Source organism: Hakea prostrata, chromosome 4, assembly GCF_041222555.1.
Source record: "Hakea prostrata isolate BN-2017 chromosome 4, UWA_Hpros_2, whole genome shotgun sequence".
Taxonomy (NCBI): domain Eukaryota; kingdom Viridiplantae; phylum Streptophyta; class Magnoliopsida; order Proteales; family Proteaceae; genus Hakea; species Hakea prostrata.
This window is the reverse complement of record NC_142603.1, coordinates 12,287,243-12,565,128: the sequence shown is the minus strand read 5'-3', so window position 1 is coordinate 12,565,128 and position 277,886 is coordinate 12,287,243. Positions and strand designations below refer to the sequence as shown.

Genomic DNA, 277,886 nt, shown 5'->3' with positions numbered 1-277,886 from the left:
AAAGACTTTGACTTCAAATGTGACGCGTTTTACTTTGGTCCGCCAACAAAACAGATGGAAGCAATCCTCAAAAGAATTTTGGCATGCTGGCTTATCCCTTGATAAATGCAAATCATTAAATGTATAGATTGCGCATTAAACGTTGAATTTAATGTCTTAGCATGTGTACAGCTATACCAAGATAACTTCTTATCTGAATACAATATTGCCGACGAGTAATGGCTGAGAGATGTGTCTGAAAAATATTTGCTATTAAGTGGCTAAGCCGGTAACACTTTTTCAAGGAGTGTCGAGAGATTAGTCTAGAGCCAAGAGGCTAATCCGAAATCTAGATTCTAGGAAGACCTAAGAGGCTAACCCGAAGATTGAATTCTGAGGAGAGCCGAATCAGGTTGACCCTAGTTCATACAGTTCGTACTGGTTCTTTCAGTTTATGTATTCCCTGACCGAAATGTTAGAGAGCTTGCCCGGGCAAAACCTCAATTCCTAAAAAAAAAAATATTAGAGATACATTAGCGGTGGTAATTGAAACACATTGTATAGTTTCATGATTGTTACTTAACTCTAGAATGACTTCATAATGCGTTTTAAAGCTGAGATATTATTGCTTGGGCAGGTGATGGATAACATTTCTTTAGAAGACATATGTTCATACATAAGAACATTGCCTATTGCTCTTCTTGATAACTCCATAAGAACGAATTTGTGAAGCTATATTCGTTTTCTATACACGAAAAATATTAGTAGTTGAGAATCTTGAGATTGAGGACATTCATCACCAAATTAATTATTTTGCAAAAGTCTAGGTGGTTTGTCTATAATTTTTCTTAATTAATTAAATTTATTTTTATTTTAAAAATCAAATTTGTTGAAAAATAAACTACAGATAAACAAATAACAATGAACAGCATCTAAATCTCAACCTAATAGCGACGATCTTATTAGGGGGGACCTGGCGGCGACACCTCTCTGCATTTTTTTTTTTTTTTATTTATAATTTTTTCCTTCTAGCAGCAAGTTATTCTATTATGATCAAAACCAATGACTGAGAGATTGATTTTGTTTGGGTGCTGTGCAATTAATATGCAGTTTACAGTCGAGATTAAAAGCCCTTTTTCAAAAATATGAATTTTCAAAACGAGGAACAATATCAAAACCTCGATCTCTGCATGATGCTGCATATTAATTACACAACACCCAGTATGTCCCTAAAAGCCAATAGTGGATTAGTAGAGTGGTTAAAAGCCCAACCTCCTACGGGGAGGTCCTGGGTTTGCACCTATCCTGCGGCACCTATATTAGGATTCAATAAAAGTATGCCCCTAAAAGATGGTCACACAGTCAAAGACGTCACTCTTGTGGTTTTACTACAAATAAACAAATAACAATGAACATTAGTGGTGGGACCTGGTGCTTTGTTTTCTTCTTCTTTTTTTAAAGCGAGTCATTCTATTGTGATTGAAACCAAGGACGAGAAGGTTGGTTTTGTTTGGGTGCTATGCAATTAATGCTCTGCATACGGTCAGATCAAAATTTCGATCCAGGTTTCGACTTTGATAGCCCATTTTCGAAAAGATACATGAATTTTCAAAACGAACAGTCAAGATCAAAATTTCAATCACTGCATATTTTGCGTATTAATGAGGCAACACCTAAGCATGTCCCTGAATGGTGGTCGCACAGTCAAAGACGCCACCTCTTATAATTTGATTACTATGTTATGCATAGAGAGTAGATTTTTTCTTGATGGTGTCATTTTCATTATCCTTTTTTTTTTGGGGGGGGGGGGGGGGGTTATGTCTTCTTTTCACGTGACTTTGAAAATGTATCATTCATTGTGATTAGTCTTCATATGTCACTATTAGGAAAAATACGTCACCAATCACCGAGTTCTTGGAGGATGTTTTTTAATGCATGTTGTTAATCCACGTTTAATAATTCTATTTTTTTATATATTACAAGAGATATCAACAATGTAGCTGATTTTCTGGTCACAATGGCTTTATGGATTCTACTGGATAGAGTCTACCCATCTACCTAGGTCTTTGGATCGACAACACGTGATTTGTATCAAGTAATTACGTGTCATCTATTTAAAGGATTGGGTGGTGAGGATCTAGATTCGATCATTATCCGATCCCTAGTTCTGAGGTTTTAACTAGGTCCTTTGGGGATGGATGGAAGGGAGTGCGGAGGGAACAGATGATCGAACCACATATCTCCTAAGACTTTGACCACTAATAAGCGGTTGCCTCTTGTTGTTGCAGAATTCGGTCCCTCTTGGTCGAACGCTTGAACCTGCAAATACGTGCCCGACCGGTGTGATCGAGTTTGGTCTCCGACGAACAAGTTAATTCAGACGAACAAATGAAGCAAGCTCAATCTCTCAATGTATTCAATAACTTCAGATTGCATACCTGATGATGATGAATATGTGGGTATTTATAGATCTTAGGAAATGTTACCTTAACCGTGCAGTGGAGTTCGAATAGAACTCTGTATTTGTTGCTAGCTTACTGGGAGAGGAATCTTATCCGCCAAGACCATATTATTTGGATTGTAGTTGTGGAGTCCAATCTGGATTCTAAGAGTGACCCGACTTGATCGGAATCCTTATCCCTATCATTAAGGAGGTTGGATTGATTCAAATTGTATACCTTGCTTAGTACCTTCATTTTATTCGTGGTCCGGCCAAGGTTTGATCGGTCTGGTTCTTCTTTGGTCGACTCAGACAAGTCTACTATAAAATATCCATAACACATCCCAATGCGCTGAAACACACCCACCATTAGAATTATGAACACTTCAAACTTGTGGACCTGATGTTTGAACTAATTAAGAGTTCCGTATGAAAGGTGGTCCTATTGGGTCTTGATAATAGACTCCTTTTTATTTTATTAAGACAATCACAATCCCTTTGAATATAATGGTTAGATTTAAATTGATGAAGTTACGTAAATTATGGTAATTGGATGTCAGATCAAAAGGAATGAAGAAAAAAAAAAAAGGCCGAATGCATAATTTCAAAGACTGATTAAAGAGTGTAGAGCTCTAGGTATGACTGAATTTATAAAGATTTAAGAATGAATGGATGGATACCAATGAGAACAAATCAATAATAATAGAGTAGCATTATTGCCATATACATCACAGGTCCTGGTGGTTCTTTTTTAGATTTGCTAGTATGGGTTGAACACAAATTTGGTGGTTGTCCCATTCTAAAATCCGTGTGAACATCAAACAATAATACAAGACAAGGAACCAAACTTAGATGAGATGATGATGGACTAACAGACCATATTGCTGTTTAGTGCCAATCCTACTGGCGAATGTCTCCATGATTCATTGATTATGCTTGTCGTGTACATCTTATCATGTAATTTTTCTTTTTAATCATTCTGGTTGTATCTCTTCAGTAAAAGAGCAATCCATCTTGAGCTCAAAATCAATATTGACTATAGATCATAGAAGTGTTATATTTCCTAAGTAAAAGTACAAAGGCAATACCAAATCGAAGATGTAGAGGATGTGATCCATTAATTATTCATTCACGAGCTTAATCATTTATACTAAGCTATAGTGTTGTCATATCACAGTTTACCCCACTACATTTACATATCAAAATGGCCCAGGAAAATTCCCAGAATCTCTAATAGTTTAAGCAGAAGCTAGAATGAACACTTTCATAGGTATAAATACGTGTGGTTTTTTCTTATCAAGGTCAATAAATCTTCACATATCCACCTCTCTGATGGATTCCATTTGAATGTCTTAATTATCTACGTTCATGTATGTTCATATATGTGAGAATTCCCTACACCAAGACAATGAATCATCATATCACGACCTATTATCTTGGGCTCTACCACTGATGGCTACCCCTAGCCACCTAAGGAAGCTGATGTCCTCAGCTCTTTTAAAATTGTTTGATTGATCTTTGAACTTTCAACTGAAATCTAGAAGTTTAAATTAGAAAAACAAATAAAAAAAAATAAATCTTGAGCAATTGCAAGGATTGGGTTGATTGCTATTATTGATTCGTATAGTAATTGATATGCAGATGCAATTATATTCATTAAATGGAATCTTTCAATCTGGGAATAGATCTTGTTTCAGATGATTTCCAGTAGTCATCAATCATCAGAAAGAGAAGGCATTTCAATTTGATCATCATCATCATGTACTCCAAAAACCCCTTACCTTCTGTGCGATCCATGGGGCAGATAGAAAGCTCATCTCCTTCCTTTGGAACTTGAAAGGGTGTTGTAAGCCATCACTCTCATGAGCAGACAGGTTGAAGGTAAATAGACATGATGTTGTCGGAAGAGGTTATAGTGGATGACTACACCAGCTTTTCAAAGATGCTTTAAGCCTTAACCCGACCATCAGATCTTTCACAACTTTTAGTTTTATCATGATGTTTGAGTTGGTAAAGTTGCTCGTAAGTCAAAATAAAAAAATATTACATGTAAAGAAGAAGCATCACTATAAGGTTATCCAAGATCCACTGGGGGTGAAAAAAAGTAGTATAGAGGATATATTCTATCCTGATCAGTTGTTGTGATACATTTAGGGTGGATCGTCTCTTGAATGTGTAGAAAGAGACTTCGATTCTCACTGACACTGCACTTTAATGTGAATCTATCCCTTAAAAACAACCAAACTAATACAAAATGACTGACAATGTACAACTTCCCTATTCTCTCAACACTTCACATGACTGGTGATGGTTATGAACTAGCACGCTGTAGGGGATATAAAGAAATATTAAGGATTCGATGCTCTCTATAAAGTCCCAAATATGTAGATTCCTCAATTTTTCATAATGTATGAGTGAGAAATGTGTGTGTTAGCTTGAAGGGAGAAACATTAAGGATTTGATGTTCTCTTTGAGGTCCCAAATATGTAGATTCCTCAATTCTTAATAATGTATGAGTGAAAAATATTAAGGATTCGATGGTCTCTGTGAGGTTCCAAATATGTAGATTTATCAATTCTTAATAATATACGAGTGAAATATAAAGGATTCGATGTTCTCTATGAGGTCCCAAATATGTAGATTTATCAAGTCTTAATAATGTATGAGTGAGAAATGTGTGTGTTAGCTTCAAGGGAGAAATATAGGTCGATTCCGAGGACCAAATAGAGATTCCAAGTTTAATAATGTATGAGTGAGAAATGTGTGTGTTAGCTTCGGGGGATAAATATTAAGGATTCGATGTTCTCTATGAGGTGTCAAATATGTAGATTCCTCAATTCTTAATAATGTATGAGTGACAAATGTGTGTGTTAGCTTCAAGGGATAAATATTAAGGATTCCATGGTCTGTGTGAGGTCCCAAATATGTAGATTCCTCAATTCTTAATAATGTAAGAGTGAGAAATTTGTGTTTTAGCTTCGAGGGAGAAATATTACAAATTCGATGGTCTGTGTGAGGTCCCAAATATGTAGATTCCTCAATTCTTAATAACGTACGAGTGAGAAATGTGTGTGTTAGCTTGAAGCCTTGTCCCATGACCTTCAAGTTCTACCTAATGAAACAAATAAAGGCAATTTATGAACCAGTGGGTAGTATTGTTAACATACAAGCAATTGGGTATATAAATGCTTGTAAATTTATCCAGTCTATTTCCTTATCAAAAATGAACTATCTATTATCTTTTAGTTAAATGTGTGACATGTTTCCTAACATCACATCAAATAGTTGAAATCCATTTATAGATCATATAAAAAAGTTGTGATAAATTAAAAATAAAAAAAAAAATTTGATGTGACTTATAAATAGACCTCAACCTTTTGATGTGATGTTGGATCCATAGATCATTGGGTCCTCCATAGTTCTCTACTAGTTGTCCGATTCTTGTGGATTAATTGTGCAACACTGAGCTGAGCTACGACTGGTGAAGATCAAAACTTGTGGTCGAGTTTCAATCTCGATCACTTTTTCATTTTGCCTTTTTTTTTTTTTTTTTTTGAACTACACCGACCAACCAAAAAAATACAAAAAAGGCAGTTGAGATCGAATCTCAGACCACAATTTTAAATTCCAACCATAGGCAAAACAAGCGATCGAGAAGCAAGGAAGAAGAAGAAGCAGGGATGGTCTTGCTTATTAATATATACAATACATGCTCCCATTATTTTCATCTTCTGGTTGAGATTTGAAAGAATAGTTTGGATTATACAAAAAAGTCGTGCATGGCAGTGTCATTTTGGATCTACCTCACATGCATGCTATATATTCATCTTAGAATATATATATATATATCAATCAATCAACCAGTACTTATCGATAATCACTGGGCTGGCTGTATGAGAGTGGGTCTCTTTTAGAGATATCGACACTGTCATCAACTAAGATCCAAAAGAGTGGCAGCAACAAAGACAGACTAACTCCAACCCAGCTAGCTAGCTCATGGAAAATTGTGATAGGACCACCAAAAAATATATATATAACTTGGAAGCATTTTCACGGTTTTAGAATGGTTATGAAAGATATAGATAAAAACCCAAGTATACATCTGAAGTAGTTTTGGTTTGGTTTTCTCACTAGTTGTAGTTTTTTTTTTTTTTTTTTTTTGGTCGAAGATTGATATAGGCAGCCAACAGCAAGGTAAATTGTATCATATGTCAGTAGGTTTGCTTGATCAGAGAACTACTGGCTTGCTTGATCTACTTCTGTACGAAGTCTTACTATTACTGCATGAAATCTCTACGAAATCTTCATTCTCTAAATTTCATGTACTGAGTACTGATATATATACTCTGGAATTTGAATTTCTTTTCGAAACTTCTTGTTGGGTCCGCCTTTGTCTTGCTTCATAAATGTTTCAACTTCTTCTGATTCAATGTTTGGGTGGATCTTCATTCAAAGTTTGTTGTCTTGTCATCTCTAATAATTTGTAAGGGCATTTGAGTCATTTCTGGGCTTTATGTATATTAGTATATTGCTTGTTTTACCCATGGGTTTTATTACAATTCTCATTTTGTCTTCCTGGGTTTCTTGGGTTTACGGTTGCTCTCTAGAGTTAAGTTGGTTTTAGGATTTCTTTTTTTTTTTTTGGCCAAACACAAAAAAAGAAATTCATTCACAGAAACAAGTCTGGAGAAATCCTCCCAGTAGGAACAGAGTACAAAGGATCAAGACATCGTGGTGGCTGCATCCACCAAACTTTAGACATACCCAAATGACGAGCACCTCTAGCTAACATATCGGCAGAAACATTGTCTGCTCGCGAAATATGTAATACTACACAAGTGTCAAATCCCAACAAAAAGTTCTTAATGAGTTGAACTAAGTTTGAACAATTCCAATCCAAAGTACTAGAAGCACCATGTAAACTGGAAACCACATCTTGACAATCAGAAAATAACTTGATATTCTTGATCCCTATATTAGAAGTAATTTGAAGGATGTCATACATTGCTTCCAGCTCCGTTTGCGGTGCAGATAAAGCCCAACTTGCTTTCATACGAGCAGCGATAAATGATCCAGAGGATGTCTTGATAATCCCTCCACGACCACTACGAGAAGTTGTGGAGTCCCATGAACCATTTGAGAATACATGAAAAAAATTGATACCATCAACATTTGTCGTTTGTGGATACACATCATTAAATAATACACCTGATGAAACAATCAACATAGGACGATAGGAGGATCCAACACTTCAGTTGTGGCCGATGTAGAAACATCCTCAATAAAGTGACCGCTAATATCCTGCAACAAACCATTTAGATACCAAAGAAAAGTATTAATGCTGGGTTCACGCCCTTCAAATAGATAAACATTCCTGGCCTTCCAAATTAACCAAGCTACTACACTCCATATAGTATGTACCCAATCTAAATTATCAGAATGTTGAAAGAGTGATTCAATAAAGTTCCACCAGTCCACAATGTCATGGCCATGGAAAAGATCTGTATCCAACCGAAGGGGAGAGACCTTCCAACACAGTTTTGCAAAAGGACAATGAAATAAAATATGAACAATTGATTCAGGGGCACATTTGCAATAAAGACACAAAGGAGTATAGCAACCACCTCTTTGGAACAAAAGAAAATTTGTAGGTAAAGCATTATGACCTACTTTCCAGAGAAACTGATCTAATCTTAAGAAGCGTATGAATTTTCCAAAGTGTAGACCAAAAAGATAGAGAGACAGAAGTGGTGCCTCTAGCAGATAAGCCCAAAGAGGCATTTAACTCCATAAAATAAGCAGATCTAACAGTGAAAGTACCTGTGCGAGTATGCTTCCACATCCATCTATCCTGCACAATCTCAGATAAAATAGGAATCCTAAGAATTGCACTAATCTCAGGCACCGAAAACCAAAGCCGCAATTTAAAGGTATCCCAAGATCTTGAGGGCCAATGTATTAATTCACCAACCCATACAGGACTGCCAGAGGGTGGAACTCTCCAAATACGGTTCAAAGGTAACTCAGGAATCCAAGGGTCAGAAAATACCTTTGTTTGGTAACCATTACCAATACTTCGAATCAAACCTTTTTTAAGAACTTCTTTCCCAACATGTAAACTCCGCCAACCCCAAGAGCAGCCCTTCGCACACCTAGCATCAAGAAAATCATCATTAGGAAAATATTTAGATTTAATAACCTTGGCCCACAATGAACTAGGATTCTGAAGTAATCTCCAGGCTTGTTTGGCTAATAAAGCTCTATTGAAAAAATAGAGATCACGAAACCCTAAACCACCATGCTTTTTTGAGTTACAGAGCTTCTCCCATGATACCCAAGAAATACCCTTTTGAGAGCCCTTGCCCCACCAAAAAAGTCTAATTTGTTGTGATAACTCATCTGTTACCTGTTTTGGGAATAAAAAATTAGACATTGCATAAGTTGGAAGAGCTTGAGCAACTGCTTTAATTAGAATTTCCTTACCAGCACTTGATAATAGCTTACCTTTCCAACATGCCAACTTTTTAGCCATTCTTTCCCGAAAAGAAGCAAACACTTGAGTTTTAGATTTACCAAAAGTAGATGGTAAACCTAGATATGTACCATGGGAACTCACCTCAGCAATTTGAAGAATAGAAGTGACAGCTCTCCGAACATTCAAAATTGTACCTTTACTAAACACCACAGAAGATTTCATTGAATTAATATGCTGTCTAGAAACATGCATGTATTCCTGAAGAATAAAATTTATATGATGAGCATTGTATTCACTTGCAGGACAAAAAAATCATACAATCATCAGCGAAAAAAAGATGGTTAATAACAGGACTATGTCGAGATATTCGCAATCCTGGCAACCTAGGGATACCAATATTTGCATTTAATCTCCTAGACAAAGCCTCATGACAGAGAATGAAAATATAGGGACTGAGAGGGCAGCCCTGTCGAATGCCCCGAGTTGGAACCACTGGCTCCGATAATTGACCGTTAACTTTAATTTGAAAAGTAACGGTTGTGATGCATTGCATTATCCACCTCACCCACTGTGCCTGAAACCCCAAAAAGTTCAAACATTCCTCAATAAAACCCCATTCTAACTTGTCATATGCTTTACACAGGTCGAGTTTCAAAGCAAAATAACCACGCTTTGAGGTAGAGGTCTTCATGAAGTGAAGACATTCATGTGCCAAGTACACATTGTGAGAAATGGATTGACCAGCAACAAAGGCACTCTGGGTTTCACTAATAATGTTGGGCAAAATAACTTTCAAACGGTTAGCTAAACATTTAGCAATAACTCGATAAGGGACAGTACAAAGACTAATTGGCCTTAGATGGCCAACCTCTTGAGGGTGTTTCCTCTTGGGAATAAGAGAAATGATGGTGTTGTTCAAACTTTTTAATAAAAAGCCCCTATCAAAAAAATGTTGAATGCCCTTAACGAAGTCCTCCCCTATAAATATCCCAGTTTTTCTGATAGAATCGAGCTGGAAAACCATCCATTCCTGGAGACTTTTTCCCTTTCATTTGAAACAAAGCATATTTAATCTGTTCCCTAGAAAAGTCTCTACATAATCTAACATTATCATCATGGGACACACAATGTGTAAAGCTTGATAAAAAATATAAAGGGGATTGGGGATGAGAAGTGGTGAAGAGATTACTAAAATAAGTCCGAATCTTTGACATTATCTCGGACTCTGCCGATGACCAATGCCCCGTACTCGATTTCAGCTTTGAAATATGATTTCGTTGTCGTCTTTGCGAGGATTTCAACACTTGGTTTCTCTCTTGTTCGATGGTGGATTTGCCCTTGGTTTAACATGGATGGAGCATGGATTTGCTGTTGTTCATTGTGCTAGGTGAGATTTTCATTAGGGCATTCAGATGTGTAATGCTCTAGGGTTTTGGTGGTCTTTATTTGAGTGTTTGGGTTTGCGAGAGTGAGAGTGCGAAGACTCTACTCTTGTAACCCCTTGATATTAATTTGGTTAGTGCAAGGTGCCTTGAGTCCTTAGAATTCATCCTTAGACGTAGATCATTTGATTGAACCAAATAAATCTCTTGTCTCTCTTGTGTGCTTCTTTCTATATCCACTTCGTAGTCAGGTATAATCCTAATAGTTGTGTATCTAAATGAAAATTTTTTTTTAATAATTACTAATTTTACGTGAATTTATAGGACAATTAAAATCTCACAATTAGTAATTTTCAGGTAGTTATTGGATTGACATTTCTTGTTATATGTGATATTCAGGGAGGTTTGGAGTGAAATTCATGTTGTTTTTTTTTCTTTGTTTGGGTAATAAATTCATGTTGTTTTCATATGATCAATAAAAATCGACTTGCTCGAGAGTGATTTTAATAAATTGGTTCAACTCCCTCAGACATTTATTGTCATATATGATCCTCAGCTATTTGCTTTTAATAAATTGGTTCAACTCCCTTATGACATTTATTGTCATATATGATCGATCGATCCTCAGCTAAGTCTAGAGCGAGATTCCAAAAGAAATTGGCTTTCATGGGGGTGGAGGTGGTTGCTCTAATAAGTTGGTTCTAAGACCTTTTTCTTTATAATTAGTTCCTACTATACATTCCATTAAGAGTTCAGATTGATCATTATTGATACCAATCTGAACCTAATTAAGAATCCAGACAATGGGGATTTATGGGCCCTCTGTAAGTCTTGCAGGTCGTCCGTCCTTAACCAAATATCTAATTTTGCTGATATGTTCTTGAGCTTAATCAGGGTCGGGTTTTATTTTATTTTTTTAATTAAGGTATACATGCATTCGAAGTAATTTTTGGTTTTCTTACTAATTCTGTTTCATTTGTAGAAGATTGATATGATATGATGGGTCCTCTTTCTTCTTGCTACCTACACAAATGCTTGTACTAGGTTACCAACAGAAAATAAATGCAATTACAATGTTGTTACTGGAATTTAATTTTCTTATGGTTCGATGCTTGTTGTTGAGTCTCTTTTATTTTGTTTCATAAATGCTCCAACTTTCTTATTATTAGAATTTAGTCTTCTTCTCTTTAATGCTTGTTGCTCGTTGTTCCGATGGTGTTATGTATCTAGACATAAAAGTAAAATAATAATAATAATAATGAATCTAGCTCTGTGCTCTCCGACGGTTTTTCCACCACAAAAATGGTGGGCCCCACACTGGAAGGAAAAGAAAAGAAAACACTCCCATCACCACCCCTGGCCCCCGCTGTTTTTTGTGGTGGTAAGCTGTCGACGGGGTCGCTGATCCGGATTCAATAATAATAAGGCATAAATATGGCTGAACGGTTGTGTAAATAAATCCTACCATTAAATGTATTGAATTAAATTAAATGATTCAGATTTAATCCCGCCAAATTTAATGGTATGATTTTCTAGAACCTTTCAATAACCACTTTCCTTAATAATAATTTACACATGAATTTTTAGGAGAATTTAAATTTCAAAATAAGTAATGGTCTTGTCAACTTTTTGAACACCTTCATTACATGATGTTTAGTAATGGTGTAAATAGATAGGAGCGAATAGATAAAAGAAGATAAAAATTTAATGGCACTTCATATAATCAAAAGATTTGCATGCATATCCGAATGGATTAGACGATTTCATTGATTCTCCGGATCAAATGATTTACTCAAAGAGCATACCTGGAGATTGCCTAAAAAAATGATTCTGATTCTTTTGTAGAAGATTAATATAGAGGCCTTTAAGTTGATGGGTTTCTTTTGTCTCACTACATAAATGCTTGTACTAGATTACCTAAAAAAAATAAAAATTAAATGCTTGTTCTATGTTATTACTGGAATTTGATTTTCTTCTGCTTCGATATGTGTTGTTGTGCCCTCTTTTATCTTGTTTCATAAATATTCCAAACATTTTTGCTACTAGAATTTGATCTTCTTCTTTTTGAATGCTTGTTGCTCATTGTTCAGATGGTGTTATGTATTTAAAGGAAAGAAAAAAAAAAAAAAAAGATGAATAGTTAATAATTTACACACTAATTTTTAGGACAATTCAAATATGAAAATAAGTAATTGGCAAGTTGTCAATTTTTTGAACACATTCATTCTATATGATGTTTAGCTAGGTCGGGAGTGATATTTACGTTATTTTCATGCCAATAGAAATTGACTCACTCAGAAGTGATTGCTCTAATAAATTGATTCAGCCCCCTTATGACATTTCTTGTCATGTATAACGTTTAGGAATGTTTGCAATGATATTCACGTTGTCTAATAAATTAGGGGCGGTTGCTCTAATAAATCAATTTGTTCCTTTTTCTCTCTTGTCATTGTCTAATTATTGTTTTGTATATCGAAAAAATAATAAAGGACAAAAAAATAAATAGACATTTTAGAACATTTTAAATTTGATCCTTCTAAAACTTACCTAAACTTCCTGAGATCTCTTTTTTCTTGGATGAAATAACAGAACTTCAGTAGAACTTCACTTCAAAGTGTTTAAGTTATCCATTTTATTTTGACAGTTATAGTTTTCTTGTTATAAAATCATCTTGTGACTACTGAGGGTTTTAAATCAGTGAAAATAGATTTGTCTAGAGACCCCTTTAGGGATCATGTAGTACAACATGGACTGTTGGAAATTGAGATAATATTACATTCCAAAAATCTTGATTTCATTCATTCACCCTAAGGGTACTTATAAATTTTTTTTTTTTGGTAGAGGGTACTTATAGATTTACAATTCATAGTTTAGAACTAATTAGAGATTGAAATACGAATACAAAATAGTCTAAAAAATAAAGAAAAAAAATTAAAGGAGGGAGAAGTCCTAATTGGATTTGGAGATCATCAGCCACAAATAAGAATCTCTGAAACAAAGCTATTATAAGAATCTCTAATCTTCCCATTCACATAGCTTTACAAACACCCCTAGTAGTAAGAACTGGAGAGGCTAAACCTGCAGTGAACAAATAAATCATGAATGGCATTCATAGAACACTAGCAACCACAGAAGAAACAGTGGGTGAATGAAAATATCCTTGAGAAAAATCCAAACTATGTCTGCAGCAAACTGCACTAATTGATACATGTATATGCAATCATACAAATTTTTTTTTTTTGAGGTTCGAAACAGAAAAACTTCATTGCTTAGCTCATGGCAAGAAGAGTGCATAACTCCAGCAACAAAGGAGTGAAAATAGGCCAAACAGCCAACTAACCGAATGAGCCTTCTGGGCTAGAGACAAAATAGAAATATTACTAGCTAGATAACACTGAGTTAAAATGAGAGGACAAAGCTGAGTGTCCTCCACTACTATAGGTCGCAAGAACAAAAGGGGTAGGCCAGGCACCCACAGAACAGAAACGATCGAAGTACATTCGCATTTGCATTATCAGATGCAGTCATGCAACAATACAATTGTCACAACAGACAAGAGCAGACCCCAGTTGTTTGCAGGTCCATAAGCTAAATACAAAAATGGCCCAGTTTAGATTACTAGCCAATGCTCTTTAGGCAGCCCATCACAAAAAGGAATTAAAGCTCATCCATACAAATACCTTTCAGTTCTCAAGTTGATCATCAAGTTGAAAACTTACAGAAAAAAATGCAATTGATGTAACAATTCACAAATCCATACGTATACTTTTTTTTTTTGTATAGATCAAATCCATACGTACACGTCACTGCAAAATGCTTATAAAAAGGCTGCAACCAGCAACCATGAGTTGAAAAGATACTCCTCTTTGGTATCATTACTAGTTCAAAAGTGAGCTAGCTAAAGGCACCTAATCAAAAGGAGGAGTGATCAATGGCGGCTACACTGTCTAAGCAGCAGCAGAAACAAGCACTACTCAGAACTGAAGAAGAAGAAGAAGAAGAAATCATCCAAAGATTTCCACCACTTAGCCCACTTTCTCAATACATCAATAGCTCAGCTCTTTCAATTCCCATAATAGGGGTGTACGAGCTTGAAATACCCATTTCCAGATCTCAAACCTTTGATTTTCTTAGAGATGTTTTCATTCCCATCCACTCACGCTTCTCCTCCATTGTTGTGACCGACAAGAAAGGTGTCCAAAGGTGGAAGAGGGTCGATGTTGTGATTGATGATCACATCTTTGTGCCCACCTTCTCCACTGGATTATCATCACAAGACTATGATGATATCTTGGAAGAGTACCTATCCAAGATAATCTTAGAACCACAACCAAGCACTAGGCCTCTATGGGAAGTTCATATCTTCATGTACCCAACAACCAACGCTGCAGGAACCCTAATCTTTAAGGTCAACCATGCCATTGGAGATGGTTACTCACTCATGGCTGCTCTCTTTTCCATCCATAAGAGAGCTGATAACCCTGATCTTCCTCTTACTTTCCCTGATGTTGCCCCTAGAATACCCAAAGGTGTGAGCAAGTGGAAGAAAATAAAAGGCCTTGTTTCTATGTGTATCAATACTTTCACCGATTCAGCTTGGAGCGTGTTGCAGGGAACAATCATGGAAGACGGCAAAACCGCAATTCGATCGGCCAATCCCGGAGTTGAGTTTGAACCCATTTCAGTTCAAAGTGTTGTCTACTCTCTCGACGAACTTAAACGTATCCAGTCCAAAGTTGGAGGAGTAAGTACTTCTTCAATCATTGATCCATATCTCTTGAATTCATGTGTGTTTGAATTCAAATTCTTTGTTTCTACTTAGACGTTTATGCTTTGAAATTGAGTTAAGTAATTTGAACTTGATCAACAGACAGTGAATGAAGTGGTGACAGGGGTGATATCATACGCGATCCAACTGTACATGAACAAGATAGGAAATGTTAGCGATGGCGAGCGTATGACTGCAATAGTTGTGATGAACGCGAGGATGTTGAAGGGGTTTAACACAGTGGGAGAAATGTTGAAAGCTAACATATGGGGAAACCATTTTAGCTTCTTGCATGTAATGCTTCCTTCCAAGTGCAAGGATCTCAAGAACATGGATCCCATGGACTTCGTGATCCAAGCTAAGGAAGAGATGAGAAGGAGAAGGAATTCCATGGCTCTTTATCTCACCAAAAGAATATTGGGAATTTTCAGGAAAATAAGAGGACCTGAGGTCAGTCTTCTTTCATTATGACAATCTTTCTCATAACTTATTCTAAAAATCAAATCTTAGAAGACAAAATTTTGATATATCTCTTCTGTAGGCGGCTGCAAGGCATGTCTACTCAATCTGGAATAACACAAGCGTTACCATGTCAAGCTTGGTTGGGCCAACCCAGAAAATGATCATAGCAGATCATCCCATTAACAGTTTCTATTTCACCTTGGCCGGTGTTCCTCAGGTATTATATATCCATCTTAATTTTTACTTTCTTCCTCTGATTAATCAAAGGGATGGGTAGAGGGGGAAGGTGCTGTTCTTGAGGCTAAAACTCAAGATCTCTCAGTGAGAGTGGTTTGCTGTAAAATGAAATTTACGTCTCATTTGACACATATATGGGTGGTCAAAAGAATTGAAGTATCTAATATTGGTTTGTGGTTTGGGTTGCAGAGCTTGGTATTCACTATTGTGAGTTATATGGGAAAGCTAAGGGTGGTGGTGAGGACAGAGAAGGCTTTCCTCAACTGCCGGCTGTTCGTTTCATGTATGCATGAAGCCTATGAAAACATCAGTGAAGCAGCTTTTGGAATTGATACCCAGAAAAAATCAAACTAAGATCATTCGTAGTTCTCTCAATTAAATAAAAGCAACCATAGTGTCAAAATTGGAATGGGAATGTCTTTTTTTATGTAAACCACATAATTATTAATTTGGATGCGAAGTGTTTTAGTGATTACTAGATCTTTTCTCAGTGATCTGAGTTTCATTCTGTTGTATTTTTCCTGTGTTAAAAGTGATTCGAATATCGAAAGATGCTTCAATAAAGGGATAAACAGCTTTTTTTAACTTTTTGAAATCGTCTCTACCTAAGAGACAAATTATATTATCGATAGTGTAGCAATAATGGAGTTTCAGAAACTGGTGGCCCGAAAAACTGTGGAATATAAGGAAATGGTGTCGGAAAATAATTGTAATTTCCATGTTCCACCCTTATTTATTGGCCACGAAAATGATACCATGTTAGATTCTTCTTCTTTTAGGGTTGAATCCACGACCATTCCACTAAGTAATTCATTCAATATTTTTTTGACTGACAATAAGAAACTGGACTCAAACATTTAAGTCTCGACTTTTTCCCTGAAAAGTGAGGTTATCAACCATTCCACTAAGTACGTAATTCATTCAATGTTTTTTTTACCGATAATAAGAAACTGGACTCAAGCATTAACTCTGTAACTTCGGATACAGCCAACCATCACCAACCTTAAGAGAGGAGAGGAAATGAATTCTGCAACTCAATGTTTGTAGATTTTGCTTGCCAAACAAAAGCTATTTTAAGAAAATTCGTCACATCCTCCAAGTTTCCTTGTGCATTCATTTGTTCAATCATTGGATGAATGAAATCTCGATCAATGTACAAAGAGTTGGACCATTAGATATTTTAAAGCATATTATAAATTTGACGGTCCAGCTCTTTGTGGGTCTAAATGCTATTCATTTAACCGTTGGATAAACTGAACATTTGATCCAAAAACTAAAACAAATTTTTGTGTGCACTTGAAGGAGAGCATTTTCTTTTCCTACTATATATATATATAGGTCATTCGCATCTTATCCAAAAATTAAAACAAATTTTTTTTTTTTGCTCACAATGATGTTAGCCCATTAATAAGTATTTAGTTGGTAAATTTTTAATTAAGGATGTTAGTTTTAAACTCTGTAGATCCTCAATAAACACCCTTAGGATCAGTGAGCGTTTAAAAACGTCATAAAAATTAAAATAAAAAACCGTAAACGATTTGTGCTTTGTGGAAATGTTATGAGATAAACCTATATTTATACTGGGCCTGGGCCTGGGCCCCCCCATATCAGTCCTAAGGTCCAAGCCCAAGCAAATACTTTTCATAATTTCTTTGTTTGGTGAAACTTCTCATACTTTTTTTTTTTGGTAGAAAAACTTCTCATACTTTTTATAAGAGAGAAACTTCATACTTTATAACTTTTGAATTTGAACACAAAATCAACAAACCACATCAAGGTAAAGAAAAATACCTGAAGGATTTTGCCAAATAAAATTTATTGTCTCACTGAAAAAGATATGTTTTTTATTTTTTTATTTTTATAGAAGAGGTAGCTATGGACCTGTCACTACCACTGTTCAATGTTGATACAAGTAAGTTGACACCTTTCTGGTATTGGCTATCTCATGTATAAAGTATCAATCAAAAAATAACAGAAAGAGCAAAAATAATACCAATAATTTTAATTTGCACCTCTTGAGGTTTGATCCAAGTCATTGTTAGTTCAAATAAAATGACATTTTCTGTTTGATTTCCAATGGCATAAAAAATGAAAAATCAATCAAAGACACACCATCATTTTATTATCAAAATGCCCTTTCATCTTTCAATTTCTTTTCTTTAACTTACCTTCAAACCGTATTAAAAAAATAATAATAACGGTGTTTCCATTTTTATTGATCTTGGATATGAAAGAGTATTAAATAGGTTTTTATTTTCAGCACAGTAAAAAAGCGGACTTTTTTTTTTTTTTGTACTAGTGCTTTTTTTAATACTATAAATGAAATGTCAAGACCTCCCCATGGGAATCTGGGCTTTTAACCGCTCTACTAACCCACCGTTTACAAAAAAAAAAAAAAAAAAAAAAGGAAAGAAAAGAAAAGCGGTAGGATGTCGGATAGAGAGGATGCAGAAGGCAGAACAAGTGGTTCCCTCCCTTGTACGAGTCGAGATTTGGAAACTTCATTAAAATAAAAAAGCGGACCTTGCTTCAGTTGAGCTACACGGACGGAATGAGATTTCAATCAACTGACCGAAATTTTAGATCCGACGACTTGACTATCATGATGACAGTGCTTATGAGCTAAGACAATGAGTTTGTAATTTGTTGCTGCCTTAGAGGGTGTGTCATGCATCTTTATGGAGAGAACTACTGGGAGCATTGTGCTTCAGTGCTGCGCATTAATTACACAACGGAGCTGCCAATAGTTTGGATCACTTTTGGTGGTCGAGATTCCCGTGTTTTGATTTTTTTTATTATTAATTTTTTTTATATACTTTTTGAACTTCACCACGAAAATCAAAAAAAACCAAAACCACCACCAAAAGTTGATCCAAACCGTTGGCAGCTCAAAATTGTACATTAATTACGCAACACTGAAGCTAAACGCCTACTGGGATGCCTCTGTATACTACAGAGAAAGTGGAGAGTGATACATAGGTACTAGCTAGCCTTGGAGAGCATCATCAGGGTTCTTGTTTCTGTAATCTAGCTTTTAATGAGTGAGTTTAACTCTTTCAACTTTCATTTTTAAGGTACACACCAAATTCACAGTAACTCACCCAACAGAGAACCCAGAACCCCACATCTTCAATTGATTGCTTCAGAACTTGAAACCAGACTCATTTTGAAGCTTCAAATCTTCTCATCTCCCTAATTTAGGACTGACCAAACTTTTTCCCTTTCCATGCCTAATCATCCCTACAGAAATGACAGAGAAGACTGAACGAAGAAAATTGTTGTGCTGCGGCTGCAGGTACCCAACCAATGACTCGCGAAGGAGACAGTTTCCTGTTTGATGTAGCTTCAGATTTTAGACTCTACATTACGTCTTTCCTCTACACTATTCGAGTTCATGACGTTTATCGATTGGAACTCATTAGTAACAATTTTCTTTTCGTTTGCAAGACCACTCTTCAGTAAAAGTATGCTAGTTCCAGTGCAATCTCTTGAGTTGAACGATTAAATTTTAATCAGTTGTGACTGTAGCCCATACAAGTTTTGGAAATTGGATGCACAAACTACAAAGATGAACACTAGTAAAACATACTGATATCCATAGAACAAAATTCCATCGAAAATTCCACCAAAATTCCCTTGGAAAAGCAAACGAAACAGAGGACCAAAACCCCCAAACCAACAACACCCCAACACCCCCCCCCCACCCAGCTGGTCAGAGAAAAGAACCCAAACGGGGAAATCGGGAAACTTGGGAAAACTCGGAAATCGAAACTTGGGAAATCACGGGAATTTGGGAACTGGGACTCCGAAATGTAGCCCCAAATCAAGTTTATTTCATGCCCCCAAAACCCCCCACGGGACCTCATCAAAGGCGATCCCAGGGTATCTACCTAAGCATATTGATGACCGCAAAAGATAGTTGTCGATTAACCGACAACCAGGCAAAAAGCAGGGATGTCATGTCGTGGTTGGAGGAGAGGATGTTACAAGCATGAGTCCCAGCCAAGGATGAATCCACCGGCACCCCTAACACAAGTTGTACCATTGTCAACATTTTGAAGTTAGAAATATATATTGAATGTTAGTGCTAATAGTAAGAAAGACGGACAACCACATGATGTTATGTACATGAATGACAACACATGATTTTTCAAATACAACAAAGCATCTTATACCAATGCTAAACATATCCCACCCCAAAAACCTAAACCGCGAACTTGATGTTGAACTTGTATGGAAAAGTCCCGGTTCTCGAAATTTTCAAGTTCCACCTAAGTTTCCCATTTTCACCGGGTCGAAACTTGAGTTTCCCTCGAATTTTTTACCATGCTGATATCAATAAGGAATTTATCGTGCTTTTGGCAAAATTATTTACATCCACACAAGAGAAAGAAAGATTCCAGAGCTAGTCAAGATCATGTGCTCCCCTAATAACGCTTATCTACCATATAAATGGGTGAGTCCCATTTTTAATCCATTTTCTCAGTATTCAAAATTAGTCACATTGTTATTATATGGTTGAGAAGCATCAGGTGAGACTTGGAGGTGATCTAGACTCCCATTTGGCAGCAGAGTGCTGCAAGTTAATCATGCAACGACTTTCATCCATTGGTCGGTCTCGACTGTTGGCAACACAGTGTTGTATGTTCAACAAGGTTCGATATGCATATCGAGCGATATATCGCCCTGTCGCTGGGGGGCGACACGACTCCCCCCAGCGACACGACATTTACCATATGTCGGCGATATATCGCCGAAAAATCATGATATATCGCTACATCTTGAATATATAACAGCCTTTCGTTTGTTTTTCGCCGATTTTTTGTTCACTTTTTGCCAAAGGGACATAGGGACCCCGTGTCCGTCGGCAACAATATGTGAAGCATGAACCATACTCAACATAATTGTATAATGAATTGTAAACTTTAGTACATTTCTTTACTAATTGTGTTAGTGTATTTGTGTTCTCTTTGCATATTTACATTAGTTTATATGAAATTTCCAAACTTCCAGTTTTGCCCGCATATAGCCGGACATGTGCCAATTATAAACTTTAGGTTAGGTGATGTTTTAGGTCAAAATAACACTCCCAATGTGTTTATTGGCCTCAAATTAGGTTACACGTCAAATTTCAGGTCAAAATGACCTGAAATACCCTTCGAAACAGGGGTTCGATTTTTCATCGAACCCCTACCAAAAGTCGGTCGACTTTCGGCGATATGTCGCCCATGTCTCCGTAGCTGGGGGGACATGGCGACATGGGTCGACATTTCGAACATTGATGTTCAATAACTTTCATCTGTAACCATGCCTTCTTTTCACACGTCAAAACTTGGAAATTCTGATACAACTGACGACAGCAAAAGCAAGGAAAACTTGAAGTAGGTCACCAAAAAGCATCTTCACACTGTTGATCATTCGGTGCCTAAGCACGTTGCTTTCCTCTGTCATTTATAACAACTCTTCAAGATCAATCTATCTCTGCATTTTCGCACCACTCCTACAAGAGAACAAGTGCTAACAGAAAGAAAGAAAGAAAGAGAAAAATTACAACCCTTCATGGACGCAGAAAGATTCCCTCCTCTTAGTCCTCTTTCACAATATATCAACAGTTCAACTCTCTCGATTCCCATAATAATGGTGATTGAGTTGGAGACACCTGCTGAAAAATCTAAGATAGTTGAGTTTCTCTGCGAAGTTTTCATACCCATCAACGATCGGTTCTCCTCCATCATCGTCACTGACGAAAAGGGTGTGCAGAGGTGGAAGAAGGTTGAGATTTCAATTGAAGACCATATATTCTTTCCAACGTTCCCAACCTTTGGCCAATCCTTGGAAGACTATGACTCTCTTCTTGATGCTTATGTATCAGAGATAGTCATGAAGCCAATCTCAGAAGGTCTTCGACCTCCATGGGAAGTCCATACCTTCATGTACCCAACAAGCACTGCAAAGGCAACAGTTGTGTTTAAGCTTAGCCATGCCATTGGAGATGGATATTCTCTCATGAGTGCTCTGTTTTCCATTTATAAGAGAGCAGATGATCCATCACTTCCGGTGACTCTGCCTGAACTTACACCTAGACCCATCGGAGGAGGGTTATCAAGGTGGTCAAGAATGAGGAGCTTTGTTTCTTTGTGCATTAATACCATTACAGATTCTGGTTTGAGCTTGTTGCAGGCTACCTTGTTGGAGGATGACAAGACTGTGATCCGGTCGGGGAAGGTTGATGTGGAGTTTGAGCCCATTTCCATCTCGTCCATTACCTTCTCTCTTGACCAAATACGCCAAGTTCAGGACAAGGTTGGACGAGTAAGTCGCAAATTTACACTTACACCATTCAAGTTACATTATTTTAATGTTTCTTACTTCGAGAAAAAAAATTTGGTAGTAAATTTGTTTAATTAGACTGTTTTGTTGCAGGTGATTTTTGAATGGTAAATTAAAATTGATGAAATTTTCTGTTTTAATAAACAGTTCTTGATGCAACCTGATGTATTTGTTTGTCGAAGCAAAAGTTAGGTACAAGTTAAATTGAAGTGAAAAGAGTTTAGAGAGGGGTATTCAGGGAATTTGATATTTTAAATACAAGAAATCTGCTAAAACTCTCCAACAATATATTATTTCAGAAGCAAGTTTTATGCCTAAAAATATGTTTCTACTTCCAGAAACAATCAGAATATTCTAATGTTTTTCAAAGCAAAAAACATATGGTGGTTTATCAAAATGGATCCTTCATTTCTGCTTCACCTTGAAGCTTGAGGCATTTGGTAAGCTATTTCATTTTTTATTTTACTTTGTCAAGATTGATACATGCAAGTGTTTGTAAACTTGAACAGACGACTGTGACTGAAGTGATGACTGGTGTGATATCATATGCAATCCATCTGTACATGCAACAAACTGGGAAGGACTCTAATGGTGCTGCACGCATGACTGCATTGGTGGTTGTGAATGCGAGAATGTTAAGCGGGTTTAAGACCATTGCAGAGATGCTAAAAGCTCAAATATGGGGGAACCATTTCAGTTTATTGCAAGTAGCACTTCCCTCCACATCTTGTGAGAACCTCAACAATGTAGATCCCTTGGAATTCATACTCAAAGCTAAGGATGAAATAAGGCGAAAGAGAAACTCATTGTCTCTCTACTTCACTAGCAGGATATGCAACATCATTAGCTGCATTAAAGGCCCAGAGGTTTGGATCTCTTTTCAACTTTTGTCTCTTATTCTGAAAGTTCAATTTTCGAAGAAGAAGAAGGATTAAGGATTTTAATGGTGAGTACCTGCAATAAGGCTGCTGCAGGATATCTTCATGCCATCTTCAAGAACACAAGCATCTCAATATCTAGTCTGATCGGTCCTTCACAGAAAATGGTGATAGCTGATCACCCTATCAGCAGCTTTTACTACACTGTGGCAGGTGTTCCTCAGGTGAATTTCTGTAGATGTTTTCTACTATTTGTCCTTCCATTCATGATATATTTTCAGAATGATTAGATTACTTAATTAAATCTACCTTTGATTTTTCAGAGTCTGATATTCACTATTGTGAGTTATATGGGAAAGCTGAAGGTGGTGGTGAGAACAGAGAGGGAGTTTATCAATTCCCAAATATTTGTTTCATGCATGAAAGATGCCTTCCAGAAGATATCTCAAGCGGCTGATCTTGGAAATGGTGGAACCAAATGAATAGCAGTGACCTATCTCTAACTCCCACATCAACTGGTTCAGCTTATATATATTATTGGGAACTGCAGTCTCTTTATTTGTAATCCTTGCATGCCTGGAGCTTGTTAATTATTATATTCTCTACTAAAAGTTTAGTACTAAAACAAGGTTGGGCTGGGCTGGGCTGCTTAGGGTTCAGCTGGCCTAGCTTAGCCTAATCCAGATTTATATGCAAAGCTAAAGCCTGATTTGAATGCAAGTACATGTCATTGCAGATATAGATAAAATGCTTCATCAGTTTTGATGGTCTATTCTTTCTTCTTTTCTTTTTTTTAATTTATTATTATTATTCTTTTTTTCTTTTTTTTTGATGGTGTCTTTTGAAATGTTATATATATATTTTTTGACTGAACCAAACTGCGTATTCTGCTTAACAACAAACGAGACTAATTGGACGGGTATGGACGGGTATGGCCGGGCTGCCGTGCTCCTGCTTTGGCCGGTCGTGATCCAGCCCGTTAGTGGCCCATCAGACCCTTTTTTTTTTTTTTTTTTTACGGTCTAAATCAAATCAAACCAAATCGAGACTTATTGGACTGGAATAATAGAATCCAAAGAAGGCTTTAAAGTGTTGATAAACATGAGGGGGCCAAATGGTTTTGGGCTGAAAAGGCTTTCAAGTGTATCTAGCCCATTAGTGGCCCATTAGACCACATTGTTATAACTAGCTAACTTGGCTTATTAATTGCATCAAAATAAAAGTTTTTTATGTTTCTACATTGCACTACCAAGAAAAAAGTTTCACATTGGTATCTCATGTGTTCTTTTTAATAAGATCCTGAGTTGTTGTTGTTCTTTTTTTTTTTTTAGGCTGGGGGATGTGGGGGTGGTGTCCTAAGTTAATTTTACACTTTAAAAGTTAAATAAGTTACAGGTAGGGGTGTCAATTTGTAGTCCAAATCGCACTGGCATGCCGCATGTTATTGCTCGAACTAAACCTTAATGGACTGTGTTTGGGTTGAGGGTGGTGGAGTCCTCAACAGCCCGAAACAGAACCGCAACCCATTTTGTAGTTTTACGTTAAATAGTATTTGAATCATCATATTACCACCAGGTAGTTGGTATAAACAATTAAACAAAATTAAGTATGAAATCAAAGAACAAATAGTCATTCTACTACTTTTAAGGGGCAATCAGAAAACTTAAGTATAAATGTCCAACTGAATTTATTAAGTTTGTTTAATTTGACTAAATACTTATCCAATCTAAATTTATTTATTTTGCATATCAAACTAAATATCAACCCAAAAACAAAATGGATTTCATAGAAGGGGAAAAATCTACATTCTCACAAAACGAGAGCCTAATTTCAAGACAATCAATCATAGCACGGAATTTAAAAGGATTTTTGGTTTGAGGATTTGTTTATGGAGGACCATTCAGTGGAGTCTGAGGAATAAGCTTGTAGTCTCTATGTTACTACTTACTATGATACTATCTAGGTTCTTGATTTCTATAGGTGGTGGATTTTCTACGACATGGAATGACTTTTTATTTTTTGATGAAAATTCATTGATAGTAATTTTGTTTTTAGTATTGAATTTTGGCTTTTACTGAAGGACGCTCAATTGTTTCTTCTTATTATTTTTCTTTCAAACCATAAACCGTTAGTCAACCCGAGTCTAAACCGTTAATTAGCCCGAACCCAAGTCACACCAAACCGAAACCAGCCTGAAACTGTTATTTTTCTAATGGATAGTATTCAGGCTAGGTATTTTTCAGCCCGAAACCGCCCAAAACTTTATTGTTGACACCTCTAGTTAAAGGTATTGGTTTATTGGGATCTTAAGCCCAAAAGGCAAGATCCCAAAACCCATATAATTTTTAATTTTAAATGGACAATATCAGTTTGAAGGTAATAATCTCAAAACTGATCCAACCCAAATCACATTGAACCAAAACCGTCATTTTGCAAATGGTCCGTTTATGAGCTTGGTGTTTTTAACCCAAAACCATTAAGCCCAAACTGAACCATTGACACCTCTAGCCATATGTGTCTCTTCATGTGAGAGATCAGAAACCTGGGCCAGCCTGCCAGAGTAGCCCAGATCCAGTTCCAGGGATCTTTGTAGAAAGTGCAGTTCAGGTTGATTGGATCACATTTTTGAAAACCCAGGCCCAACGTTATGTTCTTAATCTTTGGTCAAGGATTGAGCTGAGAAATTTAAATTCCCAACCGAATAAGACCAAAAAAATTCATGGGCGATCATCCACATACAACACAATGTCAGTGGCACTATACCAGCAAGATGTGCATATAAGATGTCATCTTCTTGATAGTTAAAAGATTGATTGCTGGCTATACAAGAAATTCCCACAAATGGGATCTTTCTTGATGTGGAGTTTGGTAGCAGGTTTCATATGAGTGAGTGAGGTTGGTTCTTCATCAAAGTAGAAGCATATCTGGCCCTCATCAGCATGGACCACAAGCACAAGGACTCTTTGATTTGTGGTTATACATAGCACTGTTGTTCCTATCATGGGTGCTCTCTAGCTAGCTGTGTTGTTCCCATCATGCATGGGTGCTCTCTAGCTAGCTGAGATTAACCATTTTATTGAATGGATTATGTCAACATGAGGATTCATTTGGCTGCAAGTGAAGGAACTACAAGGGAAAAAGAAGGAAAATTTGGAATCATGACTCCATAATCTTCAAATTCAATGTAGATAGACCTAACACAGTCAAACATGACAGAACTTACGTGACCCATGAACAGGTAAGCTCTATTGTAAGCTCATTAATTATATGACTCGAGGTCCTTATCACTGATTCCAGCCATAGAAAAGATAAGGAACAGTCAACGATGAGACATCACTCACAAAGGAAAGATCTTTATCAGTTTTGTTGTTTAGAGATGAGATGAAACCTCACCAACTTCAATTCCCAAGACAAAGAGGTCCATAGTCAGCACTGAATACAATTAATTGGTCTTTTACCCTTTTGCTTGTGTCTGCTTTAATTTTGCACCTTCTCCACTTCCAATTCTAAGGTCTCACGCCCACACCAAAAGTAAACCCAGAGGCCCAGGTCCACATTCTGCAAATAAAAGAAATGTTGCAGGCTTGCAGCTTTGGACCCTTGCCTCTGTTTGATCATTATCATTGCTTTTAAGGAGTTTGATTCAGGAATCTATAGCTAGTTAACAAGTTATATAGAACCCATTTAGTGTTTAATTATACAGATTGACTTGTAAAGTAGTGCCTTATTATTTCAATTGATGGAACCCTCAAATGGAACAAGAGAAGTGAAAAGGATTCCTGAAAGATGAAGGTGGTACAATAATTTCTTCTTTTCCCTTTTATCATTTAAGAGAAAAGAGTTGAGAGAGGTACAATCATTTTGGTGCCGTGACACATGACTTGTTTTGGTAATCTGATGCTTGGATGAGCACCCAGACCCAGAATCTATCTCTGCTTAAGCTTTTTACCCGACATGAGATTCTAGAATTGATATCCAGGCATGTTCTAGAGAAAATGAGCGTGAGGGAGAGAAAAGAACCATTCTTCTTTTTCTGAAAAAAGGCACGGTTTTCTCAGTTCTGTTGTGCATGTGTGAATACAGAACGAGACATGGCATGAAAGACCCTGAAGTAATGTTTTTCTTTTGCTGATCATGATTCTACAGATGGACTGTGCATTGGGAATGGGTTTCTAAAGCCATTTAATACAAAATACTGAAACTGATCGATTGGGTGGAGTTCTGATATATATAAGCACGAGCACTCTGCGAGAACAATAGCCTTGTGGGATCGAGTGAATTGCTCCTGGTGGTCCAACTTCCAACGCATTAGTCTTAAACATATCACTATGTTCTATATGCAGATGTGCATTGTTCAGTGTTCTGCGTTTCCTTAATTTCTCAATGGCTTCTTGAGTAGTTTTGCAACCTGTGGTCCTGTAGTGTATACGAATGAGAGAACCAAAACTAATCAGATTCTCAACTGGGGTAGGTAAATGTTAACTCGCTCCCTTTAATTCTTCCCATTCTCCAGCTACCTTAATAGCTAGCTGTTAGAGCAACAACCAAAGAGAACATGAGTTGAAATGAAAACGAAAATGACTTTTCTTAGTAGATTTAATGTGGTTTGCACATCCTCAAACGAAGCTAAAACTGTTCTCATTCTGGAAAGGGGAAAGTTACTTGACACACCCAATTTAGCACTGTTACTGTACTCACAATCCTGCATCAAATAAACCATAAATGCCAATTATGCTTTACAAGAGTACTAGAGTAAAGGGTGTATTCTAAATAATCAGTATGTCTCAGCTCATAATGTATTACCTCCCCGGTCCCCCACGACTTGGGATCCTCGCGGTTGACTAATTGTGTTAGTCTGGTTGGGACCCACATGTAATATATTACACTAAAGGGACCCAACATTAATTTTTGGTCCACTAAGTGGAGACCCACACGTAAAAAACTCTAATAATAATTATTATAAAGTTAGATATGGAAACACCAATGGGTCACGAGGAGTACATATTTATTCCCTCGACTGGGAGGTGATTTGATTTTGTATTTAGTAGGGTACACGTATATCCACCTCTGGTCCACCTTGCCAATAGTGAGAGGTTGGCATCTCTCCTAAATGTGTGGTGAATGGGTATACCCCTAGTAGAGGATTGTGTCCTTCATACTCGTCAGTTGTCAACCATATATTTAAAGGAGACCCACCTTTTTTTTGTTTCTTTTTTTTTTTTGGTTGCTCAACCCCAGTTTCCAAGGCTTTGCCTTGACTGGGTCGCACACCTGGTTGTGGTGGGTGAATCTCTCAGCGGGGATTATTTGCATCCACAAGGTTTCGATACCGAAACCTTCGAAACCTTGCTTAAGCGGACCAAGCTACTTACCACTTGGACCAACCCCCGTTTGTTGAATAAAGGGACCCACCTTTATTCATAGCTTAGTTAGATATGAACACTAAGGGCACAAATTGTTCGTTTAATCCTCATCACTAATTAAGGCTGGCTTACTATATTATTAAGCTTACTGATTAGGCTAATTAAATTTAAATGCAATGGGCTTAGGATTCCCTATTATGAATTTATGATGGCCTTTGCTAACCAATGGGCTTTAGCCATTGCATCCAATTAAATCACAGCACCAGAGACTTTGAGCACATTGGATCAAGAGAAGATCATACGAGCAGCCCAGATGGATTATTAAAAACCTAATCGAGATTTATAGAGAATCCCTGTTCTTCTACTTGCATAGTTCATCTCCTCACTCTCTTACATCACCTGAATAATGAAAGAGAGACAGGGACCTGTTTGGCCGTCTCCACCAGATCTATTGTCTCTACGGTGTCAAAGGCTTTAATCCCTTTATAGTTTGTCTAAACAAATATAGACAATGTCACCTCTTCACTCACTTTCCAGAAGAAGTGAAAAATTCGGTCCAAATAATGAGTATTTTTTTCATTTTAGGAAAAATGAAAGAGAATGTTAACCAATCGTATGTAGAAATTCATAAATGCAACCAATGGAGCCACGGAGGTTGGTCCAAGTGATAAGCAGCTTGGTCCGCTTAACCAAGATTTCAATACCGGATATGACACTAATGAAATCATTCTTTTTTTTCTTTTTTTTCAACCCAAGCTTAACCATAATGAAAGCAATTAGATAAACAAATGTTCCTTCCAATTTGGATTAATTAAGTCAGCTTAAAAAACAATTAGTGGCAAGTTAATACTGAAAGCGATGGTAGTATATGGAGATAAATATCACATGTCATACATTCATGTCCTCTCATCATCGTCATCAAACATGATAGCTCCCTTTCATATACTTGTTCCCCCCTCCATCCCTCCTATTGTTTGTCCCATTTTCATCCTTTTTTGTTCTTTTTCCCTAGAAATTGTGAGAAAAATATTATGATTCATCAATATTAATTATTAATCTTAAAAAATATTTTTATTATAATATAAATAATTTAATTTGTTTTAACTAGTTGTAAATATCACCTTACATCAAAAAACAAATCAAAAAACATAGTCAATTAATAGGATTCTGCTTCTGAGCAATGCTGCTCTAGTAGCGCATGATCCAGATGCATTTTGGGGTACAGAGCAAATCTAGACCGTTAAATGCACACTTCACTCAATGGTTTAGATTTGCTCTGGACTTCAAAATGCATTTGGGTCTTTGATTGCTGAATGCACAACGTTGTTTCCAAGCAAAATCACAATTAACAACCTGTTTCATGATTGACCGGTTGAGATTCCGAATCACGGATGATTCCCATCTAATGGTGCCAATTTTGTTTGAATTGGTCAAAGATAGTAGACACGCGAAGTGATTCTCTTCCTCCTCTCAAACATATGATAAGAGACAGATATAATTACCAGAAAAAGAAAAAAAAACACTTATATAATGGCTCATGAGTCATGACTAGGCTTCTCCACGTGCAACGCACGTGGTTAACTTTGATTTACATAATATTCTGTACAATTCATGCATTAAAACCCATGTGTGAATAAAAAATTAAATTTCTACCCAAAAAAATTATGTTCTCATTTATTTATTTCCTAAAAAAAATACCATTATACCCTTCCTAAATAAGAGATTTACTTGGCTGTTTCTTATTTTTCATTCTTAAATTCAAGTCAAGGATTCATAGATCTTGAAGTCAATATATAACAACAGATTTTTCTCTAATTTATGATTTTCCGAGAATTTTAGTTATTCAAACTATTAAGAAAGAAAAAATTATTTTTTTAATTATTTTTAAAATTTTCAAGGTCTGAATTTTATGTATCATCATGTATGATGTAGATTCAATCATATTCTTAACTTTGTGATTTATTATTTCTAATTTCCATCTAACGGTTAAGATATCTTTTTTAAGTTACATTCCAAATATGAACGAAGGGTTTCTTGGTTACGTAACCCGAAAAGGAAGAGACGCGCATGTAGCATGATTTTTTTTTATTCATGATGTAGAGGCATAGACCGTCAGAGCGCCGGTGGTGGTCACACATGATGCTAAAATGCGCTTGACGCGCATCTGTCTCTCTATATCTTGCAAAGCTTAACGTATTACGTGACACCATTGACAGTGTCTGTCACCGTGTCACAACCTTGCCTCCCCCATCTCATTCTTCCTCAAACCGCTTAATTCACAAGAAGAAAGATAACTTGAAAGACGAGGAAACATGGGTCAGAAAGATAACTTCAAGTCTCAACTTCTATGAGTGTCTGATTCTCTCTCTCTCTCTCGTTTTCTCTGGTTTATTGCTCGTTTCTCTAAATGGGTCTGCGAATAATCTCGAGTTCTTATGAGCTTCCTCTGCTTCAATCGCAGAAGTTGCCTCTCTGTTTCACTTTCTTCGATGAAGTCTTGCTCTAAGTCACGTTGTCTTCTTCTGTGGGATTAATTGTTTTATTTCACAACTACCGAGGAATGCAGGGATTAAAGTTTTCGAGTTTTATTCAAGTTTCCCGCTCTGTACAAGAATGAAAAGTTATCTCAAGGTCTCAATCTTCTTCCGTTGATACCAGGCAATTTCTCATGGGAATCCATTTTCATTGCTTTAATTCCTTTCTTCGTCTTTCAGGAAGTAAATATGAATACAAGGGTCCGAACGAGGTTGCAGACTATGAAAGCTCCAATGAAGAATGAAAAAGTGGGTACCTTTGAGGAATACCTGAACTGGGTCCTTTTTTATTCATTTAGTTTCTATCCAAAACATGGTTCCTTCTCTTCTCTTACCAGCTTTATAATGCAATTCCTGTAAAATTCGATGTGTTTTCTTCAGTTTAGATTCAAAATATGGTTAATGTAGAGGATTCAGAAGGTTGGCTGTTTCCAGAATACTTGATAAGCATTGCAACCATATTCGGGATTTACTCTTAGCATTTGCGTGATTGGATGGCTTCTTTATTGGGTTTTCTGTTTATTCTTTTAGTAATATTGTTCTAGAGGATTCTGAAACTACCTCCCAAGCCGCAACCCAAATTTGGGATCTCAATTTAGAATATTTCTTCTCTCCCTGTATTCTATTTATCACTTTTCTGTTCTAGAGAGACTGATGAACTAATTGAATTTTCTGTCCAATTAAGAAGGATAAGATGGAGCCGCAGGGGAGCAAATTGGTGTATTCCGAAAAACCAAGTGCAAATCGAAGTCAATCGAGCAAAAACAGGAAAATGGTCTTACTTCAAGATGTAAATATTTTCAATCTGGTCATTTGGGATGGATTGAGTTCTATCATTTCATCCTCTTACCAATTGTTTTGCCCCTTACTTATTTATCTATTTTTTTGTTGATCAATATGTTCTTGATTTGAATTTTACAGGTTGATAAACTAAAAAAGAAGCTTAGACATGAAGAAAATGTGCACAGAGCTTTGGAGAGGGCTTTCACAAGACCTTTGGGAGCTCTGCCTCGTCTTCCTCCTTATCTCCCTCCACACGTTAGTATACTTTAACTTTTCAAAAAAAAATTCTGTTCTGTCTTGTGTTGAATGAAGCTAGGTTTAATTATATGACTATAGTCACAACTACACATGATCATAATTGGTGGAGGAGAAACTCTGGTGGGTGTCATTAAACACCAGATGGGGATGAATGCTGGGTGCATCAAATACTTCAGAACCTATATTTATTTATTTTTTGGTGCAAAAGGAAACTACTTCAGAACCCATATGCCTGAATTGAAATCAAATCTACCAAAATTTTCTTTTCTGTAATGGATAGTATCTGTATGAAAAATTGCCTTCTCATTGCAGACACTGGAGCTTCTTGCAGAAGTTGCTGTTTTGGAAGAGGAAGTAGTTCGTCTTGAAGAACAGGTTGTCAATTTTAGACATGGACTTTATCAGGAAGCTGTCTACATCTCATCTTCCAAAAAGAGCATGGAGTGTATGACTGAATTGTATGAACAGCGTCAATGTAGTCATGCCAAACAGGAACAACCCAAATCTTCATCTCAAATTGAAGGCAATTCGACAATGTCCATAGCCAGGGTTCCACCTTCTCCGCCTGGCCATTCTTCAAGTTTGCCACATTTGGTTTCTGAGACTGTTTCTGATCAAAATGGGCATTGTTTCAATCATCCCAAAAATGTGAAACAGCCAGCAAAGAAACCACATTGTTCATTGGTTTCTCCAGAAGACAAACAGGGCAAGGAAAATCAGTCACTTCCAAATTTGACTAAGAATAATAAACAACTCCAAAAGCAGAAATCCCCAAAAATCAGACCACCAGTGAAGCGAGCTCCCAGTGGACCTAGATCAGAAGAAACGAACTTGGAACGTTTGAAGTTACAGGTATGCAACACCTTCTGTCAATAAATAAATAAGAACTGATGGTGACATTTCAAAGGTTTCAACTGTAAGGTAAACTTAAAACAGATTTTCCAATTTCCAGCTAGAGAGCAGTTCTGGAGACCAAAGAAGGGAAGAGGAGAGCACTCTCACTATTCCTGAAGAAAGGTTATCTACTGAGAGTAGTGGGCCAAATAAAATTTCTGAGGATATTCTTAACTGCCTGTTGAGCATTTACTCCAGGATGTGCACAACAAGAATAAGGTCATTGAAATCAGAGAAGTTGCCACTGTTACTGGTTCAAACATGTCATGAAAGTTGTGAATTAACAGAGACCAGCGACCCATATGGTGTCTGTTTAGAATTCGGAAAGAGAGACATTGGTCCATATAAGCATCTTTCTGTTATCGAGGCAAACTCAATTGATCTGAACCGAAAACCGAACTCTTTTTTCCTGATACACAGATTGAAGTAAGTTCTAAATTTAACGTTAGACTTGTAACTTATGCTTGACATTGTCAGCATCTAAACTTATGTCATTTTCTTATCTTTCAGGCTTCTCATTGGGAAGCTTGCTTCAGTTGACTTGCAGGGTCTTAATCATCAGCAAAAGCTTGCATTCTGGATCAACATCTATAATTCCTGCATGATGAATGTGAGTGAAATTCCCTGTTTCCATTAGCAATTAAAACTTGATGTGGAAGATTGCATCTTCATATCTTCCAATGTTTTATTTTTGGAAGTAACATCTCACTTAGCTTAAGTTAAGCCGAACCATGTTCTTTACATGTTTTCTGTCTAATCACTTGATTGTGCTATAAGTTGCCTAAAGCAACCATTATAATTTTTCTGTACTGTATCAGGCATTCCTAGAGAATGGGATACCCGAGAGCCCCCAGATGGTCATTGCAATGATGCAGAAGGTAATCTCTGTCAAGCATAATCTGTAGTTGCAGTTGTTTATATTTTCGCTATTCATGTTCTCTTCTGTAACTTAATTTTGTAATTTGGTGGCCTAAAATTTAGTTTTGCTCCCTAAGAGATTCATTTTTTTTAATATGTTGGTGATAGTAATAAATTCTCTGCCAACATCTTCTGTAAATTTTGCTCTGTTAAATTTTTTTAAGGAATGGGATTACAAGTAGAATGTTTTTAACCTTTTGGCCCACATGAATGGGAGCAACTATCATTGGTTTTCTTGACATTTCAAATTGAAAATTCAACCTGTTGGTAGGATCAGAGATTTGGAAAAACCATGGTGATGTGGATTATTGATCTTTTCCTCAACCCAACAAGATGCGAACACGCCTGGTATTGAATATCAAGTAGACAGGCTTCTAGGTTATGGCTTGACCAGTAATGTGGGGTGGGTTCATGTTTATAAATTCTGATTTTAGGTTTCTTCTATCAGGTGTTTGGAAAATATTTCCTTTTAGATTCTTGTAGAAGCAATCAACAACTAATCAAATTGTGATCATCGCTCAGGTAAAGATAAATGTTGGTGGGCACTTGCTGAATGCGATGACAATTGAGCATTTCATCTTGAGATTGCCTAATCACTCAAAATATGTGAGTTTGTTCAACTGCAATTATGCTGAATTTTCTTGATTTGCTGTCATTCATATACAAATAGACAGGCCATCTTTTCCTTTCTGTTACATGGAACTTTGAAGTGGTAACTGTGGTATTTTTGTGTGAATTCTCATCAGTCCCACTTCAAAGGTTCAAAAAGTGATGAGATGGCAGCAAGGAGCATCTTTGGACCAGAATGGTCTGAACCTTTGGTTACATTTGCCCTCTCGTGTGGTAGCTGGTCCTCCCCTGCTGTAAGTTTGTTTTATAAGTAGATCAACTTATTCAAGCTAACAATTCCATCTTTTTCTATATTGCTTCATTACCAAGCTGGTTGACCACCAACTGAAGCATTACTATGATTAAACTATGTCTCTGCCACAACTGACAAGTACTTGTTTCAAATGAAGGTAAGAGTGTACTCTGCATCTCAAGTTGAAAAAGAGCTAGAAGAAGCAAAAAGGGACTACCTACGAGCAGCAATTGGTATTTCAACAGAAAACAAATTGGTAATCCCCAAGTTGTTGGACTGGTATCTACTAGACTTTGCAAAAGACATGGACTCTTTTCTGGATTGGATCTGCCTCCAGCTACCTGATGAACTCAGGAAGGAAGCAGTTAAATGCATTGAAAGAGGGAAGGTAGAACCTCTTTCACAGTTGGTTCAAGTAAAACCTTATGACTTCAATTTCAGGTACCTTATAAAGTGATAGAAAAGCTGTCTTTAGGTTTGATCTGCACATGAGGCTATGGGATGAAGGGAATGTACAGAGGCAATAACCACACACAAAAAAAGTATATATAATTTATCAATTTGTATGTAATCTAGTGAGGAATGTTTTCTTCATTCATAAAAGTGGGTTTTGGTTGCCATTCATTGGAGAGCTTTGCATTGTGATGCCCAGAATTCTTCATATAATAAAGAATTTTTTTTGGGTCTGGGTCCCTGAATATGAACCAGAGGAATAATTCATTTCCCTCTTATTCCTGACCCAGTGTTAAGGTTTTAACTGATTAGCTTATCTTATTGTTTTCAGGGGATTATTTTGATTCCATTAGGCAGGTGGTCCTAATAGTGGGTGAGTGGTGTTCTTGGGTTTTAGCAAGAACATAGTGTCTGCCAGAATACAGGATATCACTTAATTATGAAATTACCCTGTTCAGATTAGAAGATACTGATTTGATTGGCACTGATTTCTTGGCTTGGCATTGACTAGATGCATAATGGAAGACAAGCAAGCAGTGGTGTTTTACCAAGTTGCAGTCCAACTAATGGATGAACATTAAGTATTTAATATTTAAATCTTCAATCTGAAGGCAAGACAAACTAGCTTTCTGATGTGAATGACTTACAAATCTTTGGTCATTAAATTATGTATATAGGCAATCTTCTTGGTGTGAGGGGCACACCAAAGCTGAAGCATTTTTGTAAGTTTTATTGTTGTATCAACAATGTGTGTGGCTTTCGTCACCTAATTTGTTGGGTTTCCCCAGTTAAGAGAAGATTACAAAGTGGGTGGATATCCACAAAATCCCACAATATCTTTGGATCAAAAGAAACCGATGATCACAATGTTATCTATATGACGTAGCAGCCAAATGTTATAGCTCAATTATATTGTTTTGGATCTTAACCCAAAAAAAAAAAAAAATCGAATGGGAATCTGGTATGAGTGGAATTAAAAAGAAGAAAGAGAGATTTCAAAGATCTTTGGTGGAGTTAAAGAAAAAAAAGAAATTCTACTTGTTCGATCCATGTCTAAAGAAAGGTTGGAGGCAAAAGAAAAATTATATTTGCAGCATGAGGAATTTTACAAAGAAATGTAAGTATCTGAGATGTGACAAAGTCACAAACAACTGGTGTGTATTGAAAGCGAGACAGTTTTGCAAAAGTGACGAACAGCTTACACGTTTAAGTAACCAGAGCTTGATCTTTGGTATCAAACTTTGTCTCTTCTTCAAGGAAAATACATGACAAGGGTTGTGTGGTCCACCCTCCTACTGAGTCATGAAGCAAGGAACAATAAAAGTGAACAGTCATGAAACCCAGGAGATCACAAGCTTAGGTGGGTTGTTCTTGGCTGGGTTGATATAGAACTCAATCACAATGAAGAATCCAACCCTGTTAGGTTTTGCAGGTCACTCGCCTTCCTGAATGTAAAACCTGCCGAGCTAGGTTAGACTGAATCCACAATGCTGAGTGTGGCAGCACACAACTGGGAAGGATCTTCTGATGGATTCCCAACAAGTGCAAACCAAATGAAGACAGCACAGGCTAGCCATCTCATATGGCTCCCCAGACCTTCTGAAGCTGGCCAATTTTCCTGGTGATGAACCCAAATGGCTGGTTTTCTAAGAATAATCACTGAATAGTATACCATATAATTACAATTCTTATCATGCACAAGTAATTGACCCATAATCCATTCCAAATTACAGATATAGTCGAACTCTAATTATATAGACTTACATAATACAAGATATACCCAAACGGAACAGGAGAAACTAACTTTTTGAAGGTTCTCTTTAAGCCTAAACCAAAAAGGTTGAAACATTGAAAGCTGACACAAAAGTTGTTGGAAATTGCTTGGGTGTTGTGCAATTAATGCACGACACTTGCAGCGAACAATCTTGACCAAGATTTCGATCTCAACCTTTCATTTTTGGAAAGTGTGATTTCACACTTTTGAGAAATCGATGGTCAATATCAAAATCTCGGTTGCAGTACAGTGTTGCGCATTAATTGCACAGCACTGAAGTCGAACTCAAATTTCCTAAGGACTCTTTGGAAACACCCTTTACTATAACATTTATACTGATGTTGGGCATATAGAGAACATGACACCACCAAATTAATTCTCCAGGGAGAAAGAACCACTTATCAAAGAAAAAGAAAAAGGAGAAAGAACCAAATCTCGCAGGCTTCATTCCTTATGTTAGTGACATGCTAGAATTTTATTATGGACTGGATTATAGGCCCAGGCCCTGTCAGTCCCTGGCCATGGCTATGGCCGAGCCCAAGTCTATGATTCAGAAAATACCATAGGTTACTGGGCTTGAATCATGGCATCTAAGCCTAATTGGTGACCCAGGAAATAAGAACAAATGGTTTTGAATTTTTTTTTTTGGGGTCGAAAGAAGTCTCTTTGATTCAATTAGAATTTGAAATTTATCATATAGTATTTAATTCGTTACCAATTTTCTAACAATTGGAATAATGTAACATGATCTTTCCTATTGAAAGGATAAGTTTCTTGTTTAATATGCAAAAAATTCTTACTGGTCATATCTCAACAAAGTCAGCTACATGTATTTTTTTTTTTATGATAAAGATAGCTACATGTATGCTAAAAGAGACAACATGGCAATGAGAAAGAAAAAAAAGAGATTGAAAGGAGTTAAAACAACTGATACAAGTTAAATGAATGAATGTCCAAGGTACAAATAAAGAAATGAACACAAAACTATTGGATGAGAACGAGTTAAACATTTTATTTTGATTTGAAAATGATCTTCATAAAGAAACCATTTTCATAATAGGTAAGATATTTCAAGAATTAGTCTTTGAGATGGAAGCAAACAAATTTGATGACAACATTGCATACGAAAAGATAAATAAATAGTGATGTAAGGATAGCTTGCCATGGAAACCAGGCACCGCCGAGTTTCCATGAGAAAGACATGGACAAAGGAAACCTTATCGGAAGGATTTCTTAAATGGCAGCTACTAGATGATATATACTGATTGATAAAAGAAGAAGAAAATTCTTGAGTAGATGAACAAAGATTACATTTATCTTAAAAATTATATTTGGAAATAATTTAACGTCAGTAATGAGATCCTTAACCTCTATTTTCTTCTCTTCTGATCAGTAACACTTGTTCTATTTTTATTTCATCTGGTTAACCTAATGGAGCAACAAGACTAGATTAGTATAATAACGAGATTGCAACTTGCAAACTTGCAATGGCGATTCGACAAGGGGACCCCCTCTTACCCTACCTTTTCATTCTTTGCGTAGAACTATTAACCTCACACCTTGAATTGGCCGTCACGAATCATAAACTTAAAGGCATTCAGTTATCTCAGGGGGGGTGAAAGGTTATCACACTTAACTTTTGCGGACAACCTCATTTTATTTGGTCAAGCCTCTATGTCGGAAGCTCGTACATTTAGCCGGATCCTTCAAGAATATTGCTCTTATTCCGGTCAAGAATTAAATCTCCACAAGACCCATGCTCACTACTGCCCTAGCACTCCTTATATGAAACGGGCTTTATCAGATCACTTTCAGATCTCGCCTTCTTCTGTAGTGGACTTTTATGTGGGCATTCCTCTTTTTTTTGGAAGAATGAAGCGGAAACATTGTGATACACTCCTTGCTCAAGTAACATCCCGTCTTCAGGGATGGAAGGCAAAACTTCTATCTTATCCGGCAAAACAGGTACTCATCAACTCAACCATGGCTGCAATGCCGAATTATGCTATGTCTTGTTTTAAATTGCCGACTTCTATATCACTGGATCTTGAAAAACTTATGCGATCCTTTTTCTAGTCTAATGGAGAAAAGCAATATGTGCATACGATCGATTGGTCATCTCTCTGCAAGCCAAAAGCTAAAGGTGGTCTAACCTTTAGAAATCTTCAAGCCTTTAACTTTGCTCTTCTGTCTCGAAAGGCTTGGGAACTACTCTAATAATGTTAAACAAATATTGTAAAAATCACAGTTTTTTGGAGGTCCAACCGAAACAGACGGATTCTTGGGGTTGGCGGTCTATTCTGATGGGTCGAGATTTCATATTGCGAGGAATTCTCTTTCAAGTTGGTGATGGATCCCATATCAATCCTTGGACCTACCCTTGGATCTCTAATTCTGATTTGGATAGAGGTTGTTATCCTTTTGCAAGTACAGGGCCACCTTCGGTGGCGCACCTCATTAATCAGACCACTCGTACTTGGGATTGGCATTTACTTTCTATATGGTGGCCAAGACAAACGGTACAACAAATTTTAGCCATTCCTATTCCTACTATTCCCATCCAGGATGGTATTATTTGGCAGGGAACATCCTCAGGTGCTCATTCTATTAAATTTGCTTATCGATTGGCCACTTCACACAATGACTCATCGGAGGGGCCATTTTTACAGTCACATATCTGGCGACAACTGTGGACTTGTCCTCTTCCTCCAAGAACCTTGCACTTTCTTTGGAAGCTTCTACATTAGAAACTGCCTACAACACCTCTTTTGGCTGCTAGAGGATGTGCTTGTCTAACTTCCTGCCGTTTATGTGGATGTAATGATGCCTCCCTTGACCACTTACTCTTATTTTGTCCGGACACAAGATCAGTATGGTTTGAGCTACACCACTCTGAGATGACGCTGGGAACTACTGTTAAGGATCTCGTTTTACAGCTTCTCTCGACGTGGTCGTCTCAGGACATGCAACATCAGGTTTTGGACCGTCTTCTGATTCTTTGGCTTCTCTGGACTTCTTATCATGCTCAGCTTGATGACTCTTCCCCTAGGCCCCTGCCGTCTCGTAGCTTTCAAATATGGAAAGGTCTCCAGTTCTACTCCGCTTATGATCACAACAAGAAGAACAAGTCGATTTGCCCTTTTCATATCATGTGGGTCCCACCTTTCCCTCCTGCTATTAAAATAAATGTGAATTGCTCATTTTTCAAAGACAAAAACTTAGGGGGATTTGGTGGCTTAGCTCGCGACCCCTCAGGAAAGATGCTGTTTGGCTTTGGGAGTGGCTCGCAATGCCACGATATTCTAACCTTGGAAGCCATGGCAATGCGTCAAGCTTTAATCTAGGCGAAGGATTTTTCTTTAACAACTCTCGAAGTTGAAAGTGACAACCAAAGAGCTGATTGCGATCTTAAAAAAACCGCTCACTGAAGCACCCTGGAAAATTTATCCTATCATTTCACACATCCTTGGGCTGATCCAGTCTTTTGCCTTTATATCACTAGCACATGTCCCCCGTGAAGCAAATATGCCGGCTGCTTCCTTGGCAAAGGAAGGTGCTTTAACACAAGATACTTTCCTTTACAGTCAGATCCCTCCCCTGTTTCTTAGTTGGTTTTTGTTGTTTGATGTATTGCAGTTTGGGTGTATGCATGGTTTTTCGTTCTAATAAAATTTCTCCTATAACCAAAAAAAAAAAAAAAAGAAAGTGATGACAACACGGCAAGCTAAGGCTGAGTGGGTCAAACATAAACATGTAGGCAGGACTGATTCAATCCATGCAACTGCTCCCTTCTACTTACTTGAGCTTTAAATATATTCTTCCACAGATCATATCTTTGAAAATTCTGCAACTGGGTTGGTCACATCGATCACTAGCTACCTCTTTTGAATATAATAATATACATTCCTGCAGTGTTAAGAAAAATATCAAAAGGCATTCATTCGCCTTTGTAACCTACCTTAGAAACCAACCCTACAAGCAATCACCATTGACGTACTACGTCTCCTCTCTCTCTCTCTCTCCCCCAGGTTCTTAGTTTTGAAAATTATATTAGAAAGTAGATAGTTAATTGAAACACGTGAACATACTTTTGAACCCACATGTAATAATAGTTACTTAAAATAATAATGAAACTTGGAGATAACTATTTAAGCATATGAGTGAGATGGAGAGAAATAAAGAATGTTCAACTCTCATGGGTGTGGTTGGATGTCCAAAAGTAAATACACCGACAGCACCAACTATCAACGACTAGCTGCTAACAAATAATTGAACAGCTAGAGATTGGAAATTATGGAGGTACACAGTAATTGGAGGTGGGGAAGTAAGTCAAGGGTACAACTCCTATGAAACATACATGGTGGTTTTTAACCCTAGTTTAAGGGTGAACAAAAACAACACTACCCGATCCGACCCGCAAAGGAGCAGGAACCAAACTCCACATGGTATTCACTCCCAAACCCCACCCTGACCAAGGATATATTCAAATAGATAGCTGAGATAGGACCTCGTGGCCACACACATTCGGCCCCCTCCTGCCGGCGCCGGGGTGTTTGGCGGGCCCGGAGGGCAAAAACACCCAAGCAAATCCATGATCTGGCCCATACATCATCGGGACAGGCATTGTTAGAACAAACACCAAGAAATAGCGAATTGAAAAAAGAATCAAAAACGAAAACACAAAGAGATTTACCATGGTTCACATATACCAATGTGGTATACTAGGTCTACAGGAAAAGAATGAGAGATTTCTCACTTTGTAGAAGAAGAACAGAAGGAGATCTCACAATCAATTGCCAAGAACGCCTGTTATAAGAACTCTCACCCAAAACTCCAATCGAAAATCTCAATCTCTCAATTATGTGGTAGGCGAACATAAGATAAATGTATATACAATCAGGTAATCGGCCTAGGCCCTCCGCTTCCGCCACATATCTCTGCAAACAGGTCATTTGAGTCGCCCATCAAAATATGTCAGTACGGGTCTATCTTCCAAATCGGTTACAAGAATTCGAGTCAAAACATAACAGACATCAACCAAGAAGCTCAACCATCCCAGCCCAGCATGAATATTGTGCAGCTTGACTGATATGTGATTACCAAACTTTTTGTGTCCTCGTCGAGATCCGTCTGAAGAATAGCATCCACCCCCTTGAAGAAGAAGTCCAACTGTTTGCCTTAGGAAACTCACCCACTGATACCTCTAGGTCTTATCTTCTCAAGAGATTGTACGCATGAAGGGGCAGATTTAGGAGAAACATAATCTAAGATGGGTGGAGAGAAAGCCAGACATGTTTGAATAGTTATTGTCTATAGGGGAAGATAACTACAATGAAGATTGTTCGAATGCAATGAACATGTTAAAGTGGTATCAAGTTTTCAAAGGTTCATTGGCACTAACAGTAATTCTACAACCTAGTTTGAAGTTCTTATTGTTGATTTGAAGATTGCTAGAGGAATGCACCTTCAAAAAATTTGGGTGGAAATGTTATTCTTGTGTTTATATTGCAGCAACGGTAGGATTTACAAGACTTCGTGCATCAAATAGAATGGAAGATAACACATTGCTATCATAAAACTAACTTAGATAAACTAACTACCTTACCTCCTAAACCTCAAAGGGAAAAACTCTTCATGCATGAAACATGAACAAAAATAACACAAAAGAAGATGGAGATGGATGGCGTGAGTTACCCAAGATATAAATTTGTGTAATTACTAATCTATAGTTTATACATGTTAACCATGCATAATGTTATCTATTACCAAAAAACAACCATAACGTTATGTATATACTCTCCTTGTTTTCCCATGTAGACTTAAAACTCACGTATTATTTTTTTCCTTCTTGAAATAACGTAAGAAAAAAAGTGATAAAATTAAAGGAAAAATAATAGACAGAATTGATTTATAAGCGAACTATGACTTTTCCTATTTTGCTTATCCAACAAAACAATACAAGCAAAGTAATCTTACTTATCCAAGTTGTATTTGTCACTGGTTGAGATCGTATGTCATGGTAAAGCCCTTCACTATCCTGATAGATCTTACAATTTTTTTTCTTCTTCATATTAACATAAAATTTATCAAAGCAAGTTAAATATGAAACGGAAAACCGAACAAGACACATATGACGTATCATACTTGCTAACTATAGATAATTACATCACAATCTTCGATCAATCATCCCCATATGATCTTACTTTGAAAAGAATAGCAAGAGATAGCACGAAACGGAACACTAATCAAGGCACGTATGATGTGTCACACTTACTAACTACAGATAATCACATCATGATAAATACTAAATAACCTCCAATCAATCATCTCCATATGTTCTTGGTTTGAAAGGAAGAGTAACAAACAACACATGAAATGTTCATTCTGATTCACTACATTCCAAGATTAAGGAGAGGATGCATATTAATTATTCTTAATAATATATTTAAAATATATAAAAAAAATTATTATAAGAATGTATTCAAAGTACACGTAAATTAGCTTAGATAAACCTCAAATTAAAAAAAAAATTCATGCTGAAGAAGAAGATTTTGAAATTTGGATTATCTCTTGATCGAAGAAGTTATGCTTTTACACCACACAGTGTGGGCCCATATAAAACTCAAAATTTCACCCGATAGGGCCGATATCAACTCATTTTGTATGGAAAAAAATTACCTAATAGAATATTTTTAAAAGTATTTTATTCAAATGAATTTATTTTTGGAATTTTCACTGGCACGTCTCTTGAGTCTTGCATGGCTTGGCAATTGGCATAAATAAGAATAATATGGCTAGTTATGTCAATTCATATTAATGTGAGAGTCATTAAATTCTCTGATATATTTTCAATCTACCAAAATCCAATTAGCCTGCTTTCATGTCGCCATCACATCTGTTTTAAATTTCAAACCTGTACAAAGAGATTTTTCAAAACTAATAACTACAAAAAAAGAGAGAGAGAGAAGAACAGAGGAAGGAGAAGATGACGGCAGCATCAGTGTTGACTACTTATTAAAAGGCGGCCCTTTGTTTTATAACTGCATCACACATTCACACCATTAATGAGCCCTTGAAGGGCTTTCTTCCTTCCTCCCTTCTATCCTTCTCTGCAAGTTCTTGAAAGCTAGCCTTAGCGACTCTGGTCAGTCAGTCAATCTTCTCTGCTATTATTTTCGCTTGTGCGGCTCTGCTCCTTCTTCCCTGTTTCCTATTTTCTCTGTTAAAAGAACTCCACGACAACAAAAAAGGAAACAGTCTATTACGGAAACGAGAAACCAACCAAGATCGTAGCTCATGGAAGTGGTAATACCACCCTCGCCAGCCATGGATTTCAATTTCGAGAGTGGTTGTTCCACGCCTTACATTAGTGCTCCTTCCAGTCCTAAAAGTTTTGGGAATTTCTACTTCAGCGCTCCCACCAGCCCTGCTCGTGCTTCTGCTATGTACCGTGATTTCAATGATTTCTCTTCCTCTGCAATCCCATTTGACTGGGAAGAGAAGCCAGGTACGCCCAAATCCAAACCCACCAGCAAAAATAACAACAACGAAGAAGACGAAGACGATGACTTCGCCTTCAATTTCGGTGGGCAGCAGGAAAGACCCTCTCTTTCTGCTGAGGATCTTTTCGACGGTGGCGTCATCAAACCTCTGAAGCCCCCTCCTCGTCTCCAGCTCGGTGATGATTACCAGAGCAATCTTTCGTCTCCGAGGTCACCCAGATCACCAATCGCTCAGGGGAAGAAGATGATCCGCGAAGCCTTCTCGCCACGACAGAAGAAGAAGAAGGAAATCGACCCATTTGCGGCTGCAATCGAAGAAGCACGTAAAGGGTTAGATCGAAACCGAGGAAGAGAACGAGTGCCCATTTCATCATCTTACTCAGCTCGCAGAGGGGCTAGATCTGTCTCTCCCTTGAGGGTCTCAGAATTCGCATGGGAAGAACAACAGCTGCAGCTGCAGCAGCAGCAGCAGCAGCAGCAACAACAACAACAGCAAGAGAACACGAAATCGACTGCTCCTACTCCATCGATTTCGAAACAGTCTTCTTCTTCTTCCACTTCATCTCTGAAAGGGTCTAGGAAATGGAGACTAAAGGATTTGCTATTGTTCCGAAGCGCATCAGAAGGTCGAGCATCTGAGAAGGATCCGTTGAGGAAATACACAGCTTTACCAAAACAGAGGCAGCAGTCGCTGCAAGAAGACGTGAAGAACTCCAGTTTCCGTTCAACCGATAGTTCCGGTTCAGTGTCTGGTTCGACCTCGAGGAGGAGAGGACCGGATTCGGCTCACGGTTTGCATTACAAGGCGAACCGGGCGGTTGCCGAGGAAATGAAGAGGAAAACCTTCTTGCCCTACAAACAAGGGCTATTGGGTTGTTTAGGGTTCAACCCAACCTTTCATGATTTGACCAACAGGACCTTTGGGTAACAGAGATGTCTTGGGTGATTGCAAAGTTCTTGATTTTTTTTATTTTTCTGTAATTTTAACGTTTCTGATCTTTTGATCAAAGAATGTAACTTCTAAGTATGTATATGAAAACATGAAAACCGGTTTTCTTACCTTTTTTTTTTTTTTTTTTCTTTAACATAGCTGAAATTATATTAAGCACTCAACTTGAAGATTTGAGACAAGCAAAGATGAGTTTACAATGCAAGCTAATGGGGATAAGTTCCGTCTTCAGGCTATAAGACCTATTAAGGTGAAAGACCCTGGAGCCATTGGTTGATCTGCTAATAAAGCTGAATCTAATAAAGGAAAAAGCAGTTGAGAGCTTTAAAATATTTTGGATAACGTCGTTACTTAACCAATCCAACCATTGCACTTGGCCATTTAAGGCCTTAACGGCATGTAAACGATCAGAATATATAACCACCGGGGTGTTCCTAAGTAGATCTAAAATACGAAAAATAGAGACTGCTAATCGCCTCAAGATCTATGATGAGAGATGTAAACCCATAAAGTTTTGCAGCTATGAATTTGCCCGACTCTACAAAATGCAACTTTTCTCAGCATGAGGGGATTAGAATCATTCTATATTCTATTGAAGGTACTTTAAGTTTAGAGCCATTCTATATTAGGGCATGCTTCCATGGGGTATTAATGTATGTAGATTGGCCAATGAGAATCTGTATATTGGCATCATGGAATTAAAAGCTTTGTGTATGTGGATTAGTTTAAAGCATAGAGAGAGAGAAGAGAAAAGAAAAGGTAATTGAGAGAGGTGCAGCTCCAAATGATGATGATACACAGGAGAGTCACATGAGAAAGCCATAATCATCGTGTTAGTGTTAGATTGGTAGGGAAATGTTGGGAATTTGCAATGATGAACAAGGGATTTTAATCATTATGATTCTCTTTTCTTTAAACAAAGATTTTCTACTCTTCACAGCACAGCACAGCACAGCACAGCAGCGTGTATTACTTTCTTCTTCTTCTTCAACCGCTCTTTTTATTTCCTGGTGGAAGAATATTAGAACCGGTTCGAATTGGTTCAAATTCATTTGAAGAATGACCTCCATCCGTTTCTCTGAACCGGTCAAAATCAGAGCAGTCGATTTCGATTCCATGCTGAAAGTCAAAGTCTCATCTCTGAGTTAGGGTTTTGGCGGTTTGCATTTTTTTTCTTCCAAAACTAACCCTAGCTAGTGTTTAATTTTCCCAATCATCCATAATCACACTAATGTCCAAAAATGTAGGCACTACTTTTGAGTAATCATACGTGTTTTAGTTGTTAATTGCATGATAAGGTGGTAGTTCCTACTTGTCTTATCCCATGGGATGAATACTCAACTACCAACTACTTAGTCTTAATAGCACGTGGTGATTAACCATTCAAGGGAAAATGGCAAAAATAAAAACAAAATTGATTATTTTAACACGTGTTTATTAAATTGTAAGATACATGAACTAAGAACTTAAGTTTCTAAGTTATAACGAACAACGCCCGAACTAGATCATCCATCTGCATAGCAATTTTTTTTTTTAGTAAACTAACTTTCATTCTAAAGACAAAGAGACGAGATAATTTGAATTACACATCTTGACAAGCCAAGCAGTGCATACTAAGTAGTTTTTCTTACTTAGTAAAGAGACTGCCTTACTGGCTAGGGCGTCAATAACATTGTTAGTCTCCCTAAAAAGGCATAGAAACTTACGTTTTAACAATCCATAATAGCATCAACTCCTTAATTTCAATCCCTCTTCCATTGGTTTATTCAAAGTTGGCTTCTCCACCTGATTTGAAAAACATTTTATTTTTTCTTGAAAATACTCCATGTTAGCAACTCTATCTTGTTAAGAATTTTCAATCACCCTGCTTTTAGGGTTCCTACTATATTACTCTCCAATCAAGGTTTTAATAAAATAAAAAACTAATCTCAAAGGCAAATCTATCCTTGCCAGTGGCTTATTAGTCAATAAGACCAAGAATACTAAAATCAACTATTGCTTTCAAAGAAGAATTCTTTTTTGATTCCAACTACTCACCAACCCACTATTTGTCAGCATTCCCTAAAATATTCACACCAGATATTGGGTGATGAGAGACGAAAAAAGAAGTAAGGTGGTCTAAGCCTTTGAGTGGGGTTGTTAAACTGAATTCAGATGCAGCTAAGGTAGGATCAAAAGGAGGACTGGGGTTTATTATCCGAGATTGTAGAGGGTTGCCGCTGGTGGCGGTGTCTATTTCAGCGAACTTCACCAAGGTGCTTCAAGGAGAAGCTCTAGCGCTAAGAGAAGGATTACTTCAATGTTTGGCTGAGGGGTTCGAGATGATTGAAGCTGAGATCGATTGTTTGCAACTTTACAATGCTCTTGAAGAAAAGATTCAAACCCCTATTTGTGTGGACAATTTGAAATGGGATATTAAGTACTTAGCTAGAAAATTTGTAGATTGCAAATTTCTTTTCTCTCCAAGGGAGACTAACAGTCGTAGCTGACTCTCTGGCACGGAAGGCTGTCTCCTCACCGGAGAGGTTTGACTGGCCTATTTCCACTACTTGGATTTCCAGGCTTTGTAGCTCGGATTTATCTCCTTTTGTTTCAGTTGAATGAAATGTGGTTTACCAAAAAAAAAAAAAAAAAAGGTTGAAAGCTCTCTCTTTTTCTCTTTTTATTTTTTAATTTCTTTTATATTTAATTCTTAAAAAAAGAAGAAGTAGGAAAATGAGATTCAAACTTTTCTAGTTAATTGATTTATTTTGCCTTATTATATGATTCTTCTTTCATGCATGCTTATTTTACTAATTGAACTACATCTTCATGTAGACATAGATTTGTTTTTGATAATTAATTTTGTAGAAGTAGTTGTTACATTTATCATGGTTTCACTTGATGGTATTAAAATGAGTATCTTCAATATAGAAAATTGATATCAATGAGTTGTTGTCATCTACCTTTTCCCCTCAACTATAAATGAATTTTTCAAGCTCATTTCTATGTGGTTTGGTAGTCTTTATGTCCTAGGTTCAAATCACTTCTGCTCATCTGTTTCTCGTATTGAATAGTTGTGTGCTATTTGACCTAAACACGAGATCTCTACCAACTTCTGTGGACTATAGTAGGCCTCTGGTGGAGCTATGTTAACGGGACCAATGCTTGCATTAATAGTTAACAGGACTAATGCTTACACAAGTCGAACTTGAAAGTCCAAACATTGTGTAGCAGGGGACGCAAAGTCACTGCTACTACATCCCTCTTTCTTTTCACAAGAATTCAAAATTTTTTTTGTGTGTGAATTAGCTACTTTCTTTTCTTTGGTCAAGATTAAATATTCATGCATGCATAATCTTTATGTTGTTAGTTTTTTAATTAATTGATTTACTTTCTCTTTCATAATTCATTATTCTCATGCATGCATTTTGTTTTCTTCTAATTTCATGCATAACATTTGACTGATAAGGATCCTTGTTTTCCAAGTTTCCGACCATTAAACCCACAAGGAAAATACCAATTACGTTTTGTTCACCATGAGTGTTAGAACATTCAATTTTGTTACTAATGTTTTGTCTCCTCATTCTAAAAAGAAAGAAATCAACCAATTTCTTTTCTACATAGATTCCTTTGTATTGGGTTTCCATGGTACCTGCAGGCAAAAGAAGAACATGAGTGGCATTAAATAAAAGATCCTCATTCTCACATGGATGTTTTCCAAAAGTAACTACACCGACAACACCAACTATCAACGACTGGCTAACAAATAATTGAACAGAGATTGGAAAGGAGGTATACAGTAATTGGAGGTGGGGAAGTAAGTCAAGGGTACAACTCCTAAGAAACATACATGGTGGTTTATCAAGGATCGATTGTGATGCGTCACAGTTATGATCCTGGTTCCGACTAAGCTTCTTTTCGCTTTCAAGATGATGAGTCTTGCAAGAAAGGTTAGATGCGGGCAGGCTTGTATGTCGGGCAGCCGCCTCCGATGGCTAAGTCAGACAGTGAATAGATTAAGATCCCGTGCAGGAGTTACACAGGGTTATATTCAAAATGTATTGGATGCTTACCAGAAGGGTGAGTCCTTGCTTTTATAATGTATGTATTAGCTTTTCTGTGCTGGGCGGGTCTCTCGTCTAGAGCTACTATCTCTCCTTGGATTACACTTTCTTGTCGTCTGTCCTGCTCAATCATCCTTGTAGTTGACCTTCTATCTAGAGCGTTCTTGCCATGTAAGTCCAGCGTAAGTGACGCTCTACTTTAGTTAGTCTGTAATTGTCCCGACCGAGTGTTTGGTTAAGCCCCCACCCGGGTCTAAAGCTGGTCGAGTAGAAAACCACCCGTATCAGATTGTTTATTGAACTAGGCCATGGCAAAGGACTCTTGTTATACCAATCTTGGTCTCAAGAAACTCACCCACTGATACCTTTAGGTCGTATCTTCTCAAGAGATTGTATGACAAGCAATTTCTACATTGTGCCAGAGATACGTTCACCTTCTGAGACATCCTCATTGGGCAATGCTCCCACCGAGTTGCTAGTGGTGTAGAACCAAGTCTACCATGTCATGTTCGAATCTTCTATCTTAACAAGTAAATGTTTATAATCTTCCTCTTAACATGTGGTTGAGAGATATGAAGAGAACATAAATCTTTATATGTCGAACTTTGCTTCAGGAGCGTTAAGCGAAACACTTCGGTTCATCATATCGAAATCTTGCTTGATTGTAATGCACATTAAATGCTCATGACTGAAGCAATTTTGTCACTACATCAGGATAAAAGATTCTGATTTTCCTTTCCCAATCCATCCTTCCATGTGTTGGCAATTTTTTTGACTGAATAGAAAAGTTGACTAAGTCAAGATTCGCGAGTCAGATGGAGACACAAGAATTACAGGCTAAAGTCTACAAAAGGAGGAAGAGAAAGACGTGTTGGGGACCATCAGGTATCAGAAGACTGGAGAAGATATGAGCAAAACGTAAAGGAATCAACCACTAAGGATTTCTCTTTTCAAACACATTAGATTCTCATACGACTTAATGGAATGGGAGTAGTTCATCACTCAAGGCCCACTGATGACTGAATCAAACAAATAATATCTTTATTCACTCTGTCTTATCCCAAATTCTTGAAATATGACTTCAGGAGAGACTATTATGAAGATCTGAAAACTTCTAAGCACCAGTGTTGAGGAAAAGCAGAAAATTTTGTTCTCAGTAACGATGCAGGAGTCATTCTGCACCTAGAGGAGACAAGTTTAGTGAAAGGATTGCCAATTGATGTCACCTTGTGTTGTTTGTATTTATCCATCAACTTTCTCTAATTACCTCAAAACAAAAGCAGAATTTTCAGTCATGTTTCTGATATCCAGCCAAGGAGATCCAAGAAATCAATTAAATGGAGTTTACTCTTTTAAGAAAGAAATCTCCTTCACTGTGGAACAATGATCTTCTTTAAAAAGGAAACATGAGACTGTAATTGGTTATCTGAGTCTTAATATCACTAGCTTAAAAATGCTTTTGATTTGCATGGCATGCCAGGATTTTTCATGAACACTCCAAAATTGTCTCACTCATGGCTTTATCCTTTTTGACTGACTGTCTCGCTTATAAGAGTACAACAAAGGGTCATTAGCCATGGCCCATCATGAGTCATGAAGCAAAACCTCATCCATTTTCACTTGCTTTTGCTGACTTGAAATACCATACGAATTCACAAGTCACAACCACTACAGATTCAAAGTGAAGTCTCTATCGAAAGGATGGATGTGGAATCTAAAAGCAAATGGTTCACCTGGCTCTCCTTTTGTGCTCACTATCATAACCAATAGCAGCTAAGGAGTCCTGTTAAGGGTGTGTGTGTGCACGCTTTTCATTTTCTATATATATTTTTTATGGGGTTGGGGGGAAGAAAAGACTGTTCATCAGAAAGTCCATCTGTTACAAACAGATCAGAAGATGGTCATTCTATTCTACACACAACAAACCAACCCTTCTTGGTAGAGAATCTGCTGTAACATTAGCATTTCTAACAAAATGACTAAAACAGCAAGAAAAATTGATGGGATAGGCAGAGGATGTCCTGCAAGTTTTTTAGTTAAGTTAAATGTATCCATCAACAAACAAAAAAGACAAAAATGTTTAGTGTAATCTAAAACATGCAATACTCAAACCATTACCAGTAGACAAACTATACTGTTTCAGCAATGTATGTAGTAATTGTTACACTTCCTCTACACACCAATATGCCGATTGGATTAGTAATATGTTAAATTTCAAAGCCAATCTCTAATCAGACATTCATCTTTGCCATTCATCAATCTTGTGTGTTGTTTGTGCTCAATACCCTTCCAAGGTAGTAGAAATCTGATCCTTGACCATTTCTCGGAGATGCACAGGAGATGACACTAACAATCTTGGAATATTACATGGAAATTGAAAATGAGCTATTCTGTGCCTCAAAACACTCCGAACACAATGATCATTCCAGCAACACTCAAAACTGACACTAATCATTTTTACTGAAGCCAGGGTTGAAGAGCAAGAATGATGAAAAGAGACCCAAGAACCTTCTTAGGGGATGTCTACAGTGAGATTCAATTCCTGATGGTCAATACGATTTGTAGAGGCCGAGCAGGGGTTTCTCCCTTTCCTCCATTCTCTTTTTTGCAGCCTCCCTTGCTTTAAGGGCAGCTTCCTCCTCTTTAGAGACGACCTTTGGCTTCTCATCTTGCCTTTTTCTCTTCACTGCCATTGATGATGGAGCACCCTTAACAGATCTCATTGGATTTGGAGATGCTGCTGCAACCCTCCCTGGTGGAGGCCCACTTTGATGCTTACTAGCACCTTTATCATCGGCAACGGGTGCATCCACTGAAGATGTTGATGGTTTCAATGAAATGGGTTCTTTCTCTTTGGATTCCGAGGGAACTTCAGATGTGCTAAACGCCTCCTCCTGCGTAATCCACTTGCCTGTTCCCAAAAACAAGTAAAAGAAATACCCAAAAGCTGATGAAATCAACATTATAACAATCAGGACATTTCAGGAACCAAAATGAAGGAAAAGTTCCTTACCTAAAACACTGGAATAGAACAAGCCTGAATTTGGATCATAGTGATAACCGCTGACTTTATCATAGTAATAACCTGAGGCACTATCATAATCCCACTCTGCCACCACACAATGATACAGTTTCAGCTCAACAGAAAAAAAGAAAACCATCAAATAGAGGGAACAAGTACAACAAACAAACATGAGGGGAGTAAAAATTATAAATCATCCCTTGAAAATCATTCTTGTTTAGCTGATTTTACATTGTATAAGTCAGACAGGCAACGACCAGTGAGGCTGCTGCTACTTGGTTTGACAATTCCCCTCAAGGCTCCAGAAGAGCTGTTTACATAAGCCCAGGCAGCCTTTTAGGTTATTAAATTTATTAAACACGGGGAGAAGTGACTGGGGAACCAATTTTTTAAAATGTTCCACAAAGAATATTTGCATGCCTCTCTAACACATTTAGCTTGAAAACAGGATCAAGCATGGCATGTAATGCATTCCACGAAGTATGGGCCAGAATAGTCAGATGTTCATCTGCTTTTGTTGATTTTTTGGGAACCTCAATTGAGTTTTCTTGAACTCGATCATGCATAGCAACCCATAGGATGGCATGAAACAACAATAGCCTGCTAAGAGATACACTAGACCAGTAATCAACATATAGGATACTAATTTCAAAGGTCCAAGAAAAACTACAAGGCCTATCCACTCCATAGTTCACATGATTTCATCACCTCTTGCGGCTTGCCACAGATTTATTAACTAGGACCAAGAACTACTTCATTCTCTCTATACCCATACTTTTATAGTTTTTTGATTGGTTTTGATGACTGAACCCATATTTTCAAATTTCCTTGCCTTACCATTATTAGCATCACTGGAAACACGAGCATTTGATTCCTCTGCTTCCTGAAAAGTCTTCAAGTCCTTCTGATAGCTACGCTGTGCTTTCTGACAACAGACAACAGGCACGAATCACAAAAAGCACATATTATTAATTAACTAGTTCAAATCAGTTATCCAGCTCCAAGGGGGAAAGGGATGGTGAGGGTGGATTCACTGATTATCAGCATTCAATTAATAGATCGCAAGGGTAAATTGTAGTCATGGTGGTTAAACAAAATGTAAATAACTGCAATAATGCTCAACCAGAATCAATACAGATGCTTCAACCAAATTGAGCATGGTATTTCACTCTTAGAAAAGGTCATTCCTCATAGTGCACATATGTTCATTAGTCTGCATGTGTGTGCCTCTGCTCAGGGTTTTGTGTTTTTTGTTTCTTTTAAACTGGGCTTTTTTTTTTAAAGGTGAGTGGGGACATAGATTCAATTAGGACAAGACACACTAAATAACAAGTAATACTCCCACCCACAAGTAGGACTGCTCATTAGGTGTTACAGCAAGGATTGGCTTTCAAATCAGGTCATCCATATCTAATAGTAACAATACAATGCCCATGTAAGGAGGTAATCCAATGGATAATTCAATAGTTCCACCAGGTTAAAATAAGTTAGCAACTGAGTAATTCAAAAACTCCAACTTTGAATATTACACAAATTATAGGGCTTGGATACCCTTAAAGTTGGACCTGAGTAGGCCTTACGCCTAATAGATAAGCCACCCCACCCCCACCCCCCAACCTTTACTCTTCCAACCAACAATTGAAACAGAAGTTACAACCAGTTCATAAAATAAACAGTTACTAAGGATAAAACAACTGTCAAACTGATAGGACCACTGGAAGAAGCCTCAACTTAGGATGAAGGGAGGACTTCAGACATAGTCATGTACTCCAGAAGACCTCAATGATCTGAGGACAGAAAGTCAAGCCGCTGCTGCATCACTGTCATATGATCATTCAACTGTATTAACAGCTCAACAAATTGAATACCAGAGGCTCACTTTGCAGTTCTGGAGTTCCCTTATTCCATGGCCCTGATACCAAAAAGAATAAGGCTAAACTCATTAAACGTTAATGTCACACCCATCCCACTGCTAGGACTTTCAATCAAGTGTAATCGATAAGCAAAGGACCAGGGCTAGGATGAAGCATGGAATCAAGCAAATAGTCGGAGATAAAATTTCAAAACTGCAAATATATGAATCTCCATAAATGATTTTTTTCCCAAGCTAAATATTTAGGCATTGTTGTAATTCTAACACACAATAAATTGGGCCAAGAAAAGAATGGTAGCAAGGGAGAATAAACATTCTAGAACGTGCTTTCTCACTTAAGGATTTTGTTCGTTTTTCTCCTTCTGAAATCAAAATTAAAAATAAAAAATGAATATTTTCTAGTACAAAGAATCTGTAACAGCTTTTCATACCAAAACTTCTATGAACCAACCCTAGTCTTATTCTAAGGAAAGTAAGCCTAATTTACTGAGACAAAGGCCTCAAGCCAGAACTAAAGAGGTTGATCCGTCAGGTAGATTGCATCTATCTTGAAAATCCACAGCTAAACCTTTCATCACAAATCCAGAATAGTTGACTTCAAACAGGGATCTTTTAGTCAGTCTCACTTGTGGGAACATGGTTTAGTTAGTAGAGCCTATAGAGGTAAGTTGCATAAGAGAAGTGGGAAGTCTTCTTAGGTCAAAACTCAACAGAGGAATGTCCAAAGTAGATCCCTACAGCATCTCAAGGAATAAAAACTTAATATGATTTCATTTTTAACAGTCTAGAAGACTGATCATTAAATACATACCAGCCAACAGTAAAACAGATTGACAAGCTTCAATTTCTGTCAAGGCAAGCTTGTACAACAGGAAGTACAAAAAAAAAAGAAAAAGAAAAAGAAATAAAAAAAAAATGACTGAAATATTATTAGAAGAGATAATAGAGGAACGGTGATCTTTAGCTCCCACTAACCTTCAATATATCAATCAAAGATTAAAAAGAGAGAAATGAAGACATACATCGACTTTGGGATATACAAAAATAGAATCAAATTTTTATAAAAATACAAAAAGTAGAAACTAGATTTAGGCAACATCTTGGTCAAACTAAAAGATCCCCCTTACTACCAACTCCAATTATAAGGTTTCCAATTGTGTGAGGGAGTGTCTGCATGTTTAGAGGTAGGCATAGTTTATTTAAGGAAGTATTGCACCAATTCACTAAATGAGCAGAAATATCAGAGTACTTTTCGACCTCAGATTAGCACTTGAAAATACTTACCGCCTCAATTTGTTCAAGGGCACGGGCTGCTTCTTTTAGTTCCTTCTCCTTGGCAGCATTGTCCTTTCTTATAGAAGCAAGCCTCTTGGTAACATTTTCTTTATGACGCAGACCAAGCTCATGGGTTCTAATGCTTAATGGATTGTTGGCTATGTAGATTTTGCAAATATCACACCATTTATTGCCTTGACTAACCCAATACTGCAAAACATATAGAGATATTAATAGGTTAACAATACTTAAAAAGAGTAACAACTAATCATCTGCACTAATAGGGATTCTACTACCAATCTCAAAATGCTTTGTTTCATAATCATAAATACTTATGATGAGAATAGAAAAAGAACAAGCACAATGTTCCTGCATATATTATCAAGCAGCAGTTAATATCCATACGGAATTAGATATTTCAATTTCAAATCCCCACAAAGAGTTAGGGCTCAAGATAGAGGAAACTGTACATCCATGGAGTTACTACCAAATAGATGGGACTGGAATTGACAAACTATGAAATTACGTATACAATAGGTTTTCTACACCAAATTCTTTTCTATACATAAACACAAAAAGGGGCAGGACGTAATACCTCAGTCATGATTGCAGCTCGAAGCTTCGGGAGATTTCAGAGATATAAAAACCCTAAAAGCAGTAGAGAGTAGGAAGAGGGTCCTCTGCAAATTCAAAATTACCGGAGACGAACCGATCTCCGATTTGAATTCCAATGTTCAAACATCAAACGCAAGGCCAAGGAGAGGGATTTTCGGAATTTCTATCCGGCGAGTTTGGCAGTTCGGACGCAACTCGGAAGAGACGAAGTGAAACTGCTATTGCGCCGTCGGATGTAAGGGGGTCATTTTGTAATTTTGTTTAATTCCATGGTATCAAGACAAGATATGGAATGACCTCTTAGGCTCTCTCGAATCGGACTATTAGCCATTGCTGGATCAAGAAGTCTCGGCCGATTCGATCTAATTTCTCACTGCTCGTGCACTTATTGCAAGCATGAAACCAAACATGTTTCACTTTTTTTCTTTTTTAGCCCAAGCCACCTTACACGTTGACTACTTCCAAGGGTGTATCCATTACAGCTACAAATGGTTGCCATCGGAGGTGGAGGTCTAGTGATTTCAAGGTCTCAGTCCCAAGTGTTTTGATAGTTCTTACGTCCAGGTTCAAATCTTCTCTGCTCCTTTATTTTTCACATTGGGTGATTGTGTGCTCTTCAGTCGGGGTATGGAGTCCCTACCGGGCTTCTTAGATTATACTAGAATCCGGATCTTCTCCTTGTCCGGGACTCCCATGGCCTGCTCAACCGGGGCCCCATGGTGAATTTTATCCAAGATCAATGGGCCCCACTAATGTTCGCGTAGTAGGTCAGAGGGCCAAAGTCCCCATCAAGGCGGATCGGACCATTATACAGGCTCCAGTGGGGCTACTTTGACAGGCAGTGCTTGCTCTCTAGTAGCTCATAGAACTACTCATTGCATAGGTGGAATCCAAAAGTTCTGAAGCTATTATTGCATTCCCCTTTTTAGGTTACTCAAAAAAAAAAAAAAAACTGCAAATAATTCAAACATAAGGCACAGATTTTGCCCCTATCTTCGAGGGGATTCAAACCCTAACCTCATTCCTTTGCTAGTTGGACAACCCCTCTAGTTAAAGATTTCTCTTTTTTGTTTACATATTATATTACAATCAATCGAACGGATTGATTTATTATGATGGACCAATTAAATTTTATGGAAAAAAAGTGAAAAACACTAAACAACTCATGTAAATAAATACAATCATGAGATCTCAATTTTGTAAATGATATATCTTATAAGTCAATCCATGGAGTCAGATACCCTCATCACTCTCTATAGCATTAGATTTCATGGGTTAGTTTCTTAGGTATCATATGTACGCTGCCAGTTTTTGGTAAAGTAGTACACTACTAATATATAACCTAATTTTGGTAAAGTACACTAGTAGTATATAACCTTTAAATTTATGAGACTTAAACAAATATTGATACAGGATTGCAACAAGGTCAAGTTGGGCAGAACATTGAACCTTTTTGGGTACATATAACCAAATAAATCTGCTTACGATGGACTCTCGAGCAGATTTATATTCTCTCTTTAAAAACTCTTTCAATGAATTATAAAATTCAATTAATATAATATTTTAATATAAAAATTAGGATAAATTTAATGAATACCTTTAAATTAAAATATTGCATGTAACAAAATCTTATAAGTCATTGAGAGATTCTCTACTGAGCTGAAGCTGAAGTGAGCTAAACACTTCAGCTCAACGTCATAAATGAAGGTAAAAAGACAGGAAGTCGTTCCAAACCCTTTTGAGTTCTCTCCTTCCACCACCACAGGGATTGCTTCTTTGTTGATTTTGATATTTCTTCATTAACACCCATTTTGATTTGTGGACGACAATTCAACTTCTTATGTATCCTTCTCCTAATGCTTCCCAAGTTTAGTTCAGACTTCAGAAAAATATCTTATCCTCCATCTGATCTCATGCTTAGACGCTTTAATGAGTTTGCTTGAGATAGATTATCGATTTTGGAAGAGTCGGAATCATCTCCCAGCTCCCAACCACAAAGACAGGGTCCCAGGAAGTTGGGGCCGGTGAGGATGGGGATTTTGGGATCCTTTTAGCTCGTTCTACCTGATCTAGCCGACGATGATCTTTAGTCAATAAGCTTCAACCATCAATAGAATTGACAGGCAGAGTAGAAATTAACTGTTTTTTAGATTGGGGTCTTGAGAACAGATTCTAGGGTTTTCCCCTTCCAAGAAGAAACCTGCACAACCAATTCTTTATCCTCTTAATGGCAAGCAACGTAATGCAAGGTAGGCATGCGAGCTGGTAAGCTCACTATCTTTAATCTGAAATATATTACAAATCTTCCAATCCATCAAAGCATCCACATCATTTTCTTGATATATCTCATCTTCATCTTCCCAGTATGGTCTTCTTTTTCTTCTTCTTCTTCTTCTTCTTCTTTCCTCTCTGAAACCTGTTTGGGATGTCCAGCATGCCAGCGCCAGTGGTCTGAAACAGAGACAATCAATGCGATTGATATTTCAACAGTCCACTACCCGCTTCAATCTGCCTGACTTCTCATGTTCACACTAAATTCCTCAAAGCTCAAGGCCTCAAATCACATAGAAAGATAGCATTGAAAATTCATAATAAAAAAAATTAAGAAGAAGAAGAAGAAGAAAAGAAATGTCCACCCCAGAAGAAGAAGAAGAAGAAGAAGAAGATAAAAGACGTCCTGGGCAAATGTCCACTCCCCTCGTGAAGAAGAAGAAGAAGAAGATGAAAACGTCCTGTGCAAACATACAGGAAATGTCCACTCCCCTCGTCAAGATTTCTTCGACAAATACATCAATAACAGATAAATAAAGTTAAAGGTATTATTTCTCAGAATTTCAGATCTAGAAGTCACACTCATCTTCTTCAGAATGAATCCAATGCACACGAACCAACCAACACTGAAAACCCCTTGTATGCAAGATTGGATTGATAGTAGTATACCAGATTTAATCACACAGCAGGATTACAAGAAAACAATCTACTTCCTCAAAGTCAACTCTAGTCTCAACAAAACAACAGAAAAGCAACCACCTGAGATGGAGGTTGAACTCTAGATTTCAAACCCCCTGTGATGATGCCACTAAGAAGATGAAAGAGTTTGACTGCGTATGGCAGAAGTATAAAGGAAAATATTGATTTTGGATCAAAATTCTGGAAACTGAAATTAGTGTAAATCAACAGAACTCTCTTCTTTCTCTTTTCTCTTCTCTTCAGATTGAGTTTTATGTGCAAACCCAAATTAGAAAGTAGTACTAGTCTCGTTTGAACCAACAGAAGCACCAGTTGGAATTCAATCAATAGTTCAATAGGGAATAATAAGACAAAGCTTAAATCTAAGAATTCAGCTCACTCAGAGAGATTCTTAAGTAGCGTATAAACAAAAACTCCCCCAGAATGCTGGTCAAGAGACAGCCCTAGGCAGGGATTTGTTTCCCAAAGTTTGAGTGAATTCAGATGAAGTCTGGACTTTGATAGGTAGCACTATATGCTGGAGTCGGAAGGAAACACAGACCATAAGACAGAACCATAAAACTGAAACTAAACTCTAATCTGATCCGACCTGTGAATTGGTATATATGATATTGAAGAATGATAAAGTATATAAAATGATAACTGGAATCGAACAACACCCATCAGCAGATGCCATCATGGTTACAAAGCAGTATCTACAAAGTGGTATGGAGAATGGAGATGGCAGAAAACTGAGGAAGAAGAAGGAGAAAACCTATCTCGGTCGCAACAGTCTCTTGCAGATTCCTGAAGCCAATTAAGGCAACTCAAGACATTATTAATCAAATCTGTAATATGGCTGAGTAGCCCTACATGGTATATAAAGAGATCAAAATAAAGTCCCACTAAAACCAAACCGAAAATTAGACTGAAATCAAGACTGGGAGTACTTGCACCTCGGTGAATTTAAAAACCTAACAAAGCAACATTTCTACTTGAAGTAGGAGTAGAAAACAAAGTGATTAATTGTGCTATTATGGTCCCAGGATTTGGAGAACTCAACCAAAGTAGTGTGGTTCGATAGACTAATGAACCAGGACCAATTAGCCTCCAGGTGCTTTCTAGTTCAGGTGATTCATTCTACAAGGTCTGAAAGAAAGTCTGCCATAGGCTTTCTTGAATCTCCAAGATGTACCCTTAGTAATCAGTCCTATTACAGCGGCAGCATTCCCCAAACCCTCTCCCAAAAGAAATATAAGTAATAATACTAAATAAATAAATTCTAGTTTCACTCTGAAGGTAAAAGCAGCCACAACCCTCAATTCAGGCAATTAAGAAAGAAAAAGCGAGGGGAACTAATCCAGAGGTTCGTATGGTGCCTGATGTTCCTTTCATTTGGCTGGACATCCCTGAGCTTAGATTAATTTTGGGGTAAGGTTATAGTGTATCATAAAAAATACCCTCTGGTACTGCTGGTGGAGTTTGAACGCTTGGAAGTTGGATCTTGAAAACAATATGAGCTGTTCCCAATGAGGAGACGAAACCTGCCAGCCAGGCCTTCTTGCAACACTTGCTACGTTGCAACTATTAAGTACATAATTCCCATGGTGTACAGGTGACTTTCTGTGTGTGTGAGAGTGTTTTTTTTTTTTTTTTTTTTTTGGGGGGGGGGGGGGGGGGGGAACTATTGCAATACCAACAAGGTCTCAAACCGAGGCAACCAAGGCGTTCCTTCTAGGAAAGGTTGTTGGATGCCTAAAGGTGGCAATTAGACAGTGTCATGACAACATTGCTCAGTTACACTACATAAAAAATACGGTCTTCCTTGAAAGAAGGAAATCAACTCAGGCTGCAAATATCACATGCAGTTGTTTGAATCTAATCATCCACTTGAGCAATGAATCAGCAAATCTTGCAAACTCCACCCATGCGAGGCTCCTAGTTGTCATAACAAGAGACACCCTACGATGGAATAGAAAAGAAGAATGTGTCCTATAAGTCAGTACTTAGACCTAGATCTGCCAAAAACTGTGTTTAACGTGATCAGGAATCTCATATCCAGACTCATATATCAAGCGGCACATGAGGCACGACAAGCTTTCCGGGTCTAAAATAACTACACCAGGAAAAAAATCTGGCTTTCCAGTGTCACGGGGATTCCCATCCCAGAAAACTTCAAAAGAAAGAATTCTCACCATGAAAACTCCACAAAGAGCCAAAGATCAGGTGCATAGTGTCATGTATCAGAAGCATAAAGGGTTATGATTGTAAACCCTGTTATCCATGAATTTACAGTAATGCATCCACTACAAAATGCAAAGTAAAAGAAGGGCAATGCAGCAATAGAAAAGCAGTATAACCAAAAGGGAACAGCCACAATAACCTGGAAATTCAAAGTTAACAGCAAAATTAGCAGACTGTAACCTTTCTTAAAAATCATGATTCACATGATCAGTCCATATACGATACCCAGGGCTATGGACTGTCCTGGAGGAATGTAGTCACATAATAAGGAACTGATCCCTTTTAAATAAAGTATAAGTAAACACAAAAAGTCCACACAGAAAATGGATGAATTCAAGAGTATTAATTGATGACTTCTGCTAAACAATGTGTCACTAAGCTACCATCCAAAACCAGTTCTCCCTCCCCCCACCTCCCCGGCCAGCCCAGCCCCGTGAAATAAAATAAAATGGTTATTCCTACATTCATTTGCTAATTGCTAGCAGCAAAGATAAAATGAGAGATTCATTACAATAGGAGTCTATTTTCTCTATCTACAGAACCTACTTCGAAGTGAAGATACAAGAAACACTTTGAGTCGTACAAAATCCACCATGAGTGGTATAAGTGCAAGTTGCTACAAAAAAATGAACCTCAATTTGCGAAGCTCCTTGCCTCATCAGCCAAAAACCTGTTAAGCCTTACCTCGACGAAAGTCGTTGCCGCAGGTCCTCTGCCAATGCCTGTCTCAAGCTTTCTCCGAAACAGTAAAAGGATTTCTCACTTTCAAGCGCCCTAGCAGGAGGACCACTCTCTTCCGGGTCCTTCCACATTGGTGGCTCGGGCTCCCTCGCAACCTGACACAAATTATGCAAAACGCAGCAAGCAACGATGGTCTGAGGAGCATGGTTAAGCCCTACATTCAAATTCTGCAAAATACGCCACCTGCCCTTGAGAAGCCCAATAGCGTCCAACACCACAGACCTTCCCCTCACTAGGGCAGCATCGAATGAATTCTGAGCCAGCGTGCCGGTAGCATTCCAAGAGAAGGGAGTGAGCAGGAACGATAGTAGGGGATAGCACCAGTCCCCAACAATGTATGGCCTTATGTGGTGGCCGCGAACGTTGATGACCTTATCCCAAACGACATCAGCAGAAGTAAGCCGGTTATACAAGAGGCTTTCCCTGAAGTGGGTAGCATCATCAGTGCCACCAGGGGCCTTGACGCAGACGTCCCAGAAGATCTTTTTATGGTCTGCGACGACCTGAAGAAGTACGGCAGGGTAGCCCTGGCGACATCGGTAGGCAGAAGGGTGGCCATGGAGCTCCTGATCAGGTGGGAGGCGGTGGAGCTTGATGGGGCTGCCGTCAATGGCGCCACACATGTTAGGAAGGGAGGTGAGCTCCTCGAAAGCCTGGGTTGTCTCGTGGAGGCGGCGACGACTAACGGGAACCTTGATGAACTCTGGGTAGAGCTTGGTGGCGAGAAGACGGGTGATCATGTTCGTGATCTTGGAGACGAGATAGGGTTCGAGAGAATAGCGGGTGGCTAGGGTTTTGGCGGAATAGCCGTGAGCGAGACGAGAGAGGACCATTGCGACGGCGTAGTCAGCAGGGAGGGAGAGATTAGAATGGAGGATGTGAGGCTTGAGCTTTTCAACGACGGTGGTGAAGACAGGGTAGGAGAGGCCGTACGAGGAGCGCCATTGGGCATCGCGCACCGGTGCTTCCATGTTCCAGATGTGTTGGCTGGTGAGGGCACGAAAGGCGGAGATGCTGTGGTCGACGGAGGAGTCATTGTTGTTGTTATTGTTGGTGTTGGTGTTGGTGTTGGAGGGGGAAGAGGGAGAGGAGGACGAGCTGCGAAGGGATGCGGCGTAGGAAAGAACAGAAGCGATGGTAAAGAAGAGGAGGGGGGCAGCGGAGGAGGAGGAGAGTGTCGCGGCTGGGGAGGAGGCAGTGGTGCTGCTGCTTGGGGCGTAAGAGTCCGAGAGAAGAGACGAGGTTGGATCTAGATGGTTGTGAAGTTGAAGAAGGTTTGATAGCATCAGCAGTAAAGATGGATCCATCATCCCCCTCTCTCTCTCTCTCTCTCACTCACTCTCTTTCTCCCTGAGTCAATTCAACTCCCAGCGGAGAAATAAACGAACAACGACGACTCCATCTTGGAGCTCGGAGTTGCAGAGAAGGAAAGAGGTGCTTCAAGTCTAAGGCGAGCCCAATTTCCACTTTCGAAGATTGAAGCTCGTCTTCGTTGTTAGCGACGGCAATGCGGCGGTTCTTCTCACGGGATTCGGCTAACCCGTGAACGAACGACCCTACGCCGCCAACTATACATACAAAATTGTAGGAAATGCTTTTTCACGGCACCGCCTAGGGAGGTTTCTCTACGCCAGCCCAAACTGCAAGCTTTTTTTGGTAAAGAAAAAAACTGCAATAGCTCAGTGGCCCATAAATTACAAGCAGGCACTTCAAATATCATAATCCAAAGACACTCATTGGAGATTAAATCCTCTATTCATTTTTCATTTCACAATAGTGGTGAGGCCACATGAACCCCATTTAAAATCCCACCTCGTATGCATTTTGTTAGCATTCAGAAATGAACCCCACCACCTTTATCCTTTATGTAATGGAGAAATGTGAAAAGAATACGTACCTTTACCATAATAGTTAGAGGTATTCGGACTCTTAAAGGATATGTCAAGTGACTGAATCTTACAGTTCATTGGGGATTCATTAGAAGAGCCACTCCAAGGAGAAAATCCAAACTCTGGACATTGGGACTCCAAAGGTTTTTGTTTGGTAATTTCTTGAACCCTTTAAGTAATGGAGGAAAGTGAAAACCATCCGGGGAATCCACCATCTCTTCAAGGTTTTGTTCATTTTTCTTGTAAAGACAATTAAAAACCAGAGGGTGACAAACATGTTGAACCTTCCATGCTTAATTTGAGTGAATGAACTAGAAAAAAAGATGGACCGTCGGCCTTGGCACTTCAACAGCTGTTAGCAGACTCTGCTGCCATTTCCAACTTTCCAAAGTTTCCGGCTTTACTGGTCTTTTTCTTTTTCGGAGGTAAACCTGGATTCACTGGTCAAGCATGAAAATTTGCCACGGAAATTATACCCACATCTAGAATTCGACTCAAGGAAAGATACATCAGAAGTTCATGTGACAAATCCGACATCCATCTTGAATCAAGCAGATAATTAAGTTCCTCACTAACTCAAAACTATTGTAGAACTCATCTCCGACCAAATCAACCCCTACCCTCAAACCAAAAGGGTAAACCAAATTAGGATTATAGAGGGAGATTTCTTTGGAGAGTAAAGCATTTCATCCTTGTCCAAGAGGAACAAAATTTTAGCTACTATCGGAAATGTCTTTGGTGTCTTGGGCATTTTCTCCCTGTTCTCCTACAGCATCCCCAACATGAAGCCACGACACAACCATCGGCTCTGAGGTCTCCACAACCAGGCATAGAACACCGCAAGAAACCACTCCTTTGCCCTCCATATATTTGAGCTCCCATGGGATTCTGGATGTAAGTACTGTTTTGGTTCACCAAATGGTTTACATTCCTCACACCAAGCTGATACATGGGTTCTGTGTATGCAGGGAAACCATTGTTCTTATGATAGTGTTCTTGATGCCTCAAAGCAGGTACCGCCATTGGATTTGTGTAAGGCCTGAAAGGAGTCGATCTTGCTGTATCTAAAGCAGGGGCCTCGTAACTAGAAACATGGCATGGCCCCCTACCCATAAACTGAAAATTCTTAGGTTGGTGTTGCATTTGAGACCAGTAGTCTTTCTGGTGATGTCCCTCTTCCATGCTTTTTCTCAAGGATGATTTGGGAATCTTTTTGTTACCAACATTTTTTGTTTTTGCTTTACCAACATTTTTTGTTTTTGCATTGCCATTTTGAGGGGCCTTTCCTTTAGAAACAATTCCTCTCTGCCTTTTTCTTGGAGAAGACAAAATGCATCCTTCGATTCTCTTCCTCTTTGGAGAACTTGTACGATGAGATTCACCCCCACGCTTGTTACCTAATAAAACCAATATTAAGACTGACTAAATCAAAAGAGAGATAAATATATTTGAATAAGCACACAACACCTAAAACAAACCTTGATTGGCAGATTTTGCCCTTTTCATTGCTCTAAGATGCCTTGCTGCTCCACCCCTTTTATGCTTTTCTGTGAGAACTTTTGATCTCTCCTCTTCATCATCCCATCGCTGAAGGTAATACGCTAATAACTTGTTATACTTGAACTTTATAAAAAATATATCTAAAATAATGACCCATCAAGTAAGGCTCAGTGTTTTGGATAGACAGGAGTTATATATTTAAAAAATGCAACATGAACTGTTGTAGAATGAGGCTAATGATGCAAAACAGACATTGAAACAAAAGTTCAACAAGAACAGTAATATTGCTAATTTTTCCATTATTTAGTAATTGCATTAGGCATTCATACAAAAAGATGAAACTTTCATCTTCCCTAGAGCCACGCTGGCACAAAAGTTATGGTCCCACCAAAAAGGGAAATGCTTTAGTAAAATTTTGCAAACATAACAATAGGACTGAAACTTGGATAGTGGAAATTGATTATATGGAGAAACTGCAACATTATAATTTCAGATATTAAGTTCAATCTTAAATAAAGAACATAAAAGAATGGTGTTGCACAAATGATCAAAGCAAGCTGAATAAGCTATAAAGTAGAAAGCCACAACCAGAGTATTCTATGATTGACTTGTTTTTCTTCAAAACTAGAGGAAAACCTTATACGACTACTATACAACTAGAAATGGTGTATGGAGCTGAATGTTGAGCCAGGAAGAGAGAATATATAAACAAACTTAAAGTAGCTCAATGAGTGATAAAACAAAATATTTAATGAGTAAGTTTAGTGTTAATCTAGATGTAGCTCCGATACATGATAAGTGAACAGGAAGTTGTTTAATATAGTATCTATGCAATGGAGGCCTTTAAATGCTCCAATAAACAGTATGTCATCATTCAGATTGGACAAAAAAAAATGGATGAATAATAAATTAAATTTACTGAAAGCACAAGTACAAAGAGGAGAAAGGGAGGGGGGGACCCAATCAAAGATGGGACAGAAATGAAGATGTGAGATTCCAAGAACTAACAATCAGCCTATTTCTTGGAGAGTCAACAACAAGGGGTGGGGGACAGATAAAAGTCTCGAAGAAACATCAAAATAGATGGCATTCCAAATCATATCTCGAGATCTGGATTTGGAAGTCCATCTTCTCATGTTATGCTCCCACCAAAGATGATGGACAATGGAGGCAAAGACAAGCTTACCCACTAGGTTGCATATAGAGTCCTCGGCAAAACTGCGCAGGATCCAATTCCAATCTCGGGCAAAACCAAGAGAACGTCACGATCATGGCCAAATGGAAGCCATGGCTAGGGTCCAAACTAAGCGGGATAACGGGCAACAGGAAAGAAGAAAAAAAAAAAAGGTGGTTAAGGTCCTCTGAATTATTCCAACATACGGTACAATTGGAATTGGCGGGTCTATGACGGCTAATGAGAAATGCTTGGGTAGGGAGAGCAAGGTTGAGGGCTCTCCAAAGGGTAAGGGAGTGGCAGGGGATATGACCTTTGAACCAGACAAGGGGGCTCCAAAGGACGGGGGGAGGGGGTTCGGAGAAGATTCCAAGCCGAGGCAATGGTGAAGGATGTGGTAAGGGGGTGAAGCCATGTATGAAAGGGGGGAGGGGGACTGAGGGAGTTCCAAACCTGTGTGAAACATGGGTGAGGGCAAGGAGTCCAAGAGCCAACAGAGATAAAGGAGAAGGGGGGGTGGATTTAGGGATGCGGGTATCATAAACAGTTCTAAGGCCAAGGAGAGAGAACAATATACCCATCCAATGCTAGGGATCGAGCCAAAAGAAAGTGGTGGTGCCAGTAGAAACATGGACAAAAATAGCGGAGAGAGCACGACCACGGAGGAAAAGAAGCTTCCTCCAAATCCAGGAGGGGTTAGAGGGGGGCGGGACAGTCCAGAGAGAATCAGACTTAAGGAGATAATGGAGCCAAGAGACCCAAATGGAGTCATGCTTAAAGGCAATCTTCCAAATGAGTTTCATGAGGCAAGCCAAATCCATGTCAAGAATTCGGCGAATTCCAAGACCCCCTTCAGATTTTGGACGGCGAATGTCCTTCCAACAGATAGGGTGTAGGAAATGGAAAACTTCCTATCCTTTCCAGAGGAAGGCATAGAATAAGGACTCCAAAGAGTAGATGATGGATTTGGGAAAGGAGAAGATACCACACCAATAAAGGTAGGAGGATTGGAGAAGAGCACGGATAAGCACCACTCTACCGGCAAACGAAAGCAGCTTCCAAAGTTGAAGCTTCTTCCGAATATAATCGAGCATAGGAGAGCCATGGTGGCGGGTGAGTCTACCAAGGATGAGCGAAAGGCCAAGGTAGGAAATCGAGAAGGAGCCTAAGTTAAAACCTGACAACTAAAGAAGAGAGGCTTGCAAGGAGTCAGAAATACCCGAGAGAAAGATGGTGGATTTCTCAAAGTTGACTCTGAGACTCGAGAGGGATTCAAAGTAGGAGAGAGTGGATAAAATAGAAGAAATAGAGGAATGGTCAGCCTTATAGAAGATCATAAGGTCATCTGCAAAAGCAAGGTGGGTGAGCTTAAAGGATTTAAATTGGGGATGGGAAAAATGAGAAGCTGATTAGTTTTGGATTGAAGGAGCCAGGAGAGAACTTCCAGAGCAAGGGTGAAGAGGTGGGGGAGAGGGGGAGAGGGGGCACCCTTAACAAATGCCAACTCTGGAGGAGAAAAAGCTAGCGGGGGACCCATTAGTGATGACCAAGGTAAAAAATTCGATCGAAATGAACATTTCGACCTTGGAAAAGGTAGAAATTTCGAGGTTTCGGTCGAAATTTCGACCGAAACCGGATACTTTTTCCCCGATTCTTGAAAACTCAATTTCGAGCCTCAAATGCACTCAAATTGATTTGGATTTTTGCATACTAGCTATTTCAAACATAATAAACACTATAATAACTACTAGTTTACTAAAAAACTACTGAAAATGTAACATCCAACATTCCAAGTATATAGTACATGAATCAGAGAAGAAGTTGTATTGTTATTACTACAAGTTACAACTTACAACTTACAACTTGCTTACAAGTCTATTCTATTCAAGCCCAAGGTCTCCCTCTTCCGGCACCCCATACAAATGACAATATAACTCCCAGATGTTTGCCCCGCCCCATATAGTTTTGGACATAGTCAAAAACCGCACCTCTCGATGGGCCTCATCCACATGCATAAGATTCCCTAACGGTGGGAAGTTGTGAATCTCCAAAGGAACGGTGGTGGTGGGCCTTGTGGGTGTGGAATAGTGTGGAAGATCTGCTCAACAAATGAAAGACCACCCCGCCCCGGCTCCGGGACTAGGAGAAGGATAAGGATACCGATAAGGTCGCAGTGGCGACCCGATAATCGATAGTGGGAGGGACACCATAAGCTCCATAGGCCGCTCCATAACCATAAGGCCAGCGGGCGAATGGCCGACCCCGAACCGATAGCCGGGAGGGACACCATATGGTCCATAACCATAAGGACCATAACCATAAGTCGACTCGGAGAACCAATACCTCCACGCAGATCAATGAGGACTCGCAGCCTAGCCATCCGGATCCTCGAGGTGGAGGAGTCTCTAGTATCATCAATGCTCATCGATCTCATAGATCCCACCAAGCTCTCGGCATCGGATGGACGGTAGGACCCATATGATGGTGTGTCCCTCGTGCTCCAACCACGCGTTTCCCCTTCCCCTTCCTCGAATATGTAGAGGAAACATTTTGCCTCGAGATGCAGCCCGATGGTCGAATCCGTGTCGCGTGGGTGAACCGACTCTCTCCGTGAATCTCGGTGGCGCCTCCCCCCCGACTCTCACGTCCGGGGGTGGTGGTGGTGGTGGTCTCTCCCCAGGATCACCGAATCCGATCACGAGGTCCACACCCTCCTCATCCCCTCCATCATCACCATCACCGCATCATCATCACCATCATCGCATCGCCGGAGGCCCGAGTCACCTCATTCTCGGGTCGGACCGAAAATCAAATCCTCACTCCGGGTGGATGCACTAGGGTGTGGCACGAAGGGACGGGCGGGCTCGCATGTGGCCTCCCTCCCGGGCCATGAAGTCCCCCACATCAGCCCCCATCTCCTCTGCAATCCGACTATTGGGAAGACCTCCATCCTCATCCAGCAATCCGTCTCCACTATCCCCGATCCAGTCAACCATCGGGTTATCATCATCATCCATCTCAAATATGTCGGCCAACTCGATATTAGTGCTCTCTCGTCCATCCCCCGTCTAATATGATCCTCTCTCGCCTCATATCATAGTGTAGGTAGACAAGGTCCTCTGACGCTCACACCCAATCGGTTGCGCCTCTTTGAGTGAACGAGGCTGAAGGTGCTCCAATTTCGCTCACAACCAAGTGGCGAACATGTTTGGGAGAGCACTTTGCTTGCAATCCTACTCAAGTTGTGTGAATCACGTCCAAATTGCAACCACCACTCACTGCAACAAACATAGACTCCAAGTCATTTTAATACTTAAATAACTAAATTAAAGATAGAATCATAGAATATAATAATTAAATGTATAATGTATAATGAAATAAATGAATGAACTTGCCTGCGGAGGCGGTTTCCCGTCTCGATACAGCCACAAAGACGACCGAAGCTCCCAGTGGCATCCCTAAAAGCCTTTATCTAATATATAAAGAGAAAAACAATAACTAGTTAGTACTTAGTAGTTACTAGTTACTACTTACTAGGTTAATGACTTAGTATAAAACTACGAATTGTGAATATCAAATGATTCTAATCACTATCTCACCTCCATAAGGATGACCGCTTGTTTAGTCTGTATCCGGTTCGAACTTCTCCACTACGGTTTGGACAAGCATCCATCAAATCTTGCCTCATCCCAATATTGTCCTCGTAATGGTACTTGGGATTTAAATAGTACTGGTGTGTAAGAAAAAGTATGTCATAAAAGGGAATAGTTAATGCTTAAGCCTTAATAGTGTGATAACATAATGAAAGTTAAATTAAATACTAGACTTAAGTACTTAACAACTTAACAACTCACCAGCCTTATGTAAAGTGGATGCCGCAACATAGACTCCCATCTACCGTTGATGATTTGAAGGACTTTCTTGTTGCCGCGTGGGTAGACTCGAGCAACTTGCCGCTTCATCCTATCTACCGCAGCAAATATGTGTGCTAGAGTAGGTTTTCTTTGCTGATCTACCATCCTCAACACATTCACCACAGGCTCAAGCATCTTCACTACTATCCTCACATTGTGCCGAAACTCTCATCAAGGATAGTCAACCGAGCTCTCCTTCCTCCCACCGATGAAGAACCCTCCCAGCTAAACCACTCCTCCGATGCAAACATACTCCTAAGGCCAGTCTTCCTACTCTCAAAGCTCTGCAGTGCTATCCAATTAGTAGCAAATTTGGTTATGCCCCGGCCTCACTAACTCACCCCGACACTTGTCCCTCATCATCCTTAATGCATAGGTGTGGTTATATATGAAGGTGCTAACATGTCGAGCTTGGTCCACCATATTCTTCACAAGCTTGACCTTTCCAATCTCCTTCAACATTAAGTCAATGCAGTGAGCAAGACAAGGAGTACAAAAGAGCCTATATCTGTCCATCCATCAAGGCATCAAGCCATCAATACAAAGTTATAAAGTGTACATGTATATGTGTAATGTAAATATATGTATTTACAAATGAAAATTAATACTATATGTTTAGACTTTAGATACCGGAGTTCTCTTGCATCTTCAACCCAACTTTCTTGTAGTTGGAGCCATTATCGACACAATTTGAACTACATTTTCCACTCCAACCTCCTTCACCACTTGCTTCAGAATTTGTAAATGTATTTTGCATCCTTCTCTCACCGGATGCATCTACCGACCGAGGAACACCGTCCTCCCATCACAATTCAACATGAAATTGATGATGGACCGCCAGTGGGACCCCAACCATCACCATCGAGTCACTCCATAATGATTCCACATGGGCTTTAATCCCTTAATGTATTCATTTATGTCCTCTTTATGCTTAGGCAAATACACATTGTATATCTCATATGGAGTGGGGCCCGACACCACTCCCCGCCATCCCTCAATCATATCTCCGAGTAGGGCCCCAGCAGATGCTGGAACACTATGGTAATGCGCCCATTTGGAGAAAGCCATCCCCACTCTCCTTCACACTCCCCCACAAGTGCTTCAACTCTCGCTTATGCCGGGCCTCGCAAATAGGGCCGGATCATTGCGAAGAATCTCAAGATCCGGATCCCAGGATGTGCCGAGGAAGCTCGACCCCAGGGGCCCGTGGGATAGGAGCCTCCGCCGACACTCGAGACCTCCTCATAGGGACTGGGAGCCACCACACCTCCCAACCACGGCCTCAGGACCCACAACCCACCCTCCGCGCCTCCGATGTCATCAACCCCTGCTCCACTCATCATCATCGCCCCCCCGACGGCCCGGATCGGGTCACGTCCCGGCTCATCCCACCATAACCCCGGATCCGAAGGTCATCTAAACAGCATCCCGAACTCATCCCTCGTGTCCTCTCTCCTCTTGCTCCACCACTAATATACGAGGCCATTGCCCCGACCTCTACAGCACCTTGGCACCTTTACATCCTCCACCAGCAGATGCACCTTCAATCTAGTGGCCCCACCTCCTCCTATTGTTTCTTGCAGAATTACACTCACTCTTCCTCATCACCGATCGGTGGCCTTCCAGATCCCAAGCTATGTCGACATCTTTAAAATAGAGTGCCGATACAAGAAACACATACTAAGTATCTTGAAAAGCTCCACAATATGCTCCAAAAATGACATACATGCTTTTAATAATAACCTCCTATTTTTAAATATTAAAAAAAAAATGTATAACTATATAAGTATTTTTTTAATATATAAATAATTTTAAAATATATAAAATACACACTAACTATCTTAAAAATATCCACAACATGCTCAAAAAATTGCATACATGCTTCCACTAATACTCTCCTATTTTTAAATTTAAAACAGAAATTAATTATTTTTTTAATATTTAAATATATATTTTTAATTATTTAAATATATATTAAATACAGTAAAATTACATAATTAACAGAAAAAAAATTAATTCAACACCATCACAGCAATATGTTGTCTCAACTCTCACATACATCCATTTGAAGCTTATACATGTACTATACATAAACATTTTTAACAATATACATAATTTAGTAAATAATTTTTAATAACAGAAAAATAAAAAAATAGTAGGAAGAATCAAAAAATAATTTTGACACTACAAATTCATAGATTATCACTCTAAAGTAAACATATATAAATTTGGAAGCAATCTAACATGATTTAAAGCACAAATGAAACAAAAATCAAAAAATGAGGAAGTTGGTTACTCACCTTGCAAGATTTGAGAAAATGCACAAATGGAGGAGCAAATCAAGTGTTTGAAGGAAATGGAATACTAGAAATTAGGTGTAGAAGCAGATGAAAACAAGAGAAATCAACAAAAAATTCAAAAGGAGGTCGAAATGGCTCTGGCGATATGGCTCGGTAGGTCGAAATGCCGTCGATATGTCGAAACTGGGTCGAAAGTGGGTATTTTATAGCCTACGCATGGATACTTTTTGTGCCTACTACTCAATTTCGTTTCGAGTTGGATTTTTGCAGGCATTTCGATCGAAATTTCGACCATTTCGATCGAATTTTCTTCCATGGTGATGACAGAGAAATGCGAGGTAGAGATGCATATCTTGATCCAATTAACAAAAGAGGGGGGGGGGGAACCCATAGCCAAGAGGACTTCAATAATAAAATCCCACCGGATAGAGTCAAAGGCTTTGTGGAGATCTACCTTCATGAGGATTGCTAGAGAGTGAGTAGGTTTACCAAAACCACGGACAATCTCGGCACATAAGAGGATATTATCAGAGATACTACGCCCAACAATGAAAGCAAACTAGTTAGGACTAACCAGGGAAGGAATGACCAATTTAAGACGATTGGCCAGGATTTTGGAGTTGAATTTGAATAGGAGGTTACAGAGAGAGATGGGATGGAATTCCGTGAGGGAGGAAGCACCAGGCTTCTTAGGGATGAGGCAGAGGAAGGTGTTATTAATGGAGGAGAGTTGGGAAGGGTTTAGGAAGAAGCTGCGAAGAGCATGAATGAGGTCCTGCTCAATGAAATCCCAAGTGGCAAGGAAGAAACCCATACTAAAGACTAGGGGTGCAAGTTTGGCCCTGGCGGCCCTGACTCGCCCTAAGCCCGCCCTGAGCCCGAATAGGGCTTGGGCTAAAGATTTTGGCCCTAAGGGCGGGTTAGGGCCAAAATATTCGCCCCGAACCAGGGCCAAGGGCGGGCCCGGGATTACTCTCGCCCGCCCACCCATCCCGGCCCGCCCCGATTTTTGGCCCCGACCCAGGCCCCGATTTTGGCCCGACCAGGCCCCGATCCTAGCCCCGATTTTGGCCCCGATCTTAGCCCCAATCTCGGCCCCGATCCTAGCCCTAATCTTGGCCCCGATCTTGGCCCCGATCCCGGCCTCGACATTAGCCCCGATCCTGCCCCAACCCGAGCCCAAAGACTCGGACCCTCCACCCACATGGAGAGGAATTAATTGTAATACATATTGGTGGTTACTTGACACGTGTCAAATTTTAGAAACATGATCATGTTTTGTAGAAAATTAATAAAAATAAATTATAACCTCATTACCAATGTAATAAGCATCTATTTGATTTTGGCCCTGAACCTGACCTTAATTTTGGTTCTAATCTTAATATTAATTTGACGATGATCATGTACTACAGTACTAGATTTTTACCCTGATCTTCATACTAACATTGATATGAATCTTGATTTTGACATTTAGTCACTTTGATCATATTAGACTAATAATTCACTTTTTATATTATTTTAAGGTAATTTTAATTTTTCCAACAAAGTCATTTTTAGTTCAATAAAATATTGATTTTGTTTTTTGACTAAGGCGAGATAATATATTATAAATAATAAAAACTATTACATAAGGGATTAATATCTAACAAATCTATACCCCAACTTCTCATCATGAATATCTAACAAATCTACTGTGATATTTCAAAAAAATTTATTAAAAACATATAGCAATGTTTGTAACTAAAACATCATTTTCTTTAACTATGAAAAAATTACTTTTTTTTTTAATACTAAATTATCGTCGATTTACTTGTTAACAAGGTTTTGAATATGAATTTTTTTGTATTGAATAAAGATATCAATTTATTGAACAGTTGTGAATGAAAACATACCTACCTACGGCTTAAGTTCTTGACTTTGAAGATAAAATTTTCATTTATTAGATTCCTTTTGAATTCTGAATCTCTGATGTTTCTAAGTTTACAAAAAGAGTTTGTGTGATATTCTCTATAATTTACTTGACTTTCAAATATGTCTAAATTTAATTACAATTCTTCCCTCTATTTATTCTATTTCATGAATAATTTTAACTCTTTGCCGCTCGAGAAAAACCAAAGTAAAAAACAGAATAAAAGAGAGAGAGAAACTTGAGTAAAAGACAAATTGAAAATTTGGAATGAAGTTTGACCATTGTCTTAGAAGTTATAAATTAATTGAGAATTGAAATAAATATTTTTCTTTTTCCCTTCGAGCTTACATATAATAACCATAATTTTCATCGAATAGCAAATTAAAAAACCCTAGAAATTTGGATTTCTTTATTTCTCTAAAATCTAAATGGGTATAAATAGTTAAATACATATTGAATATAAGTTTTGGATTATTTGTTGACATCTTTACTATTTTATTTTCCACAACTGAGTTTGGAATTTAAGAATTTAATTATTTTAATATGTATTTTAATTACTACCTATCTTACATTTGATATTTACGACCAAAGATATGGCCAATTAAAGTTAGGGACAAGGCCAATTAGGGACTGGGCCAGGGCCAGGGCCAATCAGGGACAGAGCCAATTAGGGCCTGGGACAGGGCCAATCAGGGACAGGGCCAATTAGGGCCAGGGACAGGGCCAATCAGGGTCAGGGCCAATCAGGGCTAATCAAGGACAGGGCCAATTAGGGCCAGGGACAGGGCTAATCAAGGACAGGGCCAATTAGGGCCAGGGACAGGGCCAATCAGGGTCAGGGACAGGGCCAATTAGGGCTAATTAGGGCCAATCAGGGCCAACCCATTAAGACCCGGCCCAATTAGGGCCAATTAGGGCGGGAATGGGCTTGGCTTGGCCCTGTAGGGCTTAGGGCCAGGGACAATGATTATTGTCCCTCAACTAGGGCCAGGGCGGGAATGGGCTCAAATTATACCATATAGGGCTGGGCTTGGGATTGCAAAAGCCCGGCCCAGTTGCAGCCCTACTAAAGACATCAGGGCCAGGGGCTCTATTTGCTTTCTGGGAACGGATAGCAGTGCGGATTTCCTCAAGGGAGGGGATAGAGCAAAGGGAGGGAAGGAGGGCAGGGTCAATGAATTTATTTAAGGTGGAGGGGATGAGGGACGAGCGGGAAGGGAGAGAAGGGGGAGAGAGGAGGGTAGAAAAGAAGGAGACAACTTCCGCCTTAATACTAGGAGGAGAGTCATAAATCCAAGTGCCACTACTAGAAATAAGGCAAGGGAGGGAGTTGAAATAGAGGCGAGCTTTGAGGGATCAATGGAAGTAAGCGGAATTTGCATCCCCAAGCTCAAGCCACTTAATTTGGGATTTTTGCGGATAAAGCTTTCCTCTTGGGAAACAAAGGAGGAAAGGAGCAAGGAGAGCGACTTTTCCTCCTCAGCCAACAAAGGGCAAAGAGGGTTAGTCTGGAGGAGGGATTAGGTTCTAGCGAGATCCGATCTGCAGGAGCTAACACTAGAGGAGATATTACCGAAAGTGGTTGATGAACACATTTATGTATGAAATCTTAAGGCATAAAGCATGTATTTTATACACTTTGAGTGGAGCTACCTTGGGTTTTATTTTGTTTTTGCAGATTTTATGAATTTTCAGGACTTGAGCGAATATTTGGAGTTTTGGGTATTAAACATGCAATTTTACACGTCAAGAGGTCCGTTCAAATTCTCAAATGCGAAAATGGGACTGACCTGGAGCATGATGGGCCAGAGATGTGATTATGGGCCAACTCCAAAGTATTTTAGAGATAAAGAAGCAAATTTTGATCTACGGCTGAGATTAGAAATTATTAATCAAATCTACAGAGATATTATTGAGAGAGTCCTAATGGAGAAAAAGAGTCCTTGCACACCTTAATATCTTATTTCCTATTTGGGACTTGGTCAAAGAAAGAAAAAGAGGAAAAAGAATTATTTCAGAAAGAAAAAGAGGAAAAATCCCGTTTTTGAATGTCTTTGTCCAGTTTCAATCAAACCCTTCATCAAACGGTCATTCGGTGTCCAATCAAGCTGATTTTTGGAGGAGAGCTTTACGACTTCTTAACCCTAAAATCCAACGGTGGAATTATGTATTTGATATCTCTAAGTCCGTCCGATTGGTACGCCAAAACCCTAATTGGTTGAGTCAGATAAGAACTTTGAGTTTTATTCAAATTCAGTCGTGCCTCATATCTCATGTAAACTCTATAAAAGGAGAGCATACTCCATCAAGAGAGAAGGTGCTCTAGAGCTTAGGAGAAGCACATTTTCTTTTCTCTTTAGTTTATTTAGGCTTTCTTTAGTTTTCTTTGCTTGCATTTGTGAGATTTTAATTTCTAGATTGAATGTTTAGGTTTAATTTTTTTTATGTAATGCAATTCAAGTTCAAGTTTCAAGTTTTTAGATTCGTTTTTCTCTGGGTCTAGCAATTGCAGATTTAGATCATTCTAGATCTAGATCTGGTTGTTAGGGTTGGTTGAGATTCAAATCGTTTGTTCAATTCGCAAGTAAGTAACCTTCTTTATTAATCTTCTCTCCTCCCTCCATTCCCGCTTATATCTACCCCTCCATATTCTTAATTTAGGATTTACTTTCAGCATTTATTTATTGTTCTCCCTTCCCCTGGATCCTTGATCAGAGTTGCCTACAGTCGTGCCTCTCTTTGGTTAAGGTTTCCATTTTACTTTCTGTTATTTACTTTCAACAATTTACTTTCAGCATTTATTTATTGTTCTCCATTCCCCTGGATCCTTGATCAGAGATGCCTACAGTCGTGCCTCTCTTTGGTTAAGGCTTCCTTTTCATTTTATTGTTTTGTTTATTCCTTTGTTATTTACTTTCTGCACTGTTTTTTTTCTTTAATATCCGTTCCCCCGATCAGTGAACTATAAGCTACGGCAAAGGGTCCACGATCAAAGTCATTATTATTATACTCCCCTTCCCTCGATCCAAAGCTGACACTCGGATCACTTCCCTTTTCCTTTTATTTTTATTGTTCGCATTTTTTTCCTGTCTTTTATTTACGCATTGATTGTGTTTGCTTTATTTTTCGTTATAATTCGATTGCATTAGATGCATGGATTAGGATCGTTTAGTTTAGTTGATTAGTTAACAAAAATTGAATCATTCCACTCTCGCATTACTATTAAGAAATTGAATTCTAGGTAGCATATCTCCTTGAGATCAACCCATTAGCTACACGATACTATGCGCTTGCGGTTACTTTTAATTTCACAAACAGTGGTGGAGTTCCAAGAACAGAGAGCCGATTTAGTGTTTCAAAGCTTACAAGAGGAAGAGAGTAACAATGGACAGACTGGGACCAAGCATTGATGACAATGGAAATAAATGAAGGATTTGAAGCCCACATATCAAAGAACTTGAAGGGTTTAGGGCCAAAAGAAGGATGATCGAGAAGGTTAAGGTGGCAAAGGGAATGATCCGAAAGAAGGGGAGGAGAGAAATGGACATAGGAAGAGGGGAATTAAATGATCCAAGAGTTATTAACAAGAAATCTATCAAGCTTAGAGGCAATATGAGCATTTTCGGATCTTTGGTTGGTTTTGCCAAGTTAATCGATGGCCAAACCAACGAAGATAAAAAAGACCCGCATCGTCAATCCAAGAATTGGAAGCTTCCACCGCCAATGGGTCAGGGGGGCTACCTCCAATACGCTCAAATGAGAAGCGAACAATATAGCAGTCTCCCCCAATGCCCCAAGGATGACCCACCACAGAAGAGGAAAGAGTGAGAAGATCAGCCCACATAGGCTCCCTATCAACCGGGCGATTGAAACCATAAACAATGGTAAGATAAAAGGAGGGAGAGGAAGGAGAAGACAAGTGGAAATGTAAGAGCTACGAGGAGGAGAAGAGAAGGGACGGGCTGGAATTGATCCCAAAGGATCCAAATGCGGCCAAGGGGGGGAATGAGAGGAATTAGAGAGGAAAGACCATGAAGGGGCAATGGAATTGGCAATCCGACAGGCATTATCACAATGAACATGAGTTTCAATAAAGGAAAAAAAGGATGCTTTAGACTCACGGATGATAAGTTTAATTTCAGCTTGTTTTGCAAGGGAATTAAGGCCCCTTACGTTCCACACAATGATGTCAATCATTTAAAAACCATGGGGATGGGCATTAATAAAGCTACTAGGGGATGGGGGTTCAGCATGCCAATTAGCCATAAACAAAAGGTCACCAAAGCAAGGTTGTGGTGAGGTCTCACACAGGTATGAACTAATAGGGGAGGGGGTTTCAAAAATATTAGGATCAATTGTTGAGTCAAAGCAAGGGGAGGTAGGGACAGAGGGGCTGAAGGGATCAGTAGAGAGGGGCTCAGCAACAGCAACCTCAGTGAGAGTAGAGGCGTGGGCAGTCGAAGGTATGGGAAGAGTTGTGATAATGGAAGGTGAGGGAGAGGCTAGCAGGGGATTCGGTGGGCTAGTAAAACGAGTGTATGGTTTAAGTGGTGGGCTGGGTGGGCTTAGGTTCAAGGGTGAGGCAAGTGATAAGAGTTTGATGGGTTATGTTAGGAGAGAAGGCCCAATAGTGGGATATTCAGAGGATCGAGGGTAGTGGGCTTTGGGCCAAAAGAGTGAATCGGCCCAAGAGTGGTAATAGAAGCTGTCATGGGTTTTGGGTTGGGCTATTGTTGAAGCAAAGGCGGAGAGTGGGTTGTAGGGTTAGAGGAGGTCAATTGGGATAATAAAGGGGATTTTGGTAGAAGAGGATGGTTGGTAACGTGCAGAGGGGCCGAGAAGGATGGCGGTGGCTGAGGGGCAAAGCTTGAAGGGGTAGGTACTAGATGACCAGAAACCGCGACAGATTCAGTTGTTGCAAGAGAAGGTAATCTCACCTAGGAAACGGCAGCGGCTGGATCTGCAGGGATATGCTTTGACCTAGATGAGGCAGACTTGAGGAAGCCAACGGTGAGAGAGCATCAGTGATCTTGGGAGGAGCGATCCTAGAGCAAATTGGCAAACGATCCGACACAGTAGTAGCATTAGAGACAGCAGCAGACGACAGAGAGTTAGCAGCAGTACGGAGATTCTTCTTCTTTTTTCTTCTTCTGTAAGTTTTTCCGGCAATAGAGGGTTCCGGTGAGGTAATAGCAACGGCAGCATCAACTGAGATGAGATTCAGGAAGTCGATCAGGGAGCAAGGAGGTGCTGAAACAATAGGAGACATCAACTCAACAAGCGATGGTGGCGAGAAGAGAACTTTATCGAGGGCAACGGCAGCGGAATCAGTAGAAGGCGGGGGCACGACAGAGGCAGCAAGAGCCGAGCCCATCCCAATAGAAACAGCCAGGGCAAGAGACACAAAAGCAACAACAGCATGATTCACCACAGAGCACTCAAGGGAATCATGTCCAAACATCAGGCAGTGAGAACATCTAGACGGAATCCAGTCGTAAATGATGATCTGGTTCAAGTGCACACCCGAGTCATCCACAATGGAAATGCAAGGCAGAAGAGGCTTAGAAGTAGGCCCTTCCATGCAAATGCGAGCGTAGGAAAGGCGTTCTAAGTTGGAAGTCTTCCGATCAGAGCAAAGTGGACGGCCAAGAGCAGAGCCGATATGACTGAGGCATTTGCGATTCCAAAACTCCAGAGGGAGACCAGGAAGATTAACCCACAAGGGAAGAGAGTTGAAGTCGACCTTGCGGAGAGGCATTGAGGGCTCCCAAGGTTTAATGAAGATTGAGGATTTTCTAATGTACCAAGGAGAGCCCTCGAGATTTGAGTCTATAGTTCATTTCCTACAAATTATAAAATAAAATAAAATAAAAGATAAGACAAGAAAAGTAAAAGATTATGGAAAACACAACAGAAGGAAGAAGATGAAGAAGACATGAGAGTAAGAGTTTTTATGGCTACATCTTATTCAAAAAGAACAAATTTGATACCCACTGACCTACATATTAAGTATCCATGGCTAACACACCCATTCACGCACGCAAAATGCATAGCCTATTATGAACAAGAAGTATGGCTTCAAATAGACTTAATTAGAGAGAGATGATCCATGTTAACCAACCCCATTTACCTGGAATGAGGCCAGATTGAGTTAAGAGTTAATTAGCTAAGCATTTCTTAAGACAATGTATAACTAATTTACCTGTCGAAAAGTTTTCAGTCTATACAGGTTGCGGCCCTTCACAAGCAAAGGAAACAGTGGAGGCAATCTCTTGAAACCCTTGCTCCAGAGTATTTCAACCTTGTCAAAGATAAAACAATAATTACAAGATTGATACAACACAAGAGCACTTGAAAAATCAAGGTAATCATTTTGTAGTGGTAGGTGGCCCACGTCTTTGGTGATAAGAAACAGTTGCAAACATCCAAGCAAGGAGATCTCTGGTCACGTAAGTCATTTGCACAAAAGAGAAAAGACAACTAACTGAATTGGACAAAATTTTCTGGATGTAGCAAATGTTGTAGTGATGAGACAAATGTCCAAGATCATACAATCTCAAGGCATATAGGACTGGTGTAGCGTTAAGGGATAACCGATCTCCTTGACCAAAAGAATTGAACAATGAACCTCTGAACATGCAACACTTGGCAAACCTACATTCTAGTTGACTTGTATTTCTCCCAAGAATCACACACTTAACCCCTTGGGCAATCTTACCGTAAATGTATGTTGCTGTTTGGCTGCACCATAACTTTCCTTCACAACCCTTCCAGCAATAGTTCGGCTTCCCAGAGGATTCCCATTCCTAGTCACTTTGTCATATCTGTTTGAACCGAATCTCAAACGGTCAAAGAAATAACAAGTATATGTCCTCGATGAAAGATTGGACAATCATGAAGTGCATGACCCCAAAAAAGGATATGAAAACCTCACATACCTCTCATAAACCCTCTGTCTGAACAAGACAACATCACCTCTACAGACATCACCTGCATATCCAACAACACCCCCCCCCCCCCCCCAAAAAAAAAAATGAGGGCCAATGAAGTATAGACGAAAAATTATAAATTAAAAATATACCAAGGGAAAAAGAAAAAAAAAAACTACCTGTGCAATTAATGACAAAGGATGATCTTGGATATAGTTTCTCACCATTTCCATCTTTAATCCTGAGGTACCCCAAAAAACAAAAAACAATTAAAAAGAGAAGAAAAAGACAAAATAACGATGATTAACTCGTAGTGTCCTCAAAACGATAAATTAAAAAAACAAGGTAAAAAGGTTTTCAAAAGGCTTGATGAATAAGGTGCAAACCTGACCCAAACTTTCCTAGAAAATAGAATTAATATCAATAAAAGACAAAAACTAGAAACAACCAGAAAGAAAAGAAGACAATTTTTATAACTAGTAAGAAAACAATAAAAAAGCAACCATTAACCAGTAATGAACTTTGATAATAATTTTTTACACTACTAATTAAAGGGTGTGTCTGTCTGTAATCAAGGTCACTAACATGTCAAGGGCAAACAACACAAATTTAGCAACTTCCTCACCCCCACCTCGATTCACCACCCCTGCAGGCTTTGATACCCTCCTCAAGCAAAAATGGTCGTTTGACAGCCAAACCACCCCGTCGGTTATGCTGATCAAAAGTTGCCAGAATAAACTAAGACTCTCGAGAAAGACAATTATGCTAGTAGGATCTAAGATAGCATGTATGAATACAATGAGAGGAAGATGAACATTATTTCAAGATCTGAAACAGAAGGCTCTCAGCTTTCATTTGTCTTCATTGACCTGAGAAGAATTGGAAAATGGTGGACAGTGGAAAGAGACCAGATCTAGCGAGGGAGGGGCTACCAGTAACCATTTCAAGCTGATTTTATTTTTTTTTTGGTAATAATTTCAAGCTGAATTGACTTTCCTTCTATTTGTGTATAAACTCATTTGAAGGAGCTCCTCAAAGCAGCTGAAAGCTAAAATTAATTTAATCCAATCCCAGACCTACTAGGAAACTAAACTACAAATTGTACCCTTTACATAAAAATGTTGTGGTTTGTGCATATTTGTATCTGTATACATGTAACTAGGCATCCAACAGATCTAGTTTACTCCTTGTTTAATTAGAGTGCTCTTGCATCCGTTGGGCCTCATGTGTAGCCCACACATCAAAAAATTTAGACAAACAACTTGAGGGGCAACATCTGAGACAAGAAGATGCACCGGGAGACCCAACAACCCATACAACTTTGGAGGAGAAAATCTTTCAAGAGCATTTGAACCCATGTGATTCTCCCCCATCACCCCCCACCCCCAGCAAAAAGAAAAAGGAAAGAGATGTCCTTGAAGGACAGGATTAGATGGTGAGTCCCAAGTCCTCTAGAGGTTGGTTTGTAAATCTTGCAATTATGACATCAGTAGTACTGTTTAACACAATTCTGTACAACAAACTACCACATGTTAAACAAATACGTTTAACACTTATGCTGACAAACAAAAAGAAATGCATGACGTTGAATCAGCAGAAAAATGGAGGCCCTTCTTCATTCTAATGCAACTAGAGAAAGCAACCCACAATACCCAAATAAAAATAATGTATCAAAAGCAAAAGTTTCTGCAAGAAAAAGCTGACCTCCAGTGCTCCTGTATTCTTTTTACACAAACTGATTTGTTCCCAGTTAGTCTGAGCCCATGCTTCCGCAAATATGCTTTGCACTCTTCCAGTTTAAGTTCTTGTAGATCATACCCTCCTACATAGCATTTGGTGAATCATAAGGCATCCAAACTATCAGATCAGCTTCTCAGGAAATAGCGACTTTCTGAGCAACCAAGAACCATAATTCTAATGTCATCTCATAGGGGATAAATAAAACAAAATGCTCACTAAAAGCCAACGGCAGAAGTTCTAGTGACCAGAAAAGAAAATAATATAATATGCAGAATGCAAGCTGATGATACAAACTAGAAAAATCTAATCATAACACAAGGAAAACTGATAAGTTTCATTACAAGCCAACGATAAAAGTTCTAGAAAGTAGTAATTGCGCTAGTAAAGATTGTATTATGGAGCAAGCATCTGATAAAAGACAAATCAGACAAGAAAATGGAACTAATAATAACAGAAGATAAAAGGACAAATTTCCAGTGGAAGTAGCAGGGTGTCACTTAGGACCAGTATCAATAACCATCTCACTGAAATCTGGTATTGAATCGTATTTTGTAATGCCCAAAATTTCTATTTTTGTATTTTATTATTGAGTAGGAATATTTTAATGTTGTATTGTTTTTGAATTGTTTGTAACATTTAGATGCTATATATTGAGTGACGAGCTTTATTAAAGTTTATAATTATTGAATTATGTTAACATTATTGATATAATAAAGGCTATACCAAATGCACAAGGCCCCCCAGTTTTTAGAAGGGGCTAGGGAGTGTCAAGTGTACAAAGCCCTACCCTTATTTCCAAAGAGGCTGTCTTAATTCAACCTTTGCTCCAAAATCCAGAGTCAGTCTAAAATTAACATCACAGAGATCCACATGAACCACTGATACCCTCTCCAGCATTGCCTCTGTTCACTGTCAGCCTTCTACATCATCCTCTTCTGACGTGCTTTGTCATAGCCTACTGACCTCATAAGAATTAAGTAACCTTGATGCCTTTGGCAACATCACCATAGCCACCAGCCAAATGTTGCTTCACACAGTGGCCCCTCTAGAATTTAGCACTTCCCCACAACATAGACAGTTGAAATTATTGTTATCACCCAATATCTAGTTATCCTCTAGCAATGCTATCTCACCACAGTCGCCTGTTGTGTGGCTGTTACTTTTACATGGTTACATAAAAACAAAAAAATGTAATTAAGACTCAAAATAATGTATTACAGTACCCTTTTTTCATGTAAATCTGATACCCGGATAAGCGTTTCTCTTTTAGGTTTGGAAAAACTACGAAGGGTAAAAATAAATAAATCACGTTTGTGGAAGCTTAGCAGTAGTACCAATAGGTGACAAGTTGAGAGCAGATCATCTAAGAAGTTTCAAAGATGTAACAAAGAACAGTAAATGCCAAAATGATTCACCGGGAGTGCACAACGGGAAAGTGACCAAAGACATGGAATACTTGTTACAGCAGAGAGGGTATTATATATAATGGAACAGATGAAAAACAGATTCATGCACCCAAACCGATGTATTATGAGATAATAACTTCCAAGTCGAATTGAGTTACTCGCATTAGTTAAATAGGTCAGAAAAGAACTGGGGAAGAAAGGAAAGGAGTTGAATGCAAAGCACACGGGGATATAGTAGTTGAGGAAGATAGAGAAAGATGGTAATGAACCTAACCTTTGAGAAGGTGGATGACTTTATTGCAGCTGGCTTCAGTGTCGAGTGGTTTTGTCGACTCTGAACCACCTTCATCATCATTATCGTCGTCATCATTGTCATCATCATCATCATCTTCCAAGGACCCGGAACTGGCTTCCTCGTCGCTCCACTCGCTCCCCTCATCGCTGCAATTGCTTCCGTCGTCACTGAAATTCAGACACACATACAAAGATCAAACCCAAGAAATCATGCGAGACGATCAACAACAGAGTTCTTACATTTGCACAGAGCCCTAATGTAGCCAATGAAATACGGAATAAAATACCTGCAGGACTGACTACTTGTTTCTTCATCTTCAACATCACTGTCATCATCATCATCATCATCATCATCATCTTCTTCTTCTGATTCAGAGGAAGAGAGGCAAATGACTGCTTTCTTTCCTTTCTTCCCAGCCATGACGGTTTCCGGAAATCAAACTACTAAAAAAAAAAATTGTCTCACCCGGGCAAGATTGGTTCTGATCATTTATCACATTGACGGTGGATCCACCCAAATTGTGTGAAAGTGGCTAAACCTGAATCCTGATAAATCCAACTTTCAGGTAAAGAGAATTTCAAAATTCAATTTTTGGGGTTGGAGAGGAATGCTTCAAGTGTTTCTTGGATCATGACGTCCATAACCGCTGCATTCCGATTGTTTTCGACTCCGAAATCCGAAGAACAAAGGAAAGCGACCGTTCTAGATTTTCGATCATGTCAAATCAATTTGAGGTTACACGTGTTTGAAGAATACCTCGCTGGCCTAGATCCTCTACCTGCACGAGCACGACTACACTTTGGTGTTTTCGTTCTAAAAGATCAATTTTCGTGAAGACCCGCTTTGAATGTTTCTATCTTCAGAAATTGTTCTTTGTTTGGTACTCAGCGCCTGATATTCTGTTTCAGGAATATTTCTCAACTAAGCCTTCAATTTAAAGAAGCTAGTTTTTAAGTAAAGATGCCGGTTCAAAAAGCAAGGTAAAACTAAAAGGGAGTTGCAAGGAGGGATAGAGGTGGAGATGGTCTCAAAAGACTTCTACAGTCGGGTATACTCAAACTTTTGTTTCTTGACAGTTACAGGTTCTGTAAAATCTGGTCTTCTAACCAATTTCATAGTAATTTGTTTTGTGTTGCTCTAAAATCAGTCATCTCCTAATTTGGTTTGAAGATAACCTGAATAGCTATGAACCAACTATTTGCAAACAAGAAGAATTGTGAGAATGAACCACCTCTCCAGACGGGAAGCCATTTTAGTCAAATTTCGGATAACACAAAGCCTCCTTGTGAGGAGTTATTGCAGGAGAGTTAATGCAACACTAATCTTGGCTTACCTTTTTATCCTTTGATTTTCTACCCTTATAGACAAATTTCATGTTCTTTATGGAGAAGACAAACATTGATCATTGGATTCACATATTCGAAATGGAAGGCTTGAATGGATTGACAACAAACTTGCTGGAGAAGCCAAGGCCCAAATCTTGCTAGAGAAGTCATGGGCTTGATACACCTTCCCCCAAATCTTGTCAATGATCTAGACATGCGTGATCCTTTGATTTGATTTGTCCCTTCTTAAACATCAAACAGATCATAAGGAAACAGTCCCCAAAAGGATTAGGATGTATTAGCACCCCTATGATGAGTGTTAGGCACTTAAGGTGTAGGAGCAAAGTATTAAATTCAAAATTTAATGCTCTGACGTGCTTGTAGACAAAAACAGACTGTCTTCCATCATCTCGCTACTTTCCCCGGAAAATAACATTTTTAATAATATCTATTGAACATCCATCCCGTCATGTCCACATTTCCACATGGCAATATCATGAGGGTGGTCTCAAGGAAGAATCACTTTCTAGGAATCGTATGCCAATAGGTTTCATCTAGATTCCTTGAGCCAGGTCAAGACTAGATGCACCAAGCCGAACGGTTCATTCCGATTCGATGGTCTAGGCCAAAATTTGGTATAACATTTTGAAAAAACAAAAGAACACCAGAGTTGTTCTCCAGAACCATCACCAATTATAGACTAGAGGGTGTTCTCTATAATTTTGGAAGGCCCTTTTGTGAGGAAAAAATACACAAGGAGGCAACGGGCTTTGCAATCCATTGTTTATTCAACAATCTATAAAAATTGTGGACATACAATTCAAATAGTAGTAGCAATCAGGGTGCAAATTTTGCCGATATTTCGACCCCCATTTTAGGGGGTAATTTATGTCATTATGGACCCAAATTTGGTGTCTAGCTTAATTTGATGCCCAATTAACATAATGAGGCTTGAGAAATTTGAATTGTTTCTCATAAATTCTTCCATGCAAATTCTCCTCCTTAGTCACATTTGGCATGTTACCTTATTAGGCTTGAATTATTGGGATATAATTGGAAAGATTGTCCGTTGACTTTGAAAATTTTACTACAAATCTCTTTGCTTACATAGATTCTTCCATGCATATTCTCCTTCTTCACCACATTTGGCACGTTGCCTTTTGATGCCTAAATTATTTGAATATAATTGATAAGATTACCCATTGACTTTTAAGATTTTGAAAATTTTGCTACAAAATGTCTTTCTTATTTTAAATTATTTTCATAAATTGTTAGTAGATTCACCATCCTAACCACATTTGGCAGGCTCCGGTTGAATCATTGCATGAAGATGCATCGATCTTGAAGATTTCGTTTTATAGAATCGCAAGAGCAATTGCCTAAAAATTACGAAAAATTGCCAAAATATTGCATGAAATTGAGAAATTGGTCGTTGGCAATTTTTGGCACAATATCGTCAATAATTGGTCAGTTTCGGTTTCAGCCAAAGGAAAAGTTCGCCAGTTGGCAAACCAGGCAAAATTCAGGCAAATTTGCCAAAATGTTTTACCATGGTAGCAACCTCCTACATAAAAATGAGACTAAAGAAATCTTAAATTTTATTTTGTCCCTCTACAACTTAATTTTACTTGTTAAAAAATGTTTCAAAGACTCTTTTATAACTTAATTTTACTTTGTTAAAAAATGTTTCAAAGAATCTCTTTTATAAAGAAAAAGAAAAACAAAATTATCTCTTCCCTGAAATGAATTGACTGGTCCCATGAAATGAATTGGGAGCAACCTTCCTACTCCCATTCCTACACTTAAAACGCAAAAAATATTTCCCTCCAAGAGCAGTACATCAGATAAGCAACTGCAAAATGAGATTACCGCTATTTTTTTCTAAAAAGAAAAGAATTCATCCTACTGGAGAGCAGCTCAGGCAATCAGGGAACTGAGAGTAGCCTATGTTTCTGAGATGAACCAGTAAAAATGTTCCTCTAAGGGGTAGCCAATGGCTTAATGATCATTTGCCCAACATAAAATTACAGTACTAAAAAGCAACCAGAGGCAAGATAATATATTAGATCCACTCGTGTCCCTGTTATTGCCAATCATTAATTCAGACAAAAAATCTGATTCTTCAACCTACCGAAGAAAGGAGAAAAGGAAGCAAGAAGACAATTCAGACTTCAGAATCAGAAACAGAAAAGAAAATTTTCATTTCCACTCTGAAATCAACTCAGCAATTCCAGGCAGATTGGTTGATCAGCAAGTAATGCACAGAGTAATATCAAAGAAATGGGAGGGAAAAAAAATTGACACTGAGACAGTACAATTACACTAGGGTTATGCTAGGAGGAACTAATTGGAGATCTCTACTGCATTGTGCTATTGAGATCACATAATAAGTCACAGATAATACTGCCACAATCACCTCAAACTACACACCTCCAATCGAAAATGGAAAAACCTAAGTACCTTTACATCAATTACAGACTTGGTTCTCGTATGGACAGCCCCATCACCTCTCTAACACAGGCAAGCAGCCTTACAGACCTGCTATTCTGGCCAAATAGGTTGGTGCTTTGCTGGCAAGGTAGAACGGTAGTTTCTTCTTAACTTCATCAGTCAAACATTATGGCACAACTCCACCCCCAGGAGCATCAACATGCATAGGCATATATATGCTTCTCGTTTGGAACTTATTGAACCTTAGCAAGGGTTCGACTTGACACCCCATGCAACAACTTGACAAACCCAAGGAAGCTCAACTTCCCATCAGCGTGCCTTATCCAATCATGGAGAACGACATGGACTGGGACAGAAGGACTAAGCCCAAGTTCCTGAAACAATATTTTTGAAAGAAAAGCTCAGTAAGGTTTTTACATGCATGGTACAACAATAGAACAAATTCAAATTAACACGCATGATAAGAAAACATGGCTAGGTTACCTTATGGTCATACTTTGTAAGCCATGAATAATTATAACATAAATTTAATAGAAAGCATGAAGTTCAATACTTGTAAAATACAGCACCTAATTTGTTCTGAATCAGAAGAAAACAAATTTTTGCATTTTTTTTAATCCATTCCTTAAGAAAGAGTCAATCAGGGATCAATCTTCACTGCCAAGGGTTAGAATGCTAGCATTATTATCTTTATTAAAGAGATTACCCTTCTTTGGCTGTCACAACTTTTTCTTCAGACAATTATGAGCAATCACATGGTAACTTGATGGTATCCATAGACATCTATCTATGTTGTACCAAATACCAATCAGCATCTGTTCCTAACTTCCTAAGGTTTCAAAATATTCGAGTTTCATGAATTTTATCTAAGCACAAAGATGATAAAAAAAATTTCATGGTTTCCACCAATACTTCCACCATTCACATGTTCTTAGGGCCTGTTTGGTTACATGAGTCTGGAGATTTCAAATATCTAGAGATTTCAAATCTATAGATTTCAAATTTATGGAGTTATAATTTATAAAATTAGATGTTTGGTTGTGGAATGAAATATGTGGATTCATCCTAAAAAAACTATTTGATTGACGTGATTTTTGTAAATGTGCAAATGTATAGCTTTTTTGAAATCTCTGGACTTCACCATTTACCTATAAATCTACAGATTCACATTTTTAGTGTAAAAAGGTGAATCTCTAGATTTCATGAATCTAGAGATTTTTACAACCAAACGGGTATAATTCTCAGATTCATGAATCTCTGAGATTTGAAATCTCTGGATTCATGTGACCAAATAGGCCCTTAAGGAATTGCATAAGCCCCCAGGTCGATAATTTTTATTCCAACTCTTCACCAAGATCTTCATGAATGTTATCTAAGCACAAAGATGATAAAAAAAAAAATAAAAAAATTTCATGGTTCCAACAATACTTCCACCATTCACATGTTCTTAAGGGCCGGGACTGAGCAGATCAAAAATCTAGAGATTTCAAATCTATAAACTTCAAACCTAAAGTCATGGTTCATAAAATTAACGTGGAGCTTGAATTTTTGGAATGAAATTTGTAGATTTATCCAAAAATTAGGTCAAATGTTAACGCTAGAAGTAGGAATGAACTCAGATTTCACCCATACCCATAAATCTACAAATCATGTTTTTAGTGTAAAAGGTGAATCTTTAGATTTCATGAATCTAGGGATTCCACAACCAAACAGGTAAAAATCTCCCATTTGTGAATCTAGAGCTTTGAAATCTCTGGATTCACGTAACCAAACCGGCCCTTAAGGAATTGCATAAGCCCCCAAGTCGATAATTTTTAGAATTTTTATTCCAACTCTTCTCCCAGATCTAGTGAATCATTTTACATAGAATCAGATTCAGAGGTGTAACAAGTCAACTACTTGTGTATGAGGGATTGGAGATTGCAAGCAAAATCTTTATATGGTCTTTATTGACCTAGAAAAAGCTCACAATAGTCTCTAGAGAGCGAATCTAGCAAGTACTACATAAAAGAACTTCAAGTAGATATGTGGCCAGTTAAAGAGCGGAGGCCTTGGTATAATGATAAGGTTGCTCCATTGTGACCTAGTGGACGTAGGTTTGAATTAGGAAACAGCTTCTCCACGAAGGGGTATAGGACTATGTCATTAAGACCTTCCCCAGATCCGACATTGGCAGGAGCATCGTGCACTAGGTATGACATTTTTATATAATCATATCTATAATGTAATGCGAGTACATGACTATTGTAAGATCCATGGGGGATAAAGGTATTGAATCACCAATTTCATTCTGGGTTATATCAAGATGTGGTTCTTGGCGTTAAGCTTTTTGTAGATATTGTTTTGGTGGATAAACAAAAGCAGGGGTTACTAGAGCAACGGAGATCAACATTGGAAGCAAATGGTTTAAGACAAGTAGAACAAAGACGAAGTATATAGTTGTGGTTGTACGTAAAATGAGGTAGTAAAATTAATGAGAAATGAGATTTCACAATGTTATTATTTTAGGTATCTAGAATCAATCATAGATAAAATAAAAGTGATATACAACATGAGTTGGGTTACATCAAGATGTGGTTCCTTGGCGTTATGCTTTTTGTCGATATTGTTTTGGTGGATAAACAAAAGGGAGGGTTACTGGAGCAATGGAGATCAACGTGGAAGCAAAACGGTTTAAGACAAGTAGAACAAAGACGAAGTATATGGTTACACTGGTATGTACAATGAGGTAGTGAAATTAATGGGAAATGAGATTTCACGATGTTCTTATTTTAGGTATCTGGAATCAATCATGGATAAAACAAAGGTGATATACAATGCGATGTTTCACAGAGAATTAAAATAGGATGGATAAATTGGAGAGGTGTGTCCAAAGTGTTCTGTGATCTATGCATTCCTGCAGATCTTACATGGAAAATTTTAATGGGAAGTCATATAATAGCGAATGGTCAAGTTGCTCGTTGGGTTTAAAACTAGGAAACAGCATATCTTGCAAAGTTGAAAGCTGAGGTTATGTAAATTACCCTACCAAGACCTTGCAGTACCAGGAGCTTCATGCAGAGGATCACTTTTTTAGTCATCCAAGACCCTGGCTATGATACATATGGTGCAGAATGAGCTGGGTAATTCAGAAGCATCACATAGATGAACTCAGAGCACCTGAGATATGGGACTTGAAATCGTTGTGTGGAAAAACTAGTAAGGACACACACTACAGGATGATCGTATTAAAGCTGACCCAGGAGCAGCACAAATGCGCAAAAGGATATGAGAAAATCATTTGATGTGGCATGGCCATGTTTGGAGGCCTTTGGTTGCTACAACATGGAGTTGTTATTTGGCTCATATTGAAGGAGCTAAAAGACCCAAAGGTAGATCCAAGAAGAAGTGTCAAAAGACATGCATAGCTTAGGCCTTCTATCAAGTCTGATCCTTAAGAGAGCTGACTGGATGGTAAAGATCCATGTAGCCAAACCCCATTTAGTTGGAATAAGGACAAGTTGCTCTTGTGAGACCCCATTGAATGTGTGATTGCCTGTTAGAGTAGCCAACCATAAAGTTCCATTGGCTGAATGTCTCACATGGGGGTACAAGTCCGTGATTTCTCCGTACCCAACTGGTCTATGTTGCCTAATCAACTTCGGAGTGCAAGGTGTGGAAAACTTCCAGGATGACTACAAAATAAAGTTCTGCAATGCTTGTGAACAACAGTGAATAACATACCGAAGCAAGTTCATCAATGACAATTGCCCGGTTCCCATCCTTTTCAAAGAGATCATATGCAAAGCGAGCACGTTGCTCCCAGTCGTCAAGTGCCTCAAGCTGATGCACACTTAAAGCAGCAGCACAGAATTCTTCGAAATCCATCCTCCTGTACTGAAGTGCAAGTAGCTGCAAAACAAGGTAGCAAACATCAAAACCACGAGAACTCTAAATTCATCTATAACACCAAGTCTTATAAAGGGAAAAGTTCATCTTCTACTAATGGTGCAGGTGGTAAACCTACCGATGGGAGGAATTCATGGACACGAGACTCCTTCATTGCATCTGTTGCAGTTCTCATCAGTGCCTGAAAAGGTGGAAAGATAAGGTTCAAAACATGTTTCAGAAGTAACTAGAGAAGAAATATAAGCATTATATTACGAAGAAACTAACCGACTTAATATTGTCTAAGTTTATGGTGTTATTTTTATTTGGCTCCAACAGCATAAACTGTTCTTTCAGATAAAAGAGCTCATCCACAGTTAATGTCTTGGAAAGAACCTGCCACAAAAAGCAAGTCAGCAAAAAAATGAACAAAAAAAATTGCTGGACATAAAGTACTTGTGCAAGCAGGGATTTTCTAGTTCCAAACCACACTAAAGAATCTACGAGCATTCATAGTAGTTAGTACTCAAGAAGAAAAACTAGCTGTAGCCAGTGCACATGCACAAGGCTCCTGCCTTAGCAAGGTCGGGGAGGGCCAAATGTACACAGCCTTACGCCTATATTTCCAGGGCTTGAACCCATTACCAAACAGTCGGAAAGTGAGAACATAACCAACAAGCCAAGCACAACCTTCCCACTGGCAACATGGGTAGGAACTCCCCATGCGATGTGACAATTGGCCTATTGTATGCATACAAGTTATGACTATTATTTACATAAATAATGCAAAAGTTAACAGTTTAGATTTGGTCACTGATAGATGCCCAGAGTTGAGTTGCACCCTAAGTTAGACTATTTAGTTAAAATGAAGGTCCAGGTATCATACTCTGTCAAGTGTGATCCACTTAAAAGTACTATACATGGGCTATATATTTCTGATTCTACCTGCCACATCATGATTGAGTTACAGAAAGTCAACAGATTAGGCTACAGGGTTCAACTTGAATCAAACTATTACAGAAATCCTCTTCCTGCAAGAAACATGTCTGACAGGTAACAGTTTTTTATACAAATGTCAGTGTCAAGAAGAATCAAGTAAACTTAAGGAAAAAATTAGTTCCATGATATTACTACTATTTATAATCTTTGTCACATTGAGAAAGCTTTAAAATTTTATGTACTCTGTAAGCGTTGCAGAACTTATGCACTCTTTATCTTTCCACCTGCACAAACTATTCCTCCTAAAGTCTAGAAGTATTTGAAGCTAACAAGATGACACCGGAAATTTCACTATGCAAATCCATTATGTCCATTTAACTATATTAAACAAGGAAATAGAAAACATACAAATATTAACAACAACACTAAGGAATGTCACCAAGACCTTACACTCATGGACATATAGGTAATGGAAAATAGAAGCAAATACAGAAGCATATCCTTTCTTGTCATCAACAAATCCATACCCTCAAAGCTGCTTTCCGCAGAGATGACGAACGCATATACATTTTTATAAGTTTGAAAACAAGAATGTCAAGGGGTACTTTTACATCACAATAATTTCTAATCCAAGGATGGCCTGAAAAGAGAAAAGAAGAAAAGAAAGAGTTAAGAAAAGCACATTAAGAAGATGGCGTGGGACAACTCTATTGACAGGGGATGTGGATACTTACATAGAGCCTGAGCGGCAGTCATTCTCTTCCGTGGGTCCTTGTTCAGTAGACGCTTGACAAAGTCCTTAGCTTCAGTAGATAAAGTAGGCCAAGGTGCTTCATCAAAACTTGGATCAGCTTTCAAGACTGCTCGAAAGATGCCAGATTCAGTTCTCGCCCAAAAGGGACGACTTCCACATAGAAGAATATAAGCAATCACACCAATGCTCCATACGTCAGCCTCTGTACCATAAGATCTATGAAGAACTTCAGGGGAAACATAGTACGCACTTCCTACAATGTCATTAAGCCTTTCATCTGCATAGTAGATGGATCATTGGAAAATATTCATAAACAGTTAAGGCAGGAGTGTAACATAACCAACAGAAAGGTCAAATCATGAGCAAGGACCAACCTGGTTTGACAAAATCTGATAAGCCAAAGTCTATAGCCTTCAACTGTGAGTTTTCATCCTTAGAAGCAAACAGGAAATTCTGATCCAGTAAAATAGTAGAATTATAGGTAAGAGTATATAGAATAAAACATATAAAAATGCAATATAACTTAGTACTGAAGTCAGGAAGTAGTTCATACAAGGGAGAATTTCCTAGATGGATTGATTTTGAAAAGGATTTACCTAACAAGATGTTTTAAAAAAAGTTATACTCAGGTGGATGGTATTTTTGAAAAGAATCACCAAATCCCAAATTATGTGATAATTTTCCTGCCCAACTAAATATTCTACAATGAACTACCCAAGTTAGTATTTTTTACCCTTTTTTTTTCCTAATTCAATTCCTAAAAAGTAGTTAGACAATCTCACATTTAAGATTTTTTTAGGAAACTTCCTCCTAAGAGTTAGTTATAGCATTCAAAATTAAAAGGGAAAACGGCCCCCTGACTGATATTACTACTTATCCCGTACAAAATTGTTAATCCAACCTTAACTGCTACAAACTAAGCCCCCCACCGAACCGTAGGATGATGGGCACTACAATTCATCAAAATCCCAAAAATAACCCCGCAATATCACATTTACTTTGTCAAGTTATAATACTACCAAATAACTATGGGAAAAAATTAACTCAAATTCACTTTTCTTTTAAAAATAAACCACCGAATAAAGGAAAGATGTGATTTTCTCCTAAAAGAAATCACCAAATAAAGGAATGTAATTAAATAAAACTAAAATGTAAACTAAAATATTAAGAAATATCAAATTAATTCAAAGTTAGAAATTGAAAATCACCTAATACATGCGACCATAATATATATTACCAAATCATCAATTAGCATCTATATGCTAATTTGTTTGTAAAATTTCCATCATGGTGATAATGAAAAATTAAGTGGAATGTGAAAGTTCAACAACCAAAGTATGTGGTCCCACCAAATCTAAAACTAATTCTAAAATATAAGATTTTAAAGATATAATTGACATCCAAATAGTTCATAAATGAGGGATGCAATAGTTGACTTCTAACAAGGGAAAATAGACATTTCATATTTGATGTTAACAACCACTTAACACCGTTAGAAATGAGGGGGACAATAGTAATTTCCCAAAGAATAGGGTTTGATTAGTAATAAAACCAAAGTATAAGGGGGCAATAGTAATTATCCCTTAAATTTATTAATAATGTACTATTAAAAACTCGTCTATAATTCTCACTATTTTGTCTTTCTTTCTTTTTTTCTTTGCTGTTTTGGTTCTTGTTGTTTTTTATTTTGTTCTCCCAAATCAGGAGCTTTATATTAAGGGGGTGGGAACTCTCTAGTTTTATTTTTTATTTATTTAATAATGAATATAATTTGATGTTGACCCCAAAAGAAGAAAAAAAAAAATATATATATATATATATATATATATATATAATATATCAATATCATAGTAGACTATCGGTTGGGCTAGAAAAATTATCACAAAACTTGGGAGTTGGTAATTTTTGTCAAAAATAGAAGCCATTTGAGTAAAACATTTTTAAAAACATCTTATTAGGTAAATCTTTTTCAAGATCAGTCCATCTGGGAAATTTACCCTTCATAAAACAAATAACATACGATATTGTTAAACAGCCAGTGTGAAGTTGACCAGAGGATACTGATGCCAAAACAATTAATGGAAGACTACCATTTCACAAAGCAGATGCTGAAACATTGGACTGACCTCTCCTCTTAAACAATTGTGGCATACTCATTAAATATATTATCCAATCAATTTACTGATAAAATGGGGAAAGAAAGAGAATGGCCTCTTCTGATAAGTAGTAAATGTTTTCCCAAGGAACCAACTTGGTTATATGTGCAAAATTAGACACCTATTCAGTTAATCATCCAAGCTGATTAATGGGTCAAGCATCACAAGTTACCAAATGCTTCACTACTTCCAAGAATCTGCATCCCCTGTTTGATCCTCACATCAGATTTTCTTTCACTTCTATTTTGAATCTTATGCATACTCAATTTAAAGAGGTGGTTAGTAATACAACAGAATATGATATAAAATCCTATATTCAAAAAAATTCAAATATTACAGCCGAATTCCCAGAGAAGGTAGTCTACAACAACAACAAAAAAGCGTTGTCCCAACTAAATGGGGTCGGCTCCAAAGAAGGTAGTCCAATCCTCTTTTTTTTTTTTTTTTTTTTTATAATAAAAATAAGCATAACAAATTGTACACCTATAAGAGATTTATAGCTACATCACTAACTCTTTATCTTCCATCCCCCCCCCCCCCCTTTTTATCTCACTTTCTCTTCTTCCCACAAACCCAAAAACAAATTTGAACATCTACATTGACAGAGTAAACTATCAAGAAAACAAAAATGACTCAAATTTTTTTATTCATACAGCAATGAACCCAAGCTGAACTTAAAACCATTCTTGACAAATTCAACAAATTCATACAAATTAAAATTTCAATTATTTGACAACATCAATATAATGTTCTGGAAGCCTCTAGGATCAACTTTAAGCACGGCTGACACTTCTCACCTTCCAAAAACTGCAGACCACTTTATAAGGTACTAACGTGTAAAAACACAGCCTTTATGTCCAGTGTACCATTGTACCTCTTTGGCCACTGAATATAATTTATCAACATCTCCAGGCCAGGTCACAAGAACAAACAGACTCAAGAAATATGTCCAAACTTTATCCAACCCCTCTCATGACAGAAAAGGCCAGCAGTTTCCTTGTCGCAGAAAAATATAAATAGCCACTACCGAGGATGCAACCCTCTTGCTACCAGCTTTATATGGTCAACTTCTGCCCTGCCTCCAACTTTTCCTTTATCTTTGTCTCCTTATTAATCTTACTAGCAGACAAATTATAAGAACCCACCTTTCCTTTATCTTTGTCTCTGTTATTATTCTTCCCAGCAGACAAAGCATCAGAACCTAACTCCTAAACCCAGTTAAGTGCCCAACCCAAAAGCTAAAGCTACCATGTGGAAAGACCAACTGATGTTAGAAGTCATCCAAGGTCCAGAAGTTTTCCAGTGGTATATTATTCCAAGTTCCGATAACCCTCCTCACACGTAGCCCCTCCCATAAGAAAATTACACGTACTGTGCATGGCATTTTTCTGGTGACCATACACAAGTGTTTTATTGAAGCAATGGGCCTGATGCTCTAATATCATGTTAAAATGTTCACCAAAAGCTCAAGCTATCAGGTGGAGAGACCAGCTTGTATATGAAGTCACCCAAGGTCCCAAAGTTTCTCAATGTAGGATTATCCACAACAACCATAATTCAACCAGCCATATTTTCACATAATGTCTTTCCTCAAAAAATCCAAATCTTAATAAATGAATTTTTAACTTTCTTAGTTTTTATTTTTAAAATATAAATTCCTACCATCTTATCTGCCTAGTCCACAACCTTAACTATATCTATTAAACCTGTTGTGCTCTTGCACAGCTCCATCAGGATACTGCTAGGCTGAGCTGTACTAATACAAGTGTGTAGTTGCACTCGACTGTGATCCTTCTATGGAGCCCTAAAAGTAAACCAGAAGGTCCACAAAAGGGCAGGTGGTAATCCAATGGGCTGACATTGAGCCTTTTATTTTCTAGCGGTTCATCGAAACAGGCCTATTTATGAGCCCACAATGTGGGGTTGAAGTAATTACAGGAGATCAGTAAATATGTGTTTGAGTTAGACTAAAAAAAATCATTTAAGTATTATGACCTTCCCCAGACCCCACAGTGATAGGAGCCTCTTGCACCGAGATACATACATCTCATCTCTTCTCCTATTCCTCAATCAACTTCAACATTTCTGTTTGTTTACTTCTGAATACATTGTGGACTCAAATTTGAAATCCAAAAAATCTAGTCTAAACTAATTGATTCCAATCATCTGAATTGCTTTTTAATTCTTGCCTCCAACTTAGGTCGTGAGCAGCCAGGGAATAACCTACTTCTTAATCTCTGACTTTCAAGAACTTATATCAATTGATAGATCTATCTGTCACTAACACTAGACCAAATTTCAGTTAACATTTGACTGTTGAACTGTGAAATATTTTAGTTAACCCAACTATCAGTTATTAGTTCTATTCCTAAATGAAATGGCAACAAACCTAAAATTTTAAGTCAACGGGCATTTTCATGGTTAACAGGGGAAAACTTTCTCTCATTCCTTCCTTAACCATATTCATTCATAATAATAATAAAACTCTTCTTTCTTGTTTGAAATTGATCTGAAACCTAGCTATTCTGTACCAAGGTTTGCCAAACACCCCCCCTCTTTCTCTCTCTCTCTCCCTTCTCTTACAATTATTATTATACAAATGATAGAAGAATATATATGAAGCAAAAATCCATGAGTTCCACCTACATTTAAGAGGCAAAGGGTTGTGTTAAAACAACGAAAATGGTACATCTACAAAGACTGGTCATTCATTTGATTGTTTCTCTCTTAGAGCCTAGGGGAAACTCTACAAAGAAATACTCTGTTCACACTAGGAACGTAATCTGGTATCTGAACAGCCAGGAAAATAAGATGCATGCACTAAGATAAAACGCCAGCAAGGTCAGCATCATCCAAATAATCATCCTCTACTTCTTGACTTAGCAGATCTTCCCACATAAAACTCAAGGAAATGAACCCATCCTCCTTGCTCCCATTTTTTGATGCATGCAGATCCCCACTACCTCCAAGGCCCAACCACCCCTCCCTCCAAATCCAACCCAAAAATAAATAAATAAATAAATAAAAATGATTCTCAAATACACTGACGGGCTACTGGCAATTACAAGCATAAGATGGTTTCTACCTCTGGTTTAAGATCGCGATGGACCACACCCTGGAGATGGCAGAATGCAACAACATTCAGTATCTGTACCATAACAGCCCTTGCATCATCTTCAGAGTACTTCCCACCCCTGTAAAAGTAGCAAAGAACTTCTCAGAAACCACAAACTAGTTTTTTTTTTTTTTGGATGAATAAACAATTATATTAAACAAAAAGGAGACAAGAGAACAAGGTCTTTAAGCAAAAGACCGATAAAAAGAACTAAGACCTAGGAGACAACAATAAGCTTGTTCCTTGGGGTATAATCAACAAAGAGATGGGGGATAACTAATAGTCTAGAAGAAACATCAAAATACATGGCATTTTAAATTCTGCCTATAGAGCGGGATTTGGAGGTCCATCTTCGAAGATTGCGCTCCCACCATGGGTGATAGATCAAGATACAGTACACTAGCTTACCAATCCAATTGCAGATGGAAAAACATGAAAAGTTTCTCAAAATCCAAAACCAATCTCGATCAAATCTATAGGAACGCCTCGAACGGGGCCAAATGGAGGCTAGGGCTTTTCCCAAGATAGATCTGGAGAAGGGGCAAGAAAAGAAAAGGTGTTCAAGGTTCTCCAAACCGGACCAACAAAAGATGCAATTGGGGTTAGCAAGGATGTGGCAGTCAACAAGGAAGGATTGGGAAGGGAGGACATGGTTAAGAGCCCTCCAAAGGGTAAGGGAGTGACGGGGGATAAAGCCTTTGAACCAAACCAATGGAGCCAAGGGGGCTTATGATTGTGGGATCTAAGAAGGTTCCAAGCCAATGAGGTGGAGAAGGTTTTGGTGGGGTAAGGGAGCCAAATGGAGAGGTCACAAGTGGAGCTAAAGAGTTTGGTGGGTGGGGGTGGGGGGGGGGGGGGGGGGAGATTTCCAAACCTATGTGAGAATGGGGAGGGTAGTAGGGATCTAGGATCAATTTGAGATGAAGTCTAACAAGGGGGTGGATTCGGGGATACGGAAGTCATAGACAGCGCGGGGACCAAAGTGGTTAAAGAGAATGCCCATCGGTTAAAAATTTGGACCATTTCTAGATTTGTCCGTGTCAACCTTGCGCAGGGGCCATGCTAATCTTCTCTGTATCGTTCCAATTTTATCGGATGTCTCCGAAGAGACAACCACGAACTACTTTAACCAACCAAATTGCTTTCATTCTTCAAACTGAAATTTTTAAATACAAAGTGGAAGAACAATGTTGTGAACTCCATACAAGTCTTAAAGTAAAAGCAATACCTGGAAAGTATTCTGTCTAAAAGCTCTCCTCCTTCACATAACCTGAAATATACAGAAAGAAGTGTACAAAGTTAAAAAATGGTGCAAGCAAGCAACAAGAAACTCAGGCGACAAGAAATTTTGTACTTGCCAAGCAGATAGAAAATAAAACATACAGTTTTCATGCACATTCAAAAAGCCCAGTGGTGCAACTTGTAACTGGAATCTTGAAGAACAGCCAGTTCTTTATCAGGACCAATAATGGCTAGAAAGGTAATAAATTTTCCTTTTACTGGCCCTCATGAGAATATGCCAACAAGTAAATGTGGTAGAACTAATGGAAATAGAAAATATTACTAATTTGAATTTTCTAAGACAACTATGATAATTATAAAAGATTATTAATACAAGCAAAGCAACACTCATGTAACACAAATAAACATCCAGAATTCCCACTGATGTAAAATACTGCAACAGTTGGTTCACTTTAGAGGCAAATATAGTCCTAGAGCCACAATAATAGGATAATACGTAAAATGCTACAAAAGCAGTAACAGTAATTGATTGTTGTCCATTTCTTTCACCAGTTGACCCCAATTGTTTTTACCAAATTCATATAAAATGAGAGAAAAAAAAATTTGCAGTAAACAATGAGAAAGTGTATTAAACATTCATACATTATAGTATCCCGTTGTCCATTTTATAATTTTCTTCATCGTTCCCACCATTAATTGTGTTTTCGTGCGTGTACTTTTCATTAAGAAAATAAAAAGGAGCTACACTCAATGCACAAGGCTCCCCATTTAGCTGGTCTAGGGAGGTGAAATCTATGCAAACTTAACCCTGTTTCCAGAGAAGTCGTTTCCAGGATTTGATCTCATGACGAAGTGTTCAACAAGTGAGGACTGACCAACATGCAAAGCATGATCTTTTATTTTTTAGGAATATAAATATAATAGAAAGAGGGCCAGTAATTTGGTACTGTATTTGAAAGACTCAAAACAGTAGCCAATGGATAAGATCTTCAAATTTAAGAAATTCAGGCTATATTGCTCAATCCTCGTATATCTCAGAGGAGAAGGGTATTTAGGTAATAAATCAGCAAACAAATACCGAGATCAGGGTAATTAATCACATTGAAATCTGTTATGAATTTGTTACTAAAACAGATATGAAACATCAATATATCAATGGGAAAATAAACAGTAGCATTTATCAAGGAAGTCAGAGTTCAAAATTAGGCTTTGTACTGGCCATTGATTCACTAACGTGTGACATAAAAAGAAGCTTGAATCTCAGATTCGATGAAACAAAAAGGGTTAAACCAGTAGCTATAATGGAGGATAGGTGCAGAGTAGGAAAATCAGAAATTAGGCTCAGGATAAAAAAATCAGAAATATCATCATATCCAATTGTCACAACATATGGATTCTTGATCAAATAGAAGAGAACTCTTCACAGCATAAAGAGAAAGATTCACATTGATTAATTTTTCCCACTTCGCCTAGCAGCCTGATTGGAGCCATGGAACAAATTTCCCTCAAATGCAAAATTTTCCATTTTGAAAAAGACAACGAAACCTGTGGATACTGAAACAAAATCACAGGTTTCCATCGAAACCTGCAAAATTGTGCTCGAAACTTGAAAAACCTGGTCGAAACCTGGGTCAACTGATTTGATCAGGTAGTTTATTTCACTTGAAATCATGATCGAAACTCTGCATCGAAGTTTTGAACGAAACCCAAGCAGAACCTCAAGTGTCGACACTTTGTTTCCCCTTTGGTTTCGACCTTTGTGAGCCTATTTCAGGTGATTTTAAGCCATTTCCTTCCTTCTTTGGTGATTTCAATAGTTCTTGGTGGCCATTTAAAGGTTTTCTTTTGCAAGGCAATTGATAATTGAAATTTTGCCAAAGTTTTTTCTTTTTTAATTCATGCTCAAATGATGTTGGATTCTTTTGAATTTAATGTATGTTGTCTCTAGTAGCTAGATCTACAGATGTATGCTGTTAGATTTAATTTTTGAAGTGTGCTAGTATTTTTTTTTTTTTTATTTTAAAAATTTTCTATAAAATTATATTTTTCAAAAAATAACTTACATATACATGATGTATTGGCTTTGTTTTGATGTATGTGAGACACCATCGCTCAATCTACGTTGTGAATTGTGATGGTGTCCAAGTTAATTTTAGGTTGTTTAATTTTGATTACATGTATTTAATAATTACCAATAACTAATATTTTAATTATAAAAATATTTTTAATTAGCAAAAAATTCCTAAGTTACGAAATACCTCAGGTTATAAGTAATGTGTGTTCAAGCTAAAAATTAGTTACTTTGTATTTGAGGTTTTGAACTCAAAAGTAATATATTGAAGAGTTTTCACACATCACCAGGGCACTCACTATTAGCAGGGTCAAACTAGTGATCACTCACTATTATGCTCTAAATTACATGGCACCCATTGTCAAAATTACAAGTTACCCATAGTTAAGATTTTATGTTAAGTGATGGATAAAATGACCTTTATGCCCTTACCCCCATTTAACTCATTTAAAATTTGTAATCCAAATTCCCTAAATGCCCTTTGGGCAGTAAAATGACATTATTCATCTTCTTCCCCCTTGCTGGAAACCGCCCACCACCTCCGGCAACTACCACACCCCCTCTCCTGCCGACGACCACCGCACCCACCTCCCACCAACCCCCTGCCAGAAAATCTCTTTTTGAACCTTCCCAATCCAAACAGTAAATTGGGTCCCGCAGGATCATTAGCTGCTGCTCCTCTGAAAAGTAAAGTTCCAAGAAAAATCAATGTGAATGCCAAATTTCCCAACAAATCAAGAAGAGCTGCCCTCATGTTGACCTCCATTGGATGGACTGCAAAGTCCACATCTTCTCTTTAAATTTCCTCAGCAACTCTAGAGTCAACCCAGGTAGCTGTATCTTTATTTCTGGATTTTGTCAAGTGCAGGATTAAAGATCTCTGTTATTGCAACTGTCCCATTCTCGAACAGGTCTACCTTCTTCACAGCTCCTTCATCCAAGTACTGCAAGAATCTTGAGTATGAAATTCTACTTGAAGTAGAATCTACAGGGGGATCTGGTTCAGCTTGAGCAGGCTGAACTAGACCAAATCCCCCACCTACTAAACCCATAGCAGTAGATGTTAATAACTTTCTCCTACTGAATACGGCATCTGAAGGTCTTTTAAGACATGGGTTTTCTTTAGTTATGCTTTTCTGGAGCTGGGTTTCCTTGGAGATATCAGAAAATTTGCAGACTCGCTGGTAGGTAAATGAAAGAGTAAGGGCAGGAGACGTTTTCCTCAACTGGAATTGATGAGAAACTCAAATTTTGAACCTGGAACACTGAGTGATATAAGTTTCTATTGTTATTGTTGGCCAGTTATGAGTTAAAAGTCTTAAGATCTTTTTGCCATTTATTTATCTTTTAGAGGAGGTGGGGTTGATTAGAGAAACGGGATGTTTCAGCGCTTTCATTTTACATATGGACCTTTTGTTCATTGTTGTTCTCTGGGTCATTCATGAAAGATCTAGATTTTCAGGTAGTTATCACGGTTGACACAGTAAAGCAACTTTCCAGCTCATGGAGAAGATTGAGTTTATGCCATTCATGAATCAGATTTACCCCTGGCAGGGGGACGTGGGGAGGTGGAGCCGGTGGTTGCCTGCAAGAGAGGGAATGTGGTGGTTGCTGGAGGTGGTGGGCAGTTTCTGGCAAGGAATAGGAAGAAGATGGGGGCAATAATGCCATTTTACTATCCAAAGGGTATTTGAGTAATTTGAATTTTAAATTTTAAATGAGTTAAATGAGGGTAGGGTCATTTTACCCACCTTAATGAACAAGGTAACCTCATTCGACTGGGAAACTGAAATAATGAAGGAATTCAACCTCGACACATTCAAACTCCATTCCAACCAACTTAAACGACAATGACATAACTATAGACAAAGACTTTAAGAGTTGGATTGTGAAACCCATAATCAAACTCAAGGAAGCATGGCCAATGCAGAAATGGATCATTCAAAACCACTTAAAATAAACCAAATTCCAAAGAAATCTCTTATGCAATCACACTATCCATTTTTTAGGCTCATGAATAGCTCGGGAAAAATAATATTTTTCTTTCAACATATGTTTGTTTATTGAATACTTGCCTAAATTTCAAGGTTTTCAAGACCAAAGGAAAAGGGATAAGATAAGAGAGAGAGAGAGAGAGAGAGAGAGAGAGAGAGAGGGGGGGGGGGAAAAAACAACCAACTGACGAGAGTAGTTCCAAAGAAATTTTTTATTCATCAGTCATTACAAATCATCAACAGCATAAGGTGGGACTGCAGCTCCCAAATTTGTCAGAATAAGATCTAATGTTTTAATAACTCAAATTCAAATGTCAGCTCCAAAGAATCTAAAAGTAATGTTTCAAGAATAAGCTCCAAAAAACCATACAATTCATGCTTCAGATACTAATTTGGAAAAGCACCATAAAGTTTTTAAGCTTACTCCATTACTATGTAGACATTTTCATGATCTTCACATGCATCATAAAATTGCACCAGATTGCCATGTCCAGTCAAAGCACTCAAGATTTTCACCTCCCGTCTCACATCCTCAATAGCAATAGCAGTAGTCATCTGCCAACAGAAGATCATATCAACATAATCAAATAAGAGATATGGAACAGAATCCAATAATAAGCAACACTGAGCATATTTCATGTGTCCATACAATGCAAGAAGATGAGTTCGTTGACGCCTCACTGGTTTCATGTCAATCATACCAATCATCAGAACAATAGACCAATGACCTATTAAGACTTATTTGATTACATAATGCAGCAAGGTCTTCACCAATGGAAATAACGAGTAACACATTAACGACTTTCCGGTTAGTTCTCTAAAACCAGCAGTTGGGTTCTATTTAATCAAGTCAGACCCAGGTTGTTTTCAGCTTGAATTGGATTACTGATTCAGCTTTTGGCTGGACCAAGCTGCCCTTGTATAGAGTCATACATTAGTCAAAACCACTGATGCCACAAATCAGAACCTCTCATTCCCAAGGTTCAAACCAGTGATCCAGGTTCTACAACTCCACTAGAAGTAGTCTTCACTAGTTTCAAAATTTTGGAACCTCAACATGTTGCTTCCTCTTGAGGCCCAATAAGTCAATGTGCAATAGTGTTTATGCTTACAGAAGGTAATCAAAAGAGTGTGTGTGGAGGCTTTAAAACTTGGTTGGTAACCATTCAACTAAAATAACTTCAGTAGTTTTCCATCCATCAACTATTTATGATGGATCCTCCCTAATACTCACTCCCCACTCTTCCCCACCACTGTACTGTTTCTCATTTTGTATATAGAAATTAATGAGTACCTTGATTTATTATGATTTCTATTACAATTTCAGAGGTACTTTCAGCTTTGAAAACTGCCTGATTTGATTCTTGACCTTACTTCAATGGAGTAGAAATTCAGAAAACGCTGAGGAAAAAATTTTGAAATTGAAATCATTCTTGCTCTTTGATAAAAACATGATTACTTTGATGCAAAAGCTGTAATATCGTATTAATAAAATTAAACAATACCTTCTACTAATTGTCACACTAACGCAATGCCACCACCACTACTTTGCCGAAGTCCCATTGTCACCCCCCACTCCTACCAAGTACCACCGATCTCTCCCAAAGAAATATAGAGGATCTATCCATCAGAAACTTAACCACTAAATGGATTTATTGTTATTGAAATATTTCAGATAGATGCACAAAAAACAATTTTGATTTATTTTCCAAAAATCTAGTTTACCATTTCATGAAACCAACCGGAAATTGAAATGGAAATCGTACCAAATCCAGCTTCAGTTAAAAAACGAAATATCAAAATTCAACGATTGATTCGGAATTGAAAAAAATTAAAGCATATGCCGAATTTCCATGAACACAACTACGCTTAACACTATTTCTGCTCTAATCAACAGTCGTGCCAATTTTCTAAATCACATTCATTAAGGGAGTCTAAGGTCTCTCCAGGAATCATCAATTCCCTAAAAGTTTAAACTGTGTTATCAGAGATTCCATCACCAGTCAATATCACCAATTGGTTCACGAAGAGAGTACGTACCTTGGCCTTGGGGATTACTTTAACGGCAACCTGTTGGCCCTTGAGCTCACCTTTCTTGAACTTAGCAGCGCAAGTATAACCAAAATGCCCACGCCCGACCTCATCTCCTAGCTCATACTTACTGGAAAAGTTCTTGGAGAATCCAAATGTCTTATCAAGGCCAGCAACGGCATCCGACTCACTCCCTTCGGGTATGGAGGCCTCGTTAGGTTTCACCGATCCATGACGCCGAGCCAACAGCATTCGTATGTGCTTGGCGGGTGAAGGAGGAGGGAAGGGACGCTTAATGAACCTCCTCGGTGTAGAATTTGCGCTAGGAGTTGCAGGAGATTTTTTCGAGAAAAAGTAATGAGCAGGACTTGGACTATAAAAATGGAAGAAAGGAGACTTCTTTCCGGTCTCCACATCCTCTTTCTGCTGTTGCTGCTGAGGTGGTGGTTGTGGTTGCTGCTCATGATTCTCAGTTCCTCCATTAATGGCGTCACTTGCAGGAGGAGTGTTTGGAGGTTCTACATGAACTGGCTCTTCCTCTCTCTTGGCATAAGGATTGGGTCTCGGTGAGGGTTTCGAACTACAGAGACCCATTGATCACTAAAAACCACACTGCAACTCCAAATTCACCACATTCTACCGCAACTGCAACCAAATCACTCCCTTCCATACAACTCTGTCATCTCCATTTCGCTCCTCCTCTACCTTTATCTCTCCAGTTTTTCTCTACTTCAGAACCCTAGGCACTAAACAAGGAAGAAAGCAAGATTGGAGAGTTTTGAAGTTAACGAGAAAGCTAGAAAGGAAAACACAAGGGAAACGACACAGTTCCCGCTTTGCTGATACTGAGGTTGCACATCGACGGCCAGATTATCAATATGGTAAAAACTTTATGACACGTGGCTTCATCTAACCCGCTCCTCTTTGTTGTCTTTTTCACATAAATTCGTTTAATTTAAAATTTAATTATGAATTATTTGTGGCTCAATTACTTCCAAGAATTTATTTAATTAACATGCATGTGCAGTAATCTTGCTGACGAAAGACACGAGATTTTAGGGGCCCACGCTCTACTGCAAACAATCTGAATCGTACAATTCCATGGGACCCGACATTTGTCTTAATCTCAGCCGTACGTGATAATGAGCCGTTGGGTACAGAGCATATGTTACGTGTTATAAAGGACAAACATAACAGTTACGGAATTAAGTAATATAATGATGATTAGCTGTTTAATTAATTTGCATGGAAGGTAGATCCTGAGGGTTCGTCCTTCGGTCAAGAAAAAAAGGAATTTTTTTATTTTATTTTTTAATAGATTAGATTCAAAAGTTCCGGAAAGGAGAGTTCCAAAAAATAATGTTAGAAATGAAAAAGAAACTCTGGGAAGTAACGCGGTTTGGTATCATTTGTAAAGAAGTCTATTTCAGCCATGGATATTTGGGAAATTACTTCAAAGAATCCAAATAAATAATTAAATAACTAATTTTTTAAGGGTATTCAAAAGAAAAAGGCTTACTCATATAAGTCATATATGGACTTCTTGCTGGGATATTCAAATAGTTGGTTAGGTAATTTCCAGATTTGATCCAATCAGGTTGGGATCTGATGACCATCAATGTTGGCCAAAGTTTATGTTAATTGGGCTATTTTTTTCAACAAATAAATTATATTTATCTAGAAAGCATAAGTCAGCTTGGAGAATCTTCCAATTAGAGGAAGACATCCAGGAGGAAATAGCCGTATTAGATAACGCAATTTTGTTGCCCTTAATCCGTAAAAGATTTGATATTGATTTCATACTATGAGACGTTGATCTTTTGTCAATGAATCAATCCTTTGAGGTTTATTAAATTTTTATTTTAAAACTAATCTCTCTTTCTTCTCTTTGCTTTGATTGTAGCAAGCTAACAACCATGAACGTGGAGTTATAAAACTTAAAACATGTTCAAATTATTAATAGGTACTTTTGTGTGCATTGAGCACTTTGATAAATCTAGTTGTAAGATGCATGTTGAAGATCAAAGATTCAAGTTGAATTAAACTACTTCTATTTTCCATGATTATACCTTTGAGAGCAGGGCAAAGCCAGGATTCAACATTGGAGGCAAACAATGAGAATCTGGATCATCTTCCCCATTGGGGACACACGGATGCTTTTTCACCACATTGTATGAGCCCATGTGAGACTTACTAAGGATCTCATTTCTGAATTACATTATCATGTTTAGACATGGGCCTATACATATTAAAAATATAGGTAAGCACTAATAATGACAATTTCATCATTACAAAAATATAAGTAAATTATTTACCAAAAAAATGTAAATTAAAGCATAAGGATAACTAACAAATAAATATATTATAAAATATTTTTTAGTTTTTAATTATTATTTTTTTCCATTAATTTTTGAGAGGTTGCTTTATTGGCAAAAATCAACGCCTGCATGTGGAAGGTCAGAGTTCGAATCCAACTTGGCCGAGAGGCAAAACCCTGCCTTATGTTTATAATGCACATGGAGTGCAGGGTCCCAAACTCAGAATGGGCTGAAATTTGATCCGATGGTCTAAAACAAGCCCGAAAATAAGACTCATGGCTATGTAGTGATCAACAACATTTTTTTGCCTTCCTAGGTTGTTTTGGGTTTTTATTTTTATTTTTTATTTCAAGGGCATTTTCATTTTATTATTTTGTTTAAATCTCTGTTTTCGGGTTTCTTGCCACGCTACAAAACGTTATTTTGTGTTTGTTTTGGAGGCAGCTAAATGTTGAACTTCTTGTCAAGCACTTTTGAAATAACTAGTTTATCATTTTCAATCCACTCTCCTGTTTGGCCTTGTTTTCTTGTCATTTGGCATCAATTTAAATTATTTGTAACAGCTAAACCACTTTGAGGAGCAATCAACATGCACATAAGTTGACTCTGGTGAACCTAATACATATAATTTCCACGATCATTAAGTGGAACAATAAATCTTAGGTTTAATTTCAACCACAGCCATAATCCATGTTTTTAGATAGCTTAACTGGGAACCACGATCATTCCCTTTCGTGTTTTAATCTGAAGGTACTTTGATTGATTCCAAAGCGAAAGGAACTCTTTTTTTTCTTTTTTTTGGTAATCAAACTTTTTTTTTTGGGTAGAAAATTAAAGGAACTCGAGAAAAAGAAATTTCAACTTGTGGGTTTCTTTAAAATATGAAATTACACCAAAATTTGGACACAACAAGAACATGTAGATGCCCAATTGTGATCTTATCCCACTTTTGAGTTATTTTCTGCTTTGTGCTGCTTCACTTTTGGTGCAGATCAGTGGTTCTCCACCTTACTAGGGTCCATATAGGAATGAAGGCTTGGGCACTTTGATTTTCTACCAGTCAAATGAGACTGCTTAAATCCACAATGGAGCTAAAAAGGATATTCCCAGTTACTGAATCACATCTGGTGACAAAGGCCTTTGCGTGCTACAAGACCAAACACAAATGCCCCACAATAACATAGTGTTCCAAATAGTTCTCTGTGGAATTTCAAGATCTGACCATCTAAAAGGTAAGCCCTTTTAGATATTCCATGGAAGAAAAGAAGGATTTCTGGGTTTCTTTCCGTCCAATTGGATCATTGACATTATGATTTGTGAGTGGGTTCCCCACTATAATAATGGATCTTATGATATCCCTTTCCTTCTCTCTCTCTCTCTAGATGATTACTTCTTGACCTTAAGACACCGAATTTGACCATTACAAATGGAAGTTTTCTGAGGTTAATCAAGATGTTCTCTTTATTAGAAGCACAAGTTGAAAGTGATGTCCACCAACACGTGAAGAAAAATTCAGTAAAGCACCATTGAAGGTTAAACTCATAAGTGCTTGAAACAACTAACACCAGTGAATGTGCCTCACATTTATTTGATGATATTGATTGCAAGACATATGGGTAGTCATGGTCTTCGAGATGTTTGGTGGGGGTTCTATTCTGTGGAGTCAACTTCAATACAAATGTGGCCAAGAATTAAATGGGATCCCTGCACTTGAAGGCAAGTAACTGGTTTCCTTTTGCAGCAGATAATGGCTTTTCACGCTAATCCATACAATCCAATCCATGAGACCTGTGTGAACCAAGAATTAACCTAGTAATATGGTTAGGTAGACACAAACCTTGCATTACAAGCTCTTGGACTTGAAATGTCGTATTCATACAGACGATAAGGTGCTTCACGTTTTTGATGCCACAGTAGTGCAAAACTAGCACAAGGAACTCTGATATGCATCAGTGAAGAATCACTTCCATTTTCACCAATTGTCACACGTAATACCTGTTGAGCAGCTTCTGGTTTAGGTTCTAAGCCTTATTGGTCAGAATACGAAAATCACATACAACCACCTTGTCCAATTTAATAATCTCGGTCTCATTTCTGATTCACAAGGTTTTCAAGGGTAAAAAACTCTTCTTGTACAAAAGGCTTTGCTTAATGAGAGATAAATCCAAGTCTATAGGGGAAGGGAAGACTTGATCCCAAGATTTATACATTCTGATCATTGGTAACATCATAATTTTTGGAAAATATCTCTACAAAGAAATTCAACAAACCCCTTCCATAGACACTAGATTCAGAATACTGTTACTGAGTTAATCAAAGTTGTCAATTTTGATTGGAGAAATTGCATCAGCCACCTTGAAGTTCCCCACTACTCGAGCAAAGAACACCATCTGTTGCTCTAGGGTGAAGATTATGTTCTCAGCCTGTGTAAGTGTGTGTAAAATTAATTAATACTGCTTTTCAACTCAACTCCACCAGATCACAGAATCAAAATTGGGAAAGTATATACCTTGCGAAATCCATGTTGCTCTCCTTCGTACTCAACAAGTGCAACAGGCACTCCTTTCTTCTTTAAGGCCAGATAAATTTTGCGTGCTTGATCTGGTGGCACAACCTGGAACATAAGAGGCATGAAATGGTTACTGTATTGCTTATCAATGACCGGTGGCATTATATTTCAATGCAGACTGTCACAGCCTACATAAGATACCATTATAATTAGACTTCCTCGCGTGGAACAAAAAGTTTTCTATATTGAAGCAACCAAAGTGTTGTAGGACGAGTGTTGGTTGCTTCTTGTTCCAGGAACTAATGAACCAGAGATAAATAACACAAACAGACACAAAGCTGAAGGTGAAAGAAACAAACAACATATATGGGGGAACAGAAGCGTAAAACTATAAGGGAACCAAAATCTAAAAAGATCGCAGATTAGAGTTTAATGGGAAACCTTGTGACTTAGGAAGTATTGATCTTTTGGACAAAATTCAGGCAAAGTGTCATTATAATCAGATCCTCTGATCAAAGAAAAAAATTAAGGGCACTCTGGAACATCAAAGGATGCAATTAGGCCCACTAAGGTAATGGAAAATAGGGTTGATACAGTCTTAAAGTAAACCCCAGAGATCAAGTTGAAAGAAAACAGTAACAGGAAATTTCAAAGATAATGAGCTAGCATATATGTAAGATCAGATTCTTAAACAGGTTATTGTACACAGAAGAAAGGAGCAAGAATTCACCTGCAGAGAAAGCAAACAATAAATTATATTAGTAAATACTAATATTAAAAGGGGCTTTGGCTGGTGTACTACCATAAAAAGATTTTCCTGCTCCTACTCCAAGCTATTCATAAAGGCACCTTTTCAAAAGAAAAGTATGAAACAAGCAGTCTTAGAACGCAAATTGCTAGGAGTACAGGGACAGAACATTGATACCATAAACTGAGAGGAACTTGTCTCCTGACTCCTATTGACTACAGCACAACTTCAAACAGGAAAAGGAAAGATAATTTGATCTTATAAAAGCCCACAAATTGGCCAAGTCCACTGGGTTTCCATGGTTCGAGGTTGCTTTCGCATTAAAACTTAAAAAGTCAGCCTCAATTATATGTAATTCTATAGTTCAAAACTTGCTGGCATAATTTACCATATCCCGTTGTGGAAAGCAAAAATTTCACCAATGCATGGATTTCCAAACTAAAACACATTATTGTGTTGTTCTTGACTGAAACAAATCCCAAACAATGGGAAATAAAAACTCTCCACTATGAAATACTGATATAAAAATGCCAGTTATGGACATAAGAGAAAGAAGATATCCAGCTGGTATGGATGCCCAAGGGAGGGGCGGGGAGGGGAGAGATCACCTTATACAACGATGGATTCTATTCCATTTCAGAATTACCCACAGAGGAGAAGTAAAAGAGATCCCATAAAGAAGAGGCCACAAATTCAACTCCAAAGATCCAAGAAAAAAAAACTAAAGATATCTCCTGAATCAACTGAATTATAAGATTTCCTGATTTGACAACTAGGATCTCTACATTTCCTAAACTAACTCAAATAGTCCAAGTAACAACTTGGGCATTAGGTATAAAATAAATCCCTGATCTAACTTCAATAAAAATGGGACCCATTATGCACCCAGGAGAATCTGATGCAAATCTTGAAAGCCGTGATTCAGTCAGATATGAAAAGGAAGGATTTTTTTTTCTTTTTAATCCAAGTTAATGCTAGTTTCACTGGTGTTGGCAGGGCTATCCTACTGGTTATTGACCTCCTCCCCTTTTTCTAGGCTTGTTTAGATAGGGTTCTTTGCAGTTGCCTTTTCTGTCATTCTTTTATTGTTCTCTAATACATGAAGCTTGCCTTTTGGGGGAAGGGAAAAAGGAAAAAGAAAGACAAGGGCATCCATTAAACTAGAGTAATAATTCCCATGTACTCCCTTAGTCCCCTACTTCTAGGTCTTAAAATTCAGCCAAGTACACTAAATAAACAAAAATAATCCCTGCCAAACCAACCAGCACTAAATCCTGGATCAAATTCAAATCAAAATTAAAAGCCTCCTAGAAAATTGTGCAAACAACCTTACTTTTCGTTGATTATGGTAACATCAGTTGTGCAGGTAAAGGAATCTATAGCTTTCCTTGTTTCTTATCATCTATAGAGTGATTTAAGTAAAATCTGTAACAGTAAAAGGAAAGATAATTTGATCTTATAAAAACCCACATGCTCATCCGCTCGGTCCTCTAATCTTCCTATCTCTATCCCCATATCTACCATTCATGCCATGGAATCCCTCTTCTGTGCTTTCCTCTAGAAGTGTCATGAAATCCTCATGCTTCCTTCACCATATCAGTTGGTCGGCCACCTGTCCTCCAAAGTCCAAAGGGGTTTGGGGATTTGCCGCATTCAAGATGTCAATATGGCTTGTCTCTTAAAAACTCATTTTGAAGATCGCTTCCAAACATGATTCCATCTGGGTTGAACATGGAAAAAATTAGAAGGAAACCCAAGTTTTGACTAGGTGAAAATGGAAAACTTCGGTGAAAACCTAAGAAATTACGGGGAAACTTGGGACTTTTTCCTTACAAGTTTCAACAGGTTTTAAGGGAGTTTTTTGGGGGGGGGACTTTGAATTGAAGCTCATTAGAGTATAAAGAACACATTGACACATGCATTTTGCTAAAAAAGTTAATGTGGATATGTTATTCAAAGTACATAACATCAATGAAGAGTTGTCCGAGAAGTACACCATAAACCTAACAACTTAAGTACATAACATTCAATATATAATTTTTTAAGTTCAATTCAAAACATCAAATACAATGTAACTAACAATAAAAAAAAAGGGAAGTACAATTCACTAACTCCGTGCCAAGAGAAGTGCCTCGGTGGATCCATCCCGTGAGCCAAGTAAAAACGTGCCTATAACATCCTCTCCTCCGACCAATGAACATAGACATCCCATGACATGTTATGCCTATGGTTGTCGAGGTAATCACAACTGTAACTCTATAAGTTTGGTCATCAACATGCCTAAGATAATCAGTTTGAAGGAATACACAATTTGGATTGGGAAGTCGTGATGGAAGGGTGAATTGGTCATGGCATTTGAGGAAACATAAAAGAAACAAAAACTAAAAAATTTGGGGAAACCACGAGATTACAAGAAAAAGTCTTAGGTTTCAACAAAATTTCACATTTTCACAAGGTCAAAACTTGAGTTTCCCTCGAATTTTTCTCATAAGCTAGTTGTTCTAGCTGGGTCGATCCAAGTTCGAGCCAATTGGGGAGAAACTTCCTAGTTTCGCATGGTTTCTCGAAAATTTTGTTGGTTTCAACCAAACCTGGGACTTTTTTCTCTCGTTCCCTCATGGTTTTGTTTTGAGCTCCTGGAAATGCGAAACTTTGCTCGAAATTTTGAGGGTTTTGATCGAATATTGTTCCATGGGTTTAAAGTGGGTGTACTCTTACCTTCTCAAATATGACTCCTTTTGGACTACCACTGTTCCTCCAATCCCTCCTGGGTCTGCAGGAAACTCCTCCTTCGAGACCACATGCCCTTTCTACCTTTTCCACCCAAATCTCTTGTAGCTCAACCCGTGGCATTTGATAGGTATTCTTTTCACCTCCTTGGCCCGCGAATCTGTCAATGAGACCCGCATCCCTAAAGCAGCCCCCTCGCTACTTTCATCACTGGTTGCTCCTAGTCCCGTCTTCCCCACCGTAGTCTCACAGTCTGGGATTCACTCTCTCACCCTTTCTGGACTCTCCCTCAAGACCTCACCGTTTGGCTCCTCTCTCCCTCCAAAACATTCCCGCCCCCCCCCCCCCCCCCCCCCCCCCGCCCCCGGGGGGGGGGAAGGCCCCCACCCCCCCCCCCCCCCCCCCCCCCGAGCCCCCCACCCCCCCCCCCCCCCCCCCCCCCCCCCCCCCACCCCCCCCTTAACCCTAACAACATCCTTTGTTGGAATGGTTCAGCTGGACGAAGTCGGCGCGCCGTTGGCCAAGGGCGAAATAAACCCATTGAACGAAATTTCCATTCCCCCGTTTTCCGCCTATCCCGATTTTCGGCGAAATTCTAAACCCCTTTTCTTTTCCCTTTGATCTTCTTAGCTTTTGGCTTTGTGTGTTCGAGAGTCCGAGGAGGCCGATGAGTCCTATTTATCTTATTCAAAACCCATTATCTTCACTGCCGCTCGTTGAAGGAGCCACTATTTCCCGAATGGAGAAGGAGAGAAGAAAAAAAAAAAAAGCCCCGAACTATTTCGCGGAAAGGAAAAGAAGAAGAAAGAAAGAGAAAGAAAAAGAAAAAAAGACTCCCCAAAAAAAAAAAAAAAAAAAAAAAAAAAAAAAAAAAAACAAGTGATGAAGACTAACTATGCCAATGCTCGCTTGAGCTGGTATAAATCAAAATGGGATTTGTATTAACGTGTATAGAAAAGTCAAAGAGTTTACCCTTTTAATATTTTTAATTTGATAGTTGAATTTTGAAGTTTGAATCCTAACAGCGAATCCTGTCGTTGGAATGGTTCAGAGGACCTCGATCACCTCTTCTTCACTTGCCCCTTCTCCTAACTGCATTGGGGAAAAGCCCTTGCCTCTATATGGCCCCGTTCAAGACACTCATTTCGATTTGCTCGAGATTGGTCATGGATTTTGAGAAACTTTTCAGGCTCTTTATATGCGATCGTATTGATAACTAGTTTTCAATGCCACTATCCACCACCTGTGGTGGGAGTGCAACCTTAAGGACTTCCAAATCCTGCTCTTTGGATATGATTTGGAATACCATCTATTTCGATGTTTCTTCTAGGCTCCTCTCTATTCCTCACCCCCCCCCCCCCCCGGCTGCTCTTTCTGGAGGTGGTCCCCTCCCCTCTCATTTGGGTCCATTTCCCGAATGAACCATCCATTGTTGATGTGTGCCAAGTGTGATCACATCAAATGGTGAAATAGGCAAGTCACATTGTTAGTTAATTGATGTCCCGTAAATGGATTTCCACCATTTGATGGCTCTTGTCACACATCTCAAGGAATGGATGGTCCATTTCCTTGTAAGAAATGGACTTGATATTGGTCCTCACTCTCCCCTAGTACATTATTTGCTTTGTTGTTTTATATAGTTACTTATTCATCTAGAAAGAAAAAAAAGTCAAACTGTGTAAGGAATTATATATTCTTTTTTTCCGGTAGGTAATTGTTCATTTATTGCTTTTCTTCTTTTAAAAAAGACCCCTTTCTTTACATACTAGAAGAAGAAAAAGAAAAAATTCACACAATTTTTGCACTAAAATTGAGATCATCTTTTGCCTTCCATCAAGTTTGACTAAAATAATTCAGCCATGTTCCCGAATAAAATAATAATCAGTAAGAATATCCATAATCAAATCATCAAGAAATAGAAATAAAAACAACAAAAACATATAAAATAATAGCAGCAGTTGTAAGAACAAGGTTGCATAGCTGGATACCTTGTCCTCTAATCCCTGGAACAGTATCACAGGGCAGGAAAAATTATCAACAAAATTGATAGGTGACCTCTCCATGAAAGCTTTTTCACTCCCTATAATCAATTGAAAAGAATCCATCACAATTCATTCAAATTGATCATATCAATCGGTAAGTCAACGCTGGGAGTTGCATTGTAGCATTTACCAAGAAGATTATCGATATAGTGAGATTCAAATTTGTGCGTTTCCACTTTCAAAGCATTCAGGTCACCCACCTGTTCATCAAAAAACAAAAAATAATTATTCATTGATCTTCTTCTCTAACATCCTATCTTCAACAAAAAGGACTTTTTGCGAATAAACTGGACTTTGAACACTAAGAAATATCAAATAACAAAAAATATGACAAATTTGAGTGACCCCCCCCCCAAAAAAAAAAAAAGAAAGAAAGAAGAATCCAACATGAACCCAACATTTTCTCTCCCTAGCAACATTTTTTTGGGTTTACTGACTTATAACTTAGTCCCTCTTATGGTTGCATTACTATTTTAATGATGCATCACCACTAACCAGCCAATACAACTTGCAACAGCTCAAGTCCCACCTCCATAACAAAACCAGCCACTGGACTGCTTTCTAACTGTAGTTTTTAAAAACAAGAACAGCTTGGTTAGCTATCACAGTCCAGAAGTTGATCATTTCAATTCTTGTTTCCTCCAAAAAGTGAAAGATTTATAGAAGGGATAAGAGAATCCCTTGTATTGCCACATCACTAGCAGTCCCTTCCAAGAAAAAAGCCCCCTATACACCCTATAACTTCCCCAACAATAGCTTTATGATCTCTTACTCTCAAAGGTTGGTTTTCATCAATGTTCTTAGCAACCATCAAAGCTGGCTTTGAGAATCTCAAAGGTCCGATCAGATGATTACTTTGTCTTTCTAGTCACTTCAAAGAGCACCATTTCTTAGATGCTAGAATCCTTGAACAGTTTGGAGCACATATATTCCTCGGGAAGTAGACCCCATGATGTGAAATATGCCTCTATTGTGCCTAATGTGCAGAAAATGAGATGTCATTTGCTCATTCACTACCTTTATACAACCGACATACGGCCAAATTGAAAGGTTTACAAAAGCTTTGTTATTATATAGCTTGGACCAATCCAGTTGGTAGTATTTCAATTACTCGAGGGCCATTTTGTCAGAGATAAAGTAAGATGGAAGGATTTGGTCCTTTGACAAGTGGTACATAATTGAGGTCTAATGGTCTCCAGTTGGATGGAATTTCTAGACGAAAAACATATATAAACAAATGGGTATTTCTTGGTATTATAAACTAGATATCAGTTAGGACATAGGATGGATTACTTCTGCATAGGGATATCTGTCTGAAACAAGGTGAGAATAGTAAGGTCTCAATATGTTACCACTGAGATCAGATTTCACATTTTTGTCATCACACAGTCAGTTCAGGTCATGACAAATATTAGTATCTTCCACACAGATCTTTAATCACATGCAAGACTAAGGATGTCAACTTGAAACAGGGTGAGTATGCTAAGGTCTCAGTAGGCTTCAGCTTGACCTTAGGTTTCCATTTATATTATCCCATGCCCAGTTCAGGTCATGACAAAGTCTTAATATATACAAAGCCCTTGAGCAAATTAATTGACTGTACTCCCAGTCTAGACTTCTACTGACCTTTTCAAAATTGGCTTCTTCACCACTGCAGCCAGTTCTACTTGTGCCCCACCGAAACCCTGCTAGTTGTCCTCCCTATCCTAGTCTGGCTTATATTATCTCCCCGTCTTATAATGACTGTTCTCTTGAAAGCACAATGCTTGACGGGGAATGTGTTGTTGCATTAAAGGCAGTCTTGCCTTCCATATTTTCCCTTCTTGCACAACTAATTTGACTTCTATTAAATGAGTTGGGAGAATCAACACAGTGGGTCAAATAATAAAATCAACAAAAAAAAAATTCCTAATTTAAATGATGGAGTCATGGGCCAAGAATTTGAGAAAGCACAAAAGGGGAGGGAAGACTATCTTGGCAGGAGGGGGTATGCTCTAATATTGGAGAAAGTAGAAACTTGATATCAGCTCTTTTAACGACTTCGACCCACTACCAGAATCCAAATGAAGACTTGTCTTTTACCAAAAAGAAAAAGAATGAAGACTTGTCTTCCTTCTCTTACATATTATTTGGTTCAGACATTCAATTGATCACTGGAACAAATAAGAATAGTGACTAAATGAAAATTTTGGAGCATAAAAATTAAATCACATTAAATTGTCCAGTGCCAACCTAAATGCAAAAACCAAGACTAACCAATAAGACATCTCCCCCTTCTCATAGACATTCCATAATACACTTATAATTAGAAATTTACTATCTGATACAAACATCCATATGTTACACCCAGAAGAAAATTTTCCAGACTAGTCTGTATGTACTTTTTATTTCTCTCTCTCTCAGATTGGCATGGATTCCTGCTAGTTGATCAATACTGCAGAATAAGGGAAGGTAAATGAATGATGGGATGGCCAACTGCTGGGGAGTACAAAATCTTTGGGGTCAGAGGTCAGCTGTGTTCCAGGATCTCTGCCTCATGATCAAGGCACATAGACTCTCATTGTTTTGTAACAGAATATACCTCTTGCAGCAAGTCTTTGCCCAATAGGACCTCAAAAGAAGGAATACTTTCCATATCCCAAGTTGAAGTCTCCAGAAAATAGTCAAAGGTCTTTCTGATCTCAGTTCTAGGCTTCTAACAAAGAGACTTGGAGTAGTAGCCTACTTTTGAGACTCTGGATGCTTTTTAATAGTCATTAACATTTTATTGACTCCAGTGAATCCTAAATGATGGACTATTGGTCCACACTGATGAGGGACATAAGAAGTAAATGCACCTAGAAGAAGCAAAGATTCTTAATGGTCCCAGCTGACAAAGCTAGTAGTATCACTACTCCAGGTAATAATGAATAAAAGATTTGCTAGAATCACGCTTGGAAACAAACAACACGCATTCAGGTTCCTGCAACTAAGATTCTTCTAGGTCTGGTAAAGCTCCTTTCAACAGCTAAGAAGGCTATTTTAAGCTGTTTGGCCCCTTTCAGCCTTTGATAGCTGCACTACTCAACCTAATTAGATTGTCTCTAAGTCCATTAACAAATCAAATCATAAACAGAGTCAGACACAAGAAAAGAAGAGTCAATGGGAACAAACACAAGTTAGTTATTCAATCTGTGATGAAGTTTAGGACCTGATAGAAACTTTTAAGTCTCTTAGATTCATCAAAGAATCAAGTTATAAAGAAAGATGGGTACAAGAAAACATTAGAAACAAAAACAATTTAGGTATTCAATTGTTTGTTGGTGCATCCTATGTTGTGACAAAGGTTGTCCGAAGTTCTTGAATTTAGAATGAGCATCTGAATATACTTATAGTACATTGTTTCATGATTGATTGATATTTGTTATAAGATTGAACCTAAATCCCACATAAAGCAGCAACATCTAGAATATGGACTTAGATGGAGTTGTAAGTCAGAACAGAAGTGGTGCAGCAACACCAAATAGCTAAAATAAGGTTTAGCGGGTTCAATTCAAGCTGAATAACCATAACCTGATGGACATTTAGATACTAAGAAAAAATTGTCCCATCCCAATATTCCACTCAAAGTGACTAGTTACAAGTCAGGTAGTCATTCTGTAAGAAGAATGATAACAGATCTTAGCCGTTATTTTGGAATGCTGAAAGCTTAGAACATCTTCTCAAAATCACTTTTAACAAGAAGAAAAAGAAAATATGCAAGGGGCATATTACTTACACCATACAAGGAAGCACCAGCCTTAAACACTTTACGGAAAGCAAGAGCAGCTAATGTTGTGTAACCACCAGCAGACCGCCCAGTAATACAAAGACGTTCACCATCTGCCTTTCCATTTTCCACCTTCAAACCAAACCAGCTCTAGAGTTACAAATCTCGAAGGTGTATTAACACACCTCACCATTATTTACTATTGGGTATCAAATAACATGAACCTTTTGTAGGTAAGTAAAACTGATAAGCAAATACCAGGAGTGAAAATAGCTGAAATTGGAATTAACTCAATACATTTTACATGGAAATCAATTTCCAATGTGCTGTTGTAATCCATATCTGAGAGCCCCAAATGTTTTTTTTCTTGAATAATTCACCTAAAATGACTATTTTTCATTTTCTGCAGTAATAATACTGACAAACTTTCAAACACTATTTTATTACAACACCTTGCATCAAGTTTAACACCACGCAATATCAGAAGAGAACTTCTTCCTAGTTTTGACTTCACCTTCACTTCATTTCACTTTGGTTCCAACCAAAAGGGCCCAAAACAGAAAAAATAGTTTGAGCATAGTTACCAAATATCTAGCACAGCTGCAACAATCATTAACATCCACAATACCCCAAGAACCCAAAAGTCTTTCTCGATATTCCCGTCCATAACCTGTGACATTCAAATTTATTGTTACTTCCAGACAAAAATATTACTCATGAGATTGCAAGCCTATCAGTAAGATATGTAAACCAGCTGAAGTAAGGATACAATAATACCCATAAGCAAGGAAAAATGAATATGGGAAACTGGCCATCAAGAGTCAGTCATGCAAAGCAGGGCTAGGGCATAAGCATGGGTTTGTCTATCAGCGCAACCAAGTATTAATGGCCTATCTTAAATTTGGAAACCGGAATGTTGGATAACTAACCAGTACTCCCTCCATAGTTAACATCCACAAATGCCCAACCTCGACTAGTCCAGTATTGGATGTTAAGATCTAAGATCCCATGAGATTCAGCTGTAGGGCCTCCTGTAACATGTATCTTCTATTAGGGATTTGATAATTCAAAGGAAAGATAAATAAATAAATAAATTTATTTGTTATTATTTTTTCCCTCTTCCAGCAATAGTCCACATCTAACCAATCATTGAGAAACTAACGATGGATTCAGTACAGCACATATAATAGTCATATTAGGTTTGACATATTCCTAATTTCCTATTTAAGGGGAAAATATATATAACATCAACATTCAAGTCTAATGTCAGTGCTCTGCTCTCAACAGGAAACAAATAAGAACAGAAAAGAATCAAAACCAAATACTATAATTTAACATCGTGTTGGTCTCCCCAGTATAAAGGCTGGGACCTCCATTGATATTCATTGAATTACAAAAATGAGTCTTAAAAGAAAATAAAAAGTAAAAAAAATAAAAAATCACTGAAGCTTCTTCTCTAAGAGGATTGTCTTCAAGGAACAAGTTTACAAATGCATGGGAGTACTGGACAAATAAATAAATAAATATTAACGTATCACAAAAAGTAAATGAATACTGGTTTACTATTTGCTAAATTAGAATTGTCTTCAAGGAACAAGTTTACAAATGCATGGGAGTACTGGACAAATAAAAAAATAAAATTTAATGTATCACAAAAAGTAAATGAATAGTGGTTTACTATCCATTAAATTTGAATGAACTGTCAGCCACTCTGAAGAGCATCCATATTATCATGAATGGTTTTTTACTACTCATTCATTTGCTCCACTTTTCAACAGATCTTGTTATCATCCAAAAAATGTTGGGTCCATCTCAAAGCTTGAGTCATAGTTCTTGCATGTTCTTGAAGTTCCAAGCTTCACAACTATCTTCACTGGGTGAGCTGGCTGGTGAGAGGTTTGTTGATATTCAAGAAGAAGCATTGAGGATTCAATAAATTCTTAGCTTCAATCAAAAGTTCGTATCGCATGTCTAACTTGTAAAGATGAGCACATTGTTCTATGAAATTTGTTACCTCAAATTCCATTTGTCGAGTAGAGTAACTAAAAGAAACATTTTAGCCAGGGCCATCCCAATAGACGACCAAGGCCCGAAACAGGGCCTAGGGTTACTGCCCAGCACCCTATGGCCCTGTAGGAAAAAATGCACCAAGTGAAGGGTATCTTGGTAATTTGGGAGTCCTAAACAAGCCCAATTAGGGTTAGTTGGATTCAGTATGCTAGTAGGAGTCCAACTCTATTCCTATGGTGATATTTGACCCATTGGGCTTCTCTTTCTAGCATATGTCTTCAGCCCCGCAGCACTTCTTCTCGCACTCCACCTGTCCCACCATCATTGGAGGACCTACACAGGAGGGAGGTGAACATGCAGTTGGATCTACTCTCCAACAAGCTGGACTATTATAGATCAGGTTAAATGGGTCACAGGGGTTCATCCCCCTTCCTTCATACCACCACCCACTAACTGACCTTGACTGGATGTTTCTATTAATACTTTTCAATGATTGTATATTTAAGTTACTAGAGTTGGGAAACAGATACTATTACTTTTATTTCAGCTTCTCTTTCCAACTTAATTTCATTTGGACTCTTAATCTTGAACTAAATCAAGTACCATATGTTGGAGACATTAGGTAGATGCTCTTCTATGTTTCATCAAGGTTTGCTACAGTCACTACCAAACAAGTATTTTACAAGCTCCGTAAATCCAATCATGGCCTCCCCTGTTCTCTCCGATCGACCCCTTGCTCACGTCCCCCTCGCCCCACCTCCACCCCTAACCATCATACCCCCATTTCCTCCAACAAACCTTGGGACTTGCTCTTCACTCACCACCACCATCAATCTATCCATTTTGACCTGGACCTCACCTTCATCCCATCCCAACTGCTCACTGCCCTTCTATCTCAACTGCTGGCAGTATCCAACGATGGACCTCTGCAATTCTTGGCCAGTTCCTTGGCCCCCATCCCCCCTTTGGTATCCTAAAATCTTCACTCACCAAACAATGGAAAGCTCAAGGTCATCTGGACATCCAGCTTATTGATTCTAGTATTTTCTTGTTCAAATTTGACTCTCCTAACTATCGCTCTCGTGCCCTTGAAGGATCTCCTTGGTTCGTAGGCGAAAACCCCTTTATTCCTCAAACCTTGGACTCCTTCGCTTCCTCTCAGCAAAGTCGACTTCAAATCCCTACCCCTGTGGATCAACTTGCCAAGTCTCCCGCTTGAGTTTTGGAACCCCAATTGTCTGAGTAGAATTGGATCTGCTATCGGCAAACCTCTCCGTACTGATGCAAAAACGCTAAACATGACTGGCCTCTCCTATGCGAGGATTTGTGTAGACTTCTCTGCCTCAAAGGAACTCCCCTCAAATGTCACCATCGCTGATGATCTTGGCCTAAAGTATAACCAAGTCATTGTGCATGACTGGATACCTTCTCGCTGCGATCTGTGTTCCTCATTCGGTCATGTCTCAACTGATTGTTCTTTTGCTTCTCTCCAACAAGCAAAGCCCACAGACCCTGATAGTTATCTGCCATCAGACGACTCTAGATTTTCTGTCTGACAGTCTTCTAAAAATGAATACTATTGATGCGCTTGAAAAAATCTCTGTTTCTGTTCCAACCGCTGCTGCTCCTTTCGCCTCTGTTGCCGCTGACCTAGAAGATGTTGAAAATGTTGCTGTTGATCAAGAACACAAAGGCACCATTGCCGATGACCTAGATGATGTTGTAGTTGCCGCTGTTGATCATGTACAAGAAGGCACCGCTGCCGCCACTACTGGTGCTCAAGACATTTTGCCCCCTGCAGACAGTCCTAGATCACTGCCGTTAGCCAACACTTACCGGAGAAAAAATCGTTCAAATCCCGTATAGACAGCGACATCTCATAGCACAACGCCCCAGATCGTGAAGCCCTTCGAAAACCATTGTCAGTTCTCTGCAATCAATGATCCTGCTGCCTCTGTCGAAACCAGGACTGCTACGCCTGCCACAATTTCTAAAGGTCCTCCCTCCTATAACCGATCCCTTAAAGAGTCATTGCTCCTCACTCCTGGCCCTCAAGATTTGCCCTCCCTCTTCCATGAAAACCTCACCTTTGAGCTCTCTGTCAACCCTTCACCACCTCTCCATCTTTCCTCTTTGGTGAACAAAACACACCGTTCTCTCACTAAACCTCCTTCCTCCTCTCATATCTTTATCCACAACCAAGCTGAGCTTCCCAATCTACCCTCCCCAAATTGCTCCATTTTGGGCCCTTCACCCCATGGGCCCAACCCTATTAACCCATGCCCCTCTCTCTCTCTCTTTGCCCCATGGGCCTATCCTAATGCACCCCTTAGCCCATTCCTCTAATCCCCTCACTTGCTCCTCCTCTCACCCCTCCTCCTTGGACCCCTCTCTCCTATCATCAACCATTGATTTAAATCCCACAGAGCACGCTATTGAGCCTCCTATATCCCTCCATGCGCACGATCTTGACCGTGCGCACGATCCTGACCGGGGTGTAGACGGAGTAACCGTCCTATTAAAGGGCACAACCCTTTCGGCGACGACTTCTTGATTGAGCACAAGTCATCCAAGAGAAAGAAGGAAAAGAAAAAATCCGCAAAATAGCTTCTTTGGGTCTCTGTCTGGCCCTTTTCTTTAGGCTTTGTCATAGTTGCTTTTGTTTGTTTGCTTTAGTGTCGCTTAAATTTCGCTTCGTTGTAAGTGCGCTATTTCAATTTTAATGCATTTATTTATTCATCCAAAAAAAAAAAGTATTTTACAAGCTTTTATGCAGAAATTTTGCACCAAGCCCATGGCTGCATGTCAGCATACTATCCTCATACCTCATAAACTCTTCTAAGGACTACTTATTTCTACCAACTTTACCCAACTTTAGACAACTCTAGGGTCTAGATTAAACCACTTGATTATTCTTGTAAATCCTAGAGGGCACAGAGCAATCACGCTTTGATACTACCTCTATCACACCCCGATTCCATTGTAAGTGAAATGCAATACTTTGAACACTCACCAGTCTACTCCCAATCAAAACCAAGATCAAATTGTTGTATGGTCCCACTCATCATAAGAATCAACCAAGACAAACCAATAGGGTTAGACAAGTAATAAGAACAATCATTGAGGGAAAAAAGGGAAACTTGTGTTATTACATTTGCATCAAAAGTCACTTGTTACAACATGTACAACAACAAAAGCTGGAAGCATCACAAAACGATATACCAGGTGCAATCCCCTATACAAGTGATGCAAACAACAAAATAGGAAATAACACAATCTCCCATGACACTGTCCCTCACTATGTTCGAACCAAGTGTAACTTGTAACTCACAATGAAATCTACATGGCCAAAATCCACTATATCACCAATATCCCCATACAACCTGCGTTGGCCTACTATAGGCACAAATATCGCATACACAATAAAGTCCATGATCAGAAGAAGTGGGACTCCACCAGTCCTCACTATCTGGAACAAGTGCATGTACGTGCCTAAGCATGAACTGGGTGTAGTACAATCAGCTTGTGCAAATGATCTTAACATGGCAACTCAGTTATGGTCCTTCACGAATACAAATTAAATCTATATGACCCATTTTTGAGCTACAATGTCCTAAAAACAATTAGAAAGCGCATGTCCCATAAAGCAGATTCAACTGGCTCACCCTACATAGGCACACACTGGTCAATATCAAGGGAGGGAAGTTAAGTCATCCAACTATGCATGACTGCATGACTCTCCCCTTCTAAGGATGATATGGCTCCATTCTCATCAGTTAATAATAGAGGAACCAAACTAAAAATGTGTACTATCAGTCACTTTTCAAATGTGTTCAGTTTTCCCTTGCAGGGGAGAGAGTGCTTATGAAGATCACAGAAAGTCTTCTCAGTTCACACAAATTCAGCATAGCATAAAAACAAACTGCTTTATTACATCATAAAAGCAATAAGTATGAAATCAATACCAACTCAATTTAGCCAAGACCTAAATTAACCCATGAAAGAAAAACTCTATGCGGAAACATAAACCATACCATGGCTTTTTAATAACATTGGAGGCTTCTCTTCTTTACAAGCTTTATAGCAGGGGTTGGATGGAGGATAAAAGTATGCATATGCATTTTGTCCAGCAACTTCTGTTGGAAATTCAATTAACTCTGGTAAGCTATAATATGAGTTGTACTTTGTACTCTCAGGTGATGCAGACCAAATAATGGAGAAATCAACTGTTCTTGGATTACTATCAACCAAAGTGACCTGATATAACACAGAAAGACGGGATGCCATTAAGCATGATAAACTAATAAAAATTTAGAGATGGGAGTATCTGAGATTGTTGGCGTTATTGCCAAAAAGATCATCCGAAAAATAAAAAAGGCAGCCAGGAAACATGCCTTTCCCACTGATAATGGATAGACTGCTGATGCTCCATCAACATATAGGCAGCTTCGTCCAGAAATCTGCACATACATTTTTACAAATAAAGAAATTAGTTACCAGTTACACTAATACACCCACTCATGGTGGGAGATCTCGCTCTCGAGCGAGATCTCGCCACTCCAAAATAGCGAGAGATCTCGACCGAGATAGATCTACCAAAATTTTGGCGCAACTCGGGGCCCATCTCGTGGGTTTTAGGGCCCCGGTTGGGCTGAAATTTGGTATTTAGCCTATTTAAGGCCTTTTGAACTCATTGGTGGCCTTAGACTTGTGAGAAAATAACCCTAAGTATGTCTTCTAAGTCGACCCTATGTGTAAAATCAAAGTGTTGTGAAATGCAAGGTTAGACAACATGTAATGTAGAGATATCAAGTAATTCATGTTATCAACTATAAAGTATCAAATACATTACACATCAAACTATCAAATAACTTAAATGTCTTCAAAATTTTACAACTATAAGAAGTTTTAGACTTCTAGTAAGTCATAAATCATAATCCATAAGTTTACAATCACAAGAGTATGTGAGTAATAAGATTACAAGACTACAAGACAGCAAGAGTATCACCCATTCCGCATCAATTGATTCCAGCACATATGACTCCCAAGTCAACTCATCACTTTAGTATGTCACATATCGATTTAAATGTCACATTAAATTGGTTTCCATGAAAGTGTAGATCAAAACTTGTGGATCAACATATAATTACATTAGACTTACACACCCATTGTAGAACATTCTATTTGAAAAAAATTCAAATTTGGGGGAAAATCTTACCTTTGTTGAAAATCTAGTTGAAATAAGCTTGAATGATGATAATTTGATGTTGTAGATGTCTTAAAGATGTTTAGAAGTTGAATCCCCAACAAACGCCAAAAACAACCGGAAGTTTAGGTGCCGAGGCGAGAGGGAGAGGGCGACGATCGTATCGATTAAAATAGCGAGATATCTGGGATTCACATGCACCCACTAACCACTATTACTCAGCTAAAAGAAAGCCACAAGCTACATTTCCAAACTGCAAAACTAGCAGTCAAGTGACCAGCAACACCGTGCACACCAACCAGAACCCAGTTTGCAGTCCATACAGTTTATAATGACCACTTACATTTTCATAAGCTGTAGACATGCAAACTAGCAAAAGGAGGTACTGAACGTACAATATTGTTTACATCAGTCAAAGGAACCTCAAGTATGGATAATGAACTTTTAGTATCATCAAGGATTCCAAGATGTGATCTCCCATTCTTCCTGCATGTATTCCAGAATGCAAACACATAGTTTAATATAAGGACAATAACTTGGAGAACTATACAGTAAACATAGGGAAACAAAGAATGTAAATAAGTTTCTCAAACCTGTAGGTGCAGGCGATCAAGTTTTTCCCATCTCCTTGTAAAAAATCATAAGAGCTAAATCCAAAAACCCATAATGGTTTTGTGAACTCAGCATCCAGAGAATACACAACTTGCACTTCATTTTTGTGTTCAATCTACAACGATAGATCAAAAGTCAGCTTAAACAATAACAGTTTATGGAAGTGCAGATTGCAAATCCCCAAGCCTAATGATTTAAAATTTTCAACAACCATAGAATTGATGAAGGCCAGGTATGCATCACCAAAATCTGAGGGCCGAGAAATGTCAAACCCAACCACCTTGTATAAATCAGAGGGAATGGATTTGGGTTGATCATTGATGAGAAACAAATAGGAATGGCTCTCAAATAGTCAAATCTCACTTCCCATGTCATCACTTTACCATCACAAAATGCAACAGTACCTTTTCACTAGTCATGAAAAGGAAACATCTCTTTCTGTTTACTGATTTGGGGAAGAAAGGGGGGGGGGGGGGGGGGGGGGGGGGGGGGGGGGGGGGGGGGGGGGGGGCCCCCCCCCACCACCCCCCCCCCCCCTACTAAAAAGTAACTTTATAAAGAAGCCTGAAAAGATGAGATTAATCTTAAGTTTAAGTCAATCAAACAGGTAAGAAAAAGAGCATGGATGACACTGTTTCTAAGGACCATTCAGACTATCTACCGTTTTTTTTTTTTTTTTTTTTTTTTTGGGGGGGGGGGGGTTGCATGGAGTAGTATTCCTAGTCCATTTGTGACAGTTAAACTGTCAGAAGACCAGCAAGCTGGCAAGTATTAACTTAAGAATTCCAATAACAGTTTCAATGCTGATAATACCCAACCTATACAACTTATGCCACATAAACACAGGAGCATTTTGACCATTGGACCACCCACTGGAAATGGAGGGCAGTCTACAATCCGGTCCAGTATGAGAAGATTGACATATAAAAATAAATGGATCACCACTTCACCTTGATAAAATCAAGACAAGATGTAGTAAGGTAAGGAACCACGAGCAACAGTTCATACAAGTACCTGCAATGTTAGGATGGCGCCTATATATTATAATTGCCATGGTTCTTGGGTTTACAACAAGAAACAACAACAATAAGCCTTTCTCAACTAAAATCAATTATGTGGTCATGCTAGATACAAGGCCTAAGCTATGGATATCATTTCTCACCACTTCTTTTAAGGTTATCTTAGGTCTGCCCCTAGCCCTCATAGTTCCTTTAATTTGGATTATATCACTTCTCGTACAAGGGCACTTATAGGCCTCCATTGAATGTGAACATGCCACCTCAAACTACTTTCTCGTAGCTTATTACTTACAGGAGCAACTCCCAGACCAACTCTAATATGATCGTTCTTTATCTTATCCTTCCCAATTTTGCCACTCATCCATCTTAGCATTCTCATTTCTACTACACTAAGTTTATCTACATGATTCTTTTTAACAGCCCAACACCATGCACCGTACATCATAGCTGATCGAACGATGCTCCTATAGAATTTTCCTTTAAGCTTTAATGGAATACGTTGATCACACAAGACCCCAGATGCACTTCTCAACTTCATCCATCCTATCTTGATTCTTTGGGAAACATTATCCTTTACATCAACTCTTTTATTTATGATTGAACCAAAGTACTTAAAACAATCATCTAATAAATCTCCATATCATCAAGTTTCACCACCTTCTTGTCTATCTGATCATGACTAAAGTTACAAACTAGATATTCTATTTTCGTTCTACATAGTTTAAAGCCTCTTGATTCTAAAGCTGCTCTCCATGATTCTAACTTGGTATTAATCTCCACTTGATCAAAACAATATCATCAACAAAAAGCATACACTAAGGAACCTCGTCTTGAACGTCTTTGGTTAATTCATCCATTATAAGTGCAAATAGATATGAGCTTCAAGTTGATCCTTGATGTAGCCCAATTGCAATTGGCAATGGTTCTTGGATTTATTTAGTAAAATTAGTTTCTCTTTATTTTGGATTGCCATTGCTGCCTTCACATATCATTTTATGTCAGATACTTTAAGCTAAACCGCACTACAGTATTTCCTCTCGTTCATGCCCAATCCCAAACATCCCTCCTCCTTTTCTTTCAAAGTTTGGTCCAAGTCTAATTGATAAGGCTGATTGTGAAACCCAGCCCAAACCTAATTAGGACACCCTATTTGTTTTGGGATAAAGAAAGACTTGTTTAATGTTAGACCTTGAAGTTGGACCTTGTTATCAGTATTACTACCTTTGAAAGCCTTAGGAAGTCATGTCAACCTTTTCTTAGGGTAAATCCAAGGTCCCGAAGTGAAGGAAGAAGTCTTTGTGGGCCCTCTCTATAGAAGACATGGTGTTTGACCTGAAACCCATGGATATGGTTGATGGTGCTCCATACTTTGATGCATTGTCAGTGTCAGTTAAGAATCTGCAGCCTGAAGAAGATGCACTTAATTGGTGGACCTAATGCACTCCCGGACATGTTCCGAAGGTAGTTCTTGAAACTACACTTGTTGATTGACTTGTAGGAGAAAACCCACCTCAATTCGAGTTGATATCGACCTCAACCTCCCCAAGTTGTTGCTTGCGGGGCAGTCACCAACAACCAGCCACAACCAAAGGATTATAAGCCCAAGAATGGGGTTTTGGTCATTTGGGTTCTTAAAGGGGACACGGGGCTTAACCCCATCTCGTTGGGACTCCGGGACAGGAAGGCTCCCTAAGCTCCCCTGGCGGGTGATGATCTCACAAGGATATTGTCTCCTCTAATCCACCTTCAAGGTAAGTAATCTATTGTTCTCTCCTATCTACTCTCACCCCTCTCTTTCTTGCTGTTGAAACCATGAAGATGGTGCACACAACCATGATTTCAACTTGTCACACACCCCTCAACCATTGATGCATGCTCCCGCTTCAATCTGCACACATTACCATGATTTCTCATCTCAACTTGATTCTCCACATAAACTGATTTCATGTATGCTAAGTCTGATTTTAGGTTAGTATATGATTCTAATCTATGCATATCAATCCCTAGCTAATTCCCAAATGTCCTGCATTTGCATATACTTCAGATGCCTATGATCCAAATAAAACACGGTTCAAATTGGGGTTTCAATTGGGCCATTGGATTAGGCTAATTCTTGTGATGTAGTGTTCTTATCTGACAATGAATCCTCCAAGTTTCAAATCGATCCAAGCCTCGGAAGATCAGGCCAAAAATCACTATCAGCCCGACATTCATCTTGGTCGACGAGTCAGCAACAGAGCGACCAGCTGAGACAGCAACCTTGTATTTCTCGATTTGCTCCGTTGAACTCGATTTGATTGATCCTCACGATGCTGCCATATGTTGTCTAGGGTACAAGTACTAAGTTGAGGACTATTCTAAGTGATCTTTGGGATTAGTTTGATTCGAATTAAGGTAAGGACGGTTATGACCATAATTACATGGATTATGTGAATATTACTTTATGATTGAAACTTAGTATACCACCTTCTTATCGTATTTTACAATATATGATTGTTAAGTACTCAAGACGAAGTGCTATGTTTATCTATCTTTGTTATCAAGAATGTTAACCGTTAATTACATATGCGATTGATCATGTTTTATTGAATATCTTCATATGATGAAATATCATTGATATGATGTGATGGAATTGGGAATGTGATTGAATAGGTATAATTTGGGATTAGGGAATGTCCTGGCATTTGTCCTGGACATCCGGGAATAGTATGGGATGTTCCCGAAGGTGCCCATCGACACCCCGAATTATTGGATGACATACATAGGACTTGTCTAGATGTGTTGGCTAGGATGTCCTTGTCGATCAGACCCAAATCGGAAGGGCAAAGACCGAACGACCCGTGGTAGTAGTGTGATAATGAGCGCCAAGACCGGTGAGTTATATTCGTGAGAGGACATAAATCACACGGAACCCGAAAGGGGCCATTTATTGGTAGGGTTGCAAATAGCAGATTTGGGCTCACGGGCGCACGAGACCGGTGAGTTATATCCGTGAGAAGACGGAGAGCCCGCTACTATTTGTGGATAACCAAAGGGTTGATGAGTCCGATGAGTAAATCCGTGACTTAGTGTGAAGGATACCGGAAATGACCGAGGCGAGGACGATCGGATTTGACATGAATGACGAGAAATGACTGCAGGGCAGGCTACCGGACATGCGCCAATACATACCAATTGGATGGAGAGAGTGGGACCAAACCCCACCAAGGTGCGGAAGGTTCAGGACCCAACTCACCGGCGAGTGATCGAGACCTACCCAAAGAAGTATGGGCAGACTTAAAGCATGCTACAGAGACTAGCATACATAGAGTTAGTTTCATACTGCATCTTGTGTTTCATATGATCGCATCACAGCGATCATGTATCGTGTATATGGAATAAACCGAGGAACTCACTCCCAAATCTGTTAGACTTATCGCAAGACTACTAGTGTGACTATGATGGTCAACACAGAAGACCAAATTGATGACTCAACACACGACATGGGACACGTGGGAAGACATCGAGAGACGAATGTAGGATGGATCTAGTCATATGATTATGTTATAGAAACATGACGAAAGAAACAACTAGGACTGCCCATGGGAAGGGTAACCACAGGAACCCGAGAGAATGGGTACACATGATAAATTGGACGCAGAGCGGATCGAGATTCTCCTGACTTTATTATAAATACTGAAAACATGATGTCTGCTGATTAAGTATTGGCTAAGTGGTTATGATCGTCCAAACGGATGGGGACGCGGATCACTCCCAAGTAATCCAGATAGGGTATACCTTGGGTGGATTTTGCGGGATGTGACACTGATACCTGCTATATCTTAGTGGATCTGAGACCTTGTCCAAATAGAGGTGTTTGATCTTGCCTCTAATCAAGAACGGAAAATGAGGTTTAAAATTTTTTTCTTTTTATTGGAATATATACTAATTACAAGCAAAAATCAACACTAATACCCAAGACCCTTGCTACCATCACAGATATCAGAAAACAAATCATTTGGTTTGCTCACCAAAATATGTCGAAGCAAGTAAATTTTCGGAATTGGGTTCAAGAATTTGAGGCGCACACACACGTGTACATATATGTTTGTTCCAAAAGTGTATTTACACATGCATGTTGACCATTACCGTGAGTATCTATTGCATTCAATGTCTCTCCAATATGAAATGATACATTTCTTAAAATCAAGCAACCAATTCAATACCCAATACCAGTATATAAGGGAAATGCGATTTCATGTGCCTGTCAAGATAAGCTTCCTCGACAGTCCATAAAATTCTGAATGATGTGGCATTTCTGCAGTTGGACAGATAGGAGATGGTCTGGATAGAACATTGTCAAATTTCATGCACAAATTCAACCATTTACTCCCCTTTGCATGGCTTATGGCTACATATACTTCTATTCTACAGTACTCTGCCACTACTGTGCACTCTTCCATACTCCTCCATTTTCAGAGCTCCGTTTGCCACATAGAAAACTCCGTGAAAGTTGAAATTTGACATGTGAGCAGTGAAGTCAGAGATCAACTAGCCAGAACATTTAGCACCATCAAACATGTTACGTGGCAGATTAATTACATTGAGAAGATAAGCAAATCTGGTTGGGCTATCCAGATAATTTCCATATTATGATTGTAGCACAAACTACAAGATTCCTATTGGAATTCAAACAACAATAGTCAAATGGATTGAACAAAGAATGTTTGGGACATCTAAAACGTAGTAGTAAGGGAAGAGGGATCTATTTTTCTTGGGGTTCTCGTGGCCCTGCGGGGGGGGGGGGTGAAGCATTGAGGTTTACCCATTTATGGAGATTCCAGAATCCAGTTTTTCTATCTGTGATGAAAAATAGTTCCCCTGCATAAAAGGAATCATATAATATTAAATGAAAGTAAAATTCTTGCAAACAATTCTACATCACCAATGAAACAAGAACTACAATAATAAACTCAGCCTTATCCCGACTCAACAGAGGTAACAACTCACTAATTACTTAAATAAACAGAAATGTACAATAACATACAAATACCAGCTATAGTAACTAGTAAGAAAAGAATGTACAGAACTTCTGTTGATAAAAAGGAACATTACAAATTCCATCTCTTTGCACAAATTTCTTACTGTTCCTCTATGGTACATACATGAAAAAGGAAATGCTAAAGAAATCGAATGAAGAAGTGCATGCAAATAGACTATTAAAAATCTTGAACTCTTAAAGAAATTAGTGTAATTACTCTAAATCAAAAATCACAATTATAACCAATAAAAGGGAATGAGTTCCCACTGGATAAATTAATAAAGGAATCACTAAATCAGAAAATATTTTTTAGCAGTTGGCCAGTGCCATAAAGAAATATTTTTTTGGATGAATAAATAATTAAATTAAAGACAAGAACCAAGAAAATACAAAGGAGAGTAGCGGGGGTGGGGTGGGGGGGGGGGGGAACAAGCCTATCAAGGGGAAGGCCTAATGGAAGAGGTGAGACTCCAAGAACTAACAGTCAGCCTATTCCTAGGGGAGTCAACCACCAGGGGATGGGGAATAGAAAGGAGTCTAGAGGAGACATCAAAATAGATGGCGTGCCAAATCTTGTCAAGAGATCGAGATTTGGAGGACCATAAAGAAATATTGATCCTTCTTACAAGGTATAACAAGGATTCCATACACATATGATGTTAAAACCCTAAACATGTCCAACTATGAGCGTGATAAGTTTTCGGGTCTGTCAAGGAAAAAAAATTTGACTCTCATCAAATGGAGTATTATCTATTGAGAAGAAACATATGATTAGAATATTAGCAACTTAGTCTTGTGGTTATTCCCTTTTTGCCCCTATAAGTTTGTAACTAAGGAAGACTTCTATCATTAACAAGTCACATGATGCTTCAACCTTCGTTTTGTACCTACAATCAGACACCAAAACCCTAGAAAGTGCTTTTTTCCATTTTTATTTATCCTTGTTCTTTATGTTGCTCCACTGATGGGTGTTGAATCCACCAAAGATAATCCTTTTCTTAACTGAATTTGTAATATCAGTAAGTAGGGTTGAATCAGCAAAGATTTGTGAAGATTTATTCCTTGATAAAAATTGGGGGGGGGGTTTGAATCGAGAAACTAAATAATAAATAAAACAAATAAATGGATGTAGTAGGTAATAAGAAAATCAAAATAAAAACTTTTAATCAAGATTTAATTTCAGTATTGATTCTCTCAATTGATCATTGACTTAAAAACAAAAACTTTAATTTCAGGTAGATTGGTTATGGTCATTGAGGATCAGTCCTCTAACAAAAAATCTTTCCCTACTTTCTCGATAACCTTCGGATCCGTCCTTTGAGTTATCCCCTAATTAATAAACATTATCTTCAGATCTGGCCTTTGAGTTATGTCTATTAATCACATTAAATATGAAAGACCCATTCCCTAGTCAATAAACCCGGAAAAGCCTTGTTTATTTAAACTAGGACATAAATTCTCATAGCAAACTCTTTAGGGCATTGATTACCCATTCAAGGATGCTATTTGTCACTTATATAAGAATAATAAATAATTATTCTAATTGATTAAGTATTGTATTAATCATCAAACAACAGGCCTGTTGTCTAAGGATTAATCCAATAACATAATAAATATGGAAAATGTACAAATACCTGAGAATTAAAGAAAACTAATTACCCGAAATCTCACAATTGTCGAAAATCAAACTTCTATTAATCTTGATCAAAAGATGGAATTAGCTAGACATGGAAAAGAAGAATAAAGAAACGAAAATAGAAAACATCGTGCCGTTTCTTCCTCAGAACTGTGGCTTCCTCTTGTAGTAGCTTGTGATGATAAATCTCTGAAAATGCCTTCCTTCTTATAAAAGATTCCTGCCAATTGTGCATCCTTTCCAATTTTGTCATTTCCATTGTTCGCTTTAGCAATGCAATTCTTCCCAATTCAATTGTTTCCTTTCTTTCTCCTTGCCCATTTGATTGTTTCCATCTTCCTCCTTGCCAATGCAGTGGTTTCTAATTTAGTCACTTTCCAACTCGCTCTCCTTAGATGTCCGATCGGAAGAGAAACGAAATCTTTATTTGTTGAATTAAGACATTCACGAAAATCCGTGAACCAAAATCAAACTCAGCTTTGGACATAATCAAATCCTCCATCTTAATTTGGGCCTGGTTCTTTGATTTAATTTAAAAATGTGGTGATGTGGTTTTAAACCATTTCTGGACTTGATAACCAAACGCTCTAATCTGTCCATATAATATAAATCCAAATAAAACAACCAATTAGTCTCATTAAAATACAAAGAATTTGATAAAATATTAATGCGATTAAGTGACCTGTCATCCACCACCACTGAATTGGAGGCCATAGCCTCATCTAGCATTCTAAAAAATACCTAAACCGTGCAACCCTAACCTTCTCCCAATCCAACCTTCGTTGCCTCTTGCCATGCTCAACTCTGTCTGCCATGACCCTCTTGCTTCTTGCTCCTTCGAGTCTTGAGACACCTCTAGTCACCTCTCAGTGTTGGCATAGCAACTCCTTGGTATTGGCGCCTTTGTCTACCAAAACCTCTAGTTGTTGTGCCTCTCACTAGTCTTTCTTGTTGGCACCACCACCTACCAAGGTCAACATGCCTTTTGCCACCCTCCCTTGCCATTGCTTTTGTCCGCTGTGACCCTCTGGTTTCCGCACCTCTCCATCGTTCTCTCCACCACTAGTGTTTTCTCTACCATGCTTTTTTGGTTAGAGTGATACTCGTCCCCATGATCAGTGAAAATGCTAGTGTCACCTCCATTGGTGTGCTCTATACTTGCACAGATGAGGTTTCCCCTTGGTCATTTGCGTATATCCCTAGCTATACTAACACTCTCCAAGTTAGCACAACAAATTGAATGGGCAGAACACCACATTTAGTCATGTACATGTCCATGTCTTCTCAACTTTGGGCCCACAACTACTTTGTCTTCAATACAACAAACACCCCCAAGCCCACGATCCAACTACAGGTACTACATGGTTGTCTACTGATGAGCTGATTATGTTGGTTATGCCTTTCCTGATAAACCCTATGGGCCTTCTATAAATCCCAAATTTCTTCTCTTCAATTCTACTAAGGAACTACGACATGCAGTTCAACGGAATTACCCTGAGGCAAGGTGATGCAACCCGGGTTTAGAGTTGGATATCCAGGACCCTCTTTAATAAGAACCAGCACTGGTTAGGGTTTCTAGGTGTTTAGGTTAGGGTTTTTAAAGGTTCTAATACTGTTTGGATATGCTGGAATTGAAGTTCCAGATCTGAGTTTGTATTAGAGCTCAAAATCCAGATTTGAAAAGTCAATCCTAGACCAGATAAGAATAGGAATAGGAATAGGTTTCAGTCAAGGCCGGGAAAGGGCCAAGGGTTGAATGTGGGTGGACACTGAACTGGAAACAACTCTGGCTTTTAATTTCAGAAGTTATCCTACGGGTTTAAGGGTTGAAATTTGAGGTATAAGAAAGCCAGAAAATCTCAGAAAATTCTGCAACTTCCTCACGAAAGAGATGAAGTTCAGGTTTTCCTTAACTCCAGAACTAGGGCTGTAATGGGTAAACTATTGTTAGAAGTCAATCCTATAGGCTACGGCAACTCCATTAAGGGTGGAATGGGGCTGATTTGATGAGGGGAATAGATGAATCCTATTAGGTTAGGACCGAGGACAAGGGGAAGAAGAAAGAGAAGGGGGAAGGCTACAACTGCAAGGGGAAGGGTTGGGCTTCACCAGGATCGAAGGGAAGGGGTTAAGGGATGTATGCGATGGGGTTGGGAGGGTTATCCAGGTCTGAAACAGAGGGAATGGGGCAGGGGAAGTTGCAGACAGAGAGGGAAGGAGGTACGGAAGCTTCCGGACAGAAAAAGGGGGCTGGGGTTGGTGGGGAGAGGGCTGTAACTTACTTGAGAAGGCCTGGGGACTTGTTGATGGCTGCTGTACTTGCGTGGAGATTGAGAATGCCTGCTTGATTGATTGTTTGGATGCTTGAACACTCTTGAATGCTGATGGAATTGAAGAAGATGACAATAATCTGAACTCCTAGACACCAGCCAAGGCCCACCCACACAGGAGACCCTGACTCAAACACTCAATTCATTAAGTCATTCAAAACTGAAAAATTACAGCAAATAACTATAGCCTCCACTAACCTTCCTAGACTCAACTAATGAATCCTTACTCACAAGGAGCTGTCCCTCTCAGCCTACAATTCTGCCTTGACTACTCTTCGCAACAAAAATGTAAGGTTTGGCAATGTATTTAGTATTTACAGCCACAAAGTACTCTCACGGCAGAACACCAGTAATGGAAACAGAATCATGATTACCATTGGAAGACCATTTGGGCTCAGTTGGAGATTCTACCAGTGCAGGATCACCACCAGCAACAAGGATGCGCTTGTAGATGTCCCTATACATGGACACACATGAATCAAGACAAAAGCTAGAACAAAAGGATTAATAAAGGAGGAAAAGGTGGAAAGAACCATTTAAAAAAAAACATTAATCTAAAAAGAAACCATTACTGGCAAACACCAAATTTTAGGTATATATGAAGTTTCATATATACTTCCAAAATGTAGCGTTGATTTGCTTGTTATAGAGTTGAGGAAAGATTCCAATCCACTCAGGGTAAACACAGCTACTACTGACACAGCATTATGTAGCAAATAGCAACTGAAGATATGATTGAGAATATCAAACTCATAAACAGGAAGTAACAGAAGATCATGTGAGAACAGAAGACTAGAGGTAACAGAGAGCTTGGATGGGAAAAACAATGGTAAAGGATCAATTAGCTAATGTTTAACAGGGGATGAGGAATATTAGGAAGTCCGATGAACCTCAGCCGATTAGGGCCATAAAGCAGTTGACCTCCCAACAGCACATGAAATTTGAGTAGCAACCTCTTGCAGATAGCTGTTGGTTAGACCCTGAGTTGGTTGTAGTATTTCCTTCGTGAGTTGTAAGCTTACATTTTCAACAAGCTACCACCCCCTCCTGATAAGAGAACCCCCCCAAAAAAAAAATGGCACTGGAGGTTAAATTTTGGCTATAACCAAAAAGCTCACTTCAACAAATCTGAAGCAATTGACACTAGAAGTAACAATTTAGCTTTGAAAAAATACTCAGAATTCAATGCGGAATTTGGCTTAAAATTATTATCTAATGTATTCTCTTGATTATAATTGATAAAGGGGTTGGTTCAGATCCTACAGAAAATTCATCTTAGAGAAATAAAATAAACATCGAACAAATCAATTCAGGAGAAGGAAATTAACAACAATTCCTACTCACCCATTATCAGAAATATAACCAACCCATAGCTCTGCCTTGTCCCAATGCATGTTGGGGTGGCCCCACTCTACCCATGCCATCCGCTTTCCATTTTTGTCCATGCGTGGGAATGCATAGAAGTCATTGCCGCTGACTAATGCCTTTGGCTCTGAAGGCAAATCAGAAAAAGGATAGTCAAATGAATGGAATGTACAGTTAAAATTTGAAATATAAGACAAACTTACATTCAAACTTATACATGAAATTAAATAATTATTGTTAGAGTAGATTGTCTACCTTGGATATCAGCATGGTTAAGTTCTACTGATACAATTGTTGTCGTTGGATTTAAACTACTTTGACGATGATCTGGTGTTTAATATAACAACCAAAAGAAAGGAAATGTGGGATCATGAGAACCAATAAAGCGTAAACCAGCATCAAAGCTAATCAAATTGAAATGTGGTTTCACAGTCAGTAAAATACCTTCTCTTACAGTCAGATAACGATTAAAACGTGAGTCAAACACTCCATCAGCATATCGAACCACAGGTCCTCCATAATCTGGGGTAAGTGGTAATGGAGAGGAATCTGACAATAACCAAAACTGAGAATCATCCAGCTGCTATTAGAGACACAACAAATGAATATAGTAATAACAATGAATACCTTAGTCAATTGGGAGAAAACAAAGAAATGAAAATATTTTGATTCGTATTGAAAGAGCTGTGTTTAGGCCAAACCTCCTTTCGTATAAATCCAGATAAAGGTTATTTTGTGGCAAAATACATTCTATATTTGGTCACCAGATGGGACAACAAACTAAGAATGGTCTGATCTATTACTCCCAGTCAACCTTCAGCTTTTAAGGAAGAAACAACTTCCAATTGTCAATATAAATCTCTAATTCTCTTGTTACCATCCAAATGGAGCCCAACTGAAAATTTTCGTTTAGTAACAAGTAACAACAACAAGAAATGGTACTGTACATATTAACATAGTTGATCAAAAAGAATGAAAGAGGGGAAAGAGGGGAAAGAGGGGAAAGGGGAAAAGATCAGGGTCAGTTGACTGTCCTTATTCCTTGAATTAAGAGCAAACACCCGCAGCACCCAAGGACGATAGAGATGATATAAATTTGCCAAAGCGCAAGATGGTACAAAGAAGCAAACCTTCAGAGGTAATTAACTGCATGTACAGTCTCTGATCCTTGTAATTTGAAAAAACCACCATATCGCCAGAAACAGCAAACGCCCCACCTCCATATTCTTGGGCCAGTGTCCGCACTGCAAATTTCTTTAGGGATGATATCCACAGGGTCATCTCCAGATTTTTCTGGTTCCTTGACCAGAACCACTCGCCTGATGAATTGGGGGAGGAAAACATTCATCACACAAAACATTGAACGTGGGAATAAGCTAAATAACAACACATACTAAAATATACAAGGAAATGGACATCCTTGAAACAACAACCCTCAACTACATCAGCATTATCTACCCAGGCAAGATTGATTAGTGGGGTTTATATTTCTCGCTGTCTTTTGGTTAGTGTTACATCAAGGCCAAAATCAATAAAGAACAACTTCCGAACGACAATTTGATCAATAGTGGTAATAAGCTAAAAGCAAGGGAAAAACCTACTGGAATGCTTCTTCAACCCTATTGTATGATTAGAAAGATAAGGATCAAATCTGCAACGTGCGACAAAGGAAAGAAGAAGCCTTACCCAGCTTCAGTTGGACGAGACTCAGCCCATATTAGGCGGCCGCGACCATCCACTGCGATACCACCCAACCGCTTCTCGGCGCCAGAGACAACGTCAGCGGTAATGGGCGACTTCCAAGAACCAAAAGAAGCCTCAAACTTCTCCTCAGCTGACGCTGATGAAGCCATCGTTTTCAAGCTCTTCTGCTGCTGCTGCTGCTGCTGCAGCAATCGTTGCCTCACGGTAACGAAGTAGCTGACACTCAGAATACGGTTCTGCTTCAAGCCCAAACTGGATGAAAATGGAATAGCAGAACTGGTCAAACAACTGAAACGGAGTACGGCCAATGTGGCCATGCCAAATTATTCCCAATGACTCCTCCACTTCTTATGGGGACATTGACCATCGCTTTGCACAGTATCGGACGCACACTTTATGTTTAAAAAATATAAATTCAAAAATTAGATTTTTATTAAATATATATTTATAAAATTTATCATTGAAAACAATTAAATTAATTTTTATTTTTAGATATTCTTATAATAAACAGTGTCTAAAGAGTTTATAGTGACAAATTAGACAAACATATCCAATGAAAATCTAGTTTTGGGTCTTATGATTTTTAAATATAAAATGAGGCGTAAGTACTTTAAGGTCTCCATTTTGAGGTGTCAGTATAATTTGTTTAATTTTTAAATCATTTACATGAAATTGATGAACAATATTTTGACCAAAAAAAATGAAATTGACGAAGAATACCAAGTCATCGATTCTCAATTATAATATAAGTTTATATGGTATTATTACTTAATTGTCCATAAAAAAAAATAAAAGTATCATTACTTCTTTTTGCATTACTAACTAAAAAATAAAAAAAACTTTTATTTAAAAGTCAATTTATATATAATTTTAATTTATTTTGTTTGACGTGGAGCTTGGTTGGCTCAAGGGCTAAACCAGAAACCCGCCTATCCCTACAGAGGTAGTTATTTTGTAATCTAAACCTATCTTTTGGAATAAAAAAGTCAAAATAGGTTTGGGCAGGCTTGGGCGGATTTAAACCAATTCGTGTTGACAAGGTTTAAATAAACACTCCATAATTTAAAAAATTGTGCATCTTTTTCTAGCATAATTTTTACTAAGTAAATATGTCACTTGTTGCAATCATAAATAAGACGGAACGCCAAAACTAGTGAAATCACTTCCTCTACAATTTTCACTGATATAATTCCCAGTAATTTGTATTTAGGATTGTGATACGCCATTAATTATCCAACAATCACAATTAAAACCCAACTAAGAACTGAATATGATGAATCCCTTAATTTTTTTTTTTGCTTTTCTTAATTTTGTTTCTCCTCTTTTCTTGATGCTTAATTTTAAGGATTTATTAGGTTCAATTCATAATTGGGTTTTAATTCTAACTATTGGATAACTAATTGTCATGTCTCACAATTCTATATACGAATTGCAAGGGTTGAGAATGTAGAGGATGAGGATCCGAAAGGGGACCCCATTACTGAGTTGGTCTTCTAGGTTTGAAAAATCATAATTGAAACTGAATGGAATTGGATATACAATAATAAAAAATAGAGGTGGGACCCACACGGCCCCACCCCAATGTGGTGGTGAAAAAACATATGGGAAGCCCACATCCACACTCCAAAAACTAATCTAATGGTTGTGAATGATAACTCTCAAGAGATGTTCAATGAGTTATAGAATTCAAGTCATGTGTATTATTCTAATCCAAAGGCTAAAATAACTTCAATGGTGTCCTCAAATTAAAATATTCAACATATGATAGAATCCTGTAACATATTAGAATCACTGTGGGATTCTCCCCCTAACAGAAGACCCAAGTAGCCAACCAAATACCCTTGCAAGTATCTGCAGCCATCTGACACCATTGGCGAGAAGCCCAACTCATTGACCTCAGGCAAATGTATAAAAATCCCTTTTTGGGTAAAATTCCAAAAGGGAGTAAAAATATAAAATCCATGGTCCAAAGCCTAGGTGGAGAGGAACTCTACTGTTTGAGGGTAAAATTGTCCGATCAGCAGGTAGTTATAATAAAAATATAAAATAAGGTTTGCTTTCAAGACGAGAAGGGCATTTTGGTCAAAGCAGTCTTCTTTCTAGTTTTAGTTTCTATTTCCATCGTCCTGAATTCGAATTCCCCAATCCTATTTGGAAAAGGTTTCCTTGAATTCGATCTATTTATAGCTACTCATATCCTTAACGAACCCAACCTATCACTCACAGAACTGTAGCAGCAACCACCCTTCGCGATCATCTCCCCAGAAAACAGCTTCCCTCTTCGCGTCACATCTTAACGTTAATTAGTAATGGAAAACTCATCAAGAAAACAGAACTACAGAATTGGCGATTCAGTTGAGGTTAACAGCAAAGAAGAAGGCTTCGTGGGTTCGTACTATGTGGCAAAGGTTCTCCAAGTCTCAAAGGATCATATATGGGTAGAATACAAAACACTGGTAACCGATGATGAATCCAAATGGCTTAAAGAGAGAGTTCATGTCAGTGAAGTAAGGCCTCGCCCACCTCAACTTCATGCCTCCAGTTTCAACGTGAGCGACAAAGTAGATGCTTATGACAATGATGGTTGGTGGGCTGGAAGGATCTTCAGTATAGATCAATCCAAGTACTACGCATGCTTCGATCACAAAAGATCATCAGCAGATGATGGTGATGAGGTTTGTAATGTTCAGAAGCGGCGGAGATTGGTAGATGAGTCCAAGTACCATGTTTACTTCCCAACCACTCAACAATTGGTTGCTTATACTTTCTCTGCACTCAGACCTCATCAGGAATGGAAGAATGGCAAATGGGTTCTTTCATGTTCTTGGCTGTGAAAGATTTCCTGCGTTTCTTTATTAGTTAGGTTAAATTTCGTTCCCTGATTTGTTTACAGGTTTCTTTTTCCATTTTTTTTAGTTAGGTAAAATTGGGGTGGTTTGTTTTTTTAATATCTCTCGTTATTATGACAAATCATGTAAACAGATTGCGCACTTCACAAAATAGTGCATCAGAAAGAGTGTTATATTCAGGAAATAATTTGGATTCCCATGTATAAAATAGAAAAGCCATGAAGAAACCCATCTTAGATTTTCTCCAAAAGACACATCCATTTAAGAAGAGGCAAAATTAATTAACAAAATAGCATTACAGAAACCACTGCATTGGTGAGCAAACTGACGCCCAAGAAACTGGCAGCATGTTCCAGTAATATTACATCTGAGCATTGAAAAACGAGGATTTTGAACAGTTCATATAACAGATGATAAACTCTAAACATGCTAATATACTTTCTGTAATAGACAATTAATAAAATAATCAAAGCCAAATAAAATCGCCTGTTGGCCATTATATAGAAGCGCAATAAAACCACCTTGATGATAATTTATGATCAAATGGATGCAAACAGGAAAGAATTATAATATCATTTATTAGCCAGAATGCTTGTCACCTCCGAAAGCAGTCTCAAGAAACCCAGTTTTGCCGAGATGGCTCACATCCCCCCATGTTTTTATGATCCAATCCTCACCAGCAGACAAGAGAAATATGTTAACAGAAGTATTGAGTATCTTTCCGGCAGGTTTTCCCTTTGACGCTGCTCGCTTGTAGAGTGCTCTAATAACACCTCCATGAGTGACTACAATCACTCTCTCTCCTGTAGGGGACAAGCAACCAAACGTTGAGTACAGAATTAACAATAGAAACATCCATTTAGGATACCAAAAGCTGCAGCAAAATAATGTGAGAATCAACAAAAACTGTTTTCCTTTCGGAATAACAAGGAACGAGATTTATACATTAACGGTGATATTCAGAATAACAGTATACAAGAGGCATAATTCAAGTCATATAATGATGTTATGGGAGAAAGTTACTGGTACTCGTCTGAGGGGGAAAAGCAACAATAATAATATCACAGAAAAATTAATTTGGTCCTGTGCCAGGAAGATCCACAACCCAAGCTATTTACCTAAGCTTAATGCTTATTGGGTTTCAGTGGACCACGGATTTTAACAACTTGTGTCTGAATTCTATAATCTAGGTGAGAGATTTTCAATACAGCCAAATACTAGATTTCAGAGAAAGATGAATCCATAAAAGCATGTCTATTGTTTTAACAAAGCACTTTTAGTAATCAAAGAAGCACAGCAGCCACAGCATTGGAGAAGATCAAAAGAGCAAGATGACACCAACAAGGCCACAAGGCGACAAGGTGATCAAGAAGCTTGGAAGCCATTGTGACTTGATAACTATGAAAACATATATACATTGTGAAAGGACAACCAGCAGTGACTTTCAAACTGTTGGGGTAGTTACAAATAAGGGATGTCCTCATGAATACAGCATCAACAAATTTTACCTTTATGTTTCACCCCAATTCTTTGCAGTGCGGATGTGCATCGCTGGTGAAGTTGATCCAGACTTTCTCCACCACCCTGATTAACATTAAATGGGAAGATAAAAATATTTTAGATGCAAATGAAAATGTTTAATAAGTTTCCGGTAACAAATTTGGTATTTCAAAACGCATCTCTGGAACCAGAATTTAACTAAAAGCACAATTTGAAATTGATCTTAAAGAAAGAGATCTCCAGCAAGAAGACATCGTGTTCCATGATGCAACAACATTTAGCCGGTAAAGATTCAGAGCAGCCATGTAATAAGCCACTCAAGCATGGAATTTGGTACCATGACATTAGCCTTTTACAGTTTTACTCACCAATATCAAAGTGATCCATATCAACAGATGAGCTACCATAACAGGTAGCTGCCTATCTGATTACGTTTAATGAGATCAGATAAAGATAAAATAGCTGAGGAAGAAACTATAATCAAAGACATTAATGGAAGTATAGGACCATTTAGAAGGTTTCAACTTTTTTAGAGGATTTTTTTTTATGGATCGATCAAGTTGGAACTGGAAAATGGAATAAAAAATTTGGCAATTTATTGATTTATCATGTTGTCAACAGCCCTTGGCAGGGAATTGACACAAAGCAAAGGGAAAGAATGCCAATAGAAAGAGTTTTCATGTTGATTGGAGTTGCTTGTAGTGGGTGGGGTGAGGATGATTTTCTTCTTCATCCCGGGAATGAAATAAGTGAAGCTTAGTTGACTTTTTGTGAACACCCATCCAAACAAGTAGGGTCAAAAGTTCAGATTTAGATCATAACATTTTGGCAAGAGACAAATCTTTAACCCAGCCAGTGCTCTCCGAACCAAGCTAGGCAGTCTCCTATCACTAGGCTCACCAACCAATCTGGACTTGAGGAGGGCTTTCCTGCTGCTCATCAAGAAAGACTTGCACAATTTCAAGGCTTAAAGAACACCGCCCAGTCACACAGTTAGCATAGAGATAGACACAAAATAAGGTGCTAAACTGCCCTGGCTTTTCCGTACACCAAAAGAACTACAAATCCATGAAGGAAACAAAGCTTCAGAAGGAAATAGAGATCCCATAAAGGTTAAGAATGGAAACTAGTCCCCCTCCCCCACGGAAAAGCACCAGCACCTGCTTGAAGAAAGTTCTGGACAGAGCTGCAAAGTGCAGTTTCAGTTTCAGTCCAATCATTATAAAGCAGAAATAATTAACACCCCAAACAGACTTTGAGGGCACCATCATTCTGCTACCCTGTATCTTACATCATTGAAGCTCAAAAACTTGATTTAGTACTTGAAATTAGCATACACAAGTTGCTCCAGTCAACAAATGTAATTTTCTCAAAGGAACAAAGGATATAAAACTAGTAAAAGGCTTACTGGTATTTCTTGGTCTGTTCGACCAGATGTAAAAGCTTGATAAGCCTCAGGCTTAACTTTGGCAGATTCACGCAACACCAAACCTTGAAGATCCCCAAGATGCCTTTCCCTCAGCTCACAATCTTCTATAACCTGAAAAGAATGAAGATTTGAGGTTACAACCTAGAAGATGTTGGATTGTTAAGTTGAACGTCCTCCACCAACCCCTCAACCCACCCCATCCTCCCCTAACCACCCAAAAAAAAGGATAATAACAAATAAGAATTTTGTATGATGGTTGATAAAAGATTCTAATTCTAGTTGATTTTAAACATAATTTTATGATTAAACTAACTCTACTTTCTCCTACTATCCCTTAAAGGTGTTTATGTTTGATCGTCTCAACGTCTTGAGCATCCTTAAAATTCATGAAATACTTGCAAATTCTTTTTCTCACAAGCAAAGAGCAAAAGGTTTTCCATACAATCTTTCACCAAACATAAAAGTTCTCATTTTTCACAACCTTGTGAACTTCCAAAGTTATATAAACCACAGGCCACTAGACCCTATGGATGATAAAATCATAAAACTCAAGTTCTAAAGGAAAATACATGATCACACAAGATCCCGGATGCACCTCTCCACTTCATCTACCCTATTTTAATTCTTTGGGAAACATCATCTTTTATATCACTTTTTTTTATTTACAATTGAACTAAGGTATCTAAAACAATCGCTTTGAGGAATCTCCTTATCATCAAATTTCACCACCTCATCATCCGTCTAATCATGATCAAAGTTACAAACTGGATATTGTGTCTTCATTTTACTTAGTTTAAAACCTTTTGATTCCAAAGTTACTATCCATGATTCTAATTTGGTATTAATCGCTACTTGTGTTTCATTTATCAACACAATATCATCAGCAAAAAGCATACACAGGGAATGACGGTCCAACCTTTTCATAAGAAAGTCCTTGTTTCATATCAAGCACACTTAAAAGTAAGAATTACTTGATCATAATTCACGACTTTTGTTAAAATTTGCTAATCACGGTCTAACCCTTTTTTTCTTTTCGATGAATCAAGGTCCAAACCTTAATCTCAACATAGATTGCAAGTTTCCCTTCATTATAATATTTTATTATAATAATTATTTTTAAGCAAGTTTATTGTTTCCCATGGTGAGGAGTTCTACCTTGATGGTGATTGGATGAGAATTTGAAGGAAGAGGACTCCCTAACATAGGCTGGAAGAAAATGGTGAGGCACCGCTAAATTTAATATTCAAAACTTGGTAGCATGAATTCTGATGGGTATAAAACTCAATCTCATCCCTATATAAACTGCATCATCGTCCAGTTTCCTAATCAATTATCGAGCTGTCGGAGATGGAATTACTTGTGATATTTGGACACAATGCAGATGGCAGTGTCTTGAGTTGACTGTCATTGTTGTCAACAATGCATGTGTACCAGTTGTTGTTGTCACAGTGCATCTCGTAAAGTGCAGTCACTAGAGCAGTTGCATAGAAAGTAGTTGTGAGTACAAAGGTGGAAAGTCACATTTATGCATCTAAGTATGCAAAGTGCATGAATGTTTGAGGTGACCACACTAGATGGCATGGCACCGGTACATCTCTGTTGGCATAAGGTCTATCACATGGTAGGATGATGTGGCTTGAGTGCATTAAGTGGTAGCTGTTGTGTCCATAGTTGTTAAGGCATCGCTTAGGTGTCCCGGCGCTAATGGAGAAAGTGAGGCAAGAGTCGCCTAATAAGAGTTGCATAAGGTGGTCGCCTTAGAGTCCAAGGCATCGCCTTAGCCCCCAAGGCATCCGCCTTTTTACTTACTTAAATCCCAAAAAAAAATTGATAGTGATTCAAAGTTTTAAAGTTCACAAGCCGTAAGATTCTGATTCGAAAAATCCTATTGGGTTAACCTATGCTCTTCTTTGCATCGATGCTACATGGAATAAAAATATTATATTAGAAAAAGTAAAACATCACAAATTAACCTAAAACCATCTGCACAAATGGCAACACCAAAACAAAAGGCCTGTCGTAGCAGCGACATGTAGTGGCTATTGCAACAATTTCTGGGGATTTCTGGCGCTCTTCTCAAGCGAAGGTCAGTGTCGACCTACTTCTCTCCGGCAATACCTTTTCTTAATTTTTTTCCTTAACTTTTAAACTCTCAGACTCTAATTTCATATTTGGGGTTGTAGGGGGAGTCTCGACTCTCCAACTTGCAGTGGTAGTCTCCAGTGGTTCTTCCTTTCCATAGCTTCTCATCTCAGGCCAAGTAAGTTTCAAATCTTTTTTTTTCCAATAAGTTTGTTGATTTGTTCCGACACCTATGATCAAGCATTTCTTTTACTTAGACGACAACCAACATCATCATCTTCTCCGGCAAAGGTAGTTTTGTTTTTTTTAATATTTATTTATTTTATTTTTTTAAAATTTCTACTAATCACTGAGGCACAGTGCCTCTTATACTCAGACGATGGCCAACTTCCTCATCTGCTCCGCCTCTTATTCTCAAGACTCACTTCTATTTAGACGACAACCAACATCATCATCTTCTCCAGCAAAGGTGGTTCTGGCTTCTTCTTCTTGATGCAGAATTAAAGAAATATTTAAGAAAGAAAAAAAGCCCATTGGGTTAGGCCCATTAAAGGTCTAAAGTTATCACCCAAATCAGCACGTGACTTTTATGGGTTAAGGCTATTTAAGTGAGTTAAAGTTAGCCCACATATTCATGGTCTAGACCTAACCCCAAGTCTAGTTCTTGAAAAGTCAATAAAAGGGATTGTGCTTTGAAAATAAAAAAACTCATTGTCAAAAGAGTTTTCCTTGTCAAGAGTTAGGTAGTAGTTGAGTTATTAATAGGTAGGTGGTGTTAGCTAGTGGTTGGATGTTGCCGTTAATGTTTATGTCTCTTTAGAATGCTATATAAAGAGACTTATATAAGAGGTGAAGACACAATTCATCTATTGAAATCAAATTGCTTTGTTAGCATTCATTCTCTATGGAGACTCCTTGTGTTTGATCAAAGGTAGGTTGGTATTCGATCCAATCGATCCACCTTGCGGTGTGAAGCCCAGGTGTTACATTGTTATTCTCAATTCCCTCATATTATCCTTTCGATTTCTTCATCATAGTTATGCCCTTGTTTTGAAGATTTATCAGCCCATATTGTTATGTTGTTATCATTATAATACCACTCTAGTTTCAGCCCTCTTTCACTTCTAAATTATGTTTCATCTTAAGTCTATCAAATCTGAACTTGATTCCTCGTGAAAGGTCCTATTTGGCTACTGTTTTGATCTATCAAATGCAATACCACATTACTTCTTCTTCTTTTTCTTTTTAATTTTTATAAATTCCTAGTGATCATTAAGGCACAGGGCCTCTTCTACTCAAACAATGGCCGGCTTCCTCATTTGCTCTAGCAAAGGTAATTCTAGCACTTTTTTTTTTTCTTTCTTTCTTCTTCTTCTTCTTCTTCTTCTTCTTCTTCTTTTTTTTTTTTTTTTTTTTTTTTTTTTGGAACTTTAACTTTGTTAGCGTGAACTGTTTTAGCGTTTTTATCATATAATATATGATATATTTACAATGAACTAGAATGTACGGGATGTACACTAAAAATGTCATTTGAAACACCTTGATTGCCTCGGGGGGGGGGGGCACCTAATTGCCTCACCACCTCAACTAGCCTAATAGCCTCGCATCGCCTCGTCACCAAAACAACTATGGTTGTGTCTGTACAACTTCACATAACTTTTGAGATGCTTTCTATTCAGAATGTAGAGCACGATCTTCAGCCATGGCACGCTAGTTGAGGATAGTAGCCTTTGCTTGTCAGCTGGAGACAAGCCAATTTTTGGAAAACTCCACCTAGCGTGAAGGTGTCTTTGTATGAAATGTAGCCCTTCAGATTCTGTGTAATGCTTCTGCAATCAAGTCATTTCTGAATAAGGAAGATATGGAAATTTAAGTGGACAAAGGTACGAAGTTTCAAGAAATCAATCTGGTCAACTGGTTCATGTACAGGTCAACATTCTTGAGAGCAAATTGAGTTCCAATTCTGAAGGCCGGAATCAGCCGTATGCCCAAGCAGTCAACAGGATCATCATCATCCAAATGAAGTGGAGGTGACCAGTAAGCCTCTGAATGACCAAGTCTTGTGAAGGTTTTATCTCAAGTAGTCAACCAGCTGCTCCAAAGGCTCAACTGCATGGACATTAAGTCAAGCACGGATTTGGGAGTTTTGAGCTCTTTAGGTTGGTGTTAGGGTTTCTTTTTGACATCTATTAAAAAATAACAAAATAGAAAGTGAGAGAGAGAAAAGGGTGGGGGAAAAGCTCCCATGAAGTTGAACCTAAGGATCCCCAAACCTTTAATGTTTCATCATTGAAACCAAGCACTCAAGAAGGGTACATCGCCTGCTCTAAAGAATCCCCAAACATAAAATGCTTCATCATTGAAACCAAGCAATCAAGAAGTCTATATTGCCTGCTCTAAAGAATACACCAAGGGTTTCAAGAAAGCTAAAGAAAGACGAGGACAGAAAAGAGAAGGAAGAACCTTGTGCCCGGTTCTCAAGTGGCTAAAGAAACCCAAGTGCCAACTGAAGCATTGAAAGCACTAAGACAACATGGTTGTAGGGCTGCTCAAAAGGTGATTGATTATCCCGCATCTCTGGAGGTTACTGCTTGCCAAGGCAACCCTCTTTGTCGAATTCCCATTACCGTACACCATTGTAGGCAAGATGTTTGACAAAATGCCTATCAATAGCTGTAGCCTATTTTTGAGGATTTACATTTGCATTTGGGTTTTATCATGCTTTGAGCTTCATTTTGCGGCATCATTATAAGCCCATCCCTTTGTTGGGTTCCAATGGGTGCTGGACAGAAGGGTGGATACTCCTTGGCAGTGATTGCTACCCAAAACATTGTTGTTGGTGTAGCCTCTTGGTTTTTATGCTAGGGAAATTTGCCATGCATGCAGCCTCTCAATTTTATGCTGAGAAAAACAGTGACCAGTAAACGGAGAGCCCATTGGGCATTACTCAATCCACCTAGGCAATTCGCCACAACAGTTATGGATGCCTATGCTTATATGCTTGTGTACTATATTGGAGTTATGTACGGCATGACCATGTGTAAAACGGTAACTTGGGAATGTCCTACCCAATTGTGGTTTCGCCTGCAACATATTTGTTTCCCCATAGTAGTCAAGTTGCTATTGTCATTGTGATCTAGGCGGGGCCTTGGCACCTAGGCACTTGGCCAGTGCCCAGGGCGCTTGATGTAACTTTGGTACCCTATGAGACACCTTGTTGCCTTGGTTCTCCAACCCCCTCACTGAAAAAAGAAACCAACTAAAGAGAAGCCTCCCAAAAACCTTGAATATCCTAGAAGCCATGACAACTAGGGTACCACCTCCAGCCAGCCTCATCATCATCAGCTCTGGGCAATAGCATATACGTGAGTGTGTGCCTGAGTCAGGGTTGCCAAACTGTTTTGCTGTGTCTGTGCTGTGCACATGAGAGCATAGTATAAGCAGTTGTCTTTGAGTGCCCAGGATATTGAGTGGTGTGTTGGCAAAAGAATCAGCTGAGGTTAAGCTTTTAGAGCCCACTGACGCACAGCCACCCTCTCAGTGATCGTCATACCCAACAACATTTAGGCAATGAAGTTCTTACTTCAGTTGTTTTTCATCCCTTTTTTTTTTTTTTTTTTTTTTTTTAAGGTTTTTCCTTCCTTTCCTTCTTCTTTAGAAAGGCGATGGTTACAAGGAATCTTACGAAGGGAAAGATAGAAGTAAGAAAACTATGTGCATATGTGTACACCAAAGTTGGGACAGAGAGAGAGAGATCCATGTCCATGGCACTATGGTGGCACTACCGTGTATGCTCAAGGCTGATGGACTTTCAACTGAACATATGTTGCTTTTAGGGAGTAGTTTCAGGGTAATCTCTACACGGGGAATTAGAGTAATGAATGGTAAATCATGATAACAGCCTGGGACGTACCAGTAGATGACCCCCTGCACACATGCCAATCCTTGGATTATAAATATTTATACTTGATCAACCACACTTGTCTCAGTCTAACAACTTTCTTTGAAATCAAAGATCCAGAGTCCAGATTCAGGAATGAAAACTATGGTTTCATATACAAAAATGCTTACACCCCTCTAAAATCTGATTAGGCAATTTCTAATAGTACGATTTATGCAGCATTTTCATTTCTCTTTCCTGAATGAGTATGTACCATCTGCCAATACTGTTTTATGAAATAACTGGAAGATTCTTCTACTTTTCGCATAAACACCATCATCTTTTAATTCAAGCTAATCTGGATCCAGTAAGTTAATCATTCAGAAGAGTCTCATTGAACAAACAATTCACAAGACTCCCACAACACCTTGAATACAAAACAAGTACCCAGTAAACAGGATTACAATATGAATATTTTGCTTATTTTATCAAGACAACTAATTCTTGCTTTAATACACATATCTTACTTATTGAAAAACAGACTCATACCTCGAGAGAACCACATTGGCTTGCAATTATCTGTGCTGTTTCAAGTGCTCGCTTCAAATCAGATGCATATACAGCAGAGATTTTAGGTTCCTTGGAAAGTCGATTAGCAACCTCCATGAAACACCAAAACCTTTTTCAATTACACAATAATAAATAAAAGAAAGTTGCTGAAACACAAACCTCTGTCATTACAGTATAAGAAAGTGGGGAAACATAAACACGTTATAGCAATGAACTTACTGCAGCTGCTTGCTGTCTCCCAACATCATTTAATTCAACATCTAGGTGGCCCTGTTAAATGAAAGAGTAGTTGTTGGAGGGATTAAGGTATTCACAGGCATAAAATTAATATTTGAAGAGTAAAAAGTAAAACACAGAACAGAAAAGCAGTGTGTAATGTGTATGACAAACAACACGTATAGCTCAATCGACTGATGAACTTTATACAACAAACGTATAAGAAGTCAATCACTGCAAAAGCAATTTAGAAAAAAGAAAAAAGACCAAATGAGAAAACAAAACCTGGATCCTTCCATCAGCATTCCACGATGTTTCTCCGTGCCGCACGACAATAATCTCGGCAAATTCAGGAACGACAGAACTGGATTTACCATCATTATAATAGCCAGCATGAGACGAAAGTTCAAAACATGGAATTGCTAAGAGTGTTTTATTGTCAAATGCAATTCAAACATTTAGCTAGTACTCCATCTATCCACAACAGAGACTAAAATTCACAAGGAAACACTTGTAAAAACCCTAATACGAGTATTCTCAGCAAAGAAAAAGATCGAAATGAAAGAATACCCAGTAGTAGAATCCTCAGCAACGGAATCGGCCATTTTTGGAGATGTAGGTCGCAAGATGGGAGAAGAGACGAGAGAATCACTGTTGCGCTCTTGCTCCTTGGCGTTCTTGTTGAGCATTAGCGTTGCTTATTTTGGAAGCATTTTGTTGGCTACCGTCATTTTCGATGCTCAAAACCTTCCCAGACTTCAACCTCCACGAATCCAGGACAGGGCCAGAAACAAGTCAGACAACCTAGCGAATCAGAAAAACGTCAGCCCTGAAAGGTGCTGATACTCTTAACGGTACATGCATTCCTGTCGAGCTGAGTCGTGACTCGAGATGAGCTCGCTTGCAGCTGAACCCGAGTTGTCTCGTTGAGTTCAATCTGTACATAGAAAGATCCGCGTCTCGACCTTAGAGTTCTAATATTTGGATTATTAGTGGATCTTTCTTTGAATCCGAAGATGTTTATATTCAATGCAGGATTGGTAGACTCGCAAGATCATACTTTTCAGTAGAATAGTCATAGGTTCGACCCTTGTGGACGACGACAAAGCTCTGAGGGTATAATTGAAGTGCTCAAGGTGGCCTGTATGTCATATCTCAAACACCAAAAAAGAAAAAAAAAAAAAATTATATTTTTTTTAAATTGGCGACTTTTAGACTTTGGAAATGACATAATATACCATCAAATATAATCATTAATCAAACATTCAAATTTACAACTTCTTCTCTAAGAGATATTGGTCTTATTAACTAAGCATCATTACTATCATTTGTCTTGGAATTTTTATCTCTTAGGTCTCTCCATTTTTTTGGTTTTCATCAACCATTGCTTAAATCCCTGCCATAAAATTGTGTTATGTTAACACATTAATGCATTCAATGGTTTTGAGTGTTTTATCTTAACTAAACTTTGTTTTCGTTGAATAATCGACTAGACTTAGAACAATTTGATATATTTTTGTGGCGATGTGTTTTATCTTAATGAAACTTTGTTTTTGTTGAATAATTGACTAAACTTAGAACTATTTGATATATTTTTGTAGCTAATGGCTCTTGGGTATCTCCCTCCTCCCCCTCCACCCCACTCTCACACAGGTTTGGGATTCTCTCTCCCACCCAACTCTCACACAAGTTGAACCCTTATCGTGATCTCATTGTTTGGCTCCTGTTCCCCACCAAAACATTTTCCACCTCTTCAGCTTGGAACCTTTTTCGTACCCCCAACCCCAAGCCCCTTTGGCCCCCTGGTTTGGTTCAAATGCCACGTTTCCCACCACCCCCCCGGACCCCCCCCCCCCCCCCCCCCCCCCCCCCCCCCCCCGGGGGGGGGGGGCCCCCCCGGCCGGCCCCCCCCCCCCCCGGGGGGGGGGGGGGGGGTCAATGGTATGCTCCCCAAGAAACAGGCTTATTATTATCTCCTGGGGCATCAATTCTTCTTTCTGGTCTTCCTCTTGAAGGCCACTTTCTCTTGTTCCTTCCTTGTTTAATAAATTATTTATTCATCTAAAAAAAAAGATAGTCTAAATTAGCTATACGTACAATCACTATATCCTTGACAGGTAGCTTTATACTATTTAAACATGCTACATGCTTGGCTCCTATTACCAAAGAGACTAGAACTCCTAACTTCATAATCCGATGCATTGTTACATTGAGGAACAATTTCTCAGTTGTTGATTGTTGAGATCATAACATGTAAGTAGAGTATGTCCTCAATGTAACAAATGATCATTTACTAGATAAAATGTAACAAAGGATCAATATCATAATGGAGACAAGGTTAAAAGGTGGCAATCCCATTACATCCATACCACTGAGCAATGATACGTCAAGCAAACCCTTCTATGGCTTGTAGAAGTCCAATAATTGAAACCCATTATTAATCACGGGGATGACACCTCAAGATATATGATGGAAAGCATAGACACCCCAAATTATACTAAATTGGCAATCATCCCCCACCCCATAAATTGTCCTCTAAATTTCATTTTCTTCTTCGATTCTTAAAATCATAGTTGTTGCCTAAAGTTCAGGCAAGCGTCATAAGTTAGGATTTTGCTTCAAAGCAGCTTTTGTTTCTTTCAAGTTCGACCTATGTAAGCATTAGCCCATGAATTACTAACGTTATCCTAGCTTCAAAGAGCTTTTGTTTCTTTCAAGTTTGACCTATGTAAGCATCATGTCACGGCCTTAGTTATTGACTAAGCCAACCGTGCCGGCACTTAGCACTTTCTTGCACTAAGTCAGCCTAAAACCCAGCTAGAGAGAGTAGAAGAAAGCTTAGAGCTCAAAGAGAACCTTGAGAGAACTTGTATTGCTCACTTGTTTGATGCTTTGTACAAATGAGTCCCTCCCCTATTTATAGGTGAGGTAGGATACAATGAATGGTTGTGATTTGTACAAGTGTCTAGAATCTAATGGTTAGGAATATTCTAGTGGGTCTAGATATTTCTAGGGATATTTCTAGAGACAAGATACTTTATAGATGTAGATTCCTCTAGAATCTCCCTCCCTTCTAGAATGTGGGCTAAGTGTAGCCCATTAGTGTTATTTCTAAGTTGGGCTAGCCCATGTGTGGCCCATGAATATTATACCATTGGGCCTATGATAAATTGGATCTTGTCATTCTAATTGGGCCGTGTCATTCTCCCCCACCTATTCCGTCGACGTCCTCGTCGTGTTTTCATCGTGGAACCTCCTTATATGTTCTTGGAATTGCCACAATGCGTTTTCTGGTTCCCAACTTGCTTTACTCTCGGGCAATCCCTTCCACTTCACCAAATACTCTCGACTCGGAGGCACCCCGCGTTTGCGTATTACTCGGTCCGCCATTATATAATCTGCCTCCTTGTCATAGGATGTCGTTACGCTCGTAGATGCCCTTGTAGAAGTCCCACGACTAGGATCCTCCGCATCTTCTTGGTAAGGCTTCAACATACTTGCATGGAAGACAGGATGGATCTTGAGCTTTGGTGGGAGGTCTAGTTGGTAAGAAACCTTACCCACCTTCTTCATGATCTTGAACGGGCCTTCATACCGATGAACCAGTCCTTTGTGTACCTTTCGCAAGGACTTGAATTGTTGGGGTAGTAACTTCACCATGACCATATCCCCAGTTTCGAAGTTTGTGGGTCGTCTATCCTTGTCGGCCCACTTCTTCATCTTCTTTGTGGCTTTGTCTAAGTATGACTTAGCCACGTCCAACCTTTTTCGCCTTGGTTGTAGGCTTTTGGGCAACTCAGGGGGCATCACGTCCTTGAACTCCTTTAGAGTTTTCTTGACCTCCTTGGGCCGTTGGGGACATCCTCCTTGTCTTCCAAAGTGCGCCAAATGTGTGACTTGCCCTCGGCTCCCTTCTTCAATTGCATGGCCGAAAGAAGCCGGCCCCTCCTAGTCCCTGTATCGTTGGGACCATACAAGGTGCTCCTTCCTCCATAATGCACACCTTGTTTAAGAATGGCATAGGTACGACCTTGACCCGGAAGAATTCCATGCCAAGCACCAAGTCAAGTCGTCCATTGTCACCGACAAGTCCACGGTGCCTTCCAAGCCCCAATTGTCATCTCGACTCCCTTGGCAACTCCCTCGATAGGGCGTGCCTTCGAGTTGACCGCTTTAAGGCTCCCTCTTCCTTGCTCGTTTTGAGCCCCAAACGCCTTGCCTCCTCCGTTGAGACAAAGTTGTGTGTTGCCCCGTATCAACCATGGCCCTTGCCATTTCTGTTGATATGCACCTCTACGTACATCAACCCCTTTGTTGATGTAGGGGCTTGTCTTCTTTGGCCTTGATAGCACCAAGCCCAATGATCCATGTGCACCTCCTCTTCATCCGTGTCTTCGAGGAGTGCACTTAGGGCCTCCCGTTTGGGCAATCCCTAGCCCAATGTGGTCCATCACAAAGGAAGCATTTGTCTTTGGGTTGAAATTTCTTCTTCTTTTCTTGCTTGCCACCCTCCTTGTTCGAAGAGAACTTGTTTGTACCTTCCCTTGTGGGGTCGACCCCTTCTCTCCCCACCTTTGCCATTATTGCTCTTCTTGGCCTTAGACTCGTCCCTTCTAAACCTATTAAGGACTCCCCCCTATAGCCGTAGCAAGATCTTGTACACCCGACGTGTAGCTCTTGCGAGGCCCAATTTGGAGCCCATCCATGAAGTCGAAGAGAAGTTCCTCTTCGGTCATACTCGGGACCTCCAACATGAGTGTTGAGAACTCCTTCACGTAGTCTCGAATCGACCCCGTGTGTTTTAGCCTCTTGATGTTCTTTCGGCCCAAGAATGCGCATCTCCGGATAAAATTGTTTCTTAAGCTCTTTCTTGAAGTCTTCCCATGTGTCTATGGTGCACGTACCTCTTTGCATGTCGTTGTACCTTCGTCTCCACCATAGAGCCGGTTTCGGTGAGGTAGAGTTGACGGTCTTGATCGGTAGACTCGTCCTCCATCGACGTAGCCTCAAATACCGCTCCATGTGCCATAGGAAGTTGTCAACCTCCCGAGCATCTCTTGTCCCTCGAATGCCTTAGGCTTTGGCACTTCCACCCTTGGTGCCCACGCCACACATTCCCTCCAATCGTGGTTCTCCGCACGTTGCTACCTCTCTACTCAACTCATGCACACGAGCTTCCACCGCGGCGATCCTTTCCACCACTTGGGTTTGAAGAGCATCAAGCTGTTGTTGTTGTTTGTGCTCCATGGTGTTGAGAGCCCAAACCTCGATCCAGCCCAGCCATCGGTCCTTGCTCCCCAACGTCAAGGCGTTCCCTTGCCTCGGCCATCGCCAACTCCACCCGCGTTAGACGTGGCTCCATAGTGCACTAACTTCAACACTTCTCCTTGCCCTTCGCCATCCTGTGGTGTGGGTCTCCCTTCCACGGTTTAGCTCCTCTTGTGCACCATTGAACGTCTCGGACTCGCTTGTCATCGTGTTTCACCTTGACACACCCAAGGCTACGATACCACAAATGTCACGGCCTTAGTTATTGACTAAGCCAACCGTGCCGGCACTTAGCACTTTCTGCACTAAGACCCACCGCTAGAGAGAGTAGAAGAAAGCTTAGAGCTCAAAGAGAACCTGAGAGAACTTGATTGCTCACTTGTTTGATGCTTTGTACAAATGAGTCCCTCCCCTATTTATAGGTGAGGTAGGATACAATGAATGGTTGTGATTTGTACAAGTGTCTAGAATCTAATGGTTAGGAATATTCTAGTGGTCCAGATATTTCTAGGGATATTTTGAGACAAGATACTTTATAGATGTAGATTCTCTAGAATCTCCTCCTTCTAGGTTCTTGTTATTTCAAGAGCCGTGGGCCCATGAATATTATACCATTGGGCCTATGATAAATTGGATCTTGTCATTCTAATTGGGGCGTGTCAATCAGCCCATGAACTACTAACGCTAGCATTGGCTGCACCAGCCTAGCCTCGCCAGATGCCTAGAAACCAGTAGTCATGATCCCCTGCCAAGGTGAAAAAGCACACAAGTGCCCAATACAAGAAACCGTGAGAGAGAGAGCTTGGGACCACTAGAGTACCAACCCCAGAGGAGGAAAACTTTCCTGCCGTCAAGAGAAAGAAAACCAGAAAGTCTTCTTCCTGCCATTGCAACACCAGCCAGGCAGCCACTGATTAACGGCAGGAAAGTTTTCCTCTCTCTATCCCACACCATCTACCTTGAAAGCTCATCTCAGAGTTGCCTTTTTAGATCTTTGAAACCAAATTCACCATAGCTTCCGTTCTCCGCCCCAACGAAAACGAAAAGAATCAAACCGAAACCTTCCAATGTTTTATTGCTATTCTTTGCAGAAAAAGGAGATGCGTTTCTGCGAGGTGTCATTTGATTTGATATTTGTGTGCAACAGTCTGAACTTGGGACAAGCAACCAACATTCCCTGCACTTGTGCCTAATAAATGCTCTCCCACGAGTTATTCAAATCCCCCCTTTTGGCTTTTTCAATTCGCTGAATCTTTTGTACTGAATTTCCTCCGCGTAATCAAATCATCTACAACTTTTGACAACTATACCGCATGGAATGTCATTCTGGATTTTTCTCGTTTGGCTTGGGTTCCCCATCTCAATCAATTCAGACAATCCATCAAGTAAGTGATACTCTCGTCCACCTAAGAATTGCTTACTAAGCGAAGTCCCTCATGTGAAGAAGTTTTAGCTGCTTAAACCAGCTTTTCATTCTCTCTTGTCTTGCTTTTTTCTCTTTTATAAGTTCTGAGTACTTTGTTTACTTTGGAAATTTGGAAGTCCCATCTCTTATCCAGCTTCAATTGAGAGATTTGTCGTATGATCCTCTGTTTTGGGATGGGATCTTCTTGCTTACCTATTCCTGATTTTAAATTGGTGCATCTGATGCAGATGCTTTGCAGGGTTGGCTATTGTGGTTCTAATATTTAGATAGGGTAGGAGTGAAATAACTAATATAGCTTATCAGTAGGGGACATCAGTAATTTTAAGAAAAATTTAAAATTGAATTATTAATGTCAAAAAATGTAAGAAATAAGATAGTAATTAAGTTATAATACAAGAGGATGTCAGCAATTATCACCATACCTCTTATTTGTTTTAATGTGCATATCTTTTATGCACCCATGCCTTGTTTATACTATCATAGGTGTTCTGGGACCATTATATCCATAGTATTAGATTAATATTTGTTATTTAATTATATTACTTTTCATATTGTGTTATCTTTTTTAATTAGCTTTTCCATAGTTAATGAAAAAATATATATATATATATTTCCATAGAACAACCATGCATGGTTGTTATCTAGTTGATAAAGAGACCACAAAGGACGACCATAGATTGACCTCATTGTAATTCAAACAAGAGTGATTTATGGGTTTTATTTCTTTTTCCTGTGTGGTTAGCAATGATTTGTGGGTACACTTCTATAGTTATGTAGTATCCATTAAGTTGCTAATTAAGCAAGAAAAAATCACAAAGAAACAAACCAATAAATTCAAATGCTCCGTGGGTTTTAGCAGTAAGAGAGCCCAAAAACTCAAGGATCAGATCTAAGTTGGTTCTTGGGTCATTATCAATAGATCACAATATTCCAAAAGCAGATCCTTCACTTGGACATATTGCTTTAATTGACTAGGACTTTAAGCTAAGCCTTATTGCTTGCAAAGGATACCCATTATCTAAAGGGCCCAAATCTAATTAAGTTGTTTCCAGCGAGTTGAGATGATGTGTTTAGAGCTCTGTTATCATAAAATGGATATATTGGAAGTTGGTATATGACGTGCAAGAATGCATTCTAAGAATTAAATGCATGCCAAACTGAACATCAGGAATGCATATAAGAGGAAGTCCCAGCACTATTTCTTCTTGCAATTATTCAGGATAGGGCCCCAATGAAGCCTGGCAAGCATTTGTTAGTGCCTGTCCATTCATTCCTTAAGACAAGGACTAGTTGTAAGTGTTTAACCCATAAGCTAGTCACTTCGGGATTGTGCTTTAGTGGTGTGTCTGACATAGTGTTGCCTGTGGTGCCTATCGTTGGATGCATGTCATGTGGATTTTACTAAATTCAATTGTTGAAAACATTATATTCACATTTAACCAACTTAAGTGAAACAAAACTGGTTTTTCTTAAATGAACCAAATCGTGTTTTGAGTGGATAGGATTGAATAGAATCCACGTGGCGTTCATCCAACAGTGGGCACCATAGGCAAGTGCACCACCATGTTAGACGCACGACTGAAGTAAGATCTAGTTGTTTTGCACTTTTCGTTGATGCTTAGACTAATTTGTGTTATTGGTGAAGACTAATTTTGCTAAAATGAAATATTTTGAGGTTCATTTCAATGTCTAAACATGTCTAGATTGCAAAAATAGGCTGAATATCATTACCAAATGCTGTGGATCATGTTGAGATTACCAAGATCTCAAATTGATCTCAAATTGAAGCGATCAGGAAATTTTTCGGTTGAATGTTTCCTTTTTACTTTGTTTTGGAGGATTAGAAGATGTTTATCTTCGACTTGGCCCATCTCAATTTAAAGAGAGTTGGAAAGAGATGCTGAAGGTAGACCCAGATACAGATTCTCATAATAGAACAGTTGTTTCTGGTGTTTCTAAACTAGACTCTTCCATGCTTAGGTGTTTTTGTATCCTTAGATGGCTATATAATTTGCACTAGCCTTTCACTTATTAATACAAATTACAACCTTCTAGTGAGAAAAGGACTTATTCTGAAACCATCAAATAGCTTGGTATTGTAACTAAGTAGCCTTCAGCTGAACAAATACATCTTTGTCTTGTGTGAGTACTGTATTTTCTATTTCTGTGTTTCTGCTCTGCTGCATCAGTAACACTAAGAAGGATTCACCTGGCCTGTATTTGGTAGAATTGAGAATCTGACCTCTCCTCCAACACTCTTCTTACTGTAGCCATTCAATTCTAAGTAATCCACCCTTCCTAAACTATATAAAAGTACGAAATCTAACTCAGAGATCAGTACCAATGGAGTGATTATACTTGGGTGTTTGAGAAAGATTTGCACTGACAAGCAGGACATATCACATGTGATTGGGCAAGGTTGAAGAGTACCTCAATAATTAGTGGGTGTTTGGGAATTGGGAGATGGAAAAGCTTAAAGTGAGTGAGGTTGATAACCCATGTAATGATCAGAGAAAGCACATGCGAAACTGAAAAGCAGAAGGGGGGTCCTTCAATTTTTCTTCCCTTCATCCCCCACTCCCCACAACTTCAGTGGTCCGGCCTTGTTATCTTACCTCATCTAAGCACCCACTTTCTTTCCAAACACTAAACTTGGTCACATCAAGCTTTAGCTACCCAATTTTCCTCCCTTCTTTTCCTAATAACCCACTTGCTGTGTCAGTTCCTTCATATCCCCACTTCTAACTTCAAATATTCCAAAGACACTCAACCACTTCTCCTTCTCTATATATAGAGTTGGTGAAGCCTGCCATTCTTTCTCAGCAGAACCTCTTGTTATACCTCCCATTACAAAGCTTTCTTATGGTTTACTATGCCAGTGTCTTCAATGGAAACTCCGGGTTTAATTTCCTTACTTAAACATGCTACATCAAGAGACAAGAGATCGAAGTCGGCCGGAGGGCTCTTTCGCATGTTCAAGCTCTTCCCTTTGTTGAATTCAGGTTGCAAGATGGTGGCACTGCTAGGGAGATCACCAAAGAAGTCTCTCCTCACCGGCAACGTCAATGTCATGACCGGAACTCTCTTCGGGTATCGTAGGGGGAGACTGAATCTGATCATACAAGAAGACCCCAAGTGTGTACCTATCTTTGTAATAGAGCTACCCTTGCACGCAAATTTGTTCCACAAGGAGATAGCTTCAGGGCTTGTCAGAATTGCTCTTGAGAGTGAAAACAAGACACGCAAGAAGAAGCTTTTGGAGGAGTATGTATGGGCTGTGCATTGCAATGGACGTAAAGCTGGTTATTCTATTAGGAAGAACAAAGTCTCTGATGATGAACTCTATGTGATGCAGTTATTGAAAGGAGTCTCTATGGGGGCTGGTGTTCTTCCTTGCCCACCCTCTGAGAAAGAATCAATAGATGGAGAGCTCACTTACGTCCGGGCCCGGTTCGAGAGGGTGGTTGGGTCCAAAGACTCGGAAGCCTTCCATATGTTAAACCCAGATGACGACATGGGCGGACCGGAGTTAAGTATCTTCTTTTTGAGACCCCAGTAATGAAGTAATGAGACTATCTGATAATTACTGTGAAATTCCTTATAAGTAACAAGAATGATAATACATCAACAAGCGTTTGTGGGTTTTGTCTATAACCAGATTCTAACAATAATTAATGGCAGAGATGTCAATCTATCAGTTTGGACCGGTTTTGGTTTGAGCTATACTCTTATGATTCTAGTCATGATGCCTCTATGAGCTTCAAATTGTAAGCTTAGAGTGGAGATTCTTCTTTGAAGTCTTTTCCAAAATAAAGCATGAGATGAATCCAGCCGTGTGTAATAAGTTATGGGGGGTTCAATCCTGAGCAGTACATGTGTTTGTTTTAATGTCTCAATCATCATATGTATAAGAGGTTCACAGTTGCTCAGAGAACTAATTGAAAAAGAAAAAGGTTGATCAGGTTCCTTTATCTCTCAAGTCTAAATGTCTATTCATGTTGAAATAGTAAAGCAGAAGATAAGCATTTGGAGTTCCATATTTGTCGTTGCAAGAGAGGGAGAAAAGACTTCTCCATGCGAGGGTTAGGTCAGAAGGACATGTCACACTTTTTCCCTTTTGCTTTTGATAAAAAGAAAGTCGTGACCATATGCCATTCCTCTCCCTAGCAGTCCTTTCCATTCTGGTTCTGATTTCCCTTTTTGGGTGGAGAAAATTACTAGTTAAGAGGGAAAAAAATTTGATGCCGATTTTTCCATCCAAAAAAAAAAAAAAAAATGTTTCTTTCTCACATCAAATGACTGTGTTTTATGTATTTATTGATTGGAGAAGTATTCTATCTTTTGGAGAATGGCTTCTTCTCACACGCACCTTGTTAATCTACTTCATTTGGTTTTGGTGAGATATCAACTGGTTAGGATCCAGGTATTCCTTACATATCCGGCTTCATTTTAAACGACAGAAGTGAACTTTAGATCTAAATCAAGTCTTAGAATGAATTGAAAACCAGATTTTATCCTCATTGGTCCAGTCCAATACAATTATAATATGGTTTTTGTATTTGGTTTTTATATGATTTCTTTATTGGTTAATATAATTGATTTAAATTTAGTTATGCCATCTAATTCTTGTATGATTATAATCCAAAAAACAAGATAAAAACAAAAGTAAAAGATGAAAATACATAATTTTCTATTAATTCTTATTTGATTATGATGTTCAAGGGACCAGATTAAATATTTAAGAAAAAAAATTTATATTTTGCTTAAGTGATATAATGTCAATCTTGATTTACATTATCGAATTTTGATTATTGAGTTTACAAATTTAATATTATAATAATCAACTGAAGAAGAAAAAGGTTTTCTTATTTTATTGTTGAATACTTGAATACACTATTTCAAATAAGTAAAAGAGTATCTCTTGTCGTACTCTAGTTCTTCAACACTTTCCTTTACTGTTTTTTTAATAGGTTTGTATGCTATGATTTTTCAAATATATGGCAGGGCTTCAAGTAGATTTAAAATCTTGATCTCATATTATGAAGTGTTGAGATTTACCAACTGAGTCAACGAACCTGGTTCTTCTACCTATAGGAGAGATCTGTGCTCTTCTCATATTTTTTCATGATATATTAGGAGGGGCCTCAAGTGGGGTCCACTACGTGTCTCATTTTTATTTTATTTCGTCAATACTCAAAAGGTGGGCTCTACTTGTAAATATGTGATAGAAAAGTGTGAGGAGAACATAGACAACCTCATTTGTTAGCCAACCCCTTGAAGGATTTTTTTTTTCCTTCCTCTTTTTTTTTCCAAAGCTAGTTTTTTGACTACCTGGGCCTCACATATTGCAAGGTGGGCCTGGAATGGGCCTTGGTTTTACATGCTATCTGATATTCTGGGCCTGAAACATTCATCATTCGTCAATAAGCAATTCCGGAAGACCACGCGGCGTTAGGTAATTAGGTATCACCGCATTGGGGGTAGTTAGTTATCCGGCTAAGTGCTAACCATCACCTGATTGAATCGTTAATTAAGAATTGGTGGTCCCAAATCGAACGGTCGACAATGATTCCAACGTAAGGTCATTCTGTCGCTTGCTTGTAAGGGCCCCACACGAATGGATGCCAGATCAGACAGCAGACAGTCGTTGGACTCCAACCGTCCATCACGTCCCCACTGGTCCCCACAACCTCCCCAATCTTAGGCGCCCAGCTATCACAATCGTAAAGCGACGAAACAGCTTTCGTTTCTTCTCTCCCAATTCCAATTTCCAACTGCCCAAAGCAGCTGCCGCGGCTCGTACGGCGGAGATCTAATTATTAATTCATAAAGTCTAACAGACGTTAACGTTCCGCTTTGGACATTTTTAACCATTCTTTCTAGCTTTACCATAAAAGATGATTTTAAAATGTTTGAAAAGTCAAAGCCCTTCAAACATTTTAGCCTGTCACGTGAGATTCTCCACCACAGCCAGGCTGTCATTGAACCTTATCCTATGTGGACATGCATGCCTCATGCCTTTTTCTTTTTCAAGGATTCAGAGCCGTTCCATATGAAAGACAGTTGCTGAATATAGAGATTTGTAAATAACTCCTTGGTCTCTATTGGCTCTTTTCCCAACTAGAAAACTAACCACAAGTAGAAAACACTCCAGAGCTAGAACTGGCAAGTTGGTCAAAAAGACAGCCAACGTCCATGGCCCCACTTTTATTTATTTTTATAATATATTTCTTTTACATGAAGAATAAACATGTTCGATAATTGAAGTGAGCGTGTGGGTCACAGCTACCGCCTTACTGTCATGTTTTAAACGCAATTTTGGTAAAGTGCAACGCCGCATGTGAAAAATAAATAGTTTTTAATTATTAATTGTGAGCTGCTTGGTAGGTAGACGGTGTCAATGGATCGGTTTGGATCGTGCCGGTCTAAGATTATTCATTATTATTATTTTTTTAAATTGGCGAATTGATATATGAAGGTGTGGGAAATATTACAAATATATATATGCCGCAGGATGGGTGCGAACCCAAAACGCAAGACCTCCCATGAGAGTTTTGGGTTATTAACTGCTCAACTATCGTACCATTGGCAATTTTAGATTAATCTTATTTTCGGCCTCAGCCAACTTCATTAGGGTCTGAAGTTCTCAAATCCAAACCCTATTTAGTCAACAATCTACCTTGATTTATCCTAATAATATTGAATTAAGACAACTTACACTAGTAGGGTTCTTATAAGCCTTACATATCTTGATTTACTTGTATGGTAAGTTTGAACGTTTTACCTATCTTAGTTTGTATAAATCTGATTCATCCTAATTTACCTTAACCTTATCCTATTTTTTAGTCTTGAAAAACAAAACAATGGACTAGTTTAATGGAAAAACATCATTTGCTATGCACAAATCTCTAATGTGCACATCAGTGCACATATATACCATATGATGGACCGAGAAAATAAAATAAATATAAGACTAATAAGAATTTTTAAAATTTAAAATTAAACTTTTGATCTCACTCAATTATTTGGTAAAAAATACATTATTGTGCAAATCTGAAAAAATGTACACAGCAAAGATTTGTTTTTCCTAATTTAATGCACCCAATGGATTTGAACACTTGGCGTTAAAGACCATGAAAATCACATTTGAAAATTCATAACCTATGTAATCCCAAAATGAAAGATCCTTACATGTCATTTTAATGATTGAAGAGTAGACGCAAACGATGTCGTACCAAAAAAAAAAAAAAAAAACAAACGATGTGGTTATAATTTATAAATGATAAAATCATGAAAAATAAAAATAAAAATAAAAACCTGGATCCTTCTTCTCACCTAAAATTGTAATTTGGTGGAAAGGCATAGTGGGCCCCACAAATTCCGGCCACTGATAAGTTAATGTCAATCAAACTAATGAGCTGGCTATTTCGAGAGGCCAGATTCATTCCAGCCAGCCTACTAATAAGTTACAACTGAAATGATGAAAATTTCCCACTTGCTAGTAACGACAAACCATTGGTCGCAACCGTTGCAGAAACATGGAAAGCAAAAGCGAACGACGAATTGCTTCGGAAAGACATGGTGCGCATTTACGCACCTGCTCCTTTTAGAACGGCACTCCAACAGAAAAGAATAAAAAGTTAACGGCCCATGTAATTGTGATACGAAATTTCTCTGAAGTCCCTACGGCTCCCAAATCTCATATGTATTTAAACTTCTCTCTGTCTTTCTCACTCTCGGAAGCTAGCTTAGTCATGGAAGCAATCAACAACAACACTCGTTGTTTTTCTTCTTCTGCAACTTCGTCTTCATCTTCTTCGGACTCAACTTCTTCTGAATCATCAAAACCACAAACAGTGAAGAGGAGGAGTGAAACGAAGAAATCAGACAGAATCAAAGGCCCATGGAGCACCGAAGAAGACAAGGTTCTGACCAGATTGGTCGAACGACACGGAGCTCGGAACTGGTCTTTGATAAGCCGTTATATACCCGGTCGATCCGGAAAATCGTGCCGGCTGAGATGGTGCAATCAGCTCAGCCCCAATGTAGAGCACCGCCCCTTCTCTCCGGCAGAAGATGAGACAATCCTAGCCGCCCACGCTAAGTACGGCAACAGGTGGGCCACTATTGCTCGGTTGCTCCCTGGTCGGACTGATAATGCTGTGAAAAACCATTGGAACTCGACTCTTAGGAGGAAGCCAAGAGAAGTAGTAGCGGTTGCAGCGGCGGCGACACTACCGGCACCGACGATGACGACGAGAGAAAACCCGGTCGAGCCGGAACCACAGACCACTTTGAGTCTGGCGCCGCCGGGTATGGTTTGTGCGGCGCCGGAAAGGCGGATTCAGATGGAGAATTTGCCAGCTGGATTTTGGGATATGATGAGAGATGTGATTGCCAGAGAAGTTAGGAATTATGTAACGGCGTCCTTGTCGGATTCAGCCACTCCTGCTCAAGGGCTCACCATGGATTAGTTTCTCTCAGTTTTGCTTCTTCTTCGTAGCTGCCTTGGCTACTGTTGTTAATTTTTTTTAATCTTAATTTAAAGTTTAATTACTTGTTGAAAGCCAAATAACAGCTTTCCTTTCGCAAATTAGCAATCAATCCCTGGAGTGGTCCTTGTTGGTAAACTGTTTTGAATCTTAATTAACCAACAGAATTATAATCCAATCACTTTTTAGTGTTGTAAAATTGTGTCGTGTATTTTAAATTGATGGTACTTGTTGATACGAAATTCTGCTCGTCCTTCCCTATCATATTCCTGCAAAATACGTGCTCAGTTACGTCTCTGACCAGCAAGTCAGTACCAATGATATGATTTCAACTACTCAATAGAGTCTGCCTGAGGTGCTTATATAGCTTTAGATAGTTAGACTCCGAATATAACTCTAAGAAGAGTTGTGTTAGGAAAGTAACTCTAGAAAGAGTCTTTTACCTGATTTATCCTTTCTAGGAAGTTGGCAGATGATAGAAGTTTATCCTGATCGGATACTCTTGACACGATGGTCGGACCGTCCATTAACACTATGGTCGAGACAACTGTATTGAACCCGTTGGTCGGACCGGTCAGGGTAGAATGACTATTTTAGTCATTAACAATACCTAATCAAAATTTAAAACAACTCTAGCTACTACGTTATCAAGATTCTATTTGTTCATTGTCGAATTTTGGGGGAAAAATGCAGCAGAAATGAGACCCATATGAAGAAATATATTCATGATTTGAACTCTTTGAAAAATAGGTTACAAAGATCTATCAACCCTAGAATGGAAACTTGAAGATTAGTCTCACTTTCAAAGATATTGCTCTCTTAGCTAGATTATCAGCAATTCGATTTACCTTTCCAGCAACAAAATTCACACTAGTATATGTGATAAGGGAGAAATAAACTAGCTTGAACCAGTTTGGATAAACCCAGGTCGAACCAGGTCGGTTAAACCCAGGTCGAACCAGGTCGGATACACCCAGTTCGAACAGACCAAGTCAAGGTCGGTTATACAAGCGTAAAGGCAGGATAACAAAGTGAATCCTAGTAAATTGATAACCGAAGACAAAGTATTCGACTGGGACTCAATAACTCATATTTGAGTAACACTCAATCACTAAAGTTCGTATTTCAGTCCAAGTAATGTTTTAGTTCGAAACGAACTCATACGTGAAAAACCTATAAAAGGTAAGGGAGCACAAAAGAAAGGTACGCTGAATAGAACTATCACTATTCGTATCATTATTGTTCATTACTTTCTTGTCTTCTTTAGTCGAATTCCTAACTAGATCATCGGAGGTGAAAACTCGACCTCCACGGTCGAACTCATTCTTGCAGGTTCAACCGGCTAAAGGGACGAACAGGATTGTGTAGCAACAATATGTATTTACATCTAAATATTTCATATGTGTTAATGGAAACTTCTTTCAAAGGATTAGTCGAGTATGCTTCCCTCACATGTATTCTATTCACATAAAAAGATGCTAACTTTTAAATACGTCTATAAAAGTGTCAACTTTATGTTTGGTGGCAATGACATGTATTCTATTCACCAAAAAAGAAAAGAAAAATACAATGATATTTATTCTCTTTTTTCCCACTTAGGTATGTGATGAAAATGACAATACCAAGGGCTTAACTTTAGATAAAAGTATAGGTTATATGCACTGAATTCAATTTCTCTTCTTTTTTGGTTTATTGAGTATTTGAAAGGTAACCATCGCTTTAATGTCATATTCTCCTTTTTGTAATTAGAGTTTGATGTGATTCATAGCTTACCTAAAATAAATATGTGGTTATGAAGAAAAATATGATTTGTTAACTTGCAAAGTCGGTATAAGGAAAACCCTTTCAACCTATACGAAACCATATTTAATGCGACGTATACTTGTCGATATGTACTCACTGTTCATGATTTGAGATGTTGGTAACATTTGGAATGATACAATTCAACTTTCTATGTGATTGATAACTATACACGGTGGACGAGAGGTAAAATGGTCCGATACCCCATCATTGAAGGAGAATTAAGAACAAACTTCACCTAATAAAGCCACCACATGCTACATGACTACAAAACCAAATCTTAATAAACAAATATCTTGCATTAGTACAATTTTTTTTTATTGAGTTTAAGGAAAGCATAAATAGTAAGTCAAAAAAAGTTATAAACTAAAGGTTTTCTTTCATCATTCTTTGTTTAGTTAGTAGCGATGTCAGGCTCTAAAGATTACATGTAGTGCGATGGAGGATCAAACACAAGTGAAAAACAAAAGAGAACATAGAATTATTAGTTGATAGAGTTCGGTCAAGTGACCTAGGTTTCTAGAGCTCAGGATAGAACTCGATGCACTAAAACAAGATCAAAATCAATACAAAGAAAGTTGTACAAAGAATCGAGACTATGAATCCCATAGTTGAGATTCCAAAACCTACAAAACCATGTAAGAGACCTCTAAAAAGCACTATTACATCATACACCAAATATAGGAAGAAGAGGAGAAAACTTTAATCACAATGTTGGGCCACCTCAGTACTGTCGAGGTCCCTACAATTCCCCCCCTCTCCAAGTGGAGTCACAAGAATTAATTCTCTTTTGCTTTAGCTCTTCATCTTATGCTCATGACTCTAGATAAATATAGTCAAAATTACTACTTTTGAATTGGAGAACAATCACTCTTTCCTTTATGATAATTTGTGTGCTTCGGCACACAATGGTTCCTCACATCTCAAAGTTTTCCAAGAAAGAAGGTGCATGACGTGGCCCTATCGAGCGTCTGACAGTCAACCTCATAGTGTGTAACACCTAATCATTTATTGCCACCAGAACATCACACATTGTAGCTGTCGAACGTGTTAATAAAACTTTGTCAATCCAAATCCACCCTAAGCCTAGCCTAGTTCCATCCCAACTTTTCATCCTCAAAGGCAGGTTTACAAAATAACTAGTCTAAGTAGGGTCATGTAGGGTTTGGCTTTAGTCCTCAAACCAACCAAGCCCAATCCCACCTAATCTTGTATTAACATTATAATTATACATAAATTGAATATTAACTACAGTTTCATATCTAAGATGTCAAAAGTTCAAATTTTCTACAATATATAGTCTCCCTAAAAGGTGCCATACACCAACGGGGTTGGTCCAAGTGGTAAGCAGCTTGATCCGCTTAAGCAAGGTTCCGGTATCGAAACCTTGTGGATGCAAAAAATTCCCGCTGGAAGGCTCACCCACCACACCCAGGTGTACGACCCGGGTCGAACATCGGATTAGTCAGGGCAAAGCTATGAAAATCAAGATTGCTAAAGCTTAAATTGATCATTATTTTTATAAAGTTAGATTTTGATGTATGGCATGAAACTCGTGCTACACTCTCAGCTACTGGCAAAGAAATTTATAAGTTGACAATGGATCTGAAGATGGCAAAGTGGTCAGTCAAAACCGACCAATTGTCATCTCTCTCAGTTGACATTATAATATGTTTTAATCATTTTTCATGTGTATTAAACCTAAATTTTTTAAATAAGAATATGGGGTTTTTTTGTCATCATTCTGTCGAGATTAGGTTTAGGGTAGTCAATGGACCAGCTTCAATAACTCATGTTAGTTCAGATTTGCTACTTTACATGAATATGAGGGAACAAAATTTAAATCCTTCATGGGGTATTGATCATATGCCTCAAAAATAGTAATTATACCCAATGAAAGGTGAAGATCTATCTTATCTCTTGCTATTATATATTTTGTAAACACGTGTCAAGAGAGTCTAGATCACCTCCTTATCAGGGTTGCACTCTTGACAAAGTTTTCAACTACATAATAGGGGTAGACTCACATAGGATCTATTAGAATTCTACTTTTTAATATTTACAAGTGAACCTCACCCCTTATTAGGGTCGTGTTTTAGTGCTGCACAATAATTGCACAGCAATGAGCTGCCTATGGTCGGGATTTAAAGTTGACCATCTGTTTTGTTTTTTTCTTCTTCCAGTCGGTATAGTTCAAAAATTATAAAAAAATTAAAAAGAAAAAAGAAAAAGAAAAGGAAAACGAGGTGGTCCAAATTCAATCTTGACCACTAGAATTGATCCCTACTGCAAGTAACTCAGTACTGCATATTAATTGCACAACATTGACACCAAACGCTCCCTTATTATGCGATTAAAAATTGTCAGAGGAAAACGCATTATTCACACCTGATGAGGGGGTGATCCAGACTCAATTGAAGATCACCATGTGGTTGAAATTTTTTTCCAGCATGTAGGTAAAACATCCAGATTCTATTTCGTGCCCAGCTTCAATTTTGGACTTTAAGCCCATTGACTCCCGAGTCAAAGTCGATGGACCCTAATTTGGGGCTTTAATCCAAGCTAAACACAATTTAAAGGCTGTTAATGCAGACAAACCTTGGTCTTCCATTTTTGTCGGGCTGGAGAACAAAAACACATCCACCAAACGAACCACAACACCCAAAGTCAAAGTCAAACACAGATATGATAGAAACTAATCATTAGTGAAATTTTGGTTTTTTAATTTTTGTCAAACAGTATGTTAGTCCGGTCCGGCCTTCCCTTGTTGGTTGGTTAGCCGGTCGAGCATTCGGGGTGGGACCCTCCACCAAACTAACCACAAAATCCAAAGTCAAAGTCAAAGACAGATATCATAGAAAGTTAGAAACTAAATACTAATCATTAGTTTTTGGAAAGAAAATGTCAAACAGTTAGTTAGTCCGGTCCGGTCTTCCCTATGTTGGTTTATTATCCGGTCGACATTTGTTTGGGTTTTGAGCTCTCATTGGGTTTCTCATTCTGATACTTGTGCTTGATCCCTAATATGATGTCTGGTCTGTGGTGTGGTTCAATTCGATTTTGGCATCCTACCATTTCAATTCGAAACCATCCCTAATTTCGGGAGCCAAACTGTAGTCATTGGCAATAAATAAAGCTCCTCCCTCATGCCATCTTTGCATTTCCTTCCCCTCTCCATCTTCTGCACAGAGAAATTTTTTTGGAGGAGAGGAGAATAATCGAGAGAGAAGTAGTAGAGAGGAAGAAGAGATGGGAAAATACGTAGAGATGTTGGATACAGGGGTAAGGATTGCAGCAAGGTTTCAATCTCATTGCCCACAAACGGCTCGGGTGTATTACAAACCACCAAATGAAGATGGAACTAATGGCAATGGATATGGACCTACTGGTTTCATTGCTACTGCAATTCCTCCTGCACAGCTTAAAGCCTTTGGTGCTGCTTCTGCTGCTCCTCTCACTCCACGTAGAAAGGATATTCTTTACTCTGTTGTATGAAGAAAAGGAGATGGTGGTATCTAGATCTCTTTTATTTTTATGTCGCTTATGTTATGATGCTGTTATTGTTTCTTGTTTTTGCCTCTTCTGTAGTGATTATATTAATGAAAATTGCAGTCGAATAAAATATGAGGGAATGCTCATCTATTCATTTATCTTGGTTTCATTCTGATTTGGGACTTCTTTGGATCAGATATGTAGTCCCCTGCAATGCTACCATTAGTCAGAAAAACATTGAGGCTTCTATATATTTGCTTAACCAATTCAATAAAGAATAAACCTCGATGGAAAAACTGGAGTCCCAATCTTCTACCCTGACGGGTAGAGGTCTGTGCTCCCTCTTCACTTCTTCACAATACATTGGGAGAGGGAGACAACTTGGGGTCTCACATCTAATTCTAAATTTGCAAGCTCCCCTCTTAATATGTGGTTGAGAGACATGAAGGGAACATAGATCTCTACCCTAACAGATAGGTAGAAGAGGATCTCAACTTAGCAAAACCACATAAGCCATGGTTATAAATAAGGAAAGTTTACTGGCATTTGACGAGGTCAATTTTGGGAACAATCAGACGAGTGATTTCTTTATTGACACCTATAAAGTATCATGATACAACCAATGTGCGACATTTCGGCAAATTTAGCTAGTTCACACCTTGGCAAAACCAAGTGAATGGGCAAAATTCGCTAATTTTTCAGGTGATTTTTCGCCTCTATGATAACCCACGATCGCCAATAGAGAGATAGAAGGAGGAGGAGGAGATGTTTCCAACACTGCCGGAGAGATAGAAGACAGAGAAGAAGAAGAAGAGGATCAAGCAGCAACAAATTCAGTGATTCTAGTGGATTTTAGCCTGTATTTCGCCAGTTGGCCGGAAAATCAATGATTTTCCAGCGACTTTTGCATTTTTCAGGCAATATTTGAATATATTAGATTTCAACTAAAAAAAGTTTTGCCCTCTGACGAACTGACCCGATATTCAGCAAAATGTTGTACCGTGGATACAACGGCGTATTATTTTGCAATAGAGCAGAGAAAAACCATTGCAACACTATCATTACACTACTATGAGACCCAAATGCCCAAGCACCGTCTGCATCTAATTGGCAAGGATGTTATAAACTTGCATACAAATCAACCTATACCCACCAAAACAAGAGAGCTGCCCACTCTTTAAGGATTTAAACAAATAAAGTTTTAAGTTAAACGCCCCAGGCGTGAGAGGATTGGAGAAGAACCATTGCAACTATCATTACATCACCTAAGACAGCAATCGAAGTGGTATTGAAGAAATGAGCACCGCAACCATCTGGGCTAGGGGATTTGGTTACCAGAAAAAAGAACAGAAGAGGGTGACTTTTAATTTCCTGTGTGGTGACTGGCTTGACTAGATCACTTAGGTTTGCTTCCAAGAAGATATGCTCAAAGGATTGAGGTTTTCAAAATGAGTCTCCTTACCTCTTCAGCTCTTCTCATATCCGAGACTTCTTCAAGAACCTCATTGCTTCGTCTCAAGTCACAAAATAATGTGGGGTTTGTGATTAGAGGACTTGATAGAAACCCGGTAATTGCAGTCTCTGAACCGGTAAACTTTTCGGAGGTATTGTGAGGGGAAGTAGTAGCAGTGAGTAGGGCCTTCTATTTGCTCTCAAGGAAGGTATAGAGCAGCTAATGGTGGAGTCGGACTGTGACAACCTTGTGCTCTTTATCAACAACAGAAGTGCTCCTCTACCCACTCTTCTAACAAGTATTGTGCAGGATATTAGAGAATTGGGTGCACAGTTCTTAGTATGATCTTTTCAGTCGATTCCAAGAAGCATCAGCTAAGAAGCATCAACCATGTAGCTGATGCTCTTGCTGGGATGGCCACGTCCTTACCATGCAAGACAGTTTGTTCTCTGTGAAATCATATTTATTCAATTCAATGCATTGCATGATCAATTTTGGGAAGATCACTAGTGAAACCTCTCAGTTATTGATTTTCAACAATTTCACTTGCAAGTATGAATCTTTCATCTTGAAATCACTTGTTCTGGTTTTTTGTAAATATCCAATCCAATCCAATCTCAAGTTGGCGATGAATATTCAAATAATAATAATCAGCCCATTCCATGCAATTTAGAAAGCAAATTTAGGAAATATGGAAAATTAAAAATTAAAATCAAAATTAACATGTATTCAATTTCCTAGAGGGAAGTTCGTTCATCTCCTCTCTTTTTTTCTTTTTTTCCATGCGATAATTTACAAGTCAGTTATAAGGATTGAACTTTGAATAACGATTCTATCGCGGAGCAGTTCAAACTCCTACAGCCGCATAACTAGAATTTATAAAGCTGTTTTATGGATTCATATCCTGTAGGAGTTCAATCTCTTCCAAACTTCAGCTTAGAATTTGAATCTGTAAAACAGGTTTGCTACTCCTTAATTTGCTCTATAAAACGCATCTCAGATCTCTGCAGTTATCACTGATACAGAAAACTCTCATTCAAATATGAATATTTAAATTCCATGCGGTAAGGTTAAAGCAGTTGCATGTATAGGTTCCAATTAGCAAGTGTCAAGACATCTTTTGGGCAGCTTGGCGTATTACATATGGTTGCGCGGCCATTCCACCATACAGATTATTGGTTGGCTACCAACCAAAAGTGCATTCATAGTATTAAACATATCATACTACTATTATAAAAGCATGAACCTCAAGAAAAATGGCTCAATTTCTATTTTTCTAAAAGTCCTTAATCATTTGATTTGCATACAATAATAAATAGTACCTAAAACTTTAAATTTACTTCACAATATAATAATAATTAATATTTAACTACAACCCTATTTTCAATAATACATAATTACTTGATAATCATTTTCTTTCTTCTACGTTAATTAATTTTTATAATACCTAATACTTTTTTCTTTGTTTTTTTTTCTTTTAATTTCTTATCATTTTGTTTAATTAACTAATTAATTATTCTTTCTCAATTATAAGACATAAGATAAGTTACTTGCACATTACAATGAAACAGGAAAAGAAAAAAAGAAAAAGAAAAAAAGGAATTTTCAACTAAAATTAGAATATCAATAAACACCTAAAAGATCTCTTATTAGATTAATCTAATATTACAACAATTCCATTACAATTTTACTCCACAAGTACAAAGTTGTAACTTTATTCATCTAATTCTAATATAATGATACTTTAAAATTATAGTTTATAACAAAAAGAACAAGTCAAGAACCACCTAATATGTATATTGAAATATACGAAATTTTGTAATTGAAGAATATGAATAATCATTCAACTCATTAAAAATAAATAGTCTAACTTAATTCATATTATTAGAAAATTATAAATAAAAATTTACCTAAGATTTTCCTCTTATAGGTCAATATTATTTCAATTACCTCCAATATATCAAACTTATTCTTCTTAAAAAAAAAAAAAGACAAATTGAAAACCATTGTATTAAAATATAATTAAATACATAGAATAACCAGAAACAATAGCCACAAACATTCCTATCATCCATGTGAGTTTTGTATGATTATTGATTATCCTCAATCATGCATAATGTATTTCTAAATAAAAAGGAAAATTTCAAAGACACCCCAAGACAATTGGCAAAAAGCACAGACACCAAAAAATATATCGAATTGGCACAGACACCCAAAACTGTCTTAAATTTTCATAATGGTATACTTTGTCAGCAAATTCCGGTAAGTCATGGTTATAGTTTCATAATTCCTATATTAACCTTACTCTCTTTGTGACTTTACAATGTTGCCCAAAAAAATTGAGTCCTAAATTTCTTCTTGTTTCTTCCTCCATGAATTCATTCCTCTTCCTCAATTTGCCAATTTATATTATAAGGTATAGAATAATACAGGTAAAGGTATATTCTTCATTTCCTTTAACTAATTAAAGCTTCTAATTCAAAAGGGGGTGATTGCTAATTGGCATAGTTTTGGGGTATGAATGCCTTTTGCCAATTATCTTGGGGTGTCCCTGAAAATTTTCCAACAAAATATCATGCATAATGTATGAATAAAGCAGTTCTAACTCACCAAGAAAGAATAGAAAAGAAATGAAATACTCTTAATGCCTCACATGATCAGCATTTTTAGTAAATATCACAATTTAAAACATTTCTTCTTGTTCACTTAATTCACTTGTAATCTCTACTCCACACTATATAGTTCGAAATAATATTTTCTTTCATAATACATCCAACAACCTTATGACTAATAGTCACCTACAAGTATTACTTGGGATGAATTTATCTGATTGAGAGCTAACCCAACCTTATTTTGACAAGTTTTACCGAATGTCCGAATGCTATGAACAGAGTATTATGACTTTATGAGATCTACTAGTAATTCTGAACATAATCTGAAACTAATCAATTACCTTCTTTGTTTTTTTGTGTAGAAATTAATTACCATGCCATATATGTGAGATATATTACTCCCCTTCTTCTTCTGATATTTTTTCTATACCCTCATATGTAGCTACTCATGCATCTGCATGTGGAAGGTTACTAGTATGATGTAAAACAATAATCAAATTAAAACAACTTTCAGAATAGGTAACCTAGATTCATTCCTGAAAATAATTTAGAAGTAAAAACTAAAATGCATGAAACTAATCCTAAAAACTAAAAAGGATTACTGAAAGCATATGCCATCCGCAATGTTCAGAAAATTATAAATAACAAGTAATGGAGGAAGCTAAAAGATTTTGCGGTTCACCTGATCTGATGATTGGTCGTTCATATCATTATCCACAGCCCCAAGTCCATAATTGACACCAAGCAATGGAGGCAATCACAAAAGTTACACAAGGCAGATATTTGGATCTTCCTCATCAGAGTCAAACTCAACCTGCAAATAGGAAACAACGGGTAAGATGGTTAATATATAACTAAAAAGGGTACAAAATCATATTTTTCAATTGACAAGAACACTTCCAAAAATCAAACATTACTAGGAAACAAAGAAAGAAACTGAAATTCTCAATTTTAACTTTGAATGCTCCGTTCTCTTCTCAAGAAGGTGCTCACATTTTCATCTCTAAACCACCTTCCATGGCAATCACGCTTCCAACCTGCAGCTGTAAACTTGAGTTCTCTCTCTCGATGCTCCCTCAAGTCCATTTGCTGCTGTACAAGCAACCTAGAATTCACCCTGCTATGCCATCCACTATTCTCATCAGACTCAGAGGGTGGAGATGCCACCGCCATTGGTGCCTCTGTACTCTGTGTAGAAGCAGGAGGGGCAGCAGGAGAAAAGAATGAAGAAGAGCCCCTACTGAGTTTCAAATTGGGGGTTTTACTTGTGGCATTTTGTTTAAATGTTTGGTTGCAATGTGCCTCAGATGTGGCCTTTCGTGTTTGCTCAATCAAAGGTGTGTGACGAAACTTGAATCGTTGACTGGAGATATCAGAGCTAGCAGCACCAATTTCAGAACCAGATACAGCTATTCTCTTCTTTATCTCTTCTTGTTTCCATAACTCCCTCTCCCTAAGCTTGGACAAAGCAGCAGTGTGACGAGATCCCTTACTGTGCATCTGCATAATTACTTTCTGCAGTTAGAAACTCAAAAGAGGAGAGATTTAGCTACTCATTTATATCAGATATCACTAGCATGTTACATGTCAACCATTGATAACCATTCAGCCAGCAAGATATTTTCAAGCTTGTCCAAATGGACACATCATTTTCTTATTGCATTTTCCTTGAAACAGAAAATACATTGATATGGCATATCAAAACTGGATCCCTCACAAACTCCAATGGTCCCATGTTGCTTGAGATTATGCAGGTCTACCATGGGTTTATTTCTAATGTTATTCAAAGGGTTTGTTGCAGTGCTGCAGTGATTCTTCTCTGGTAAGACATCATACAAGTATTGACCAGATGATGAAGTACCAATGCTTATTAAAAATGATGAATTGCATGAGGTCCCAGACGTCTGGAAATTAGCGTACACATTGCAGTATTGAAGCCAATGGTAGAGGATGTCCTCTCCATGACTGGATGCATCAGGAATTATAATTTGACCAACATTCCTCCATTGACAAACACTAAGAGAAAGAGTGCAAGAGAGAACAACAACACTGGATGCTGCCATTGAATCTTGAATTGCTGCTTCCCTTATATTTGAAGCTAACTGTCATTTTGTGAGGAATGTGGTATGCAGACACTGATCTCTACTCTGTTTTTCCAACTCAAGCGATTGACTAGGTGACATGTTCACTAAGGCGTTGTTTAAGCCTGTGTTTCTAATGGTTTTCCAAGCTAGATAAGAGAGATATATACACACACTCCAGCTTCAAGAGGAAGTTAAAGATTACCATTAGGCAGGGTTCCTTATTATTGCCAGGGAGAGTGAGCATGTTGAGTTGTGATTGTTGGGTATATATTAGTTGTAGTTTCCTTTTACTTGTTAGCACCTCTTTGATGTTTTCTTTCCATGTAATTAGACTTTAAATCTTAGTGGGATTCCCCCAGTCAATCACCAGGCGGGGTAGACCACAATAAGTGTGTTCTGAACCCTATCATGGTCTAGTGTTCTCCATCATGTATTCTCTTATTCAAGCTTCTGAAGGACTGGTTATCAGTTTCTCTGCTGTTACATCAACAAAAAAACAAATCAAGGACGACTAGACAACAAGGCTTGCACTTCCCTTTTGATGAACAAGTGATGATTCCTATCTGAATCTTCAATTTTTAAGTCCACCTGGCTTTAACATTCGACAGGATGTACAAGATCAACCGAAGTTCGAGTATAGTTTGTTCCTGAAAATGCAGAGGTTCCTCTCAAATAGTACATGGGAAATGGTGGTACAAAGGCAATTTTTGCAATTTGAATAATCAAGTCACCCGAAATCCTTTGCCACCCATGCAGCATCAAGGTTGATATGAGTGAGAATACGCCTGTCCTTCTAAATGGTGGCTGTAGGGAGTACCAGAAGAAATGTGGATATAACTTTCTATCCCTCCCAACAAAACATGCAGAAGGGAGGCTTAACGATATTCATCTTATTTAGTTGGTGCACTATAGGTAATGCCAAGTAACAAAATCATATATTACATTGAAAAGCACAACAATTTATATCAATCGGCTCTCCTACATTCCTTTCCAACTCCAGTTATGCATGAACCATATCCCAGTTGCACTGGATAGCATTGGTCAAGAGGTCATAAGGATCTAATTTCTGCCGAGTTGATTTGGAACTGAACCCACCTAAGTCAGCTGGATACTGTAGCTTTCCTTATCTTGGTAATCGACCCCATAGATATGGAGGAGGGGATGCCATGGTTCCAGTATGCCTCCCTTAGAAATGAAGACATCAAAGGATGTCTATCCAAGCCTGAGTCATACCTTATACGACCTCTACACCAGTAATAAGGATCCAATCTAGGAGCATGGAATAAATTTCGACTAAAATGGTCAAAATTTCAATCGAAATCATTGCATTTTCAGAAATCGAAAGGAAACCTTGAAGGTTTCATCGAAATCAGAGGTTTCGACCAAAGCTTTAACAGGTTTCGACTAAAATTTCGCAAGTTTCAACACTCCAACTTGTTTTTCCTTGGTTTTTGTTGATTTGTATCCTATTGTCACCTAATTTTTCCACAACTCCTTTGCCTTCAAACATCTCTTTTGCCTCCAAACACTTTTTAAGCCACAACAGCTACAAAGGAAACTCCAGCAACAATAGAATGTGAAGCATGAGCCATACCCAACAGTTCCAAACTTCCCATTTTTTTATTTTTGTTTTGTTCATGGCTTAAATGATCTTGTATTGCCTTGAAATTAATATATATTTAGTCTAGGGCTATGATCTATAATTGTTTATTGTTAAACTTTTTTTTTTAATTTTTTTATTTACTACTTTTTTTTCTTCTGATTTTAAAAACTATTTTTTAAATTATGTATTTTTTATATGCATACATGGTATATTGGCTTCACCTTAATATATGTGAGACACCATCACTTAATCTAATTGGTTATTGTATTTTGTTGACTTGTTGTATATGTAACCATTCCATCAAACAATTCATATATGTTGATGATTCTATGCCTATATGCAATACAACTTGTACTTGTTGGAACCAATCAATTGTTAGTATACTTGAATGATAATTTTTCAGTGTCTTTTTTTGCAAAATAGTAGTTTCATTGTGTTTATTATGTTTTAAATAGGTAGGAGACGAGATATCAAATGAAATGGAGGTCATATAAGGCCCGAAACCTAGGGTTGAAATTTCAAAAAAAAAAAAAAAACCAAGTTTTGGTTGAAATCTGGAGATTTCAATTTTTGAGTTTTGACTGAAATTTGCACCATGTCTAGGAGCCCAAGGTCTAAACAACTCTTTGTATCTTGGCCATTATATTTGACATGTTTCACCACCTCCTCTATCTTGGGTCTGAACTTCACGATTTTTTCCATACCCAAGATCAATTTTTCAAGACTGTCACAGCACACAGACTGTCTTCTGGTATCTATGATAAACCCGCTGAAACCATGGTATTTCTTATAAACTTCAAACATGCTTGTTCAAGAAAACCTGTTAAATTTTGTATCTTCAACGGTTTAAAGAACCCAATTCATCTTTTTTACCCTAAGTTCATAAGCATCATACCATACAACTCAACTCAGCCTTATCCCAACTAAATAGGTCGGGATCATTTTTCTCCAATCATCTCTTATTAAAGCCATGATTATATCCAAATCTTTAGCAATGTAAGCTCTCCTCACGGCTTCTCCTCAAGTCATTTTAGGCCTATCCCTGACTCTTCTAACTCCTTCAATCCATATCACCCCTTCAAATTCAAAGGTCTCCATTGCATATGTCTATCCCACCTCAAAACACTTTCTTGCAACTAACTACCTAAAGCAGTAACCCCTAAATTAACTTTCATCACATTCATCTTAACATCATCAGTTCTTACACTGATAGCAGAAACATTAACACCATAAAACCACTACATTAACAGATTTAGTCTGAGATTTTAAACCATCTTACTGATTCATGAGTAATTGCTTGTAAACTGCAATGCACTCATAACCTCATGCAGGCAACTAGGTTTCCGACTAGGTGAACTCTCACAGTTTTCTGCTTCAGAGACTAATTTAAACGGCAAAGTTAAGAGCATAAAGATTTTTATGAAACTGTACAACTCGTTCTCATACAAACAGGAACTGACCCATGAAAGAAGTGACAAAATCGATGTCGTTATAAAGCCACGCCAATTTAAGCCGGGCCATCATCGGAGATAACTATTGAACTTATCCCAGTTGCAGAGGAACCCAATTGTGCAATCTTCTGCTCGAAGATACTTAAAGCAATCAATTAGAACCAGGGTTTACAGTGAAAGACAACATTGAGGTTAAAAAAGAAAAAGAAACTTATGTGAATTATAAAACTGGATAGAGAAGAGTAAGAGAGTTACGTACAGAAAGCGTGAGAGAGGTGTCGAGGACTGGCTGGTGAGGGCATACCAGACAGGCGTACTTGCCATTCGAAAGCTTCTTGTAGGTTGGGTTAGAATCGACCTCTTTATTAAGGCCTTCCTCCATCAGATCCTCCAATCTCCTCTTCCTGTGTTGCGCCTCCCTTGCCCAGCTATCCCCTCCAAACACGCTCATCTCTTTTCCACTCAAATCCGAAACCCTTCAACTGTTCTGTGACTTCTGTCAAGTTTCCGAACGCTTGTATATGGCTGTTCAGTAATATTGGCAATTGTAGGAAGAGAGAGACGATGGACAAAAACCTCAAATCGTCTGAATCTCTGCAGCTTTTTACCGTTCAGTCGAACCAATGAGCCATGAGGCATCATCAAATCGTTCGAGATTCCGGTTCGATAGTGAATCAATCCTGAGATTGCGAGTCGCAATGTGAACCACGATGGTACAGCCGTACAGGACGGTGGTGGTCGGTTAAACCCAACATGAGTTATTGCGGATGTGGTGGAGCCCATGGTGGTTAGTGTTGGACCGACTTAGGGGTGTCAATGGGGAGTCCGGATCAGCTCCCCTGATAGGGAAGCACAAAGTGCTCCCCTTACGTTTCTTGACCACAAATATCAGTGGGGCCCACGGTGAAAAATATTTTTTGAAAAAAATTTAAAAAAATAATAATTTTCACCAGTGGGACCCACTGGTATTTGTGGTTAGGAAGCCATGGGGGAGCTGAGTTGTGCTCCCCCGACGGGGAGAAGATCCGGATTCGTCAATGGGTCAGGTTGAGGAATCCGGATCTTCTCCCCGTCGGGGGAGCACTCCCCCATGGCTTCCTGACCACACAAACCATTGGGTCCCACTAGTGAAAAAAAAAGCTTTTTTTTTAAATTTTTTTTAAAAAGTGTTTTTCACCGTGGGTCCCATTGATGTTTGTGGTTAGGAAGCGTGGGGGAGCACTTTGTGCTTCCGTCGGGGTCGCTGATCCGGACTCCAGGTTGAGCTAGGTCAGCCTTGAACCCTAACCCTACATTAGATAATGAAATAAAAACCAAAGCCCAACCTAATCCTGTCAGGGTTTGAAAATCCCCAACCCTAACATGACCTAACAGGGCCGACCCAACCTGGCCTGCCTTGATTAAACCTAACCATGATACTAATTTGTGGGAGAAACAAAATGGATGATACTATTGCCACCAAATAAAATCAAACCCATGACCTCTTTGTTGCAAGCTGTGTTTTTTACCAACTAAACAACGTTGTATTGAGATACTAATATGTTATTAAATAACTTTTAATTATAATTTTAATTAAATTTAACTAAGATAGGATTGGGTTGGCCCAACAATCCCGACTTTGTCAAGGCTCATTATTTTTGTAACCCAAGCCCGCTTTCGATAGAGAAAAAATCAAGCCTAGCTCAGTGCAGGTTTGGGTCATGCCAGGTCGACAGAGTTTGACACCCTTTATTTCAACTTTTTTTTTTTTGGATTAAGAGCTTCTTATATACGGGGATGGGAATGATATTATTAATGCCACCGAATGAGTGCGAACACAAGACTTCCCATAGGAGGTTGGGTCTATAACCGCTTTACTAACCCACCATTGAGTTTTTTTATCACATATTTAGGAAGGAGGTTCATTTCTGATCCACCAATTACCATTGCTCAACCTCAGAGATAGATTTCTTGGTCTGATAAGGGATTGTAAAGGAAAGCACAATTATTTTATTGATCCAGATTCCGTACTCCATATTACCTTTAAGTTTATATATTTCACTTATTTATTGAATCAGTTTCATTTCCTTTAATTTCGTTGCAATTGAGAATGAACCCTAATTTGCATGGTAATCGATCGCCAAATTTTTTCCGCAAAGGAAGCACTACCAGCTAAGATATGGAGACGATCATACATGACTCACGGAGTCTTGTCTTCTATTTTATAGAAACCAATTACAAAAGCATTACAGAAGAGAGAAAAAAAATGCTTCACTAACACTTCTATTATTCGATCAGAGTAAAGCATGAAAATTAAAAGTAATAGATGAAATAGCTCTGCATCTTCTTCTCTGGCCAAGCCTAATTGAAGCTTCGATCTTCATAAAACAGATGAGCAAGCTTGGACCAACGATGAGTTCTAGTGTTTGTAGGGAAAGAAGGTAAACTTCATTCCCATATCACAATGTGCGCCATTACCAATACCACAAGCAAAATAGTAATACTTTTTTTTCTGGATCACAAACTTTACGCCCTCTCCAACTCCGGCCTTTTCGTTCCCCAGCATGGTTGCTCCGGTCATGTTGCATGTCTGGTAACTCTTCCAATCTTTCAGCAGTAAGACATTGTGCATTTTGGTACCGTTCGGTAAATGATATTTGAACACTGTATATGATTAAACATGCAACAATGAAAAATGACTCTGCAACAATTATCATGAAGAACAGAACGCAATTACTATTTGAATTAAAATACAAACCAAGAGTGTCATTGAGGAAGAAGGGTCCATTTTGACATGCCCAATCATTATAATTGACGTGAGTTTTCCAGCCTTCGGAGCCTCCGACGACGATTGTTTTCGGAGTTTGACTGCTCGTCACCATCACTGAGGTTGCAACCACCAGCATCAAGACGATATAACCAGGCATGCTTCTGATTGAATCCATCTTCAAACTCTAGAGACAAGTTTAGGGAGGAGTAGTTTCTGTGTATTCTATAGAATACAACAATTGACATTTTATCTGGGTAAAACAAAAACATGATTAAATAGATTAGACATTGAAACTATATTCTGCTATTGCTATAGTAAGTAATTTGGCTTCCTCCTCTAGATTTGATGGACTTGAGTATTTCACGCCAATCAAGGCTAACACATCCTACAACTTGCATAATGGTATCAATCGGTTGAGTATAGAAGAAAAAAGAATTAACTAGATACAATTTTAATATGATAATTTTTTATTATTTTAAGAAAATTTCGAGGAAATCTCAACATAATTGATGAAAATTACCCTAATCTATGTCAAATTGGGCAGTTGCCTCTTTTTTTTTCTTAGAATCATTAATTAACTAGAAGAAATTACAAATATAATCTTATTGTCTTATTCTTTATCTTGCATGTTATTATAATTTAAAATGAATCTCGGAGGTGGCTTAATCAAAAGACAAACACTTCCACATAAGAGATCAAAGTTTGAATCTTCTTGGGGCTAGGAGCGAGGTCCCACTTAAATTTATTATATAAAAGATCTCCCCGGAGGATTCTATTTTACTAGAGGCAACAATATAAAGTCATAAGAGACTAAAGGTAATATATAAATTATGAATTATTTAATCACGACTTAATGGAATTTACTATCACAGAGTAATATTGTACAAATTTAAAAAACATTTTCAGGGATCATTGAATTTGACATAGTTTTGAGATGTTTGTGCTTTTCAACAATTTTTTTAGGGTGTCCTTAATTTTTATTTTTTTTTTTTTTTTTAACATGCTTAGAGCTTCTAGGAGGGAGTAAGGAGGTAAATGAACTTCAAGGGTGGAGAAAATCAGCCAAGAAGAGTAAAATCTCCAAAATGATTTAGGGCTTGTTTAGTTACATGAGTATGGAGATTTTAAATATCTAGGAATTTCAAATCTATGGAGTCATAATTCATTAAATTAACTATTTAACCTGAATCTATGGAATGAAATCTATTTGATCAACGTGATTTTTGTGAATGTGCAAATGTTTAGCGCTTTTATAATAAGGGTGAAATCTTTGCCATACCCATAAATCTACATATTCACATTTTTAGTGTAAAAAGATGAATCTCCGTAAAGTTTTTTTTCATGAACCCAGGGGGTCCCAGGTTTCTTTAGAATTAAGATAGCCCTAGGGCAAGAGTATCATTGAAATAACACTTTTCTTCGACCATGAATAGTATATGAGGATCATTGGTTTGGTTACAGCGAATCGCCAAGTTTGGAGATTTCAAATATCTAGAGACTTCAAATTTATAGATTTCAATTCTATGGAATCATAATTTATAAAATTAGATGTTTGGTTGTGGAATGAAATCTGTGGATTCATCCTAAAAAATTATTTGATCGACATGATTTTTGTGAATGTGCAAATGTATAGCTTTTTTGAAATCTCTAGATTTCACCCCTTACCCATAAATCTACAGATTCACGTTTTTAGTGTTAAAAGGTGAATCTCTAGATTTCATGAATCTAGAGATTTTTACAACCAAACGGGTATAATTCTCAGATTCATGAATCCAGAGATTTGAAATCTCTGGATTCATGTAACCAAACAGGCCCTTCATGAATCTAGAGATTTGAAATCTCTGGATTCATGTAACCAAACAGACCCTCAGATCATCACCCATTGGGATGAAGCAAGTTTTAAAAGCTTTAACGGGTTTAGCATTCATAGAGTAGCAAATAAAAACTATCAACAAGGCTAGTGGCGAAGCCTTGCCTTATAAATTATATGCAACGGTTACTCCCTTGATCATGTAGTCAAGGCACACATAAACTAACCCAATTTCAATAGAAAGGGAGAAAAAAAAAAACCCCTTTAAAGTTTTTTATTGTGAAACATCGCATAAAGATGGATTAGTGATTTCCCATGTTTCTTATAGAATTAAGATTGTCTGTTCTAGGTGCAATATCATCATTTGCTTGAAAAATAACACCTTATATTTCTTCGACCATGAGTAGATATATGAGAGATCCTTGAGAGGATTGATAATCCTGTTAATAGGGAGAGAAAAATCAGACCAAATAATTTGGGTTGTGTTTGTAGAGCTTTAGCATTAAATATTGCTTTTAATAATAACGCCGGATTGGATGGATGTTTGTAGTCAATTAATTAAATTTGAAATTTTAAGATTCTTGAATATAAAATAAAAAATTATGATTAGACTATAATTTCTTTTTAATTCTAAACAATTGGATTGAAATGAGTATGCATGGTATAATCTGGACCATGCAATAAAGATATTTTGGTTAAGAAAATTATGATGCACCTTTAGTTAATCTTTTTAGGTATCACAAGAGAGGCAAAAGTAAATTATTATTTATTTTTTCAACTAGAAATGACTTAAATCAAACATCAAGGGGTCCAAATGAAATACAAGAGAAACACCTTAAGCATCTTCTCTGGCCAAGCCTGAAGCTTTGATCTCTTTAAACAGATGAGTATGCTTGGACCAACCATGAATTTTAATATATATAGGGGAAGAAGGTAAACTTCATTTTACCGACATCACAATGGACTCCATTTCCAACAGCACAAGCAAAATGGTGATGCTTCTTTTCTTGGATCACAAACTTTAAGCCCTCTCCAGCTCCAACCGTCAGGTTCCCAACCATGGTTGCTCCGGTCATGTTGCATGTCTGATAACTCCCCCAATCTTTAAGCAGGAAGACATTATGCATTTTGATGCCATTTGGTAAATCATATTTGAACACTATACATATAAAATTAAACAATAATCAAAGATGATTCTTAGAGTAATTATCATTAATAAAACCCAATTAACATTTGAGTTAAAACACAAACCAAGAGTGTCATTTAGGAAGAAAGGACCATTTTGACATGCCCAATCACTATAGTTGAACCCAAAATGCCAGCCTTTGGAACCTCCGACAACAATTGTTTTAGGAGTATGACTACTCACCACCATCATGGAGGCAGCAACCACCAGCATAAAAACGATATAACAGGGCCTGCTTCTAATTGAATCCATCTTCAAACTCTACAGATAAATTTAGGGATTACTCTTTCTGTGTATATATCAATGTGAGAGTTTGGATGAAAATTCCATTATCTTATATAGAATACAGAACAACATTTTATCCCAAAAAGAAAAAGAAAAAGGAAGCATGGTTAAAAAGGTTAGATATAGAAATTAAGTATACAGTGACACCTGTATCACGAGGACAATCTCATACCATCAATGAGATGTAAACGGAGAGAGAAAAGGTCCAACATTTTGCCGAAATGTCGGGTTTCGTTTCAATCAGTGAGAGTGTCGGCAAATTTGAATTATTATAGAAATTCTTCTGTGCAGATTCTCTTCCCTAACCATATTTAGCATGTTGCCTAAATCATTGAGACATAATTTGTAAGATTGTCTTTTGACCTTGCGGATTCTGCTATAAAATCCATTCGTAATTTGAATTATTTCAAAAAATTCTTTCATGCGGATTCTCCTCCCTACTCACATTTGGCACGTTGACTTTTTAGGCCTGAATCATTGGAATATAATTGGTAAGCTTATCCGTTGACGTTGAATTTCCAATATAAAATCCCTCTGTAATTTGAATTTTTTTCATGAATTTTTTTCACACGGATTCTTCTCCCTTACCACATTTGGCACGTTGCATTAAGCTTGAATCATTGAGACAAAGTTGGTAAGATTTACCCATTGACCCTTAAGATTTTGCTATAAGATCTCCTAATTTGAATTATTTCTAGAAATTTTTTCATATAGATGCTGATCCCTAATTACATTTAGAACATTGCCTTCTGAGGCTTGAATCATTGAAACATAATTAATAATATCATTTATCGTCAATGGTGGATTAGTAAAGCGGTTAAAAGCCCAACTTCCCACGGGGAAGTCCTGGTTTCGCATCCATCCGGCGGCACTATATTAGTAATATTCCCCAACCCTATATATAAATAATTCGGATTCAAAAAAAAAAATAATAATATTATTATTTATTAATCTTGAAGATTGTACTACAAAATCCCTTTGTATTTCTAACTTCCTAGAGAATTTCCAACAGTGTCGCCAAATCTATAATGATAAAATGAGTAGTGGTCGAAATTTTGCCAATTTCTCGGGGATATCTCTTTTTTTAGCATATATCATTTCATCTACTATTGTAACATTATCGAAATTTTTGTTTCAAAACAGTTTTTATTTTTATTTTTTAAAAAATTTTTTTTAACCTACTAAAAGCATTTGCGAGGGAGGTAGGAGATAAATGAACTTCGTGGGTAAAATTTTAAAAATAGCCAGGAAATCAGCAAAATTATTCTGCACACCATCCTTTGAGATGTGGGTAAGTCTTGAAAGCTTTAATTGGTCCAGCATTCTGAGAGTAGAAAAAAAATAAAAATAATAAAATAAAATAAAATAAAATAAAATAAAATCTATGGTTGCATTATTGCATACTGATGGATTAGTGATTTTCCATGTCTTCTTATAAGAATAATATCTGAATCCGTGTATACACACTGTCATTATCTTCCTGAAATATAGTACCTTTTATTTCTATCATGAATTTTTTTTTCTTTTTTTAGAATTCTACCATGAACGGATTAATGAGAGATAATAAAGTTGAAGAGTATTAAGAGACCATTTAATAGGTAGAGAAAAATCAGAACAAATAATTTGGAATTTTGGATTTTCTCTATCCAACCTATCCATATAACCCAACCATACACATCGAAGGCTTTTTCATAAAACTATACAGCTTCAACATGCACATTGGCCATAGTCCATACGTAAAGCCAATCACCCTCTTATTTATTCTTGTTGAAAACCATCATTAGGAAGGGTTCTCACAAGGAGTTCAGATCCTCTCCACTTAGGTTGCACCTTTATCCATTCACCCACAATCACATGAGTGTGTGACCTACACTGCTCTGTCTAACACGGGTAGATCCTTGTGAATGTAAGTGGATGGGTGGAGGGACAGCCTAGGTCGGGAGGATCAACACTATCTGAGCAAGAGGTCTTTGTTGTTCTCACCAACACTTCACCACATATAATAAATGAGACATTTGACCTCTAATGGGTTCCATGTAAATTCACTCCTAATATATAGTGGAGAGGTATAAAAGGAGTATAGACTTCCACGTTCCACCAAATAGGGTAAAAGTCCCAAACTCCCCACTCTCTATGTGACTCTTATTTGCATTAAAATCCCACATTAGGGTCCATAAGCGTGAATTCGACGTTGCAATTGAAGAACATCAACCCATAGAGGTACCTTCTCATTTTCAAAATTTGTACCCATAACGCATACCGCAACTACATCCTCAAAAGAGACACGCACCTCAGGGAGAGTAGAACACACAACCTCTTCACTAAGAGACGTGGGTCTTATCACTAGAGCAACTCAGCATTGACAGATATCCTGAATTCTCTTCACCTAATTTTGAAATTTAATATTACATAGATTTTAATAAAAATCTAATAATATTCATGACTTGGGACGGCAATTTGTTCAATGAGGTATTAAAATATGCTAGAAGAAACCGGATTATATTGTAGCGACCACCATCGAACTTGGATCTATTGATTTAGGATATCAAGTTTCTTTTTGGTAAATTTGAACAATGTATTCCTGCTTACATTCCTAAGAGTTCCAATATGGTAGTGGACCTCTTAGCGAGGAAGGCCCTTTTGGTTTCGGGCCCGAAAGAATGACCGATTTTCAGTCAGAGGTTGATGGAATTATGTTCATCTTCCATTCTTGCCCGCGACTTATAGAAGATCTAATTACCCAAAAAAAAAGTGTAAACCGGATTACAAGGGAGGACACAAATTATAAAGCGTACAACTGATTGTAATTTTTTTTATTTTTCTCTATTTAATTTAATACAAGCTACTTTCCGCACAAAGAAAAAAAAAATAGTAACAAGAGAAATACATTAAGATTCACCCAAAAAACAGGAAAGAGAAAACGCACTAAGAGATAATTAGGGACAGAAAAGGAATAGAACAGCAGAGCATCTTCTCTGGCCAAGCCTGAAGCTTCAATCTCCATAGACAAATGAGTAAGCTTGGACCAACTATTAATTCTATTATATAAGGGGGAAGAAGGTAAACTTCATTTTACCGACATCACAATGGATTCCATTTCCAACACCACAAGCAAAATGGTGATGCTTCTTTTTCTGGATCACAAACTTTAAGCCCTCCCCAGCTCCGGCCGTCACGTTCCCAACCATGGTTGCTCCGGTCAGGTTGCATGTATGATAACTCCCCCTATCTTTCAGCAGGAAGACATTATGCATTCTGGTGCCGTTTGGTAGATCATATTTGAACACTGTATAAATTAAACAATAATCAAAGATGATTCTTAGAGTAATTATCATGAATAAAACCCAATTAATATTTGAGTTAAAACACAAACCAAGAGTGTCATTTAGGAAGAAGGGATCATTTTGACGTGCCCAGTCACTATAGTTGAACCCAAAATGCCAGCCTTGGGAACCTCCTACGACAATTGTTTTTGGAGTATGACTGCTCACCACCATCATGAAGGCAGCAACCACCAGCATAAAGACGATGTAACTAGGCCTGGCTTCGATTGAATCCATCCTCTTCTCAATTCAAACTCTATAGACAAGTTTAGGGAGTCTTTCTGTGTAACAATGTGAGAATTTAGATTGGATTTTCATTATCTTATATTGAATACAAAACAACAAGATTAAAAAGGTTAAGAGTGTTAGACATTGAAACTATCTAACAATGACATTTGTATCACTAGGGTCAATCTCATACCATCCATGAGATGTAAACAGAGAGAAACCATATTCAGCTAATGCTTTAACCCATTAACCTGAAACAATATTTAGGCATTCAGCTAATGCTTTAACCCATTAACCTGACTTCCTCCTGTAGATTGGATGGACTCGAGTATTTCACGCAAAACAAAGCAAACACATCTTACACCTAATTAATTTGATACAACTCTTTCAGTACAGCATTTATTTTATTTTCTTATCTTTATTAACCCATGCCACTTAGAGAATTTGGAAGGGAGAAATCAAAAAAATCAGCCAAGAAGTCCGCAAAATTACCAAAATTATTTTCCACATCACCTTTCGGGATGAGAGTTGTTTTGAAAGCTTTAATTGGTAAAGCATTCTAAAAGTAGCAAAAAGAATCTAAGGATTGAACATAGCATATAGATGGACTTGTGAATTCCCGTGTCTCACTATTGCAAAATTCTTTACTAACAAGTTAAAACCTTTGCTCAAATCAATCATCAGGGAGACTCAAAGTGTTTTCGTTCTTGGGAGATCTATTTAGGACAATATACCTAGTCCCCTAATGCCTCTACTTCATGAAACAATCCAATTTGAATGTTGTATGGCAATAACACTTGACTTGTGCAAAGCATATGATAAAATGGAATGGTGCTTCATTGGAGAGATACTATGGGTATGCTGGAATTTGATGGAAAATGGGTCCAATGGATATTGCAATGCCTCTCCATAGTCGAATAGCACATTAAGATCAACATGCAGTTAACAAGAAAGATGAAACCTTATAGAGGGCTAAGGCAAGGGTGCCTGTTTGTCCCTTATATTTCCATTCTTTGTCACAAAGTCCTCTTGGAGATTGTCTTTAGCCGTTGGGATACCTCACTTTTTTGGCATCCAAGTAGGTGATCATCCCTAGAGATCAACATCATTTTTTTGCGGATCAATCATCTCTAAATTCTCCATCACGTTTAGTAAGAAAGTCCCAAACCAGATCAGGAGATAAATTTCTCAAATAATTAAAATAAATTTAAAGAAGTGTCATCACATGGGATCTATCTTGGTTTGCCATCCAAGTATTGGAAAATAAAAGAGTCAAGTGTCCTCATGAGTGTACGACAGACTTCAATCAAAACTTGAGGGTTGGAAAGAAAAATTACTTTCTTAAGTAGGGAAACAAAATTCTTATAAAGGCAATTGCATCTACTTTACCCACATACACAATGTCTAATTTTCTCCTTCCAAAAGAAATGAGCAACAAGTTAACCAGATTGATTAGGAGGTTCAGTGGAGAAAAAATGGGAATTCTTGAATCAATTGGATAAAGTGGGATAAATTATATTGCTCAAAGAAGCAAGGGGTATCGGGTTTAGGGATTTCCAATTTTTTAACAAAGCCGTGTTGGCGAAAGAAGGATGGAAGTTGCTAATCCAACCAAAAACCCTTTGCGCTAAAACCCTAAATTGGGAATGCTTTAAAGATACCCATTTCTTAGATGCCTAGGTTCCAAAGAGGGCGTTGTGGGGTTGGAAGAGATGTCCTTAGTAATGGGATTTTAAAGGGTATAGGTAGTGGCCTTACAACTAGAATTTATGGGGACCCTTGAATACCACCTCCTTTGTCTCCATATCCTTTAAAACCTCCTATTGCTATGGGGCCAGTTCTTGTAGGTGATCTAATTGACTGGAGATGCAAATGTTGGAAATCTTACTTGTCATATTCCTTTTTCACCCCTGATGAGAAAACAACCATTCTTTCAATCTCGATAACAAATTTGGAGGTTGAGGATTTATGGGTTTGGAAGGAGTCAACTATTAGATAATTTCAAGTTAAATCTGAATATTATTTAGTCAAAAATTTCTTTAATTGGCAATCAAGTATCCATGTTTAGCTCAAACATCAATTGGGGTAGGCTATGGAACATTAATACATTTTCAAGATCAAATATTTCCTGTGGAGAGCTACTTATGAGGGTATTGCAAACCTAAAAGCACTGTTGGAAAGAGATAGTAGCTAATCCCCTATGTGTTTTCTATGCCTATCGCAGGGTATATCTTAGGTTGAAATTGTTAACCATACTTTGTTTTTCTTTGACTTTGCTAAAAAATCTGGAGAACATTACTTTTAAGGATTGATTCATTTGTATTTGCTTGAGAACTCCCGCACAATTGGTTGGATTTTTTGGAATCCAAATTCTTTTCACTGAATCAGAGGGGTTATGTGAACACGTTGTGCAATGTTTTATGTTGGGTTATTTGGCTTAATCGTAAAAATATTATGTTCAATGGTAAAATGTTTTCTTTATTTGACTCTTTGAAATTCTATGATAGGTTACTTAACAATGTTTTCTTGGACCAAGAAGGATTTGATGTGTAGGCTTCTTTAGACCATTTTAGTGCTCTCAAGAGGAATAATTGTCCAATCACATTAGTTTTAGTGTGTTTGTAGATGTTGTTTGGAACACCTCATCAAAGCACGCCGGGAGAAGGTTTTGTATTGGTCTTTCAGCCCTTGTCATAGTACTTGAGGCAATCAAGGATGCTCTTTTTCATATTTTGGATATCCATATTACATTGGGGGTGAGCTATTAACATTTTTTTCTGCCGTGAAGGCCTTAAATGGCCCGGTGCAATCTCTTGATTGGCCTAGCCGGCATTGTCCATGACATTTTGTAGAATATCTCTCTTTTGTTAGATGTTGTTATATTTGCAGGTCTCTTAATGCCCAGGCAAATTTTCTTGCCAGGGGCTCTAGAGTCTTTAAGTTACATAGGTCTTGGTTGATGTTCCCACCAGCTTGCGTTGTAACTCTTCTTTGTTAGCCTTAGTACTCAACTTGAGAGTCTAATATAATAATAATTTTATCTTTGTTAATAAAAAATAAAAAGAAAGAAAGAAAAGAAGAAGGAGAAGATAACCTAAATTCTCTTCACCTAATTTTGAAACTTAATATAGAATAGATTTTAATAAAAATCTAATAATATTCATGAGTTGGAAAAGAAATTTGTTCAATGAGGTATTAAAATATGCTAGAATAAACCGGATTATATTCTAGTTACCACCATCAAACTTGGATCTATTGATTTAGGATATCAAGTTTCTTTTTGGTAAATTTGAAAAATGTATTCCTTCTTACATTCCTAAGAGTTCCAATATGGTAGCGGATCTCTTAGTGAGGAAGGCCCTTTTGGTTTCGGGCCCGAAAGAATGACCGATTTTCAGTCAGGGGTTGATGGAATTATGTTCATCTTCCATTCTTGCCCGCGACAAATAGAAAACCTAATTACCCAAAAACAAAAAGAGTAAACCGGATTACAAGGGAGGAGACAAATTATAAGGCCTCCAGCTGATTGTAATTTTTTAATTTTTCTCTATTTAATTTAATACAAGCTACTTTCCGTGCGAAGAAAAAAAAATAGTCACAAGAGAAATACATTAAGATTCACCCAAAAACAAGGAAAGAGAAAACACACTAAGAGATAATTAGGGACAGAAAAGGAATAGAACAACAGAGCATCTTCTCTGGCCAAGCCTAAAGCTTCAATTTCCATAGACAAATGAGTAAACTTGGACCAACCATGAATTCTATTATATAAAGGGGAAGAAGGTAAACTTCATTTTACCGACATCACAATGGAATCCATTTCCAACACCACAAGCAAAATGGTGATCCTTCTTTTTTTGGATCACAAACTTTAGGCCCTCCCCAGCTCCGGCCGTCACGTTCCCAACCATGGTTGCTCCGGTCAAGTTGCATGTCTTATAACTCCCCCAATCTTTCAGCAGAAAGACATTATGCATTCTAGTGCCGTTTGGTAGATCATATTTGAACACTGTATAAAATTAAACAATAATCAAAGATGATTCTTAGAGTAATTATCATGAACAAAACCCAATTAATATTTGAGTCAAAACACAAACCAAGAGTGTCATTTAGGAAGAAGGGATCATTTTGACGTGCCCAGTCACTATAGTTGAACCCAAAATGCCAGCCTTGGGAACCTCCTACAACAATTGTTTTTGGAGTATGACTGTTCACCACCATCATGGAGGCAGCAACCACCAGCATAAAGACGATGTAACCAGGCCTGCTACTGATCGAATCCATCATCTTCTCAATTCAAACTCTACAGACAAGTTTAGGGAGTTTTTCTATGTATAAGTGTGAGAATTTAGATGCATTTCCATTATCTTATATAGAATACAAAACAACAGGACTAAAAAGGTTAAGAGTGTTCGACATTGAAACTGTCTAACAATGAAATTTGTATCACTAGGGTCAATCTCATACCATCCATGAGATTTAAACAAAGAGAAACCATATTCAGCTAATGCTTTAACCCATTAACCTGACTTCTTCTTGTAGATTGGATGGACTCGAGTATTTCACGCAAAACAAAACTAACACATCTTACACCTAATTAATTTGATAAAACTCTTTCAGTATAGCTTTTATTTTATTTTCTTATCTTTATTAACCCATGCCACTTAGAGCATTTGGAAGGGAGAAATAAAAAAAAAATAGCCAAGAAGTCAGTAAATTACCAAAATTATTTTCCACATCACCCTTTGGGATGAGGGTTTGTTTTGAAAACTTTTATTGGTATAGCATTCTGAAAGTTCTCCATTCTTTGTCACAAAGTCCTCTTGAAGATTGTCTTCAGCCATTGGGCATCAAAGAAGGTGAGCATCCTAAGAGGTCAACATCATTATTTTGCCGATCAATCATCTCAAAATTCTCTATCACGTTTAGTAAGAAAGTCCCAACCAAATCAGGAGACAAATTTCTCAAACCCTTAAAATAAATTTAAAGAAGTGTCATCACATGGGATATATCTTGGTTTGCCATAAAGTATTGGAAAATCAAAGAGTCAAGTGTCCTCATACATGTACGACAGACTTCAATCAAAACTTGAGGGTTCGAAAGAAAAATTACTTTCTTAAGTAGGGAAAGAAATTCTTATAAAGGCAGTTGCATCTACTCTACCCACATACACAATGTCTAATTTTCTTCTTCCAAAAGAAATGAGCAACAAGTTATCCAGATTGATTAGGAGGTTCAGTGGAGAAACAATGGGAATTCTAGAATCAATTGGATAAAGTGGGATAAATTTTATTGCTCAAAGAAGCAAGGGGTATCGGGTTTAGGGATTTCCTTTCTTTTAACAAAGCCGTGTTGGCAAAACAAGGATGGAAGTTGCTAATCCAACCAAAAACCCTAAATTGGAAATGCTTTAAAGATACCCATTTCTTAGATGCTATGTTCCAAAGAGGGCGTTGTGGGGTTGGAAGAGCATTCTTGCCGAGAGAGATGTCCTTAGTAATGGGATTTTAAAGGGTATAGGTAGTGGCCTTACAACTAGAATTTATGGGGACCCTTGAATACCACCTCCTTTGTCTCCATATCCTTTAAAACCTCCTATTGCTATGGGGCAACTTTTTGTAGGGGATCTAATTGAGTGGAGATGCAAATGTTGGAAATCCTTATTCAACCCTAATAAGAAAACAACCATTCTTTCAATCTCGATAACAAATTTGGAGGTTGAGGATTTATGTCTTTGGAAGTAATCAACTATTGGTTAATTTCAAGTTAAATCTGCATATTATTTAGTAAAAAATTTCCTTTATTGGCAATCAAGTATCCCCTGTTTTGCTTAAATATCATCTTAGGTTGAAATTGTTAACCATACTTTGTTTTTCTCTGACTTTGCTAAACAAATCTGGAGAACATTACTTTTAAGGATTAATTCATTTGTATTTGCTGAGAACTCCCTGCACAATTGGTTGGATTTTTTGGGATCCAAATTCTTTTCACTGAATCAGAGGGGTTATGTGAACACGTTGTGCAATGTTTTATGTTGGGTTATTTGGCTTAATCGTAAAAATATTATGTTCAATGGTAAAATGTTTTCTTTATTTGACTCTTTGAAATTCTGTGATAGGTTACTTAGCAATGTTTTCTTGGCCCAAGAAGGATCTGATGTGTAGGCTTCTTTATACCATTTTAGTGGTCTCAGGAGGAATAACTGCCCAATCACATTAGTTTTAGTGTGTTTGTAGATGTTTTTTGGAGCACCTCATCAAAGCACGCCGGGAGAAGGTTCTGTATTGGTCTTTCAGCCCTTGTCATAGAACTTGAGGCGATCAAGGATTCTCTTTTTCATATTCTGGATATTCATATTACATTGGGGGTGAGCTATTAACATTTTTTTCCTGCCGTGAAGGCCTTAAATAACCCGGTGCAATCTCTTGATTGGCCAAGCTATGGCATTGTCCATGACATTTTGTAGAATCTCTTTCTTTTGTTAGAGTTTTCTATATTTGTAGGTCTCTTAATGCCCAGGCAAATTTTCTTGCCAGGGGCTCTAGATTCTTTAAGTTACGTAGGTCTTGGATGATGTTCCCACCAGCTTGCATTGTAACTTTTCTTTGTTAGCCTTAGTCCTCAACTTGAGAGTCTAATGTAATTTATAATTGTATCTTTGTTATAAAAAAATAAAAAGAAAGAAAGAAAAGAAGAAGAAGAAGAAGATAACCTGAATTCCCTTCACCTAATTTTGAAACTTAATATAGAATAGATTTTAATAAAAATCTAATAATATTCATGAGTTGGGACGGAAATTTGTTCAATGAGGTATTAAAATATGCTAGAATAAACGGATTATATTGTAGTTACCACCATCAAACTTGGATCTATTGATTTAGGATATCAAGTTTCTTTTTGGTAAATTTGAAAAATGTATTCCTTCTCACATTCCTAAGAGTTCCAATATGGTAACGGACCTCTTAGTGAGTAAGGCCCTTTTGGTTTCGGGCCCGAAAGAATGACCAATTTTCAGTCAGGGGTTGATGGAATTATGTTCATCTTCCATTCTTGCCCACGACGAATAGAAGACCTAATTACCCAAAAACAAAAAGAGTAAACCGGATTACAAAGGAGGACACAAATTATAAGGCCTACAGCTGATTGTAATTTTTTTATTTTTCTCTATTTAATTTAATACAAGCTACTTTCCGTGCGAAGAAAAAAAAAATAGTCACAAGAGAAATACATTAAGATTCACCGCAAAAAGCAGGAAAGAGAAAACACACTAAGAGATAATTAAGGACAGAAAAGGAATAGATCACAGCAGAGCATCTTCTCTGGCCAAGCCTAAAGCTTCAATTTCCATAGACAAATGAGTAAGCTTGGACCAACCATGAATTCTATTATATAAAGGGGAAGAAGGTAAACTTCATTTTACCGACATCACAATGGAATCCATTTCCAACACCACAAGCAAAATGGTGATCCTTCTTTTTTGGATCACAAACTTTAGGCCCTCCCCAGCTCCGGCCGTCACGTTCCCAACCATGGTTGCTCCAGTCATGTTGCATGTCTGATAACTCCCCCAATCTTTCAGCAGAAAGACACTATGCATTCTGGTGCCGTTTGGTAGATCATATTTGAACACTTCATAAAATTAAACAATAATCAAAGATGATTCTTAGAGTAATTATCATAAACAAAACCCAATTAATATTTGAGTTAAAACACAAACCAAGAGTGTCATTTAGGAAGAAGGGATCATTTTGACGTGCCCAGTCACTATAGTTGAACCCAAAATGCCAGCCTTGGGAACCTCCTACGACAATATGTTGTGAACTCCCTGCACAATTGGTTGGATTTTTTGGAATCAAATTTCTTTTCTCTGAATCCAAGGGATTATGTGAACACATTGTGCAGTATTTTATGTTGTGTAATTTGGCTTAACCGTAACGACAATATTATGATCAAATGGTAAACTGTTTTCCCTTATTATTGACTCTTTGAAATTCTGTGATAGATTACTTAGTTATTTTTTCTTGGCCCAAGAAGGATTTGATGTGTAGGCTTCTTTAAACCATTTTAGTGCTCCTCAGGAGGAATAGCTGCCCCCGCACAACAGCTTTAGTGTGTTTGTAGATGTTGCCTGGGACACCTCATCAAGGCACATCGGAAGAAGTTGTATTTTGTGGAGCCCCATGGTGCTTTCATTGTAGCAAAAACAAAGTGCAAAAACAAAGTTCTGTATTGGTCTTTCAGCCCTAGTCATAGAACTTGAGGCGATCAAGGATTCTCTTTTTTATGTTTTGGATCTTCATATTACGTAGGTGGTGATCCATTAGGACTGTCTTCCTATCGTTGAAGGCCTTAAATGGCCAAGTGCAATCTCTTGATTGGCCAAGCTATAGCATTGTCCATGACATTTTACAGATTTCAACTTCTCTTTCTTTTGTTAGATTTAGCTATTTGGCAGGTCTCTTAATGCCCTGGCATATTTCCTTGTCAAGGGCTCTAGGTCTTGGTCGATGTCCCCACCAGCTTACATTGTAAACTCTTCTTTGTTAGCCTCTAGTCCTCTACTTGAGAGCCTAATATAATTTTATCTTTGTTAGAACAAAAAAATCCTATGTCTTCTTATAGAAATAAGATTCAAATGTCTGTTCTTAGCTGAGTCTAGATTCTCCACCTACATGAAAACCCCATGGAGAGAAAATTTAGCGAAAATTAGACGCATATCATGAATCTAACCATATGGGTTGAAAATTTTTCTCTCCATGAGGGTGGAGAATCTGAACTTTGATCAGTATACTAGAATACAACACATGCGAAGGGATGTGTTGCATTAATTGAGAAGAAGCATGAAACTGTGTAGCATTTATATAGAAGGGGTCAAGGGACAATGTTAATGACACAAATGCCCTTCTTGTATTTCATTTCTCTTCTTTAAGGTTAAAACAAACGTATTGTTCTTTATAGTAAATTAAGACAACATATTGAAACTTATCTATCCAACAACATTCATATCACTGGAGTAGATATCATATTATCCATGAGATGTAAACATAGTGAAACTATACTAATAATGCTTCCTCGTTTAGAATGGATGGATTTAAATATTTGACACAAAATTCCCTCTCCATATGAGTGGAGAATCCAAACTCATGGCATAAGGATATCTATTGGTTCGAACTAGAAGATAGAAAGTAACTTGATGCGATTATTTCAATATAGTTTTTTTTTTCTTGGTTTGACAATAGAGAATTTCCGTTCATTATTATAAAGATAAGAATGACACACAAGATGCCACAATGAAAAAGGATGGAATCCAATTCAGCGTAGAAGTTTGGTGCAACCTCTGGCAGCGGAGGTGGGGTGGGGGTGGCTTAGTTGACAAAAGACCAACGCTTCCATGTAAGAGATCAAAGTTTTGAATCTTCTCAAAGCCATGGATGAAAACCTACCTTATATTTGAAGTTATCTCCCAAAGGAGTAGTCAAGGTGTGCATAAGCTGAACAAACCTCAATTCCCACACCCCGCCCCAAAAAAAAAAATTAAAAAAAAATTTTGGTGCACTATAAGACATAAGTCCGGCAACACCCCTAAGGAAAAGGTATTCAAAAGTGAACACCCACCTAATATGCGGTGGAGAGGTGTGAGGGAAGCATAGATCTCTGCCTTGACATGTAGTGGATCCCAACTACTAAGAAAATAAGAGCAAAACAGTTTGCACTCACACGGGTCAAATCTTCCTATCTTCACCCAACAATATAAAGCACTCCGAATATGAAAAACATAAAAGAAATTGATTCAAAAGAAACCATCCTTGTGTGACCAAATAAGATTGTTCCTATATATAAAACATCTCAATATGTTGAAGCCATCTCGCGGAGGAATAGTCATAAGCCACCTCGAGCAAACACTCGCCCCCCCCCCCCCCCAAAAAAAAAAAAATAAATAAATAAAATAAAAGAAGAAAAAAATGATGCATTATAAGGCACCCCTAAAGAAGAAGAATTCAGAAGTGAACACCCTCCTAATATGTGATGGAAAGGTGTGAGAGAAGCATAGACCTCTGCCCTGACAGGTAGAGGATCCCAACTACTAAGGAAATAAGAGCAAAACAGCTTGCACTTGCACGGGTCAAAACTTCCTATCTTCACCTAGCAATATAAAGCACGCCGAATATGAAAAACACAAAAGTAATTGATTCAAAAGAAACCATCCTTGTGTGAGCAAATAAAATTATTCCTGTATATAAAACATCTCAGTATTGTTTGAATAACATTATTTCTTTATGAAACATCTCAAAATTGTTTTGAATGATTGTAAATGATTTCATCATATAGCAATCCAGTTCAGCCAATAGTAAAGTCCTAAAACTCTAAGAACATCAACCATCGAACAAAAATTGATGTAAACTGCACTGTATTTCTGTACTCAATGACCAAGGGATCAAGTGCTTTTCCTTCACCATGTCTCAAGTCCTGGCACGATTTAGATATGATGGAAAAAAGTTAAAACAGGAAATTGTGCAACTGTTATGATTCAAAAATTAACATATGGTCTCAATCCTAGATCTCCGCAGTACATATCTAAAATCATAGACCATTCAAGAGCATTTTCTTTAAGGAAAAAGTATCCTCGATTGAAACAATTATCCAGAAAATACATCCGGAACCTGAACTGGAAAAGAAGAAACAGGTGTATGAAGTACATCAGGCTCAGGAGTTGGGCCATAATGCAGTCTGGGGAGATACATAATGTGCACAGCCTAACCAGTTTACAACCACTTGGGTCACATTGGCGCAACCTCACTGTTGCACCTGAATTTTAATAGAGGAATAATTGAGTTTCATGAAAAATACTTTTCCTAGCCTAATCCATTGAATTGGTGACTGAAGAAATGATACATTTTATGTGAAGGCAAGAATCACAGCAACTCAGCAAGTAACAAGGAATAAATATCAATTAATAACAATAACCAGCATACCACAGATATGAGAACTATTGAAACATTCTGGAATAAGCCTTTCTTTCCTGATCACGCCTATCAGCAATCTGAAATTCATTTACCAAATTTCATAACAAGGTCAGTCACATACAAAACCCGAAATACTTTGAAAATGGGTGCAATTTACCAACCTTCTTTTTTGCAGCTGTGAGCTCCTTTTTTATAACACCTGAAAGACAGCATCAAACCACAAAAAGACATAAGAACTGAATATATGCAAAAATATTCAGCATGGAAGACTATAAATTCAATTGTTCATCAACCAATTTGACAAATAATGAGCACATAAGTGTTGGTATCAACTGACAAGAGTTTTCCAACATAGAAACCGAAAAAAACTTATGCAGACCAACATACAATACAGAAATTTAGGCACGTAATTACAGACAGGGTGTCTTAACAAGACTTCTGAAAATCACGTGTTCCACTGCTTTGTTCAACTGATGGCCTAGTAATTCCAACATCTGTAGTATGATTAACTTTGTACAACAAGCCACAGGAATCGCTTATCTCAACATTATTCAAAATATGTTGATAACTCACTAATCGTTTCAAGAACTTGAAAAGTCATGATTCATTCCCAATTCAAGCAATATGCCCCAAATCCACCTGACTTTTGGCTAATATTTTTTTCAGAATTGGCTGGTGTTGGAGGATCAATGTTCCCCAACCCACCTTTGATATTTCAAACCTTGCACTGTTATCATTTATCATATGCTGATAATGATATTTTTTTTGAATGACAAATAACTCAAGCATGATTCCACACAGGCAGATCATCAAACACCAAGTTCATGCTGTTTCACTAACTCACGGTACTTTGACAGAGTAAATTATTCACTAACCATCAGCAGGCTCTAGCTCTAGTGCCTTCTTGAAGCTCTCCACCGCAGAATCCACATCATTAAGGGCCATATATGCCTGAAACGTTGATAAAACCATTAGGCATCACAATGTACTCCAGTAATGATCAAAGTAGTCCCTCTAATATTTGCACAAACACATTCAGCTCATAGAAAGGGGTACATTTAGGCAAACTACCATATCTACGGCTACATCACAGAAATCAAGCTAAGATGAGATCATCACACAACATAAGAACAGTACGTCCCTGCCATTCATTATAACAAAAGGATATGGCTGATCACTACCATGGGAAATTTGTAAGACAGCAACCAAAAGCTAGAACTTTAGTAAATTTTCACGTACTACAATGTCATGCTTCCTCAGCTTTATAGAACAGCAACGCTAAAAGTCTAAAACTAAGACTTCATAGACTAAGTGCAAAGCACATTAGTATTGTCAACATTCCAAATCATCCACCAAAAACCTAGTCAATCAAGTAATAAAAATACACGGAGCAAGCAATATTCATCCTAAAGAGAAACAATTGTTAGAATTAGCCTCAATGGCTAAAAGGGGAAAGGACAGAATCACGGGATTGGTGCCTTTATTTTGTTTCTTTTATTTTATTTTTTTATTTCCTTGTTGAAGCTGTTGTGTGAGTTCCCTATAACCTAATGAGGTCTCATAGCTTCTCTGATTTTTCTCTTCTTCCCAATTCTCTCCACATATTTCTTCTTTATTAACAATGGTTAATTAGATCAGTGGTGATCAGTTTTCATCATTCCTAAGTATGGCAGATCTAAGTCACATCACGACCAAATCTGATCCCATAGACGAAAGGTTTAGATAAAACAGTTTCAACATTAGGTTTACAGCGGTTTGAATTAATCTATTGTCCAAAACTCACAATGCACAAGGACAACAGTCTTGGCTGTAACGCCTCAAACTATCTAAATAATCCCCGAGGAAAAAGATTCCAGAAAATAAGTTTGTCTGACAATCATCATGAGGTTCCATCACGGCTCCACTGCCAAAATCTTTCCAAATTAGAAACAAGAAAAATTTACAGCCCAAGTAGGGAAGTAAATGGATACTTGAAATCTATTTTAGTCCATATCTGCTTAGGAGAATTCAAATCCATCTAAAATTAATTGATTACAGATATGGTGATACCCTTATCAAATTGACTATAATCCAACTCGTTTAGTATCTGATTAAAGTCACATCTAATTAAAACTTTGAAAACACAAGAAAATCAAGGCCTAGGAGGAATAGAAGAAAAGGTAATTGCTGAACTCTCGAGTCTCAACGCCAACCCTCATTAACAAAACAGTAAAACAGTGAACAGATAGGGAAAAAATAACACAAATGGTTTGCATTCATACCTATTTAGAAGAATTTGTGGTAAAATAATTACTATCTGGTTACCACTCGAATCCATCCAAAATCCTATAGGATATTATTCAAATAAGTCCAAATATAATCAGAAATAGATATGGTTATTCCACTAACCAAGGCAAATCTGATTGATTTACATCCCTAAGTTCATGTAGATAAATATTAGCATCTTTTTCTTCTTCTTCCCCCTTTTTTTCTTTTGGGTGGGTGGTGGGGGGGGGTTAAGAATATATAAGCAGGGTTTGTAAGGATGGAAACAGCCATAACCATATTACAAGATAAATTAAACATAAAGGAATTAAATGCACCCCGAAATCAAAAGCAAGAAACTAACCTGCCCTTGGCGAAACAAAGCTTTCACGTTATTCTCCCCATCACGCATCGCAAAGTCTGTATCCAACAATGCTCCTTTTAAATCTCCTAATTTCAACTTACAAGCCTAAGGGAAGCATTTTGCATATCAATCAGTTGAACAAAGTGAAGCAACCATTAAAATGAAAATCAGACTAGAATCCCATTACCAGCTAGTAAAGGAACCCAATTACAGAATACACAGTGGGAAAAGATAAACAGAATAGGCTGACAAAAGTAGGCACGTGACGTACAATGCAAGAGATTTTACACATTACAAACTTCACTTACTTGCTTCCCTCCACAATGTTGGGGCATTTACTTTTATGGTAGGCTTTGGTACATGCTACCCTTTTAGCATGTATTTTCCCTTCAATTACCAATTCAATCGGCAGGTCTTTTCAATTACATATATGTATAACTTCATTATCCATTTTCACAGTAGCAAGTTCTTCACTGCCCACCTCCAAAAAAGGGAAAAGCCCCTGAAGAGAGTAATAAGCTCTAGAATTGTTGTTTGTTCCTCAACTCGAACCCTTTAATCTCGAAATCAAACCATACCCCTTTATAGAAAGCTAATCTTGCTTCCACCAAAAAAAAAAAAAAAAGCTAATCTTGCAAGCAACACTCATTTTGGAAGAATTGATCAACCTCATTACCCAGAGTTTAAATAGGATAGCTGACTTAGGAGGTGTATCTTGGTGTTGATAGATGAGCATATTCTTTTAAAACTGACATAAAAAATAAAAAATAAAATTTATGGAACAGTTATACAGCCGCCAGTTATGATGCATAATGAGAAAGATGGATGGTAATAAACATCATAAGATAAACTCAACGTAGCTAAGACAAGGATGTTGACATGGATGTGTAATACAACCAAGGGTGGGGAGGCGTTGGAACTACTATGTCCATATTTTGCAAACTATTCGAAATATTCACACTTCGTAGACATAAAAAATAATCCAAATTCAATATAAAAAATGAAAAAAGAGTTGACTGCACATTATAAACAACCAATGCAGTCCTCTTGATACAGTTTGATAACAAAAAGAATTTCATTACATTATATATTAACCAAGTAACATTTATGCTTTTTATTCGACTGTTTTTCAGTCAACAAGTTAATTTCACAAACACAACTTTCCAAGGATTAGTCAAAACTTTTCATCAGCTGGAACAGGGGGGGAAAGAGACTTACAGAACTATTCGTGAATATCTGAGACTTTGTTTTCCTCAAATATGAACTCTTCTCTACATAATATTACAATATACAAATCAGACTCAAACCGGGAAATGGTAACATAATGGAGAAGAAAATAAAAAACATCACTCAAATGGAGAAATCTTTTCACCTTCATCAATATCTTCTTTCTCCCAGCAAACATCCAAGTAGCGCAAAGCCTTCCAATACTTCCTACAAGCCATTTTGTAGTCTCCTTTCTGTACGCAGTTGCAAAGGTTAGAATGTGAACCCATAAAAAAAGTGATTATTATGTGATGAATTGACCATAGAAAGTGTATAACATTTGCATGTAAGAATGACTCGTGTCAAAATTACCCACAACACACAATCTATGAAACGTAAGCAAAATCACAGAATACCTTGTAGTGCATATTTCCCAAATTTTTGGCAGCATCAACAGCTTCTATCCACCAAGCAATCTCATTATGCTTCTCATCAAGGTCAACCGGCCAGTCAGGATAAGAATCGCCATCTTTAAAAAAATTGCAAATCCCATCATCTTCCCCTTCAGGAATTTCCCCACAATTCGTAACAACAACATCAACAGTGGGAACATCACCATCACCAGTAGTAACATGCTCCATTGAACGAACCACTCCCATGCCCTTAATTACCTTTCCAAATACAACATGCTTCCCATCAAGATGGGAAGTACGAGTGGTAGTTATAAAGAACTGAGACCCATTGGTGTTTGGACCAGAATTAGCCATAGATAGCATTCCCTTTCTCTCGTGCTTCAGTTCAAAATTCTCATCTTCAAACTTCAAACCATATATGGATTCCCCACCAGTGCCATCCTCTGCAGATATATCTCCACCTTGTATCATAAACCCTTTAATAATGCGGTGAAAACGGATGCCCTGAAACACTTATTGAAAATTTAATAAACCCAATAAGACAAAGCCCAAGTAAAATAATTCCCAAACAAACAAAAGAAAGATGATAAAAACAAAAAGCAGAGTTCTTGACTACCAAACTACAAAGTCCTAATGAAGGGGAAGCCAGAATTTTTTTCATTGTGTTGTGAATAAACTATTCTTGTAATAAATAATTATCTAATGAGAGAAGCCCAAAACAATCCATCAAATCAATATTGTAAACATGCGTTAACTCCATTTTGGGTTTTCTGGGTAAGTGAGATAAGAGGGTTAAGAGGGGAGCCATTGACCAAATCGTAACAACAACACAGAAGAATAAAGGAGCGGGGGAAGACCTTGTAATGAAGAGGAGCACCGGTTTCAGGACCAATGCCTTTTTCTCCAGTGCAGAGTGCCCTGAAATTCTCGGCGGTTTTGGGTACCACATCGCTGTAAAGTTCCACCACAATCCTTCCTTCAAGCTCTCCTCCAGTGCTAATGTCCAAAAAGCAGCGAGGATTCACCATTTCTCCTTCTTGTTTCTTCTGTTTCTATTGTTTTTGGTAGCTAGCCTATAAATGGGGTAAACCCTAAATCCCGCTTTTCTTTTTGAAAAAGGAAGTTGAAACGCTTGAAGCCTTGGAATTACCCAACCTGTAGAAAACTAGAAATACACCAGTCACCAGCCAGCGCTGCAAAATTCTTCTTCTCCTCCTCCCGTTTTTTTTATTTTTTTAATTTATTATTATTTTACTGAAAGCACTGCACTGCAATATTCAAATCAACCAACAACTACTTTATTTATACCAAGCCATCTGGCTAAAATACACTTGGGTTACTGTGCACTAGCAGTAGCCCATGGGGTAATGCACGCTTCAGTTGTTGGGTCCGCATTTAATGGTTGTACTATGCACCCACTGTTCGCGCTAGTGAGTGCGCCACTAAATGGCGCCTAATTGATTCCTATAGAGCGAATAGGAGATTGACACGTCATTCAATGGTGACCCAGTCATCGGGGTGGGCCCTAAACTTTTGAGGCGTTTGGTTTCAAGCCCAGTAATTGGGCCCTTGGCTGGGTTAACCCAGGTTGAAAAATGACTCAAAAATGAATTTGGCCCATGGGTTTCAATTGGGCTCAAAATTTAGTAATGAATTCTGATTCTACACCAAAACGTATCTATTACATACGGTATGGTATCGGCATGCGAGACATGTACCAATTATTTGGTACCGTGTTGATAGTGACATGGTCCACATTACATAGTATTTTCTTTAGGTTAAAGACTACATACAATTTTTTTTTTCTTTTTTGGTATAAAGACTATATAGTATAAAATAGCAAGGAACGAACTTTCGTTTGTTTCGCCCGTTTTGTTGGGCTGCGAACTGGGCGAAATGGCGAAATATCGCCGAGATCTGGTTATTTTAAAAGTTTACCCTATCAGGCTTGTACTTCACTTCTACTAAATAGTTGATGGTCTCTCAAGTTATTTTCCCAGTATTATTACTATTTTCCTTCTGCTTATTACCCTTTATTTTCCTTTTATCTTTATGAAAATTGAATTACATTTTTTTTTAAGTTATCCAATGAAGTATTGATGTTCTTTTATATTTGTAATGTATGTGTTTGTGACTACAAAGTAGTGGAGAGGTTGTATTCTAATCTTCTATAATGGCTTGTCTTGCATCTACCTGAAGCAAAATTGCCTACTAAAATGAATGATTGACAACTTCAAGCTCCAGTTACCTAAGAATCTCAAAGAATCTCAGGGCTTGTCATGGTTGGAGATATTCATGCAATTATAACTTAATGGTTTCTTGTTTTTTTTTTTTTTTTTTTTTTGGTAAGCAGTACTTCATTCATTAAAGAAAGAAAAGTACAGACACACAGTTGCATGAAAACACAAAGTTCACACCGAACCAAAGAGCGGAAAGTGACCAAACTGTCATACATGCGATAGACAGGGTCATCATGAGTAAGGGATGGGTCAAGCTCAACATACCCTTAGAAATAACGCTGCAACAAATACAGCACCAAATAAGCACCGGCACCCACATAGGGGAACAAAATACACGCTTCAAAGGCGGACACATAACACGCCTCAAGGGCGGACAGACAACACGCCTCAAGGGCGGACACAAAAATCGCTCGGTTGTTGCAGTGGTAACATCAAAAGTGCGGAGGAGGGTCAAACTTGCCATCCAGCTCTGCCGTAAAGGCGTTCAAGCTTCCCGCAGAAAGACTTGTATCCAGATTTGGAATTTTTCGACAATGTTCACCAACAATCGCTGCAACCAAATAAATTTTTTGTTATTTAAAAAACTAAAGAAAAGGAAAAAGAAGTACTGCAACCAGGGAGAGAGAATGGCCAGAAAAACTATATATCTGATTGCCCGAACAAAAAGCAAGAGGTAAGAGGCTACAAAAAGCAAGAGGCAAGAGGCGGAGAACAAAAAACTTAATGGTTTCTTGCAACTTGATTTACTTTATAGCAATATTTTCGTTTAAAAATTGACATTCTCTTTCTATTCGAGTTGCTCCACAGTGTTGAATCTGTTGATGCATCTGAATTATTAAGCCACTGCTGCAATTGAAGATATGATGTCTTAGCTAGCGGAAGCCAAATGAAAGGACATTTTAGCTCAGATGATGCATATCTTAACTTCTAAAAGGTTATACATTAACTCTAGAAGCTCTCTTACATCATTATGTTGTTTTCTTTGTGTTTGTGTTGGATAAGATGTAAAGGAGATAAAAATGGTAACTAAGTAAAATAAATCATATATTGGCTATCTCCTACGAAATCTCAAGTTCTCTTCGACAATATTTTTAACCAACTTATTTGGCGAGAAGTTATCTGTTTGATCAACCAAATGGAACATGGTAATTAAGATCTCTAACGTGAAATATAAGGGAGGTTTTCTTGATAGGGTTATGTGTTGTAGTATCTAACTGCCCCTTCTAATTATTTGGGTTTTAACATTTTTAATGAATATAGTATTATGTATATTATCTCTTCCTTCAATGTCTTTCTAAGTATATTTTGAAGTAAATTATATTTTCATAGCTACTTTCTTGAATGATTCTCTCATCTTTGTGGCTTTTCTAGGATCTTTTTATAACACTACTTCATAAAGTCCTTGAAAAACTTCAAACCATCAAAAGTTCAAGATCAAGGCCTCTAAATGTTGATTCATGAAGTTGAAGTAATTTGAGAGAATACCTTAGAATTGTTTAAGATTTTGATACATCTTCTCCTGACAGGATTGATTTTTGCCTTCATTTTCATCAATAGAACACCCGAATGGAAGAATGTTTATCTTCCCACAGTTGTCACAAATGAAGTACATTTCATATTTGAATTGAACATGCACCCATTCTTCCTCGCAACTTTTTAATTGAGCATACTGTCTAACCGAATAATTAAGATTATGTATCACCATAATTGTTTACCAAAAAAAAAAAAAAAAAAAAGGTATCACCTTAATTCGTGCTAACCCCTTCGGAAGCTTCATTGCTTTGACGTCATCTGGACCTCCACTACCTTCCCTAGTTCATTGGCTGTCTTCAGTATCAGCCCATAATCAAAACAATCAAAACAAATTACCCTCATTTGCACCCAAACCACAATTAGAGGAAGCGACCCCTTGTTTTTATTCTCAATAATTGGATTCATAGCCAAGTGTAGTAGTAATCTGTCCACCTGCCATGTTGACATTGATAGAACCTCATTTATGTTATTTTCAGAGGCAAATATGGCTCGAAAGCCAGCTCTACCGATCATGGAGATGTCAATTGCTCCTAGAGGAACCCATAGCTCCCACTAGTCTTCTGTAGATTTATGAGATATGCTCAAAGTGTTCTCCAATAACCAATCCATATAAAGTCTTGGAAGCAAGGCAGTGTGTAGAGAAATTCGATGATCCCCTTTCATTCCATCCCATTGTATTTGAATACCCCTTATAGTTTTCTCTTGAACTTGATCGAGACCTTGTTGAAGAATCGTGATTGTTTGCGAGAATTTCTCATGCTCACCTGTCTTCCCATTTGCTTTGTCACTCGAACAATCTTTCTTTCAGCAACAAATAACTTATATGTAGGGGTGGAGCCATGATTGAATATTGGGGGAGGGGGGAAATAGTGAGTCTAGATCACCTCTCGTCGGATAAGCATTAATGTTTTTTCACCATACGTATTATGTGGGCCAATGCGAGACCCACTGTGCGTCCCACTTTTGAATTATCTTATTATATTCAGACGTGAAGTCTACATTAAAAATTTAGATAAATTAATAAGTCGATTAAAATATAGATAATACAATTATAAGTAAATTATAAAAAGTATATTGAATAAAGCTGGCTAAAATTCTGGGAGAAAAAATTTAAAAAATCATGAAAGAAAAAAATGGAAAATAAATTGTGGTTGAAATTGTAAGGAAAAAAAAAAAAATTTAAAGTCTATTAACTAAATATGAAAAAACAATCAATTTGTATAAATTAAGTTAAAAAAAATTTCAATAATTATGATTAGATCTAATGATATTAATAACTGAATTAAAAAAAATCAATGATTATAATCAGATTGATAAACAATGGCTGAATTCTAATAATTAAATTATCAGTAATAAAATCGAAATGATAAGAGAAAGAAAGAAGAACGAAATAAAAAATAATAATCCAAAACCCATGACGTGGCTTAGCCACTGCTTGTAGCCTGATAGGTCGGACAAATGCGATAAAGAAGACGACACTACAGCTTACTGGAGGGCTAGTACCTGCAAGGCAAAGGAAAGCATATAAAAGCGACGATAGTTTGAACTTTGAACCAAAAGTGAACTTCAAGTTTTGGAGTTTTCCAGCTCTCTCTGTCACTTCTGAGTTCGCGAACGAGGAAGGAGACCGTACTTCGTGTAAAGAAACAGAATCAACGGCAAGTTGAGTGATAAATTTGAAATTTGGTAGTTCAACATAGAGGAGATTGGGATAAGTCACCGTAACTGAAGGTACTAATAATAATGACAACCCTGCAGAAACCTGACATTATTCAACGGCTATTAAGCTCACAGCTCCTCGAACAGTTCCATGACTTTATTGTTTCACCGTACGGGAATCCCCCAGAGATAATTTACTCAGAGAAAAAGATAAGACACACAGGGGAGAGAAGGGAAGACATATTCGAGTAGCAGAATGGACGAGGAAGATGGTTAATGGAAGTCATTATCACAGGGAAAACTGAGTTCTTTCTTGTTCTTCTTAAGGTTTTACAACCATGATTACGGTGAAATAGCTTTCTAAGCGTACCTGCAATAGAGTTGGGGTTATACACATTCTTTTATCAAAACCACTTTTCCCCTCTTTTCTCACTCTTAAACCTAACGTTTTCCCTTCTTTTCTTACTCAGTCACTCTTAAGAACGACAGTGGACTTCTCGACTCTGCAACAGATCCTTCTTTTGTTCTCATTCTAAGTCCTAAGAACGAACACTCTTGGTGGACTTTTCCAACTCTACAAAAGATTCTTCATTTTCAAGAGGAATTATAAGCTCTGCATTTTTAGGTTTGTTCCCATCTATTTTTCGTTTCTTTTCTGTTTTCTTTTCCGTTTCTCAGATCCTTAATCATTTGCTCTAATTTTCTTTTCAAAGCCTTTAGCAAGAGATTTTGATTTCAGTCATCATTAATGGCTTCCACCTTTTGGTTCATCTTGCTGCTCACCGTGACCAGCTTGCTTCGACGTCTACGGATGATGTAGGGCTTCTAGAGTTCTCAGATATATGTATCATCAAGCTGCGCAAGTTCTCATTGCTAGTTTGAATATCATCATAATCTTATGGTCTCATTCATTAGAAATCATTGTCAAGGGACACTACTGTGAGACTCCAGCCTTGTTGTTAGTGTATCTTGATCACCATATCTCTTGGTATTTGTTGTCTCTCTCCAATCTAACCATCCATTTTTTAGTTTTCCTATCGGATTGTGTTTCTAATTCTGTAAGATTCTTTCTGTTCTTCCCTCCATTTTTTCAGTAAACGTATAGGGTCAAGGTTAGATTTTAACAATGAAGGAAGAAATTGAAGAAATGGGAAGAATGAGATTATTCTTGAGAAGTTTTTTCCGTTCGGCTGGCAACGAGAGAGTCCTTTTGCTTTTGGTAATTGCATTTGTTCATTCTTGGTTTTCTTTCTAAATACCAAAGCAATTTATCAGGAAAAAGTACTTCCAACCCAGTTTCTATAATTAACTACTGGGTTGTCCTTTTTTTGCCTTTTGATGCAGTGGTTGTTTTTCTCTGTCAGATTGGAGATTTCGATTCAGGATTTTTCCATTTCAGACAAGTGGTTTTATTTTACTGAGAATTCACCCCTGCTAATCTCCAGGCTTCTTAAGGTATTGTTTTTGTCATTTTAAATGTTTGTTATTATCATATTTCTGATGGATAGTTGTTGAGGATGAAAATCAGAAGGAAGAAACAAGAGATTATTGGTGAATCTTCTGTCCTGGGTTTATATAGTCAATCAGTTTTCTTTCAAATGCAGTTTGGTCACAGTTGTGGAGCTTCAATTTTGAGTTTCTCCGATTCCATGTTATTCAGCTACTGTTTGTCTAGCGATTTGTAGTACAACTTCTTGTGATTCAATTTCAAAAAACAGTCTGTAATCAATTGATCCATCGGTTTCAGTTTGCACCAAGATTTCTCTGTGACTATTTTTGAGCTTTTTCAAACGTTTCTAATAATCCAGTATAAAAATTTAAGACTAGTGAGAACCGAGAACTCTATTCATGCTATTTTAGTTCAGAAGCTATGTTCATATAAGAAGACCAAGATTGTGTGAACTATATTTTTCCAAAAACAAGAAGGCCAGGATTGACCCAGCTAGAAATTGGCTAGAAAATTCAATATGAATAAGTTGGTGATCTCTTTCCTTTTTTTTTCTTTCTTTGGGAGGAACCGGCTTGATATGCCAGATTGGTTCTTCAGCTGAACCTCTAATATATATGTTGACTCTCAACAGAGTTCACCTGAAGATTGAGTTTTTCGTTCATTAATCTGTAAACCTCTTGTTCTTGTTCTTGTTCTTGTTCTTCTTCTCTTTCTTTTCTCTCTCTCTCTCTCTCTGTTCTGTTTTCTCCTTGGCTATAGAATTCAGAAAACATTGCATGTTATGTTTCTTGTCTTCCAGTATTCTTAGAAGGGGGTTCAGGTCATCATCTTTGATTAACCTTACTGTTTTCATCCACCTCATATAAACAAAAATGGAACAATTCTATAATTTCAAACTAAATTCAGATCAATTCAACTTCGATTAAATTTGGGTCTCTTTTGGGTTTCATTGGAATTTGTATACATTCATGTGATCAAGATAGGCTTGGTTCTAATGAATTTGATGTCTTAGGGTTTGTATGATCAGTTTTCAATTCTTATTTGGTTTCGTCTGCATTCACATACAATCTCTGAAATTTGGTTCAAGTTCAGTTGAACTTATTTGATCTTGGTGATCACTCTCTATTCTTATTATCTGTTCAAGTTCAATGCAAGTGGCAAAACCTATTGAATACTTGAAACGAATGAAGTCAGAGAGGAGACTAGTGTTGTATTACAATCTAAAAATGCACTTTGGTACTGGACTAGAGACGTCACATGTAATAACATGTATACTTAGACATGTTTGAATCTGTATTTACCAAACATACTTGATGTACTTCTCTAGCTTCCTCCTTACACAACTTAGAACTGTCATAAACCACATGGACATCATAAAGACTTTGTTCAGCCTCATCCTTAGAGATATGTTGATCACTTACTCCCCAATCTACATTTTTTCCATGATTCTCCACATCTTCACCATTACATGGAAAGTTGACTTCAATGCCACTAGGATTTTGGTCTGCCTTCATTTCAACTCCATGGCATTGTCTAGCATCATCCTTTTTGATCCTGTCCTTCATTGCCCAAAATGATAGTTTGCCCAAGCAAGCCATATTTCGGAGGACTGTTTAACTTATATAACTTGGACATTGTCTCTACAAAATGTATGTGCTGTTTGTTCTTTGATGTGTGTTTCACTTTTCTTTGGGTTGGTTGGGAGGGGACAACACATGATAATCGAATATTATGGGAAGCTATTAGCACTCCTTGTCTGAACTTCTGACATCCACCACGAGGTAACATTTCATATTTTTTATACTATAGTCATTAAGAATTTAAAAAAAAGAAAAAGAAAAAAAAGAATTCTTGTATTCATTTCTTTTAAATAGGCATAATAGAGAATGGGAATTGATAATTGATATGGAGAAATTATGATCGAACCGGGTTCATACTTGGTTTGACTCTCGACCCCGGTCAAGTCAGAGGGAACCGACTCGCTCCCGAACGAACCGGATCCAGAAGATGGCTTGCTGAGGAAGAAAACTTATTCAGCTACAAGCACGCCCTAATGATGGCAGACTCGAATTGACGGCTGCGGCTAATCATTATCGAAGGGATAATCATCACATAACCTAAAGGTTATCTCAGGAGTCCTCTACTAGTCCAAACTAGTAGAAATCTATTGCTCAACGGATCTAACTGTTAAGATCCAACAACTACCCGAAGAAGGCTCAAGTGCATCCAACGAAGGAGATTCGAAGGTACACTCTATATAAACCTCACTGCCATACGAGGTGGGAGAGATAAAAAAACACACAATCTGAGACTCAGATTCAGATACATATTGATAGACGTAAACTATCAGCGGCTTACGATCTAGGTCACATTTCCCAGTTCTTTATTCCTTAGCTCTGTGCTTCTAGCAGAGCCATTTGTGATTAAGTTCATCAACTGACTTAGCCTTCGGAGGTGGACTCCCGACCCCCGCGGTCGGGCCACATCTGACGCTTTCGTTTTGCAGGTCATCGAGAGGAGATCTAAGGGCTGGGCAGATTTTGGACGCATCATTTGGTGCCGTCTGTGGGAAGAGACTTGAAAAGCCATGGTGACTAGATCAGCAGCAGCCGCTGCACAGCGCGATTCCGGTGTTCAGATCCCCTGGAGCGTATAATCCGGGATATTCCCAGGGAAGCCAAAATCCTATCGAGGTAGATGGTGGTCAGGGAGGACGTAATCCCCCTGATACATTCCAAGATCAATTGAATCAGGTAAAGATTCAACTCTTGGAGGTGAGCCAAACACTCCGCTTGCTCACCAGATGAGTGGTTTTACCACAAGAACCTGATCAACGCGATTTAGGGAGACGTGCGTTGCCATGTGATCAAAGATTGGCTGAAGACCGGAATATCGGTCAGAATTTTCGTGAAGGAGACCGAGGACCTAGGAGGATTGATGATCAACCTAGGCGAGACGATCGGTTCGACGGACCGCAAGAGAGTACAACCGATTCAAATACAAGGTTGGATACGGGGGTAAGAACTCACTCACCAATCGTCGAAGAACCGTTCGTGATGATCGAGCGATTCGCGACGAGTGGAATGTTCGGGAAGGACGGGCTGTTCGTGATGATCGAATAGCACGTGATGATCTTGTTAATCGAGGTCGTGATCATATCGCTGAAAATCATCCGACCCAGATTGGTCAGGAATTGGCCAACATCAATGAGAAATTAGGGCAATGGGCTAAGGGAAGGATAAGCGAGGATATTTACTCGATCATTCGGAAGACCCCTTTGCCGAGCCAATTGCGGGATATCGGTTTCCCCATAACTTCCGTTTGCCTACCTTTTCTACATTCGATGGCTCCGGAGATCCAACAGCTCACATTGGCTATTACCAACGAGACCATGGCGATTTCGGGTAATTCGATGAAATTTTATGCGGGTTTTTGGTTCATCTTTAACTGGAGCAGCGCAAAAGTGGTTTTTCGAACCTCCCCTCGGAAGGATCGTAAACTTTGATGAATTGGTGCGCAAATTCATAGGGCGATTCCGAGTGGGATACGAGTCAAGAAAACGGAAGAAACCTTGTTTACTGTCAGACAAGGAAAAAGCGAATCGATCAGAGAGTTTCTGAAAAGATTCAACAAAGTAACGATGGAGATAGAAAATTTGGATGAGCAAGTAGCCAAAACTGCTCTATTCACGGGACTCACTAATCGGAAACTCCTGGAGTTATTACTACGGGATATGCCCGCAACTTATCTTTGAGTTGGTACGGAGATGCCGAAACGGAGCCGAAGTCATGGAGATTCTAGATGCGCGCCAAGGAGATAATAAAGTCTCCAGTAAGGAATAGAAGGCTCCTGAGTAGAAGCAGAAGCCAAAGAAAAATGTCCGTGATCGGGTTGGAAAATCTCAGGCTTGGCGCCAGAGGTCTCCCGGTAAAAGTGAATATACTCCATTGAATGTTCCTCGGGCTGATATTCTAAATATCATCAAAAGAAAAAAATATTTTGAAGTGGCCGCCTAAAATTCTTTTGAAGCCTGGAGAGCAGCAGGATCGAGAAAAGTATTGCCGATTCCACAAGGACTATGGTCATTATACAAATGACTGTCGTCATCTGAAAGCAGATATTGAGAGATTAATATCTTATGGACACTTGTCCAATTTTGTTAGCAGAAGGAGGGAGGAGCCACGTGAGCCACGCGCGGCTGCTCCTAAAAGGGATCGTTCGGTTAGTTTAGAACGATCAAGGGAGGCTCCGAAGTCCAAGAAGGGCAAGGAGGTGACTGAAGCTACTCGGTCACCTATCCTTACCATTTTCGGAGGACCAGAGCCCGAAGCACTCCGCAATTTGAAGACAAAATCCAAATTTGTTGAAACCGGAGAGACGCAGAAGCGAAAGAAGCTGAATGGTGATGATTCTATCACCTTTGGCGAGGAGGATGAAAGAGGCGTTTGTTTACCTCATGATGATGCCATAGTCATCAAGGTAGAGATTGCAAGTTGGGAAGTGCATAGAGTTTTGGTTGATACAGGGTCTGCAGCTGACCTGATTTCTTATGAAGTGTACCAAAAACTTAAGGTGGATGAGGACTTGATGGAGCCTTCATCCACACATCTATATGGTTTTGCAGGGTCGTCGGAGGTGGCGGAAGGATCTGTCCAGTTGGACTTATCTATTGGAAGTTTTCTTAAGGAAACAACCGTCCGAATCAATTTTTTGGTGGTTTGGTAACAGCCAGCTTACAATGTTATCCTCGGGCGACCATCTTTATCCAAGATAGGTGCTATTGTTTCGACAAAACACCTGAAGATAAAATTCTCGACTGATATGGGAATTGGTCAAGTCTCCTCTGACCAGAGGATCTCTCGGCAATGTTACGTTGCTTATTTAAAAGACAAGGAGGGCCCGAGGAAGGTGACTGCCCTACCTATAGAAGTTTGAGACGATCAGGAAGAAGCAGAGATGCAAAGGCCCGAACCAGTGGAGAAGCTGGAGCAAATCCAGCTGTGTACCGAGGATGAGAAAAAGATTACTTATATCGGGTCTGATCAGCTGGAGGAATTTAAAGATGAGTTGAAGTTATTTCTTCAACAAAATAAAGACGTATTTGCATGGTCTGCTGAAGACATGCCATGAATCGATCGGGTTGTCGCAGAGCACAAACTCTGGATAGATCCGAAGGTGAAACCAGTGATACAAAAAAGGAAAAAATTCTTCATTGAAAAATATGAAGCTGTTCGGGGCGAGGTTGAAAAATTGAAGAATTCTGGTTTCATAGAACCAATTGAATGCCCAACTTGGTTAGCTAATGTGGTAATGGTAAAAAAGGCGAAAGGGAAGTGGAGAATGTGTACAGATTACATAGATCTCAAGAAAGCTTGCCCTAAATATTGCTATCCGTTACCTCGGATTGACCTCTTGATGTATGCGACTGCGGGATATGAAACTCTAAGTTTCATGGATGCCTACTCAGGGTATAATCAGATCCTTATGAATAAGGAAGATGAGAAGTTTACGGCTTTCATGAGTGATCGTGAAAGCTACTACTATAAAGTCATGCCATTTGACCTGAAGAACGCAGGAGCAACATATCAGAGGGCCGTCAACAAGATTTTTAAAGATCTGATAGGAAAGAATGTTGAAGCTTATGTTGACGACATGCTAGTAAAGAGCTTTACAAAAGCAAATCATATTGCAGATTTGTGATGATGTATTCTCAATACTGCGAAAATATCAAATGAGGTTGAATCCAGAAAAGTGCGCCTTTGGAGTTTCCTCGGGAAAATTTTTGGGCTTCATGATGTCACAGAGAGGTATTGAGGCTAATCCTGCCAAAATACAGCTCTGATTGATATGGAAGCTCCAAAAACTGTTCACGATGTGCAGTGTTTAACAGGGAGAGTTGCCGCTTTGAATCGATTCATCTCCAAGTCTGGAGAAAAGTGTTTGCCATTCTTCAAGGCACTCAAAGAGTTGAGGGGTAACAAGGAGGCAAAATGGACCGAAGAATGACCAGAAAGCTTTCGAGGAGTTAAAAGAAGCACTCGGACAACCGCCAATCTTGTCCCGACCAGAGAAGGGGGAAATATTACAGCTATATCTAACGATGTCCCTTTCAGCGGTCAGTGCAGTACTAATTCGTGAGAAAGATAAAAAACAGTGGCTGATTTACTATGTGAGCCACGTATTGCTAGATGCGGAGACACGATATTCCCAGATTGAGAAGCAGGCTCTGACTCTCATGATGGCCGTCAGGAAGCTAAGGCTATACTTTCAGGTTCATCCAATTGAGGTATTTACAACTTTTCCTCTCAGTAAAGTTCTTAATAAACCTGATTTATCTGGAAGGATGGTGTCCTGGTCGGTTGAACTCAGCGAGTTCCAAGTGAGCTTTAAGCCCAGAACCGCAATCATGGCTCAGGCGCTAGCCGATTTTGTAGTTGAAACTATTGCACCGGTGGGATCCACCGTCGAGGATCCCATTATACCAACCATTTGGGAGGTATATGTGGATGGTTCGAGTAATAAAGATGGAGCAGGAGCTGGAATTCTATTGAAAAGTCCAGCAGGATTTATTATTCAATATGCTTTGAGATTTGCATTTGAAGCAAGTAATAACGAAGCAGAATATGAAGCTCTGATAGCTGGACTTCGGTTGTCAAAAGCATTATCTATCGCAGATGTTACTATTTATAGTGACTCTTAACTTATAGTCAACCAAGTCCAGGGGGAGTACGGTATTAAAGAACCACGCTTGCAGAAATATCAAAAGATAGTGCAGGCATTTCAAAACCAATTTCGGAATTTGAAGATATCTCAGATTTCGAGGAATGAAAACTCAGTGGCAAATGAGCTATCCCGACTAGCCAATGCCAAAGAAAAGAATCTAGATCCTTCGGTCTATATTAAAGAGATAACTTTTCCAAGTTATCATGAGAAAGAAATTTCTTATATTGAAGCAGAGCGTTGCTGGATGGATCCAATAATTGAATATCTAAGAGATGACAAATTACCTGAGGATCCGAAAGAGGCAAGGTTGATCAAGATACGATCGGTGAGATTTGTCATCCAGAATGTGAGACTATACAAAAGATCTTATTCGGGACCCCTTATGAGGTGTATAGGCCCCGAAGGAGCAAAGTCAGCTTTGGTTGAGGTTCATGAAGGAATTTGTGGGGCTCACATGGGTGGACGAGCCCTGGCCCACAAAATTCTAAGACTTGGGTTGTATTGGCCTAAGGTCCAAAAGGTTGCTATGGAATATGTTCGTCGATGTGGCAACTGTCAAATTCATGCTACAGTATCGAAGCGCCCGGCGGAAACCATGACTTTAATTCTAGATCCCATTCCCTTTGCGATGTGGGGAATTGATATAATGGGCAAATTCACCAAGGGTCAGGCGGACGGGAATATCTGATAGTAGCAATTGATTACTTCACGAAATGGGTTGAAGCCAGTGCACTAGCAACAATTACCGAGAAAAAAGTGGAGAAATTCGTGCTTGAGTCAATCATATATCGCTTTGGGATTCCAAAGATTATCGTCATCGATCATGGTACTCGGTTCGATCGTGTCCTGCAATTTGAGCAATTTTGCGGAACATATATGATCGAGCATCGTATCTCCTTCAGTGGCATACCCCCAGAGCAATGGATAAGTAGAGGTTACTAACCGAACACTACTGGAAGGAATAAAGAGAAGACTCGAAGCTGATAAGGCTTCTTGGGTCGAAGAACTTCATAACGTACTTTGGGCCTATAGAACTACGGTTCGAACACCCATAGGAGAAACTCCATTCAGGTTGGCATATGGATCCGAAGCATTGGCACCAGTGGAGATAATGGCGGGGACATTACGGGATCAGAGTTCGAGGAAAAAGCAAATGAGCAAGGATCGCTTGATAGTCTTGATCCGTTGGACGAAGTTCGGGCAAAGGCAATAGCACGAACTCAACATTATCAAAGAAGGATAGCATCTCATTATAATACTCGAGTGAAGAATCGTCGGTATTTAGTCGGAGATTTGGTGTTGAGAAACACCTTAGCTTCCGGCCCACGTCACCAAAGAAAATTTGACTCTTCCTGGGAAGGACCTTATATAGTTGTAAAACCAGTTGGTTTAGGAGCTTACAGGCTGAAGAACATCAACACCCAGAAAGAGTTGGATCGTTCGTGGAATGCCAGGCATCTCAAAAAGTTTTATCTTTGATGATGATTTCAATTTTGTTCGCGATGTAAACATTTTCAACTCAATCAATGCAATTTTTGGCTTTCAACAAATTATCTTTTGATTGGAGGGCATCATACACCACATTCAAGAACAAGATCCAACTATAAGGCATCGGATGAAAATCCGTGTGGGTCCTTCAATACTTATGGAATTTTTTCGGAATTTCTTAAGTCGAGGCATCGGATGAAAATCCGAGTGAGTTCCTTTTGCAAGGCGACGGTTTGAAACCCGAGTAAGTTCTTCAAGACTTATTGAATTTTTGAATTATACTTAAGTAAAGGCATCGGTTTAAAACCCGAGTGAGTTCCTTCTCAGACTTATTGTATTTCTCCGGAAATCCTTAAGTAAAGGCATCGGTTTAAAATCCGAGTGAGTTCCTTCTCAGACTTATTGTATTTCTCCGGAAATCTTTAAGTAAAGGCATCGGTTTAAAACCCGAGTGAGTTCCTTCTCAGACTTATTGTATTTCTCCGGAAATCTTTAAGTAAAGGCATTGTTTCAAACAACAAAGACCTAATGCAACAACGATTCAAGTGGCTAGCAAAGTTTAAGATTAAGTTAATTTCTTATTTCTTCAAAAGATCGAAAGAGGCCAGTATTAAAACATAAGATTACAAGAGCTGGATACAATCTTCGGTCAAAAAAGAAAGTCATCATCAATGATCATAAAGAAGTCATACAAGATCGGCACAACTTTGCTAGAACAAACACATGAGTCAACCATTGGTATGGATTCAAGGAAAAGAAGAGGAGAAATGAGGATTACAAAAAACATTTCAGTATGTATAAAATCCTCCGCAATTTCATACTCTTTGTCCAGCTTGTCCAGGAGAAGTATGGTCTTCGACCAAACTTGCATTCAAGGCGAGCTCGTCATAATTGAATCCTTCCAAGGGAGAGTAAATAGGAGAGTCTTCCAGATAATGCATAATATCTAGATCAGAAGGCGGAGGATCAATTTTATTTTTCATCCAGTCAGGAGGAAGGCCCAGTTTGGTAAATACTTCAGGATGGCAAACAGCACTGTAGGGAGTCGTATCAAAATGAGGATCCTTCCTTAATATTGATTCTCATACTTCGTTCTCACCATCCCGGTACGCCTGCAAGTTATAAGCATTCAGCATATCAACAAAAGGCTTACCGTGTAAATACTTGAAGACGCAGGCTCTGCAAACATCAGTTGGAAGGGATTCGGGCAAAGGAACGACAGTTTGCCTTTGGGGTAACGTTCCAGATCCTTTGGCTCCTGACTTTCCAACTGCTCGTTCCAGTTGCCGAATCTTCTCCTTGGCATCATCCAAGTCCAACTGGAGATGATCGATCACTGAATTCTTTTCTCCTGCAACCTCCCAAGCTAGTTTCCTAAGGCGAGCAATCTCAACATCTTTAGCTTCAGAGATGTCCCGAAGCCTGGAAACTTCATTGCTCAACCTATTGAGCCTAGAGGCTGCTTCCACTTGGTTGTGGAAGTTACCAGTAAGACTCCTGCAAACAACTTCTGAGTTAAAAAGGAGCAGAAGAGTAATATTCAGAATCGAAAGATAATGAAGAAAGACTTACATCACCAGTGACTTCATAAAGACTTCATCTGGAAGTTTGGAAAGAACTGCGTTCTCAGAAGTCATTCGAGCAGCAGTGCACCATTCCAACGCTTTGTCAAACTCGTTTGACACTAATTCGGGCGAAGGATGAGAAGGATGAACTACATCAAGAGAAGGATGAGCTGCATCACTTGTCACCCGACGGCGCTTCCTAGTGACTAAATCCTCCAACTCCAAAGGAGAGGAGGAGGATGCCAAACAAGCACTAGAATTGGAAATAGAAGTAGCACCTGCTGGGACCACACCTTCATCAGATGCCAATATAGTTGCCTCAGATGCCCGAAGAGTCTCCATCGGGGGTGCACCAACGGTCTCTGCAGCAGGGGCGTCAGTAGCGCCATCAACAACGGAGTGATCAAGATCTTCTTGGGAAAGACGAGCGATCAATTCGGGCAAAAGAGGCGCAGGGACGACATCAATAGAAACTGTGGGAATTTGACTTGAAGATTCACCAACAGCAACCGCCTTACGCTTGAAGGATTCACTAGCTGAAACCACCTCACTGACCCCAACCACCGCCGACGGAACGATTTTCTTGCTAGACTTTCCTCTAATAAAGTTCGGGTTAATCCTGGGAGCCACTATATAAACCAACGACGAAAGAAAAGAGGGAAAACCCTAGTTCTCTATCACTTATGAAAAATCGATTAACTAAACCCCAAGTACTACTACTGTGCAGTTTACTCAGGGGGAAAATGGGAAAGAGATGAGTAATCAAAAAACTCATTTTTTCAAAGGTTGATAGAGTTATTGTTGGAGTACGAGGAATACGGAAGCAAACAGGAGGACAGAATGTCGCTTTAGCAAATCTAACTTGCAGATAGCAGGATAGATGGAGAGTACCCACGAAGGCTTTAAATAGCCTCAGGTATTAAGACGACGGTTGAGAGCTAAGGACAACCAATGGCCCAGATCGAAATGACGCTTCGAAATCCGCAGAAAGTAAGATCAACGGTAGGAGGGATGCCACATGGAAACATGTGGAGGCGAGCACCCGATGCAGGGATACCTCCAATCGTCGCACCGCCATTGTAATAATAAATGTATTTTCGATTAATTGGAAACAGTGAATGGTATACCAGAGCAAGGAAACGTTTGGACTTCGCAGATACGAGAAGGGAAACGTGTGGACTTTGCAGTAAATGAAGTAGTGGGGAAGATTAATGCATCTTTCCAAAACGCATCTTCATAATATTTCTACAAGATTATTATTCGTCGAAAAATGTGAAGTTAAGTGATAAGTTTTATCATTTATATTTTGATATTCAAGACAAGATTTCAGCAGGAGACAGGGAAGGCCAATATGAAAAAGAAGTGTCTATTCATTAGCAAGGAGGTCAATCTTTCCCAAAAAAAAAAAAATATAACTCCCTTAGCCTCTTCTTCATTGTTGCCCGAGGGACCCTGGTCGAGAGGACTTTTCTCAGGATCCCGAGAAGAGCCTTCCTCAAGAATAACATTGTCAGAGTCCTCTTTAGTAGCAGCTTGTGACTTGGCTTGTGACTTCTCCTCTGGAAGTGCCGGCTCGTCAGCCAGATATGCCTCATATTGTGGGTCAGCTGGAAAAGGATCATTTTCTTCCCGAGCCCAGTCTGGAAGATCCATGCCTAACTTCCCGAAGACCTCTTTATGGCACACCTCACGAAAGGGAGCAGTATCGAAGGAAGGGATTGATGCAAGAATTCGCTCCCAAACGTTATTCTGCCTCAAGCGATAAGCTTGAATGTTGTAGGCACCTAGCAGCTTGGAGAAAGGTACGTTGTTTAGGTATTTCCCAACACACTCCTTCCGAAGCTCTGGCTTGATATGCTCGAGCTTGCTAGGGACCGCCCACTTCAGATATTCTTCGTTCTCCCTACATTGAAATTCAAGCCCATCACCAAACAACGTGGCAGCTTTTTTTTGCTTCCTGGCCTCGTGCTCGGCAACAGCGACACGAGCCTTCGAAGCATCAAGGGCCTCCTTGAGGGAGATCACTTCTTCCTCATGCTTTCTCTGCAGCTCCTCGGCAGCTGCAGTCAGCCGGTCTATCTCAGAATTGGCTGTGGCCAAAATCTCTTCACAAGTCTGCAGCAAGGAGCTATTGCGGCCAACCCGGCTCAATGCTTCCATGTGTTGATAGAAGCTCAACACAGCATTCCTGGGAAGGCGGAAATTATCGAAGAAGTTATAAGAAATTATGAAAAAATAAATAAGCAAGAAGACCGGTACCTTGTGGATTGACTAACAAGGGCAACGTCATCCAGGTTTTCAAATTCCTGGCGATCAGAAGGAACAAGAATGAGGGAGCTCCACTCTGCAGCTTTCTCAGGGTCCCGAGTCACCCTGTCGGTCAACTTCAGGGTCCACTGGGGGGTGAAGACCTCCTCACAATCCGTTGAAGTTTTGGATTTTTTATGGGAGGAAGCATGAATTGTATCATGCCTCCTTTTGGTTCAGGCGGAGGAGGAGACATTAGACCTCTCCACCATTGGCTTCTTCCCTTTACCCGAAGCATCAGCCACGGGCCTGATATTCCTGATACCCCTGTAAGAGGGGTCGGGAGAGGGAACAGAAGCCTCTTGATCAACGGTCAAGGCTCTAGGCGATCGTTGCTCGGCTGTCGCAACGGCCCTAGCAGCCTTCACTCGCAGGTTCTTAGGGTTCATTCTTGGAGGCACTGTAAAGAAGAGCAAAAGTCAGAATTAAAGACACATCACTTCAGTAAAATTAAAAGATGATGGTTAGAAGCTCAAGTCCATGTATCTCTTGATACCATGGAATGGATTTGATCTTCCTGACGGCTGCCTCGTCTTCTTTGGATAAGGGAAGGCCTCGGTTATTCTCGGAAGAAAAAGTCCACCGCCTCCAGGCGGTCGACAGAAAAAATATCGTCCGCGCCATCTTTTGTGGTTAGAAGGGCAAGTTCCTTTGGCAAGGATGTTGCCCCTCCAATCAAGTTCAGCCTTATTGCGTTTGGATAGAAAAACCCATTCGGGAGGATGGGAGATAGAAAGAACATGAAAATGTACAAAGAGAGAAAGAGATGGCGTAATGCCAAGTTTAAAACACAAACCCAAGAAGCCGACGATGAGACGCCAGCTATTGGGAAGGAGCATTTTGGGACAAATGTCCCAATGATTCAGAACTGCGGAGAACAAAGGGAAAGCGAACCCCGCTTTCCGGTGCATCTATGTACGAGAGAAAATCCACCCGAAAGGTTGAATCAACCCTCTCATCGGGATGGGGAGCCCTAACTTCGATAAGAGGAAGGAAAATCAAAATCTTGGATGGTTTGAAAGAAGGGTTTCCTCCTTGTAAATGGAGGGAACAAAGCCAGATCCACCATCGGACCTGGAAGTTTGAGGCTGCCTAGAAGACTCGGCAGTGTTGGAAGATCCAGACTCGAGGAGGACAGAAGAAGTTTCGGTTTCTCTCTCTAAACCTTTTTGAGAAACTTCAGCAAACTCGCGCTAGAGGACAGTTAGGGTTTTGTTATCACTATCCGACTGTTCGGAAGGAGGAGAAGCAAAAGCTTCATTACCACTACTATTACAACATTGGGTACCTGAGAAGCCCTATTATCCGCCATTACTTGTTTCAGTAAACTACAAAAAGAAAAAGACCAGTAAACTTACTGATTCGGTGAGGCAAAAGCTTGAGAGCGGGAAGGCGCGAAGCGGACAACAAAGGTTCAAATTCCGGACTGGAAGAATGAAACCTACGAAGACAACGAACCGCTTTTAAAACACCCGCACGAGTGTTTGGGAACCTGAACGATCGAGACTAATTCAAAATCGACGATCGCGATTAGAAGACGTTTTGAAAGTTTGAACTCACGAATCCTAAACGGGCATTCGGAAATCGTCGCCTGGATTACGTGAGCCACGACAGATCGACTGCAAGGAGACACGTGGCCTTACCCTCACAACGCTCGAGGAAAAGTGACCACCGCATTAAATGTGATATGACATTTAATGGAACACGCAGAGATTATCGCTTGACGAAGAACCCAGTTAAAAACCAAGCCCTCGGGATCGACCAACGCTTGGTCTGGGGGGCTCGTGATATGGAGAAATTATGATCGGACCAGGTTCATACCTGGTTCGACCCTCGACCCCGGTCGAGAGTCGGAGAGGAACCGACTCGCTCCCGAGCGAACCGGATCAGAAGATGGATTGCTGAGGAAGAAAACTTATTCAGCTACAAGCACGCCCTAATCCAACTTATGGATTAGGTTAATTACCCTAATGATGGTAGACTCGAATTGACGGCTGCGGCTAATCATTATCGAAGGGATAATCATCGCATAACCTAAAGGTTATCTTAGGAGTCCTCTACTAGTCCAAACTAGTAAAAATCTATTGCTCAACGGATCTAACTGTTAAGATCCAACGACTACCCGAAGAAGGCTCAAGTGCATCCAACGAAGGAGATTCGAAGGTACACTCTATATAAACCTACTGCCATACGAGGTGGGAGAGATAAAAAAACACACAATCTGAGACTCAGATTCAGATACTTATTGATAGACGTAAACTATCAGCGGGTTACGATCTAGGTCACATTTCCCAGTTCTTTATTCCTTAGCTCTGTGCTTCTAGCAGAGCCGTTTGTGATTAAGTTCATCAACTGACTTAGCCTTCGAAGGTGGACTCCCGACCCCCGACCCCTGCGGTCGGGCCACATCTGACGCTTTCGTTTTGCAGGTCATCGAGAGGAGATCTAAGGGCTGAGCAGATTTTGGACGCATCAATACCAAAAAGAGCTTTAGTGTCTTCTACTCTTCTTGACCTGTTTTCATTTTGCTCTATTTGTTATGAAGTACTTCCGTTTTCTTTTGTTTCCTGTTTCTTAGGAATTGATGCCAAAAAGAGCCTTAGTGTCTTCTACTCTTCTTGACTGTTTTCATCTTGCCTCTATTTGTTTTGTAGTACTTTTGTTTTCTTGTGTTTCTTGTTTCTTAAATTTGATTTTTTTAAGAGTGCTAAGTGCAAACCAGAGACCAAAATCAAAGGTATGAAAACCACTGAACAAACTCCCTTTGTTGGGTAGAAACCACCAATCAGATTTGCAACACAGCAATACTTAAAACAGAACATTGCAGCGAAACCGTTTTATCTTTTAAATGGGATGTGCTTGGGCTGGGGGTTTTTCAGCCTAATACGGAGAGGTTATGATCAGACCGGGTTCATACCTGGTCCGACCCTCGACCTCGGTCGAGACGGAGAGATCCGACTTGCTCCCGAGCGAACCGGATCCGGAAGATGGCTTGCTGAAGAAGAAAGCTTATTTGGCTGCAAGCGCGCCCTAATCCTACTTATGGATTAGGGTAATCATCCTAATAATGGCAGACTCGAATTGACGGCTGCGGATAATCATTATCGAAGGGATAATCATCACATAACCTAAAGGTTATCTCAGGAGTCCTCTACTAGCCCAAACTAGTAGAAGTCTATTGCTTAACAGATCTAACTGTTAAGATCCAACGACTACCCGAAGAAGGCTCAAGTGCATCAAACGAAGGAGATTCGAAGGTACACTCTATATAAACCTCACTACCATACAAGGTGAGGGGATGAAAAAGAATACTATCTGAGACTCAGGTTCAGATACATACTGATAGACCTAAACTATCAGCGATCTGCTATTTAGATCACCTTTCCCAGTTTTTCATTCCTTAGCTCTGCGCTTCTAGCAGAGCCGTTTGTGATTAAGTTCATCAACTGACTTAGCCATCGGAGGTGGACTCCCGACCCCAGCGGTCGAGCCACATCTGACGCTTTCGTTTTGCAAGACATCACGAGGAGATCTAAGGGCTGAGCAGATTTTGGACGCATCAATTGGCGCCGTCTGTGGGAAACAACTTGAAAAGCCATGGTGACTAGATCAGCAGTCGCAGCAGCCGCTGCACAACGCAATTCTGGTGTTCAGATCCCTGGAGTGAATAATCCGGATATTCCCCAGGAAAGCCAAAATCCTATCGAGGTAGATGGTGGCGGGGAGGACGTAATCCTCCTCCTCGATACAATCCAAGATCAATTGGATCGGGTAAAGATTCAACTCTTGGAGGTGAGCCAAGCACTCCGCATGCTCACCAGGACGAGTGGTTTTACCACAAGAGCCCGATCGTAGCGATTCGAGGGAGACGTGCATTGCCACGTGACCAGAGATTGGTGAAGACCGGAATATCGATCGAGTTTCCGTGAAGGAGACCGAGGACTTAGGTGGATCGATGATCAACCGAGGCGAGACGATCGGTTCGACAGACCGCAAGAGAGTACAACCGATTCAAACACAAGGTTGGATACGGGGGTAAGAACTCACTCACCCACCGTCGGAAGAACCGTTCGTGATGATCGAGCGATTCGCGACGAGCGGAATGCTCGGGAAGGACGGGCTGTTCGTGATGATCGAGTAGCACGGGATGATCGTGTTAATCGAGGTCGTGATCATATTGTTGAAGATCACCCGACCCAGATTGGTTAGGAATTGGCCAACATCAATGAGAAATTAGGGCGGTTGGCTAAGGGAAGAATAAGCGAGGATATTTACTCGGTCATTCGGAAGACTCCTTTGCCGAGCCAATTGCGGGATATCGGTTTCCCGTAACTTCCGTTTGCCTACCTTTTCAACATTCGATGGCTCCGGAGATCCAACGACTCACATCGGCTATTACCAACGGACCATGGCGTTTCGTGTAATTCGATGAAATTTTATGCGAGGTTTTTGGTTCATCACTTATCGGAGCAAGCACAAAAGTGGTTTTCGAACCTCCCCTCCGGAAGGATCGTAAACTTTGACGAATTGGCGCGCCAATTCATAGGGCGATTCCGGAGTGGAATACAGGTCAAGAAAACGGAAGAAACCTTGTTTCTTGTCAAACAAGGAAAGAGCGAATCAATCGGAGAGTTTCGAAAAGATTCAACAAAGTGACGTGGAGATAGAAAATTTGGATGAACAAGTAGCCAAAAGCTGCTCTCTATTCACGGGACTCACTAATCGGAAACTCCTGGAGTTATTACTACGGGATATGCCTGCGACTTATGTTGAGTTGGTACAGAGATGCTAGAAGCGAAGCTGAAGTCATGGAGATTCTAGATGCGCGCCAAGGAGATAATAAAGTCTCCAATAAAGAACGAAGGCTCTGAGCGAAGCGAGAAGCCAAAGAAAAATGTTCGTGATCGGGTTGGAAAATCTCGGGCTTGGCGCCAAAGGTCCCCCGGTAAAAGTGAGTACACTCCATTGAATGCTCCTCGGGCTGATATTTTAAATATCCTCAAAAGAAAAAATATTTTGAAGTGGCCGCCTAAAATTCTTTTTAAACCCGGAGAGCAGCAGGATCGAGAAAAGTATTGCCGATTCCTCAAGGACTATGGTCATTATACTAATGATCGTCGTCATCTCGAAGGCGGGATATTGAGAGATTAATATCTCGGGGACATCTGTCGAGTTTCGTTAGCAGAAGAAGGGAGGAGCCACGTGAGCCACGTGCGGCTGCTCCGAAAAGGGATCGTTCGGTTAGTTCGGAACGATCAAGGGAGGCCCCAAAATCTAAGAAGGGCAAGGAGGTGATTGAAGCTACTCGGTCACCAATCCTTACCATCTTCGGGGGACCAGAGCCCGAATCACTCTGGAGTCTGAAAACAAAATCCAAATTTGTTGGAACCGGAGAGACGCAGACGCGGAAGAAGCTGAATGGTGAAGATTCTATCACCTTTAGCGAGGAAGACGGAAGAGATGTTTGTTTACCTCATGATGATGCTATAGTCATCAAGGTAGAGATGCACGACGGGAAGTGCATAGAGTTTTGATTGATACGAGGTCTGCCGGTGACCTAATTTTCTACGAAGTGTATCAAAAATTGAAGGTGGATCGGGACTTGATGAAACCTTCATCCACACATCTATATGGTTTTGCGGGGGTCATCTGCCGGTGGCGGAAGGATCGGTCCAGTTGGATTTATCCATTGGAAGTTTTCCTAAGGAAACAACTGTTCGAATCAATTTTTTGGTGGTTCGGGAACTGCCGACTTATAATATGATCCTCGGGCGACCATCTTTATCCAAGATAGGTGCTATTGTTTCGACAAAGCGCTGAAGATAAAATTCCGGATCGATATGGGAATTGGTCAAGTCTCCTCGACCAAAAGATCTCTCGGCAGTGTTATGTTGCCTATTTAAAAGACAAGGAGGGCCCGAGGAAGGTAAGCGCCCTCCTCATAGAAGTTCGAGATGATCGGGAAGAGAAGAGATGCAAAGACCCGAACCGGTGGAGAAGCTGGAACAAATCCAGCTGTGTACCGAGGATGAGAAAAAGATTACTTATATCGGGTGCGAGCAAATTTGGAAGAATTTAAAGATGAGTTGAAGTTATTTCTTCAAAGCAGAATAAAGATGTATTTGCATGGTCTGCCGAGGACATGCCGGGAATCGATCGGGCCATTGCAGAGCACAAACTACGGATAGACCCTAAGGCGAAACCAGTGATACGAGAAAAGAAGAAATTTCTCTATTGAAAAGTATGAAGCCGTTCGAAGCGAAGTTGAAAAACTTAAGAATTCTGGTTTAATAGAACCAATCGAGTGCCCAACTTGGTTGGCCAACGTGGTGATGGTGAAAAAGGCGAATGGGAAGTGGAGGATGTGTACGGACTACACAGATCTAAACAAAGCTTGCCCAAAAGATTGCTACCCGTTGCCTCGGATTGACCTCTTGATAGATGCGATTGCAGGATATGAAACTTTAAGTTTCATGGATGCCTACTCGGGGTATAATCAGATCCTTATGAATAAGGATGATGAGAAGTATACGGCTTTCATGACTGATCGTGAGAGCTATTATTACAAGGTCATGCCTTTTGGTCTGAAGAATGCGGGAGCAACATATCAGAGGGCCGTCAACAAGATTTTCAAAGAGCTGATAGAAAAGAATGTTGAAGCTTATGTTGACGACATGCTAGTGAAAAGCTTTACAAAAGCAAATCATATTGCAGATTTGACTGAGGTATTCTCAGATGCTGGAAACATCAAATGAAGCTAAACCCGAGAAAAATGTGCCTTTGGAGTCTCCTCGGGCAAATTTTTGGGCTTCATGGTATCCTGAAGGGGAATTGAGGCTAATCCTGCCAAAATACAAGCTCTGATTGATATGGAGGCTCCCAAAACTGTTCGGGATGTGCAATGTTTAACAGGGAGAGTTGCTGCTTTAAATCGATTCATCTCCAAGTCTGGAGAAAAATGTTTGCCTTTCTTCAAGGCACTTAAAGACCTGAAGGGCAGTAAGGAAGGAAAGTGGACTGAAGAGTGCTAGAAAGCTTTCGAGGAATTAAAAGAAGCACTTGGACAACCACCGATCCTGTCGAGACCAGAGAAGGGGGAATTATTACAGCTATATCTAGCGACGTCCCTTTCGGCGGTCAGTGCAGTACTTGTTCGGGAAAAAGATAAAAAACAGTGGCCGATTTACTATGTAAGCCACGTGTTGCTAGATGCGGAGACAAGATATTCACAGATTGAGAAGCAGGCTCTGGCTCTCATGATGGCCGCCGGGAAGCTAAGGCCATATTTTCAGGCTCATCCAATTGTGGTATTTACAACTTTTCCTCTTAGTAAAGTTTTTAACAAACCTGATTTGTCTGGAAGGATGGTGTCTTGGTCGGTTGAACTCAGCGAGTTCCAAGTGAGCTTTAAGCCCAGAACTGCAATCAAGGCTCAGGCATTAGCCGACTTTGTAGTGGAAACTAATGCACCAGTGGAACCCACCATTGAGGATCCCATTATACCAACCACTTGGGAGGTATATGTGGATGGTTCGAGTAATAAAGATGGAGCAGGAGCTGGAATTCTATTAAAAAGTCCAACAGGATTTATTATTCGATATGCTTTGAGATTCGCATTTGACGCAAGTAATAACGAAGCAGAATATGAGGCTCTGATAGCAGGACTTCGGTTGTCAAAAGCATTATCTATTTCAGATGTTATTATTTATAGTGACTCTCAAATTATAGTCAACCAAGTCCAAGGGGAGTATGATATTAAAGAACCACGCTTGCAGAAATATCAAGAGATAGTGTAGGCATTTCAAAACCAATTTCGGAATTTGAAGATATCTCGGATTTCGAGGAATGAAAATCCAATGGCGAGATGAGCTATCCCGACTAGCCAATGCCAAGGAAAAGAATCTAGACCCTTCGGTCTACATTGAAGAGATAACTTTTCCAAGTTATCATGAGAAAGAAATTTCTTATATTGAAGCGAACGTTCTTTGGATGGATCCAATAATCGAGTATCTAAGGGATGACAAATTACCCGAGGATCCAAAGTAGAGGCAAGGTTGATCAAGATTCGATTAGCTAGATTTGTCATTGAGAATGGGAGACTATACAAAAGATCTTATCTTTGGACCCCTTATGAAATGTATAGGCCCCGAAGGAGCAAAATCAGCTTTGGTCTGGGGTTCATGAAGGAATTTGTGGAGCTCACATTGGTGGACGAGCCCTGGCTCACAAAATTCTGAGACTTGGGTTATATTGACCTATGGTCCAAGAGGCTGCTATGGAATACGTTTGTCGATGTGGTAACTGTCAAATTCATGCTACAGTATCGAAGCGCCCGGTGGAAACTATGACTTCAATTCTAAATCCCATTCCCTTTGCGATGTGGGGAATTGATATCATGGGCAAATTCACTAAGGCATCAAAGGGCGGGAATATCGATAGTAGCAATTGATTACTTCACAAAATGGGTAGAAGCCGGTGCACCGGCGGCAATTCTTGAGAAAAAGTGGAGAAATTTGTGCTTGAATCAATCATATATCGCTTTGGGATTCCAAAGATTATTGTCACTGACCATGGTACTCAGTTCGACTGTCCACAATTTGAGCAATTCTGTGGAACATATATGATCAAGCATCGTATGTCCTCAATGGCATACCCCCAAGGCAATGGATAGGTAGAGGTTATTAACCGAACGCTACTGGAAGGAATAAGGAGAAGACTCGAAGCTGACAAAACTTCTTGGGTCGAAGAACTTCATAATGTACTGTGTGCTTATAGAACTACGGTTCGAACACCCACAGGAGAAACTCCATTCAAAGTTGGCATATGGATCCGAAGCATTGGCACCAGTGGAGATAATGGCGGGGACATTACGGGATCAAGAGTTCGAGGAAAAAGCAAATGAACAAGGGCTGCTTGATAGTCTTGATTTGTTGGACGAAGTTCAGGCAAAGGCAATAGCACTAACTCAACATTATCAAAGAAGGATAGCGTCTCATTATAATACTCGAGTGAAGAATCGTCGGTACTTAGCCGGAGATTTGGTGTTGAGAAACACCCTAGCTTCCGACCCGCGTCACCAAAGAAAATTGGACCCTTCCTGGGAAGGACCTTATATGACTGTGAAACCGGTCGGTTCAGGAGCTTACAAGCTGAAGAACATCAACACCCAGAAAGAGTTGGATCGTTCGTGGAATGCTAGGCATCTCAAAAAGTTTTATCCTTGAGGATGATTTCAATTTTGTTCGCGATGTAATCATTTTCAACTCAATCAATGCAATTTTTGGCTTTCAACAAACTATCTTTTGATTGGGGGGCATCATACACCACATTCAAGAACAAGATCCAACTATAAGGCATCGGATGAAAATTTGTGTGGGTCCTTCAACACTTATGGAAATTTTTGGACTTTCTTAAGTCGAGGCATCGGATGAAAATCCGAGTGAGTTCCATTTGCAAGGTGTCGGTTGAAAACCCGAGTAAGTTCCTTAAAGACTTATTGAATTTTTGAATTATACTTAAGTAAAGGCATCGATTTAAAACCCGAGTGAGTTCCTTCTCAGACTTATTGTATTTCTCCGGAAATCCTTAAGTAAAGGCATTGTTTCAAACAACTAAGACCTTATGCAACAGCGATTCAAGTGGCTAGCAAAGTTCAAGATAAAGTTAATTTCTTATTTCTTCAAAAGATCCAAAGAGGTCTGTATCAAAACAATTAAAAGAGCTGGATACAATCTTCGGTCAAAAAATAAAGTCATCATAGGTGACTGTTAAGAAGTTATACAAGATCGACGCGACTTTGCTAGAACAAACATATGAGTCAACCATTGGTGGGGATTCAAGGAAAAGAAGAGAAGAGGATTACAAAAATATTTCGGTATGCATAAAATCCTCCGCAATTTCATACTCTTTGTCCAGCTTGTCCAGGAGAAGCATGGTCCTCGACCAAACTCGCATTCAGGACAAGCTCGTCATAATTGACTTCTTCCAGGGGAGAATAAACAGGAGAATCTTCCAGATAATGCATAATATCCGGATCGGAAGGTGCCAGGATCAATCTTATCCTTGGTCCAATCGGGAAGAGGAATACCCGAGTCGGTAAATACTTCAGGATGGCAAACAGCACTGTTGGGAGTCGTATCAAAATGAGGATCCTACCTTAATATTGATTCCCATACTTCGTTCTCACCATCCCGGTACGCTTGCAAGTTATAAGCATTCAGCATATCAACAAAAGGTTTACTGTGTAAATACTTGAAGACGCAGCTCTGCGAACATCAGTTGGAAGGGATTCGGGCAAAGGAACGACAGCTTGCCTTTCGGGTAACGTTTGCGATCCTTTGGCTCCGACTTTCCAACTGTGCTCTCGCATCGCCGGATCTTCTCCCCGACATCATCCAAGTCCGACCGAAGACGACCAATCATTGAATTTTTTTCTCCTGCCACCTCCCAAGCTAGATTCCGAAGGCGAGCAATCTCAACATCTTTAGCTTCAGAGATTTCCCGAAGCCTAGAAACTTCATTGCTCAACCTATTGAGTCTAGTAACTGCTTCCACTTGGTTGTGGAAGTTACAAAGAAGACTCCTGCAAACAACTTTCGAGTTAGCGAGGAGCAAAAAAGTAATTTTTCAAAATCAGAGGATAATGAAGTAGTGGAGAAGATTAATGCATCTTCCCGAAACGCATCTTCACAATATTTCTACAAGATTATTATTCGGCAATGAATGTAAAGTTAAGTGATGAGTTTTATCATTAATACTTTGATATTTAAGGCAAAATTTCGGCAGTAGACGGGGAAATGTAAAGGCCAACATGAGAAAGAAATGTCTATTCATTAATGAAAGGGTAAATCTGTACAAAAAGATAACTTCCTAAGCCTTTTCTTCATTGTTGCCCGAGGGACCCTGGTCGGGAGGACTTTTCTCAGGATCATGAGAAGAGCCTTCCTCAAGAATGGCATCGGCCGAGTCCTCTACAAAGAGCAACTTGAGACTCGGCTTGTGATTTCTCCTCCGGGAAGTGCCGGCTCGTCACCGGGTATGCCTCATATTGAGGGTCGGCTGGAAAAGGATCATCTTCTTCCTGAGCCCAGTCCGGGAGATCCATACCAACTTTCCCGAAGACCTCTTTGTGGCACACCTCACGAAAGGGAGCAGTGTCGAAGCCAGGGATTGATCCGAGGATTTGCTCCCAAACGTCGTTCTGCCCTAAGCGATAAGCTTGAAGGTTGTAGATACCTAGCAGCTCGGAGAAAGGTACGCTGTTCAGGTATTTCCGAACACACTCCTTCCGAAGCTCTGGCTTTATATGCTCGGGTTTGCTAGGGATCGCCAACTTCAGATGTTCTTCGAGCTCCCTACTTTTGAAATTAAGCCTGTCACCAAACAACGTGGCAGCTGCTTTTTGCTTCCTGGCCTCGCGCTCGGCAGCAGCGGCACGAATCTTCGACGCTTCGAGGGCCTCCTTGAGGGAGATCACTTCTTCCTCATGCTTTTTCTGCAGCTGCAGTCAGCTGTTCTATTTCTGAATTGGCTTTCGCCAAATTCTCTTCACAGGTTTGCAGCAAGGAGCTAGTGTGACCAACCCGGCTCAATGCTTCCATGTGTTGATAAAAGCTCAACACAGCATTCCTGGGAAGGCGGGAAATATCAGAAGGAGTCATAAGAAATTATGAAAAAATAATTAAGCAAGAAGACCGGTACCTTGTAGATTGACTAACAAGGGAGGTGTCATCCAGGGCTTCAAATTCCTGGCGATCAGAAGGAGCAAAACTGAGGGAGTTCCATTTCAGCGGCTTTCTCGGGATCCCGAGTCACCCTGTCGGTCATCTTCAGGGTCCACTAGGGGGTGAAGACCTCCTCACCATCCGTCGAAGCTTTGGATTTTTTATTAGAGGGAGCATCAATTGTGTCATGCCTCCTCTTGGTTCGGGCGGAGGAAGAGACATTAGACCTCTCCACCATTGGTTTCTTCCCTTTACCCGAAGCATCGCCCACGGGCCCGATATTCCCGATACCCCTATAAGAGGGGGTCGGGAGAGGGAATAGAAGCCTCTTGATCTACGGTCAAGGCTGCGGGCGATCGTTGCTCGGTCTGTCACAACGGCCCTAGCGGCCTTCACCCCATGAGCTCTCGGGGTTCATTCTTGGAGGCACCGCAAAGAAGAATGACAAGAGTCAGAATTAAAGACATATCAATTCAGTAAAATTAAAGGATGGTGGTTAGAAGCTCACAATGAGCCAGGCCCCAGTACTGGAGAATGGAGTTATACTCCACTTCAAGTCCATGTATCTCTTGATACCATGGAATGGATTTGATCTTCCTGACGGCTGCCTCGTCTTCTCCGGGATAAGGGAAGGCCTCGGTTATTCTCGGAAGAAGAAGTACACCTCCTTCGAGCGGTTGGGAAGTTAAGATCGATGAAGGCGCTCGACAGAGAAAAAGTATCGTTCGCGCCATCTTTTGTGGTTAGAAAGGCAAGTTCCTTTGACAAGGATGCTGCCCCTCCAATCAAGTTCAGCCTTATTGCGTTTGGACAGAAAAACCCATCCAGGAGGATGGGAGATAGATAGAACATGAAAATGTACAAAAAGAGAAAGAGATGGCGTAATGCCAAGTTCAAAACACAAACCCAAGAAGCCGACGATAAGACGCCGGCTATTGGGGGGAGCATTCCGGGACAAATGTTCCAGTGATTCGGAATCGCGGAGAACAAAGGATTAAAAAAGGGAAAGCGAACCCCGCTTTCCGGTGCATCTATATACGAGATAAAATTCACCCGAAAGGGATGAATCAATCCTCTCATCGGGGTGGGGAGCCCTAACTTTGATATGAGGAAGGAAAATCAAAATCTTGGACAGATTGAAAAAAGGGTTTCCTCATTGTAAATGGAGGGAATAGAGCCGAGTCCACCATCGGACCCGGAAGTTTGAGGTGCCTAGAAGACTCGACAATCTTGGAAGATCCAGACTCGAGAAGGACAGGGAGAAGTTTCGGTTTTTCTTTCTAAACCTTTTTGAGAAACTTTAGCGAACTCGCGCAGAGGACAGCTTAGGGTTTTGTTATCACTATCCGATCGTTCGGGAGCAGGAGAAGCAAAAGCCTCACTCGCTATTACCAACACTGGGTACCGGAGAAGCCCTATCGTCCGCCATTACTTGTTTCGATAAACTACAAAAAGAAAAAGACACAGTAAACTTACCGATTCAAGTGAGGCGGAAGCTTGAGAGCAAGAAGGCGCGAAGCGGACAACAAAGGTTCAAATTCCGGAGACGGAAGAATGAAACCTACGAAGACAACGAACCGCTTTTAAAACTCCCGCACGAGTGTTCGGGAATCTGAACGATCGAGATTGATTCAAAATCAGCGATCAAGATTGAAAGACGTTTTGAAAGTTTGAACTCACAAATCCGAAATAGGCGTTTGAAAACCGTCGCTTGGATGACGTGAGCCACGACAGATCAACTGCAAGGAGATATGTGGCCTTACACTCACAACGCTCGAGGAAAAGTGACCACCGCATTAAATGTGATATGACATTTAATGAAGCATGCAGAGATTATCACCTGAGGACGAACCCAGTTAAAAACCAAGCCCTCGGGATCGACCGAACGCTTGGTCTGGGGGGCTCGTGATACGGAGAGATTATGATCAGACCGGGTTCATACCTGGTCCGACCCTCGATCTCGGTCGAGACGGAGAGATCCGACTCGCTCCCGAGCGAACCAGATCCGGAAGATGGCTTGCTGAAGAAGAAAGCTTATTCGGCTGCAAGCACACCCTAATCCTACTTATGGATTAGGGTAATCACCCTAATAATGGCAGACTCGAATTGACGGCTGCGGATAATCATTATCGAAGGGATAATCATCACATAACCTAAAGGTTATCTTAGGAGTCCTCTACTAGTCCAAACCAGTAGAAGTCTATTGCTCAACGGATCTAACTGTTAAGATCCAACGACTACCCGAAGAAGGCTCAAGTGCATCCAACGAAGGAGATTCGAAGGTACACTCTATATAAACCTCACTACCATACAAGGTGAGGGGATGAAAAAGAATACTATCTGAGACTCAGGTTCAGATACATACTGATAGACCTAAACTATCAGCGATCTGCTATCTAGATCACCTTTCCCAGTTCTTCATTCCTTAGCTCTGCGCTTCTAGCAGAGCCGTTTGTGATTAAGTTCATCAACTGACTTAGCCTTTGGAGGTGGACTCCCGACCCCAGCGGTCGGGCCACATCTGACGCTTTCGTTTTGCAGGACATCACGAGGAGATCTAAGGGCTGAGCAGATTTTGGACGCATCACAGCCCAAAGCCGTCAAGGCCAGCCCGAAACCACTCCAAACCGCACCATTGACACCCCTACGAGGAACCTATCCCCACCCCATTGCAAATAACCTCTGCCCCTTGCCCTTTTGTTTCTTGTAACTCCAGCCCCTCCTACAAGCCACGGTGACCCTCCCCCTTTCCTCTTCTTCCCCACGGCAGCAAATCCTAATCCCATTAGGAAACCCCCATTCCCAGCCCTTAAACCACCTTCTACCTCTATTCAGATTGCATATACCTCTAGGTACCATCCCTACTGTTAGTTTCTTCAATTCAGTCCTATGTCCCAATTTGTAAAACACCTGTACTTAATCTTCTACATTAGAATTCGGCAGATATTTCAAAGTCCAATAAATCTTATTTTGTTAGTTTCTGATCAATTAGATCCATTCTATTTGAGAGGACAGTAATAGAGATCAGTTCTGGACAGCAGAACCAGCAAGGAATAGCCCTCTTTCCACTGTGGCCAAATCCATCCAACCCTAATTTGATTGTTTGAGGTTGAATTTCAAAATCTGGAATTCTGTTTGCAATAGAATTTGGATCTGGATTTCAGGCTCATCAGACCCTAAATCACCTCCTTAGAAACCCTAAAATTCTTCCCCCTTTTGCTGGTACTTCTTGGGCAAAGCCTAAGTCTAGGGAATTGACCAAAATACCCTAACCCCAGACCTGGTGATGTAACCACAGATCTTGGGTAATGGGTAAATCTGTAATTTCCCTAGAATGTGGCTTCCCTAGATATTCTAGCATTAGGTAGAGGGGTTTTTGGGGTTTTTAAAGCAGTTCTCACCTACCTGAAGATGAATTTCAGATCTGAATTATATTGGAGATTAAATTTCATATTTTGAGATTCATATTCAAATTCAAATTAGGGTTTCAGTTAGGGCTGGCAGAAGCCTGGGGTTTTGCTGGTTCTGCAGATCAGGATTATGACTGCTCCTGATCTGCACTTCAGAACTGATTTAGTGAATGAGGGACTGAGGTCATTAGGTGTTTAGGGCTTTTCTGACAATTTCAGAATTCTTCAAATTCCACTCGAAGAAGTTGAAGTGCAGAGCTTCTGAAAACTGGAATTCGAGGCTGCTTTGGGAAATTTAGTTTTAGGACTTGGTTCTATAGCTTATGTGATTCTAAAGAGAGCTGAATGGTTTAAATCTGTGCAGGGATTTAAGGAATCCTAGTGAGGTTAGGATGTGGTGTTGAAGGAAGAAGGAGGTGATGGGGGAGGCTATTGCTGTTAGGAAGTGGTTAGGTTTTCTTTTTTTTGGGGGGGGGGGGGGAACAGTAATGGAGGGGACATGGGTGAACTGCGATGGAGTTGGAATAGTTTTCAGGCCTAACAATGGGGAACAAAGTTAGGGAGGCTACAGTGTAGATGTGAGGGCCCTTAGTGTTGCATGGGCTGAGGGTAGGGGCGAGGAATTCTTTTAACTTACTCGGAAGATGTGCTTTCAAGGCTGGGACACGCGAATGAAGGCTTGATAATCTCTTGCATGGTTTTAGATCTTTTCGTGCGAGATATCTCGCTTTTTCAAATGGTGAGATGAGATGAAGGGCAAGATGAGATAAAGTGTGACATTCCCACAACTCGATTGTGATCACTCCTATGTCACCATATCTTGCCAAATCTCTTCCCATATCTCAACATATCTCTTCAGAACTCTCAATTTTTTTTTGATCTTTTGTGGATTTAGCTAGATTTTCACTTGCAAATACTCTTAGCACATTGAGAACACCAAAGGAAGATCAATCATTCTATACTTATCTTATGAACTTATGAGTTATGATTTATATAAAACTTCTAATGGTCGAATTGCATTATTATTCTATTCTTGAGAGTTGAGATTGTGATACTAATTTGGATGCAATTTTGATGACTTTTATGTTATTTGTTGTGTTTGATGCACTTGCTTTTCATTTATATGCCTTTAAGGTTCTATATTACACGTTGTATAACCTTGCATTCCCCAATCCTATAGCATTTCGATTTAACATGTATGGTCGACTTAGAACTCATACTTAGGGTGGTTGTTTCACAAATCCAAGTCCACTTGTGTGTGTTTAGAAGGCCTAAATTAGGCTAGTTACCAAGTTTGAGCTCTACTTGGACCCTAAAACGTACTGAGATGGGCCATTGAGTTGGCCAAAAAAAGACCATATCTGGACTGAGGTCTCGTGAACTCAGTCGATGTCTTGTTTTTCCAAAGGGGCAAGATCTATGGCGAGAGCAAGTTCTTGAGCCATGGTCTTTTGAAGCTACTGAATTGAAGAAGACAATGCTAAAAATGAAGAATCTTAAAAACATACACTCAAATAAAGAGACCCTGGTTCTCAACTTAATCAATTCTATTATCATCAAAACTGAATATTACTAAGCAAGAAAAAGCTATTTATAGCCTAAATTAAGACTGCCTCAAATTGGGATATCCTTACTGATAGGGTGCCATTAAATATAGGACCAAACTCCTATCAACACTTAAGATCCCCACGCCAACAGATCCTAATCCCATTAGAAAATCCCCCTTCCTAGCTAGGTCGCAATTACCCGTTGGACATAACCCCACAGTTCCTCTTAGATAACCTTGTTTTTCTTAAGTTCTAAAAAACTTACAATTCATCTTCTTCAATGAGAAGAATTCTGTAGAATTACAAGAGCTTTTGAAATCTTGGGTTTAGGTCATTCTGATCCTCTAGAACCTTTGAACCCTACATCTAAATCACAGAACTAGTATAGATAGGACCCCATTATACCCAGGCCAAAACTTCCTAAACCCTAAATCGAGAACCATGCAATTATCCCAAACCTTGTTCACGTTGTACTAAATTGAAAGAGTACCATTATCCTCTGAAATCCTAGAAATTTAGTTCCCCTTTGCTAGAAATTTTCCTAGGCAGCCACAAATCTAGGGAGATTACAACTTTACCTGTAACTCTAGAACAGTGGCTACATCAATTTTTCAGAGATATAGAATACCCAAATACTTACAATCGCTTTCTATTTGGAAATCTTGATATGATCGTGCCTCACTATCAGCGTGGGGAGCCACGATTAACTTGTAACCACGAGGGGTTCGCTTGGGTTGATTGTCCACTTTATCTGCTGAACCCTACAACAATAAATAAATGAAGAGTTAAAAAAAAAAGCATGAAACTCTATTCGCAACATAGGGTCAGTGGAGGAATTATTTTTGCTTTTACAGAAGCCATTGATTGGTAAAACATCCTCCACTGACCCTGTGTTGCGAATAGAGTTTCATGCTTTTGTTTTTAACTCTTCATTTCTTTATTGTTGTAGGGTTCAGCAGATAAAGTGGACAATGATAATTGTCAATCAACCCAAGCGAACCCCTCGTGGTTACAAGTTAATCGTGGCTCCCCACGCTGATAGTGAGGCACGACCATATCAAGATTTCCAAATAGATAGCGATTGTACGTATTAGGGTATTCTATAGCTCTGAAAAAACTGATGTAGCCACTGCTTTAGGGTTACGGGTAAAGTTGTAATCACCCTAGATTTGTGGCTGCGTAGCAAAAATTCCAGCAAAGGGAATGAAATTTCCAGGGTTTCAGAGGATAATTGCACTTTTCAGGTTTAATACAGCGTGAACAGGGTTTGGCATAATTGTAGACTTTTCGATTTAGGGTTTCAGAGGATAATTGCACTTTTCAGGTTTAATACAGCGTGAACATGGTTTGGGATAATTGTAGACTTCTCGATTTAGGGTTTCAGAGGATAATTGCACTTTTCAGGTTTAATACAGCGTGAACAGGGTTTGGGATAATTGTAGACTTCTTGATTTAGGGTTTAGGAAGTTTTGGATTGGGTTGAATGCATCTTATCTATTCTGGCTTTGTGATTTAGATGTAGGGTTCAAAGATTCTAGAGGATCTGAATGACCTAAACCCAGGGTTTCAGAAGCTCTTGGAATTCTGTAGAATTCTTCTCATTGAAGAAGATGAATTGTAGTTTTTTTAAAGCTTAAGAAAAACATGGTTAACTAAGAGGGAATTGTGGGGGTTATGCCCAAGGGGTAATTGCGACCTAGCTAGAGTGAGAAGGGAGGCTTAAGGGACTGGGAAGGGGGATTTTCTAATGGGATTAGGATCTGTTGGCCTGAGGATCTTAAGTGTTGATAGGAGGTCCCAATTTGAGACCCTATTAATTTAGGCTATAAATAGCTTTTTCTTGCTTAGTAATATTCAGTTTTGACAATAATAGAATTGATTGAGTTGAGAATTAGGGTCTTCTTATTCGTAAGGCCTCGGTTGAGTGTATGTGTTTAACATTCTTCAGTTTTTGCATTATCTCCTTCAATTCAGTAGATTCAAGAGATCATGGCTTAAGAACTTGTTCTCACCCCTTCAGAAAAACAAGACCTCGATTGAGTTCATGAGATTAGGATCTGTTGCCGTGGGGAAGAGGGAGAAAGGGGAAGGGTCACTTGCATGGGGAGGTGATGGTTCTTTAGGCCTAAAGAAGAGGGGAAGGAGTTTCTAGGGTTGTGTGGGCAAAGGAGAGGGGTGGGGAAGTCTGCGGACAAGGGGGAGAGCAAGGGATGGGTGGGGGATGTTGTTGTACCTATTAATCATTGAAATTGAGAAATAACATTGCATAAGAGGTTATTTATAGCCTTAAATCCTGACTCAAATTGGAAATACTTGTCAAATAAGGATCCCATTATATATTTGACTGGATTCTTAATAAGAAAATAACTCCTAATGGATAAGATGATGAATTTTATCTTATCTCAACTACTACTTAGGACTCCTTCAAAAGACAAGTCTAAATAAATACTCCAAAGAAATAAAAACCTGACTTAAACTGGCTAACTGGACTCAATGAAATTCTAAAAATATTTATCCTAAATTAAGGGCTAAAATGCCCAAAATACCCCTCAAGAAGGGTTCAGCCTGCTAAGGGTGTTTTCTTGGAACCATCTTGGGGGCCCCACTTATGATTTTGGCTAGGGGGTCCTTGTGTTCACATAAAAAACCCTACTATAACAGTTACTCAATGTTCCTAGGGCTAGGTGTGATCCTAAGGGGAGGGAAAGAAGGCTAAAGGGGTTGGGGATTAGGGGTTTAACAAGGGGTGGTGTCTGTTGCTATCGCAGGGAAGAAAAAGTCAAAAGAGGTGGGGACTCGGGGATCCGTAGGGCTGGGAGAGGGGGAGGGTCTAGAAAGTGTTACAGGGTTTAGGGGAGGGAATAGGGGGTGGGGAATGCGCAATTTCGGTCGAAATACAGTACTGAAACGAAATGTTAAAGTTTGAGTTTTGATTTCAATATTTGCTGATATTTGGATAGAAATTTTGGCTGTTTCAATATTTAGGCTTTAAGCAATTCTAAAGAGGGCTGAATGGTTTGAAACTGGGCAGGGATTTAGGGAATCCTAGTGAGGTTAGAGTCTAGTGTCGTAGGAAGAAGGTGGAGCTGAGGGAGGCTGCTGCTTATGAGGAAGTGGCTGGGGGGGGACTGTAAGGGAGGGGGCAGGGGTGAATTTCAATGGAGTTGGAAGGGTTTTCAAGGCCTAATTGTGGGGAATAGGGGTAGGGAGGCAATGGTGGAGAATGGAGGGCTCCCAGGGTTGCGTGGGCTAAGCGGAGGGGTTGGGAATGCTCTAAACTTACTTGGAAGATGTGCTTTGAAGACTGGAACACTCGAATAAAGGCTTGATGATCTCTTGAAATTGCTGTATTGAAGGAGATAAAGAAGAAACTGAAGAATCTTAAACACAAACACTCAACCAAGACCTACCCAGCAAGGAGACCCTAGTCCTCAACTGAGTATATTCTATTAAGAATAAAAACTGAATAGAAAAAGCAAGAAAAGGCTATTTATAGCCTAAAATAAGACTCTGACTCAAAGTGGGGTCTCCTTACTAATACGGTCCCATTATAGCCTAAAATAAGACTCCAACTCAAAGTGGGATCTCCTTACTAATACGGTCCCATTACATATTCAACTGGACTCTTATCAACACTTAAGATATGGCATCAGATTACTAGGAGATTTCAACCCTTTGATTTTAATTTCACTAACACTCTTGGCATTGAGGTCCAAGCTAGTTTGAATTAGTCTAGTTGACTATCTGTGTGGGAGGAATGAATGATTGGTCTGAAGCAAACCAAGAAGCTGGAGCAAAAGGACAATCCAATTTGATGTGTTATGCTATTTCCGTATCTACTCCACATCTACGCATTCAAGTGTCAATTTTCACTCTCCTCCATGAAAATTCCCTGATTTTAGGCAGTGTTGACTTTTTCATATCTTTCACACATCTGGTCCAATATTGGGGTTTCCAATTTGGTCTTCTCTTTCATTAGATAGCACATGGTACCCTATTTTGGCTGCGCGTTGACCCAACTTAGCACATCCCCATACTAGGATACCTGGCTTTATCTTCTTTATTTCCTTTATGGTCTCCGAATGGAAATGATGCTGTAAGATATCCTCCTTCCAACTTCTTGTTGTTGGATCAATGAGGTCTGAAGCTAGTGGTATCAATTGACTCTCTAGTAGGTAGACCTGTAAATGGATAGCCGAAATCCGCCTCCGAATTCGCATTCGTATTCGTTTAAGGGTATCCGAATCCGAAAATTTTCTTACCGGAAAATATCCGTATCCGTCCGCTAAGTAACCGGATTCGGATTCGGATAATTGCTTATCGGATCGGATAATATCCGGATAAATTTTTATCTGGATAGAGTAAAGTATTTAACATTTTTCCTTTAAAAATAGATGATAATCGGATTTGGATACCGGTAATCGGATTCGGATACCGGTATTCGGTAATCAGAAATTAGAAATTTATAATAAAAAATGTAAAAAAGTGACAATTATCAATCAATAATCGGATATTTTATCGGATCGGATTATTATCGGATATCCGATAAAGTTTCGGATTCGGATTCGGATGCCTTCTCTAAATTTTTGCCGGATTCGGATTCGGATAGAGGATTTGCTAATTGGATTCGGATTCGGATACTGGTGTATCCGAGCCGAATCCGGTCCGTTTACAGGCCTACTAGTAGGGAATTTAGTTTTAAAACTCAGACTGGAAGGGATCTAGTAGTCAGAGATTTGAATTTGTTCCCCTGTCCCTACCATCCACAACAGCCCCTTCTTCAATACATCTCTGCCCTTCATTATGCTTCCCTAGGTCCAGCTAATAGAATAGCCTGAGACAGATTAAGAAACAGAAGTCACACATCCCATCACCAAATGGACCCATCTCGGGTGGAAGCCTAGCTTTAGAAGGATGTTCTTCATTTAATCCCAGGGTAAGGCTATCATAGGCCTTTCTGAGATCTAGTTTCATGGCCATGATCATTCTCTTCCCTTTCTTCCTTGACTCTTGGTAATGGAAGAATTCCTGTTCCATTATAACATTGTCAGAGATATGCCTATTGATATGGAGAAATTATGATCGGACCGGGTTCATACCTGGTTCGACCCTCGACCCCAGTCGAGTCAGAGGGAACTGACTCGCTCTCGAGCGAACCGGATCCAAAAGATGGCTTGCTGAGGAAGAAAACTTATTCAGCTACAAGCACGCCCTAATCCAACTTACGGATTAGGTTAATTACCCTAATAATGGCAGACTCGAATTGACGGCTGCGGCTAATCATTATCGAAGGGATAATCATCGCATAACCTAAAGGCTATCTCAAGAGTCCTCTACTAGTCCAAACTAAAAGAAATCTATTGCTCAACGGATCTAACTGTTAAGATCCAACGACTACCCGAAGAAGGCTCAAGTGCATCCAACGAAGGAGATTCGAAGGTACACTCTATATAAACCTCACTGCCATACGAGGTGAGGGGGGGATAAAAAAAACACACAATCTGAGACTCAGATTCAGATACATATTGATAGACGTAAACTATCAGCGGCTTACGATCTAGATCACCTTTCCCAGTTCTTTATTCCTTAGCTCTGTGCTTCTAGCAGAGCCGTTTGTGATTAAGTTCATCAACTGACTTAGCCTTCGGAGGTGGACTCCCGACCCCCGCGGTTGGGCCACATCTGACGCTTTCGTTTTGCAGGTCATCGAGAGGAGATCTAAGGGCTGAGCAGATTTTGGACGCATCACCTATCAAATACAAAGGCAGAATGTGTAGGTTTTATCAGGCTGTCCATTAGAGGTCTCTATCTGTTTACTATAATTTTAGTAGCTATCTTCACAATTACATTGCAAAGACCAATTGGCCTGTATTGGTCAAGTCTCTCAGGATTATCAATAAAAAACCTCCCTCACAAACTTGCCGAGATTTGCTTTCACTATATACAGTACTGTTAAAAAAAATGCAGGTGGGTGGCCATCAGGTCTTGGAGACTTTAAGGGGGACATGCCAAGGATAGCTGCTTTGATCTCATTTTCCTTTGGGATCTAAAGCAGCTTGCTGTTGATTTCCTCAATAATCGGAGAGTTGACTGAACGTAGGGACCAATTGGAGAGCCTCCTGCTCATTGCTGCTGTCCTGATATAACTCAGATTCTTAGAGTTTGTGGTGGACCTCTTGGTAGGTTCCTTTTTCTGAGTTAGTCTACTCCCCCAATTGCAATTTGAGCTGTAAATTTTGTTTTTAAATCTCCTTTGCATTGTGGATTGAATGGAAATACTTTGTATTTCTATCTCCACTATTCAACCACAATATCCTTGGCTTCTATCTCTCAAGCAAGGTTTAAAGTATCCCACGGTACGACAATATACTAGCCGATACGTATCCATATTTGACCCAACACATCTCGATACGTCTCTCCATTAAATTACACTAAAATACATTAGCCAGGGCGATACAATACTCGATACAGGACGATACGTCTCCTAAAATCACCTGACTAATCCGATACTCGATACCGATACTTTAAACCTTGCTCCCAAGTATCTCTTCCCTTTCCGACTCGAGTTCCATGGCTTTTTTCACATCTTCCTCCGTCTCCTGATTTGCATTTGATTATAGCAATTCTGTAGTACCTGCCAACCCATTAAGAAGACCTGCAATTTTAGTCGAATATGTCCAAACTCTTTCTTATTCCAGACTTTATATGTGGATGTACATCTCTGTAGCTTTTGCTAAACTTCATAGGATGTAGAACCTTGAGTGCTTTTAGCCCAATTCTCTTCAGCAGTGTGACTGAATGGAAATACTTCGTATTTCTATCTCTTCTATTCAACCACAATTTCCTTGACTTCTGTCTCCAAAGTATCTCCTCCCTTCCCAACTCGAGTTCCACGGCTTTCCTCACATCTTCCTCTATCTCGTGATTAGCATTTGATTGTTGCAATTCTGTAGTACCTCGCAACTCATTAAGAAGACTTGCAATTTTACTTGAATATGTCTTGATATGGAGAGTTTATGATCAGACCGGGTTTATACCTGGTCCGACTCTCGACCCCGGTCGAGACGGAGAAAACCGAATTGCTCTCGAGCGAACCGGATCCGGAAGATGGCTTGCTAAAGAAGAAAGCTTATTCGGCTGCAAGCGTGCCCTAATCTTACTTATGGATTAGGGTAATCACCCTAATGATGGCAGACTCAAACTGACGGCTGCGGATAATCATTATCGAAGGGATAACCATCACATAACCTAAAGGTTATCTCAGGAGTCCTCTACTAGCCCAAACTAGTAGAAGTCTATCGCTCAACGGATCTAACTGATAAGATCCAACGACTACCCGAAGAAGGCTCAAGTGCATCCAACGAAGGAGATTCGAAGGTACACTCTATATAAACCTCACTACCATACAAGGTGAGGGACGGATCGATCGATCGAAAAGAATACTATCTGAGACTCAGGTTCAGATACATACTGATAGACCTAAACTATCAGCGATCTACTATCTAGATCACCTTTCCCAGATTCTTCATTCCTTAGCTCGTGCTTCTAGCAGAGCCGTTTGTGATTAAGTTCATCAATCGACTTAGCCTTCGGAGGTGGACTCCGACCCCAGCCGGTCGGGCCACATCCGACGCTTTCGTTTTGCAGGACATCACGTGGAGATCCAAGGGCTGAGCAGATTTTGGACGCATCAATTGGCGCCGTATGTGGGAATGACTTGAAAAGCCATGGTGACTAATCAGCAGCCGCAGCAGCCGCTGCACAACGCAATTCCGGTGTTCAGATACCTGGAGTGAATAATCCGGATATTCCTCAGGAAAGCCAAAATCCTATCGAGGTGGATGATGGCCAGGGAGGACGTAATCCTCCTCCCCGATACAATCCAAGATCAATTGGATCGGGTAAAGATTCAACTCTTGGAGGTGAGCCAAGCACTCCGCATGCTCACCGGACGAGTGGTTTTACCACAAGAGCCCGATCAGCGCGATTCGGGGAGACGTGCATTGCCACGTGACCGCAGACGGACCGGAAGACCGGAATGTTGATCAGAATTTTCGTGAAGGAGACCGAGGACTTCGGAGGATCGATGATCAAACGAGGCGAGGCAATCGGTTCGACAGACCGCAAGAGAGTACAACTGATTCAAACACAAGGTTGGATACAGGGGTAAGAACTCACTCACCCACCGCAAAAGAACCGTTCGTGATGATCGAGCGATTTGTGACGAGAGGAATGCTCGGGAAGGACGGGCTGTTCGTGATGATCGAGTAGCACGGGATGATCGTGTTAATCGAGGTCGTGATCATATTCTTGAAGATCACTCGACCCGGATTGGTCAAGAATTGGCCAACATCAATGAGAAATTAGGCAATTGGCTAAGGGAAGAATAGCGAGGATATTTACTCGGTCATTCGAAAGACTCCTTTCTTTGAGCCAATTGCGGGATATCGGTTTCCCCATAACTTCCGTTTGCCTACCTTCTCAACATTCGATGGCTCTGGAGATCCAACGGCTCACATCGGCTATTACCAATGAGACCATGGCGTTTCGGTGTAATTCGATGAAATTTTATGCGGTGGTTTTTGGTTCATCTCTAACCTGAGAGCAGCACAAAAGTGGTTTTCGATCCTCCCCTACGGAAGGATTGTAAACTTTGACGAATTGGCACGCCAATTCATGGGGCGATTCCGGAGTGGGATACTGGTCAAGAAAACGGAAGTAACCTTGTTTTCTTGTCAAACAAGGAAAGAGCGAATCGATCGAGAGTTTCGAAAAGATTCAACAAAGTGACGATGGAGATAGAAAACTTGGATGAACAAGTAGCGAATCTGTTCTATTCACAGGACTCACTAATCGGAAACTCCTGGAGTTATTACTACAGGATATACCCGCGACTTATCGTTGAGTTGGTACGAGAGATGCCGAAGCGGGGTGATTCTATATGCGCGCCAAGGAGATAATAAAGTCTCCAATAAGGAACAAAAGGCTCTGAGCGAAGCGAAGCCAAAGAAAAATGTTCGCGATCGGGTTGGAAAATCCCGACCTTGGCGCCAAAGATCCCCCGGTAAAAGTGAGTACACTCCATTGAATGCTCCTCGGGCTGATATTTTGAATATCCTCAAAAGAAAAAATATTTTAAAGTGGCCGCCTAAAATTCTTTTGAAACCGGAGAGCAAGCAGGATCGGGAAAAGTATTGCCGATTCTACAAGGACTATGGTCATTATACTAATGGATCGTCGTCATCGAAGGCAGATATTGAGAGATTGATATCTAAGGGACATCCGTCCGATTTTGTTAGTAGGAGAAGGGAGGAGCCACGTGGGCCACGTGCGGCTGCTCCAAAGAGGGATCGTTCGGTTAGTTCGGAACGATCGAGGGAGGCCCCGAAGTCTAAAAAAGGCAAGGAGGTGATTGAAGCCGCTACTCGGTCACCGATCCTTACCATCTTCGGGGGACCAGAGCCCGAATCATTCCGGAGTCTGAAAACAAAATCCAAATTTGTTGGAGCCAGAGAGGCGCAGAAGCGAAAGAAGCTGAATGGTGAAGATTCTATCACCTTTAGCGAGGAAGACGAAAGAGACGTTTGTTTACCTCATGATGATGCTATAGTCATCAAGGTAGAGATTGCACGGCGGGAAGTGCATAGAGTTTTGATTGATACAGTGGTCTGCAGACTGACCTAATTTCCCACGAAGTGTATCAAAAATTGAAGGTGGATCGGGACTTGATGAAACCTTCATCTACACACCTATATGGCTTTGCGGAGGTCATCTGCAGTAGCGGAAGGATCGGTTCAGTTGGATCTTTCCATTGGACGTTTTCCTAAAAAAACAACTGTCCGAATCAATTTTTTGGTGGTTTGAGAACTACCAGCCTATAATATGATTCTCGGGCGACCATCTTTATCCAAGATAGGTGCTATTGTTTCGACAAAGCACACGAAGATAAAATTCCCGGACCGATATGGGAATCGGTCAAGTCTCCTCCGACCCGGAAGATCTCTCGGCAAAGTGTCATGTTGCCTGTTTAAAAGACAAGGAGGGTCCGAGGAAGGCTTACCGCCCTCCCCATGGAAGTTCGAGATGATCGGGAAGAGACAGAGATGCAAAGGCCCAAACCAGTGGAGAAACCGGAGCAAATCCAAATTGTGTACCGAGGATGAGAAAAAAGATTACTTATGTCGGGTCCGAACAATTTGGAAGAGTTTAAAGATGAGTTGAAGTTATTTCTTCAATGGGAATAAGGATGTATTCGCATGGTCTGCCGAGGACATGCCGGGGATCGATCGGGCCATTGCAGAGCACAAACTCGGATAGACCCTAAGGCGAAACCAGTGATACGTAAAAGAAGAAATTTCTCTATTGAAAAGTATGAAGCCGTTCGAGCGAAGTTGAAAAACTTAAGAATTCTGGTTTCATAGAACCAATCGAGTGCCCAACTTGGTTGGCCAACGTGGTGATGGTGAAAAAGGCGAATGGGAAGTGGAGGATGTGTACAGACTACACAGATCTAAACAAAGCTTGCCCAAAAGATTGCTACCCGTTGCCTCGGATTGACCTCTTGATAGATGCGATTGCAGGATATGAAACTTTAAGTTTCATGGATGCCTACTCGGGGTATAATCAGATCCTTATGAATAAGGAGGATGAGAAGTATACGGCTTTCATGACTGATCGTGAGAGCTATTATTACAAGGTCATGCCTTTTGGCCGAAGAATCCGGGAGCAACATATCGGAGGGCCGTCAACAAGATTTTCAAAGAGGTGATAGGAAAGAATGTTGAAGCTTATGTTGACGACATGCTAGTGAAAAGCTTTACAAAAGCAAATCATATTGCAGATTTGGTCGAGGTTTTCTCAGATCTGCGGAAACATCAAATGAAGCTAAACCCGAGAAAAATGTGCCTTTGGAGTCTCCTCGGGCAAATTTTTGGGTTTAATGGTATCACGAGGGGAATTGAGGCTAATCCTGCCAAAATACAAGCTCGATTGATATGGAGGCTCCCAAAACCGTTCGGGATGTACAATGTTTGTGAGGGAGAGTTCGTTGCTTTAAATCGATTTATCTCCAAGTCCGGAGAAAAATGTTTGCCTTTCTTCAAGGCACTTAAAGACCTGAAGGGCGTAAGGAAGCAAAGTGGATGAAGAGTGACCGAAAGCTTTCGAGGAATTAAAAGAAGCACTTGGACAACCACCGATCCGTCCGGCCGAGAGAAGGGGAAATATTACAGCTATATTTAGCGACATCCCTTTCGGCGGTCGGTGCGAGTACTTGTTCGGGAGAAAGATAAAAAACGGTGGCCGATTTACTATGTAAGCCACGTGTTGCTAGATGCGGAGACGAGATATTCGCAGATTGAGAAGCGGCTGCTGGCTCTCATGATGGCCGCCGGGAAGCTAAGGCCATATTTTCAAGCTCATCCAATTGAGGTATTTACAACTTTTCCTCTTAGTAAAGTTCTTAACAAACCCGATTTGTGCGGAAGGATGGCGTCCTGGTCGGTTGAGCTCGGTGAGTTCCAAGTGAGCTTTAAGCCCGTGAAGCGCAATCAAGGCTCAGGCATTGGCCGACTTTGTAGTAGAAACTACTGCACCGGGTGGAGCCCACCATTGAGGATCCCATTATACCAACCACTTGGGAGGTATATGTGGATGGTTCGAGTAATAAAGATGGAGCAGGCGGCTGGAATTCTATTAAAAAGTCCAGCAGGATTTATTATTCGATATGCTTTGAGATTCGCATTTGATGCAAGTAATAACGAAGCGGAATATGAGGCCACGATAGCGGGACTTCGGTTGTCAAAAACATTAGCTATTGCAGATGTTACTATTTATAGTGACTCTCGGCTTATAGTCAACCAAGTCCCGGGGGGAGTATGGCATTAAAGAACCACGCTTGCAAAAATATCGGGAGATAGTGCGGGCATTTCAAAACCAATTTCGGAATTTGAAGATATCTCGGATTTCGAGGAATGAAAATTCAGTGGCGAGATGAGCTATCCCGACTAGCCAATGCCAAGGAAAAGAATCTAGACACTTCGGTCTACATTGAAGAGATAACTTTTCCAAGTTATCATGAGAAAGAAATTTCTTATATTGAAGCGGAACGTTCTTTGGATGGATCCAATAATCGAGTATCTAAGGGATGACAAATTACCCGTGGATCCAGTAGAGGCAAGGTTGATCAAGATTCGATCAGCTAGATTTGTCATTCAGAATGGGAGACTATACAAAAGATCTTATGCTTGGACCCCTTATGAGATGTATAGGCCCCGAAGGAGCAAAATCAGCTTTGGCTGAAGTTCATGAAGGAATTTGTGGAGCTCACATGGGTGGCCGAGCCCTGGCCCACAAAATTCTAAGACTTGGGTTATATTGGCCTAAGATCCAAGAGGCTGCTATGGACTACGTTCGTCGATGTGGTAAGCTGTCAAATTCATGCTACGATATCGAAGCGCCCGGCGGAAACTATGACTTCAATTCTAAATCCCATTCCCTTTGCAATGTGGGGAATTGATATCATGGGCAAATTCACCAAGGCATCGGCGGACGGGAATATCGATAGTAGCAATTGATTACTTCACAAAATGGGTAGAAGCCGGTGCTTTGGCGACAATTCCTGAGAAAAAGTGGAGAAATTTGTGCTTGAATCAATCATATATCGATTTGGGATTCCAAAGATTATTGTCCCCGACCATGGTACTCGGTTCATTGTCCACAATTTGAGCAATTCCGTGGAACATATATGATCGAGCATCGTATGTCCTCGGTGGCATACCCCCAAAGCAATGGCCAGGTAGAGGTTACTAACCGAACGCTCTTTGGAAGGAATAAAGAGAAGACTCGAAGGCGACAAAGCTTCTTGGGTCGAAGAACTACATAATGTCTTGTGGGCTTATAGAACTACGGTTCGAACACCTACGGGGGGAAACTCCATTCAGGTTGGCATATGGATCCGAAGCATTGGCACCGGTGGAGATAATGGCGGGGACGTTACGGGATCGTGAATTCGAGGAAAAAGCAAATGAACAAGGATTGCTTGATAGTCTTGATTTGTTGGACGAAGTTCGGGCAAAGGCAATAGCACGAACTCAACATTATCAAAGAAGGATAGCGTCTCATTATAATACTCGAGTGAAGAATCGTCGGTACTTAGCCGGAGATCCGGTGTTGAGAAACACCCTAGCTTCCGACCCGCGTCACCAAAGAAAGTTGGACCCTTCCACGGGAAGGACCTTATATGGTTGTGAAACCGGTCGGTTCGAGAGCTTACGAGGCTGAAGAACATCAATTCCCGAGAAAGAATTGGATCGTTCGTGGAATGCTAGGCATCTCAAAAAGTTTTATCCTTGAGGATGATTTCAATTTTGTTCGCGATGTAATCATTTTCAACTCAATCAATGCAATTTTTGGCTTTCAACAAACTATCTTTTGATTGGGGGCATCATACACCACATTCAAGAACAAGATCCAACTATAAGGCATCGGATGAAAATTCGTATGGGTCTTCCATTCAACACTTATGGAAATTTTTCGAACTTTCTTAAGTCGGGGCGTCGGATGAAAATCCGAGTGAGTTCCTTTTGCAAGGCGTCGGTTTGAAACCCGAGTGAGTTCCTTCGGACTTATTGTTCTGAAATCCTTAAGTAAAGGCATCGGTTTAAAACTTATTGTTCTCCGGAAACTTAAGAAGGCACGGAAAACCGAGTGAGTTCCTTCTCGGACTTATTGTATTTCTCCGGAAATCCTTAGGTAAAGGCATCGGTTTAAAACCCGAGTGAGTTCCTTCTCGGACTTATTGTATTTCTCCGGAAATCCTTAAGTAAAGGCATTGTTTCGGACAACTAAGACCTAATACAACGGCGATTCAAGTGGCTAGCAAAGTTCAAGATAAAGTAATTTCTTATTTCTTCAAAAGATCCAAAGAGGCCGATATCAAAACAATTACAAGAGCTGGATACAATCTTCGATCAAAGAAGAAAGTCATTATAGGTATTGTTAACAAGTTATACAAGATCGACGCGACTTTGCTAGAACAAACATATGAGTCAACCATTGGTGGGGATTCAAGGAAAAGAAGAGAAGAAATGAGGATTACAAAAATAATTCGGTATGCATAAAATCCTCCGCAATTTCATACTCTTTGTCCGGCTTGTCCCGGAGAAGAATGGTCCTCGACCAAACTCGCATTCAGTACAAGCTCGTCATAATTGACTTCTTCTAGCGGAGAATAAACGGGGAGAATCTTCCGGATATTGCATAATATCTGGATCGGAAGGTGGAGGATCAATCTTATCCTTGGTCCGATCGGGAGGAGGAATACCCGGGTCGGTAAATACTTCGGGATGGCAAACAACATTGTAGGGAGTCGTATCAAAATGAGGATCCTTCCTTAATATTGATTCCCATTCTTCGTTCTCACCATCCCGGTACGCCTGCAAGTTATAAGCATTTAGCATATCAACAAAGGGCTTCTTGTGTAAATACTTGAAGACGCGAGGCTCTGCGAACATCGGTTGGAAGGGATTCGGGCAAAGGAACGACGGCTTGCCTTTCGGGTAACGTTTCAGATCCTTTGGCTCCCGACTTTCAAGCTGTTCGCTCCGATCGCCGGATCTTCTCCCTGGCATCATCCAAGTCCGACCGAAGACGACCAATCATCGAATTTTTTCTCCTGCCACCTCCCAAGCTAGATTCCGAAGGCGAGCAATCTCAACATCTTTAGCTTCGAGAGATTTCCCGAAGCCTAGAAACTTCATTGCTCAACCTCTGAGTCTAATGCTTGCTTCCACTTGGTTGTGGAAGTTACCAGCAAGACTCCCTGCAAACAACTTCCGAGTTAGCGAGGAGCGAGAAAAGTAATTTTTCAAAATCGGAGGATAATGAAGAAAGACTTACATCACCGGTGACTTCGTAAAGACTTCATCTGGAAGTTTGGAAAGAAGCTGCGCTCTCGGAAGTCATTCGAGCAGCGGTACACCATTCCAACGCTCTGTCAAACTCGTTTGACACTAATTCGAGCGAAGGATGAGAAGGATGAACTACACCAAGAGAAGGATGAGCTTCATCACTTGTCACCCGACGGCGCTTCCTAGTGGCAAAATCCTCCAACTCGGAAGGAGAGGAGGAGGATGACAAACAAGCACTAGAGTTAGAAATAGGAGCAACACCTGCTTTGGACCACACCTTCATCGAGACGCCAACATAGTTGCCTCGGATGCCCGAAGAGTCTCCTTCGGGGGTGCAGCTCACCAACGAGCTCACCGCGCGGGAGCGCCGGCAGCACCATCGGCAACGGAGTGATCAAGATCTTCCTGGGAAAGACGAGCGATCACTTCGGGCAAAGGAGGCGCGAGGGGACGGCATCAATAGTAGCTGCGGGGAATCGACTTGATGATTCACCGCCAGCGATCGCCTTACGCTTGGAGGATTCACTAGCTGAAACCACCGCACTTGGCCCCAACCACCACCGACGAAATGATTTTCTTGCAAGATTTTGCTCACGATAAAGTTCGGGTTGATCTTGAGAGCCACTATGCAAAACAACAAAAAAACCAGCCGTATCGGTCTGAGAAATAAACGACGACAGCAACGGGGAAACCCTAGTTTTCTAAAGCTTCTGACTAACCAACAAACTAAACCCCAAGTATAACTACTGTGTAGTTTACTCAGGGGGGAAGTGGGGAAAGAGATGAGTAATCAAAAAACTCACTTGTTCGGAAGTTGATAGAGCCGTTGTTGGAGTACGAGGAATACGGAGCGAGGCCGAAGGACGAAAGGTCGCTTTGGCACTTTAGCAAATCTAACTTGCGAAGTCGGGATAGATGGAGAGTACCCACGAAGGCTTTAAATAGCCTCGGGTATAAGACGACGGTTGAAGGCTAAGGACAACCGACGACCTAGATCGAAATGACGCTTCGAAATCCGCAAAAAGCAAGATCAACGGTCGAAGGGATGCCACATGGAAACATGTGGAAGCGAGCACCGATGCGAGAGATACCTCCAATCGTCGCATTTGCCATTAAAATAACGGATGTATTTCCGATTCATTGGAAACAGATGAATGGTATACAAAAGCGAACGGCGAGGGGAAACGTGCGGACTTTGCAATAAATGAAGTAGTGGGGAAGATTAATGCATCTTCCCGAAACACATCTTCACAATATTTCTACAAGATTATCATTCGGCGAGGAATGAAAAGTTAAGTGATAAGTTTTATCATTAATACTTTGATATTCAAGGCAAGATTCCGGCGGGGAGACGGGGAAATTTAGAGGCCAACATGAAAAAAGAAATGTCTATTCATTAAATTGAGGGTAAATCTTTACAAAAGGACAACTCCCTAAGCCTTTTCTTCTTTGTTGCCCGAGGGACCACGGTCGGGAGGACTTTTCTCGGGACCATGAGAAGAGCCTTCCTCAAGAGTGGCATCGGCTGAATCCTCTACAACAACAACTTGAGACTCGGCTTGTGATTTCTCCTCTGGAAGTGCCGGCTCGTCATTCGGGTATGCCTCATATTGAGGGTCGGCTGGAAAAGGATCATCTTCTTCCCTGGGCCCGGTCGGGAGATCCATACCAACTTTCCCGAAGACCTCTTGGTGGCATACCTCACGAAAAGGAGCGAGTGTCGAAGTCGGGGATCGAATCAAGGATTCGCTCCCAAACGTCGTTTGCCCCATGCGATAAGCTTGAATGTTGTAGAGACCTAGCAACTCGGAGAAAGGTACGCTGTTCGGGTATTTCCGAATGCACTCCTTCCGAAGCTACGGCTTTATATGCTCGGGCTTGCTAGGGATCGCCAACTTCGGATGTTCTTCGAGCTCCCTACTTTTGATTTCAAGGCTGTCACCAAACAACGTGGCAGCTGCCTTTTGCTTCCCCGGCCTCGCGCTCGGCAGCAATGACACGAATTTTCGAAGCTTCGTGGGCTTCCTTGAGGGAGATCACTTCTTCCTCATGCTTTTCTGCAGCTCCACGGTAGCTGCGGTCGGCTGGTCTATTTCGGAATTGGCGTTGGCCAATTTCTCTTCACAAGTTTGCAGCAAGGAGCTGGTGCGACCAACCCGGCTCAATGCTTCCATGTGTTGATAAAAGCTCAACACAACATTCCTGGGAAGGCGAAAGATATCAGAAGAAGTCATAAGAAATTATGAAAACATAAGTAATCAAGAGGACCGGTACCTTGTAGATTGACTAACAAGGGAGGTGTCATCCGGGGCTTCAAACTCCTGGCGATCGGAAGGAGCAAGGCGAGGGAGCTCCATTCTGCGGCTTTCTCGGGATCCCGAGTAACCCTGTCGGTCATCTTCGGGGTCCACCGGGGGTGAAGACCTCCTCACCATCCGTCGAAGCTTTGGATTTTTTATTGGAGGGAGCATCAATTGTGTCATGCCTCCTCTTGGTTCGGGCGGAGGAAGAGACATTAGACCTCTCCACCATTGGTTTCTTCCCTTTACCCGAAGCATCGGCTACGGGCCGATATTCCACGATACCCCTGTAAGAGGGTTCGGGAGAGGGAAGAGAAGCCTCTTGATCTACGGTCAAGACCACGGGCGATCGTTGCTCGGCGTGTCACAACGGCCCTAGCGGCCTTCACCCGCGAGGCTTTCGGGGTTCATTCCGCGGGAGGCCTTGCAAAGAAGAAGGACAAGAGTCGGAATTCAAAACATATCACTTGAGTCAAATCAAAGGATGATGGTTAGAAGGTCACAATGAGCCAAGCCCCGATCTTGAAGGATGGAGTTATACTCCACTTCATATCCATGTATCTCTTGATACCACGGAATGGATTTGATCTTCCCGATGGCCGCCTCGTCTTCTCTGGATAAGGGAAGGCCCCGGTTACTCTCGGACAAAGAAGTAAACCTCCTCCGGGTGGTTGGGAAGTTAAGATCCGATGGAGGAGCTCGACGAGAAAAAGTATCGTTCGCGCCATCTTTTGTGGTTAGAAGGGCAAGTTCCTTTGACAAGGATGCTGCCCCTCCAATCAAGTTCAGCCTTATTGCGTTTGGAAAGAAAAACCCATCCGGGAGGATGGGGAGATAGAAAGAACATGAAAATGTACAAAAAGAGAAAGAGATGGCGTAATGCCAAGCTCAAAACACAAACCCAAGAAGCCGACGATGAGACGCCGGCTATTGGGGAGGAGCATTCCGGAACAAATGTTCCAGTGATTCAAAGCTGCGGAGAACAAAGGATTAAAAAAGGAAAGCGAACCCCGCTTTCCGGTGCATCTATATACGAGAGAAAATTCACCCGAAAGGGATGAATCAATCCTCTCATCGGGGTGGGGAGCCCTAACCTGATATGAGGAAGGAAGATCAAAATCTTGGACAGCTGAAAGAAGGGTTTCCTCATTGTAAATGGAGGGAGCAGAGCCGAGTCCACCATTGGACCCGGAGGTTTGAGGCTGCCTAGAAGACTCGACAATCTTGGAAGATCCGGACTCGAGAAGGATAAGAGAAGTTTCGGTTTTTCTTTCAAAACCTTTTGAGAAACTTCAGCGAACTCTGCCGGAGGACGGTTAGGGTTTTGTTATCACTATCCATTTGTTCGGGAGCGGGGAGAAGCAAAAGCATCACTGCTATTAACCAACATGGGGTACTAAAGAAGCCCTATCGTCCGCCATTACTCGTTTCGATAAACTACAAAAGAAAAAGACCAGTAAACTTTGCGATTCGGTGAGACGGAAGCTTGAGAGCGGGAAGGCGCGAAAGCGGACAACAAAGGTTCAAATTCCAGACGGGAAGAATGAAACCTACGAAGACAACGAACCGCTTTTAAAACTCCCGCACGAGTGTTCGGGGAATCGAACGATCGAGATTGATTCAAAATCAACGATCAAGATTGAAAGACGTTTTGAAAGTTTGAACTCACAAATCCGAAATAGGCGTTCGGAAACCGTCGCTTGGATGACGTGAGCCACGACAGATCAAGCTGCAACGAGATATGTGGCCTTACACTCACAACGCTCGAGGAAAAGTGACCACCGCATTAAATGTGATATGACATTTAATGAAGCACGAGAGATCATCACCGACGACGAACCCGGTTAAAAACCAAGCCCTCGGGATCGACCGAACGCAGCGGTGCGGGGGGCTCGTGATATGGAGAGTTTATGATCGGACCGGGTTCATACCTGGTCCGACCCTCGACCCGGTCGAGACGGAGAAAACCGGATCGCTCCCGAGCGAACCGGATCCGGAAGATGGCTTCTTTGAAGAAGAAAGCTTATTCGGCTGCAAGCATGCCCTAATCTTACTTATGGATTAGGGTAATCACCCTAATGATGGCGAGACTCAAGCGACGGCTGCGGATAATCATTATCGAAGGGATAACCATCACATAACCTAAAGGTTATCTCGGGAGTCCTCTACTAGCCCAAACAGAGAATCTACGCCAAAGGGACCAACCCGGGAAAACCCCAGAACACCCCGAAGAAGGGCCGCAGGGGCGCCCAAGGAGGGGGCAAGGAACCACCCACACAAACCACACCACCACCACAGGGGGGGGGGGGGCGGACCGAAGGGTAGCAAAATATACCCGTGCGGGGGTCCGGCGCAGAAAGCCAACCCAAACACCCACACCTGCTATCTAGATCACCTTTCCCAGCTTCTTCATTCCTTAGCTCGCTTCTAGCAGAGCCGTTTGTGATTAAGTTCATCAATCGACTTAGCCTTCGGAGGTGGATTCCCGACCCCAGCGGTCGGGCCACATCTGACGCTTTAGTTTTGCAGGACATCACGTGGAGATCCAAGGGCTGAGCAGATTTTGGACGCATCATGTCCAAACTCTTTCTTATTACAAACTTTATATATGATGTACATCTCTGTAGCTTTTGCTGAACTGCATAGGATGCAGGACCTTGAGTGCTTTTAGCCTGATTGTCTTCAGCTAGTTTGTTACAATTTGGGTGAGTAAACCATGCTGCCTCAAATTTAAATGTCCTAGGACCTTGTGTTGTCACCCCCGTCAGTGTCTAGGATAATAGGGAAGTTATCAGACCCTCCTGATGTCTTCACCTTCACCATTGCTTCAGGGAATAAATGGAGCCAATTAGCATTGGAGAAAGCTCTGTCCAATTTCACCTTTATATTAGCTGTCCCCTTCCTATTGTTGTTCCATGTGTATGAATGTCCAACGATATCCCTTAACCGAAAGATACCCAACATGTCCCTGAACTGTTTAGAATCATCAAACCCAAATTGTTTCCCTCCTCTTTTCTCTTTCCGAGAGAGGTGGCAATTAAAATCTCCCATACAAACCTGCTTTCTGCTTTTTAGAGGATTCAACTTGTACGGCATATCCCATACCAGGTGCCTCTTGGGCTAGACTGGGTCCCCATATACCCAAGTGATGTGGAATGAAGCTGCCATGTTAGAAGATATATGAGTGTCGATTACTTGATTGTTAGCTAATCCCACTTGCACCTTGATATTGACAGACCACGTCAAAGCCAAACCACCACTTTCCCCTCCAGGATTTACACACAAAATATGAAGAAAATCCCAAAGATTTGCAGACCTTTTTGATTTCTATGTCCCTGCTTCTAGTCTCCATTAGGAAGATAATTTCAGGTCTTGGGGTCTTTGACTAAGTGCCTGTGCCTCAAGGCTGGAATTGTCAAGGGTCCTCTCAAGCCTTAACAGTTCCAAGCTAGACAAGTCATTGTTCCCCTTGGGGCTGTTCCCCAGCCACTAAGGGTTTCTCCAATGAAAAATGCACTTGTGGCTTGTTCAATACTAACTTCTGGCTTTCTTCTGAGCTAGACTTCTGTTGTTTTTGCCTCTTAACCCACTCGTTCAGTGTTAAGGAGCTCCCTGGTTGAGCTAGAGCAGCACCTGATTTCTCTTTCCCCCCCTCTTCTTTGCCCTCCTTTGGACAATAGCATTGAACCTGAGTGTGTGAGTTTTCCTCTTTGTTACTGGACACAATAAGGGTAGATTGGCTCTATTGTGTGGACAGGTCCCATTGAGGAGTTCCTTCTTCAGCTAAGTTGACTTTGGAGGGTTGCTTCTGGGTGAAAGGGCTATTGAGAAGTATTTGGGAAGTAGGGCTTGGGGCTTGGGTCAGGTTGTTGGTTCGAGGTCAACTTATTGTATAACTCTTCATACTTCTTTTCCCTCGCTTTTCCCGCAATTTTCTTAGCTTTATTTCTATCCAACCTATACCTTTGAAGATCCTCATCATCCGTAGTTCTTTGTCTTGTCTTAAAACTAGCTTTCTTATTCCTAATGGTAGCTTGAACCTCATTGTCCCACCACCAAGTCTCTCTATAAGAATGGAGCTTTCTTTTCGATTCACCTAGGACATCTTTAGCCACCTTCTTGATACACATAGCCATCTCATTCCACATCGCATTGGTATCCCCTTTAAAATCCCACTTTCCTTGTTTGATTATTTCTTTAACGAAGGATTTCGAGCACTCTCCTTTCAAGTTCCACCATCTTATCCTGGGATAGTTAACCTTGGACCTTTTATGTGTTTTTGGGGTTAAACACATATCTAAGACCACAAGTCTATGTTGTACAGTTAAGCTTTCCCTTGATATCACCTTGCAATCCTTGCACAACAAGATCTCATTCATAGGATTGAAATCTTATTGACACACTTTATGCTATCTTTAAAAACACATGCTAATTTGATAACTTATGTCTCAAACAGCAACTTTAAATCAAACTATAACTCTTAAAAGATAAGAATCCCTTAAAGATTAGGCTTGGGTAGGAGGGTTCTTGTTGTCCAAAAGGTATAGCGGAGCATTCTGGTCCTCTTGGGAGATGGTCACATTGGTCAGGATGGGTATGAGGGACAAAATGGAAGTTGCCTGGTCAGGGTGGTGTTTTAAATGGTCACAGTGGGAGGTCGGAGTTGGGCAGTGAATCAGCAGGCTATTGTGTATTGTGATGGGAAGTTGGGTGCTGGTTGTTGGGTTTTGTTGAGGCAGCACAGGTTCTGAAAAAGGTACTAGTATAATGGGAGAGGTGATTGTTGGTTGGTTAGGGTTTCTGTGCACCTCACCTCTATGGACTGTTTTGGGGCAGGGTGCTTTGTTTGGCATCTGTTGTTGGGCCTGTACGCTCTGATTGGTTTTAAGGAGTTTATTTCCTTTAGGGGTTTTAGTATAGATAAATTCCAAAATACAATGACAAGGAATGTTACAACTTGAGCGAGGCGCGAGGGTTTTCCCTTTTAGGGACGAAATTAGCGACTTGAGTTGCAGAGGGCAACTCGGCAAATTCTTGAAGCTTCTGTATCTTGAATCGAATTTGGCAATATATGAATACCAATTCTGGATAAGGGGATGATTTCTCCTTCACAAGAAGAATAACCACAAGGCATTTAGACAAATAAAAAATGAAGCTTGGGAAATCAAGATACGGTAGATATAGTGCCACGGTTCCAGAAGGAACCCTGCCAACCACTTGAGCAATAAACACTCAGCATTCTTTATAGGCTATTTATAACTTACATATATAAGACTATGACTAGTGTTAGGAATTCTTAATAGATAAGGATCCCAACTTTAGATTCACACACTCAAAAAGGAATAAAAAAACTACAAGATTCCATCCTTAGGATTGAAATCTTATTGACACACCACTTTAGGCTATCTTTAAAAATATATGCTAATTTGATAACTTATTTCTCCAGCAACAATTTTAAATCAAACTGTAACTCTTAAAAGATAAGAATCAATTTAAATAACGAATCTTACTTTATCCATAGCTAAGTAATTCAATTCAACTTAAATGGACTATAACTCTCAAACGACTAAATCACATAAGAAACTAATAATAGATCCATGACCTTTGGATAGAGGGGATTCTTTTAGATCCATACTAAGCCCTGAATGAGCTTACAAAATTACCAAAATGCCCTTGAGGGGATTCAACCAGCTTTGGTCTAAGACTTGGGCCCAATTATTTGGGGGTGGGGCGGGGGCCAACCGTGTTCACATTACTTTTGCACCATGCACTAGGTTCCTGGTGGTGATCAGACCTTCTGTCAAGGCTTGTTTCTTGTATGGTCTTCCTTTAATGACCCTGCCTACCAACTTTAGGATTGCATTGCTTTCAAGGAGGTCTTGTAGTTCAAATCTAGTGTGAATGCTTCAAAGCTCTTGTTTTCTTGAGGAGGGCTATCTAAGGAGGCTTTCTTTGGTATTCACTGTGTGGTGAGAGAGTGAAGTATGATTGGTTGTCCATTTAAGTTGCAAGCAAAGCAACCAAATGATTAAATAGGGAAGGCACAACAGAGGGAGCTGGAGGAGGAGAGACATCCTACACTCTGAAGGAACTTTCTTTGTAACAAAAAAATCTGACAGTTTTGTCAGTAACAAAAAAGTCTTTGACAATTAATCTTTGACACTTCATGTGGACTTTCACGGATGGAACAAAGTCAGTGTTGGCTGTAGAATTATCTCAATTGATGTTAAATACTACTACTTGCTATGTTTCTCCTTATTCTGTATCCACTGATATATGGTTTTTAACTCACTCTATTCTTATGATTTTAACCATGTTCTCTGTACTTGTGAACAGATAGAAAGAGTGTTTTTTAGTGTTTCCTTATCATATTGTAGACATTAGCATTCCAAACCTCTAAGTAATGGCAAATGTTTGCAACGGAAAAACTAGAGAATTACTGTACTATTTAATGTGTTTGGCAGCAACGTTGAACCTAGATCATTTCAAGGGACTGCAAGTTCTATACACAAAGTTGGTTAACCATAAAGTTTCTGTTTCCTATAGGTAGCTTTCCTTTTAATCTTTTGGTGTCACTGCCAGCAATTATTATTACTTTAAAATTTCCTTCGTAGAATTTTAGATTTTTTATTGTTGCTTTTGTTTCTTCTATGACCATTTGTTTATCAACCATTTGTCAGTTTGTCCATTGGAGGTACAGAGATGATACATGATTGGATTTATGCATTTAGGGCTACATTCCAGGACCCAAAGGAAGACATTATATTTAGCCTCGTTTTACTTTTGTCTTTTTAGTGCCCGAGTGCAGATTTAAATTAGCATTTCCATTAGAAGTTTGACCTAAACTGTGGGTGCATAAAATTTAATAGTCTATGCTTTTGGGGAAGATAGATACAAATCATCAAAACTTTGCGATATTAAGGTGTGGTCTAAATGACTATCTCACATTGAAATGTAGGGTCTTAGGTCGATAAGATTAATGAAATTTCATATATGAATCTATGTAGTCTCATCGGTCTATTAAATTTTTAAACAATGCGTTATAGTTTACATTTTTATTTTTGCGATTTTCTTGTGAGCATGAGTGATCAAATGATATCGTCATGGCTTATCTCGATTTTGTGGTGAGATTTGCTTTTGATTTTTTATTCTCTTTGTGTTCATGTGATAAATTTATATATGTTAGCTAGGTCTTGAGAGGTATTCGGTTGATTTTTTTTTGTGAAAAATCTTTTACAAATGAATCCACCCAATAACTCTCAAGACCAAGCTAACATATATAAATTTATCATATGAACACAAGGAAAACAAGAAATCAAAAGCAAGTCTCACCCCGAAATCGAGACAAGTCTTGACGATATCATGTGATTTGTCATGCTCACCAGAAAGTTGCAAAGAAAAAAAATGTAAGCTATAACATATTGTTTAAAAATTTAATGTAGACCAAAGAGACTAAATAGATTCATATATATGGAATTTCATTAATCTTATCTACCTGAGACCCTGCATTTCAATGTGAGATAGTCATTTAGACCACACCTTAATATCGCAAAGTTTTGATGATTTGTATCTATCTTCCCCAAAAGCATAGACTGTTAAATTTTATGCACCCACAGTTTAGGTCAAACTTCTAATGGAAAAACTAACTTAAATCTGCACTCGGGCACAAACAAAACAAAAGTAAAATGATGATAAATACGATGCTACCTTTGGGTCCTAGAAGGTATCCCCAAATACATAGACCCAATTAGGGATCTTCTCTATACCTAGGGACAAATTAACAAATGGTTGAGAAGCAAATGGTCATAGAAGAAACAAAAGTAGCAATGAAAAATCTGAAATTCTACGAAGGAAATTTTAAAGTAATAATAATTACTGGTAGTGACACCAAAAGATTAAAAGGAAAACTACCTATGAGAAGCAGAAACCTCATGGTTAACCAACTGTGTATTGAACTTGCAATTCCTTGATATGATATGGGTTCGACATTACTGTCAAACACATTAAATAGAGAGTAACCCTCTAGTTTTTCCTTTGTAAACATTTTACCATTACTTACAGGTTTGAATTTCCAATGTCTCCAAGATGATAAACAAACACTAAAAAACACTTTCTATCGATCACAAGTACCAGAGAACATGGTTAAAATTATAAGAATAGAGTCGGTTGAAAACCATAAATCAGTAGATACAAAATAAGGAGAAAGAGAGCAAGTAGTAGTATTTAACATTAACTGGGATAATTCTACTGCCAACACTAACTTTGTTCCACCCGTGAAAGTCCCCCTTGAAGTGTCAAAGATTGTCAAAGATTTTTTTGTTGCTGAGAAAACTGTCAGATTTTTCTGTTACAAAGAAAGTTCCCTAGGGGTGTAGGATGCCTCTCCTCCTCCAGCTCTCTCTGTTGTGCCTTCCTTGTTTAATCATTTACTTTTGCTTGGCTTGCAAATAAAATGGACAACCAATTATACCTCACTCTCTCACCACACAGAGAATACCAAAGAAACCATCCCCCAGATAACCCTCATTAAGAAAACAAGAGTTCTAAAGCATTCACATTGGATGTGAACTACAAGACCTTGAAAGCAATGTAACCCTCATGTTGGTAGGTAGGGTCATTGAAGGAAGACAATACAAGAAACAAACATTGACTGAAGGTCTGATCACTATCGGAAACCTAGTGCATGGAGCAAAAGTGATGTGAACACGGTTGCCCCCCGCCACCCCTAAATAATTGGGCCCAAGACTTAGACCAAAGCTGGCTAAATCCCCCTAAAGGGCATTTTGGTGATTATGCATACCTCTTCAGGGCTCAATATAGGATCTAGAAAGAATCCCCTCTATCCAGGTCATGGATCTATTATTAGTTTCTTATTTGAGTTAGTCGTTTGAGAGTTATAGTCCATTTTAAGTTGAATTGAGTTAGTTAGTTGTGGATAAGGTAAGATTCGTTATTTAAGGGATTCTAATATTTTAAGAGTTATAGTTTGATTTAAAGTTGTTGTTTGAGACATCAGTTATCAAATTAGCATGTGTTTTTAAAGATAGCCTAAAGTGTGTCAATAAGATTTCAATCCTATGAATGAGATCTTGTTGTGCAAGGATTGCAAGGTGATACCAAAGGAAAGTTTAACTGTACAACATAGACTTGTGGTCTTGGATATGTGCTTAACCCCAAAAACACATAAAAGGTCCAAGGTTAACTATCCCAGGATAAAAGATGGTGAAACTTGAAAGGAGAGTGCTCGAAATCCTTCGTTAAAGAAGTAATCAAACAAGGAAAGTGGGATTTTAAGGGGATACCAATGAGATGTGGAATGAGATGGCTATGTGTATCAAGAAGGTGGCTAAAGATGTCCTAGGTGAATTGAAAGGAAAGCTCCATTCTTATAGAGAGACTTGGTGGTGGGACAGTGAGGTTCAAGCTGCCATTAGGAATAAGAAAGCTAGTTTTAAGACATGACAAAGAATTAAGGATGTTGAGGATCTTCAAAGGTATAGGTTGGATAGAAATAAAGCTAAGAAAATTGCGGGAAAAGCGAGGGAAAAGAAGTATGAAGAGTTATACAATAAGTTGACCTCGAACCAACAACCTAACCCAAGCCCTGCTTCCCAAATACTTCTCAGTAGCCCTTTCACTCCAGAAGCAACCCTCCAAAGTCAACTTAACTGAAGAAGGAACTCCTCAATGGGACCTGCCCACACAGTAGAGCCAATCTACCCTTATTGTGTCCAGTAACAGAGAGGAAAACTCACACACTCAGGTTCAACGCTACTGTCCAAAGGAGGGCAAAGAAGGGGGGGGGGGGGAAAGAGAAATCAGGATGCTGCTCTAAGAGCTCAACCAGGGGGCTCCTTAACACTGAATGAGTGGGTTAAGAGGCAAAAACAACAGAAGTCTAGCTCAGAAGAAAGCCAAAAGTTATTATTGAACATGCCACAGGTGCATTTTTTATTGGAGAAACCCTTAGTGGCTGGGGAACAGCCCCAAGGGGAACAATGATTTGTCTAGCTTGGAACTATTAAAGCTTGAGAGGACCCTTGACAATTCCAGCCTTGAGGCACTTAGTCAATACCCCAAGATCTGAAATTATCTTCCTAATGGAGACTAGAAGCAGGGACATAAAAATAAAAAAGGTCTGCAAATCTTTGGGATTTTCTTCATATTTTTTGTGTAAATCCTGGAGGGGAGAGTGGTGGTTTGGCTTTGACGTGGTCTGTCGATATCAAGGTGCAAATGAGATTAGCTAACAATTAGGTAATCGACACTCATATATCTTCTAACACGGCAGCTTCATTCCACATCACTTGGGTAAATGGGGACCCAGTCTAGTCCAAGAGGCACCTGGTATGGGATATGCCGTACAAGTTGAATCCTCTAAACAGTAGAAAGCAGGTTTGTATGGGAGATTTTAATTGCCACCTCTCTCGAAAAGAGAAAAGAGGAAGGAAACAATTTGGGTTTGATGATTCTAAACAGTTTAGGGACATGTTGGGTATCTTTCGGTTAAGGGATATCGTTGACATTCATACACATGGAACAACAAGAGGAAGGGGACAGCTAATATAAAGGTGAAATTGGACAGAGCTTTCTCCAATGCTAATTGGCTCCATTTATTCCCTAAAGCAATGGTGAAGGTGAAGACATAAGGAGGGTTTGATCACTTCCCTATTATCCTAGACACTGGAAGGGGTGACAACACAAGGTCCTAGGACATTTAAATTTGAGGCAGCATGGTTTACTCACCCAAATTGTAACAAACTAGCTGAAGACAATCAGGATAAAAGCACTCAAGGTCCTGCATCCTATGCAGTTCAGCAAAAGCTACAGAGATGTACATCACGTATAAAGTTTGGAATAAGAAAGAATTTGGACATATTCAAGTAAATTTGTAGGTCTTCTTAATGAGTTGCGAGGTACTACAGAATTGCAACAATCAAATGCTAATCAGGAGACGGAGGAAGATGTGAGGAAAGCCATGGAACTCGAGTTGGGAAGGGAAGAGATACTTTGGAGACAGAAGTCAAGGAAATTGTGGTTGAATAGAAGAGATATAAATACGAAGTATTTCCATTCAGTCACACTGCTGAAGAGAATTGGGCTAAAAGCACTCAAGGTTCTACATCCTATGCAGTTCAGCAAAAGCTACAGAGATGTACATCCACATATAAAGTCTAGAATAAGAAAGAGTTTGGTCATATTCGACTAAAATTGCAGGTCTTCTTAATGGGTTGGCAGGTACTACAGAATTGCCATAATCAAATGCTAATCAGGAGACGGAGGAAGATGTGAAAAAAGCCATGGAACTCAAGTCGAAAAGGGAAGAGATACTTGGGAGGAAGGTTTAAAGTATCGGTATCGAGTATCGTATCAGTTAGGTGACTTTAGGAGATGTATCGTCCTGTATCGAGAATTGTATTGCCCTGGCTAATGTATTTTAGTGTAATTTAATGGAGAGACGACATTCTACCTTTGTATTTGGTAGGCATATCTCCGACAATGTTATAGTGGAATAGGAATTCTTCCACTACCAAGAGTCCAAGAAGAAAGGGAAGAGAATGATCATGCCATGAAACTAGATTTCAGAAAGGCCTATGATAGCCCTACCCTGGGATTAAATGAAGAACATCCTTCTAAAGCTAGGCTTTCACCCGAGATGGGTCCATTTGGTGATGGGATGTGTGACTTCTGTTTCTTACTCCGTCTGAGGCTATTCTACGAGCTGGACCTGGGGAAGCATAATGAAGGACAGAAATGTATTGAAAAAGGGGCTTTTGTGAATGGTAGGGGACATGGGAACAAATTCAAACCTCGACTCACTGGATCCCTTCCAGTTTGAGTTTTAAAACTAAATTCCCTACTAGAGAGTCAAATGATACCCCTAGTTTCAGACCTCATTAATCAAGCAACAAGAAGTTGGAAGGAGGATATCTTACAGCTTCATTTCCATTCAGAGACCATAAAGGAAATAAAGAAGATAAAGCCAGGGATCTTAGTATGGGGATGTGCTAAGTTGGGTCAACGCGCAGCCAAAATAGGGTACCATGTGCTATCTAATGAAAGAGAAGACCAAATTGGAAACCCCAATTTTAGACCAGATGTTTGGAAGATATGAAAAAGTCAACACTACCTAAAATCAGGGAATTTTCATGGAGGAGAGTGAAAATTGACACTGAATGCAGTAGATGTGGAGCAGATACGGAAATAGCATAACACATCAAATTGGATTGTCCATTTGCTCTAGCTTCTTGGTTTGCTTCAGACCAATCATTAGTCAACTGGACTAATTCAAACTAGCTTGGACCTCAATGCCAAGAGTGTTAGTGAAATTAAAATCAAAGGGTTGAAATCTCCTAGTAATCTGATGCCATATCTTAAGTGTTGATAAGAGTCCGGTTGAATATGTAATGGGACCATATTAGTAAGGAGATCCCACTTTTAGTCGGAGTCTTATTTTAGGCTATAATGGGACCGTATTAGTAAGGAGATCCCACTTTGATTCAGAATCTTATTTTAGGCTATAAATAGCCTTTTCTTGCTTTTTATATTCAGTTTTGATTCTTAATAAATTAGACTAAGTTGAGGACTAGGGTCTCCTTCCTGGGTAGGTCTTGGTTGAGTGTTTGTGTTTAAGATTCTTCAGTTTCTTCTTTATCTCCTTCAATACATCAATTTCAAGAGATCATCAAGCCTTCATTCGAGTGTTCCAGTCTTCAAAGCACATCTTCCAAGTAAGTTTAGAGCATTCCCAACCCCTCCGCTTAGCCCACGCAACCCTGGGAGCCCCCCATTCTCCACCATAGCCTCCCTACCCCTATTCCCCACAATTAGGCCTTGAAAACCCTTCCAACTCCATTGCAATTCACCCCTGCCCCCTCCCTTACAGTCCCCCCCCCCTCAGCCACTTCCTTAGAAGCAGCAACCTCCCCCAGCTCCACCTTCTTCCTGCGACACTAGACTCTAATCCTCACTAGGATTCCCTAAATCCCTGCTCAGTTTCAAACCATTCAGCCCTCTTTAGAATTGCTTAAAGCCTAAATATTGAAATAGCCGAAATTTCGATCCAAATATCAGCAAATATTGAAATCAAAACTCACCTTCAACATTTCATTTCGGTACCGCATTCCATTAAAACTTAAAGGAAATTTTTATAGGACCGTTGTTTGACTAGCTAAGATGGGGGGGGTGGGGGGAAAAAGATAACCTCGGGTAGTAGAAATGAGGATGTTAAGTTTCGGTCCGCTTCATTAAAACTTAAAGAATCATATAGATAACCTCAGTGTAGTAGAAATGAGGATGTTAAGATGGATAGTGGCAAAACTAGAATGGATAAGATAAGAAATGATTATGGTAGAGTTGGTGTGGGAGTTGCTCCCATAAGTGATAAGCTTCGAGAAAGTCGTTTGGTGGCACGACCACTTTCAACGGAGACCTATAAATGCCCCTGTATGGAGAAGTGATATAATCCAAATTGAAGGAACTAGAAGAGCTAGGGGTAGACCTAAGATAACCTTAAGAGAAGTGGTGAGAAAGGATATGTATAGCTTAGGCCTTGATTCTAGCATGGCCTCGAACAGAACTGATTGGAAGGCAAGAATCCAGGTAGCCGACCCCATTTAGTTGGGTCAAGGCTTATTGTTGTTGTTGTTGTTTTGAGTGTGGTAGTCTAGAGTTGGGATCCTTGTCTATTAAGGATTCTGAACACCAGTCAGAGTCTTATATATGTAGGCTATAAATAACCTATTCTTGCAGTGGAAAATTCAGTTTGATGATTAAAGAGTGGTGGATGTTTATTCCCTGGGTGGTTGGCATTGTTCCTTTGAAGGGGACCCTACAATTATTTATTGAGAGTATTCTTTAAGCATTCTAGCACTCTTCGTTCAACCTTCAAGTTCTGTTCTATAATTCCAGCAAGCTCTTTCAACCTTCAAACAAGACTTCCATCCATCAATAAGTAGAAGATCCCCTCAATCCCTGCCTCCCCCGGTCTACAACCCTTCCACCCTTTTCGCCTTTAGTGTGCAACCCTAGGTACACCTTCTGCCACCATAGGTATCCCTACCCTTTCTCCCCTTGCATAGACATAAAAACTACTCCAACCCTATCGCATGGATTCCCCCATCCCTACCCCATCCCCTTGCAATCAAGAGCCCCTCCACTTCCCCCTTCTTTCCCACAATAGCACTAGCCTCACTCCCTTGTTAAGTTCTTTTCCTAGCCCCTTTAGATGTCCCAAGACCTCTAAATCAGTGAAATTGCAGAACCAGCATAGTCAAACCCCAAACCCATCCTGGCCAAAACCAACCCTAACCCTAGAATCGACTTTAAATTTGAATTCAAATATGGAATTCTGTTAACATTATAATTCAGATCTGATTCCCTGTTACAACGAGCTTTAGAGTACCCTAAAATCCCTGAAATATCTCCTTCGCTGAAATTTCCTGCATAAACCCTAAGCTTGGGGAAATTGATAAAATACCCCTAACTCTAGACCTGGTTTACATTAATTGGTACCAAAGTCAGGTTTCTAACAATCTAAACACTAGTGTTGATGCACTCCCATAGCTAGAATCATGAAGGAGATAACAGACAATCTCCCTATTGAAGGTTACTTCAAGTATGCCTATGTTGATGGGGTTCAGTGGGATGTAATTCCTCTGAGAGTGGCTGATGTAATTTTGGGTAAACTATGGCTTTTTGATAATGATGTAATTGTCCATGGGTAGGAATAGACTTGTAGGTTTAGGCATAGGGACAAAAATATTGTATTCCTTCCCTTGAATCTACAAGAGGAAGGTTGAAAAAGAGGTGTACAGAGTCCAATCCCAAAAGGATCTTGTTATAATCTTGCACCTCAAACTGAAGATTAGTCGGAAGTCAAGCCCCTTTTAGTCTAAGAAGACAAGAGGGTCTACAGATAGAGGGCAACACCTTGAGTGACACTACAGACCATGCCAAATCAGATAGAAGATCAATCTAACTAGTTGGAAGCACCCTCTAGAAGATGTGCCAGAAAAGATTGACAAAATTAACTTTGGAGTCAGAGAGCCATTAGCTAGAGAGTCTCCTCGAAGAAGGGGAGTTGTTGTCCCCAACATGCACCAACCAACTCTTAACAAAGAGATTACAAAAGAGATACAATTGTTGTCCATGACTCCTATTGCCACATTAGGAGACTTCAATGAGGGCCTTACAACAAAGAGGACTAGAAGGAAATGCCAGCCCTTGAAGTCTTAAACATAACAATTGATGAAGGTGCCCTCACAAAATGTAGAAACATGATCAAATTTGTCAAAGCTATAAGTAAGAAGGTTCCTTATGTCTTTTGCACTGTTCCTTATGTCTTTTGCACCAGAGAGAAGACACAGCTGCCCCCATACATCAAGGCTATAACAGCTCTTGTTCTTTGCGAGACAGGCCCTCCCTTGGGTTTCAGATTTCTTCTTCGGAGAGATTCTACAAGAGTTCTTCATGCCCTAACTATAATACTGACTGAGGTGGTAACAGAGGACTCCAACTTACCTCTACGTGGCAATTTGATTGGACCAACTTCAAAATAACCTGCATGACGACATTGAGCAGGTCTAACCTCGACCCCAAAATTTTGCTATATTGGTATTTGGGATTGAGATAATAGTCTTTTGGGGTCTCTTATGTATCTTATGATATGTACTAAACCTGACATTGCTCATGTTGTGAGTGTGCTTAGTAGGTTTATGTCCAATCCTGGTAAGGAGTACTGGCTTGCTCTCAAATGGCTCTTGAGGTATTTAAGAGGTACTGTTAATAAATTTCTTGTATTTAAGAATTCATCTGATGACCTAGTTCTTGAATGATATACTTGACTCGATTATGGTAGTAATAAGGATAACATGGAATTATTATCTTCTTATTTCTTTATGTTATTTGGTAATTGCATCTGTTGGAAGGTACAACAATAGTCTGTGGTTGCCTTGTCTACTATTGTGGCTGAGCTTGTTGTTGTATTTGAGTATGTGAAGGAGTGCATATGGTTATATGGTTTCTTGTGTGAATTGGGTATTTTGAAA

At 39.2% G+C, this 277,886-nt stretch overlaps 17 protein-coding genes, 1 long non-coding RNA gene and 1 other non-coding gene across 26 annotated transcripts; 8 read left to right on the top strand and 11 right to left on the bottom strand.

Annotated features, from left to right (window-relative positions):
* Window positions 1-14,120: 14,120 nt before the first annotated feature.
* Window positions 14,121-16,345, top strand: LOC149017961 (wax ester synthase/diacylglycerol acyltransferase 4-like). The gene is made up of 4 exons (XM_089152277.1): window positions 14,121-15,020; window positions 15,147-15,494; window positions 15,586-15,723; window positions 15,933-16,345. Exons 1-4 carry the CDS (start codon window positions 14,208-14,210, stop codon window positions 16,095-16,097), a joined length of 1,464 nt encoding a protein of 487 aa, XP_089008403.1. The 5' UTR covers window positions 14,121-14,207; the 3' UTR covers window positions 16,098-16,345.
* A 4,957-nt stretch (window positions 16,346-21,302) lies between these two features.
* LOC149017960 (wax ester synthase/diacylglycerol acyltransferase 4-like) lies at window positions 21,303-23,433 on the top strand. Its single transcript, XM_089153835.1, has 4 exons — window positions 21,303-22,055; window positions 22,583-22,939; window positions 23,038-23,175; window positions 23,275-23,433. The coding sequence occupies exons 1-4, from the start codon at window positions 21,303-21,305 to the stop codon at window positions 23,431-23,433; spliced, it is 1,407 nt and encodes a 468-aa protein (XP_089009961.1).
* A 7,106-nt stretch (window positions 23,434-30,539) lies between these two features.
* On the top strand, window positions 30,540-36,288 carry LOC149017959 (uncharacterized). Of its 2 annotated transcripts, none has more exons than XM_089152276.1 (10): window positions 30,540-31,097; window positions 31,537-31,638; window positions 31,770-31,886; window positions 32,202-32,741; window positions 32,842-33,209; window positions 33,294-33,393; window positions 33,602-33,661; window positions 34,224-34,307; window positions 34,448-34,564; window positions 34,721-36,288. In XM_089152276.1, exons 1-10 carry the CDS (start codon window positions 31,038-31,040, stop codon window positions 35,018-35,020), a joined length of 1,848 nt encoding a protein of 615 aa, XP_089008402.1. In that variant the 5' UTR covers window positions 30,540-31,037; the 3' UTR covers window positions 35,021-36,288. The 2 variants fall into 2 exon arrangements, with proteins under 2 accessions (XP_089008402.1, XP_089008401.1); XM_089152275.1 differs by having other exon boundaries at window positions 31,534-31,638; window positions 34,721-36,285.
* A 7,558-nt stretch (window positions 36,289-43,846) lies between these two features.
* AR781 (DUF1645-domain containing protein) lies at window positions 43,847-45,370 on the top strand. Its single transcript, XM_089154262.1, has one exon. It carries the CDS (start codon window positions 44,087-44,089, stop codon window positions 45,218-45,220), a length of 1,134 nt encoding a protein of 377 aa, XP_089010388.1. The 5' UTR covers window positions 43,847-44,086; the 3' UTR covers window positions 45,221-45,370.
* A 5,768-nt stretch (window positions 45,371-51,138) lies between these two features.
* Window positions 51,139-56,337, bottom strand: LOC149017957 (C2H2 and C2HC zinc fingers superfamily protein). The gene is made up of 5 exons (XM_089152274.1): window positions 56,053-56,337; window positions 55,467-55,667; window positions 53,147-53,234; window positions 52,301-52,396; window positions 51,139-52,198 (listed from the first exon to the last, which is right to left on the bottom strand). The coding sequence occupies exons 1-5, from the start codon at window positions 56,059-56,061 to the stop codon at window positions 51,837-51,839; spliced, it is 756 nt and encodes a 251-aa protein (XP_089008400.1). The 5' UTR covers window positions 56,062-56,337; the 3' UTR covers window positions 51,139-51,836.
* Window positions 56,338-60,718: 4,381 nt separating this feature from the next.
* LOC149017956 (PIF / Ping-Pong family of plant transposase) lies at window positions 60,719-63,646 on the bottom strand. Its single transcript, XM_089152273.1, has one exon. The coding sequence runs from the start codon at window positions 63,314-63,316 to the stop codon at window positions 61,946-61,948; it is 1,371 nt and encodes a 456-aa protein (XP_089008399.1). The 5' UTR covers window positions 63,317-63,646; the 3' UTR covers window positions 60,719-61,945.
* Window positions 63,647-64,294: 648 nt separating this feature from the next.
* LOC149017955 (uncharacterized) lies at window positions 64,295-85,846 on the bottom strand. Of its 2 annotated transcripts, none has more exons than XM_089152271.1 (9): window positions 85,349-85,846; window positions 85,042-85,229; window positions 83,326-83,443; window positions 81,801-81,862; window positions 81,631-81,682; window positions 81,411-81,516; window positions 80,895-80,993; window positions 65,374-65,482; window positions 64,295-65,313 (listed from the first exon to the last, which is right to left on the bottom strand). In XM_089152271.1, exons 1-9 carry the CDS (start codon window positions 85,480-85,482, stop codon window positions 64,616-64,618), a joined length of 1,566 nt encoding a protein of 521 aa, XP_089008397.1. In that variant the 5' UTR covers window positions 85,483-85,846; the 3' UTR covers window positions 64,295-64,615. The 2 variants fall into 2 exon arrangements, with proteins under 2 accessions (XP_089008397.1, XP_089008398.1); XM_089152272.1 differs by having other exon boundaries at window positions 64,295-65,292.
* Window positions 85,847-88,567: 2,721 nt separating this feature from the next.
* LOC149017953 (CDPK-related kinase 5-like) lies at window positions 88,568-107,827 on the bottom strand. The gene is made up of 11 exons (XM_089152270.1): window positions 107,017-107,827; window positions 105,401-105,531; window positions 100,898-100,939; window positions 99,640-99,748; window positions 94,773-94,851; window positions 94,379-94,675; window positions 94,172-94,284; window positions 92,994-93,101; window positions 92,845-92,907; window positions 92,562-92,729; window positions 88,568-89,212 (listed from the first exon to the last, which is right to left on the bottom strand). The coding sequence occupies exons 1-11, from the start codon at window positions 107,599-107,601 to the stop codon at window positions 89,072-89,074; spliced, it is 1,836 nt and encodes a 611-aa protein (XP_089008396.1). The 5' UTR covers window positions 107,602-107,827; the 3' UTR covers window positions 88,568-89,071.
* On the bottom strand, window positions 100,678-100,780 carry LOC149017954 (U6 spliceosomal RNA). The gene has a single exon (XR_016173244.1). It is a non-coding gene; the product is annotated as a U6 spliceosomal RNA (small nuclear RNA).
* Window positions 107,828-110,773: 2,946 nt separating the features above from the next.
* Window positions 110,774-142,345, bottom strand: LOC149017952 (peptidase uncH-like). The gene is given in 19 exon segments (XM_089152268.1): window positions 110,774-111,748; window positions 111,835-111,939; window positions 117,301-117,392; window positions 117,485-117,554; window positions 121,112-121,234; window positions 121,687-121,772; window positions 122,032-122,133; window positions 127,147-127,369; window positions 127,507-127,572; window positions 128,714-128,804; window positions 128,912-129,045; window positions 134,754-134,809; window positions 139,310-139,392; window positions 140,280-140,427; window positions 140,556-140,627; window positions 140,745-140,849; window positions 141,431-141,551; window positions 141,553-141,619; window positions 141,987-142,345. Coding segments are annotated over 19 exon segments (2,193 nt in total). The 5' UTR covers window positions 142,322-142,345; the 3' UTR covers window positions 110,774-111,634.
* Window positions 142,346-144,313: 1,968 nt separating this feature from the next.
* Window positions 144,314-144,838, top strand: LOC149017951 (protein AGENET DOMAIN (AGD)-CONTAINING P1-like). Its single transcript, XM_089153834.1, has one exon. It carries the CDS (start codon window positions 144,314-144,316, stop codon window positions 144,836-144,838), a length of 525 nt encoding a protein of 174 aa, XP_089009960.1.
* On the bottom strand, window positions 144,416-155,415 carry LOC149017950 (Phosphoglycerate mutase family protein). Its single transcript, XM_089152269.1, has 7 exons — window positions 155,101-155,415; window positions 154,816-154,894; window positions 154,534-154,584; window positions 154,294-154,404; window positions 147,762-147,893; window positions 146,362-146,437; window positions 144,416-145,656 (listed from the first exon to the last, which is right to left on the bottom strand). The coding sequence occupies exons 1-7, from the start codon at window positions 155,217-155,219 to the stop codon at window positions 145,433-145,435; spliced, it is 792 nt and encodes a 263-aa protein (XP_089008395.1). The 5' UTR covers window positions 155,220-155,415; the 3' UTR covers window positions 144,416-145,432.
* A 2,328-nt stretch (window positions 155,416-157,743) lies between these two features.
* On the bottom strand, window positions 157,744-158,337 carry LOC149017949 (uncharacterized). Its single transcript, XM_089153833.1, has one exon. It carries the CDS (start codon window positions 158,335-158,337, stop codon window positions 157,744-157,746), a length of 594 nt encoding a protein of 197 aa, XP_089009959.1.
* A 2,265-nt stretch (window positions 158,338-160,602) lies between these two features.
* On the top strand, window positions 160,603-165,329 carry LOC149017948 (MIZU-KUSSEI-like protein (Protein of unknown function, DUF617)). The gene is made up of 2 exons (XM_089152266.1): window positions 160,603-161,183; window positions 164,227-165,329. The coding sequence occupies exons 1-2, from the start codon at window positions 161,117-161,119 to the stop codon at window positions 164,781-164,783; spliced, it is 624 nt and encodes a 207-aa protein (XP_089008392.1). The 5' UTR covers window positions 160,603-161,116; the 3' UTR covers window positions 164,784-165,329.
* Window positions 165,330-168,909: 3,580 nt separating this feature from the next.
* Window positions 168,910-169,934, top strand: LOC149017947 (uncharacterized). The gene has a single exon (XM_089154261.1). The coding sequence runs from the start codon at window positions 168,928-168,930 to the stop codon at window positions 169,696-169,698; it is 771 nt and encodes a 256-aa protein (XP_089010387.1). The 5' UTR covers window positions 168,910-168,927; the 3' UTR covers window positions 169,699-169,934.
* Window positions 169,935-175,991: 6,057 nt separating this feature from the next.
* On the bottom strand, window positions 175,992-184,860 carry LOC149017946 (uncharacterized). 4 transcript variants are annotated; one of them, XR_016172876.1, is made up of 4 exons: window positions 184,471-184,860; window positions 180,067-180,573; window positions 179,756-179,887; window positions 175,992-177,644 (listed from the first exon to the last, which is right to left on the bottom strand). XR_016172876.1 is itself a non-coding variant. In XM_089152264.1 (3 exons), the coding sequence occupies exons 1-3, from the start codon at window positions 184,660-184,662 to the stop codon at window positions 179,883-179,885; spliced, it is 741 nt and encodes a 246-aa protein (XP_089008390.1). In that variant the 5' UTR covers window positions 184,663-184,860; the 3' UTR covers window positions 175,992-179,882. The 4 variants fall into 4 exon arrangements, 3 of the variants coding, with proteins under 3 accessions (XP_089008390.1, XP_089008389.1, XP_089008391.1); XM_089152264.1 differs by having other exon boundaries at window positions 175,992-179,887; window positions 180,030-180,573; XM_089152263.1 differs by having other exon boundaries at window positions 175,992-179,887.
* Window positions 184,861-197,556: 12,696 nt separating this feature from the next.
* On the bottom strand, window positions 197,557-198,076 carry LOC149017945 (stellacyanin-like). Its single transcript, XM_089153831.1, has 2 exons — window positions 197,890-198,076; window positions 197,557-197,801 (listed from the first exon to the last, which is right to left on the bottom strand). Exons 1-2 carry the CDS (start codon window positions 198,074-198,076, stop codon window positions 197,557-197,559), a joined length of 432 nt encoding a protein of 143 aa, XP_089009957.1.
* Window positions 198,077-203,891: 5,815 nt separating this feature from the next.
* On the bottom strand, window positions 203,892-210,177 carry LOC149017944 (peptidyl-prolyl cis-trans isomerase CYP40-like). Its single transcript, XM_089152262.1, has 9 exons — window positions 209,841-210,177; window positions 208,987-209,487; window positions 208,737-208,824; window positions 208,583-208,635; window positions 207,365-207,469; window positions 205,632-205,707; window positions 204,918-204,955; window positions 204,766-204,833; window positions 203,892-204,259 (listed from the first exon to the last, which is right to left on the bottom strand). Exons 1-8 carry the CDS (start codon window positions 210,009-210,011, stop codon window positions 204,780-204,782), a joined length of 1,086 nt encoding a protein of 361 aa, XP_089008388.1. The 5' UTR covers window positions 210,012-210,177; the 3' UTR covers window positions 203,892-204,259; window positions 204,766-204,779.
* Window positions 210,178-214,359: 4,182 nt separating this feature from the next.
* LOC149017943 (uncharacterized) lies at window positions 214,360-277,673 on the top strand. Of its 3 annotated transcripts, none has more exons than XR_016172875.1 (6): window positions 214,360-215,040; window positions 215,208-215,403; window positions 215,510-215,634; window positions 215,760-215,870; window positions 277,193-277,419; window positions 277,547-277,673. It is a non-coding gene; the product is annotated as an uncharacterized LOC149017943 (long non-coding RNA). The 3 variants fall into 3 exon arrangements; XR_016172874.1 differs by having other exon boundaries at window positions 214,361-215,040; window positions 215,780-215,870; window positions 277,550-277,673; XR_016172873.1 differs by having other exon boundaries at window positions 214,362-215,040; window positions 215,780-215,870.
* The last annotated feature ends 213 nt before the right edge of the window (window positions 277,674-277,886 follow it).

Coding starts and splice junctions, on each gene's coding strand:
- LOC149017961 (XM_089152277.1), top strand. CDS start 14,208: ATGGCGGCTACACTGTCTAAGCAGCAGCAGAAACAAGCACTACTCAGA. Junction 15,021..15,146: donor TCCAGTCCAAAGTTGGAGGA/GTAAGTACTTCT, acceptor CTTGATCAACAG/ACAGTGAATGAAGTGGTGAC. Junction 15,495..15,585: donor GGAAAATAAGAGGACCTGAG/GTCAGTCTTCTT, acceptor TCTCTTCTGTAG/GCGGCTGCAAGGCATGTCTA.
- LOC149017960 (XM_089153835.1), top strand. CDS start 21,303: ATGGACGCAGAAAGATTCCCTCCTCTTAGTCCTCTTTCACAATATATC. Junction 22,940..23,037: donor GCTGCATTAAAGGCCCAGAG/GTTTGGATCTCT, acceptor ACCTGCAATAAG/GCTGCTGCAGGATATCTTCA. Junction 23,176..23,274: donor CTGTGGCAGGTGTTCCTCAG/GTGAATTTCTGT, acceptor TTGATTTTTCAG/AGTCTGATATTCACTATTGT.
- LOC149017959 (XM_089152275.1), top strand. CDS start 31,038: ATGAATACAAGGGTCCGAACGAGGTTGCAGACTATGAAAGCTCCAATG. Junction 31,639..31,769: donor AAATGGTCTTACTTCAAGAT/GTAAATATTTTC, acceptor TGAATTTTACAG/GTTGATAAACTAAAAAAGAA. Junction 34,308..34,447: donor TGCCTAATCACTCAAAATAT/GTGAGTTTGTTC, acceptor AATTCTCATCAG/TCCCACTTCAAAGGTTCAAA.
- AR781 (XM_089154262.1), top strand. CDS start 44,087: ATGGAAGTGGTAATACCACCCTCGCCAGCCATGGATTTCAATTTCGAG.
- LOC149017957 (XM_089152274.1), bottom strand. Junction 52,397..53,146: donor TTCCAGTGATGCTAATAATG/GTAAGGCAAGGA, acceptor GTGTGGTGGCAG/AGTGGGATTATGATAGTGCC. Junction 52,199..52,300: donor GTTCTATTCCAGTGTTTTAG/GTAAGGAACTTT, acceptor TTTTGGGAACAG/GCAAGTGGATTACGCAGGAG.
- LOC149017956 (XM_089152273.1), bottom strand. CDS start 63,316: ATGATGGATCCATCTTTACTGCTGATGCTATCAAACCTTCTTCAACTT.
- LOC149017955 (XM_089152271.1), bottom strand. CDS start 85,482: ATGGCTGGGAAGAAAGGAAAGAAAGCAGTCATTTGCCTCTCTTCCTCT. Junction 85,230..85,348: donor ACAAGTAGTCAGTCCTGCAG/GTATTTTATTCC, acceptor TCTGAATTTCAG/TGACGACGGAAGCAATTGCA. Junction 81,683..81,800: donor CTTTGTCATTAATTGCACAG/GTAGTTTTTTTT, acceptor TTGGATATGCAG/GTGATGTCTGTAGAGGTGAT.
- LOC149017953 (XM_089152270.1), bottom strand. CDS start 107,601: ATGGGTCTCTGTAGTTCGAAACCCTCACCGAGACCCAATCCTTATGCC. Junction 105,532..107,016: donor AAGTAATCCCCAAGGCCAAG/GTACGTACTCTC, acceptor TTCTGTTGGCAG/ATGACTACTGCTATTGCTAT. Junction 93,102..94,171: donor TGCGGAAAGCAGCTTTGAGG/GTATGGATTTGT, acceptor TTTTTGTGGCAG/GTTCTTTCCAAGACATTAAC.
- LOC149017951 (XM_089153834.1), top strand. CDS start 144,314: ATGGAAAACTCATCAAGAAAACAGAACTACAGAATTGGCGATTCAGTT.
- LOC149017950 (XM_089152269.1), bottom strand. CDS start 155,219: ATGCTCAACAAGAACGCCAAGGAGCAAGAGCGCAACAGTGATTCTCTC. Junction 154,895..155,100: donor GCTGAGGATTCTACTACTGG/GTATTCTTTCAT, acceptor TGGTAAATCCAG/TTCTGTCGTTCCTGAATTTG. Junction 146,438..147,761: donor GAACAGACCAAGAAATACCA/GTAAGCCTTTTA, acceptor AATGTTAATCAG/GGTGGTGGAGAAAGTCTGGA.
- LOC149017949 (XM_089153833.1), bottom strand. CDS start 158,337: ATGCCCCCTGAGTTGCCCAAAAGCCTACAACCAAGGCGAAAAAGGTTG.
- LOC149017948 (XM_089152266.1), top strand. CDS start 161,117: ATGTCATTCTGGATTTTTCTCGTTTGGCTTGGGTTCCCCATCTCAATC. Junction 161,184..164,226: donor CAATTCAGACAATCCATCAA/GTAAGTGATACT, acceptor TGTTGAATTCAG/GTTGCAAGATGGTGGCACTG.
- LOC149017947 (XM_089154261.1), top strand. CDS start 168,928: ATGTATTTAAACTTCTCTCTGTCTTTCTCACTCTCGGAAGCTAGCTTA.
- LOC149017946 (XM_089152263.1), bottom strand. CDS start 184,662: ATGAGCGTGTTTGGAGGGGATAGCTGGGCAAGGGAGGCGCAACACAGG. Junction 180,574..184,470: donor ACACCTCTCTCACGCTTTCT/GTACGTAACTCT, acceptor GTAATTATGCAG/ATGCACAGTAAGGGATCTCG. Junction 179,888..180,066: donor GGTGGTTTAGAGATGAAAAT/GTGAGCACCTTC, acceptor TCCTATTTGCAG/GTTGAGTTTGACTCTGATGA.
- LOC149017945 (XM_089153831.1), bottom strand. CDS start 198,076: ATGGATTCGATCAGTAGCAGGCCTGGTTACATCGTCTTTATGCTGGTG. Junction 197,802..197,889: donor CTTCCTAAATGACACTCTTG/GTTTGTGTTTTG, acceptor AATTTTATACAG/TGTTCAAATATGATCTACCA.
- LOC149017944 (XM_089152262.1), bottom strand. CDS start 210,011: ATGGTGAATCCTCGCTGCTTTTTGGACATTAGCACTGGAGGAGAGCTT. Junction 209,488..209,840: donor GTGCTCCTCTTCATTACAAG/GTCTTCCCCCGC, acceptor TAAGTGTTTCAG/GGCATCCGTTTTCACCGCAT. Junction 204,956..205,631: donor AGAGCTAGAGCCTGCTGATG/GTTAGTGAATAA, acceptor GCTGTCTTTCAG/GTGTTATAAAAAAGGAGCTC.